This window comes from Sciurus vulgaris, assembly GCF_902686455.1.
Source record: "Sciurus vulgaris genome assembly, chromosome: 4".
Taxonomy (NCBI): Eukaryota; Metazoa; Chordata; class Mammalia; order Rodentia; family Sciuridae; genus Sciurus; species Sciurus vulgaris.
Genome location: NC_136464.1, coordinates 98,331,311 through 98,619,668, shown reverse-complemented (window position 1 = coordinate 98,619,668; position 288,358 = coordinate 98,331,311). Strand labels below are relative to the sequence as shown.

Genomic DNA, 288,358 nt, shown 5'->3' with positions numbered 1-288,358 from the left:
AAATTTTTAAATATAAAAATATAGACCTGGAGTTTTCTTTTCTTTTCTTTTTTTTTATGGTCTAGAGATTTTACCTAGGGGTGTTTTACCATTGAGCTACATCTCCAATGCCCCCTTTCTTAAAGATAGGATCTCTTGAAATTGCTAAGGCTGGCCTCAAACTTGTGATCCTTCTGCCTCAGCCTCCTGAGTCTTTAGGATTATGCATGTGCTACCATATCCAATAAGTATAAAAATACAGTATTGTTAATCATAGGCCCTATGTTATATATATTTATCCAGCATGATTACTTTTTTCCAACATTAAATATATGGCTTTGCATAGTTGAAAAATGAAAATGACATTTTTTTCAAATTATAAAATTGATATATTGTGCTGGGCATGGTGGCACACAACTATAAATCTCAGCTACTTGAGAGGCTGAGGCAAGAGGCTGGTGAGTTTGAAAGTAGCTTGGGAAACTTAACAAGACCCTGTCTCAAAATAATAGAAATAAAAAGGGCTGGGGATACTAGTCAGTGTTAAGAGTACCACTAGTTCATTCCCCAGTACCACAAAGAACAAACGAACAAAACACTGGTATATTAAAGATGCTCTTTAAAACCTTTCTTGTACCCATAGTCCACTGTCCACATCACCATGTGCATGTGGTAAGCCTGAACACTGGGATCTCAACCTCGAAGGAGAGACTCTCCAGGCCCTAGGGAAGCTAATCTAGGGAACAGAAAGGAGGGTGCTGTCACAGGCAAGTACACAGCTTAATGGTTCTGTGGCAATAATTTGAAAAATAACAGCAGTGATGGCATGTTGCCAGTCCATATAGAACTGGCATCAGGTTCTATTTTTTCCTATTAGTCACTTCTTGTAGAGGTACTATATTTATACCCACATTGCCGATGAGGAAACTGATGCATAAGCAACACTTTCCAGAGTAACACAGCTAACAAACATCAGAGCCATGACTGAAGCTCCAACAGTCTGGCTCCAGAGTCCATCCTCTGGACAATTATTAGCCATACTGCTTCCTACAGGCTTCTGGGTGTTTTATCTCAGTGAGGGAAGTTGTGAAGCTATTATTATCCTGTTTAAACTTAAAAAGCACACTATGAGACAGATGCCATTATTATTCCTACAATGTGAATGAGGAAAGCAAGACTCAGGTTATGTGCCTTGTTCCAGATTGCAAAGGGTAGGGCTGGTACTAGTACTGTAGTCTTATACTAGACTGAGTCCTTTCCACTTTACTAAGTTAATTTACATTGAAACAAATAAATGTAAATGTAAGACTGGGTCTTAGTACCAGTGCAGTAACTAAGACACAGTGTTCTTCAGCTTAACAAAGGTAATGATGAGCTCTACTACAGTATTACATTTTGAATAATATCTACATTCCCAACACCTTATGTGAAAATGTTTAGTCTATTCATGATGTACTTCATGACAAGAAATTTCTATGAATTGCAATTCATTAATGCTAGAATCTAGGAAATTAAGGTCTTACCCAGTGATCTTTTCAGGGATGCTAATTTTTAGTTGAGGAATATTAGCATTCACTAGCATGAGGTTCTGGCCTAACAGTTAATGATAAATACTATTCATCACCAAGGAACTTTCATTAAGCTGACTGGGTTTTTCAGCAAGATTTTCTTACATGCTGGCATAAGCCCCTCACTTCACAATAAACCTGTAATCAATAGTTCTATGACCAACAACTTTGAGGAGTACTGTGCTAAACTACAAAGTTAGCCAGGGGTGGTGGCACCCAGTGACTCTGGATGCTGAAGCAGGAGGACCTCAAGTTCAAGGCCAGCCTCAGCAACTTGGTGAGACCCTAAGCAACTCAGTGAGACCCTATTTCACAAAAGGGCTGGGGATGTAGCTCAGTGGTAAAACACCCATGGGTTCTATTCCCAGTACCCAGATAAACAAACAATCTATAAAGCTAAATGACCACAGACTTAAGTGCAAATAAGACAAATACCTCAGTCTGCAGACTGAATAGTTTAGTCCGTAGCACAAAATTCTGCCAGCTTTGTTCACAGTCTATATCATCCTTATCTTCCTGTGAATGAAAGCTTGAGAAAAAGTCACCTGATATATCAGATTTTTCCTCCCTGTTCAAAAATCCACACTGTAGATGTACTGGTGTTTCATCACGTAGTGTTTCAAAAAATTTTTCAGAACTCGAGAAAGTTAAATCACATGCTTCGAAAAAATCTGACGATGCGAGACTGGCAAATGAATTTGATGGGGAAGAAGCCAGAATAGGTTTATCCATTGTTGACCTGTAATCAATGATCTGAGGGATTGGGGAATTTTGAAAATGACAAAAAGAAGGAAGATAGGGAGGATGAAAATCAAAATCTTTAGTGAGACGAGAAGGAGAAACAAATGTAGGAGGAGAGGAAGTTGGCAGGGGAGGAGAAACCAGGTCAGGGGAGATGCCAGGTAAAAGGCTCATATTATCTTGATAAGGTTTATCTAGACAAAAGTTGTTTGATCTAAAGCATTTCCTAGATGGTCTCAAAGGTGGTTCCTGAGAAGGAAATCTGGGTGGAGACCCCAAACCAAAGGAAATTTTGGTGCCACGGCCAGGCTTTAGGTCTTGGTTATACTTAGGTTGGTCAAACTGTTTGGGAGGTGTAAAAGAACCAAAAAGAGAGCTGTTCTGAGGAGGTATGTTGGGAGCAGAGAGGGAAGCAAAACTGATCCTGCCACCAGCCGGGAAAGGGAGCGAACTAGGCACTGTAGAAGCCAAAGTAGGAACAGACGGTTTTTGCTGCGTGACTTTCTTTGATGATCTTTCAAATCCTGCTTGTTTAAATGAATCCATTTGGCTTAAATTCAATGGCTTTTCCACACCTCTACCTTTAAAACTGAGTGTGAAAGATTGTGCCACTTGTTGCAAACCCAAATCTGCCACTTCAGAATCTTCAGAAACTTCCAATGTAGATGACTTGATTTTTTTTTTCTTTTTAATCAAATGTTTATGTAGTGGTTCTTCGTTCCATTCAGAGGATGTTGAAAAAGGCTGACCAGAAGGGAAAATTATTCATGTAAAAGAAAAACGGAACAAAATGAACAAATATGTAAATATGTAAACATTCTTCCCAGTAATCAACTGCTGTCCCAGAGCATGATTCCAGAATCAAGATCACCAACATGGACAGGGACATTAAAAACAACACAATATATTCAAAATCATTTAAGCAAAACACTGTAATTTTATAAATTTGGAATCTGAGGCCTGGAGAGAATATCAGCAGTCAATACATAGAATGATCTTTCTCTCTTTGTTCTTAGAGTCACAAAATTTTAAATAATCCTCATTTTACAGATGAGGAAACTGAGAACCACAGAAGTGACTTGCCCAAGATTTTACAATAAGAAGTAATTGCAGTATGTAAATTAGCCTTAAAATAAACTAAAATTTGAAATAAATTACTCTAGTCCTCTTTTTCTTTTTTTCTTCTTGTGGTGTTAGGGATTGTGGTGTTAGGGTGCTTTACCACAAAGCCACATCACACATCCTTTTTATTATTTTTGTTTATTTATTTATTTTTTTCTGGCTTAACTACTTCTAATTCGTTGTATTCTTTTTATTTTTTTTCTTTAATTTTGAGAGAGGATTTCACTAAGTTCCTGAGGGTCTCACTGTAATACAAAGCTGCTCCCCCCACCCTTCTGGTGCAGCCATTTTTCCCGCCTCTCAACTACTGTCAGTCTATGAACATCCTAGCTAGCTATTGGTTCATCAGTCAGCTTGCAAGTATCCTTCTCCATTATTGGTCCCCTGTTAGCTCTGTGGGATTCTTAAAGATAGCTTCACCGCTATCTTTTCTCTCTTGCTTTTCTCTCCCCCTGACTCACTTTCTTTCTCCTCCTCATTTTCCACTCTCTCTAGCATGCACCCTTTCTCTTTCCTTTCTCTTTTCCTCTCATTTTCTCTCTTACCCTGCAGGGAGACATTCTGTTTACTTAATAAACTCCCTTATGTGATTTCCATGTCCAGCGTGGTTTTCGTGGGATCTTTTACACTCACCAAGTTGCTGAGGCTGGCCTCAAACTTGTGACCCTCCTGCCTCAGCCTCCTGAATATCAGTGATTACAGGCATGTGCCACCATGCCTGGCTTCTCAAAGATTCTTTTTAATAATGATAGCTAAACATGTATTAAATACCTGCTATGAGCCAGACATGTTATGGAGCTGCCTGTAATCCCAGCAACTCAGGAGGCTGTGACAGGAGGATGGCAAATGCAAGAGTAGCCTCAGCAATTTAGTGAGGCCCTACACAATTTAGCAAGACCCTGTCTCAAATAAAAGGGTAGGGAGTGCTGATGAATGCAGCTCAGTGGTAAAGTGCCCCTGAGTTTTCAAATGCCACTAAAAAAAAAAAAAAAAAAAAGGAATTATGGTGTCTATTCGCTGCTCTTCACAACAGTCCTGAAATAGGTTTTATTAGATTCAAAAGCTCTTATTTGATTTTTTTTTCTCGTCTGGGAATATTTGCATATAAATAATCAGATATCTTGGGGATGGGAAAAAAATCTGAACACAAAATTCATTTATGTTTCATGTATACCTTATACACAGCCTGAAGGTAAATTTATACAATATTTTTAGTGTACCTGTGTTTTGACTGTGACTTGGCACATGAGGTTAGATGTGGCATTTTCAATTTGTGGAGTCATGTGGTACTAAACATTTTTTTGAATTTTGAAGAATTTCAGATTTCCACATTAGGGATGTTCAACCTGTGTAATGCCTATTTCCTAAAATTAGGGCTTGTAGGAGGAACACTGAGAAGTTCAAGTCACACAGGGTACTGGGATTCAAAGCCAGGCATTCTGGCCAATAATGCCTGTGGTATTAACCACTGGATTTTCCTTTCAATTATTTATGGGTTTTGGGGGGAAGAAGGGTGTTATTGGGGATTGAACCCAATGGCACTCTACCACTGAGCTACATCCCTAACCCTTTGTATTTTTAAATTTTGAGACAGGGTCTTGCCAAATTGCCATAGCTAGCCTGGAACTTTTGGCCCTCCTACCTCAGCTTCCCCAGTTATTGGGATTACAGGCATGTGCCACTATGCCTTTCTTCAATTATCTACCTTTCTGATCTTTGCCAACATGATAGATTAAAAAAAAAATCACATGGCAGTTTTAATTTACATGTCTCTTTATAACAAATGAAGTTAGGTACCTTTTCATGTTTAAGAATCCTATTATAATGTTTGATAATAATAATAAATAACTATGTTATTGATTATGTTTGTATTTAACAATCACTTTAGTCTAAAGTTACTCCTACTTATTTAAAAAAAAGACTGCTGAGCTAGGCAAGGTGGTGCATGCTTGCAATCCCACCAACTCAAGAGGCTGAGGCAGGAGGATTCCAAGTTTGAGGAAAGCCTGTCCAATTTAACAAGGCCCTAAGCAACTTAGTGAGGCCCTGTCTCAAGCTCCCCTGGGTTCAACCCCAGTACACATTTAAAAAATAATAATAATAAAATTAATTAATTAATTAAAAATAAAATAATAAAAAAAAGACTACCATAAGGTATGGTGGCATATACCTATAATCCCAGTGACTGGACAGTAAGGCAAGAGGATCACAAGTTCTAGGCCAGACTCAGCAATTTAGTAAGACCCTGTCTCAAAATAAAAAATTAAAAGTGCCAGAGATGCTGTTTAGTGGTAAACACCTCTGGGTTCAATTTCCAATACCAAAAATTAAAAAAAATAAAAAAGTTAAAAAAAAAAAAAGACTACTGTAGCTGTGTGCAGTGGTACACACCAGTAAAGCCAGCAGCTCTGGAGGCTGAGGCAGGAGGATTACAAGTTTGAGGCCAGCCTGGAGTTAACAAGGCTCTGTCTCAAGAAAAAAAAAGACAGAAAGCGCTAGGGACGTAGCTCAGTAGTACATCATCCCTGGGTTCAATCCCCAGGACCAAAAAGTAAAAAAGGATTGTTGTAAAATAGTATACTGTGTTTGGCCAGCAGCAGCCTCATACATCTCATGTTTGGGTCTCTGGGTTGCATTTAGAGGTCACATCCAGTGACTAGGACCTAGATTTATGTAAGTATACTCTTAAAGAGTTCATATAGGGCTGGGGATAAAGCTCAATTGGTAGAGTGCTTGCCTGGCATGCATAAGGCCCTGGGTTCAATCCCCTGCACCACCAAAAAAAAAAAAAAAAAAAAAAAAAAGAGTTCATACAACCATGAAAACACCTAACAACACACTTCCTTAGATTTCTCCATTCTTATGCAATAAATGACTATATTTGGTAATTATCATTTACCTGTGGCATGCTAGCCTCTGGTTGCTCCTCTTGCCAACTCATATATGGCAAAAAGTCTACATCTTCTTTGGCAATAAGTTCAGGAATATTTGGAATATTAGGAAAAGGTGAGTCGTTACCATCCTACATTGAATCACAATTGGGTTAAATTTAAAAAGACATTATCAAATTAAATGATTATCACACATTGTAAAGACTTGCAGATGTTGGGTTTGGAACAAATGGGTGTAAGAAACAAGAAAATGGGATAGCTGATAGGCTCAAGCGAGGGACTGTCCTCTTTAGAGAGTACCCACTGGGTGCTGGGTGCTGTGCTTTACATATTTTCCTCTTATACTTATGAAGGAGAAAGGGCCTCCCATGGGTAAGGGAAGCCTAGGGTTTTTTTCTGCTTTTTTTTTTAGGGTCTTACTTAGATTAATAAAAGATGATGAGTGCCAAAAATGTAATAAAACTATAATATGTTTTTAAAGTATACAAGTAGCTAATTTATAACTATAACATAAAAATGCTGACATATGCTGTTCATTTAGAGAGATCATCATAAGTCCTAGACTAAAGCCTCTCCTATGGGAGGCACTGGCCCTGAGGCTCGCTGGCCTCTTCTCACCCAACTCTTTGAGTTGTGGGGTAGGCATCTTCACCAAGAATCAGAGCAAGAAAGTCTTTATTAATGTGTAAATATAAATAAAATAGTCTAGCCTTGAATTAACAATAATACATACCCTTTTCTCAACTGCCACAAAGCTTGTATATTGTGTTATAAGGGAGTTTTCCTTACTGAGTTTAATAATCAGAGATTTCAAGATTTGTTTCTTCATCTAGGATAGAATAAAACAAATGAAACTATACCCTGTTCTATTTAGCAATATACAGTCAATTAAAAGAATATTAAATAATCTGAAAAGGCATTTTTCTATGACAAGTATACCATTATATAATTAGTATTTCAAACTAAATATCAAGTCAGGGTCCTGTCTAAATATCTCAGGTAGGTAACTCAACATTTCCTGTAAAATGGGATCAGGTAACTTAACCAAGTTACAGTAAAACTAAAGCTGTCACATGTAGCGAGCTTCCTCATTCTCTCACAGGCAGTCTGTGACTTCCATTATAGAGCTTGAGGAATTGCACAGGAAGAGTGACTCCTTCAGAATTGTTCAAGGCAGGTCTGGTAGGTTGCCTCAGAGATCAAAGTCAAATAGAACACAAAGGCTGCTAATCCAACAGCAGTCAAACGACAATGGCAGCTGCATAAGACAATTTGCCAAATGCTGTGGCTGTCAGCAAGGGTATCCAGGTCCTGTATGATACACTGGGATGTGTATTATTTTGGGATGTGTTCAATACTAATGCTCATATAAGATCATAGTCTCTCCAGGTGCAGTGGTAATCTCAGCAGCTCGGGAGGCTGAGACAGGAGGATCGAGATTCAAAGCCAGCCTCAGCAAAAGTGAGGTGCTAAGCAACTCAGTGAGACACTGTCTCTAAATAAAATACAAAACAAGGCTGGGGAGTGGCTCAGTGGTCCAGTGCCCCTGAGTTCAATCCCTGGTACCAAAACGAATGAACAAACAAATACAATCACAGTCTCTGAGGGACCAGCAGTCTGTCATGTTTGTTTGCTGGGAGGAACTCTCTGCCAGGGCCCTCATCCACACAGCAAGGAGAGGGCAAAGTGGGCTTTAGCCCTGTCTTGCATCTTTAGGTAGCTTACCCCAATCCTGCCTCTGGGCTTCTTCAGTAAAATGGAAACAGTAGCATAACATTTGAGACTTAAAATGACATGTATTAAGGGCACTTAGTGTTCTCTAAACCCTCCTCCAGACTCTTTCTCACTCCTAGGTGGAAGATCACAGAATTTTTAGGAATCCACTTATATTAGTTCTTTCATTAATTCATTCAACAAACATTCGTGGAGCAACCTATTTGCTAGGTGTGGATATTACGGGTATTGTGATAAATGCCCCTGACACCATATTCTTCTCTATCCAGCTCTCCTCACTTTACGTTTCCATGGATACATCAATTTAAGAATGATCTAATAATGCATAAAGGTTTTTACTTAGAAAAGAACGAACCTCATGGCTGGTTTCATTTTCGTGGAGAATGCCATCTTCATAATCTCTGATCAGAGCTCGCGCTGCCAGCTTGTGAATAATCTGTGTTTACACAGCCACGTAAAAAAGATACGAATGAGTTTTAATTAAATACTTAGACCACCATTGAAAAAACAAGTATAATAATTTTCATTCAGCAAATTCACTCCTTTTAAGTATACAATCCTATGAGTTTTATCAAATGAATATAGCAAGGTGAATAGCACTGAAATGAAGATACAGAATATTCCCTTCACTCTAAGAAGTTTCCTTGGGCCCCTCTGCAGTCACTCCCAGCTCTGCCAACCACCCATCTGATTTCTGTCCCTAGTGTTTGCTTTTCCTATACGAGGTCATTTTGCTAATTCAACTTACTTCAAAATTTTATTTGTATATTTGTTTATTTATGGCATTAGTGATGGAACCCAGGGCACCTTACCACTGAGCTAGACCCCCAATCCTTTTTACTTTTTATTTTGAGATATAGTTTATTAAATTGCCCAGGTTGGCCTTGAATTTGCAATCCCTCCTGCCTCAGCCTCCCACATAGCCAGGATTATAGATGTGACCATCATGCCTGTCTATTTCAAAACTTTAAAACTGATCTTCTGCTGGGATGTCTACCTGCAAATGGTCTCCACCAGACTGGAGGCTCTGAGATGTTCCCAGTGAAATGGAACTGATCTTAAATGGCAATATCTGCTATCAATAATTCTAATTCTTGTAATTTCGTTGTTGATAAGGCTACCATTCACAGAGGAAGAACAACTTTAAATACTGTGATTTTAGTGAAGAAGACTTCTTCCCAAGTAAGAGTCTTTTACCTAATTTCACCCTTAGATCCAATTATTAAAGCAATATAGAGCTTTCATTCAGTTTCTTTCAAATAAAGTTCATGAGTTCATTCTTTTGGGCTAAGTTCTTATATTAGGCCCCAAAAGACCAGATAAAAAATCAAAACACAGTCATTCATGCTAAAGGAAACTGAAACTAAGTTCAGCAAACTGAAACTAAGTTGTCGTCTGACATTTTAAGATATGACATCATTAAAAATAAAAAAAAAAGACCAATTCTACAAATAGGACAGTTCTGATTGACATGATAATGAAGTTCCCTGTTTTAATCCTTCCAAAATGATGATTTGAGGTAATTTGATGTTAACCAATCAGTTCTTTTTCTTTTGTCATAGAAATAAATCAAAACAGAGTAGGACTGGTTCAGGGAGTTGAAAGTCACTGTTAAATCAGGTCTTAGACCCATCCACAGCTGAATCTGGACAATAGTTTTCTGAAATATTGTTGTGCCCCACCTCACCAGTATTGAGGATTGGACTCAGAGGTCCCCACCACTGAGCCACATCCCTGACCCTTTTTATTTTTTGAAACAGGGTCTCACTAAATTGCTTAGGCTGGTCTCTAAATTATGATTCTTCTGCTTCAGCCTCCCAGGAGCTGGATTACAGGTATGTACCACCACTGCTCACTGACCTCTGCTGATCTTTGCAATGGACCTCTTACTCCTGTCAATCTAAAATAAAGTCAGTCTAGTCTAGAACAAAGACTAGAAACAGATTCAAAGAGATTTTATAAAATGGTGGCTGTATTAATAGGCTTAAACTACAAGGAGGTTAGTCATTATTAGAAATTATGGGGACTGGCAAAAATAAAGCTGTTTTGTAATAAAGAGACTGGTTGTGGTCTCCATCTCAGTGCAGTTTGGGGGAAGTGGTCCACTGTACAGATGGTCTACACAAGTTAGCAATTTTTCAAAGGTCAACTTGTACCCAGGATGGAAACATCTGCAGCCTAGTTCAAAGGTTTAGTTGTAGACATGGATGACTCCTAACTAAAACAAAAAAACCCAGCAATATTATACTAATACTCCCATGAATAACAAACTACATATATAGTGAATACATATATAGCATATATAGTTTGGAATTTTCAAGGTGAAACTATGGTGGACTCAGTACTAATGCACATAAGGAAAAATTTCAGTGATAATTTATAATATTGTAGCATAGTATGAAATACATATCTTGATCTTGTCCCTGGTTCTAGGTGAGGTAGGACAGAAGAAATAAGGATAGGCAGAAAGAAGACATACAGGAAAAAGGGACTATAGCTTTAAATCTAAAACCTCCATGAATACCCTCACCTTCTGCCCCTAGGCCTGTTTTTCTCCAGGTCTCTAGTCTTAAAAGGTCCAATAAGGGGCTGGGGTTGGAGTTCAGTGGCAGAGTGCTCACCTAGCATGTGTGAGACACTGGGTTCGACGATCCTCAGCACCACATAAAAATAAATAAACAAAATAAAGGTATTGTGTCCATCTACAACTAAAAATAAAAATTAAAAAAAGAGTAAAGAAAAAATTAAAAATAAAAGTTCCAATAAACCGTCAAGTACTGTAAGTTCAGTTAACTACTGCCTATATACCTTGTTTGCTTACAAAATGCATGTTTAGACTAATTCAGAGATGCCTTTTAAATCTTTTTTGGTTTGTCTTCTTTTTGAAGCCTTTTAATTCCTGAGATTGTTAGAAACTCATTTGAACTCACAGTTCAAATGCTATTAAGTAGACAAATCAACCTAAAGGTTTTGAGAAGAACCAGATCACTGAAATCTGCTCTGCGATCCACAATCAAAACAATCAAGACCATTAAGCGGACGCCACCCTTGCATGCTTTTCATGTTCACCATTTATTAAAGTTTCCTTTTAAAAAAGAAGGCTGAGACCTCAAAATCATGTCTCTTTAACAGCCACACTCCTTCCCCCTTTGAATGCATATCCTATTGTGTTGCTTGCTCGCTTGAATAAATATCTTAATTTTCCTAAACAAATCTCTGCTTGAATTCCATTTCTGCAGTGGACGTCAAGAACTTGCCAGGGCCACACTGTGGTTCCCCTCTTCTGAGGATCTCCTCCAGACCACATGGATTACACTGGCATATAGTTCTTCAAAACCTTGTAATAAAATCCTTATGATAAGAGCATAGGAGCAGCTCAGGAGGCTGAGGCAGTGGGATTATGAGTTCAAAGCCAGCCTCAGCAAAAAGTGAGGTGCTAAGCAACTCAGTGAGACCCTGTCTTTAAATAAAATATAAAATAGGGCTGGGGATGTGGCTCAGTGGTAGAGTGCCTGTGTTCAATCCCTGGTACCAAAAAAAAAAAAAAAAAGAAAAAGAAAAGAAAAAGAAAAAAGAAAAAGAGCACAGGAGCACTCATTACATTTGGGTTTCTTGTTGGCTTCCGAAATAGCTCCAGAGCAATAACAGTGAAAGGAGCCTCTTTTGTTTATGTTGTTGCTCATTTGTTTGTTTTTAGTACTGGGGATTGAACCTGGAGCATTCCACCTCTGAACTACCTTCTCAATCCTTCTCTAATTTTATTTTGAGATATGGGTCTCGCTGAGTTGCCCAGGCTGGTCTCAAACTTGCTGTCCTGCCAACCAAATAGCTGGAATTACTGGTTTGTACCAGTGTGCCAGCCTCTTGTTATTTATTTATCTTTTTTATCTGTTCTTTTTAGATACACATGATAATAGAGTGTATTTGGACATATTATAAATACATGGGGCATATCTTATTCTAATTAGGATCCCATTCTTGTGTTGTTCACGATATGGAAATTTCACCGGTCGTGTGTTCATAAATGAACATACGAAAGTTATGTCCAATTCATTCTACTGTCTTTCCTAACCCCGTACCCGCATCCCTTCTCTTTATTCCCCTTTGTTTAGTCCAATGAACTTCTATTCCCCCGCACCTACCTTATTGTGTGTTAGCATCTGCATATCAGAGAGAACATTAAACCTTTGACTTTTTGGGATTGGCTTATTTCAAACTTAGCATGATAGTCTCCAATTCCATTCATTTACTGGCAAATGCTATATTAGGCATTCTTTTTTATGGCTGAGTAATATTCCCTTGTGTATATATACCACATTTTGTTTATCCATTCATCTGTTGAAGGGCATGTAGGTTGGTTTCATAGCTTAGCTATTGTGAATTGAGCTGCTATAAATATTGGTGTGGCTATATCACTTTAGTATGCTGATTTTAAGCATACTATATACTGAGGAGTGAGATAACTGGGCCAAATTTTGGCTCCATTCAAAGTTTTCTGAGGAATTTCCATACTGCTTTCTGGAATGGATGTACCAATTTGCAGTCCCACCAGTAATGTATGACTGTACTCTTTTCCCCACATCCTTGCCAACATTTATTGTTACTTGTATTCTTGATAATTGCCACTCTGACTAGAGCATCATGAAATCTCAGTGCAGTTTTAATTTGCATTTCTGTAATTGCTAGAGATGGTGAATATTTTTTTCATATATTTGTTAACCATTTGTATTTCTTCTTCTGTGAAGTGCCTGTTCAGTTTCTTTGCCTATTTGTTGATTTTTTTTTTTTGGTGTTAATTTTTTTAAAGGAATGATAAACACTAAGGTTTCAAGACATGATTAGCTTTTTTTAAGTTGTTGATGAGCTTTTATTTTATTTATTTATATGAGATGGTGAGAATCGAACCCTGATACCTGCTAGGCAAGCACTCTACCACTGAGCTACAATCCCAGAACTGGTGTTAAGTTTTTTGAGTTCTTCATATATCCTGGAGATTAATGCACTATCTGAGGTGTAGGTGGCAAAGATCTTCTCCCATTGCTGTAGGTTCTCTCCTCACATTCTTGATTGTTTCCTTTGCTGTGAAGTTTTTTATTTTGATACCATTCCATTTATTGATTCATGATTTTACTTCTTGCACTTTAGGAGTCTTTTTGAGGAAATTGGTTCCTAAACCAATATGATGGAAAGTTGGGCCTACATTTTCTTCTAGTAGGTCCAGGGTCTCTGGCTCTTTTGTAATTTATGACAACTGACTTTTAATCATATGATTTTTGGGACGTCCCTAAGAATGGGGGCTGGTTGCTCAAACTGGAACTTTTAGTCCCACTTCGTTTTTTTTTTTTTAGATGCTGACATCTTTTTTTTTTTTAGTATTTTTTGTAGATGCTGACAGACCTTTATTTTATTCATTTATTTATATGCAGTGCTGAGAATTGAACCTGGTGCTTCACATATGCTAGATAAACTCTCTACCACTGAGCCACAACTCCAGCCCTTTTAGTCCCACCTCTAAACCTCTAGGTAGGAGAGTTAATTACTCATGGCCAATGATTTAATCAATCATGCCATTGTAATAAAGCCTGCATTAAAAACTCCAACTGAAGGGGTTCAGAAAACTTCCAACTGGGTTGGCATTCACATGCAGGAAGGGTGCACCCTCAACTTCATGGAATCAGAAGCTCCTGTGCTTGGGATTTGTGAGTTTTTTTTTTTTTTTTTGATAGCAGGGATTGAACCCAGGGGTGCTTAACCACTGAGCCACATCCTCAGCACTTTTTATTTTTTATGTGGGAGACAGGGCCTTGCTAAGTTGCTGAGGTTGGCTTTGAACTTGTGATTTTCCTGCCTCAGCCTCCAGAGTCACTAGGATTACAGATGTGTGCCAGAGCATCTGGCTCTGTGCTTGGGATTCTTACAGACCTCTCCTTATGTTCCTCTTCCTCTGGCTATTCATTTTTATCATTTATAACATCCTTTTTTAAATGTTAAATATAATTTACAGGAATATTTGTTTTGGACTATGCTCTTGCACTGGGTCCCTATAGGCCAGATTAAAAATAAAAATGGGATCACTCATGCTAAAGTTGTATTTCTACATGGAAGCTAAACTGGTACATGACCTTCCAGGAAACAGGAGAAATGAGAGATAACAATCAAATTTTCCAAAAAGGCCAGTTTCTTTCTTTCTTTCTTTCTTTCTTTTTTAATTTGTTCTAATTGCTTATACATGACAGTAGAATGCATTTTGACACACTGTACACAAACGGAGCATAACTTCTCATTCCTTTGGCTGTACATGGTGGTGAGTCATACCAGTAGTGTAATCCTACATGTATATAGGGTAATAATGTCTGTGTAATTCCACTGTCTTTCCCATCCCCATGGCCCTACCCCTCCGCTCACTCCCCTCTGCATAATCCAAAATTTCTTCATTCTTTCCTACCGGCTCCGCACCTCCCCCCCTCCCCCGCACCCCTTATGGGTCACATCTGTTTATCAGAGAAAACATCTGGCCACCAAAGGTCAGTTTCAATCAGCATAATAATGAAATTCCTCATCTTAATCTGTATACAAATAAACAGAAGTGAACTAATTAGTTATTTTCTATTGTTCTGCCTCCCTTTTCCTGCCATACAAGAAATTTAACTTTTTATTTGGGTGTTAGGATTGAACTCAGGGCTTTGCACATGTTAAGAATCCACTCTACCACTTTGCTATACCCCTAGTCCCAGGAAAGTAACTTTGAAATTGTTATCTAGTGCACTGCCTCTGTTAAGGTAACAGTGATCCACTTTATGCTTTGAATATAGCCCTTGCTGTTCGGTCACTGCCCTTGTTTTTAAAACAAACTTGTTTCTTTCTCTTCCTCTCTCCCTGCTCCTCCCTAATCTCTCCCCTTCCCTAATCTCAGAGGAAACAGGATTGCCTTTCTTCCCTATCCTAGGCAGAGTTATCTGCCCTTAAGCACACACCCGCCATAGGAAAGAAGTAATCCAGACTTTGGGGATGGTACCACAAGATCTCAGAAATAACTATCTCCCAAATTAACAATTACAACTCCACTAGAGAACATGTGCAACGCAACCTTTGAGTCATCTCTTTAAAAGCCCCCTGTTCCTACTGAGGACAGAATCACCACCACCTCTGGGAAAGGAGTCCCCTGTGTTTCTCCTTTGCAAGCAAAGCAACAAACCTTTTTCCTTTTTCTCAAAACCATGCTCTTGTTATTGTATTGGCATTGGGGACAAGGACTGATTACCTGCCTGATCTTCTACCTATTATTTTTTTTTCTTAATTTTTATTTATTTATTTATTATTTTAATTTATTTTTATGGTAAACAAATGGGATACATGTTGTTTCTGTTTGTACATGGAGTAACAGCATACCATTTGCGTAATCATACATTTACATAGGGTAATGATGTTTGATTCATTCTGTTATTTTTTCCTTCCCCCCACCCCTCCCACCCCTCTTTTCCCTCTATACAGTCCCTCCTTCCTCCATTCTTAGCCCCTCCCACACCCCATTATGTGTCATCATCCGCTTATCAGCGAGATCATTCGTTCTTTTTTTTTTGAGATTGGCTTATCTCACTTAGCATGATATTCTCCAATTTCATCCATTTGCCTGCAAATGCCATAATTTTATTATTCTTTATAGCTCAGTAATATTCCATTGTATATATATATACCACAGTTTCTTTATACATTCATCAATTGAAGGACATCTACGTTGGTTCCACAGTCTGGCTATTGTGAATTGAGCAGCTATGAACATTGATGTGGCTGTATCTCTGTAGTATGCTGATTTTAAGTCCTTTGGGTATAGGCCAAGGAGTGGGATGGCTGGGTCAAATGGTGGGTCCATTCCAAGTTTTCTAAGGAATCTCCACACTGCTTTCCAGAGTGGTTGCACTAATCTGCAACCCACCAGCAATGTATGAGTGTACCTTTTTCCCCACATCCTCTTGTTGGAGTAATTTCTGTTTTTTATTTTGTCATTGATTTCTACTCTCAGTCCATTATGATCTGATAGAACACAAGGCAGTATCTCTATTTCTTTGAATTTCCTGAGGGCTGCTTTGTGGCATAACATATGGTCTACTTTCGAGAAGGTTCCATGTGCTGCTGAGAAGAAAGTGTATTTGCTTGTTGATGGATGGAATATTCTATATATGTCTATTAAGTCTAGGTTATTGATTGTGTTATTGAGTTCTATGGTTTCTTTGGTTGGATTTTGTTTGGAAGATCTATCTAGTGATGACAGCGGTGCATTAAAGTTGCCCAGAATTATTGTGTTGTGGTCTATGTCATTCTTGAAATTGAGAAGGATTTGTTTGATGTACAGGGATGCACCATTATTTGGGGCATAAATATTTACTATCATTGTGTCTTCCTGATTTATGGTTCCCTTAAGCAGTATGAAATGTCCTTCTTTATCCCTTCTGACTAACTTTGGCTTGAAGTCCACTTTATCTGATATAAGGGACGGAAACCCCCACTTTTTTACTGAGTCCATGTGCATGGTAGGTTTTTTTCTCATCCTTTCACCTTTAGTCTGTGGATGTCTTTTTGTATGAGATGAGTCTCTTGCAGGCAGCATATTCTTGGGTCTTTCTTTTTAATCCACTCTGCCAGTCTAGGTCTTTTGATTGATGAGTTTAGGCCATTAATGTTCAGGTTTATTATTGAGATATGATTTGTATGCCCAGTCATTTGGCTTATTTTTGGTTTTTAATTTGGCTTGGTTTCTCCTTTGAGTGCTTTTTCTCTGAGGTAGTTCCTCCCTTTGCTGACCTACATTGTTGTTTTTCATTTCCTCCTCATGGAACATTTTGTTGAGAACATTCTGTAGCACAGGCTTTCTATTTGTAAATTCTTTTACCTTTTGTTTATCATGGAAGAATTTTATTTCATCTTCAAATCTGAAGGTTAGTTTTGCTGGGTATAGGATTCTTGGTTGGCAACCATGTTCTTTCAGAGCTTGAAATATGTTGTCCCAGGCCCTTCTAGCTTTTAGAGTCTGGGTTGAGAAGTCTGCTGCTATCCATATTGGTCTCCCCCTATATGTAATCTGATGCTTTTCTCTCGCGGCCTTCAAAATCCTATCTTTATTTTGAATGTTAGGCATTTTCATTATAATGTGCCTTGGTGTGGATCTGTTGTGATTTTGTGCATTTGGTGTTCTGTAAGCCTCTTGTATTTGATTTTCCATTTCATTCTTCAGGTTTGGGAAATTTTCTGATATTATTTCATTGAATAGGTTGTTCATTCCTTTGGTTTGTATCTCTGTGCCTTCCTCAATCCCAATAATTCTTAAATTTGGTCTTTTCATGATGTCCCATAGTTCTTGGAGATTCTGTTCATGATTTCTTACCATCTTCTCTGTTTGGGCGACTTTATTTTCAAGACTAAATATTTTGTTTTCATTATCTGAGGTTCTGTCTTCCAAGTGGTCTAGTCTTTTGGTGATGCTTTCCATTGAGTTTTTTTATTTGGTTTATTGTTTCTTTCATTTCAAGGATTTCCGTTTGATTTTTTTTTTGAGAATCTCTATCTCCTTGTTGAAATGATCTTTTGCTTCCTGCAGGTGCTCTTTCAGCTAACTGGTATTATCATTCATTGCCTGCATTTGCTCTCTTATCTCATCCGTTGCTTTGTGAATCATCTTATCATGTATAATCTGAAGTCCTTTTCTGACATTTCTTCTAACATACTGTCATTGGATTCTATTAATTTAGAATCTAGATTTGTTTGGAGCATTTTCTTCCCTTGTTTTTCATGTTGTTCATGTATCCTCCCCTCTAGCAGTGCAGATTTGGGGTATTGCAGATTTCCCCCTATAGGCTTATAGTGACCCTATAGGTTTCCAAAATCCTTTCTTTAAGGGGAGATCAATATTAGCAGTGCCCAATTCAGACACTATGCAATCCTAGACCAAATAGCTCCTCCCTATGAGGACAATAACTAAATTGTCATAATAAACAGAATGAGTTCAAATATTATCTTCAGTAAACAAACAGATTTGCAATAAGGTCTGCAGTTTCTAATGGAGGACAAAGAGGATGCAGAGGGATGTAGGTTGTAGCTGTTTTGGGATAAGAAAAGAATATACAGAAGTTCTAGAGAATAGAAAGGGTGAGAGTGTAATCAAAAGAAATTGGATGTTAGCATGCAGAAAAGGGAGAAAGAGACTCTGAGGGAAAAGGTAAACAAAAGGAAAAAAGAGCAAGAAAATTAAAGAAATAAAAACAAATTTTTTCAATAAGGAGAAAAAAGAAAATCTACTGTATAACAGTCATATAGTAATGAAACCTCCCATTCTTCAGTAGCCTGATGCTTGAGAGGTACCTGACAATGAGCTTCAAGCCTCCAGCAGGGGTCTTAGGATGGGATTTGCCATACCTAAAGGTTGGAGCTATGGCTTCCAGGATTATCCAAGATGGCCGCTCTGGCTTCAAAATGTGTTGGCAAATGGGGAGCTGCAGCTCAGGGAGTGGATGTGGTTAGCTGGAGGTCCTGGAGGTGGGATGTGGTTGGTCAGGCAGGGATCCTGGAGGTCCAATGTGTTTGGTGTGGTTGTGGGATCCTGGAGGCCAGGTGCAATCAGTTGGTCTGTGGTCCCGGTGATAGGACGCAGCCAGTTGGTCTGGGGGTCCTGGCAGCAGGGTGTAGTCAGTCGATGTGAAGGCCCCAGAGGCAGGGAGCAATTGGTCGGGCTGAGGGATCCTGGAGACGGGGCTCAGTCAGTCCGGCCAGGGGTCCTATGGGGCCTGGCTGTTGTCTCAAAATGGCGGCATCCATGTGTAATCAAACCTGCAGGTACTGTAACAGTGAACTTCCAGACAACAGCAGGCAGCTGGTGCTCCACTGGCGTTCGGTGATCAGTTTGCTGACTGTTGTCGGACGATCGGGAGGTGAACTTTGTGCGTTGGGTGATGGATAGGTGTAAGGCAGGCGATGGACAGGCGAGAGCAGGCAAATGGCGGATGACAGACGCCTAACAGTGAGCACTCTGCACTCAGAAAAGGCATCAATATGCTGGCAGACTGCAGGTGATCACAGCAGACAAATGGGTAAACACCAGGGGATGGATAAACAGCAAAAACTGCCTCACCAAGAAACAGATATCCTCTGCTTGAAACCGGAGTTACGGAGCGACGAGGAATGCAGCCTCCACCATCTTGGATCTCCCATTCCTATTATTATTATTATATATTTTTTTTGGTACAACACATTGAACTCAGGGGCACATAACTACTGAGTCACATCCCCAGCCCTATTTTGTATTTTATTTAGAGACAGGGTCTCACTGAGTTGCTTAGCTTCTTACTTTTGCTGAGGCTTGCTTTGAACTCTCAATCCTCCTGCCTCGACCTCCTGACCCTGGAATTACAGGCATGTGTCACTGTTCCCGGCCTTTTATTTATCTTGGAGGAGAGGAATTTTCTTGTCAGTTGGGTTAGCCAAAACTGAGGGGTCAAAGATGGCTGTCTGAGTGACCACCAGACAACCTCTAACTTCATTATAATCTAATTCCCCTACTAAGTGACATACCACCAAGAGCCATAACAGAAAGCACCAGAACATAAAAAGCAAAAGCGGGTGGTGCCTGAGTTCCAGAAAAATCTCTGCCTATTCCAGGAAAAGATGAATATTCTATTTCTTTATTAACCTATCCTTCCTCCTTATTTCTTTTCCCCTCCATCTGTAACCTCCCTACCCTAACAGGTTTAGAAGTTGATTTGTAAGCCTAGACTCTACTTCTCCATTCTCTGGCTCGTGAATAACCTTGTACTGTTAGTGTTCAAGTTGTCTTCTGACTTGCAACACCAAAAAAAAAAAAAAAAAAAAATCTCTTTTGAGGTGTCTCTTACCTGTAGGGTAGGTCAACAATGTGTGGCTAACAAAACAACGAGTGTAATCTTGGTTCATTTCTGCTTTCTTTAGCCCTCATCTGTCTATAAAATCAACCTTTTCTGTTCAGCCCATTGAAATACTTACTCTGTTTCATGGAATGAAGTGTTGCCTGATTCTACAATTGCAAATAAAGTCATTTAAGATCGTTAAACTAAATTATAAATCAGTAATAGAAAGTAAACTATTTTATGTGTTCTGTGAATAATTCTATGAACGGTTATGGCAAATTATTAAACCTAGAAAGGACTGTGGGAACCTCTAAATTGTATCCAACTCAGACATGGGGTGACCTGAGAACCTACCACTTGTGACTGGCATTTGACCTGGGGCAGTCCTGTGAAACTAAGCCCTTACTCTGTTAGGTCTGAGGAGACAGTGTCAGAATTGAGTTGAATTGAAGGACACACAGTTGGTGCTGAGGAATTGATCAGTGTGGAACTAGAAGTGTTGAGTAGAGAGGAAACAGGAGGTATTTCTTTCATAACGCCTTCACTTTTAATATAAAAATGAAAAAAATAAATGTATCTTCAATATGTGATGAGGTTTACTCTCAGACTAGTACTGTCATAATTAATATTTTAAGTAACTTAAGGTACCAGCAGCACTGAACTTTTATTGAGTCGTGAACATCTTTGAGAATCTCCCTATAAAATTTTTCACATAAAATGTCGTATTCAATTGCACTGGTGCCCATAGGGACATATCTAGATCAAGAATCCCAGATGAAGGTACACTGAACGGAAGTGATCCCATTTGTATAGATAACCATCCTCCAAATCATGTACTGACGTAGCCACACAAAACTATAAAAAAGGAAGAATGTGGAGCTTTATAAAAATATAAAATTATAACTATTAAGGTTTTTTAAAATTTTTGTTTTGTTTTGTTTGTGGTGCTGGGGATTTAACCGAGGGCCTCACACATGCTAGACAAGCACTCTAACACTGAGTTATACCCTAGTTTCATAGTTCAGATTTTTGACCTTACCGTCCCAGTTGTTTTCTGAAGATCCGTAGTTGATACCATTGTACAAAATTCCTTCTCTTGAATTAGTGCATAGAGAGTTGCCTGAAAGGGGAAAAACATTAGTTCCTCATTAGCTTTTCTATATTACAGTATCTTGGTTACTATAATGTGATTCTTTTAGTGGCATCCTCTCGCCTCTCAATGGAAATGAAAATCCTCCCCAACTATGTTCCCAAAAGGGGAAAATCTGCCAGTGAGAGGGAGAGATTAAAAAGAAAGAAAGAAAGAAAGAAAGAAAGAAAGAAAGAAAGAAAGAAAGAAAGAAAGAAAGAAAGAAAGAAAGAAAGAAAGAAAGAAAGAAAGAAAGAAAAAATATATAAGCAAAATACATTTTACAAACTGTGCATCTTCTTACCTGGGTACAATGAGGAATAAATCCATAGATAAGGAGTCGATCATTGTGGAACAAGGATGGCACTCGGGCTGGAGCCTGTAGGGGCTCGGGTGCATTTGTACTAAGTTGCTGCCATTTAACAGAGACAGAGTGGCAACTCGGGGAACATAACCTGGTCATTTGGTCTTCTATCTTTAATAAAAGAAGAATTATTTCTCTTTTAATGTTACATTCCCAAAATTGTAATGTAACACTTAAAGTTTACATTCTATACCTTGGAGATTTTGTAATTTTTTTCTTTCTTTTTCCTACAAGGTACTTTTCCAAAGAGATTTTTATGTAGAATTTTTAATAACAGCATAACTGCATCATTTAAATTTACAAAGCATCCTAAAATTATTCCATTAGCTAACTACCAACACGCAACTTTGGTAAGAATAGACTCCAGTTATAAAAGCCAGTCCTATGCCGGGTATGGTGGTGCACGCCTGTAATCCCAGCAGCTTGATAGGTTGAGGCAGGAGGTTTACAAGTTCAAAGCCAGCCTCAGAAATTTAGTGAGGTGCTAAGCAACTCAGTGAGACCCTGTCTCTAAATAAAAAATACAATAGGGCTGGGTATGTGGTTCAGTGGTTGAGTGCCCCTAAATTCAATCCCTGGTAACCACCACTCCCCCCCAAAAAAGGAAAAGAAAATGCTAATCAAAACCACAATGTGATATAACTTCACACCCATTAGGATGGCTATTAATAACCCAAACAAACAAAAATAAGAAATAATGAGTATTGGAGGGCTAGGGGTATAGCTCAGTGTTACAGCATTTGCCTAGCATGGACAAAGTCCTGGTTATGGTTCCCAGCACTGTAATTCCTCCCCTCCCCAAATAAGTACCGGAGAATTAGAATCCTGGTACATTGTTGCTGGGAACGTGAAATGATTCATCTGTATAGAAGACAGAATGGAAGGTCCTTAAAAAACTAAAGAGTTAAAATATGATGAAGTATTTTCATTTCTGAGTATATACTCCAAATTAAATACAGGGACACAAATGAACATGTGTATGCCAACACTCACAATGGAATAATTCACAACACCAAAGAGTAGAAATAACTCAGAGTCCATTGATGGAAAAACAAAATGTGGTTTGTATATGTATATGGAGTATTATTCACCCTTAAAAAGGAAAGAAATTCTTCAAATGCCATAACACAGATGAATCCTGAAAATATCATGCTAAATGAAATATACCAGACACAAATGGACAACAATCTTATGGTTATATAAGTTGCTGAGAACAGGTAAATTCATCGAGACAGAAAGTAGGAGAGAAGTTAGTGGGAACTGCAGAGGAGGCAATGTGGAATTACTGTTTCTATGTGGGATGATGAAAAAGTTCTAGAGATGGATGAATGGTGATGACTGCACAAGATTGTGAATGTACTTAATACCAGTGAACTGTACACTTAAAATGGCTAAAGGACTGAGGATGTAGGTCAGTGGTAGAGTGCTTGCTTAGCATGTATGAGACCCTGGGTTCCATCCCCAGCCAGAGGAAGAGGAGGGGGGGAAGAGTGGGGGCGAGGGGGAGGAGAAGAAATTAAAATGTTAAACTTTATGTAATATTTTACCACAATAAAAAATTAAACCAAGGGCTCGGGGTACAGCTTAGTGGTAGAACACTTGCTTAGCATGCATGAGGCCCTGGGTTTGATCTCCAGTACTAAGGAAAAAAGAAATTCCAGAAAAACATACAATTGCCTCTTTTATCTAATGGGAATTGGTTCTAGGACCTCCTGGGACCAGATCTCAAAATCTGTAGGTGTTCCAGTCCCTTATATAAAATGTTGTAGTATTGGTATAGAACATCACATATTCTCAATATACTTTACATCATCGCTGGATGACATTTTTTATTTTTTGACAGGGTTTCACTAAGTTGCTAATGAGTAAGAATAGTCAATAGTCAGCAATCAGAAGTGTTGGGCCCCAATTAAGGTCTTGTTCAAATGCAGAGACCAGGAGGCTAACTGGTAGAAATATTAATGGGCACCATCAAGGCCTATTTCAAATGTAAAAAACCATGAGGCTTACCTATGGGAATACTCTAACCAACTCCTCTGTCCCAGAGAGGTAGGAACATGGAAGGTGGGAGGGAAACCAGATGGGAGTTACATGAAGGATTAAAACTCAGGCTAAAGGACATAACCAATAGGCTTAACACTTTTTCAATGTCAGTTAAATAGATTTTGCTCCATATTCTACCCAAAACCACATAAGTCCCTAAACTAGCACACCAAAGTAGGTTTTTCTGTTATTTGGGTCCCTCCTACATCTCATGAGTTCTCTTTCTTCTCACTTAAATAAATCCTACCCTTCCTTTTCCTTTTATTCTTCCTTTCTGTTATTATCTGTGGATTTTATTCCTCAAATCTGTGAGACAAGAACCCAGAAGGAAATTGATGAAGCAGGGAATCTTGCCTCATCTCAAAACTCTGGTTTCACTAAGGCTGGTCTGAAACTTTTGATTCTCCTGCCTCAGCCTCCCAAGTTGCTGGGATTACAGGGGTGTACCACATAATCCTGTAATCCTATAATTACATGAAATTCTGTATTCCTAGCAAATCAGGAGGCTGAGAGTGGAGAATCACAAGTTCAAAGCCAGGCTTGGCAAATTTAGAGAGATACTATCTCAAATAAAAAATAAAAAGGGCAGGGAATGTAGCTCAGCTGTAAAGTGTCCTTGGGTTCAATTCCCAGTACAAAAAAAAAAAAAAAAAAGCAGAAATCAAATTATTAGAAGGATGGTGTGATTAAACAATCACTCTGTTTCCTGCTTGTTATAAAACGAGCAGTATCTGAGGATAGGGGCTTACTCCTTTGGTAGCTTTTTCTTCTTTTCAGCTCCCCTGTCTATTCATGAAAACACAGAAGATACTGTCAGACATGTAAGAATATAATATTTCTATATGTAAACCAAGACTAAAGATGTTTAAAAAACATACCTGTTTTTTCCAACTATGTTTTGATTTTGAGTTAAAATATTCAAAAACTCCAGCACCACACTGAGACAAAGTCCTTAAGACATGGCGATTTGCTGTAGAACTGATCACATTTCACGTTTTAGTTTCAAGAAATCTTGTACACATTTTAAAGTACATTTTAACAATGTTGAGGAAGCTCAAAGTTTAATAGAAGAGACATTACATGAGAAAGAATTTATTTTTCTGTAGCTAAGGTTAAAGAGATAAAACAGGGTCAGGGCATAACTCAGCTGTAAAGTGATTGCCCAGCATGCACAAAGCCTGGGTCCTATCCCCCACACTGGAAAGAGAAAAAAAAAACAAGACACACACACACACACACACACACACACACACACAGAAATCAAATGATAACAGACAGAAGGAAACATCTGAAGGTTTGCTTAATTTAAGCTCTCGTATCTAAAGGACTTATTTATCCTTCACAATAGGGAAAAAAAAAGAAATTCCTAGGTTGGTGCTGTAGCTCAGTGGCAGAGTGAGTGTTTGCCTAGCATGTGTGAAGTACTGGGTTCACACATAAACAAATAAAATAAAGGCATGCTGTCCATCTACAACTACAAAAAAAATTTTTTTTAAAAAGAAGAAATTCCTATGTTGGGGTGGTAACTCAGTGGTAGAATGTTTGCATGGCATGCCCAGTTTCTGGGTTTCATTCCCAGCACCATCAAAAAACTTCGAAAAGAAAAAAGTAGAAATTCTTCACATCTGTTTTACCAAAGAAAAAGTTCTTTCCCTACCTCAAATGTGTTGAGGAGAGAGTCTGCTCCATGCATTATCTCAGAACAGAGGAACAGAATAACCACTTGTGGGGGCTGCATCCAGGAAGAGCCTAGATTTCCCCTACTCTCCACAACTCCCCACACAGCATGGGATGGGAGCTCTATAGGAACACCAGGAAGCCCAACTTGCTCTGTTTTCCTTACATGAATGCCATATACCTTAGTGCATAAATCAAATTATTAGAAGGATGGTGTGATTAAACAATCACTCTGTTTCCTGCTTGTTATAAAATGAGCAGTATCTGAGGATAGGGGAATTAACTATAATTGTGAATTAACTATAATTGTGAGAGGGGGTAATTTCCTAGGAAAGATTCTGTGCATACTAGAGCTTTGAAAATGCAAATATGGCAGCCATAAATGAGGGAGCAAGGCAACAGGAAATGGGGGCATGGCCCAAAGTACAGACTACCTCCAACTAGACCAAATTAGCTAGAGGGAGCTGTGCCCCGGCTGCTTAGGACAAGCTGGACATCTGGAGTGTTGTGTAACATAATAATCCTATGAAGTAGGTATTATCATTTTCATCTTCATTTTACAAAGGCTAGGTTAAATAACTTACCTGAGGTCATAGTTAGTGAATGAGTGGTTCACTGGGGTTTTGAGATTCAAGCAGTCTGGCCCAGAGCCCAGAGCTCTGCCCTGCACCCTATATAGCTTCTATATCCTAGTATCAACTCCCAGACTTTCAAAAATCCTGTGCAGTCCAACTAAAGACTTGCCTGCCAGTTGCATTTTTACCATGGCAACCAGATCTCTGAGACTTACCCCACTCCGCAGGTGAACAATCTGGTATGATGGACATTTCTTTTTACAAGCTGCAATGTCAGACTCTCATTCTGGAGGTGCCCATCAGATATGAGGAGAATGTTTCGTAACCCTTGAGAAGGGTACAGCAAACTTAAATACCGGAGCATTTTCCAGAAGTCTGTGTTCCCCATAGTAGGTGTAGCAGACTACAGGAGTTGAAACAAAAGATCATTTACTCCTTTTTGGGTATACTCACTATTAAGTGCAATCATTCACTGAAGCACATCTCCTTTTTTTTTTTTTATTTTATTTTTTTTAAGTAATGGGCATTAAACCCAGGGATGCTTAGGATGTCACTAAATTGCTGAGGCTGTTCTTGAGTTTGTAATCCTCCTGTCTCAGCCTCCCAAGTCACTGGGATTACAGGTATGTTCCACCATGCCTGACTGAAGCACATCTCCCTGCAGGGTTTAGAGATAGACCATCAACAAAAAGATTTTCTTCCTAATTATATATTTGTGGAACAACTATAATTATGTCCTTTTAGTTTGTAATTGTGGCATACATAAACTATAATATTATCACTTGGCATTTGTTTGCTTTTTAAAAAATAGTTTTCAAAGAACTACTACATCTATGAAAAGAAACATCCCGTCAAAGAACCCCTGGATTTGCCAGCCTTGACTGAGGTGGTGAATGGTCATTCTCAGGTTGTTTCATTTTAAATGAAAGAAAAAAAGGACAGAAGAAAGTTTTACACAATGTTAATGCTATTTGCATTGCATGGTGGGATTGTGGGCATTTTTTCTTTATTTTTGATTTTCAATTTTCTTTATTGAATTCATATAATTTTTATTTTATCACTATTATAAAAGAACACTGTTATGTTTGGATAAGCATACCCCTGCTCTCACCCACTCCACTGCCATGTGTTTAAGGCTTGGTTGCCAGCCTGTGGCATTACTGGGAGGTGGTGAAACTTTTAGGAGGTGTGACCTAGTGGAAGATCATTGGGAGTGTGCCCTTGGAGGGGATATATTCTTTGTTTCTGGCAGTCGTGAGGTGAGTAGGCCTCCTCTGCCATGAGTTCCTGCCAGGATGAACTAGACTCAAAGCAAGAGGGCCAGGAGATCATGGACTAAAAGCTCTGAAACCACAAGGCAAAATAAATCCTTCCTCCTTATAAATTGATTTATCTCAGGTATTTGTTACAGAAATGAAAAGCTGACATCTGCCAACATACAAAAACTTCAGGGGGAATAATTTCTGGATAGTACAACTAAAAGTTTCATAGACAAAAGGTCAGAAGACTGAGGATGTTTGTCTTACCATAATGAACTCTGTTGGTACATCACTGCTCTCGATGTACTTAGGATATGAAAACAACTCCTTGTAACCTGTGTAATAAGATTAGTTGAGGTGTTAAATATTAAACACCATTAAAATTTTACTGGATTGACTATTAACAAATAGTAATGCTACTTCATACCACTGCTGCTATCACAAAAAATATTATATATACTTTTGAGAGTACTATGTGTAATAGTTTCTTTTTGTGTATGATAGTTTCAACGTACAAAACACCCCACCAGGGCTTGGGTTGTGGTTCAGTGGTAGTGTGCTTGCCTAGCATGTGTGAGGCACTGGGTTCAATCCTCAGCACCACATAAAAATAAATAAGTAAAATAAAGGTATTTATCACAACTAAAATTAAAAAAAAAACCCACCATGTTATTCCTTTAAATAATACATTCCAAACAAACTATGCACTATAGTTTGCAAATGTGCTAAGTCAAATTCCACATGCAGATTTCTGTATTGCCTGTTTAAAGCAAGGTGTGAGTGTGTTACAATGGTACTGGCAGCTTAGTCCTGGAAGGACACAATGTGCACGCATGCCTTTTGCATGCCTATTTGACTGCTACCCACAGCAGAGCAAAACCTAGCTCCAAGGGCCTTCTGCTGGGTGACACAGAAGATAAGAATCAAGAGGACAGAATTATTCCCATTATTCCCTCACTTCATTCTATGCTCTTTCTTTCATCCTGCAGTGTCATGTTCCTGAGATGCCTCTCAGTTCCCACCTGGAGGGTGGTATTACTTTCCTTCTAATATTGTTGACCTGACTTCCCAAGATCATTCCTTATAGGTTTTCTATGACCTACTGATTCTAAATAATGTCCTTATTCTTGGGCCCCTCTTACTTAGCAGACTAAAGATCTTGCATTTGGTTGAGTTGGTATTAAAAACAAAAGGAATATTTCTATTCATCTAGTATAGATCAAGCCCATTGTAAATGCTTTACACACATTAACTCAGGCCTTACAATACCACTCTGAGATAGTAACTATTGTTACTATTGTTAAGTATTGTTCCTCAGATTGTAGATGAGGAAACTGAGGCACCAGAGTTCAAACATCTTGTTCAACATGACACACAGAATTTTTAAGTGGTACACTTGGGTTCTGGCCCCGGGGACCTGGTTCCAGAGTTCTTTTTGTTTGTTTGTTGTTTGTTGGTACCAGGGATTGAATCCAGAGGCACTTAATCACGAGCTACATCCCCAGACCTTTTTTATCTTTTATTTTGAAACAGGGTCTCACTAAGTTGCTTAGAGCCTTGCTAAGTTGCTGAGTTGGCTTGAACTTGTGATCCTCCTGCCTCAGTCTCCTGAGTTGCTGAGATTACTGGCATGTGCCACTGCACCCAGTGTTTGTTGTTATGGTGATGTAAATCAAGTCCAAGGCATCACACTTGTCAGACAAGTGCTCTACCAATGAGTTACAACTCTGGCCCCTGGCTTCAGAATTTTTGTGCTTAAGCTTTGTGTTAGGTTACCTACAGTTCCACAGACAAGGTTGGGGATCAACAGTCATTAGTCTTAACAAAGGATGTTCACTTTAAGGAAGAAGAACACATTGGACTGGGGACAAAGTACACTTACCTGTGCCAAATTGTACCATGTTCACTTTTTGCTTCTTATCCACTAAGGATAGTGCATACAAGGCAATTTGCTTGGCTTGCACAAATGTCTCACCCTCCATGGAATTGGAACAATCAAGACAAATAATTACTTCATTCTTGTGAGCCAGGCCAGGGAGGGTGGCATCAAGATTGGGTTGAAAGACAAGCATACAAGCCTAGAAGAAGAAAAAAGATCTTGGATGAGAGCTTCTTGTATCTTAAACAGGAAAAGATCTATTTGCAAAAAACAAAAAACAATAAAATGCATTTAACAACAAGATGACATACTAGAAGCTCAAATTAAGACTAAAATGTTAAAGCTGGAGATTCTAACATGTACGACTATTGAGAGGTCAAGAATTAATAAAGAATACCTGAAAAAATCATAGGGTTCTAATGTTATTTGCAAAATGAATAAATAATATGCCTTTCTCTCACACACACTAGTCTAAAAGGAATTTAGATGATATTATGATTACTAAAATATGTACATAAAACTTTTATTAATTAACCAATACTTAAAAATACAACTATTATTACAACTTTTTTTGTGGGGGAGATGGGTACTGGGGATTGAACTCAGGGGCACTCGACTACTGAGCCACATGCCCAGCCCTATTTTATATTTTATTTAGAGACAGGGTCTCACTGAGTTGCTTAGCACCTCACTTTTGTTGGGCTGCCTTTGAACTCACGATCCTCCTACCTCAGGCTCCTGAGCTGCTGGGATTACAGGTGTGCATCAATGCACCCAGCAACTACTACAATTTTTAAGAGAATAGCAATTCTTTGTTAAAGTTATACAAAATGGCCTTATGGTCATAATTTTTTATTTGTTTTTCCAGTATCAAAATTTAAAAAGTATAAAAAGTACACAGACTAACTGATGTAATAGCTGAGGATGGATTTAGTTTTGGGTAGGGATTTAGGTAAAAACTACAATCTTGGTTGGGTGTGGTGATGCATGTCTGAAATCCAAGTGGCTCAGGAGGCTGAGGAGGAAGATCACAGTTTGAAGCCAGCCTCAGCAATTTAGTGAGGCTATAAACCTAGTGAGATCCTGTCTCAAAATAAAAAATAAAAAGGGCTGGGAATGTGGCTCAGTGGCTAAGCACCCCTGGGTTCAGTCTCTGGTACCAAAAACAAAACAAAACGAAACAAAATCTTGCTAGGTAGGGCGGTCAGTGATGTATTCCTATAATCCCAGTGGCTCAGGAGGCTGAGACAGGATGATCACAAGTTGAAGGTCAGTCTCAGCAACTTAGTAAGGCCCTGAGCAACTTAGTATATACCCTATCTGAAAATAAAAAACAAAATACTTGGGAGGTAACTCAGTAGTAAAGTGCCTCTGGGTTCAATACCCAGGACCAAAAACAAATAAAAACAAAAATAAATGACAATAACAAAAAACTGCAATCTTTATAGGGAAATAAGCCACATGAAAGCTTTGGTAGAAGCCTCAGAAGTTGATCATGCTTGATATAATTTTAGTTGCAGAATCTTGGGGTAGGAGAATTCATTTTGCAATACTAGTTTTTCAGGATTATAATAATTTCCAAATTAAAATATCCTATTAATTCTGACATAATTTTCCAACAGTATCTCTTACAAGTAAGATGTATCATACCTCACTTTCTTTTTCTGGATGTTTTTCAACCCACATTCTTGGGAGATATGCATCAGACAAAGTGATGTGAAGAGAAAATCCACTGCTATCTAAGGAGCTGCCTTCCAGGGTGCTAATCACAGCTTTGCAGTCTGTGCTCTACAAAGTAAAAAACCATATGATAAAGTAAATAATGGAATGATAATATGCTTTCAATTTGCATTTACCTATCAAGTAGCAAACCCTTCCATAATTTATATAATTCCATAATTCCAAACAATCAACAATGTAGTAATAAATTTCAAAATTATAAAACGTAGGTTTTACACCTATGACCATTATCATATCAGTTACCCTCGTGAAATTCTAGAGTAAATTTAGGTAAGTGTGAGACCATCTTAACTCTGGATCCAGAGATTATAGATCTTTGCATTCAATTAGACCTATCTGGATACAGCATATAATCAGAACCTAGAAACAATAAAATAGAACATTCAATAGAAGTCTTCAAATTGACTCTGATTTGTAAATTATACTTCCATGAATATGAAAATGTAGATGATAAGCTTTAAAATAAAGAAGACAACATGGTAGATTGAAAAATACCACAGTCTCTTCACTCTTCTATACTTACCCCTCTGCAATGTAACCTGGAAGCTCCTCTCACCTGGAGGTTACATCTTTTTCTCCACCTTTGAATTGGCCAATAGAGTTGGCCATATGACTTGCTTTGGTTAATGAGATACTGGGAGTGTGATGCAAGAAGGCCCTTAAAGTGTTAGTGCAATGTGAAAAATCAACTCAAAGTGAATCAAAGACTTAGGCACTAGAACAGAGATGCTGCACCTAATAGAAGAAAAAGTAGGACCAAATCTCCACAATGTGGGTTTAGAAACTGATTTCTTTAACCAGACTCCTAAAGCACATGAAAATTAAGACTCAATAAATGGGATGGATTCAAAATAAAAAGCTTCTTCTCATCTAAGGAAACAATCAATAACATGAAGAGAGAGCCTACAGAATGGGAGAAAATCTTTACCACATGCACCTCAGATAGAGCACTAATCTCCAGGATATTTTTTAAGAACTCAAAAAACTTAACATCAAAAAACAAATAACCCAATGAGCAAATGGGATAAGGAACTGAACAGACACTTGACTGAAGAAGAAATATAATCGATCAACAAACATCTGAAAAATGTTCAACATCTCTTGCATTTAGAAAAATACAAATCAAAACTACTCCAAGATTTCATTTCACTCCAGTCAGAATAGCTATTATCAAGATTATAAGCAATAAGTGTTGGCAAGGATGTGGGGAAAAAAGTACATTCATACATTGTGGTGGGCAACCACTATGGAAAACAGTGTGGAGATTCCTCAGAAAACTTGGTATGGAACCACCATTTGACCCAGTTATCCCACTCCTCAGTTTATACCTAAAGGACTTAAAATCAGCATACACATCAATGTTTATAGCAACTCAATTCACAATATCTAAAGTATGGAACCAACATAGATGCCCTTCAACTGTTGACTGGTTAAAGAAAATGTGGTACATATACACAATGGACTATTACTCAGCCTTAGAGAAGAATGAAATTATGATATTTGCAGGTAAATGGATGGAACTAGAGAATATCATGCTAAGTGAAATAAGCCAATCCCCAAAAACCAAAGGCTGAATGTTTTCTCTGATAAGCAGATGCTGATCCATAGTGTGGGGAGTGGAGAGAGGGAAGAATGAAGGAACTTTGGATTGTGCAGAGGGGAATGAGGGGAAGAATGGAGTGGTGGGGATGGGAAGGCCAGCAGAATGAGACAGACATTATTACCTTATATACATGTATGATTACACTATTGGTGTGACTGCACCATTGTTCAGCCAGAGGAAGAAGTTGTGCTTCATTTGTGTACAATGTGTCAAAATGCATTCTATTGTCATGTGTAACCAATTAGAACAAATTTTAAAAAAGAAATACTTTAAAACATTTTACTATAGAATTATTAATGCTAAATCCACTAAAAATTGATTATGTGACCATGACATGCTAGGTACGATATTGTTAATCATGATATAAAAAGGGTACTCTTTCAAAACGTTATCAGCCAATTTCTCAATTACCTTCTTTTTGACAATTCATATTTAGAAGCTGATCACTAAGATCTAATGGTAAGAAAGATACGAATTAAACTAAAGCATATTAGTAAAAATTTCATATATTTTATATTGCTTGTAAATCATGTAATTTTTAGAGTGTTTTTTGTTTGTTTTCTATGTAAAGGATTTCATTTGTGTCTAATAAGATACTTCAAAAAAAAAAAAAAAAAAAAGCATTTGTGCGATGGGGCTGGCCCTTCTTGTTTCTACTGGGATTCTTCTACCAGTAGGTAAATAACCCTGAGCCAATCTGCTGGATAATGGGCTATATGGCCACCATCCTACCTAACACTGGATCGGCAGTTGTGTGCATGAGGCTGTTGTATACCATACTGTTCAAGCCACAGAACTGTGAAAATAATAAGTGTTCAAGACAAGCTTTGTTGTTTTACCTACCCTGATCTCAAACTTTTAGGCTCAGGTGATCCTCTTGCCTCATCCTTCAGATTAGCTGGGACTGTAGATGTGTACTACAATGTCTATAAATGCTTACTATTTTAAGCCAGAAAGTTTAGGAACTATTTGTTAAATAGCAAAGCTAACTGTTGTGAAGGGCTTCTTGTTCAGGATGGATGGAGCATGTGAGTTTAACTCTGTTCCCTAGCAGAAGGCAAAGCTTCCCTGTAATTGAAAGGAAGCAATAAAAAGGGCATAAATACATGAAGAAATTTAGAACGGGAACAAAAATGACAGAAGATTAGAGATGTCAGCAAATTTTAAGAAGACAGGAAATTGATGGATGTGTGGTAAGTAACTTAGCCAGAGTGAGGGATGCTTCTACTGGAGAGCCTACAGAGGGGATGATCACCAGCAGTGGGTTCATTAGCTCTCAGCAACCTGGAGAGGAAGGTTCCCAACCTAGAGGGACAAGGTACTGCAAAAATGAGGCCCTAGTAAACAGACAATATACCAAGCTATTAAGTTCCAGACCCCTCCCCACCCAAGTATCCAAGCAGTGAATACCTTAGTAAACTTGACCTCTCACTAAAGGAAACTGGAGATTTATTACCTAAATCCAACTAAATAGAACACAGACAAGAAAATGCTAGGTATTGTTATGGGATTCAACTCAAGAACAGACTGATCACCACTGAGAAGTCCAAATTTGAGAGTCTTTATTAGTCGGTCAGCTGACTGTCTCACAAAATGCCCCAAAAATGGCTATAGCAAAAACAGCCCCAACCATGGGGTTGCAGGGGTTTTTATATCATAAGTCAGTACATCAAACATAAGTATCTGTTGCTATAATTCAAAACTATAAACTAACATCATGAAATCTAAAATTATAAGCAGAAGGGCAAGTGGGTCAAGATGACCTTACTTAGGCACAAATTAAATAATGTTTACTAACATCTAGACAATCACTGTTGACATGGAACATTATTTAAGAAAAATAGGAATCAAAAAGAGAACAACTTTTCATCATATAAGAATTGCCATTTTGTGTTGCCAAACACATCATGCTAAGCAACTGTTAATGGGTACAGAGGTGGGGTGTTCCCATGGGAGAAATATTTCCTATATAACATGGAGTTTAAAGGTAAAATGGAGTCTGTTTAGTCATTGCCCATGTAGCCTGTCCTATAACATTTGCATGGAGTCCAATACGTCAAACTGTCACAGGCATAATGGGGATTAGGAGTATAGACTGCTTACGTTAGGGGAATGAAGTAAAAAACAGTATTCTAAAACATATTCCATGAATATCATAGAATTTCACTTCTCAGTCCTCAAGATGAACACAGAGGGTTGCCCACACAATTGGGAAAAGCCTCTAACATGAAATATGGAGGTAAGCAAACAAGCCAAAAAGAAGGATAAAAGGAATTCAGAGAGACACAAGAAACAGAAGAAAAATTATATTAGAAATGTTTTTAGGGAGGCAAAAGAGGATAGTACATCCAGGTATTAACAAAGATGCTACGATACTATAAAAATACTTAAAGATCACAAAAAAGCTCTGACAAATAAAAGATAGAAGAACTAAGGTTAAAAATTTTAGTAGAATACTTGGAATTTTAAATTGAAGAAAACTACCCATAAAGTGGATGGGATATATATATATCCCAGATCTAAAGGCCATAAGTACAGTGAGTATCATATTAAAATAAAATTTCATAATCCAAGGGATAAAGAGAAGATTTGAAATTCTTATAGAATATATATCTGTATATTCTGTAAGAATGAGAATATATCAGAATGTATGTGTGTGTGTGTGTGTGTGTGTATATATATATATGTATATATATATATATACATATATACATATTTCTTTTTTCTTTTTGGTATCAGGGATTTAACCCAAAAGCTTTTAACCACTGAGCCACATCCCCATCTCTTTTTATGTTTTATTTTGAGATAGGATCTCAGTTTCTCAGGGCATTGCTAAATTGCTGAGGCTGGCTTAGAACTTGTGACCCTCCTGCCCCAGCCTTCTAAGTCACTGGGATTACGGGCATGTACCATCATGTCCAGCTGAAATTCTTACAGAATTTTTTTTAACAACAACAATAAAAACAATTAAACAGACCATGTGCAAAGAATAGGGGATAAGAATATCACTGAACTTCTATAGTAACCCTGTAAGCTAGAAGAAATTGCCTTCTGTATTTACAGAGAAAATGGTTTCCAACTCAGGATTCCACATTTCACTACAAGATCAATTGCAGCACAGAATATCTATTATTTCCTGAAAGTGTGTGTACTACCCATATACTCTTATTCAGGAAGTTAATGAATGGTGAGCTCTGCCAAACTGAGGGAAGAAAAAGGATAAAGATTGGATCTGAGTACTGTCAAGTTTGATGCTTGTTCTGACTAAACCAGGGGATAAACTAAAATTACATGTCTTCATCTTTTCTATTCCAAGCAATATAGTCTATCTTTGCAGTCTTTTGAAAATCATGTTGATTTATAAGTTGATTCTCAGAATGGAAATCTTGTGAATTAGATCCTAAGCCAGAGGACATAAGCAGGCTGCCACACCCCACTGCCGAGGGGGCACCCTTCTCCTCACATGTGAAGACTGGGTAGACATGAGCTACAGTCCCAGAAATGAGGGACTCTTTTACTAATTACATACGGAAGACGTTTGTATCCTTATCTTTGCTATAAATAAATTCATAAAAGGTAAAAAAAAAAAAAAAGATAGGATCTGAGGATGAAGCTCGGTGGATGAATTCAGGGCCTTGGGTTCAATTTCCAGCAGTGCAAAGAAAGAAAAAAAAAAAAAGGTTTCCTATTAGGATTGGGGATGTAGTTCAGTGATCAAATGCTTGCCTATTATATATAAGCCCTGGATTCAATCCTTGGTAAGAATAGGAAAGAAAATTTAACAAAAATAAATACACAGCCCCCCCAAGGGTGAACAGTAAAGGGAGGCATATTCCCAGCATTAGTCAAGCTAGGCTAGAGTAGGAGTGAGAGACTAAGGGAGGGAAGGTGAAGAAAAAAGAAAGCAAATGGATTATCTTTAGCATTTGCCAGTGTGAAAAATAACATTGAGAGGGACTAGAAATCAAACAAGTGAAAAGGGTAACTTTTCTTAAAAAGGAAAACACCATGTGGAGGTTAAAAACGACAATGGCAGGGCTGGGATTGTAGCTTAGTGGTGGAGCACTTGCCTAGCATGTGTGAGGCAATGGGTTTGACCCTCAGCACCACATAAAAATAAATGAACAAAATAAAGGTACTACGTCCATCTACAATTAAAACAATTAAAAAAAATAATGGCATCATAACACATTTCTTAACTAAATGGTCAAATTGTTCACAGAGTCATAATCATTTAGACATTCACTATGGACTTACCACTGTGATAAAACTCTTTTGGAATGATGAGGACAGGAAAAGTAGGGGCTGAGTTAGGTGGAAGGGGCAAAAGCTAAATGTTCACCCACCATGACCGGGATGTCAAAGAGTAATAATTTCTTCTCTTTCTGTAGTGCTTGGAATTGAACCCAGGCCTTGTGCACACTAGGCAAGTGCTCTGCCACCAAGCTACACTCCTGGTCTAGAAGGTAATTTGTGAAACAGATGAATCAAGAAACAATAGTGAAGAATTATTATTTAAAACTCTGGTAATACCAAAGAAACAGCTCAAATATTCAGACCAATTTATTGGCTTTAGAAGTTGGTCTAGGGGAGCAACAGTGAGGACTGGCTGCTGCTACTTGTTATAAACTGCTGTTAGCAGCACTTCATTTAAATTTTTTTAAAAAATTTGTTCTAATTAGTTATACATGACAGCAGACTGCATTTTGACATTGTACACAAATGAAGCACAACTTCTTCCTCTGGCTGAACAATGGTGCAGTCACACCAACAGTGTAATCATACATGTATATAAGGTAATAATGTCTGTCTCATTCTGCTGGCCTTTCCATCCCCACCACTCCATTCTTCCCCTCATTCCCCTCTGCACAATCCAAAGTTCCTTCATTCTTCCCTCTCTCCACTCCCCACACTATGGATCAGCATCTGCTTATCAGAGAAAACATTCAGCCTTTGGTTTTGGGGGATTGGCTTATTTTACATAGTATGTCATTTACCTGCAAATGTCATAATTTCATTCTTCTCTAAGGCTGAGTAATAGTCTATTGTGTATGTACCACATTTTCTTTATCCATTCATCTATTGAAGGGCATCTAGGTTGGTTCCATAGTTTAGGTATTGTGAATTGAGTTGCTATAAACATTGATGTGGCTGCATCGCTATAGTATGTTGATTTTAAGTTCTTTAGGTATAAATTGAGGAGTGGGATAACTGGGTCAAAAGGTGGTTCCATACCAAGTTTTCTGAGGAATCTCCACACTGTTTTCCATAGTGGTTGCGCACAGCAATGTATGAATGTACCTTTTTTCCCACATCCTTGCCAACACTTATTATTGATTGTATTCTTGATAATAGCCATTCTGACTGGAGTGAAATGAAATTTTAGAGTAGTTTTGATTAGTATTTTTCTAAAAGCAAGAGATGATGAACATTTTTCAGATGTTTGTTGATCAATTTTATTTCTTCTTCTATGAAGGCATCACTTCATTTTTAAACCACATGCATGTTTTATCTTTTTTTTCTTTCTTTCTTTTCTTTTTTCTACTGGGGAATGAACACAGGAGAATTCCACCTCTAAGCTATATCCCCAATTCTTTTTATTTTTTATTTTGAGAAAGGGTCTCACTAAGATACCTAGGCAGGCTTCAAACTTGTGTTCTATAGCCTCAGCCTCTGGAGTTGCTGGGATTACAGATGTGCATCACTGTGCCTGGCTGCATGTATTGTTTAAGACAATAAAATTAATGTTAAAATAATAGGTCTTAAGAAACCAAAGATTTACTGACCTTTTTTTTCAGTTCATGTGTATCACTGGAAAGGAATTCAATTGTGTATGGCATTTCAATAGACATGGTCAAGGAGAAGCTATCAAAATGAAGAGAAGGTTGTCTTAGTTTAATATCTTAAGTTTCTATCAGTAGTTGTTTCAAACACACGCACACACACACATTGTTTCAAACATGCACAACGCACACACAAATAATTTGTAGAGCTTGAAGGGGAACCCAGGGTTTTGTACATGATAAGCATGCATATTCCCCAGCTCTTCAAATGATTTTTTTTTTTTTTTCCTGTGTGGGGACTGAATCCTGGGATGCTCAACCACTGAGCTACATCCTTAGTCCTTCTTAGTTTTTATTTTGTGACAGGGTCTCACTAAGATACCCAGGTTGCCCTTGAACTTGTGATTCTCTTCCTTAAGCTTCACGAGTTGCTGGGATTATAGGCATGGGTCACTGCAGGTTTGCCAAATAATTTTTTTTAAATTTATTTTTATTGTAAACAAATGGGATACATGTTGTTTCAGTTTGTACATGGAGTAACAGCATACCATTTGTGTAATCATACATTTACATAGGGTAATGATGTTTGATTCATTCTGTTATTTTTTCCTCCCCCCCACCCCTCCCACCCCTCTTTTCCCTCTATACAGTCCCTCCTTCCTCCATTCTTGCCCCCCTCCAACCCCCCATTATGTGTCATCATCCACTTATCAGTGAGATCATTCGTCTTTTGGATTTTTGAGATTGGCTTATCTCACTTAGCATGATATTCTCCAGTTTCATCCATTTGCCTGCAAATGCCATAATTTTATTATTCTTTATAGCTCAGTAATATTCCATTGTATATATATATACCACAGTTTCTTTATTCATTCATCAATTGAAGGACATCTAGGTTGGTTCCACAGTCTTTGCCAAATAATTTTAAATAAAAATTTAAACCATAAAATTAATGTCTACTGAATGAGTAATTAACACATTTTTATATTTTAGGTACTAACCTTTGTTTTGTTCCAATTTCCTTTACATAAATCTTCTTTACTTTATCCTGTTAACAAAAAATTGTATGTGTATAACCCAGTATTCATTAAGCTTCACTATGAGACTCTAAACTGAAAGTGATCTCAGCAAGGTCACAGCTGCACAGCTGATAGCACAACAGGACAGATGGTTTTACTTCCAAGTAATGAAGCAAACAAAGTTTTTGCTCATGAAATGACAATAATTTCTAAAATACAATAGATACCAGGGGTTACTTCTGACTATTTTGATGACTGAGATTTTTTCTTTCTTTTTCTCTCTCTCTCTCTCTCTTTTTTTTTTTTTTGGCAGTACTGGGAATGAAACCAAGGCCTTGCACATGCTAGGCAAGTGCTCTGCCACTGAGCTACATTCCTAGCCCCAGAGATTTTGATTCTATATACACATGTACATATATACGTATATACAATTTACATATGTAAATACAAAGTAAGAAGTATGGAAGGATATCTACCAAAGTGTGAAGTAGTAGTTATCTGTGGGCAAAGAAATTAAAGATGGTTTTAATTTTCCACTTTTGGCTTATTTGCATTCTGTATGCTTGTCAAAATTCTTCAAGATGAAAACACAGTACAAACACAAAAGTTTTTGATTGACTGAATAGAATAAAAATATTATGCTCATTGAGCATATCTGTGTCTTTATTCTTTTCGTTTTATAAACACTACAAACACTAAAGGCATAAATGTCAATGATATTGACTTTATGCCAAAAAGATTATTTTCGATATTTAGATTTTTTTCCTTCCCTTTGCTGTTTTTCTTTTTTATTCTGGTGCTGGGGCTGAACATTCTACCACTGAGCCCTATTTCCCTATTCGTAAATATCCCTCCCCACCAATGCTCCTTTAAATCTTAAGTGTACGAACCTGAAGGTTTTCATTTAAAGCCTTGTCCTGTTGCCAGGGTGCTACAGTGGCAGGCATGAAGAAGACAGCAACAGAGCCTTGGATGCTAAGTTCCGTAATGTAGGTGATTTTGATGAGAACCTTGGCCTGAGCGGGTAAGTTTCCAACACTTACAGTAAAAATATCCTAAAATACAAACATGACTTAGCCCACTCAAAAGCATATTCATTCTATGCCAGTTAATTCCTCCTATAACTTAAATGACTTAAATTACAATCTGCCAAATTCTTCCCCAGAAAATGGTAATAGAACCTAAAAGACCTATTAGTGGTGTTAAAGGAGAATCTGAAACCATTCATGGTGGTGAAGACAGGATGACATCTATGGGAAGTGGAGGAAAGGAGGCCATTGGTGCTGAACTAGGGAGAGTCACACAATGGACTCCACACCAATTCTCATGTACTTGTGGGACCTGCCCCTTCTTTGAAGAAACTGTGGCAGCTCCAACTTCTGTGGCATGTTACACCATTCTGCAGAGGTTGCAAAACTAAAATAGCTTTTTCTAAACTTGGACTTTACTTAATTCTTTTAAACTATAGTACCTTTATAATTTTACTTTTTAGAAAAAGTATTTAGCTTTCTTTGAATGGGATATGATCATTGCAGTAGAAAGCTGTAACCTCATGACTACCTAAGGCAGAAAAGAGGGGTTAGATATATATTTTTTTCTGATACCTACACAGAGATACTCTCCACATCTCCAACTACATCTGCCATTCCAATCAACCAGCATTATGCTACTAAGAAAATTTGGTATATTTAGGATATAGAATATTAATGATTATTAGGCTCAAAGGTTAAATTATGACATCAAGGATGTATCAAGGATATCCATTTGTAGAATGGAAATAAACAATGAAGGACATTCATTAAAGCGTTAATAGCACCATTCTTTAACAGAATGTGTGTGTGTGTGTGTGTGTGTGTGTGTGTGTGTATGCACATGAGTACATGCACATGTACCTAGGGTTCATTTGAGAGACTTTCACTTAATAGCGTGGGTTGCAGTTCCATTTCCAGGTAGGATAAAAGATGGAAGATGACATCACTTCTGTTTTAACACACTGGATAATGAGCAAAATCATAACTTGTCTTGAACCTATCAACTGAATGAACTGAGTGACAAGCCGCCCTAAGGATGGATGGGTCGTGGGAACTGTTTGAATTCTTACAGACTGAAAGTAGGCTAGCTTACATGTGGGTTTAGGATGACTGGGACCCCCACCCGCACCCAAAGGGGAGTTTGCATTTTTTTCACAAGTTTTTTCCACAGTCTTCCATTGGGTCCACTAAAAAGACTAGGACAGACTAAGAGACCAAGGAAATACCCTCTTAGCAGAGCAAGTGTGGGAAGAGGCTGGCTGCTGCTGGAGACAGGCATGGAACATTGCCTTCTTCCTTAGATCCTTCCTCCAAGTAAAGCAAAAGCCTGAAGCTGCTGGGGAAGGAGCAGAAGCAATAAAGGAATAAGAAAATTTCCTCATTACTCCCAGTAACCATTGCTTTAAAGAAAACAGAAGCAAAAGCTCTCTATTATGGAGGAGGGTATGAAACCTTCCTAGGCCCAGGACCCCACACCAGAACAAAGCAGGGTTTTGCTACAACTGGAGGAAAGTAAGGAAACTGTTCCTTAAACAACTCTCAACAGACACAAGGCAGAATCTGGTGGCTGCCAAGGTGGGAGAATGGGGCAGAGTATGGCACTACATAGCACTAACCTGGGAAAGAACAAAATTAAAATTTCAAAGTATAGTTTCAATTGAATGTACATTTCTTTTGCACCATTGTGAAGTAAAAAAATTCTCAGTCTAAAGTCAGGGACTGTATTTGTGTGTTTGTAAAATCTTTGGGAACATTATACAGTAATATATAATATAGTAATTATATACAATCTATAATATATATTACTATATTAAACATATAGATAATATGCATGTGCATATATGTTATGTGTTTTATAAATAAATTCTCAACTCTCCAGATTAACATATACAAATGAATTTATATAATATAAACATATTAATATATAATAAATATATGATGTTTAAATACATCAATTTTATTACTAATATGGTATGAGAACATTATAGACAGAAAAATACAGTCTGGGAGACAAGAAGGATGGAACACAGAAGTCTCAGGTTAACAACAATTCTGACTAAACTCTACCCATAGGTAATATCTTTTATGAGGACTGTCCTTCTCTAGATCATATTCCTCAGTAAATATATTAGGCTCAAGGAGGAAATATGTTGACCATACATTGAAAAAAAATTTTTTAGTTGTACATGGACACAATACCTTTATTTTATTTACTTATTTTTATGTGGTGCAGAGTATTGAGCCCAGTGACTCACACGTTAGGCAAGTACTCCACCACTGAGCTACAACTTCAGCCCAGTTGATCATACGTTCATGATGAGAACCCTACACTATTAACTGGCAGGCTCTTAAATGATAGAGCACCATTATTAATTGTTTAGTAATTACTTACTTATTGCTTATTTATTATTATTACTTATCCCGCAAATGGATATCTTAGATGTCAAAAGTAACTTACTCTTAAAACCCATATGAATCTTTCATATGCCATTCCCTTCACCAAACATTAAATTTTTATAATCCTAAGGCAATGTGTCATTCTCAGTAATGATATCTGAAGTTTATGGTCCTGTCTGCTAAACTAGCTAAAACATCAAACCTGAGGATGAGACGTTGACTACCTGCATCTAGTACCTGCTAAAAGGCACATTCAAAATATCTTACATTTAAGATATGATAGTTGTTCCTTCTTCCAGACTCTCCACATTATATACCTGTTAAAGCTAATGATCAGAAAGTCAAGAAGCTGGACGTTATCAGGACCCTGCAGAAATGCCTCCTGGGTTATGATTTGGTGAAAACTGGATAAATTGTGAGGTGAGATTAGTTCTAGGGAAAATAAATATATGGTGTAACCCAAATGTTTTCTTTTCGCTATCAATTCTGGGAAACTTAGTTCCCAATAATAGGAATAGCTTTCCTATTTGCCCAATAATATCATCATTTCCTTCTTTATTTAGACAGGTCAAATGGATCTGACAGGTTTGACCACCTTTACTTACAAAGGACCTTATAAACCTAGAATTATGCAAATTATCTACCTTGTGTGTATGTGTGTGGGGGGGCACTGGGATTCCACCCAAGACCTTGGGCATGTTAAGCAAGTGCTCTACCACTGAGCTATACCTTACAGCCCTTTCCGAAATTTTATTTTGAGACAGGGTCTCACTAAATTGCCCAGGCTGGGCTGAACGTGCTGTAACCCTCCTGCCTCTGCACCCAGAGTAGCTGGGATTACAGCATACACCACTACTCCCAACAATTTTCTGGGTTTGTATGAATTTCATATTTCAAATTCTTCCCCATAAGTATGCTGAATATCAGGCCATACCGGCGCATCCTGATCCATGAGGTAAGCACCATGGCCTTGACTGACAGCTTCCCGGTATTCTTGCTGGGCTTCTTCCTTCTCTTTAATCTGGAAAAGAAATTTTTATCATCCATTATACAAAGATTGACTTTAGTCCTTAATAAGGAAAATTATTATCAATGTATTAAAATCTGGACAAAAACAGAAAAATAAGAGTCTAAAATGAGTGAAAACTTACATAAAGTGATCACCAAAATGTACTTATCCAATACAAATTTGAACTGGAAAAGGCTACCAAAGAGAATTCTTTTTAAGTTGGGACTAAAATGTTTCAGAGTCAATGGTCAGAAATAAAGTTTGTTTGGAACTTTCAAATTTTTTGAGTTGTATATGGACACAATACCTTTACTTTATTTATTCATTTTTATGTGGTGCTGAGGATTGAATCCAGTGCCTCACACGTTAGGCAAGCACTCTACCACTGAGCTATAATAGCAGCCTCTTGTTTGGAACAAAACAAAAAATTTGTTTGTTTATTTTTAGTACCAGAGATTGAACCCAGGGGTGCTTAACCACTGAGTCACATCTCCAACCATTTTTATTTATTTTTTAAAAATTTTAAGACGGGCTGGGGAGATAGCTCAGTCGGTAGAGTGCTTGCCTTGCAAGCACAAGGCCCTGGGTTCATCCCCAGCACTGCAAAAATATTAAATTAAATTTAAAAATTTTTTAAAAATTAAAAAAAAATTTTTGAGACAGGGTCTCACTAAGTTGCATAAAGCCTTGCTAAGTTGCTGAGGTTGGCTTTGAACTTTCAGTACTACATGTGCCACTGTGCCTAGGCAAGTTTACTTTAAATATAAAAATTGTGGGTTATAATTACAACTTTGGGTTTGTCCTTAGAATAGACCAAGAATGAATAAGCTCTTATCCTCTGTTCCTTTTTATTTATTTTTTAAGTCCTAGGGATTGAGCCCAGGGCTTCACATATGCTAGGCAAGCACTCTACCACTGAGCTATATCTCCAGCAACTATTAACCATTATTTCTTTTCTTTCTTTCTTTTTTTGATACTGGGGACCGAACCAAAACAATCTCTAACACTGAGCCACTATCCCTGTCTTTTTTATTTTTTTATTTTGAGACAGGTTCTCACTAAGTTGACAATGTTGGCCTTGAACTTGCAATCCTCTTTCCTCAGTTTCTAAAGTCACTTGGATTACAGGTGTGTGATACTGCACTTGGCTACAACCCCTACTATTTCTGTGAGTATGATCTTTCTTGGAAAGTTACTACAGGCTTCACTTTAGCTTGACTTTTATAGCAGGACTAGTTTTTGTGAGAATATATGAGGGCTTTGTCAATTTTCAGATGTGACTTTCTAAAACTTTTGACATCAAAATAACTTTTTAAAAAATTGTACAAGCAAAGATCTTGCAAAACAATGGTTATGAAGATTGGGCAGATAGAGAGAGAAATCAGTTAATCAGGAATGAATATTCAAATGGAGGCTAATTGTATCTTAGCCAGGGCCTGTGTGAGGAGGGAATAGGTAACCCTCAAAGGTGTGGGCTGGCTGGAAATAAAAAGCTGAAAAAGTATTATTGAGATATAAACACAAAGGATACAGAAAATATTTATATTAAAAGCAGAGGGGCTGATGATGGGTGGAAAAGACCTGATGGGTCTGATCCTAACAAAGGGAAAAAGTCCACAAATGCTTTATTTATAATGAAACACACCAAAGGAATTTATTGTGAGGAGGTAAATAAGAAGCAAGAAGCTGTGAGGAAGTTGGCCTGATTGGTGACTTATCACTTGTGCAGTAATTCTTCCTCAAAGCAGCTGGTGCGACAAGGCTAGTTGGGGCACTGATATCTCTCTCTAACTCTGGGGAGCTGCGTTTGAACCTAGGGCAATCTGAGCCAATAAATTCCTCAGTATCACAGAATTCTCTTTGAGCAGGAAGTCTGCCAAGGCAATGAAGCAGTCTTAGATCGGTGAGATTACTCCAAGAGTTCTCCGAGGGGCCTACCTCTACTGTAGAGATGGCTCAGACATGCCCACAGTTCATTTGCAGCTTCTCACAATTGTGTGAGTGAGTTAGTTTTTAAAGAATATTTCTGGTTTTTGAAAAGGTTGCTACTCAACCTTATACAGCCATGGGGATCCAATGCAGATTTGGGTAAATAGGAAACTGACTTTAAAAGCAAAGAGCAATCCTAATGCATTTTCTCCTCTTACCTCGCCTACTATGTGCTTCCCATTGACAAATGCCTCAAAGCCACATACAGCTGCCTTATCATCCAAAGGAAAGACATATTTTGCTTCAATGGGCACATGACTTTGATTTGTGTATGTCTGAAAAACAATGACCTGAAGACAAAGAAAAATCCATATGCTTGATTAAACTACATGGAGCAACATTTGCAGGAATAACAAATATTGAAAATAATTATGCATATTCATTTTAGATTCCTTGAAGTTTGATCTTGACCCTCAAATTCCCAATCCTGGTTTCCAGGGTTAGTGTGTTCTACCATCACCATGCCTCATGATAAAAATGCACCAGTCACATATTTAATTAGTTCATATATAACTCACTGGAGTAAAAATTATCTGAAGTCTTAGAAATACTGACTTAGCAGAAGCAATATAGCTCTTATTAAGATGGCTAGGAAAAAAGTCTCTTTCATGTTATAGACTATGATGCCTTCTAAGTGTCACATGGGCTAGAAACTTATAGAATACACATAAGATGGGGTCAAGTCCCAAAAGATTCAAGGTAAACTGAAAATATCTGAAATAGAAAATATATTCAATGTTAGAAATGATATATAATTGGCCCTCTATATCATGATTTCTACAACCATGGATTCAACCAACTGTGGATCGAAAATACTTAGAAAAAAATTGTCTATATACTTATGGACTATTTTTCCCTGTCATTATTCCCTAAACAAGCAATATAACAGGCATATTTTATTTAGTTCATGCAACTGCAGTCAAATACTCATTTATTATTTACATTCATTTACTTATCATAAAACCACAGATAATATACCTGGGCTATGAAGTCCATTATTCTCCCCTTGATGTGAACATCTTCAAGAGGAATCAAATTCCCAGAAACATCCTGAAGGCCAGCCTTGACATTACTGGAAGGGTTGGTGTCTGGTAACTGGTAATCTGCATATTAAAAATGTTAATGTTGGCCTTTTTTTCTTCTGGTATTGGGGATCTACATTTGAACCTCATTGCCAATCCTTTTTCTATTTTATTTTAAGACAGGATCTTGCTAAATCATTGAGGCTGGCTTTGAACTTGCAATCTTCCTTACTCAGCCTCCCAAATTGCTGGGATTACAGGTGTGTGCAACCACACCTGGCCAATGTTAGCACTTAAGACCATCCTTGCACCATTTTTTTTTTTTTTACCTCGATCTTTATTCTTTGCTCCATCCCTTCATACATTATAGTTTAGGAAAAATTGACAAACAGCATTTTATGATTTTCAGTAGCCAATTCTGAAAAGTAAGTAAGCCCAAGTAAGAAAAATGGGGGAAACATTCTTAAAGATACGTCTGCCTTTTTATTTTATTTTTAAATATTTATTTATTTATTTATTTATTTATTTTGCACTGTTGGGGATCAAATCCAGGGCCTCACACATGTTAGGCAAATGCTCTAATTACCCTGCCCCACTTTCCCCTTTTTAAACTAAATACATCATATTGAAAACCTAGAATTACGCTATTATTGGAAAGACTTATATTTCATCATACATGCACATAGAGGTCTTTAAACATTTCAATAAACACAGATGAAACATGAACCTCACTATCTGCATTCCCTGTTTTCATAAAGAATTGATCAGTCACTATTATTAACTGTGGCATAAAAGCATTTTTGGAGCAATATGAAACTATCGAGATTTTTCAACATAAGGATGGTTAAATCAAGCATGTCAAAAAAAGTTCACATCCTGCCAGAGTCAGTGGTGTATGTCTGTAATCCAGAGAATAGGAAGGCTGAAGCAGGAATATCCACAAGTTTGAGGCCAGCCTTGGCAACTTAGTGAGATCCTATCTCAAAATAAAAAAAAAAGGGGGGCTAGGGTTGTAGCTCAGTGGTAGAGTGCTTGCCTAGCATGTGAGGCACTGGTTCAAGCCTTAGCACCACATAAAAATAAATAAATAAAGGGGTTTTTTTTTAGCATTTTAAAAAAATTTTTATTGTAAACAAATGGGATACATGTTGTTCCTGTTTGTACCTGGAGTAACAGCATACCATTTGCGTAATCATACATTTACATAGGGTAATGATGTTTGATTCATTCTGTTATTTTTTCCTTCCCCCCCACCCCTCCCACCCCTCTTACCCCTCTTTTCCCTCTATACAGTCCCTCCTTCCTCCATTCTTGCCCCCTTCCACCCTCCCATTATGTGTCATCATCCACTTATCAGTGATATCATTCGTCTTTTGGATTTTTGAGATTGGCTTATCTCACTTAGCATGATATTCTCCAGTTTCATCCATTTGCCTGCAAATGCCATAATTTTATTATTCTTTATAGTTGAGTAATATTCCATTGTGTATATATACCACAATTTCTTTATCCATTCATCAATCGAAGGACATCTAGGTTGGTTCCACAGTCTGGCTATTGTGGATTGAGCAGCTAATAAAGATATTTTTTTAAAAAGTATGCCCTACTTTAAAAATAAATGAATAAATAAATAAATAAACAAAGAAATAAAAATAAAAAGGGCTAGAGATGTAGTTCAGAGGTAGAAATCACTGTGCTCAATCACTAGTGCCTCAAATAAATACATAAATAAATAAATAAATATGAATGTGGTGGCTCAAGCCCATAATCCCAGCAACATGGAGGTTGAGGCAGGAGGATCTCAAGTCAAGTACGAGGCCAACTTCAGCAACTTAGCAAGGTCCTAAGCAACTTAGTGAGACCCTGTCTCAAAACAAAAAAATAAAAAGGGCTGGGATGTGGCTTGGGTTCAATCCCTGGTATAATAATAATAATAATAATAATAATAACAACAACAACAACAACAATGTTTTAGGTCTATAAATATTATTATATAAAACAACATTCAAGAAAATTGTCTTACCTTCAACCTTTGAAAAAGTTGAAAACTTGGGTCTGTATTCCTCAAATTCAGTATTATGACATGGATGAAAATCCTTTATTTGATCTTCAGGCATGCAAAACTTAACAATATATTTCATTTTAACCTGATTGGTTTTATATATAACAAATTCATCATCCTAGAGTAAAAAAAAATTAATGGGTGGTAAAAACAAAACAACAATGGAACTTGATGGCAGATGTTCTCATAAAAGCAGGATTTCACATTTGTTAATTAAAATATATGGAATCTGGGTAGTAGATAAACAATAATTATTTAAATGAAAGCATAGTTAATAAAAATAGGAGCAAAGATATAAGTCTATTCGTTGGCACTCAAGTTTTTCTTTGCTTGTTTGGGGGCTTTTTGCTTATTTTTGCTGGGCTGGGGATTGAACCCAGGACCTCACATATTAGTTACACCTCCAGTCCTGCCTGTTTCTTGAATAAAAATACCTCAAATTCCGTGGGGATAGAGGCTGTGTTTGAAACTCCATGCACACTGTCATAGCCAGGTGGTGCTTTGGTTAAGGAAAAGTCCTTCTTGAATAAGTCCATACACTTTCCAAGGGCTACATCACAGATGACCAAGAGTCTGGAGCCATCTGTCTCTCCTGGTTGTGAGTACTTTATGCTTGTGCTACATGTGAAAGGAAATAAGCAGATACTTAGAACTTAGAACTTCATGACAACAACACTTTGCATAAACAGAAAATAGAGGTTGGGCATCCCTCATCCAAAAATCTGAATCTAAAATCTGAAATTCTCTAAAATTCAAAGCTTTTTGAGAATCAACAAGATGTCATAAATGGAAATTCGGTACTTTAATTCTTGTGATGAGTGGTCAAAGTGCTGGAGCACTAAAAATACATAAAATCACCTTTGGGCTATGTGTACAAGGTACACATATATATTTCATGTTTAGACTTGTTCCATCTCTAAGATATCTTATTATAAATATGCACATATTCCCAAATCAGAAAAAATCCAAAATTCAAAACACTTCTGGTCCCAAGCATCTCCAATAAGTGATATTTAACCTGTATTGTTGAAAAAACTTTCCTGGTACATCATTCCAAATTTTACTACTATATTTTAAAAGATTCAAGTTAGAACTTTATTGTACATTTTTTTTATTTTTAAAAATGTAGTGTGACAAATATGTATATTGTCCTTAATTGTGCCATGAAGTACTCAAAGCACTTTGTTCCCAGTGAGAGAATGAATTTTATTGTTTCTCCAAATCTTTGCTAGCCACTAAAATATACATATTTTATTATAGTAAATGCCATACCAGTGAATAAGGAGAAAAAAACTTCACTTATGAATTAGGAAAGATTAGATTGAATTATCTGCACTAAAATTCAGACAGAACATTAAATACCAAGTGAAAAGAACTGGTCAAAGGGAAAGACAGGCATTAGATTCTCACAAAGCTTTCTTGTATTCTGCCATGCCTTCTGAACAAATGAGACATAAAAATTTCAAATGACACCCAAAAGAGAGATTGATTCTGTTTCCCTTTCTTTGGGAATTGGAACCTTTAATAAAACAAGTCTTGCTGTTAGGAACATGACTAGGTTGTATTTTGTGGGGGACAAATCTTTGGGACACACCATTTTGTGGGAATACTATGATTGAATCCAGGGTGCTTTGCCACTGAACTACACTCCTAGCCTTTTTACTTTTTATTTTGAGGCAAGGACCTCTAAATTGCTGAGGCTAGCCTTGAACTTTCTATTCTCCTGCCTCAACCTCCCAAGTTGCTGGGGTTATAGGCCTGAACCATTCCAACAGACCAAGACACAACTTTTTTAGGAACAAGACCAAAATGTCAAAGTGTTGCTGGAGGACTCTTCTTTGTTCCACTTTCTAAGACTTGTACTTTAGAAAACAAAGAAACAAACAAATAAACAAACAAACAAACAAAAACCAGTTTCCCTCATTCCTCCTATGAACATCTCCACTTCTGTGGGCACTTCCCCTTTTAATTTACAAACATGCTTCCATCCTTCCCATCAAACCTGTCCTTTACTTTGACTGTTCACCTTCTATCGCCTCCCTTCTCACCACCCCCATGACAGATGAGTCTACTGACTACTCCTCAATCCATTGCAATTTGCTCTATTCAAAATAATTCCTTTTTTTCTTTTTAAACAGGGAAAAGAACACATATATACACAAATCATTACATGTCTAAGGCATGGAGTATTAAATTTCTTTGTTTAGACTTCCTCACTGAAGCCCAAGCTGCTGAAAGTCACTGAGGACTTCAATTTTGTTAAATCAAGGAAATGCCTAGGAAAACATGGTAACATCTGAAAAATATTACTTTGTAATATTGTATACATGCAAATTTATAATATAAATGTTTAAAGAATAATAATGAGAAACTCCATATAGTGACTGCCCAGTTCAAGAATGAGAGGAGGTCAGGAGCTGCAGAAATAAAGATTGCTGGAGAAAATAGAAAGAGACTAGAAAGGAGGTGTCCTGCCTGCTATTTTAGCTGCATGTCTGATGGCAAGATCTCCTGTGTGTCCTGAGTGTTCCCATATGTTACATGGGGATAATAAGATGAGTTACTCCAAAGCACTGCTGTGAGGATTCAGTAAGTCTATATATGTAAAAGCTCTTCGGTGAATAAAAATCACTAAGATGATTTCAGATGTAATTTCCTCAAACATTCACCACAAAAGACCTGCTTCTACATTACACTGAGAAAACTGATTGTTTTCAATGCTTGGTTTTGTGGGTAAGAAGATTCTTGGGGTATGGGAATGAGAAACATGATTCAGGATAGAACATACTAACCTGAGTGAATCACTGAAATAAATCCCACTCCCAAGATTTCCAATGTCTGTTCTTTGTACGCCACGATCTTCAACTACTTTGGGTAAAAGTAACCCTCTGAAAAGGAAAGCTCATTATAATGACTTACTAGAAAAAATATTTTATTATAGCCTCATCAATTCAGCAGAGATGCTAATTATAAAGCATGACATGCATTTCTTTAAAATGGCCAAATACAGTTTGCCCTTCATATCCACAGGTCAACCAGCCACAAATTGAAAATATTCTGAAAAATATAATTTCATCTGAACTGAACATGAATAGGCTTTTTTTCTTGTCATTATTCCTTAAACAATATGGTACAATGACTACTTATTTATTTTTATTTTTTTGATAGCAGGGATTGAAGACAGGGGTGCTTAACCACTGAGCCACATCCCCAACCCTTTTTTATATTATATTTAGAGACAGGGTCTCACCAATTGCTTATGGCCTTGTTAAATTGATAAGGCTGGCTTTGAACTCATGATCCTCTTGCTTCAGCCTCCTGAGCTGGGATTATAGGTGTACACCACTGTGCCCAGCGAGTACAACAACTATTAGCATAACATTTATATTATATTACATATGACAAGTCATCTGGAGCTGATTTAAAGTATATGGGAAGGATTACATAGGTGCTACACACAAAGGCCATTTTATATAGGACCCTTTAGCATCCAAAGATTTTGGTATCTGAAAGGGTCCTAGAAGTAATTTCCTGAGGATACTAAGGGGTGATTGTAATTTCCCAGAGGAGCTCCACATGCCATTAAACAATCACAAGCTATGGCTGATTTTTCATCACTATCTTGACCAGTGCTGGGCTGCTAGCCATAGCTCTTGTTTCCTCCAGGTGAGGCTCCAGTGTAAAGTGCTGAATGCACCTCTCCCTTGCTTCTGGACTTTCAGTATTCAGTGAACCCTTTGCAATGAAAGTTAAACCATAGTTATCTCTACAAATGCAGGTAAAGGAAGACTTCTGTCTTTCATTATATATACATCTACTGAACTGTACATTAGGAAATTGAATTAATTTTAAAAATGGTTTTGGTCTTATACAGAAAGGCCATTTCTACTCAAAGACGATTATTTTTCCCCATATTTTTTATTGGTGCATTATAGCTGTACAAAATGGTGGAATTTGCTGTCACATATTCCTACACGTATGAAGATAAAAAAAACTTCCAATTTTTTTATTTAGTAATTTTTTTTTTTTGGCAGTGCTAGGGAATCAAAAAAGGTACCTTGTACTTGCTAGGCAAGTACTCTGTCTCTGAGCTGCATCCCCAGTCCTGAAGTTTCTTCTTAAGTACTTAATTAAAAGACCTAAATGGCGGGGCGTGGTGGTGAAGGCCTATAATCCCAGTGGCTGGGGAGGATCGAGAGTCAAAGCCAGCCTCAGGAATGGCAAGGCGCTAAGCAACTCAGTAAGACCCTGTCTCTAAATAAAATACAAAATAGGGGCTGGGGATGTAGCTCAGTGGTTGAGTGCCCCTGAGTTCAATCCCTGGTACCAAAAAAAAAAAAAAAAAAGAAAGACTTAAATGTACTTGTAATTTCACTTGCCCCTGTAACTTCATTTTCAGCCCTAATATTAAGTGGTTATTCAAAGAAAACAGAAATGTAGAGTTATGTTTTGGATCAATAATTCACACTATTTCATACTCTAATTTCTAGACTGTTCTCTTTTTAAAGTGTTGGGCTATACTGAGACTTGATCCACATGGAAGAGTTACAATACACATGGAAAAATATAGAATTTCTTTTCTTCATATGATACGATCTTGAAGGAGTAATACATACCTTCCTAACACATTTTTAAAAATACAGAATTTAAATTACATACTTAATTATTAAGTGTTTAATTTTCTCTAGAATGCAGTAAATTTGATTTTAACTAAAGATCCACGTAGTTTGTTTATTTATTTTGGTGCTAGGAATCAGAGACTCATATAATTAGGAAAAAGAAGGAAAGTAAGTAAAACACTTCATATTTATTAGTCTGAAATTTTTGAAAAATAAAGATGGTATACCCTTACCTGGACAAGATTCCTACAATGTTTCGTACAGGAGATCCATGCAGCAAGGACCTCACATTGCCAAGTTTGCTCACAAACTCTGTGGCCTCATTCACTTTGCCAACTCTAAATATCTGCAAGATACCTACTGAACTTTTACTGTAAGGAGTAAAAGAAAAACCTTGAGATTACATAATCCTGAAACAACTCAAATGTTCATTGTCAGGGAAGTGATTTAATGAATCACAACACAACATATTTTGCAAATCTATGCAGTGTTATAAAATCGCATTCTTAGAAAATAATGATATGATGCAAAATTTACAGTAAAATACATATATTTTACAATATTTACAGTAAAATACACATGAACTACATATAAAAGAGTTTATTGAGCCATGACAGATTCTAGCCAGAAAAAGAGATGACTGGGTCCTGGGAAAGTTCTCACAATTACCAGCAGCAAAGATAGCTATCAGTTGGAAAAATGTTCCTATTGTAAAGTATAAAATCTAAAAGATCACAAAACTTTATGATCATATGATCCCAAATTTTTTCAATTATACGACATAGAGAACATATAGTTTCATTCATGTACATATACAAGGGTCCATATGTATGTGAATACATGAATGAACCCATTGAATCTGCTTTCATGTGAAAAAATTCATTAATTTAATATGTGATGAGTATTATTTCCAATGCCTGAAAGAAAGGATAATGTTCTTCCAGGTATTGAAAATAAGATAATATGGTCTCTGGATTCATGGAGTTTACATTCTAATTAGAGAGACAAAAATTAAGCTTTACCAAATATTTTATTTAACATTCGACTAAAGAAACCAACCAGGTTCAGAAAAAGGGTAATTAGAAAAGCCATCCCTTGGAAGTGGCATTTATTGGAATATAGCATGATACAATGTGTATTTTAAGATCTAACTGGGATGTTATAGGAAAAATGGATGGATGGGTTAAGAGTGGAAAAGAACAGAAGCCCAGTGTGGTGGTGCACACCTATAATACTAGGAACTTGGGAGGCTGAGACAGGAGGATCACAAGTTCAAAGTCAGCCTTAGCAACTTAGTGAGGCCTTAAGTAATTTAGCAAGACTGTGTCTCAAAATAAAGAATAAAGGGCTGGGGATGTTGATTTAGTGGTTAAGTGCCCCCTGGGTTCAATCCTTGGCATATATAAAAAAAGAGAGAGTGGAAAAGAACATCAGGAAGGGTGTGACAATGGAGTGGATAGCATAATGTGACCTAGACCAAAGATGGCACCAGAGTAATGAAAAGAAGCTAATGGATAAAAGACACTTTGGAGGCAGAATGGAGAGAACATGATGATATGGGGATGAGGGACAGGGTGAGGCTGCAATGGCTCTTGGTGTGTGTTATGGTTTGGATATGAGGTGTCCCCCAAACATCCTGTGTCAATGTAGGAATGTTAGAGGTATAATAATTAGATTATAAGAGTTGCAAACTAATCAGTGAATTAATTCATCTGATGAATAATGTGAATAGACTAACTAGGTGGTAACTGTAGGCAGGCAGGGCATGGTGGAGGAAATAGGTCACTGGAGGCATGCCTTTGAAGTTTAAATTTCCCTGGTGCCTTGGTTGCTCTCTCTGTGTCTCTGCTTCCTGGCCATCATTTTCTAAGCTGCTGTCTTCTGCTATGCTTTTCCATCATAATGCTCTGCCTCATCTTGGGCCCAGAGCAATGGAGTTGGCGACCTTGGACTGAAACCTCTTAAACTGTGAGCTCAAAATAAACTTTGACAAAAAGCTGACTAACACAGTAGGCAACCAAGATAGGGAGGCACAGAGGAGTCTGGGGGTACTGATGGGGAATTGTGGTGTGGGCTATAGAAGGGCCACAAGAATTTACTGTACACTTTGTCCCAGTCCCATGTTCATTGACATTGGCTATGAAGGGGGTATTTACACAACAGAACTCAGCAAATGCTATCAATCAGGACATTAATTTCAGAGAGTGACTTACCGCCATACCACAAGGTGAAAAGAAGAAAAAAGTAATTTGATCTACACAATGTTCTATATATAAATGTTAACAACAGTTATATTATCCCTGGATTATCTCTGGATGATGAGATTTTTGGTGATTTTTAACTTTCTTCATAGTTTTACACTGTTATGAGCCAGGCTATATGGGCAATGACCAAACAGACTCCATTTTACACTGGGACTCCAGGTCATGTTGGAACTGCTTCTCCCATAGGAACACCCTACCTCTGTACCCATCAACAATTGCTTAGCATAGCATGTCTGGCAATACAAAATGACAATTCATATACAGTGTAAAATTGTTCTCTTTTTGGTTCCCATTTTTTCTTGGACAATGTACCCTGTCAGAGAATGATTGTCTAGATGTTAGTAACCATTCTTTAACTTGTACTCAACTAGGGCCATTTTGACCCACTTCTCATTCTGCTTATGATTTTAGATCTCATGATGTTTGTTTGCAGTTTTGCATCACAGCAACAGCCACTTATGATTAATGCACTGACATGCTTTACTTATGGTATAAAATGTGTACTCTAACCCCTGCAGGGGGTTGAAGGGTATAGACTTGCAGCCTGCCTCTTAGTCCCACCAGCTGGTGAATAAAGATGGTTCCCTTTCCTGCTTTAAGATCAACTCGGTGATTTACTGCAATCTTGCCATAACAACCTGGTTTCTAATCTTTAAGCAAAGGATATTGCTAGAGAAAATTAATATGATGAAGTCCATGATGGAAGAGTGGCCAGGACTGGTTTTATAGGGTGGTGGAAAGCCAGGTCTCAAAACAATTATAACACCTGGGCGTGGTGGGGCACACCTCTAATCCCAGTTGCTCCAGAAACTGAGACAGGAGGATTGTGAATTCAAAGACAGCCTCAGCAAAAGCAAGGCACTAAGCAACTCATTGAGACCTGTCTCTAAATAAAATAAAAAATAGGGCTGGGGATGTGGCTCAGTGGTTGAGTGCCCCGGAGTTCAATCCTCAGTAACCCTCCCTCCAAAAAAACCAATTACAACAACAAATCCCCATGGAATCCCAATTTGTAGCATTTGCTGATTTCCATGGTGCAAATCCTCTCACCATGGTTGATTTTAAACTACTAATGGGTTGTTTAAATTCAAAAATTCTAAATTTTTAATTTGACTGTGGTTCTTGTAAGCCTGTACATATGGCTATATCACACATTGTATCTAAGGATTGTGCTTGACTGATAGAGGGTAAAATTGGCTTATGATTATGAGATCTGAGATACCAGAAATGCTGCAGGGGGAAAGAAAGACCAGGTTGAAAGAGGTCAGTCCCTTCCTCTAGAACAATCATCAAATGAGTTTCTGGACCTTGATGCTGGGTCCAGATTCTCGACTACAGAATTCTCAGAGGTTGCAACATCCATTGAAGGCTTGTCTGAGCAGCTGATCCATCACGTTTGTTGTCACTGTAGAATGCACACCAGTTTAAGACTATGGGCATGCACAGTCAGCAGGATGCAAATGGAAGAAATATTTAGGAATTCTATGATTCTTGATATGTTTTTCAGGTTTTCAACTAGTTTTTCATGCTACAAAGTAGCCACATTAGAAGCTGGCACAGCCATATTCCTGTATGTTTAAATCTCAATTTAAATGAATTTCTCCTGTAATACCTTTCCAAGCACAGATTTAAATACCTTTAGATATGTGTTTATTTTATTTTATTTTTTGTGGTGCTGGGGGCTGAATTCAGGGCTTCACACATGCTAGGCAGGTGCTCAATCACTGAGCTATATCCCTATTCCCTAAAATTTTTAATTAATCCCCAATAAGATTAAGTACTTTGAAATTGGAGTGGAATAGCAGAAAGCCTTTACAAGCACCTAGGCCCTACTGTAAATACAGAAGTAATCTATCATCACAACATAGCTATCTTGTTACTGAGGATTAAATTTTCTAGGTAGTTATCCTCCTGATCAGCTCATTAACAGAATCTCAAAGAGCATTACATCATAAAAGATCCTAAATAGCAAAATATAGGTTGGGTATATAGCTCATTGGTGAAGCACTTGCCTGCCATGAGCAAGGCTCTGGATTGGATCCTCAGCACCATGCATACATAAACAAAAATCCAAAGAAATTCCTTCATGCTTACCTGTGGTAATTCTGTAATACCTCTTGTTTAACCCAGGAAAATTCTTTAGTATTTGGTTCAACATGTTCAATCTTGCATCTCAGAGCTCGGTATTTGGCAAGACAAGGTGGGTTGGGTTTGGAAAAATGAGTTTCACAGACATTAACCATGTCTCTTATTAGCTATAGGTAGAAATGACAGATGTAAGAATCACCAAATATCAAAGTTAATTTATATTACATCAACAGTTTCACAAAAGGATTGGGTAAAATTGATTTTTTCCCAAAGATTTTCATCAATATTTGCTGTTAGTAGTGTATTAAAGTTAATAAAAACCAGTTATGGTGTTGCACATCTGTAGTCCCAGTTACTGGGAATGCTGAAGAAGGAAATCACTTAATCCCAGGAGGAGTTCAAGGGCAGGCTGAGAAACACAGCAAGGCCCCATCTCAAAAATAAAATAAAATGAAAATTAATAAAATTGCCTCACTGATAATATAATGTAAGTATACATTAGTATAACATCATTGTTAATAAGTTGTTTGGAGATACATTATTCATTACTCCTCATTATGGCACTGATGTAGGAACTGTCCTCATTGTATAGAAGAGGAAAGTGAGGCTCTGAGAAGTTAGATCAGTTGTTAGAGATCTCGAAGCAAAGTTGGGTGTGGTGGTGCATGACTGTAATCCCAGTTTGGGAGGCTAAGGTAGGAGAATCAGGAGTTCAAGACCATCCTGGGCAATTTAGCAAGGCCTTCTCTCAAAATAAAAATAAAAAGGGCTGTGGATGTAGCTCAGAGGTCCATGCCTCAGGGTATAATCCCCAGTAGCACCAGAAAAAAAAAATCCCGCAATAAGAAGGTGATAGTCATTAGAGAGAATCTCAGATCATTAGACTTCAAGTCCAATGCTGCTTTAAAAAATTCATTTTGTGTGTTCCATTTGGAGGTACTGTGTAGTCATGCACATAATGATATTTCTGTCAATAATGGACCACTTAACAGTAGTCCCAGAAGATCATAATGGAGCTGACAAATTTTTACCACCTAGTGACAGGATAGTTGTAGCTGTCATCATGTCTTAGCACAACGCATTACTCATGTGGGGTGATACTGTGTTGCTAATCATATAAAAGAATAGCACAGGGCTGGGGTTGTAGCTCAGTGGTAGAGTACTAGGTCCAATATCAGCACCACATAAAAATAAAGGTACTGTGTCTGTATACAACTAAAAAGAATAGAGCATATGGTTATGCACAGTACACAATACTTGATAATGACAATAAAAAACTATGGTACTGGGTTATATATTTACTATACATAATTTTATCATTATTTTAGTGCACTCCTTCTACTAATTAAAAAAAAAAAAAGGTTACTATAGCTGGGCATGATGGTGCACACTTGTAATCCCAGAGACTAGGGAGGCTGAGGCAGGAAGATTACAATTCAAGGCCAGCCTTGGCAATTTAGTGAGACCCTGACACAAAATAAAACTAACATGGTTGGGCATATGGCTCAATGGTAGAGCACCCTGGATTAACCTTAGTTTTACACACAAAAACGTCTACTGTAAACAGTATGTCATCTTGTGTAGGCAGCAGTCTCATATATGTTGTATTTAATGCATCTTTTTTTAAAGTTTTCTTTAGTTGCAGATGGACACAAAACCTTTATTTTATTTATTTTTATATGGTGCTGAGGATCAAGCTCAGTGTCTCATATGTGCCAGGCAAGTGCTCTACCCACTGAGCTACAACCCCAGCCACTAATGCATTTCTCAATTACATCGAGTGATTGACTTGTACTAGGTTTATATAAGTAACTCACATGTTTATATGATCATGAAATCACCTAATGATGTAATTCTCAGAATGTGTCCCTATTGTTAAGTATGCAGGAATGTGTATCATGTTCAAAGGATAAGAAGGCAATAAGGGAAAGGTCCATTTCCTGAGAGGGTACTGGAATATCCCTTCATCTATTCCTAGGTCCTGTAGCTTGGAGGAAGGGATCAAAGCTCATAGGTAATGTGAATTATATTTAGTCTATGGATTTGTTGCTTTAACATCTTTGAGATTAAGAATATATTTGAGGGAAGCACTGGTCATTCTGCTTTCATGCATCTTTATGACCTGGATGTGTGAAGGGACTTGCTAACTATACCTCAAATCCACCAGTCATAAAATAAGAAATAATGTATTTTTTTGTATAAAAGCAAAGACCTTCTATGTGGTAGAAAGTAAACAAATCAACCACCACCATCAGGAAAAAAAATTTCACCATAAGCAAACTAAAAAGATAAACTGGAAAAATATTTGTAGTTCATATCATAGACTACACACTCCAACATACAAAAAGTTTTTAAAAATTATAAAGAAGATAGGCATGGTGGTACACACTTGTAATCCCAGCAAATGGCCTTAAATTCAAAGCCAGCCTCAGCAACCTCGGGACACCCTACCTTGAAATAAAACAGTAGGAATAAGGATGTGGCTCAGTGATAAGAGTGTCCCTCAGTTCAATCCCTAGTGCTGGAAAAAAATTATAAGAAAAATATCAAGATCCATAATATAAAGAGGGAAAGGACAAGAACAAATAGTTCATTGAAAAAGAAACAAATACATAAATGGTTCTTAATCTTAGGGCAGATTCTCAGTCTCCTGATTTGTTGAGAAACCATTTCTCATCCAAAAGATTGGGAAAAAAATATAAATATTTGAAAATTATGCTCTTGGTAAGACTACAGATAACAGAAACATTCTTACATAGTGGAGGGGCCAAATGGTCTAACACCTATGAGGGAATCAGATAATATCTATCAAAATTACAGCGGCACTTATCCTTTAAGCCAGCATTTCTACTTCTATCCCAGAGATATTTCTGAATAAGTATGAAATGACAAATATAAGGTAATTCATCATGGCATTACTTGTAGCAAATACCAGAAATAATTCAAATGTCTGGCAAGAAGATATATACATATTATATGGCTCATCCCCACACGCACAGTGGAAAATTAGAATAATAGGATATATTGAGAAAGCAAGATGTGAAATAGCAAAGATAGTATAGCACTTTTTGTAAAAATGAGAATAAGAATATATGTTTGTACATTTATTGCATAAAGAAACTCTGCAAAGACAAAAAAGAAAGAAAGAAAAATGATTACTTACTGGAGTGAGGGAGAGAATGGGGTCAAGGTGTGTTATGGTTTGGACCTTAAATATCCCCCAAAGGCTACATGTTGAAGGCCTGGTTACCAACCTGTAACACTATTGGGAGTGGTGGAACTTTTAGAAGGGGCGCATAATGGAAGGAAACTAGGTTATTGGGAGTGTGCCCCTGAAAGGGATATGGGAACTGCAGTCTCTCCTCTTTTTCTTTTTGCTTCCAGGTCACCATGAAGTAAACAATCTCCTCCACCACAAACTCCCATGTGCCTTGCCACAGGCATGTAGGCAATAGGGCCAAAAAACTATGCACTGTAATCTCTGAAACTGTGACCCCAAATAAATATTTTTTCCTCGTTGTTTTTCTCAGGAATTTCGTCATAGCTATGGAAAGATGATTAACATAAGGGGTCAGAATAGAATAAAGGTAGTTTTCTGAGTGCAGATATCCTTCAGTATCATTAGGCTTTGTTTTGGGGACCACCCTCAGATATCAAAAACTTTGGATGCTCAAATCTCTTATATAAAATGCATCAAATTTATGCACATTCTCCTATAGACTTCAAATACTCTCCAGAAGGCTTATAATGCCCAATACAAAGTAAATGCTATGTAAGCAGTTGTTATACTATATTGTTCAGGGAATAATGGTAATAAAAATCTACATGTTCAGTATCAATGCTTTTTTTTTTTTTTTCTTGCGTTGCTGGTGATCAAACACAGGGCTTTACACATGCCATGTAAGCACTCTACCACTGAGTCACATCTTCAGTCTCCAGATGTATTTAAAAATATATATTTTTGATCCTTGGTTTGTTGAATCCACATACACAACTCAGAGGGCTGAATGTATATCTTTGACTCATGCAGGTACATTATCTATTCAAAACAAGTTTAAAAAGTATTTGGGGGGCTGGGGATATAGCTCAGTCAGTAGAGTGCTTGCCTCGCAAGCCCAAGGCCCTGGGTTCAAATCCCTAGCACCGCAAAAAAAAAAAAAAAAGTATTTGGATGGTTATCAGAAGACATTGCCTCTCTTTAAAAAAATTTTTTTTGTACTTGTAGGTGGACAGAATGCCTTTATTTTATTTATTTTTACATGGTGCTAAGAATTGAACCCAGTGCCTCATACATGCCAGGCAAGTGCTCTGCCACTGAGCTACAGTCCCAACCCATACATTGCCTCTTAGTACTGGGCAATACAGTACTTTACAGTACTGGGGATCAAACACAAGGCCTTGTGTAAGCAAAGCAAATGTTCTATTGCCAAGTTACATCTCCAGCCCTAATGACAGATTCTTTTTTTTTTTTTTTTTCTTATCTCCTCTACCTGCTATGCAGAGGAAATGGGCTTTTATTTATTTATTTATTTTTTTTATTGTAAACAAATGGGATACATGTTGTTTCTCTGTTTGTACATGGCATAAAGGCATACCATTTGTGTAATCATAAATTTACATAGAGCAATGTTGTTTGATTCATTCTGTTATTTTTTCCCTTCCCCCCACCCCTCCCACCCCTCTTTACCCTCTATACAGTAGTTCCTTCCTCCATACTTGCCCCCCTCCCTAACCCTAACTCTAACCCTTCCCTCCCCCCCATTATGTGTCAACCTCCACTTATTAGCGATATCATTCGTCCTTTGGCTTTTTGAGATTGGCTTATCTCACTTAGCATGATATTCTCCAATTTCATCCATTTGCCTGCAAATGTCATAATTTTATCATTCTTTATGGCTGAGTAATATTCCATAGTATATATATACCACAGTTTCTTTATCCACTCATCAATTGAAGGGCATCTAGGTTGGTTCCACAGTCTGGCTATTGTGAATTGAGCAGCTATAAACATTGATGTGGCTGTATTTCTGTAGTATGCAGATTTTAAGTCCTTTGGGTATAGGCCAAGGAGTGGGATAGCTGGGTCAAATGGTGGTTCCATTCCAAGTTTTCTAAGGAATCTCCACACTGCTTTCCATAGTGGCTGCACTAATTTGCAGCCCCACCAGCAGTGTATGAGTGTACCTTTCTCCCCACATCCTCGCCAACACCTGTTGTTGCTCGTATTCTTGATAATCGCCATTCTAATTGGGGTGAGATGGAATCTTAGGGTGGTTTTGATTTGCATTTCTCTTATTACTAGAGATGTTGAACATTTTTCCATATGTTTGTTGATTGCTTGTAGATCTTCTTCTGTGAAGTGTCTACTCATTTCCTTAGCCCATTTGTTGACTGGACTGTTTGAATTCTTGGAGTAGAGTTTTTTGAGTTCTTTATAGATTCTGGAGATTAGTGCTCTATCTGAAGTATGATTGGCAAAGATATTCTCCCACTCTGTAGGCTCTTTCTTCGCATTGCTGATAGTTTCCTTTGCTGAGAGAAAGCTTTTTAGTTTGAATCTATCCCAGTGGTTGATTCTAGCTTTTATTTCTTGTGCTATGGGAGTCCTGTTAAGGAAGTCTGGTCCTAGGCCAACAAGGTGAAGATTTGGACCTACTTTTTCTTCTATAATCTGCAGGGTCTCTGGTCTGATTCCGAGGTCCTTAATCCATTTTGAGTTTAGTTTCGTGCATGGTGAGAGATATGGGTTTAGTTTCATTCTGTTGCATATGGATTTCCAATTCTCCCAGCACCATTTGTTGAAGAGGCTATCTTTTCTCCATTGCATATTTTTGGCCCCTTTGTCTAGTATGAGAAAATTGTATTTATTTGGGTTTGTGTCCGTGTCCTCTATTCTGTACCATTGATCTACCTTTCTATTTTGGTACCAATACCATGCCGTTTTTGTTACTATTGCTTTGTAGTAGAGTTGAAGATCTGGTATTGCAATACCCCCTGTTTCACTCTTCCTGCTAAGGATTGCTTTAGCTATTCTGGGTTTCTTATTCTTCCAGATGAATTTCATAATTGCCTGCTCTATTTCTGTAAGGTACGTCATTGGGATTTTAATTGGAATTGCATTGAATTTGTATAGCACTTTAGGTAGTATGGCCATTTTGACAATATTAATTCTTCCTATCCAAGAACATGGAAGATCTTTCCATCTTCTAAGGTGTTCTTTAATTTCTTTCTTTAGTGTTGTATAGTTCTCATTGTAGAGGTCTTTCACCTCTTTTGTGAGATTGATTCCCAAGTATTTTATTTTTTTCGAGGCTATTGTGAATGGGGTAGTTTTCCTAATTTCTCTTTCTGAAGATTCATCACTTATGTATAAAAATGCGTTGGATTTATGGGCATTGATCTTGTAACCTGCTACTTTACTGAAATCACTTATGAGTTCTAAGAGTTTTCTGGTGGAATTTCCAGGTTCCTCTAAATATATAATCATGTCATCAGCGAACAGGGATAGTTTGAGTTCTTCTTTTCCAATTCGTATCCCTTTAATTTCTTTGGTTTGTCTAATTGCTCTGGCCAGAGTCTCAAGAACGATGTTGAATAGAAGTGGTGAAAGAGGGCATCCCTGCCTTGTTCCAGTTTTTAGGGGGAATGCTTTCAGTTTTTCACCATTTAGAATGATATTAGCCATGGGCTTAGCATAAATGGCCTTTACAATATTAAGGAATGTTCCCACTATCCCTATTTTTTCTAGTGTTTTGAGCATGAAGGGGTGCTGTATTTTATCAAATGCTTTTTCTGCATCTATTGAAATAATCATGTGATTCTTGACTTTAAGTCTATTAATATGGTGAATTACGTTTATTGATTTCCTGATGTTGAACCAACCTTGCATCCCTGGGATGAAACCCACTTGATCATGGTGCACTATCTTTTTAATATGTTTTTGTATGCGATTTGCTAAAATTTTGTTGAGAATTTTTGCGTCGATGTTCATTAAGGATATTGGGCTGAAATTTTCTTTCCTTGATGAGTCTCTGTCTGGTTTAGGTATCAGTGTGATATTGGCTTCATAGAATGAGTTTGGGAGGGTTCCCTCCTCTTCTATTTTATGGAATACTTTGAGAAGTATTGGAATGAGCTCTTCCTTAAAGGTTTTGTAGAACTCGGCTGAGAACCCATCTGGTCCCGGACTTTTCTTTGTTGGTAGGCTTTTGATGACTTCTTCTATTTCAGTACTTGAAATTGGTCTATTTAAATTGTTTATGTCCTCCTCATTCAGTTTAGGCAATTCATATGTCTCTAGAAACCTGTTGATGTCTTCGAAATTTTCTATTTTGTTGGAGTATAGATTTTCAAAATAGCTTCTAATTATGTTTTGTATTTCCATCCTGTCTGTTGTGATATTTCCTTGTTCATTCCGAATTTTAGTGATTTGGGTTTTCTCTCGTCTTCTCTTTGTTAGTGTGGCTAAAGGTTTATCAATTTTGTTTATTTTTTCGAAGAACCAACTATTTATTTTGTCAATTTTTTGTATTGTTTCTTTTGTTTCAATTTCATTGATTTCAGCTCTGAGTTTAACTATTTCCTGTCTTCTACTACTTTTGGTGCTGTTCTGTTCTTCTTTTTCTAAGGCTTTGAGCTGTAGTGTTAGGTTGTTTATTTGTTGAGTTTTACTTCTTTTATTAAATGCGCTCCATGAAATAAATTTCCCTCTAAGTACTGCTTTCATAGTGTCCCAGAGATTTTGATATGATGTTTCTTTGTTCTCATTTACCTCTAAGAATTTTTTAATTTCCTTCCTAATATCTTCTGTTATCCATTCATCATATAATAGCATGTTGTTTAATCTCCAGATGTTGGAATAGTTTCTGTGTTTTACTCTTTCATTTATTTCTAACTTCAATCCATTATGATCTGATAGAATACATGGTAGTGTCTCTATCTTCTTGTATTTGCTAACATTAGCTTTGTGGCATAATATATGGTCTATTTTAGAGAAGGATCCATGTGCTGCTGAGAAGAAAGTGTATTCACTCTTGGTTGGATGGAATATTCTATAAATGTCCGTTAAGTCTAAATTATTGATTGTGTTGTTGAGATCTATGGTTTCTTTGCTCAATTTTTGTCTGGAAGATCTGTCCAGTGGTGAGAGCGGCATGTTAAAATCACCTAGTATTATTGTGTTGTGGTCTATTTGGTTTCTGAAATTGAGAAGGATTTGTTTGACATACATAGATGAGCCACTGTTTGGGGCATAGATGTTTATGATTGTTATATCTTGCTGATTTATGCTTCCCTTAAGCAGTATGAAATGACCTTCTTTATCCCTTCTGACTAACTTTGGCTTGAAGTCCACATTATCGGAAATGAGGATGGATACTCCAGCTTTTTTGCTGAGTCCATGTGCATGGTATGTTTTTCCCCATCCTTTCACCTTTAATCTATGGGTATCTTTTTCTATGAGGTGAGTCTCTTGCAGGCAACATATTGTTGGATCTTTCTTTTTAATCCAGTCTGCCAGTCTATGTCTTTTGATTGATGAATTCAGGCCATTAACATTCAGCGTTATTATAGAGAAATGATTTGGTTTCCCGGTCATTTGGTTCATTTTTAAAATTTTGTTTATTTATTTGTTTGACACAACTTGTTTCCTCCTTTATTTGACATTTCCTTTAGGATAATTCCTCCCTTTGCTGATTTGCTTCTTTGTTTTTCATCTCTTCCTCATGGAATATTTTGTTGAGAATGTTCTGTAATGCTGGCTTTCTTTTTGTAAATTCTTTTAGCTTTTGTTTATCATGGAAGGATTTTATTTCATCGTCAAATTTGAAGGTAAGTTTTGCTGGGTATAAGATTCTTGGTTGGCATCCATTTTCTTTCAGGGCTTGAAAAATGTTGTTCCAGGACCTTCTAGCTTTTAGGGTCTGGATTGAAAAATCTGCTGATATGCGTATTGGTTTCCCCCTGAATGTAATTTGGTTCTTTTCTCTCACAGCCTTTAAAATTCTGTCTTTATTTTGTATGTTAGGTATTTTCATTATAATGTGCCTTGGTGTGGGTCTGTTGTAATTTTGTGTATTTGGAGTCCTGTAAGCCTCTTGAACTTGATTTTCCATTTCATTCTTCAGATTTGGGAAATTTTCTGATATTATTTCATTGAATAGGTTGTTCATTCCTTTGGCTTGTTTCTCTAGGCCTTCCTCAATCCCAATAATTCTTAAATTTGGCTTTTTCATGATATCCCATAGTTCTTGTAGATTCTGTTCATGATTTCTTACCATCTTCTCTGTTTGTTCAGCTTTGTTTTCAAGGTTAAATATTTTGTCTTCAATGTCTGAGGTTCTGTCTTCCAGGTGTTCTATCCTATTGGATATGCTTTCTATGGAGTTCTTAATTTGGTTTATTGTTTCCTTCATGTCAAGGATTTCTGTCTGGTTTTTTTTCAATATCTCTAACTCTTTATTGAAATGATCTTTTGCTTCCTGTATTTGCTCTTTTAACTGTCGATTGGTGCGATCAATCAATGCTTGCATTTGCTCTTTCATCTCATCATTCAATGCTTGCATTTGCTCTTTCATCTCCTCGTTTGCTTCTCTAATCATTTTAATTATGTACATTTTGAACTCCTTTTCTGTCATTTCTTCTGCCATGCTGTCATTGGGTTTTATTGATGTAACATCTAGATTTGTTTGCAGCATTTTCTTTCCTTGTTTTCTCATGTTGTTCAGATATCAGTGGACCGCTGAGATATTGCAGATTTCCTCTGTTGATTTACAATGACCCTGAAGATTTCTATATATATCCCCTCTTAGCCTTCAGTAGGCTGAAGTCTTGGAGGAGGTTGATAATGCGGTGCTCCACAAGGAAGCTGCCTCTCTAGGAGTGGTGGCCTTCAGGTGGGGTATATTCCCTGCTAGTGGGCAGAGGTGCCTCCACTTGTTGACCAATGGTCATCCAAAGGGGACCTAGGCTGTGGGCTGAGGCAAGGCCTGTTTGGGCCTGTGTCTCTGGTTTTACCGTCCTTGTGGGGAAACCTCACCAGGCAGGGAAGACTCACCCAGTGGGGAGGTCTCGCTGGTCAGTTTCCTCCTAGAGGTTCCCCTCAATTTACAGCTACTGCCTGGGCTGGGCTGCCTTCCTCTGCAAAGTTTCCAGGGGCCCGGCCCTACCTCCTGGGCCTGGGAGCCTCACCCTTCGCAGATGAATCTCCTTAGGCTGCCCCTCCTCAGAGAATTTGCCCATAGGCCTGGAACCTTCGCTCCGCCCTAAGCCTGTCTCTGTGCGGCTCTTCCACCCAGAAGCCTCCTAGATCCTGGGACCCTGTTCTGCACCTAATCGCCTGGCTGCGTGGCCCCTCCTCTGAGCAGCCACCTGTGGCCCCGAACAATCGCTCTGAGTCCCAGAGACCCGCCACAGGCCTCTTCCTCCAGACAGCCGCCCAGTATGCCGGTGCGGTCACTAGGAGTCCAAGAAACTCACTTCGTGCCTCCTCCTCCCACCAACCACCCGTAGCCAGGGGCAATCAATCACTCCGAGTCGAAGTGACCCTCCCCGTTCCTCCTCCTTCTCCAGATAACCCCCCGGGTGTTCAGAAGCAGTCCCTCTGAGTGGCTCTGAATCCACGTGACCCGCTGCACGGGTCCTCTGGGCACCGCCCGGAGCTCTGGTGTGGCCCCTCAAGACCAAGCGTCCCACCACGCTTCTCCTCCAGGCAGCCCCCCTGTGTTCAGGAGCTGTCACTTTAAGACCAAACAACTCACCACTCGCCTTCTCCTCTGAGCAGCCGCCTGGAGCGCTAATGCAGTCACTGCGAGTCCAAAGGACCCGCCGCGCTCCTTCTCCTCCTTCTCCTACTCCTCCGGGCAGGCCCCGGGGTTCAGAAGTGGTCAGAGTCCAAACAGCTCTCCACGCAGCCCCTTCTCTGGCAACCGCCTGTAGTTCCCGTGTAGTCACCCGAATCCAAGCGGCCGCTCCTCTTCCTCCTTGTCCTCAGGGCAGGCCCCGGTGTTCAGAAGCGTCGTTCTGATTCCAAACAGCTCGCTGCGCGGCTTCTCCTCTGGCAACCGCCTGCAGCTCTGGTGCAGTCTCTCCGAATCCAAGTGGCCACGCTCCTCTCCTCCTCCTCAGGGCAGGCCCCGGTGTCCTGAGTCCACACAGTTCTCCCCGCCACTCCTCCCCTGGGCAGCCGCCGGAGCCCCAGTGGCTGCTCCGAGTCCCAGCGCTGTGCCGAGCGGCCTCCTCTATGGCGCTCCAGTGGGGGGAGGGGCGTCTCGCCGGCAGTTCTACTTCACAAAGTTTCCTGCATTCCGGGACCCCCGTCCCATCCGGGATGCCCCCCCAGGGGGTGAGAGTCACCCGGCTACTTTGAGTTGGTCCCAAGCGTCTCAATATCTCCTCTCTTGAATCCTGAGTTCTGGAGCAACACGTAATGCAGCCACCCTCTAGGCCGCCATCTTGAAAAACCCCCATGACAGATTCTTAATGATTGATGTTAGTTAAATCATGGAATTTAAAATTTGTAAGGGTCTTATATCTTCTCATTTCTGATTCATCTCTTTTATTGGTTCTTCACTTATTTTGGGTTATAGACTCCTCTAGAAATATGTTGAAAGCTATCATTTTCCCCAAATGGGCAACATTTCAAATCTACAAAATCCTCTGAAATTCAGGTTATGAATAGCTAATCTTATCCCAGTCTCATCTTGTACAGTTGAGGCAACTGAGAACCAAATCAGGAGTAACTAATAAGGTTGCCTTCCTCTTCACTAACTGAGCCCTGTTCCTTTCCTGCAGTTTAGTAAAGATGGCCCAGTTCTGAACAGTCACAGTAATTCTATTGTCCTTGCCAGTGACTGGTTTAGGGATGTGCATATAAGTGAATTCTGACTAAAGAAATATAAGTCTGGCACACAACTGTAATCCCTGCTACTCAGGAGGTTAAGGCTGGAGGACTGTGAGTTGAAACCCAGGCCTGGGCAACCTAGGAAGATCCCATCTCAAAAAAAAAAAATCAATTAAATTTAAAAGAGAAATGCAAGTCTGCTGGGGCTTCCTCTACAAGGCACAAAAGGAAATACTCCGGGTAGGACGCTATGAAATTCTGCAGCCATACACTGATCAAGGGGAGCTGTCACTTTACAGGAAGTACAAAGAGATGAAAAGAAGTCAGGACCCTAATGATAATACTAACAAACTGAGTCAGGGGCTAGACTGGTCAGCAAATATCCCACATCTGGACTTCTTATTGTGAAGGGTCATAAGTGTCTCCATTGAAAGAATTTGATCTAATCCCAGTGTCTGGAAATTATTTTTATGATGCACTAATTCCAAAAAAATTTTGCGTTTGTATCACTATGCCAACACATTCATGATGGGGAATATGATTTAGATAATTTCTGGGAAGATCCAGATCATTCTAGAATAATAGTTCACTGATTTATTTATTAATTATTATATATTTTTTTCAGTACTGGAGATTAAACCCAGAGGCACATTAACACTGAACTACATCCATCCCTAACCCTTTTTATTTTTTATTTTGAGACAGGGTCTTAGCAAGTTGCTGAAGCTGTCTTCATATTTGGGATCCTTCTGTCTCGGCCTCCTGAGTCACTGGGATTACAGGCATGTACACCATGCCTCGATCACCAATTTATTTTTAAGCAGAACTCTGGAGATAACTTATGTGATTTTGTGTTACTCTTAATCATCATATTTTTAAAGATGTGCCCCCAACGTATTTTAAATAGTTTATATCAGAGGTTTACCTGACAGAGGTCCTCTTTCTTAGCTAGTAGTCTCAGGTTAACTTCTTCAGTTACTGGATGTTTGTGAGGTATTAATCTGTAGAATTCAGTCATCTTCTTTTGCAATTGTTCTGCTGTTTCTCCATTTTTCAGTGCTGTCTTTACTAGAAGGATAATCCCCTCTGCCTTGCTCACCTATAAATAGAAAGTCATATATGCTTATTAAAATTAAATATTGATAATCATAGAAGTGAGGGAACATAAAAAATATCTAAAACAATATTTGGATTCATTGCACATATTGTAACTATCAGTTTTCTACTGGACAACTGTTGCTAATTTGTATCTTAAATGTCCCTCAAAGGCCCATGTGTAAAAGCTTGGTCTCCAAGGAGGTGTAATTAAGAAATGGTGAACCCTTTAAGAGATGGGGCCTAGTGGAGTTGTTTAGTTCATTAGGGAAGTGCCTTTGAAAGGGATTGGGGGACTCAGCATCTTCCTCTTTCTTTTTCGTATCCTGGATATGAGGTAAGCAGTTTTGCTTTGATAGGGATTCCTGTCATGATGTGCTACATCACCGTAAATCCAAAATGAAGGGCCAATTAATCATGGACTGAAATAGCCAAAAGAAACATTTTCTCTTCTTAAGTCAATTATCTCAGATTCTTCATTGGAAATGGAAATCTAACTAACTCTGCCACCACAAAACAAATGCTAGTCTCAACGTGTAACTCAGTTGTGACAATGATGTTATAAGGACTCTTCCAAAACTGGGCTCAGTCTAACTAGAGGAAACAACTAGAATCTTGTTTTTCTATTCTTATATGCACATGTATACACATACAGATTGGAATAGTAATACAACTGTGGGAGACTTGCTTTTCACATGAGGAATGTAGAAAGATGTCAGCATCAAATTAGGAACAAAACCCACCAGATTGCATTCCTAATTATAAAAGGGCTTTATCGATTTTGTCCCAAGAAATCCTTTTCTTCTTAAAATAAATTAGTTTAATTACATAGAGGGAATGTCTGCATTGTTTTCACATAAGAATACAGTTGCACAAGTTGCACCATTGGGAATATCTTATTTCATTTGCTCTTTTAATTTCAATTACATATAATCAGAAGATATTCACATTTTCTGGTGGGTTAGAAGCATGCCTGCCTTTCCTAAGACAGTCAGAAGATGGAGTTGAGGCATTTAACTGGCAGCCAAGATCATCCATGTGCCTCAGGCCTGCTACAAATCTTTTGGTTGAAAGGATCAGGCTTCCTAATTAGCCAGCACCAATAACCTTAAACTGTATACAGGGATGTCTAGTTTCCTGGAAGGCTTATTTTCCCTTTGCTCTCTTAATGTTCCCTTAGCATATGAAGAAAGGACAGTCAGGAATAAATTTTAGAGCAATCTAATCTGTACACAAATTTGAGGGTAATTATTTAAACTAATAAACCAAGAAGTAGGTTCATCATGTTCTGTTTCAACAACACATTTTACTTACATCATTAAGGCTAATCCTATTCACTGGCTTGAGAAGTGTGTGTTCCAGGTGGCCCAGAGCTTCTGCCCAAATCATCTCCACCAAATCACTCACCTCCTGGCTGAGAGTGCTTGAACTAATGACCTCCTCCAAAAGCAACTGTAACCAAAAAAAAAAAAAAAAAGAATCTCACACACACACACACACACAAATCACCATGAGGGACCTTGTTTAAAAATAACAGAGCATGGTGGCACATGCTTGTCATCCCAGCAGCTCAGGAGGCTGAGGCAGGAGGATCACAAGTTCAAAATTGGCTTCAGTAACTTAGTGAAGCTGTAGGATACTCAGCTGGACCCTGTCTCAAAACAAAACCTAAAAAGGGCTTAAGGATTGAGCCCACCTGAGTTCAATCCCTGGAACCAAAACAAAAACAAAACAAAACAAAAAAAGAAGACAATGGGCAAAAAACTAACAACACTGACAAAATTGTGAGAAGAAATACTTCAGCATACTCGGCCAGGTGCTATGGTTTGAGCATGTTTCCCTGAAAGCTGACGTGCTGAAAACCTGGTCCTCAGTGATAGTGTTAAGGTGGTGGATCTTTTAGGAGGTGGGGCCTGGTGGGAGGTGACTGGATCTCAGGGCACCTGCCCTTGGGAGGGATTCTTGCTTTTCTGGAAGGAGTCTTGTTTCCTTTTCTACTTCTCTACCAAGGTGTGACACAGCCAGGACGCTAGTGCCATGATGTATGAACTTTCTGGCCACCAGAATTGTAAGCCAAATACACCTCTTTACCTATAAAGTACCCAGCCTCAGGTTTTTTGGGATGACAGACTAAGACACCAGGTAATGCTTACACTCCACATCCCCTCTCTCCATCTCCTCCATATATTTCTCTGTGTGTCTGTCCTCACCTGCAACTCTTTTCTTCCCATTTTATTTTTCCTCTTATCTTTCCCTTCATCCTGTAAGCTTTAGGCCTATCAGTGGCATGAAATACTAAGCAACTTGGGAGGCTGAATCAGGAGGATGGCAAGTTTGAAGCCAGCAACTTAGCCAGACCTTGTCTCAAAAAAGAAAAAAAAAGGGGGGGTGTTGTGACTGAAGATGTAGCTCAGCAGCAGAGCACCCCTGGGTTCAATTCCCAGTATCACAAAACAAGCAAACAAAAACAAATATCACACATGCAGTCAGGGTTAAGGGTCCTTTTTTTTATAAAGAAATCTTTTGAAAGCTATGAGGGTTCATTGTTGAAATAAACATGAAATAAGCAATTAACCTCATGACTTGTCCTGGAACTCAGACCCCATTCAGCTTCTGTGCCTTTCTGTGAAATGACCTTTCCTTTTCTTTAACTCTTCATCTTTGCTCTTGCCAGTTTATTCACAATAAAGAAAACTTTAATATTAGAATATTAAATCAGCCTGGGAGAAAGCTCAGTGATGAAGTGCTTGCCTAGCATGCACAAAATCCTGGGTTTGATCCCCTCATTTTATGCACACACAATCGAATCAATAACATAAAAAAATGTATCATTCAATCTTACTGCTTGCAATTTTTCAGATGCTAATTTTGTTGCTTCAGGTGTAAAATGTTCTCTGAGCAGAAATCCTTGATTCTTTAGCTCCTCAAGGTAATTTTCATAATATTCACTTGCATCTGCCGAGGTTTTCTTTATAGTGAATTGTCTTCTGGTCTGTGAATTAAGTAGATAGTAAAGGTACAGTAATTTATTAACACACCCACCTTTATTGGAAACTTACTATGATCAGAATGATAAGGCTTTATATCCCTGCCATTAAGGAATTTAGAAACTCTTTTTCTGAAAGAATTACTTACATCTTATCTTTTGTTTTTTACCAAACAGCCTAAAACCTGGAGGTAAGGGAGAAAAAAGCCTGAGCAGTCACAAGAGAAAGAAGGGACACATTGGATTCCTTTCAAAAGTCACTCAGGCACTCATTCAGTCTATAGATTCTTGCTTTACATACTATTCTAATGAATCTTGAAGTTTGACCTTCCAGCTTTTTAGAAATGAGAAATATAAATTGGGAGAAGAAAAGAAAAAAGTACCTCAAGGAGAAGTCTTGTTAGCGACAAAAACATAGTCAAAATGAAATGATAGTTTGCAGCAAGAAAAAAAATCAGAGAAGTTATTAGGTGGATCTTTTGGAATGGCATAGATTCCGCCTTCATTCTTTTTTTACCCACAGTATCATTATTTATTTATTTTTATGTGGTGCTGAGGATTGAACCCAGTGCCTCGCATGTGGGAAGTAGGTGCTCTACATTGAGCTACAACCCCAGCCCCTGCCTTCATTCTTAATTGCCTATGGATGTGGCATTTTTCTGCTCTTCTTGGAAATCCCTGCCCCTGTAGTGACTAGTTATCCTAACATTAATCCTAAAGAACACAGAAGAACTTGCCCCAAATGGGAGTTCTGGTTTCATCATAGGTGTTGGGTAAGTCTGACTCAGGGGTGTTTCGCTGCCTGTCCCCACATGGGTTCCTACAGGAGGGATGGGCTGACTGTGAAATAAAAGGCTATGGAATTTACTTGTCAGGAATAATCACAGAAGACAGAATTATCTTAGAAGCAGAGGCATGACCGATTAAGCTGTTCATAAGGGTCTGGCTCTAACAAAGGAAGAAGCCCATGTTTGGTTTATTTATAAAGGTATAGATCAAAAGGGGCTGGTAGGAGCTTCTTCCACAAAAAACAGGATAAGGGGTAGTGGTAAGTGAGCCATTTGGCTCTAGAGGGTCATTTCCACATTTAGGGCCTGCATTTGAATTTCCACAGTGAACTAACACAGGATAATCACTTGACTCAGCCAGTCTCCATCGGTTGTGATAACTGAAAGTTCCTAAGACCAGATTTTCCTGTTAATGGTCCAGCTACACTCGGTTCACATACAGGCCATAGGTGGCTTCCCATAGAGGTGTGCAGCCCCAGGGGGAAGTCACACTGCTCAGGATACTGATAAGCTATCCTCCCAGACAGGTGGTTGCAGGACACCTCTGAAACTTGCAAAAAGAGATGTATGTATGTCACTCCATTTAAGAAGGTAGATGCTAAAGTTTAGATCTTGAATGTCCTTCAAAAGTCCATGTTGTTAAGCCTCGGTCCTCTGAGAGGTGGTGGAGCCTTTAGAAGATGGAGCCTAATAGGAGGTCTTTAAGGAGATTGTAGAACCCTGGTCTCTTTCTTTTCTTTATTGGTTCTTAGCCATGAGGTCAACATTTGTGTTCTGCCTTGCTCTCCTGTCATGATGTGCTGCCTCATCTCAGGTCCAGAGCAATCAGGTCCATCTATTATGAACTGGAACATATAAAACTATGAACCAAAATAAGTGTGTGTGTGTGTGTGTGTGTGTGTGTGAGAGAGAGAGAGAGAGAGAGAGAGAGAGAGAGAGCGAGCGCACAGTGCACAGTGTTTAGGAATTGAACCCTGGGCTTCATGCATATTAGGCAAGTGCTCTATCAATGAGCCACATCCTCAGCCCAACCTTTTATAAGTTAATTATCTCAGGTATTTTTTATAGTGATGGAATTTAACACAATTTTGAAAAATACTCATCCAAATGCTTTCATTAAGACAGGCAAGCTGGAAAATCCTTTTCTGAAGAACAGCTCTTTTTAAGAAGAAAAAGGTTAGTTGGCTGGTTTCTTAATGAGTTTTAAGGTAACTAGTTAAGTAGTAGGGTTGCAAAAACACATAGGAATAAATATAAAGCACTTCACCTGCACACCATCAGCCAGGAGGAAGTGTGCAGATACAAGAAAAGGACAATCCCCAGGATCCAAGGAGCACTGCAGTTCCACCACAGCTGTTTCCTGGCCTCCATCTGTTCCTACCTGGAAAACAGGGTGCACTTTCAGAAACTACACCAGGGAAACAAGGAGCCACACACCACATATGAAAATGTTGATTAAAATTATGTAAGTAATACCTGCTCATTTAGAGATGTAATTTAGAAAGTACAGAAAAGAATCAAGAAAAAATTAAAAATCACCTGAAATCCTCCTGTAGAGATAAAAATCACTATTATATTTTGGTATTTTTTCCTTTTTCTATTTTTTCTGCATATGTTTATACTATACCACTTTTCACATTTTCCTTATCATGGGGGGGAAATTACTTTCAATTACATGTTACTAAGATATCTAAAAAAAAATGGAGTATTATTTTAAAGGCAAGTATTGATTTTCATTTCTGTAATTTTGTCAAAGTTTTTTTTTCTAATATAAAAGTAATAGCAATTCAACATGGCATAAATACCTGATGTCAAATCTAGCCTCTTCAAAAACAAAACTATTTCAAAAACTGTTTCAAAAACTCCTAATGACATAAAGGAGGACTTTTATTTTAGGGCCATAATAATATTTTATACTCTTACAAATTGTAGTATGATCATGTATTACACTAATAATAAAGACACTAAAAATTTTCTATTTTAAATATACTTTTTTTTTGACTGGTAAAAATCAACTCATATATTTGGGAATATATGGTACCCAGTGTGAACAATTTTTCAAAGCAATGAGAAAATGACTGAATAGCAAAATCACTCAGAAGATAAGCAACTTCTTTTTTCTAAATAGAAAGCAGACTCTTACTTTTTCTAAGGAGTTGTATTTCGCAACCTCAAAATCTTGAGGAAAATAAGGCATTTCAGCATTTTCTGCATAAAACCTGAAATTTGTAGAATTAGAAATTTTAACATTAAAATGGATTTTTAGGTTAGACAAAAATTTATAATAAATCTCCTAGTGCTATGTGAAATACAAGTCTCTAATGCCCTCTTTGGTATTTTAGAAATTGTTAAAATATCATAGGAAGCTAGAGATTTTAAAAAAAAGGGGGATAATATGAAAATTAAAAGGAGAACAGTGGGGTAGAGGAAGGGGAGGGAGAAGTGAGGAAGAATGAGTAAGAGGAATGATTGCAGAATGAAATTGACCAATTTACGCCACATGCAGGTATGAATACATCACAATGAATTCTACTTTTATGTGTATCTATAATGCACCAATTTAAAAAAAAACAATAAATAAACAGAAGACCAGTAGATTAGATGAAAGGGAATTGTACTTAGGAGACTAAGGCAGGAGGGTCACAAGTTCAAAACCAGCCTCAGCAACTTAGCAAGGCCCTAATGCAACTTAATGAAACTGTCTCAACATTTAAAAATTAAAAGGACTGGAGATGTGGCTTGTGGTAAAGCACACCTGGGTTCAATCTCCAGTACCAAAAAAAAAAAAAAAAAAAAAAATAGAAGAAGAAAGGGAATGGTGCATATTTAGGGGATACTGTGTGATAATTCAAGACGTGTATACAACGTGTAATGATGAAATCAGCATAATTAGTATTTCCATCTTCCTCTACACAATTGCCCCCCCAGGTACTAGGATTGAACCAAGGGTACTCTACCACTGAGCTACACCCCTTGACCTTTTTAAAGTCTATTTTTGGATAGGATCTTACTAAATTGCTCAGGCTGGTCTGGAACTTATGATCTTGCCTCAGTCTCCTGAATTGTTGGGATTACAGGTTTCATCTTTGTGATTCTTGAGCTCTGATGTTCAGGACTATATGCACCTGCCCCAAAAGGCAGGTGGATGTCCCAGAGGTAGAGACAGGAAAGACCTTGCCATCTGCTCTGGAGATAAGCCACCATATTTGGTTGGCATTCTAATCCTTAGCAATGGAGTCTCTCCTCTCAGCACCACTGTCAACTCCTCTTTAAAATAAAGGCTGAGAAAATAAATTCTCATCATCTATGTTTTTAATTCTGGATTTTGTTCTCTTTTACCACTAATATACACAATCTGACCAAAGGTGATGTCTAATTAACACCACTATTTTGAGTATGCTTTAAGAAACCACGTATTCCATTTGAATAAGGTCATTGCTATTTTCATTTTTTATTCTAAAGGCTATTCAGAGAGGTAACAGGCTTTGCTAATCTACCTACCAGTTAAGTACTTTTTAAAAAATCAATAAATTTAATACTTATATCCAATCTTACATAATACTGAGAAGATAAAAATAAGTATCGCTATGCATGTTGAAGTAAAAAGTCTTACAGAAAAACTTTATTAAAGATTTAGATAAGGACTATTAAATAATACAGAAGTCTACAAGTAGTATTTCAATACTATGCTTAAGTGTACAAAATATTTCGTTTACTCAGTGTGTTGCACATTTGTCTTCTCAGAGGCATTGTCCAGGGATAGATCATCTGTATTCAGTTCTAGAATTAAAACAAAACAAACACTCATTTACTACTCAAAGGCTTAATGTAATGAACTATTAACCTAACTGCTGGAACTATTAAGATTCTTAAATATGGGTCATATTTGCTATGAAATTCTATTTTTTTTAGTTATCCCTATATAGGTATAATTATAACTATACAAGTGGGAAAAGGGGAATGTATAAAATACTGAAAATATAATAGATATGTGGGGTCTAATATGACCTATATTATTTGAAACTCATTGATAGTCATGCAATTTTCACATAGCACTTTCTGAGGATCTCAGTAAGCATAGTTATGAAATATATTTCTAATATACTCTAAGACCAAAATGATTTCCAGTATCATAATGGCACAAATGAAAGGGCTGGGAATGTGTTAGTTTAGAGGAAGGAAATTCAAGGACATCATGTGAGTTTTTGCTTCTTATTTTTCCTGTAGAGGAATCCTAACATTATCTATAGAACTATGATGAGTAGGAGTAAACTTTTCTTTTCCGGTGCCTCAGGAACACTAAGTAAGTGCTGTACCATTGAACTCTACTCCCAACCCCAGGAGTCTGTCAGGTATAGTGGTGCAGTCCTGTAATCTCAGCTATTCAGGAGGCTGAGGCAGGAAGACCACTTGAGCCCTGACCACTTGAGCCTGTTAGCCAGGGTCACACAGCAAGACCCTGCCTCAAAAATGGAAAAAAAAAAAAAAGGAAGAAAAAAAAGACTGAAAAAGATTTCAAAGATTATCCATCAATGTATTTATAGTAACTCTGAAGCTGAGCAGATTATTATGTATATTGAACGATATGTTTTTAACGTAAAAGGAGTTCTCCTACCCTGTCTATTTCTGTTTTAGCTATCATTTTCTGAAACAGAAGAAAGTCTGGTGAGTGTGGCAGCATTACTCGACAAATTTCTTGTCTAGGGAGGCTTTTCCCTGCCAAAATTATTTTGTTTTGTTTTCTTGGTGGGGACTGGACCCACAGTCTTATGCAAGTTAGGCAAATAGTCTACCACTGAGCTGCACCCTCAACGCCCAAAACATTACATTTATTGGGATATCTAACATATGTCTTTTTTTTTTTTTTTTTTTTTTTTGTAGCAGGGATTGAATCTAGGGGTGCTTAATCACTGAGCCATACCCCCAGCCCTGCTTTTCTAATTTTTGTTTTGAGACAGGCTCTTGCTAAATTGCTTAGCGTCTTGCTAAATTGCTGAAGCTAGCTTTGAATTTGTGATCCTCCTGCCTCAGTCTCCTGAGCCACGAGATTATAGAGTGTGCCTGGCTCATGTGTTTATTATAAATTAATATTTATCAGAACTGATTGATTGGGGTTTTGTTTTGTTTGCAGTACTGGGAGTTGAACCCAGGAGTGCTCTACCTCTGAGCTATATACCCCTAGCCCTTTTTATTCTTGATTTTGAGACAGGGTTTGCTAAACTGCCCTGGCTGACTTTGAACCTTCAAACCTCCTTGCCTCAGCCTCAGGTTGCTAGGATTAGACTTATCCCATCTCACCTGGCTGGTTTATTTGTTTGTGTTTGAGAGAGAATCTTGCTATATTGCTCAGGCTTGTCTCTAACTCCTGGGCTTAAGTGATCCTCCTGCCTTACCACCCTGGATAGCTAGGATTATAGGCACTGGCTACCGTTCTTAGCAAAACTGCTTGATTGTTTGATGTAACTCCTGAGATGTGCATTTCTCTGTTTAAAGGCTTTCTTCTTGGCCAGATTGCAAAATAAAATCTGATTTTACAAATGAGATATGTTTCCTTCGGGGAGATAATCTTGTGGAAGGAACTTATTTAGCAAAATGCTCATCATAAAAGTTCCTGTCATTAAGGTGGGGTAATAACTTTTTAACAAAAAGGCTTTTCCCCCTCCCAGTTAAAATTGCACATTGAGTTTTCTGAGATTATCAGTATTTACACAGTCATTCTGAATCTGAATAAACTAGACTGGATACTGAGACATCAATTTCTATTGCTAAATCAGTGTTTCATCCTCTACTATTTTGCTTTTTGAGGTAATAAGAAGCCTAATTGTTTTTGCAGTATCTCAGGACAATTCTTTGTCTGTCTTTAACAAACCAAATATCTACTATAGATCTACAAAATGTTAAGTGCTTTCTATGAAATACTTACCAGAACTGCTTGCCTTTTCATCAAGAGATGTCTTGATGTCACATGACTTACAAGGATCATAATTTTTCACATCCAAGAGTCTCCTTTCTTTGATTGATTCCCATATAAAATCTGGGTTTGCAATATGGACATGATTCTTTCGAATAGCATTCAGTTGATACTGACTAAGAATATCAGCATTATCTAAGATTATGTGCGTGCACTAAGGAAAAAAAGAATCAATTCATAATATATTAGTAAAACCAAAGTTCATGTACATTATTTGTGTCTGCAATTTCCACCCCTACAAAAGTCTTATTTTAAGGAAGTTTGTAATATTTCTCCTCAGAATTTGAAAAATTTTGCAAATAATATAATTTCTAGTTACATAAAAAGTTTTAAAAATCAGCAGGCTTGTGTGTGTGTGTGTGTGTGTGTGTGTGTGTGTGTGTGTGATGCTGAGGATTGAACAAAGGACCTTGAACATGCTAGGCAAGCACTCTAAGACTAAGCTACATCCCCAGTCCAAAAACCAATAGTTATTATAGAGTATGGATATAGATGTGCCATAATTGATCAGCCAGCACTAGAGGTTGCTTCCAAATTTTAAAATTTGTATATAATTGTATATAATGCTGAGATGAGCAACCTCATGTACACATCTTTGTGCACTTGTTTATTTAGGAGTAGAAAGAGAGATTCAAAGGATACTTGTCATTTATTTGTTAATTGGTAATTTTACTTAATTTTCAATAAATAGCATATGCACATTATAGAATATCTAAAAAAAATAAAATACTAATATGTAATTTCTTCCCTATGTTGTTCTGTTTCTTTCCCAGAGATATCTATTATGACTTGTCCCTCATCTATCTTTCTAGAGCAATTCTTTTTATTTCAAGAGCAATTCTATGTATAGACAACACACATGTAAATGCACAGATGGCAGTATACTATCCAGTCTGCTATACTTGCTTTTCCACATGACAATTTATCTTAGAGCTCATTCTTCATCATTACATATAGAATTGTCTCTTCCTTTACAATAGCTGGCATGCACATTTCAAATTTATATACATTGGCAAAAAAAAAAAAAAAAAAAAAAAAAATTGCATGCATAGTATGTGAGTTTCTAAAAAGGAGAGACCATGTTGGCAATTCCACACCCAGAAGACAAAATAAATATACAGCTGTTCTCAATCACAGAAATGGTAAGGCAGGTAAATAAGGGTAACAGACACAATTCTGTACAAACTGGAGATAAATGGGGACATTCCATTTGTGGTATTCTGCTGGAGTTAAACTTGCTTCCCAAAACAGAGGCTCAATGTGGCCAGTACCAGGGATGTATTCAAGGAGGGGCAGGTTGGGTCAGTCCTATCCACCTATCAATAGAGAGGAGGTCAAATGACAGGGGCAGTCAGGTCTGAGACTGAACCCCTATGAACTGATTTTATATAAATTATATATATAAATTTTATATAAATTATATATATATATTACTTGTAGACAGACACAATACTTTATTTCATTTATTTATTTTTATGTGGGGCTAGGATCAAAACCTGTGCCTCCCATGTACTAGGCAAGCACTGTACCACTAAGCTATAACTCCAGTCCAGGATTTTGATTTTACTTCTTACAATGAGGTGGTTAAAAAAGAGGTTAACCTGCTGAGCACAATGGCATACATCTGTAATCCCAGCGACTCAGGAGGCTGAGGCAGGAAGATTGAGAATTCAAAGCCAGTCTCAGCAAAAGTGAGGCACTAAAGCAGCTCAGTGAGACCCTGTCTCTAAATAAAATACAAAATAGGACTGGGGATGAGGCTCAGTGATTAAATGCCCCTGAGTTCAATCCTTGGTACCTGCCCCTCCCCCCAAAAAAGGGTTAACTTTAATTATTTTAAAAATTTTCCAGGTCTGAAATTCTGTAACTAAATCTTCAACCTACACTTCATTTCAAAGACAGAAGGTAGCTGGGCATGGTGGTACCTGCCTGTAATCCCAGCAATTTAGGAGGCTGAGGCAGGAAGATCACAAGTTCCAGGCCAGCCTCACTCAGCACCTTAGTGATTCCCTGTCTCAAAATAAAATTAAAAAGGCCTGGGGATGTAGCTCAGTGGTAAAGCACTCCTGGTTCAATCTCCAGTACCCTCAGAGAGAGAGAGAGAGCGAGAGAGAGAGAGAGAGCACTTCCTTCAGTCCTAAAACAAAACAAATAACACCAAAAGGATCAGTTTATACTGCAAGTTTTACTTCTGCCTTCAGGAGTCACTCTTACAGTTGTCATCCTCGTGTTGCCCTACTTCTAACTGGTAAGTGACTATGGTGTGTGTTTTGCAAATGCTGCGCACTATGATGTTTCCCTTTAAGAATAGATTTGGCTGGTCTGGAATTCTTTCTACTTATGTCTTTGGTTGTGCTCCAATATATCAGATTCACAGGGCATGTGGGATTGTTCTGTAGCTTCTAGAGCATGGAGAAGACAAGGCTGGACCATCTGGCTTCATCTGCCCCTCCTGGCCCAACTCCCAGTGGGTGACGTCACAATTTTTCCTGCCTTCTCGTACATTCTCCTGCTGCCAATCTTCTCTGCTTACTCTTCTACCCATGACCCACGTGCCCTGAAGGTATCATGTTAATCATACAGGAATTTGTGAGATTTAGAAATACCTGAGGATTTAATAACAAGGAAAAATTTCCACCATTTTCCTTAATGTCAGTTTGTAGCTTTTTCCTCTGCTGACGAGGTAAGTACTTGACTTTCAAACAGAAGGTACAATTTACAAAGATTCCCACAGTCATCCTGAAAGAAAAAAGTAGTCATAGATTTTAAGGAATCTCTTGTTAGTGACTATAACTGAAAATGCATTTAGATTCATTCTACACACAAACTGCAAGAAAACAGGTCATTTAAAAAGAAAACATTGCAATCAAGTTATAAGTACAAAAACTGAACACTGTTGTTATGGTTTGGATCTTAATTGTCCCCCAATCATGTGTTAAAGGCTTGGTCAGCAGCCTATGGTGCTCTTGGGAAATGGTGGAAGCTTTAGAAGGCTGGACCAACAGGAGTAAGGTCATTAGGGGAGTGCCTTTGAAAGGGATGTTGGGACCCTCCCTCCCTTTGCTTTCTGGTGGCCATGAAATGAATAGGCTTTCTTTGTCACATGCTCTAGTCATGATATTCTCTGCCACCACAGGCCAAGAAAATATGAACTGAAACCTCTGAAACCACTAGCTAAAACAAACCTTTCCTTCCTTTAAGTTGACTTATCTCAGGTATTTGTCACAGTGACAGAAAACTGGCTAACATAACTATCTTAGTTTGCAGTATATGTATTAGTTGTAGAATCATTTCTAGCTTAGTGCATGGTGGTGCACACCTATAATTCTAGCAACCTAATTGAGGTCAGTCTCAGCAACTCAGCAAGACCTTGAGCAACTTAGAGAGACCTTGTCTCAAAAGTATAAAAATTGGGCTGGGGATGTGGCTTAGTGGTAAAGTGCTTGTCTAGCATGTGTAAGGCCCCAGGTTCAAACCTCAGCACTGAAAAAAAAAAATGGGGACATAGCTCAGTGGTAATAAAGTAATAATGTCTTTGGGTTCAATTCCAGTACAAAAAAAAAAAAAATTATTCCTAGTTTTTATGGCTAACATTATATATAAATAATAATTGTTCAGGTTCATAATGTGCATTTCAATGAAAAAGTGAGATTTCAGTTACACAGCAGTGTTGCCAAAAGTTCAGTCCTTGTCCCCAGTGCCAATCCAATAATAAGGACACAATTTTGAGAAAAAGGAAAAAAGTTTATTGCTTTGCTAGCAAAGGAGAAACACAGGGGATTCCTGTTCCAAAGGCTGTGATTCTGCCCATCAACAGGAACAGGGGGCTTTTAAAAAGGTGAAGAAGAAAGGAAAGGAAAGGAAGGGGGGGAAGGGGGAGGGGAGGGGGAAGGGGAAGGGGGAGGGAAGGAAGGAAGGAAGGAAGAAGGAAGGAAGGAAGGAAGGAAGGAAGGAAGAAAAGAAAGAAAGGTGACTCAAGGGCTACATTCCACATGTTCTCCGTTGGAGTTGTAATTAACTTGTTAATTTGGGAAATAGTAATTTCTGATATCTTCTGGTACTATCCCCAAAGTTTGGATTCCTTTGTTCCTCTTGTGGGTATGTACTTGGAGACAGGTAACTCTGCCTAGGTTGGGGAAGAAAGGTAATCCTGTTTCCCCTGAGATTAGGGAGGAGGAGAGATTAGGGAGGAGCAGGGAGAGAAGAAGAGAAAGAAATATGTCCATTTAAAATATAAATTCGATGGATCCAAGATAGTGGACTAGAGGGAGGCTGCATTCCTGGTTGCTCCGAAACTGTGGATTCAAGCAGAGGAAATAGTTTTTCTGCAAGGCAGTCATCACTGCCCACCAATCCACTGCTACTTACCCCATTGGACGGCCAGGATCTCCCACCCTCTGCCAGCATATCACCTGTCTTTTGAATGTGGATTACTCACTAATGGCTGCCTGTCATCCACTATTTGCCCCTTTGCCTGACCCTTGCCTGCCCATCGCCCATCTTTCACCTACACATCACCCACACCCTGATGTCCGCCCACTGTAATCTGCTGTTAGCCGCAGTCTGCTGTTGCCTGAAAGTCAATTGTCACAGTAACTGCAGGTTTGGTTACAGGTGGCTGCTGCCATTTTGGGACATCAGCCAGGGCCTGCATGTTTGCTGCTGTGCCCACCACCATCTTGGGGCATGGCCACCTTGATCTAGGGACTCAGGCCAGGGTCTGGAGATATATTGGGGTACCTACAGGTTTGGTTGTACCCGAGTTCTTTTTGCTTGGTGTGGTAGTGACTGCCATCTGGCTATCTCTTTGCAGGGTCACTCCTTTGGGTGAGTGCATCCCTGGTGGTCTCTCTGCAAGTTGAAAGGGCATTGAGATCTTGGAACGGCACCAAGATGGGGTCTGGGGAAGCTGAAGCCCAGATCCATCAGATTGCAGCTGGGTTTGCATGGGCCAGTCTGGGTCCAGCAAGCTTATGGAAAGGCAGAGACTAGGGGCATTCCATGGGGGGAGCACAGGTTGAAGAAAATGGAGAAAACTGAGCTCTTTCCAGCTCAATGAGTCCTGAAGTGTGCAGGGATGGAATGATTCAGCTACAGTGGGTGAGAAGACTATGAGAGGGTGTGAGAGCATTTTGCTATTGGCTCACCCCCGCAACCAGTTCATTATCCACTGGACTAGAACTAACATCAAACTTCAGACAACTCCACCTATCAGTGCAGAAGGAAAACTGAGAATATTTTTGAAAGCCAATGGAAACAATCATTCAATTTTCCATTGAGATTTTCCTCCTTTTTTTTCTGCCTTCTGTCTCACACCTCTACCATTTTTGAATCCAAATATTTTTCATACATCAATTTATTGAGGAATGGGATGTCTGAATAGTATATGGAAGTTTTGTTCTGTTTTTGTTGTGTATTCCTATATTTTTACTTTTTAATAAAAAAACTGTACATATTTTTCTCACCTACCTGTCTCCCTAGATTCCCTTTCTCACTTCTCTCATACTAACAGCCATCCTCTATTAATTCCTCCCTCACTCTTAGTATAATTTTTTACCTCTATCTTCTCTCCCTCTCCCTCATAAACATCACATCTTACACTATTTCTGTTCCCTCACTATTCATCATTCGAAACGGTAAACCCTTTTAGCAAACTTACTGTTTATATTGTAGTCAATAATTGATCACTTAGTTTCTGACTATTGTGACAAAACTGTAAATACCTTAATAGGAGTCATTTGGTTTAAAGGGGTATATAGTTTGCATTGGGTGCTGTTAATATTGGTACTAGAAGCCTTCAGGGACATGATAAGACTAAAGGGTAAAATCTGTACTGCCTCAGCTCTGTATAGCTAGATGAGAAAAAATGCAAACAACAAGAAAAAACAAGGGAACAAAGTGCTTCAAACAAACCAAGATGTTCCAACAATAGAATCCATAGACAAACAGTAGAAGAAATGTCAGAAAAGAAGTTTAGAAAATACATAGATTGATGTTCGAAATAAAGAATGGTATGGGAGAGAAAATACAGGAAGTGAAAGATCACTTCAATAAAGAGGCAGAGATTATAGTAATAAATCAAGCAGAAATCTTTGAAATGAAGGAAATAAAAACCAAATTAAAAATTCACTGGAAAATATTCCAACAGACCAGACTACTTGTAAGACAGAAGCTCAGACAATGAAAACAAAATATATACTCTTCAAAATAAGGTTGGCAGCACAGAGAAACCATGAACAGAACTTCCAAGAAACATGGGATAACATCAAAAGACCAAATTTACGATTTATCAGAATAGATGAAAGTGTGGAGATACAAACCAAAGGAATGTACAATCTTTTCTATGACATGATATCAGAAAACTTCTCAAATCTAAAGAATGAAATAGAAAATCAACTATAAGAGGCTTACAGGACCCCAAAAGTACAAAATTACAGCAGACTCACTCCAAGGCACTTTATAATGAGAATGACTAACATACAGAATAAGGAGAAAATTTTAAAGACTGCAAGAGAAAAAAAATTAAACTACATATAGGGGGAAACCAATTCAGCTCAGCTGATTTCTCAACCCAGACCCTCAATGCCAGGAGGTCCTGGAATAACATATATCAAGCTCTGAAAGAAAATGGATGTCAACCGAGAATTTCATATCCTGCAAAATTAAGCTTCAGATTTGAAGATGAAATAAAAACCTTCCATGATAAACAAAAGACAAAAGAATTCACAACTAGAAAGCCTGCACTACAGAATATTCTCAGCAAAATATTCCATGAGGAGGAAATGAAAAAAAAAAAATGAAAACCAGCAAAAGGGAGGAACTACACTAATGGGAAAACTCAATCAAAGAAGAAACTAAGTCAAGTTAAAAACTAAAAATAAATCAAAATGACCAGGAATAAAAATCATATCTCCATAGTAACCCTGAATGTTAATGGCCTAAACTCATCAATCAAAAGACATAGATTAGTAGTTTGGATTTTTAAAAAAACAACCAACAGTATGCTGTCTTCAAGAGACTCATCTCCTAGGAAAAGATATCCAAGACTGAAGGTGAAAGGTTGGGAAAAAACATATCACTCACAAGAACTGTGTAAACAAGCAGGGGTTTGCATCCTCAAATCAGACAAAGTGGACTTCAAACCAAAGTTAGTCAGAAGGGATAAAGGGATACTGCTTAAGGAAAACAAACACCAACAAGACATAACAATTGTAACCCCCAAACAATGAAGCATCTATGTACATTAAACAAATCCTTCTCAATTTTAAGAATCAAATAGACCACAACACAATAATACTGTTTGACTTTAACACACCTCTCTCACCACTGGACAGAACCTCCAAACAAAAACTGAACAAAGAAACTATAGAACTAAATGATACAATCAATGATTTAGACTTAATAGACATATATAGAATATTTCATACATCATCCAGCAAATACAGTTTCTGCTCAGTAGCACATGGATCCTTCTCTAAAATTGACCATATGTTATACTACAAAGCAACTCTCAGCAAATACAAAAAATAGAAATACTACCCTGCATTTATCAAATCATAATGGGATAAAACTAGAAATCATAATAAAATAAAAAATAGAAGCTACTCCAACACCTGGAGACTAAATAGCATGCTACTGAATGATAAATGAATAAAAGAAGAAATTGAGAAGGAAATAAAAAAATTCTTAGAGGTAAAGGAGAACACTGATATAACATATCAAAATCTCTGGGACACTATGAAGGCAGTGCTAAGAGGAAAATTCATTGCATAGAGTTCATACATTAAAAGAATAAAAAGTCAACAAATAAATTATAACAAATAACAAATAACATTATATTATAACAAATAACATTATATCTCAAAGCCCTAGAAAAAGAAGAACAAGTCAACACCAAAAGCAGCAGAAGATAGGAAATAATTAAAATCAGAGTTGAAATCAATGAAATTGAAAAAAAGGAAACGATTCAAAAAATTGACGAAACAAAAAATTAGATCTTTGAAAAAAATAAATAAAATTCATAAATCCTTAGCTACAGAGAAAAAGAGGGAGAACTCAAATTACTAAAATCCATGGTGAAAAAGGAAATATCACAACAGATACTACTGAAATACAAAAGATAATTAGAAACTATTTTGAAAATTTATTCTCAAATAAAATAGAAAAACTTGAAGACACTGACAAATTTTTAGAGACATATGATCTACCCAAACTGAAGCAGGACATACACAACTTAAAAGGATCAATTTTAAGCAATGAAATAAAAGATGCCATCAAAAGCCTACCAAACAAGAAAAGCCCAGGACCAGATAGATTTTCAGCCAAGTTCTACAAGACCTTCAAAGAACAATTTACATCAATACTCCTCAAATTATTCCATGAAATAGAAAAGGAGGAAATCCTTCCAAACTCATTCTATGGGGTAATATCACCCTGATACCAATACCAGACAAAGATGCAGCAAGAAAACTTCAGACCAATATCCCTCATGAATGTAGATGCAAAAATTCTCAAAAAAAAATCTGGCAATCACATACAAAAATGTATTACAAAGATAGTGCACCACAATCAAGTGGGGTTTGTCCTGGAATGCAAAGTTGGTTCAACATACATAAATCAATAAATGTAATACATCACATCAATAGACTTAAAGACAAGAATCACATGATTATCTCAATAGATGCAGAAAATTTTTTTGTCAAAATACAGCACCTCTTTATGTTCAAAACACTAGAAAAACTAGGTATAGTAGGAACATACCTCAACATTGTAAAAGCTATCTATGCTAAGCCCATGGCCAACATCATTCTAAATGGAGAAAAATTGAAAGCATTCCCTCTAAGAACTGGAACAAGACAGGGATGACCTCTTTCACCACTTCTATTCAACATCATTCTTGAAACTCTAGTTCAGAGCAATCAGATGAAAGAAATTAGAAAGATACGGATAGAAAAACAAGAACTCAAACTATATTTGCAGACAACACGATTCTACATTCAGAAGATTCAAAAAATTCCACCAGAAAACTTCTAGAACTCATAAATGAATTCAGCTAAGTAGCAGGATATAAAATAAATACCCATAAATCAAATGCATTTCTGTACATAAGTGACGAATCTACTGCAAGAGAAATTAGGAAAACTACCCCAATCACAATAGCCTCAAAAAAAAAAAAAATATATATATATATATATACTTGGGAATCAAACTAACAAAAGAGGTGAAAGACCTCTACAATTAGAAATACAGAATATTAAAGAAATTGGAGAAGATCTCAGAAGATGGAAAGATTTCCCATGCTCTCAAATAGGCAGAATTAATATTGTCAAAATGGCCATACTACCAAAAGTATTATACAGATTCAAGGCAATGCCTATTAAACTCTCAATGACATTCTTCATAAAACTAGAAAAAGTAATCATGAAATTCATTTGGAAAAATAAGAGACCAAGAATAGCCAAGGCAATATTTAGCAAGGAGAGTGAAGCAGGAGGCATCACACTACGAGAGCTTAAACTACACTACATTATCAAAAATACAAGCAACAGGTGTTGGCGAGGATGTGGGGAGAAAGGTACACTCATACATTGCTGGGGGGGGCTGCAAATTAGTGCAGCCACTCTGGAAAGCAGTGTGGAGATTCCTTAGAAAACTTGGAATGGACCCTCCATTTGACCCAGCTATCCCACTCCTTGGCCTATACCCAAAGGATCTAAAATCAGCATACTACAGAGATACAGCCACATCAATGTTCATAGCTGCTCAATTCACAATAGCCAGACTATGGAACCAACCTAGATGCCCTTCAATTGACGAGTGGATAAAGAAACTGTGGTATATATACACAATGGAATATTACTCAGCCATAAAGAATGACAAAATTATGGCATTTCCAGGCAAATGGATGAAATTGGAGAATATCATGCTAAGTGAGATAAGCCAATCTCAAAAAGACAAGGGACGAATGATATCGCTAATAAGTGGAGGATGACACATAATGGGGGGGAGGGAAGGGTTAGTGTTAGGGTTAGAGTTAGGGTTAGGGAGGGGGGCAAGTATGGAGGAAGAAAGTACTGTATAGAGGGTAAAGAGGGGTGGGAGGGGTGGGGGGAAGGGGAAAAAAATAACAGAATGAATCAAACAACATTACTGTATGTGGATTTATGATTACACAAATGGTATGCCTTTGCGCCATGTACAAACAGAGAGGCAACATGTATCCCATTTGTTTACAATAAAAAAAAAAAAAAAACTACACTACAGAACCATCGTAACAAAAATGGCATAGTATTCACACCGAAATAGACATGTAGGCCAATGGTATAAAATAGAAGACACAGAGACAAGCCCATATAAATATGGTTATCTCATAATAGACAAAAGTGCCAAAAATATACATCGGAGAAAAGATAGCCTATTCAAACAATGGTGCTGGGAAAACTGGAAATCCACGTGTAGCAAAATGAAATTAAAACTCTCTCACCCTGCCCAAAAATCAACTCGAGTGGATCAAAGATTTACTCACTAGATCAGAGACCCTGTGCCTAAAAGAAGAAAAAGTAGGCCTAAATCTTCATCATGTATGCTTAGGACCTGACTTGCTCAACAAGACTCCTAAAGCACAAGAAGTAAAATTAAGAATCAATAAATGGGATGGATTCAAACTGAAAAGCTTCTTCTCAGCGAACAATAATGTGAAGACAGTCTACAGAATAGGAAAAAATCTTCATCACACGCACCTCAGATACAGCATTAATCTCCAGGAGATATAAAGAATTCAAAATGCTTAACATCAAAAAAACAAATAACCCAATCAGTAAGTGGGCTAAGGAACTGAACAGACGCTTCACTGAAGAAGAAATACAACTGATCAACAAATATATAAAAAAAGTTCATCATCTCTTGCAATTACAGAAATGCAGATCAGAACTACTCTCACTCCAGTCAGAATGGCAATTATCAAGAATACAAGCAATAAGTCTTGGCAAGGATGTGGGGAAAAAGATACACTCATTCATTGCTGGTGGGACTGCAAATTGATGCTACCACCCTGGAAAGCAGTATGAAGATTCCTCAGAAAATTTGGAATAGAACCATCATTTGACCCAGCTATCCCACTCCGTGGTTTATACCCTAAGGACTTAAAATCAACAAACTACAGTGATGCAGTCACATCAATGTTCATAGCAGCTCAATTCACAATACCTAAACTATGGAACCAACCTAGATGTCCTTTAAGGGATGAATGGACAAAGAAAATGGAATATTATCAGCCTTAAAGAAGAATGAAATTATGGCATTTGCAGGTAAATAGCTGGAACTAGAGAATATCATACTAAGTGAAATAAGCCAATCCCCAAAATTGGAATGTTTTCTCTGATAAGCAGATGCTGACCCATGGTAGAAGGTGGGCAGGCCATATAGCCCATCTCGCATGCTGGAGGCCCGGGTTTGAGTCCCCGGCACTGTGGGATTGTGGAAATCATAGTAGAAGGTGGGTAGGAAAGAATGAAGGAACTCTGGATTATGAAGAGGGGAGTGAGGGGAATGGAAGGGTGGTGGGGATGGGAAGGCCACTAGAATGAGACAGACATTATTACCCTATATACATGTATGAAAAAAATTTCAATAAAAAAATGATGCTGGGAAAACTGGAAATCCATATGTAACAAAATGAAATTAAACTTCTATCTCTTGCCCTTCACAAAAATCAACTCAAAGTAGATCAAAGACTTAAGCACTAGAATAGAGGCTCTGTGCCTAACAGAAGAAAAAGTAGGCCCAAATCTTATCATGTCACTTTAGGACCTGACTTCCTTAACAAGATTCGTAAAGCACAGGAAGTAAAATTAAGAACCTATAATGGGATGGAGTCAAACTAAAAAGTTTCTTCTCAGCAAAGGAAACAATTTGATGAGAGAGCCTACAGATTGGAAAAAATTCTTTACCACACGCACCTCAGATAGAGCACTAATTTCCAAGATATATAAAGAACTCAAAAGACTTAACACCAAAAAAACAAATAACCCAATCAATAAATGAGTTAAGGAAGTGAACAGACACTTCACTGAAGAAGAAATACAATCAATCAACAAACATATGGAAAAATGTTCATCATCTCTTGCAATTAGAGAAATGCAAATCAGTTTTAGAATGAGTTTTAGAAGTTTTCTGGTGGAATTTTTTGGATCTTCTAAATATAGAATCATGTCATTGGCAAATAGAGTTTGGGTTCTTCTTTTCTTATTTGTATCCCTTTAATTTCTTTCTCTTGACTAATTGCTCTGGCTTGAGTTTCAAGCACAATGTTTAATAGAAGTGGTGAAAGAGGGCATCCTTGTCTTGTTCCAGTTTTTAGAGGGGATGCTTTCAACTTTTCTCCATTTAGAATGATGTTGGCCTGGGGACAAACACAGTCTTTTTGACATTTACCTTCCACGCACATTCTACAATTTACTTAAACATTCACAACTTCTTTATATCCTTATTTTTATCCTCTTTTATCTTGGACTTTAGCCCAAGAATTTCACTTCACCATACAAAATACTTTCTCATCCAGAAACATTTCTTTTACCTTCTAATTTTCTATACTAAAATATATTCCCAAAACCTGTAATTCTTTTTAATCTTTTCTAATTTTTTGACCCTTTCTTAAATTCATATTCTGAAACAGACTTTATGAATCTTATCCGTGCATTTAGTTTACACAACAAATTTCAGGGGAGGGTTGGACAATCCAGCATATATGAAAACTGTGCATTAATGTTTTTTCTCCCAAGCTACATTCAAAGGGTAGAAACACAGGATATTTTTGAGCCTGACCTCTGTCTGTTATCATTAGCACAATGCCATCAACTTCATGTGAGTACTCTACTGTCAATTGTACTTAGAGGCTCTTTTTTGGGCCTTTTTATTATACTGAGCATATTGATATGCAATGGAGGAGGACCTTTCCATCATTTTCCTTAAGTTTCCTTGAAGATCCCTTTGCACAGGCTGTCTACATAACACAGTAGACCTTAGTTTCTCTCTTTTTTTCTTTTCTGGGTACAGTTATTTATTCTGCCAGTCTCCCCAGGCATTTATTTCGATAGGATACTATTACAGCAAGAATTTCTTTGCCCTAGTGATGAATATCCCCTGGTCAAATGGGGGTCTCCTGTCAGATCTGAAAAGGGAAAACTATTCCTGTCCCCAGGTCATAAACTGACAGTGCTGGAACCTGCTGCCACATCCTTTGTGGCCAGCAGCCTCCACCCTCTATGGGCAAAAGGGGATGGAAGGCAGGGCAGAGGCCAGATTCTCTTTGGCCATTTTTCTCCAGCCCAAGCAGCTTTTCTGGGATTCCCCCCTCCCCTGGCTGAGGGCTAATGTCCTTGACCACAGTGAGATGATCTGTCACTGCCTGGAGCCAGGCTGAGAAACTGCTAGGAGTGCCAGCACTGGGTTTAAATGATTAAATCTTTAACCCTTTCTTCTGATGTCCTGCTATCCTTGCACACCAGAGGCAGTGCCTTTTGATACCTTCAACTTAGTTCCTGACAGTTCAGACTCCTTATCTTGCAATTGCAATGAATGCCTGTACATAGAGAATCTCTTTCATATACTTTACCCCTGACAGCTCAACTTCAACATCAAGATTGTATAATAATTCAGAAAAATCATTTATTTAAAGGCCAGATTGTGTTATAGTAAACTATCTTTTTCTAGACAGCCTTGTACCTATAGGTGGCCCATTCAGCCAAGATCTCTCTGCTGAAGAGACTACTGGTAAGATCAACGCAGCATGGCCCATGTCTTAAAGAACCAGTAACAGACAAAAAACAGACAAGAGAGGATCACTGAAAGCAGGGTTGCTAGATGGGAAACTTTAAAACAGTCAGACATGCACATACAAATTTCTTCCACTTACATTATCTTTAACAGACCAACTCCAAGTGCAAAATTGCACAGTAATATAGAAATCTATTTAAAAGCCAGATTATTACAGTAAAACATTACCTTCAACAGACATATAGATGGTAATTCACATTACCTCTGACAGATCAACTCCAACTGCAAGTTTGTACAAAAAAGAAAGAGAGAGAGACAATCAGAGAGGAGCCCCAAAACCATGACCAACAGATGGGAACCTTTAAACTGACTAGCCAAGATCTTTCCCAAGAGACTACCTATAGAATCAATGCAGTACTGGTCATGTCTTAAAAGGGGCAGTAGAAGATACAAAGAAAACAGTCAACCAAAGGAAATTCCCAAGCCCAAGGCCAACAAACAGGATGAGAACCTAGAACAGATCAGAAGTGAGTACATATCCCTAGGTTATCAAGTCCCACTTAACTGTGACTCCTATACCAGTAGTGCCACAGATGCCCCCAGAAAGAAGGACCAGATGTTCTCACCAAAAAGAACCAGGTGTATGGAATCAAGGGTCTTGGTATGCACACCAGGGAACTTACCAAATGGCCAAGGGGGTCACAACTTAGGTGTTCAGTTTCCTTTTTCTCAAAGAGGGCCATGATGAAGCAACCTCTACTCTTCAGAGAGAGAAGGCGGGAGGTCCCCAAAGCAAAAGGAGCTTTGGCAGCTCCTGGGATAATACCTCAGTCCCTCCCTTTACTCACAGGAACAGCTCCTCTGGTTCAACCCAAGGCCAACTCACCTGTCTCCTAACTCTCTTGCAACTGGCTCTCAACAAGTTCACCAGCACCATTAATCCTCAGCATGGAAGTGGGGTTCCTTGGAGAGCCACACCTGCCCAAGAAAGCCGGAGCAGGGGCTGCTCTCGGGTCCCATCTGGGTCGCCAAATTTGTTGCCAAAAGCTTGGTCTTATTCCTGATGCCAATCCAATAACAAGGACACGGTTTTGAGAAAAAGGATAAAGAAGGTCTATTGCTTTGCTAGCAAAGGAGAAACACAGGGGACTCCTGTCCCAAAGGCTGTGATTCTGCCCATCAGCAGGAACAGGGGGCCTTTAAAGAGGTGACTCAAAGGCTATATTCCATGTGTTCTCTGTTTAGAGTTATAATTTACTTATTAATTTGGGAGATAGTCATTTCTGAGATCTTTTGGTACCATTCCCAAAATTTGGATTACTTTGTTCCTATGGTGGCTGTGTGCTCAGGGACAGATAACTCTGCCTAAGATGGGGAAGAAAGGTAACCCAGTTTCCCCTGAGATTAGGGAGGGGGGTAAGGAGAGGAAAAGAAAGAAACATATTCATTTAAAAAATAAGTTGCAGTGGTAGAGCAGCACAGGTTATATTCAAAGCATAAAGTGGACCCCTGTTACAGCAGGAATGTGGTTCAAGAACACAGAAATTCCCCTCTCCCCCTCTTTCCCTCCTCCTCTTACTTTTTACAGTGCTGAGGGTTAAACCTAAGGCCTTGTGCATAAAACACTTTGTTATGGTTCAGATATGAGGTGTCCCCCAAAAGCTCATGTGTGAGACAATGCAAGACAGTTTATAGGCAAAATGACTGTATTATGATAGCCTTAACCTAACCAGTGCATTACTCCACTTGAATGGATTAACTGGGTGGTAACTGTAGGCAGGTAGGGCGTGACTGGAGGAGGTAGGTCACTGGGGGCATGCCTTTGTCTTTGGTGAGCCAAATTTAGTTCTCTCTGCTTCCTGATTTTCAATGTCCTCTTCCACACATTTCTGCCATAATGTTCTGCTTCACCTTGGTCATAGAGAAACGGTGTTGGCTGCCTATTGACTGAGACCTCTGGGACTGTGGATGCTAAATAAACAAATAAAATTGTTCTTTTTATTTTTTTATGTGGTGCTGAGGATCGAACCCAATGCCTCACATGTGCTAGGCAAGCAAGTGCTCTATCACTGAGCCACAACCCTAGCCCTCTAAAATTGTTCTTGTCAGGTCTTTTGGTCTCTGCAATGAAACAAACTGACTAAAACACACTCTAATACTGAGCTACATCCCCAGTCCAGAGCTTTTATTTCTCAATTAAAAATTAACATTACTTAATAGTAAAACCACAGGTTTTTACAGATAATTACTTTATGAATTCAAAGACACTTACTAGTTATGTGGGTTTCCATTAAGCCATTCTGGAGAAAAATTGAATGATTGCTAATGAAAATATACAATTATTTATTCTATTTAAATAAATAGTGAAATCCTGTTTCAAAGTTAAAAAATAAAAAGGACTGGAGATATAGCTTAGTGGTAGAGCACCCCTGGGTTCAATCCCTAGTACTACAAAATAAGTAAAAAGTAGTTCACTATTATAAATACACTTTAAGGGAAATGTCCATACATATATTTTGGGTTGTCTCTGTCATGTTTTCTTAGAATAGATGGCCAGAAATGGAATTACTTAATTGAAAAATATAAACATTTTTCAATCTTTTAAAAAACTATGGCAGAATATACCTAACATAAATTTACAGTTTTATCCATTTTTAAGTGTACAGTTCAGTGGCATTAAGTACATTCACATCGTGCTGAATCCAGATTCGAACATTTTAGACAAGTATCTGGTCTGTTCTTAGCACTTGAGGCTGAGCAGGAATGCAGAAACCAATCTCCAGTTCAGTAAAATCTCAAGGAAAGCCTTGACTTCTATCTTCCTACAGATTCTATCTCAAGTCTCTAATGTTCATCTCTAATGTTTAACTGTTTCCTAAGACGTGCCACCAACCTCTTCCTTACTTCAAAGCCTTCTCTAAACAGTCATTCATGTTCTCACCAGTGCTGCTTATGTGCATATGAGATTTGACAGGTAGGGTCAAGGAGCTGGTTGTCCTCACAGGCAAATGTACACAGGGCTTTCCAAGTCTGTGCCCCACCTAGCTCAGTCTCAGCACTCCCCTTCATAAATTCTGGTTACCCATAAACCTTTGGTGTAGCAGGAAGCAAAGGGCTTCCAGCCTCACAGATTGTCCTTACCACTGGCCTTTCCTTCTCTGGGAGGCCCCAGGGTTCTCCCCATCTCAGAAAGTCTTCTGAGACTTTCTAGATTGGCTGCCTTGTTTTGGGCCTTCTAATAGCTACCCCTCCCAGTGTTAATCAGACATCACACTACAATCATTAACTGTTCTCCACTTTTAACATCAAGTTCTCCAGGAGGGTCAATACTACCTGAGGAACTATGCCTTGCTTATCTTCAATGTGCCTAGAATGCATATCACTTTTGATTTGCAGTAGGTATTCAATAAATGCTTACTTATCAAAAACTCACACATCAATTAAAGTCCAGGATTATAGAAAAGCCTGCCACTAATTATTGGTGTCAGACTCAAATGACACCAATAATGCACTCCCCAAGGGAATAATTAAACCCTGAAAAAGCAAAGGCACTATTTGATTCCACACATAACCTTTATGGAATACAGCAGCTCTAAACACATAGGACCTGATAAATGATCGAGTCAAATGTAACAAAAGAATCTGCAACACGCATATAGTGATCTTGCTGATCATAATAATACACTACATATGTAATGTAATTCAGCAGTCCAGAATAGAAAAGGAAGTTGAAATCTACTCACTTTATTCCTTTGGATGAATCATTTGGCGTTCCCCAAGGGAATAAATTAACTGACCTGCAGTTTTTCAACCTTGGACCTTAACAAGCACACTGTTTCTATCACAACGTCCCCAGTTACAAGATCAAATTATATTTCCTGATTATTCCCCAAACACCGTGCTTTTGCACAGGTTTCCTTTGAAATCTTTCAGGAAAGTCGTTTGGCATACTGGAATCAAGAAACACTGCGATCTACTGTGATCTTCCTCCCACCACCCCAAAACTGGAGGAGTCCAAAGACCCAGGTCTGTCAGCCGGCCCGATGAGCGCGTCTGTCTCCTGTGTCCTGTCATATGCCCCGCAACCGCTGGGCAGAGCCTCAGAACCACTCTGTGACCTCCCCGAGGCCTTGGGCCGCACAAGCACAGGTCCCCTACCTGACACTGTCAGACCCTTTGCTTCTGCAAAAGGCAGTTGTGCAACTCGGTCAGCGAAAGCGCATGGGACACCTCCCGACTAGGACTTTGGGGACCCTCATGAGGACTGTCTCCCAGCCGGTCACCGGCGGCGCCCACTCACCTGCCAGAGGATCCGCCCGGCTCCGGGAGCTCCGGATTCTGGGCACTCCGGTCACGGGCCCTCCTTTCCAGGCACTTCCGGTCGCTGCGGTGCCTACTCCGGGCGTCCCTGGAGCTCCCCACTTAGGGTGCTTCCGGATTCCCGGTACCCGGGGTTCCAGGCGCGGACTTCGGGCGCGGCTAGGCTGGGCAGGGCGAGTGAGAACGCCGCCAGAACTTCCGCCTCGCCCCCGGCTAACCGAGCGCCCCTAGCGGTGACGATCACCAGACAGCACCAGAATCAGTACCCGCAGGGCGGAGAGTGGGTCCCCGGTTAGAGCTGCTTCCATTCCAAGGCTGGGTTCAGCACTTTGTTTCCGTTTCATCTTTAAGGCGTGATTTTGCCAATTACTGTGTATCCGAAGTTAAAGTTTGGGAGAGGGTGAACGAATGGTGCTGTCATTTAACTGAGATATCAGAAGGTGGAGTGGGTTTGGGAGAGGGTAGTGGTATTCCCAGGGGCGGGAAGAAAGCAAGTTTCAATAAAGTTTCAGGGGCTGGGGTTGTGGCTCAGTGGTAGAGCGCTTCCCTGGCATATGTGAGGCATAAGGTTCTATTCTTAGCACCACATATAAATAAATGAATAAAATAAAGGTCCCTCGACAATTAAAAGAAAAAAATATATATACACATACACATATATATGACCATATATATCTATATGAAAGTTTGGGATCAGGGAAACAGGAGAAGGAGTGCTTGTAAAACAGTACTTGTGGTAGGGCTTATAAGTAATTGGAGACACTCAAGAGAGGCAGGTGTTGGATGCTGGAGATAACTCCTGAGATTCACTGAATAGGAAGTAATGTGAAAGAATCAGATTCCCAGCATAAGGAATAAAATGAGAATAGAAGGGATAGAATACAGAATAGAGTGGAAAGGGTTAGAGTTGAATTCTGACTCCATCACTGTGGACAAGTACTTTATCTGAAGAACCCAGGGTCTTGTGTATTCAAGGCAAACACTCTACCAATTGAGCTACATCGCCAGCCCCCTGAAGTTCCAATTCCTATGACCTACCTTATAGAGTTGTGTAATCATCAGTTTAGTTGGGTGTGGTGGTGCTCGTCTATAATCCCAGCTATTTGGGAGGCTCAGGCAAGAGGATTGCAAATTAAAGTCCATCTTGGACAATTTAGTGAGATTTTTGTCTCAAAATAAAAATAAAAAAGTGCTGGGGATGTAGCTCAGTGATAGAGTGCTCCTAGGTTCAATCCCCAGTACAAACACACACACACACACACACACACACACACACACACAAAGAAAAAGAAAGAAAGAAATCAAGTGGCATTACAAGCAAAAATTGCACAATAGGGAGTTCTGGGTCTACCCCTTTCCTGAATATTAAAAAAGAGAACAAAATAAAACAAAACGAAACAAAAACCAAACCTGGCAAAACCAAACTATCTTCTAAAAATGAGAAATTAAGACATGCCTAGTAAACAAAAATTGAAGGATTTCATTGCTAGTTGATGTGCCCTATAGAAAATACTGAAGGTAGTTTTTTTTTCTTGTAATGAAAGAATACTGATAGGGGACAGACAGATGTGAGTGGTGGGAACATGAGGTTAAGGGGAATAATTCTATAAAATGGACCCATTGTGCTGAACCCCACATGCTTTCAATTTTATTTTTATTTTTTATTTTAGTTTGTTTGTTTTGGTACTGGGAATTGAACCCAGGGGTGCATTACCACTGAGCTACATCCCCAGTCCATTTTATTTTTTTATTTCAAGAGAGGGTGTCACTAAGTTGCTTTGCTAAATTGCTGAGGTTGGCCTTGAACTTCCAATTCTCCTGCCTCAACCCCAGCACATGCTTTTACTTTTAAAGAGCAATTTACCTGCAGCCCCACCTGGCTTAAGTCGATAATATGTGTTACATTCCTCAGCAAACTACCTATTATCTACAGGAGAAATACAGGAAAAAGGTCCATAAGATGGAACTTAAGTTATCCTGAAGGAGGGGACTTCTGTGACCCTTCCACAGCCCAGATTGTGGAACTCAGGGAGAGGAAGATAATTCTCACTATACAAAATCTGTAAGAATGGGTTCCAATTAGAACTGGTCAGCATGGACCAAAGTGACCTAAAATTGCCATGAAAATGGAACTTGAAAGTTTGATATCATCCTGCTGTCAGTCAAAAGTCAAGAGGTGGATCTGTCCAGGACTTCCTGGAAACCTCCTTGCGACCCCCCAATAAAACTGTGGAGCAGAGGCATGCTGTCCTTCTCCTGTCTGAGAGGACCCACTTCCTCCTTTGAGAGTATTTCCCTTTCCCCTTTCCTATCACTTCTAATAAACTCATGCCTATTACTCTGAGCAACATGACTGAAATCTTTTTGACTTGATAGAAGGACAGACTTTGCACTGCCTCAGTTTCCTGAAGGCCCCAGTGCTATAACACTATCAGATAGTAACCAGAAGCCAAAATAGGAAATAAAGAACACTGGTAAAGATAATTAGGTAAATATAAAAGTCAACAATACCCTATTTGTGATTTCTAACTCCTCTTTTTCTTCATATGATTTAATAAACATATGCAATACATAAAGCAATAATTACAAAGCTATGTTAGTGGGCATATAATGTATTAATTTTTGATGATAACCCATAACAAGGGAGGAATGAAGATGTATAAAGAACACAGTTTTTGTATGTTTTTATATGGATAGTTCATATGCTAGGCCTTGCTAAAACAATTATCAGCAAATTTAAAATGATCAAAATCATAGAAAGTACTATCTTTGACCATACTGAAATAAAGCTAGAAATCCATAACAAATTTTTACTGTTGGAAAATAGTAAATATGTGGAAATAAAATAAATACACTTAAACTATTTCAGAAGAAATCATAAGAGAAATTAGAAAATATTTTGAGAGAATGAAAAGAAAAACAACATACAAAGCTGGGCATGGTGGCATTTGTCTATAATCCCAGTGAGTTAGGAGGCTGAGGTAGGAGGATCAAAAGTTCAAGGCTAGCCTCAGCAATTTAGCAAGACCCTCAAACACTTAGTGAAACCCTGTCTCAAAATAAAAGTAAAAAATAAAAGGTCTGGCAATGTGTTCAGTTGTAAAGACTCCTTGGTTTTAATCCCCAAAACAAACATACAAACAAACAAAAACCAAAAAAGAAAACACAACATACCATAACATATGGGTTGCAGCAAAAATGCTCAGAGGGGAACTTCATATATGTAAATGCTTACATTAAAAAGGAAGAGAGTCCAAACTTCAGGTAGGTTTACCTTGAAGCGGTAGAGGGGGGAAAAAAGAATACACCTGTAATTTCAGCTACCTGGGAGGCTTAAGCAGAAGGATCACAACTTGAGGTCAGCCTGAACAATCTAGCAAGGAAAAAAACCCAAACTAAACCCTAAGTCAGTGGGAAGGAGGAAATAATAATTAGAGCAGAGAAAATGAAATAGAAAATGTGAAAAATGTGGCACATACCTCTGTAGTCTCAGTTGCTCAGGGGGCTGAGGCAGGAGAATTGCTTGAGCCCAGGAAACTGAAGCCAGCCTGGGCACATAGCAAGACTCCATCTAGAAAGAGAAAGAAGAGAAAGAGCAAGAGCGAGAGGAGTGTGGGGAGAGAACCAACAAAATAAAAGGTGGGTTTTTTTTTTTTTTTTTTTAATCCACAAAACTTTACCCTGTCAAGAAGAAAAGAGAAGACTCAAATACTAAAATCAGAAATGAAAGTGAGGACATTACTACTTAGCTTTTAAAAGAGAGTCCTCTGTAAAAACTGTACATCAACAAATTTAGATAACCTAGATAATAAAATGAACACATTCCTTGAAACATACAAATGACCACAATTTATTCAGGAAGAAGTGGAAAATTTTTATAGATAAGCAAGTAGAAACAATGATTAATAAAAAGAAGAAAAAAAAAAAAAAAAAAAAAAACACCACGGAGGAAAGGAAAGCCCAGGATCAGTTGGTTTCACCAGTGAATTCTACCATTCAAAGAAGAATGTGCCTGACACATAAAAACTCTCAATTTCTCTTGTTTTTTAAAAGAACAAGTAGTGGAACAAGTGTGAAAGTTTTTTGGACAGCTCCATCCCTTGCAATTATTGTAATATTGGAATATGCAAATCACTGATTATTTTCATTTTTCTGGAAAGTAACATGTTTTAAAAATGTGTAATACCCTGTCAAAGACAGGTGTAGTGGTACAGTATAATCCTAGCCACTCAAGAGGTTGAGGTAGGAGGTTCTCAAGTTCAAAGTTGGTTTGGGTTACTTAGCAAGACCCTGTCTCAAAAAATAATAAAAGGGCTGGTGATGGTAGAGTGCTTGCTTAGCATGCCTGAGGCCCTAAGTTCTATCCCTAGTACCCAAAACAAATGAAAAAATAAACTAAAGAAAGTTTAAAGAATCATTGGACATTACAAAATGATCTGAATTATTGGGGTTGGGAGGTATATAGCTCAGTGGTAGAACACCTGCTTAACATGCAGTGGGCCTTAGATTTGATTTCTAGCATTAAAAAACCCCAAGAAAATGAAATAAACCAACCCCTAAATTGTCATTTTCAAGAATAAAGTAAAAATTCTTGTGTGTCGACATCATGTTATTACTCTGCTGTTATCACAGCAAAAATTCATGCCAGAATTCTTCTTTGTTGTAACTGAATTATGGGTTAGACATTCTAGAATGTGGTGAATATGATAATTTCTTTGTTGTGTAGACTTATAGTCTATGGTTCCATAGTCTTTTGGTCCAAGTCCAATGCATGAGCAATAGTTTTATCTACATTTAAATGTGAAGATATCAAAAAGACATCTTTTAGCATCCATCATTGTTAGAAACTTCTTTACTAATGGGAAATTCTGGAAATCTGAGGTTTGGGACCCAAATACAAGACTCCTCTCTCTTCTCACAGGTGAAGTGGGATATGGGTTTTCTTGTCTTTGCTTAGGAGCTAGGTACTTGCATCTCTGAGTGCATCCCCTCCAACTGCTGGAGTTACACTTTCCATCCTGGGTGACCTGGGTTTGGGGATCATTCCTTGGACAGGCCTGCACTTTTGTCATCTCTTGGTAGAGCAATTGCTGGTAACACCAGTATGAAAATGAGAAGTTCCTAACTCTAAACATCTTTTCTACACTTTTGGGGGAGGGAAGGGTGGTGAGAGTTTGATTAATGGGCACAGAGGTACAGCTGGATAGGAGGAATAACTGCTAATGTTCAGTAGCACAGTAGGATAACTATGGTTGACAACAATTAACTGAATAATTCAGAACACCTTGTGGAGAGGATTTCAAATGTTCCCAATACAAAAAAATGACAATGTCTGGGCTGGGATTGTGGTTCAGTGGTACAGCGCTTGCCTCACATGTGTGGGGTACTGGGTTTTCAATCCTCAGCACCACATAAATAAATAAAATAAAGGTATTGTGTCCATCTACAAGTATGTCTACAACATTTAAAAAAATGTTTTAAAAAAATAAATGATAATATCTGAGGTAATAGATATGCCAATTACTCTGATCTGATCATTACCCATTATGTACAAGTCCTGAAAAATGTCACACTGATCCCATAAATGTGTATAATTACTATGTGTCAATTAAAAATAAAGAAGTTATTACTACCTAATTTGGGACTACCATAAGCAATGTTTTGTATATTGTACACCATTTGCCATGTACAGCTGGGCTTTAACACACATAGTCAGTTCCTCTACAGCTGAAGTCACACAGCCAACAGTTGGAACAGTGTACTGTTTATAAATGTTTTTAATGTAATCTTCATGATAATTTTATGAAGCAGATAACTTTATTATCATCTCCATTTTGAAAATGAGAAGACTAATTTCAGAAAGATTGAGTGCTGAAGACTACAAAGTTCCTTGTAAGTTGTCAAACTAGCATTTGATGCCAAAATTGCTTATCTCTGAAGTCTGAAATCTTTTTTCTCCCCCGCCCCCCTTTATTTGCAATACTAGGGATTGAGCCCAAGGGACTCACATATTCTAGGACAACACTCTACCACAGAGCTATATCCTCAACACCCTTCCCCTATTTTTTTGAGAAAAGGTTTCAATAAATTGCCCAGGCTGTCCTCCAACTCAAAATCCTCCAGACTCAACCCTCCGGGTAGCTGGGATTACAGGTGTGAGCCACCTGCCCAGCCAAGCCTGGGCTCTTAACATTTACATGATACTGCCCTCAGGAGTCTGAGACAGGAAGAGTGCAAGTTAAAAGCCAGCATCAGCAATTTCGAGAGGCCCCTTCTTTTCTTTTCATCTTGTAATGGATTTGGAGGACACTTCAAACTTAGTAGTTTTGAAAATGACCTGGCTTACTGACGATAACATATATTAGAATCTTAACAGTCAGTTAAGACTGGAGTGTGATAAAAGAACATTTATCAAGTTAACCAGCAATGTGGTACTTATTAGGATATTATATTAGGATAAACATATAGGAATAAAATTTGGTACAAAAAGTAGAAGATGCTGTGACTGCCTCAAAGATATGTATTTTAAAAAAAGATTTTTGGATATGCTTTCAAATAAAATGAAGATGAAGATCATTTGGGTCCTTATCCAGCATCTGCAATAAACGTGTAATCTTGGAATTCTTGGACTTTGGTTATAAGAAGGAAGAGGAAGTGGAGGAGAATGGGCAGGAAAATCTTGATTTAGGAAAGAAGGATCTTTTCTACACCATTATATTGGGTGTTCTCTAACACTGAGTTACACCCCACACCTTTTCAGTTTTTTATTTTGAGACAGGATCTCAGTAAATTGTCCAGGCCGCCCTCCAATTTGCAATCCTGCTTCAGTCTTTGGGGTAGCTGGCGTGCCCCATTCGACTGGCTCTGTGAAATGTTATCTTTAACCAGTGGTATTTTGTTTCAACTACTACATTTATTCTTATAAATGGCATTTCATTTGATTTCTTTAAAAATTTTACTTGGCCTACTGTTAGACAAGAAACCAGGTATGTAAACTGTGGTTAACCTGACATGCTATTCTGTCCTTAAGTGTCATGTTTGCACCCATGAAGCACTCTGGTGGCAATTAAGACAAACAAAAACATCTCTTGAAGTTCTGTGCTTTCAGTGTTCAAAATAAAGTTTTCATACTTAATTGACACACATTGCTAAATCATCTATTAGCCACATAGGAACAGATGGCCAACAATTTTTGGAGTGAATTCTGACAGGTTTACCTCACTTTTTTTTTTTTTTTTTTTTTAATCAAACTCTTATTTACAAACTGAGGTAAACATATCAATGGCATTCATAGTTTGATGTTATAAAATTTCATTTGAATATCAATTCAAAACACCATGTGCTTCACATAATTATGAGCCAGACTAGAAAATCAAGGAAACCAAAATCCTGACACTTCAAAACTGAAATGGTACATGTCTCTGCTTTAATTACTACTCCATTTCTAAAAACCAGAGAAGAAAAAACTTATTTCAGTGTGAGTTAGAACTCATACACCAATAGCATTTATTGCTTTGGTAAAAACAAATGGTCTGTTGGGTTTCACACAACGAACCCTCTGAATATTTCTGATGAATTATCCATACTTTTTGGATTTCAACATCACTTCTTCATGCTTCTGGACCATTTCCTTCTGCTATTAGTAAATATCCAATGAGTATTAATGTTAACATAAAAGTATTAATCTTTAGACTTAATTGGTTTACCTCATTTTATGAAACGGTGTGGCAGACTGCCCCTCCCTTGCCCCTTATTTATTTATTTATTTATTTATTTATTGGTACGGGGGATTGAACCCAGGGGCGCTTTACCACTGGCCCATCCTCTTTTTTATTTTTTATTTTTTTTTTGAGGCAGGGCCTCGCTAAATTGCTGAGGCTGGCCTAGTACTTGCTATTCTCCTGCTTCAGCCTCCTGAGCCTCTGGGGTCACAGGGGCTTACAATGGATTTGGAGGACTCTTCGAGTTTAGTAGTTTTGAAAATTAGCACCATGCCCGGCTCCGATTCTTTTTAAACTTTGTCTTGTATTGGTACCGGGAGATTGAACCTAGGGGAGCTCAACCACTGAAACACATCCCCAGCCCTTTTTTATACTTTATTTAGAAACAGGTTCTCGCTAAATTGCTGAAGCTGGCTTTGAACTATTGATTCTCCTGCCTCAGCCTCTGGAGCCACTGGGATTACAGATGCGTCACCACGCCCGGCTAAACTGGGTCTTCATTAAGTCAAATCCAGCCAAAATGGAAAGCAAAGGTAAAAAAAAACTTGTGGGTTTCTATATTAGCTTGGGTCTCCTATGCTTGCCTGCTCAGCAGGAACTCGGAGCTCTATTACTCCCGCGTGTGCTCCCTTTAATTTTCAAAGGCGTAGGTTCAGCGCCTACTCCACTAGGTACTCTTCATCCAAAAAACAGCTTTCCCACTCCGCTCCGACACCATCCCCACCAGCCAAACTTCCGCGGCAGGGGCGGAAGGTGGCGCGCAGTCCATTCCCTAGGCAACGTCTGTCGTGTGGCGTCTCTGGGAGCTGTAGTTTGTGTGGATGCAGAGGTGCCCATGCACAAGCTCGAAGGGACCGGCGGGAACTACACTTCCCAGGATCCCACGGGACAGGGTAGGCTGGGCCTTGTCCGGGGGCGTGGCTCCGGCCGCCGCGGTAATTGTGGCGGCTCATTCGTAAATGCCAAGGTGATTTTGTCGTTAGTTCAAGTGGACTAAACCGAAGAAGCTTCGCTGATTGGTAATTCGTGGGCGAAAGGAGCGGAGGAACTCGTCCGCTGCTTGGGTCCTGAGAGGGCCGGGGTGCAACGAAGCGCCGGGCTTGGGCCTCGGCACTGAATCGCCGGGTCGCGGAGGGAACCGGGCGCTCGCAGTGGAGAGGCTTCATCGGTTAGCGCCGCTTTGTTCTTCCAAGAGCCTGGGGAGCCTACTTCTTTGGTTAGGTGGGTCTCTGTCGTGGTCTGGGGCTCACCTGAGGCTCCTGTTACACGCTTAGGAGGAGCAGTCCGCTCAGGCATTGCCGGTGGAGTGGCTTCATTTGCTGTCCTCCATCAGGGCCTGTCTCGCCCTACCTTGTTAGGGCTTTTCTTTGAAAGCGTTGTATGTATTCGCGGCTTTCAAAGGAAGTAGTGTATTTTGGGGGACAAATCACCTCCTCAGTCCAGCTAGTTACTTTTCAAGGGTCTGAAGGTAGATTTGAATTTGTTGTTTTGTCACCAGTGCAGAGAATTTTATCCTCCCCCCGTGCCGCACCCCCCTCCCCCCATTGTTTTAAAGACAGTTTACATTGCACTCTTTGGAGGCTTCAAGGCCTCCAAATCAAAGTCTGATTTGTCAGACTTTTTAAAAAACGGCTTTATTGAGGTGTAATTGATAAACAGTAAAAACAGCATGTCTGATGCTCAAGTTTGGTGAGTTTGATGTATTCATAACCCGTGTCACCCAGATTTTAGTATGTGGAAAGTGAGTACACATACTTTAATTAAAAAAATTAAAAATTTTTTGCTATGTATGCTTTGCTGATGTCTTAGGTATCAGTAATAAATTGAAGATTCAGGTAAAACAGTATGTTTAATGCTGATGTTATATATATTTTTACTTAGGATCATAATAATGAAGTGAAGGTACAAAGATTTGTCTTTTAAAAAAAATTTTTTTTAAGTGGGGTCAAGATGCACATCTGCATTCCACCTGTCACTCTATTAGGGAATTTTTGACATTTTCCACGTTACAAAATGACCTGAAATCTTGTCTCCTTTCTAAATTTGGATTTCAAAAAATTTCCTTCTAAGGTTATTAAATATTAAAGTTTAACCAAGATTATCAGGCTGATTTTGATGAAAATTTCTTACTTTTTAAGATTGGTTTCCAACCTAAAAATAATTAGAATTAGTTTGCTTAGAACAGATTTTTAGAAATCACTATTTAGGAGGTACCCAGTAAAGTGTGCTAATCTCAAGGTTACTGCCCAGTGTGTACACTCCCTTAAGGTAGGAGCCCCTTGGCAGTCAATACCAGCCTCATATTCCTGGATAACCACAATCATGACTTGTATAAATGAAGATTTGTTTTGCATCTTCATGAACTTCGTGTAATAGGAAACATACACTACATATTTGTGTCTTAATTTTCACTCATCATTACGCATTCATATTGTTGCCTGTAGCAGTTTTTTTAATTTTTATTTATTTTTTGTGCTAGGGATTGAACCACGGAGCTCTTTACCACTGAGCTGCATCCACAGCCCTTTTTATTTTTTATTTTGAGGCAGGAGCTCTCTAAGTTGTTGAGAGCCTTGCTAAGTTGCTGATACTGGCCTTGAACTTGAGTTTCTCCTGCCTCCAAGCCCAGCTAGTAGGTTTTTTTTTTTTTTTTTTAAATGCCTGAATAACTGTGGTTGTCAAAGTGTGATGTCAGTGTGTAAGGAAACATAAACCACAGACATTTTTGTCTTTGAATATTGAATGATTGACAAGCATTCTTTTATTCTAAGAAAATCTTTAGTTGATAGTAGGAATTAATAATGCACTAAACCTGTAAAAGCTCTCCCCCAACTCAACCAGGACGCGATGGTAACAAAATAATATCATTGGCCAACCCAGTGGCGGCATTCCTGTAATCACAGCAATCTTTTTTAAAACCGGCCTCAGCAATTTAGCAAGTCCCTAAGCAACTTAGAGAGACTGTGTCTCAAAATTTAAAAAAAGGGCTGGGGATGTGACTCAAATTAACCATCCCTGGGTTCAATCCCTAGTACCAAATCAAACCAACCCAATATTATTAAGTTCACTGTCTTCCGTTTCTTTTAACAGTTCTATAAACTGGTGAGTCATAGCATTTAAATGTACTGAAAAATTTAAACATTTTTGTCCGTGATACTGTTCATGGATTCTGCTTCAGAAAACTGAGCACAGTGTGTATCATACAGTGGAATGAAACTACAAAGGGGAAACAGTGGTCTCTTGTTTGAAAATGTCATTAAATCCATAAATAAAGCATTTTCTTCTTCTTTTTTTCTTTTCCTTTACTTTTTGGTGTTTGTGTGTGCTACTGAGGGTTGAACCCAGGGATGCTTTATGACTGAGTTACATCTCCAGCCCTTCTTAATTTTCACTTTGAGACAGGGTCTCTAAATTGTGGAGGCTGGCTTTGAATTTATGATCCTTCTGCTTCAGCTTCCTAAGTAGCTAGGATTACAGGTGTGTGCCATTGCATCTAGTTAAATCCAGATTTTTGACCTGTCATGAGAACTAATTTTCATATCTAACTGGAATTCTTTGTTATATTATTAAAATATCTATTCACAGTTTCAATTTTTTTATTTAAAAAAATTTTTTAGTTGTAGATGGACATAATTCCTTTATTTTATTTATATTTGTGTGGTGCTGAGGATCAAACCCAGTGCCTCACACATGCTAGGCAAGTGCTCTACCACTGAGCTACAACCCCAGCCCCATAGGTTCAATTTTTGAAGCTATGAATAGATAACATTTTTTTTTTGTAAATTTAGATGATCTTTGAGAAAAGATGTACCTAACTTGGTCACTTTTTCTAATTGCACCACTCATATAAAACTAAAGAAAATACTTGTAATTTTTTTGAGCTTTGAATCAATTCAGTTAGAAGGGTTTGTGAACAATTATTTGGTCATTTAATTAGACCTCTTTGTAAAATGTCTTCTTTAATCTTATAATTAAAGTATCTTCTTCAGTCTCATAATTTTTGGACAAATAAATTCATTTATCTTTATAAATTTAAATTTATGAATTTATGAATAAATATCTTTAACGAATTTATTTATCTTTTCTCCATCTAAAAATGTTTTCTCCCCATTCCTTTCTGTTGGTGCAAGTTTGTTTTTGTTTTTGTGTTTTGGGTGCTGGAGATTGAACCCAGGGCCTTGGCACATGCTGGGCATGTGCTCTGTCTACCACTGAACCACATACTCAGTCAACCCTCTTTCTTTCCATGCAGTTGTTTTTAATAACTGGCCAAATCTACAAGTTCTGATCCTGTTGAGGATTATTTCGAATTGTTTTGTTGGCTATTTACTTCTAATACAGAGAACTAATTACATCAATTCATTTTTATAATTGAGAATAAACATATCAGAAGTTACTGTTTTTGCCAAAAGCAGCTCAATTCTTTATTTTTTTTTTAATTTTTATTTTTTTGTGGGGCTAGGGATCAAACCCATACCTTGCACATTCTAGGGGAGCACTGTGCCATAAAGGTACACTCCTCAGCCCCTACTTTTTTTTTTTTTTTTTTTTTTTAAACACAACAGATAACTTTTAAAATCTGTTCTACCACATCAAATTGCAGTTGTCATTTGGTGTGAAACTTGCAACATGCTTTCTAGTCTTTTCCTTCACTTTTTTGGTCATAGTACTAACTTCTGCATCTCCAATTCTTCAGTAGTGTGCATGTTTGTAAATTAAAGATTGTTTGTGGGTATATTTTTTTTTAAACTAGAAAATTAATAATGTCGAGCCTGGACTTGAGATCCTCTTGCCTTAGCCTCCTGAGTTGCTGGTATTATAGACCTGCATCACTGAGCCCAGTTCTGATTTTTTTTTTTATTTTTAAATTTTTTTTTTTTTTTTGCGGTACTGGGGATCGAACTCAGAGCACTCTACCAGCTGAGCTATCTCCCCAGCCCGCTTAAATTTTTTTTTCTGATTTATTTTAAGCTTATTTTTAGCAAACTTTTATCAGGTTCCTTCTGTCTGCCAGGCTTAGTGACAGGCAGTGGAGAATATACAGATATCTTTCAGAAGGAGCTCCACAATTTATGGTAGAGTTTGAACCTGAAAGCAAAATGCTACTAAAACTGAGATAAAGTGCTGCAACAGTCAAGTCATGAACCTTTAGGAATACAAATGAGGGACAGCCTAGTGAGCAAGGGATTATAGGGAAATGGGGGAGGAAAGGTCGGGAAAACAGTACCAGGTAAAGCTGTGTGGAGTGGTGTTGATGGTAATGTTGTGACAACTTTCCTTCTGGAACTAGGGAGAGAAAAGGTTCCCTAGTTGGACAAAAAAGCAAGAAAATGCTTAGTGTGGGTAATAGCTGACAATGGTAGTGAGTTTATTAAATGAGTGACTTAGAAAGTGTCTTAGCTTTCATAGGTCAATTGATCTAGCGCTTGAATAATAATGTCATTAGTAACTGAATGTTTAGAGCAGAGGGATCTCAGGTTTTCTTATACAATTTGGGTATTTTGGAGACAAAAACAAACAAAAAACCCCATGTAACTTTTTTTTTTTTTTTAAAACATTTTTTAGTTGGCATGGATGTTTATTATTATTATTATTATTTTAATTTATTTCCATGTGGTGCAGAGAGTCGAACACAGTGCCTCACACGTGCTAGGCAAGTGCTCTACCACTGAGCCACAAACCCAGCCCAACCCTATGTAACTTAATGTTCAATTGATTTGTTGGTTAAAGTCTTTTGTATATTTAATGTTGAATAAATTTTTGTGGTGGGTTGAGATTTGGACCAGTTTGGGGTAGAATTTTAATAGGTTTAACTGATACTTTTTTGTTGACTATCTTTGTCTACAGGTGTTGGAAATCAATAGCTCTTCTGACTTTTCCATTATTTAAATATAATAGTGTCATTGGACTAAAATGTTCCTGATGCCAACCTCTTCAGAGTTAAACAGTGGGCAGAACTTCCTAACCCAGTGGATGACCAATCCTTCTCGGGCTGGGGTCATATTAAATCGTGGATTCCCTATTTTGGAAGTAGATGAAGATAAGCAAGCAGCTACAAATGCTTCTACCAGTTTTCCTGTTAAAGCCACACATTTTTCAAATAGCTTCAGTTTTATTAGTGAAGAAGATTCACTTCATGAAGAACAGAAGTTGGAGTCTGACAGCCTTTTTAAACTACAGTCAGAAAAATCTGAAGTCCATACAATCTTTCCTTTAATTAAAAAGGAACCACAAATTGTGGCATGTCAGGATGCTTCTGAACACCAGGAAGATAATAAAAATGACTTTGTCCCCAATCTTGTGAGTGAATTAAAAGAAGTGGCTTATAAAGACCCACTTTTTAAAAAACTCGAACAGGTACAATAGGATTTGGTCTTAATGTATCTGTGTTGTTGCAGGTATTATAATTCTGAGCTATTTGTTCCAGGTCCTTTTATTTTTCCCATTTAGTCTGAAATCCTCAAAATACCAGATTTTGCCTTTTATCTAATGTGAAACATTAAAGTATATTTAGTATGTAAGATATAAAACTTCTTTAAGTTGCTATCTCATTTTATAAGAGCTAAGTTAGAAATGGTTTTTCAAATACTAGGAGAAAAAAATTGATGTTTCCCTGATACCAACCCTGTTGTAAGACTTAGAGGATTTATGTGACTTTTTTGTTTTTAGGTGAGATTGCTGATGTAATTTCCTCAGAAGATATTGGATTTTAGAGTTTTGGTGGCAGACTTACTTACTGAGGGGATCCCTCTCTGAATTCTCTATTAGGGAATATAGGGGAAGAGAGATGGGAAGGAGTGAGATAAATGTAAGGAGCAAGTGTCCATGGAGAAAGTTTTGCTCCTTTAATAGTTAATTTTATGTTTAAAAAGCTGAAAGAAGTACAACAGAAGAAGCAAGAACAACTGAAGAGGCAACAGTTAGAGCAACTACAAAGACTCATGGAAGAACAAGAAAAGCTGCTTACTTTAGTGTCTGGGCAGCACATGCTTCCAGGTATGTTTTGCTTACACAGGATGAGAAACAGTTTCATACAGTTTTCTTTTAGTTGTCTGACAGGTTGTTTCTACCATTCCTATCATATGTTACAAACTCTAATTTCTTCATGGTCAGGCAGTTCAGTGTGAAATGGGGGTGGAACTAGTAGGAACTGGCATTCTAGGATGCATGTGCCCTGCTCAAAGGCATTCATGTTTATTTATTTATTTGGGTGCTGGGGGTTGAACACAAGGCCTTGTGCAAATCAAGTATGCCCTCTACTACTGAACCACACCCATCAGCCAACATTTATTTAAAAAATTTTTGAAAAACCCAGTTTGGCCTAGAGCTACTGGTATGCAACCCCTGCCTATTGAGTGAAGGGGCCAGTAAAGGTAAACATATAGAATGATCAGTAAAAAGTGGAAGCCACTCTGCTCAAATGAAGACCACATCCAAAATGTTTGTTATGTGGTTAACAGATGACAGTATTCTGTTGTGTGTGCTATATCATTTAACAGAAAGCATCATGAGTTTATCAGGGAAAACAGCTGTTAAAAAGTGATCTGGAATAATGTTTTAAAATTTTTCTGACCACATTCCATAAAAGCAAACACATTTCAGTCAGGACTCATAATGACAAGTAAATTTTGTATTATCAGTCTTTATTGGTGTACCTGGTATATTTTCTATTTTGTGTATTCTAATTGCATCATTTAAAAGAAATGTCAGTAATAAATTATTGTGTCTGATGACAAAATTGCTAATGAATTGTCTTCCACAGTTTGAAAAGCAGTGAGCTGAAGCAGCTGACTTTAAAGGTATACACTTACTGGTTCAGGAAAAATCCTATTCTGTACAGAGATTGTATTGGACATTGAGAATATGGAGAAGAAAAGACATTGGCAAATGAGTGTGACTGGGTAGGAGAGGGGTGGGTGATGATGAAAAATTGTAGCAAGTGAAGAATGTTTTAGGGAGCTGGGAATGTAGCTCAGTGGTAGAACACTTGCCTAGCATGTGTGAGGCCTTGGGTTTAATCCTTACTACTGCAAAAAACGAAACAAGAATGGATATTCTTGTTTATTTTAAACAAGATATTTATTTATTTTAAAAGGAACAGTTTCCTTTTTTTTAATTTTTATTGTTGTTGATGGACCTTTATTTAAAATATTTATTTATATGTGGTGCTAAAAGTTGAACCCAGTGCCTTGCACATGCCAGGCAAGCGCCCTACCACTAAGACACAACCCCAGCCCTGGATGTTTATCTTGAAGAATTTAGAAAACATATGGTTTGTATCTTAAAATAGTTGGTTTACAGTTTCCTTATGGAATATATGAAATTAATAAGATCATATAAATAATAGCCTGTGGTACTTTTTATTGCAGACTAGCACTATGGAGTAATAGGAAAGCACATTTCATAGTTACTAGTATGAGTAACTATGGCCCCATTTAGTTATTGAACAGTTTGCTTTGAGATAATGTTTTTGTTTTTTGTTTGTCTTTGGTGCTAGGGTTGAACCCAGGACCTTGTGCTTGCCAAGTATATGTTCTACCACTGAGCTACACAGGGCAGTGGATTTCAGACTTTTTTTGGTTTTGAAACCCCTTAGCACCCTTAAGTTATTGAAGATCCCAAAGAACTTTTTTTGTATGGACTTTATTTTTTAATTTATTTTTAATATTTTCAGCTGTAGATGGACACAATACCTTTATTTTATTTATTTGTTGCTGAGGATTGAATTCAGTACTTCACATGTGCTAGGCAAGTGCTCTACCATTGATCCTCAACCCCAGCCCTACAGGCTATATTTATTAACAAGTTACTGTGTTAGTATTCTGTTACCATGACAAAATATCTGAGATAAACAACTTAAAGACAGAAATGTTAATTTTGTCTCACTGTTTCAGAGGTTTCAGGCCATGATCACTTGATTGTATTGCTCTGAGCCTATAGTGGAATAGCTACTTACCTAATAGTGGCCAGACACCGGCAGGAAGGGAGGGAAGAGAGAGAGTATGAGTGGAAAAGGAAGGGTCCATAGTCCCAATATCCTCTTGAAGGTATGCATCCAGTGACCTAACTTCCTTTCACTGGGTCCCACTTCAAACACCTTCAAATACCTTCAAATAGAACCACAGGCTGGTGATTTAGGTTTTAGTTTATGATCCTTTAGGGGAACATTTACCATTCAAACATTAAGTAATTATATTAGAAATACTAAGACATTTAAAAAGTAACTCAACAAACCAGTTACATTTTATTATAAATAACATTTTTTAAATGAAAATTATTTTCTAAAACAAAAATGTGAGAAGAAAGGCATTATTATTTTGTGTGTTAGAAAGTAATATTAACTTCTGGCTTAATAAACTCAGTTGATTTTCTTACCTAATTCACAGTTTAGTCTGTTGAATTATGTTGTTTTGGTTGAAGTATTTGAAAAAATTCCAACTTCACATGGGTACATAATTGGAAAAAGAGGAGTATTTTAATAGCCTTTTCAGATAATTCTGGATATTCTTCATGGTTATTGCATGTTAACAAATGGTCATTTCTTAGTGGTTATTCCAAGTAGGAGTCTGAAATGATGTTAATGAATTTGTTGTGTCCTATTATTTTTAAAATATACTGTTGAATAGATTGAAAAAATTTTCGACATTTTGAATAGTGTTTTTTTAATTATACATGATTTAGGGCATTGGTCATTTTGGAAAATAATGATTCACTGAGTTATGTTGGTTTTCAAAATGTTGACATGAGCATACAATACAAAAAATTATAGTCATTAATATCACTGCCAGTCTCATCTTAAAAGTCTTGAAGTATTGTAAAATGTCCATCAAACTCATGGTGTTGGATATGTTTTCCAGAATTCTGTGTTTTATTTGAAAGGTCATATTTTATCATTGGCAACAAATATTATGATCTATTTACCTTGTTTTCTTCTTCTTCTTTTTTTTTTTTTGTGGTGCTGAGAATTGAACCCAGGGCCTTGTGCATGCAAGGCATGCACTCTACCAATTGAGCTATATCCTCAGCCCCTAACTTGTTTCTTTTTGAGAAAATATCTGCTGAATACCCAGGTTGGAATAATCATAGATTGTCTCTCATTCATTCTTTCAAGTAAAAGTGTGTTCTAAAAAAGAAGTGGCTGGTTGAGCTTGTAGCTCAATTTAATAGTCACTTCATGATTTGCAATAGACTTGATTTATGTGTATTTCCCATTTTGTTTCATGCAATGTTCAAAAGGCATGGGGTTCTACCACTGAACTACATCCTCATTCCTTTTTTATTTTTTATTTTGAGACAGGATCTCCCTAAGTTGCAGAGGTTGCCCTCAAACTTGTGATCCTCCTGCCTCAGCCTCCCGAGTCACTGGGATCACAGGGGTGTGCCACCATGATTGCCTTGCTTCGGGAATTTTTAAATAAAACCTTTTATTTTTTTAAAAATTTTTAAATTTAAAGGTTGTGAGTGCACCGTAGTGACAAATACAGTGACACTACTACTGGCATGGTTGGATGGTACTGTCCTGCCTTGCAGATGTGCCATCAATTTTTCATTTTGCTATTCTTCCATCATTGGATATTTTATGAAAATAATGACTTGGCAAGTACCCTGAAAGCGTCTTAGAGACCTCCAGGGAGTTACAGACCACACATTGAGAACTGTTGTCTTAGAGTAGTACTTTGTCAAGAATCTCTTCACACTGCAGTGAGATGTTGGCTGGTCAAAAATTTTTAGATGGGGTGAAGGATATTGCTATCAAGGAAGAAAGGTTGAAGCTGATACTCTGTGGGGCCAACCTGATTTTCTAGTTTTATTTGTGGACTGCAGTTGAGGCAGATAAGTAATAATTGGCATCTGCTATTTTATAAAACACTTCCCATGATGTCTTCACTCCCAAATTTAGGTGAGGCAGTCCAGGAGAGCACAGAACTGGCAGCCGAATTTCAGGGGTTGGTGGAGTAGAATGGTTGGTGTGACTTCTACTTTAAGAAGTGAAGGTTAGAGACTTAGAGCAGACTCTGTTTATTGGGTTACTTCAAAAGCAGACTTAAGAAACAAAACACACAAAAAGTAGTCCAAGAAATTTAGAAAGTAAGGAAAAGTCACCTGTAAATCTGTCATTGGATAGAGGTCCAAGGAGGTGTCCCAGAAAGGAAAAGGGACCTCACCTCAGCCCTAGCAGGTTCTTGACTTATACTGCAGAAAGGAATTTTAGGATGTGTCAAAAGAGGCACAGCAGAGAAAGGAAGTAACAGAGCAAGATACTCAAGGGAGAGGGAGTGCTGAGGCTTGAGAGTGCGATGTGCTTTTGAGGTTTCAGACTTCTTTTAATGGAAATTTTATAACTGGGTGTGGTGCTATATGCCTGTAATCCCAGTGACTCAGGAAGCTGAGGCAGTAGGATTCCAAGTTCAAGGCCAGCCTCAGCAATTAGGAAGGCTATAAGCAATTTAGCAAGAACCTATCTTAAAAAGTAGAAAGGGTTTAGGGTGTAGCTCAGTGGTAGAGTGCCACTAGGTTCAAGGTTCAATCCCTAGTATTTGGGGGGCAGGGAGAAGAAACTATAAATGGTGAGTATGAAAGAATATGGGGTGACGTCAGCTCATTTCTTTTGATTATGGAGTTCAGAGTGGATCACTATGGTTTTGTTCCTTTCAGAATCTTTAGATTGACATTATCTAGTTTGTAGTGCTTAGACTACACCTGTGTCATGGGTTTTTATAATATTTTTCTTTAGGTTTTTACAATATCTTTCTCTATAATATCTTTTTAATTCATATATTCTGCAAGCACAGAAGGTAGACATTAATTAACTAGATTTATAGTACTCTAAGATTTATTGGACCCTTTAAGAATTCAGGCCTGAAGGAAAACAGGTTTGAGGGTGAAGGGGAAAGTTTATTCATGGAGTTTTTAGATTTAAAGTTCCTTCCCTTTTTGACTCCTTTATCTTTATTTCTTTCCTATCTTAAATTCACAACCCAAGGATACAGAATTTCAAGGGTTGCCTAAAGGGGAGAAACTTTATAGGCGGTTATCGGTAATTTATGAGCATTTGCAGATCATAACTCTTCACTGGTGTTGAACTGTGTCTGTCACAGGACTGCAGAGTTGGCATCTCCAGTGACACATTCTGAGTTAGTTGGTGCTGCTGCCTTTAACATGCACATGGACATGCTGTCTGCACAGAAAGCATAGTATTCTCATCAAATTATGTGAAGTTCATTTTGGAATTGAAGGTTTTGTGATTTTTGTTAAACAATTTCTTAAGGAGAAAAAAATGCTTTTACCATTTTGAAGAATACTTTGTGGAGTAGGGGTTACTACTAGGCAGAAGCAAATATTGTTGGAAGGTATTAACTTTGTTGATTTTCTTAATTGTAAGGTTTGACTTTACTGCCTGACGAAGAGAACCAGAAGTACAGATCTCCAGGAAATTCGCCTGCTGGAGAGAAAGCCACTTCCTTCTTGCCATCATGTATCTACTCTAACCAAACCCAAGAAAAAGCACACACTTGCAGAATTGTATCTGATGAACAAGACAACTTCTGTAGAGCTACTCATCAAGATTTTGTCTTAACTTCAAAAAATGCTTCTTCCAATTTGTTTTATGAGTCACAGCATCAAGAACCAGTTGTGAAGAAAAATGATTTGAAGGAAGAAAATCATAGCCATTCTACAGGTGAATTGCTTATGTAACTGAACTAACAACAGATTACCAAGTTGTCTTAAACTGAGAGTAGGCTTTTTTTTTGCATTTTTTCCATCATCTGTGGCTCTAATTATAAGATGCCACATGCTACATAGCCACTGAGATCAAAAGCCAAGCTAGAATTTGACTTTCCAAGAGTAATTGTTGACACTCAAGCTGACTTCAGACTCTGTAGGTAGCATGGGGTTTTCAAAGAGGGATGCAGTGAGTTCTGCATGTACCATTTTTCTTTGATAGCTTAGAAGTATATAACATGTGAGAACAAAGTTGGTACTGGATGAGGTGGTGGCAATGCCTATAATTTCAGCTACTTGGAAGACTGAGGCAGGAGGATCAAAAGTTCAAGGCCAGCTTGGGCAATCTAGTAAGACCCTGTCTCAAATTAAAAAGGGCTGGGGATTTAACTCAGTGGTATGGTGCCACTGGGTTTAATCCTTTGTGCAAGTGTCCATGTGCACACATACATGGAAACACATATACAAAGGAGTAATTGGTGTTGAGAGTTACTTATAAAAGAGATCTCTTCTGACCCAGATGGTTGTCTTCACTATGCCTCTCTTTTCCCAGCACCTAGCACATTCGTTTAATACCCTATAATAATCTTGTATTATGATGTGTCCTGTAATCTTAATAAATATAGTGTAATAATTGTCATTATGCTGCTAATCATCAAATAATATCAGTGTTTAATATTCTTTGTGGAAGGTCAACAAAGTTTTCTGTATTTCTAAACTTTTTATGTGTTTTTGTGAGTACTCTTGAGTAATTTAAGTTATAGAAAAATATAAATAACACAATAAAGGTATCTGTACCTACCATTTAGGATTACATACCTTTGTATATATTGCCTTATTCCTAATTTAGAGTAATCTATCAATATGGAAATCTAAAATGTTTTTGTTTTCTTTTTTTACACAATATAGTTCCTTTTTGTTTTGGAAAATTTCAAACTCCCCAATTGCATTGATTAGATGGTTAATATTTTGCCATACTTACTTCGTAAATACATATGTGGTATGTGTATATCTGTAAATCCATAACTATATATATGTATATAAGCTGCTGAGCCATTTCCATGAAAGTAATATGCAGGTATCATCATTTTGGAATTCCCTCTATTTTCCCAAAAATGACTTTCAGAGTTTTTTTTTTTTTAACCAGGATCCAAGTTCATACATGACATTAAAATTCTTTTGTCTTTTTTTACTCTGCCATCACTCCTCCCCTCTCCCAGTACTGGGATTTGAACCTAGACATTCTACCACTGTGCTATATCCCCAACCCTTTTTATTATTTTGAGAAAGTCTTGCTAAGTTGCCCAGGCTGACCTTGAACTTGTGATCTTCCTGCTTTAGCTTCTTGAGTAACTGAGTTACAGGTGTGCGGTACCATGCTTGGTTTATAGTTTCTCTTTATCATATTGAACAAGTCCTTGAGTGTTATAAAATTTTCAGCATATGTTACTTTCAATTAAATATTTTTTAGTATAGTAATTTATAAAGTTCTCACGTTTTAAGACTTTATCTTTTTTAAGCTAAATTATTCTAAATTTTTATCCTAGGAGAAGGTATTTCATCTTGCTGGGAGAAAATAACAGAACAGATTCAGGAAGGGAATGATATGAACTTAAAAAAAATTGGTGATTCCTCAGAAGTGGTTAATATGGAAGAAAGGTATTGTTCATGTGAAAAGTAATAATAAATGTGGCAGCTTAATATAAGAGTAAGCCTGTTATTGAGCACTTTGTTTAAAGGTTCTATACTTGTTTTCATTTGGATATGCTTGTAAGTGTATGGTTGATGGTTCAACTTATCACATACTGTCATAGAAGGAGTTGAGAGATACATCAGTTCAAGTAGCTTTGACATTGTGTTGGAAGAACTGAACAAATATTCTCCCTTAGGAGAAATAGCTGGATAAAATTCATCTCAGAAATAGTTAAGTCCTTTTGTAGAGATAAGGAAAACTAGATACTAGAATCTCAAATTTGGTGTCACTTATAAATTATAATTGCATAATTTGTTATAGAATTAAAATGTTATGGCAGTTTATTCTTATAGTTGAAATTATTTTAATATATAGGATGGGAAAAATGACTTCTTGATTGACTTTACTCACAATATTAAGGACTTTTCTTAAAACACTTAAAACACATTTTAAAGTTATATAATAAATATATTAAAAGTTAATTTATAATCAGTAGATGGATTTTAGCCCAAAATCATGTGCAGAATATTGTATATTTTTGTATTTTTCAGGGTTGTGAGGCATTGTAGCTTTCATTAAATTCTCAAAGGAGAATTCAAAAGAAGGTCCTGATTTTGGGGTTTTATGTTTGTTTGCTTGGGTTCTGGGAATGGAACCCCAGGGCGTGTGTGAACTAAGTATGTGCTGTACCGCTGGGCTGTACTACTAACTCCTTGTCCTTGACTTTGTAAAATGTTAGTTCTCAGTGTAGGTGGAGCTGTCTGTGTGAGGCACACTGAGTGTAAAATATTCATAATGTGATTTGATTGTTAAATAACTTTGTTTTTATGATTAGGCCTATTAAAGCTGCCATTAGAGAAAGGAAACAGACATTTGAAGACTATTTAGAAGAACAAATTCGGTTGGAAGAACAAGAACTGAAACAAAAACAGCTAAGGGTTAGAATTCATACTATTTTGATTAAGTTATTCTAAGGCAATAGTTACTTATATAGTAACTTTAAGATTACTTGGATGTACCATAATTAATTCAAATATTGTCATTTTATTTTAGGAGGCAGAAGGACCATTGCTAATCAAAGCAAAACCCAAACAACCATTCTTAAAACGAGGAGAAGGTTTAGCTAGGTTTACTAATGCTAAATCTAAGATTCAAAAAGGGAAAGAAAGTAAACTAGTGCCTAACCAGAGCGCATCAGAGGACCACCCTGTGTTTAAAATAGATAAACAACAATTCCAGCGGAAAACTGCTCTTATAAATAAAGAACTGTGTGCAGAGAACCCTACTGTTAAAAAGGAAAATAAAGCTAAGACCAAAACTGGTTCTGTCACACTCAGTCAGAAACCAAAAGTGCCCAAGAGCAATAATAGGAAAAGTCTCTCTCCATCAGTATTGAAAATACAGATGGGGAAGAAATGTGATGGGCAAACTAAAGACCAAATCAAATTAGAAAAAAAGATTGAATCTAATAGCAAAGAAAATGCACCTGAATATACAAAACCCTGTGATGCTGACTGCAAAATGTGGAATAAGATACAAGGGAAAGATAGACAGCGTCTTTCAACAGGACCTGTCAGCTGCAAGAGCCCAGTAAATGAGATTGTGAAGGAGTCAGAATCTTTTGATGTTTCTTTTCAGAAGAAATTAGAAAATTGGGAAAGAGAAAAGGAAAAGGAAAATTTGGAATTAGATGAATTTTTATTTTTAGAACAAGCTGCTGATGAAATATCATTTTCTAGTAATTCTTCATTTGTACTGAAAATCTTAGAAAGGGATCAGCAGATCAGCAAAGGTCGTCGAATGTCTTCAACCCCTGTCAAAGCTGTGCAGCAGGAAAAGACACACTTGATGGATGCCAGTAGTCAGAGTAACCACGGTGAAGATCCAGGGCACAACCCTGCCCATGAAAGGAAAAGTGAGTGTGAGGTCACACCTAAACCTCTTGGTTCAGTGTCCCTGCCTGATGGATTGAGGGAACCGTCTTGTAAAGTCAGTAGGAAGGCCTTCCAAAGGAGCACTTCTGAAAATCAAATGCAGTGGGATACAAGTGATGATGAAGGTGTTACAAATAGTGACAGTAGCATTGACTCTGAGGAGCAGCTTGATGTTACCATAAAACCATCCAATGAAGACGGAGAAAGAGGTTTCAACAACAGAGAGGATAGTCCTCAAGTCTGCAATGACAAAGGGCCTCTTAGGGATACTAGGACTCAAGAAGATAAAAGGAGAGATGTCGATTTGGATTTGTCTGACAAGGATTATAGCAGTGATGAGTCTGTTTTAATAGAAAACATGAATAAAGTGGCTGAGCCCTCAAGAAGACCCTTATCTTTAAGTATGAGTAAGATTGATTTTGATGATGAAAGATCTTGGAATGACCTTGAAGAGAATTCATGTAAACATGCTATTAATCTTGGGGATGAAGCTATTTATGGAATGCCCCAGACATGCTACCCTAATAAAAGTGAAATATGTGTCGGGGACAAAACAATAAAAAGGAAGGTTGCACCAGTCAAGAAGGGAGAAGACATCAGCAAGTCTTATCGGAGTAGAAGTCCTCCTCCTACCTCAGATCTGATGATGAAATTCTTCCCTTCTTTGAAACCTAATACAAAATCAGATTCACATTTGGGAAATGAACCCAAATTAAACATGAATCAAGATCAGCCACCTGGTGAGTCATAACATTATAAAATATGTATCAGAACATTATAAATTTAACATTTTAGCCATATGTTGTCAGAATGTTTAAATCCTAACATAAAGGTCTGTAAAAGTTTAATGGGTGCTTTTCAAAAATGAAATAAAAAATGTTATGGTTCTAAATGATCTAGTAGTCTCTAGGATATGAGATTCAGATGAATTGTTCTTTTGGATTCTTTTTCTTTCTTTCTTTTTTTTTTTTTGGTGCTAGGGATTGAACCCAGGGCCTTGCACATGCCAGGTAAGTACTCTACCACTGCGTTACACCCTAGCTCCCCATCCCTCTTTTTTTAGGTAATGGGGATTGAACCCAGGGGCACTCTACCACTGAGCTACATCCCTCCATCCATTTTTATTTCGAGATAGGATCTTGCTAAGTTGAGACTGGCCTTGAACTTGCAGTCTTTTTGCCTCAGCCTCCCAAGTTGTTGCAATAACAGATGTACTACCATGCCTGGCTCCCATGACTCTCTTTTTTATAAATTATTATTATTTTTTAAATCGTGCATTAACTTGTCAAACATGACCTGGCAGGAATACAGTACAGTAGTCATTCCCCTTAAACTCCCAGTGAATGCCTGAAACTGAATAGTGTCGTATTCTCTATATACTGTTTTTTCTTATAATACATAATTTTCACTTAAAGTAAGTACTTTATGACTGTCCAAATTGCCAACATTGTTACTATTTTTGGGGGGCCATTATTAAGGAAAATATGGATTATTTGAACATAATCCCTGCAATACTATGATAGTAAATCTCATAACTTAGATGGCTACTAAGTGACTAATGGGTAGGCAGAGTACACTGTGTTACTATGCTGGACAGAGATGATTCACATCCCAGAGGGACTGTATGACTTTTCATCAGATACTTAGAATGGCACATAACTTAAAAATTGTGTGTGTGTGTGTGTGTGTGTTTGTGTTGGGGGATGGAGTGGGTGGGTACTAGGGATTGAACCCAGGAGTGCTTTACCACTGAGCTACATCCCCAACCTTTTAAAACTTTAAAAAAAAAAATTATGACAGGGTTTTGCTGTTTCCAGGCAGGCCTCAAATTTGGGATTCTCTGACTCAACCTCCCATGTCACTAGGATAAAACTCATTGTTATTTTTTTCTGGAATTTTTCATTTAATATTTTTGGTCTGTGGTAGATTGTGAGTAACTGAAACCAAGGGAAATGAAACTGTAAAAGGAGGCACTACTGTAAAAATAACTTTCATCCTTACTTATCCCTGATTTTAGTCCCTTTTTTTTTTTTTTTTTTGCGGTGCTGAGGATTAAACCCAGGGCCCTGTGCTTGTAAGGCAAGCACTTTACCAACTGAGTATCTCCCCAGCCCACCTAGTTTCTTTTTTAAATGGTACTAGCATTACCATTTCATTTCTATATTCTAAAAGAGTCCATGCACACACAAAAAAGTGCATATATATATAATTTCCTTTTCACACATTTGAAAGCATGTTTTTTATGTTCTATTGTGTACTTTGTTTATGATTTTTATTTTTAGTTTTTTCAGTACTGGGATCCAACCCAGGGTCTTGTGCATTCTGGACAAGGACTCTACCATTGAGCTCCATACCCAGTTCTTTTCTTAATTTTATTTTGACACGTGATTTTGCTGAATTGTCTACATTAGCCTTGAATTTGCAATCTGATCCTTTTGCTGGTATTATAGGCCTATCCCACACACTCAGATGTTTATGATGAATGTTGATTATTCCAACATATATACATCTGCCTCATTCTGTTTAATGGCTGTGTTAATGTGATGGGGTTTTCAAACTTGCATTGAAAAACCTCTTTTCATTATATTGTCACATTTGGTACTTTAAAATATAAATTATAGCTAAAGTTGTTTTAAATATTTTTTCTGATTTTAAATGTAATACTTTTTGCAAGAAATTTGAAAGTTAAAAAAAAATTAAAAAAATATCCATAACTACCCTCTCAGGGGTAACTACTATGCCATTTTGCGATATTTGTTTCCAGTCATTTTTCCTTTTTTTTTTTTTTTTTGTTTGTTGTTTTTGTTTTGGTACCAGGGATTGAACCCAGGGGCACTTAACCACTGAACCATGTCCCCAGCCCTTTTTATTTTTTATTTTGAGACAGGGTCTCACTAAGTTGCTTAGGCCTCACTAAATTGCTGAGGCTGTCCTTGAACTTGTGATCCTCCTGACTCAGGCTCCCAAGCTACTGGGATTGCAGGCATGCACCAGCCAGGTTCCTATGTATTTTTAATATGATAGAGGCATATTTTAATTTGCCTCATCTTTTTATCCTGTGATTTAGATCAAATATATTTTCCAAAAAAATAGTACTAAATATTAAACTGCTTGTTTCAATTGAAGAACAGAAGCATTTTGCTTTTTTTTTTTTTTAATAGCAAATTTGGTAAGGGGAAAAGTATCTTAATTTGCATTTCTTTAATAGTGGGAGTAAACTGATTTTGGAATGATTGGCCTTCTAGATCTCATGAATAATTTATTCATGTTTTTTTTTTTTTGTGGTGCTGGGGATGGAACCCAGGGCCTTGTGCTTGCAAGGCAAGCTCCCTACCGACTGAGCTATCTCCCCTGCCCCTCATGTTCTTAAGGTATTTACATACGTTGTTCTTTTTAAAAATTGATTTGTGTGATTTCTTCTTAATTCCTTTTTAAGATAATACTCTTGAGTCAGATTAATTCTTCTTAAATTCAGACTGATTCCTTTGTAAAGTTAGGCCAAGCTTTGTTTCTAATGCATTTTAATGGCACATGAGTTTACCATATTCTAGACTTTTAGTATTAGTAGCTAGATTTTTTTCTGTTTTAAGGCCTTATGTAGGATTCAGTATATATGACTGTTTTATAGGTGACAATGCTCGATCCCAGGTGTTGCGAGAGAAAGTTAATGAATTGGAAACAGAAATAAAAAAATTTAAAGCAGAGAACACATCTTTAGCTAAACTTCGCATCGAACGAGAAAGTGCCTTGGAAAAACTCAGGTAAGTTGCATTTATGAGTTGAGGAAAAATGTGCAGTGATTTAATCATGTATTTACAATTATAGGTAAAATATCTGAAATATTTTACATCAGTTTAACAAATCTAAATGAAAAGGAGGTGAAGACTGTATTACATAGGTTTTTTTTTATTAAATAAAATGACCCAGTGTTGTCAGATGTGTTAAAAGGGAAATTCTCTTGGTGAGATCATAAATTTGAAATTTGAAAAGCAGTTTGGGGCCATGAATTCAAGTAGTAACTTGCTTTAGTGTATTAGTTTCTTAGGGCTGCTGAAACAAACTAAGTCAGCTGGGTAGTTTAGATGAGATTGGTGTGTACAGAGTGGTATGGCCATGGATATCTGAGTAGTTTAAAACAATAGAAACTTATTTTCTCATGTTTCTGAAGATATAAAAAATAGTCCAACATCAAAGCATTTGCCAGGTGATATTGTCTCTTGTAGCTTCTAGTGGTGGCTGGCAATCCTTGGTGTTCCTTGAGTTTAGCGTCATTCTAATCTCTGCCCCATGGTCACATGGTCATCTTCCCATTTGTGAAAGTGTCTTCCCATGGCATTTTCCTCTGTGTGTGTGCCTCATTCTGTTTCTTCTCCTTTTATAAGGACATTGCAATATGGGACTAAGGGTTCACCCTACTCTCCAGTATTGATATGAAATGAGTATATATCCTACTCATTTTAACTTATATCTTAATTATATCTGCAAAGACCCTATTTCCAATAAAGTCATACTCATAGGGATTAGAACTTCAACATACCGTTTTGGAGGACACAAATTCATCCACTGTAGTCAGGGGTATGACAAATGCAGTTTTCCACCCTAGGTCATTATTTGACCTGTTTTTATTAGGTAGCAAAACCTCAATTGAACTCACATGAGGTGATACACATATATACATCGAAGGGGGGTTATGGGGATTGAACCCAGGAGTGCTTTACCATTGAGCTATATCTCTAACCCCTCCCCCCCTTTTTTAATTTTTAAAAATTTTGAGAGAGTCTCACTAAATTACTTAAATCCTCACTACATTTCTGAGGAGGTTTTTGAACTTGAGATCCTCCTGCCTTAGTCTCCCAAGTTGCAGGATTATAGGCATGTGTCACAGAACTCAACTATGTTAATGTTTAGTTGAGGTGGAATTCATACTGCTTATGATTAAGTATTTTAAAGTGTACAGTTCAGTGGCATTTAGTGCATTGACAGTTTTTTGCAACCACCACTTCTCTATATTTTCAAAATATATATTACCCCAGAAAGATACTCCATACCCATTAACTAATCACTTCCCATTCCCCTCCTCCCATTTCCTGGCAACTATTAATCTGCCTTCTGTCTGTATGTATTTACATATTTTGGTTATTTCATTCAAAATGAGTCATACAGGGTTGCAGATGTGACTTAATGGTAGAGTGCTTGCCTACCATGTGTGAGGCCCTGTGTTCAATCCCAAGCACTGCAAAAAACAAAAAAAAAATTGTGTCTGGTTTCTTTCACTTAGCATAATAGAGTCAAGGTTCACCAGTGTTTTGGTATGTATCTGTACTTAATTGCTTTAAATAAAAATTTTTTTTTAGTTGTAGATGGACACAGTACCTTTATTTATTTTTTATGTGGTGCTGAGGATCCAACCCAGTGCCTCACACATGCAAGGCAAGTGCTCTACCACTGAACCCTAGCCCCTTAATTGCTTTTTTATATATATAATTGTTTTGTTTTGGTTTCGAGATAGGGTCTTGCATGTTACCTAGGCTGCTTTTGAACTTGGTGAACCTCCCACCTCAGCTTTCTGAGTAGCTGGTACTATAGGTATATGTTGCCATGCCTGACTGTACTTCATTGCTTTTATTTATTTTTTTTTTTTTCTGGTCCTAGGGATTGTTCCCAGGGGATTATATCACTTATCTACATCCCCACACCTTTTTTATTTTTTATTTTGAGATAGGGTCTTGCTAAGTTGCTGAGGCTATCCTTGAATTTGAGATTCTCCTGCCTCAGTCTCCTGGGTCTGTGGGATTGCAGATGTGCCCCACTGCTCCTGGTTCCCCAGACCTTTTTAAAATTTTATTTTGAGACAGGGTCTTGTCAAGTTGCACAGGCTGGCCTTGAACTTGTGATCCTCCTGCCTCAGCTTCCTGAGTATCTGGGATTACAGGTATGTGCCACCCATGCTGGCCCCAAGATAACTTTTTAAATGCTTTACTTTATTAAAATTGTTTTTCTCTTTTAAAGAACATTTAAATCATAAAATAAAGGCTAATTTTTTTAGCAGTCTCAACCATGCCAAGGTCTGTTCTAAGCAACATTTCAGTTCTTGAATTGAGGAATTATGTTAGCTGAGAAACTGATGAGGAAGCTGAGGTACTAAGGAGTTATGAAATTTGTCCTAGTTTACCTTCTTATAAAAGGCCAGCCACAGTGCCAGTCCAGGCAGTTTGATGCTGAGCCCCTGGTTCTTTTTTTTTTTTTTCCTTTAATCTCTTTAATTCAACTGCATAATAGACTTTTTTTTGGTACCAAGGATTGAACCCAGGGCTACTTAACCACAGAATCACATCTCCACCTCTCCCTTTTTTAAAATATGTTTTATTTAGAGAACAGGGTCTCACTGAGTTGCTTTGGGCCTTGCTAAAGTTGCTGAGACTGGCTTTGAACTTAGAGTCCTGCCTGTGATTATAGGTGTATCCACCAGCCATAACAGACTTCTTACCATATTAATTTAGTCTTTTGAATCCTTGAAATGACTGTTGTGTGGGTGCCACTGTAACTTATTCAACTAGTCTGTTGGTGGAAATTAACTTGTTTACAATCTTAACTATTATAAATTATCCTGCTGGGAATTAATTTATCATACATGTCAGGCTACTTTTGGGAAAAAAATAATAATAAGAAAAAAATAATAAGAAGAAAAATCTTTCTCATGATGAATTTCAAGAACTTCCTCTTCCCTGATCCGTATCTGAGGTTCCTTCTTGGCCTTTTCCCCCTTCACCATAATTGAGCATTAGCAGTCTTTTAAAAATCTTTCCAACCTGGTAATTATATCTTTTTAAAGATGAAAGATGATATAAAATTAAAATTTGCATTTCTCTGATTACTGATAATTTTGAACATAATTTTTTAGTGGTCATTTGTGTTATATTTTGTAAATTTCTTTGTAACCTTTGCTTATTTTTCTAGTGGGAGTTTTATTGCTCTGATTGTAGGAGTTTTATATAAATCTATTAAATATGTTAAATCTTTGTCAAAAGTGCTGCAAGTATTCTTCCCTTAATTTTTGCCTCTCTGTATGTTGTAGAAATTCTGAATATTAAGTCAAATGTACATTTTTTTTTTTTCTGGTGCTGGGAATTGGTGCTAAGCATGTACTGCTAAGCTTCATTCCCAGCCAAATGTGATCTTTTTATCTTTTTTCTCTACCCTTCTATAGTGTTCATCCAGTCCCCAGGCTTTAAATATCATTTGTTACAACTATGTCTCAAATGAGATGGGTGACCTTTATCTCATATTCTCTTGTCTAGTCAAATCTCTCTACTAGGAGAGGTGAAAGTATTTCAGATTGATCATTTATAAAAAATAAGCCCATGATATTCCTTCCCACTGCCTGTACTCTTCTGTTCAGATATCCTCATAGCTTGTTCTCTGACTTCTTTGGGATTTACTTCACGTGTTTGCAACAAGATGATCCCATCCAAAATAGCAGCCTCCCACCCTTATATTTCCTGACCTCTTTATTTTTTCCCTTAACTCTTCTAATAGTCCATTTATTTATCTTACTTGTTATTTTCTGTGTCTCCATTAGAATGTAAGAAACTTAGGATTTTTGTTATTTTCATTCTGATTTCCCACTTCTTAGTAGAGTGTGTGACTCATAGTGAGCACTCAGTGGGAAGCTTGTTGGATGAATGGTTAGGTGAGTGGATTGGTGGATTGAAGATGGATTCACTACAACCAGTACTTCCTAGGTTGGCACCAGGTTCCATTTGGTGCCACATGTGGATTACTACATTGTGATGGGATGATAACATGGTTTGATCATTTTAGGAAAGAAATTGCAGATTTCGAGCAACAGAAAGCAAAGGAATTGGCTCGAATTGAAGAGTTTAAAAAGGAGGAAATGAGGAAACTACAAAAGGAGCGCAAAGTTTTTGAAAAGTATACAACAGCTGCAAGAACTTTTCCAGATAAAAAGGAACGTGAAGAAATCCAGGTGTGTCAGTTCTTTACTTTATAAGTTAATAAAGGCTACTATCTTGTGAGAGTCTAGAGTTATTTGATGTGTGAAAGAGAAATTGAATATCAATTCATTATTTACTCATTCAACAAATAATTTTTGAAACGCTGCATCTGGAACATGTTTTGTAGTTTGACTTTTAAAAAGTACATTATATCAGTTCTTTTCTTAGTAATGAAGATAATACCAAAGGCTTTCCCAGAAAGACCACAGATGAACTAACAAGCCAGTGCAATGTTGTTGTTAAAGTGTTTTTGTATCCACTACAGAGCTAGTACTGGTAGTTGTATATGTATAATGACTTGGTGTTTATATGCTGATTTGGTGTGTAATTGTAAAACTTGTAAACTTATAGGCCAAATTATCAGTCCTGTTATTTCAGAGTTAGAAATGGACATGATCAGAGGAATGTAGCCATTAAAAAGAATGATTGCATTTCTTATTAAAATTATAAACTTAGAAACAAATAGGTGAATATATTTGTGACATTGGCATATGCAGAGATTTCTAGGAGAAAACAACGAAAACTATAAAAACAAACATTGATGTATTTGATTTAAAGTTTTAAAACTTAGCAAAAAAGAAAGAAATGACATGGCTATCCATTATAGCTCACATAATATGGAATTTCATTTTCTACTTTTGTGGTATTGGGGATTGAGCCCAGGGCACTTTACCATCTCCAGCCCCTTTTTTTCTCTTTTTTGAGACAGGGGTTTCGCTAAGTTGCATAGGTCCTTACTAAATTACTGAAGCTGGCCTCAAACTTGTGATTCTCTTACCTCAGGCTCCAGGTTGCTGGGATTACAGGTGTGTGCCACTGCACCTGGCTCCTTATTTTAAACACAGTAGTTTTGAGTTCTGTTCTTTGTTTTCTTTCCTTTGTCATGTTGTATGGATCCTTGAGCAATCTCTACATATGTATAGCTTTAGTTACTGCATACCATGTTGCTCAAGGTTTTTAATTTTATTAGTTTATTTTTGTGGGGAAAAACTATTGCTATTATGTTTTGATTAATGCTTGGTTTATTAGATTTTGACATGCTATTAAATTTTTTATTTTAAAAGGCAATATAAACAATTCCTATTCAGAAGATACAAAAAGATGTATAGTGAAATAGCTCTCTCTCTCTCACCTTGGTCTTAGCCACCTAATATACCTCTTTTTTATTTGTTCTTTTTAGTTATACATGGCAGTAGAATGTCTTTTGACATATCATACATACATAGAGTGTAACTTCCCATTTTTGTGGTTATGCATGATATGGGATTACACTGGCCATGTGTTCATGTATGAAGATAGGAAAGTTTTGTCCAATTCGTTCTGTTGTCTTTCTCATTCCCACCCTTCTCCTAACCCCCTGTTTCCCCCATCCAATCTGGTGAACATCCACTCACTCTCCCTGCATCATGAGTCAGCATCTGCGTATCAGAGAGAACATTATCCTTTGGTTTTTGGAATTAGCTTATTTCACTTAGCATGATGGTCTCCAGTTCCATCCATTTACTGGCAAATGTCATAATTTTATTCTTCTTTATGGCGAACAATATTCCATCATGTGTATGCACTACATTTTCTTTATCCATTCATCTATTGAAGGGCATCTAGGTTGGTTCCATAGCCTAGCTATTGTGAATTGAGCTGCTATGAACATTGATGTGGCTGTGACACTATAGTATGCTGATTTTAAGTCCTTTGGTTATATACTGAAGAGTAGGATAACTGGGTCAAATGGTGGGTCCATTCCAAGTTTTCTGAGGAATCTCCATACTGCTTTCCAGAGTGGTTGCACCAATTTGCAGTATAAACAGCAATGTGTGAGTGTGCCTTTTTCCCCACATCCTTGCCAACATTTATTGTTATTTGTATTCCTGATAATTGCTATTCTGTCTGGAGTGAGATGAAGTCTCAGTGTAGTTTTAATTTTCATTTCTCTAATTGGTAGTGATGTTGAACATTTTTTCATATATTTATTGACCATTTGCATTTCTGCTGTGAAGTGTCTGTTCAATTTCTTTGGCCACTTATTTGATTGGGTTATTTGTTTTTTGGGGAATGCACCTTTTTTTCTTAAAATATTTTTTTTTGGTTGTAGATGGACACCATACTTTTTTATTTTATTTATTTTATGTGGTGCTGAGGATTGAACCCAGTGCCTCTCATACTAGGCAAGTGCTCTACCACTGAGCTACAACCCCAGCCCAGGAATACACCTCTTTTTAAAACTTTTTTTTTTTTTTTATTGTAGAAAATTTCAAATGGTACATAAAAGTAACAAGTATATAATGAATTCCCATATTTCACTAATGATCATGTGTCTAAAATTTATCTCTCACCCTTCTCCATTCTTTTTTGTTTCTTAATCTGTAATATTTAAAGTGATTTTCCCAGTCATTAAACCTGTGAATATTCAGGTATGTATCTCTGAGAAAGACCCCTTTTAAGAAATGTAGTTACAATGCCTTTATCATACCTAACAGCCTTCATATCAATGATGACTAATGTCCTTGGGGTTTCTTTTCTTTTTATATCAATGGTAGAATACTGAAGTCATTCTGTATTCAAAAGAGCATCATCTTTTATTTTACTGTTGTGTAAAGTTGCAATGTGCCATGACTTATATAACTGAATTTTTATGTTATTTCTATTCCTTTTCTATTGGAAGTACTATACAGAGGAGTAACCTTTTACATATATCATTATTCTGTTTTCTCATTCAACATTTGGTTATTGAATACCCACTATGTAGCAGGCACATACTGGGAACATAGTAGTGAATGAAACACATCAATCCCTATGTTTGTGCCCATGTAGCTCACAAACTCGAGTTTATCTGTGGGCAGATTCCTAGAAGTGCAATATCCAGGTTGAGCTCCAGAGTGAGGGCTATAGCTCAGTGGTAGAGAGCTTGCCTAGCACATGTGAGGCAGTGGACTTGATACTCAGCACCACACATGAATAAATAAATAAAGGTATTGTGTCCATCTACAACAACAACAACAAATTTTTCAAAAAAAAAAAAAAAGGTGTGAGCTTTGTGAAAAGATATTACCTAATTCTTCTTCCATAAATATGCCAATTTTATATTCCACTGTCAATCCTTAAGGGTGTGTTTTTGCTCTTTGCATAATAAAGATTAAAAGGCGATATTAATCTTCATTTCTTTTAGACAGTCTTACAGTCACATTTATTATGGCTTTTTTTGTGAACACATCAGATACCTTAATAGTTAAAACATAATCACATATAACTATCAGGAAACTTCGTATTATAAAATTGAAAACTATAACCAATTCTAAAATACTGCCACATTGGGCTTGTCATTTCATTTTTTTTTAAATTTCTAAATCTGGGATTATAGCGATACTTATTTTGATACTTATTGTGTTATATAAACCCATAAGGGAGAAAAAACATTTCTCAGACCACCAAAGTTTTGAGATAGATTAGCCCAGGACCTGATCACCTCTTCTGAGTTGATTCAAATTGAGTTTTTGTAGTTTTGCTTTACCTTGTTGTAAAAATAACATATGGGGTTTACTTTCTTGAAACCTGATGCCTTTCCCTTGAATAATGCACGCTTTTGTTCTATAAGGCTGTGCTGTCAGGCTGCTAGCCATTAGCCATGTGTGGCTATTTAGATTTAGAAAAATTAAAAATAAAATTAGCTAGGTAATCTCAGTTACTTGGGAGGCTGAAGCAGAAGGATCACATGAGCCCAGGAATTCACTACAAGCCTGGGCAATGTTGTGAGAACGCCCCCATCTTAAAAAAGAAAAAAAAAAAAAAAAAAAAAATTCAGTGACTTAGCTACATTTCAGGACTAAAAAACCATATGTGGCTAGTGGTTACCATATTGGACAGTATAGGACTGGGTCTGCCATCGCTGCAGGAAGCTTTGGGCATTGTTCATCAAAGCTTTGTTTGGAGACTAAGGATTGAGTTGGTAAGTTAGTTTTCCTTTTTAGGATGTTAGATATTTATAATTTTGGAACTCATTCTTGAACCCTTTCTGCTTTGTTAACTTTATGACTTCTGATATTAATTAAGCATTGGATCCTTTTCTTACAGGGTTATCACATATGACCATATATATTCATTATTTTTTCCTGCTTTTGAATAGTTCCTTTTTTTCTTACACCATCTGGCTTATTTATAATAAGTACTTGTTCTTTCAACAAATTTATTGAGATACTTCTAAGCATTGGGGAATTGGTGATAAATAAGACATCTCTGTTCTCCTGGAATTTATATTCATCATTATTGATTCTTTCACACACTCAAGTTACTCTAATTAATTATAAAGTTTCCTGTGTGATAATCAAGTGGTCCCACCTTGACCAGTGGGAACCCCTTTGACTATGGAGGGTTCCCTGCCCTTTAATATACCCCTCAAGTTTCAAGAGTCTCCCTGCTTTTTGTGACAACTGGTTATTTCACAATATTTCTGGTCTTAGCTTTTTTTTTTTTTTTTTTTTTTTGGTGTTGGGGATTGAACCCAGGGAGGCAAGCACTCTACCAACTGAGCTACATCCCCAGACCATGGTCTTGGCTTTTTTGTGTTAAACCTTCTCCAGATTTGGCTTCCTATCATATGCACGTTAGGATTGTACTGAGGACTGGCAGTGGAGAGGTACCTTTCTCAAGTCAGCAATTCACCCACTGACCCATGTAGCTCTAATCTCATTCTCATGGAGTATGAGATTTTGTCAGCAGTTCACCACTGATAATACCCAGCCACATCTCTGCTGAACTTCCTGTTTTCTTCCCATACAATTCAGTCAGGCTTCCTGACCATCTATTCTGAAAGTGCACCTTTTCAGGTTGCTGTGACTGCCCCAGTGGTAAACTTCAGGGTGAAGACTCTATGTGACGTAGCTCACCAGCATCCTGTGCCTCCTCATCCATAAGCCTCATCACTGTTTGCCTCCTGAGATACCTGAAGCTGTAGGTTTCTTATAATCTAGATGACTGCAAGGCTCAGGTTCTGTTGCTTGTTCCTCTCTTGAATGAGGGGTGGAGTGTGGCAACAGCAGAGGCAGTAGAAGTGTCAACCAGAAGGCTTGGCCCTCCCTAAAGGGCTCAGCATATTTCTGGGCTTAAGTTAAAATTTATCTGCTGAAGGCCAGACTTGCATCCTGGCTCAACTGCTCTGACTGGTTAGGTCCAACTGGCTGCCAGACACTTCAGGCTCAGCATGTTCACAAGTAGCTTCCTAACTGTCCTTCCCTGTGCTCAGGTCAGAGACCTAGAATCTTTCTCCGGCTTCTTGTTCTCTTCTACTCCATGCTCTTCTGTCAGAAAGGCTACCCCAATTCAAGTTGCTACCTCTGAGTTAATGGATTTACTAAGTGCCTGACCTCTGCTCTTTCCATAGGAAGTAGGCCATGTCCTCTCTTTGCTCAGACTTTTTGATGCCTCTGCTTCTTTCTTGCTGTAAGAACCTCAAGTTCTTATGTGCCCTGTCCTCTCTTCCCTTTCCCAAAGCTCCTTGTCCTCCCACTGTTCATTTATCCCCCTTACTGGCCCCTTACTGCCCTGTGACTGTGTCCTTTGATAACCTGGGAGCAGAGAGGCTTGTCCTCGATCTATTGCAGGCTTGTGTTGGGGATACACACCACATTCACAACTGTCTTCTCTGCCCTGCACAAGAATGGCCTGTCATCATCACCTATGCTAATATTTTCCTTGAGATAGATTATTATGAAGGCCTAAGTGTGTGTGTATACTGTGGATTGAATCAGAGGGTGCTTTCACATTGAGCTACATCCCCAGTCCTTTTTTATTTTCATTTATTATTTTGAAACAGGGTCTTGCTAATTTGCTGATGGTCTCACTACGTTGCTGAGGTTGAACTTGAACTTGGATCCTCCTGCCTCAGCCTCTCAAGTTGCTGGGATGTTTTATTCTTAGTATTCCAAGGACCTATAATGGTGCCTCAGTAGATACTTTGTAAATATCAATTACTTTTGAATTCTTGTCCCATTTAGACTTGTGTGTTATCATTTTAGTATTAAAAGTCTATTTTCCTGTACAATAAAATGGTTTTGAGAAATTTCTCACTCATTGGTTATAATATATAATTTTTTACATAGGGAATTTGATGTTCAGGTAAATTAACCACCTTTTTTTTTCAAGAGCTTTTGAGGCATACAGCTGGGGTTAGAGCCTTGACCTCACTAAATCCAAGTCTGTATTATTGGTTGTGTAGCCCCCCCTGAAGGAGAGCCCTGTGAGAACTGGTATCATTGTTTCTTCCCCACGCTACTTTATTGGCTGTGCAGCCTAGGTAGATGAACAGGACCAAGTTTCTGGGTGTTTGTGCACATGTTACTGAGGTATCAGGGCTTCTGATGACCCAGCTTCCCTGCTGAGGGATCTCTTGTTTCTGCTGGTGCTCCTTTCTCAACGCTTGGTCACTTCCAGCAAATTGCACCTGCTTGTGCTCCATTCGTGACTGATCTTGCTTTGTTCTGACGTCAGTCTTGATTTCTATTTGTCTACTTGCACATTGCTTCTAGACATTTCCAGTAATTTCTCTAGTTACTCAGGCCATTGAAAACTCATTTTTTTAACACCATGGCTTCCAATGAATTCCAGATAGAATCAGTTTTCAGATCGGGTTGTTTTAACTTTGGGATCAGTCACAATTCTTCCTTCTGTTTATGAATTCTATAATTTTTTCTTTACCAGGTATTGCTCATAGATCCCTTTCCTTTTCTTTCAGTTACTGTCTTAGGTTACATGTCTCATGCCATGTTATTACAGTCAGCTCCTAAGAGGTGTAGCCTCAGATTTCTAGAATTGTTAATGATAGAGTGAAGGTCTAGTCTGATCTCCTATTTCCCTTTCCGAAAAATCCAGTCATTTATTGACTAAGCCTTTTCTGATGATGGTTCTGGGCTGGCTAATGTTTGATTGATGTGTCTCTTTGGTCCTTTTTCCTTTAAGTCTAGTATTTTTTTTTTTTTTTTGCCGGGGAGAGGCTTTGAAACAGCAAGTAGCAGATTTACAGGAAGATTTGAAAAGGAAGGAAGCGAAATGGTCAAGCACACATGGCCGTCTCAGAAGCCAGATAGAAATGTTAGTCAAAGAGAACACAGACCTCCGGGAAGAGATAAAAGTGATGGAAAGATTCCGACTCGATGCCTGGAAGAAAGCGGAAGCAATTGAGAGCAGCCCTAAGGCCTACCAGTGTATGATTGCAACAAAAAAAGAAGAGTCTGTGGTAGGTTTGGGGTCCAGCTGGTTTTGTCAGGTCAGAGAGTGATGGTGAATATTCAGATTCATAAAGACAAAGTGGAATGGTAGGTGCCAGGGACTGGGGGATAAGGAGTTAGTATTTAGTAGGTTCAAAATTATAGTTTTATGAAATGAAAAGGTTATAGAGATGGTTGGACAACTGATATTATACAACAACAGTGTGAATGTATTTAATATCACTGAACTGTACTTTTAACAGTGGTTAAGATGGTGAATATTAGCTGGACATCATGATGCATGCCTGTAATCCCAGCCACTTGGAGGCTGAGGCAGGAGGATCACAAGTTCAAGGCCAACCTCAGCAACTTAGTGAGGTGCACAGTCTTAAAAATAAAAGAACTAGGGATTTAGCTCAGTGGTAAAGCACCCCTGAGTTCAGTTCCTAGTACTGAAAAACAAAAAAATGGTGAATTTTTAGGTTATGTGTTTTTTACCATAATTAAAATTCTTTTTGGGGACCAGGGATGGCAGAGCACTTATCTAGCTGCACAAAGCTTTGGGTTCAGTTCTCTGCACTACCAAAACAAAAACAAAAAACAAAACAACAACAACAAAAATCACTTTTTCATGCTTTGCTATATACAGTTACTTGGCAAATTTGTTTTTATACTTTTTTTTTTGGTATAGGAGATTTAACCCAAGGGCACTTTACCACTGAGCTGCATTCCCAGCTCTGTTTGCTTTTTTATTTTCAGACAGGGTCTCACTAAGTTGCTGAGGCTGGCCTTGAGCTTGCAATCCTGTGGTCTCAGCCTCCCAAGTCACTGGGAGTACATGCAGTGTGCCAGGGCATCCAGTTCAAATTTATTTTTATACTTCTTACAGAGGAGGAAGGAGGTATGCTACAATTGGTAAATAACCTCAGTTTAAAAGGTCAAATGTCAAGTTTTTGCAGTCACATGCATAGGCTTCTTTCTAATCAAGTGACTGATCTTTCATTTATCTGTGAATAACCAGGATGTGGCAACCCTGGGGGTATAGCAGTGAGCGAAACAGACAAAATTCCTTGCCTTCATGGAATTTATATTCTATTAGCAGCAGAAAGACTTAAAATATAGTAGATAAATAAATGTGTGATGTGAGATAGAGATGGGACTAAGGAAAAAAAGCAAGACTGGAGGGGATAGCTGTTGGGGTGTGGAATATGGGGTGCTGCCATTTTGGATAGGATAGCTGGATAGGACTCCTTACTAAGGAAGAATGACTTGCAAGAGGAAGCAAGGACATGCTGAGAGGATAAAGTACTTAGAATAGACTGAGTGGGAGAGCTGTTGGGGACAGAATCAGAGGGAAATGGAACATGCTTGGTTCATTAGGCCCTAATAGGTTCCTATGAGCCAAAAGCCCCTCAGGGCTCAGGGTGTCCTGTTTCTTTAAACTAAGCTTAAGTAAAATCAAGAAAATAAAGTAAGCCTACTTTCTTTAAGAGTAAGCTTACTCTGTCTTCTGCATACTAAAGAATAGATGAAAGGCAAAATGGGCCTAGTCAGGGCCAAAACAGGGACTGTTTTGATTGGTTAGCAGCACTGGAGGGTCTGAAGTGGACTGGATTTGTTGATGAACTGGTACAGGGATGTGACAGCAAAAGAGGAGTTAAGAATAACTTCCCATCATTGTTTAGTTTGGTTTTGGCCTAATGGAGTTTCCATTTATTATAAGAAACCTTAAACAAAAAGAATGTGTTTTCAGGGAATATGACTACTAGGACCTTAGATGTTATCAAAGAAGTAGGAGATACTGCCTAGCTATCATGTGGAGATGCCGCTGTGTCATTTACACAAATGTCAGGGGAGGAGTGGGTTGCACTTGGGGTCCTCAGAATGTGTGCTGAAGCAATAGGCCAGGGGAGATAACTGGGGTGGTGAATGGGTAGGGAGGAGCTGGCTGTGAGACAAGGGGATGAAGAGAGTGAAGAGCCTGAGAGCAGGTAGAATGTAGGTCAGTGTGGTGTCCTGAGACAAGTGAAGAAGGTCCCTTGAAGGGGAGAGTTCCTTACTGTATAGGTTGCTGCTACAGAGTAAGGACTGAGACCAGCCTTGTAATTTACTAAGCTGTAATAACTGTGGTGGGCAGTAAGATCTCTTGTCTTGTAGTAGTGAAGGTGAAAGCCTGATTGGACAATAGAGAATGAGATGCAATTACAAGCATAACAGCTCTGTGGAGAGGTGCAGTGCCAAAGAGAAGGATTTTTGTGTTTTTAAGATAGGAAAGTGGACAGATGTGTATGTTTGTAGTATTGATTCAGTGGAGAGGGAGACAAAGTAGGGGAATGACCAGAGCATGTCCTGGGGCAGATGAGGGGGTGGGTCTGGGAATGAATGGAGGGTTAGCCCTCGCCAGGTATAGACTATTGTACCTGATGACCGGCTAATGCTGGTGGCAGCTGGTAGTAGGTCCCTTCCAAGCTTTAACTTTCTCAGGGAAGCTGAAGCATGCTCATCAGCTGAAGGGGTGGAGGAGGACTTGCAGGAGGTTGAGGAGGAAGGAGAAAGTGGAAAGTAGTTGTCTGAGTGGAAAGCAGGGGAACTGAGGAGGGGAGGCTGATTTAGGGCTGTACTGAGCCCCACCTAGGTTAGAGACTATATGTGTAAAGAGAATTGTTCACATTGTTTTTTTTCTCCTTCAGTTTTTTGGGTGTGGGGTAGCAGAAAATTATATTTTAGCAAACATGGGTCACACAAATGAATGCTAAAATGAAAGAAGGATGTGGAAGTCGGCACTATGCTTGACAAGAGTGACTGCAGTGAATCATGAATTTATAAAGGATATTAGAAGGCATAAAGCTACAAGGTACTGAGGACATCACAAAAATATATGAATTAATTAGCTGTAGGCTGTAGGTGTTGTCAGGGTCTATTTTAGAGGAATGAGCTAGAACAGCAGGATGTGTGGTGAGGAAGTGGCATTCTCCTCTGATCTGCTACCATTTTATTATGGCACCATCCCCAAATAGAGAACAAATGAAAAATTAATATGATTATGTTAGCTAGCTTTCTGTCTCTGTGACATAATACCTGAGATAAACAATTAAAAGGAAGAAAGGTTTATTTTAGCTCATGGCTTTAGTCCATGGTCATTTGGCCCCATTGTTTTGGGCCTGTGGTGAAGCCAACATCATGGTGTGGTGGAGCAGTGCTGCTCACCTCATGGTAGCAGGGAAGTGAAAGGGTGGAAGGAAGGATCTGGGGTCTCAATATTCCCTTCATGGACCTGTTTCCTCCAGTAGGCCCCACCACTAAATAGTTTCCACAACCTCCCGATATTTCTCTTATCTAGGGAGGCAGGCCTTCAACACATAATTTTTTCGGGACATATAAGATCTAAATCATAACAGTAAACACCTGAAAATTACCTAGAGTTAACCACCATGAACACTTTTGTTGTACTTTTGTATATGTTTTGCCAAATCATTTGAAGGTAATTGTAGAATTCGTGGCATCTCATCCTTAAGTACTTTAGCATATATTAAATGACATCGACTTTTTAAAGGCTAATTAGTTGGTGGAAGGTCCCACATTGTGTATCTTTGTAAGTGGAATGCTTGAAATTCTGATTTTTGTACTTAACTGATAATTGTGGGTATGATGGTATTGATAATGATGGATTCTGGGGTTTGCTCATTGGGGTGTCTAACTGAAGCAGGACAAACTACAGATTGGGGGAGTAAGGTCGAGACGAGCAGGAAAGCCTCATCCTAGTAGTAGGAGTTCTGAGTTCAAGAGTGTGAATTCTCAGGGAGAGCTAGGTTAGCCTTTGAGGGCATGAGGACATCTCCTGGAAGAGGCTGAGTGATCGTGAAGGCCTGTTCACCTCACTAATTATGCTCTCTGATGTCATAGTTTGAAGAATGAATATATGTAAAAAGAGTGTGTCTGTATAGTTCATTCCTAGATCACAGGTAGGTCAGCCTACTGTGGTAAATAAAAAAATAAAAACATGAATGAACAGGCTTATAGTATCCTTATCAGTAATTTGAGTTTTGCTAATTTCACTCAGCGTGCTGATATGTAGACTAACACCTTTTATATTCAATTCTGTCTCACACTATAGAACCCATGTATTCGATTTCAAAAGAGTCACATTTCTTCAGGAACCCAGGTAGAAAAATGTAAGAAAAATTATTTGCCAACACAAGGTAAGAGGATGCATAGTCTTTTACTATTTCAGAATTTAAAGAATGGAGAGTGTATAACCACTTTAAGAAATAAAACATTCTAAATATAATTGAAGCCCCTGTGCATCATCTTCAGGTAATAATTCCTGATAACATTCTATGCTTTTCTTTTTATTTTTACTACATTGTGTCCATAAATTGATACACCGTTGTTTTGTACTCTGTATGTCCTTCTGCAGTTTGCTTTTTTCTCTTAGTATTGTAAGACTTAAGCACATTGACACTTAAAAACTCCAGGTGACTGATTTTAATAGCTCTGCAGATTCATTGTGTATTTCCAGAGTTAAGTGTCCCTGTTGCTGAGCATTTAGGTTCCCCCAGGTTTGCAGGATGACATGCAGGGGGGTATAGAGTGGGTCCTGATGATGTGGCTTCTCTAGGGTATTTGTCAGGAGGAGGATGCTGGGTCATGTTAAGAGTGTGTGCACTTATTTTACTTTTATAATGTATGGGTTACATGATTGGTGTACTGGTTATGACTAAAAAGCTTAGGCTGCAGCCACTAGAACACACAGGTTTTAACTAAACACCCAGATATTTGGACAAGCCAAATTCTCTTTATTCTTGAATGCCTCTTTTATCTATATCCCACACCAGTCCTTGTGATTGTCTTTAGAATTCCATGGGTCTGTTATTTGAGACCTTGTCTCTTCCTCTGCATTATATATCCTTTGAGAACAGATATTATCACTGTCTTTCTTGGTCACTAAAGACTTAAATATACATTAAGTACTGGAATTTATACAATGGTGAACTCTCTACTAATGAGTAGAGAAAACTATTGCTTTCCTTAGTTAAATGATAAAGGACAACAGTTCACAGAAGTATACAAATTGTTTGAACCACACTCATAAGTTTAACATTTTAAATTAAATATTGAAACTAACTCTGATAATTTTATCCTAGCAGGGAATCCATCTCAAAGATCCAAGTCTGTACCTCTTCGTGACTTAGGCAACTCAGATAAGGGACAAGTAAATCTTTTTTAATTTTTATATATTCAAATAAGATTACTCAGGCTTGATATTGATTTGTTAAGTTTCTAAACTGTATATAAGGAAGACTTTTTATTTAACATTGTAAATGTCATACATAACACTGAGTACTAGTTCTAGTAGAACCCTGTAATGTCAGAATCTGTCTTTTGGAAATAAGTGTAGGTTTAAGCTGCTTAAAATGTCTTGTCTTACAGGCTTCCTTGCCCAGGGAGCCACTTGAACTGGCAAACTTCCCAGATCCTGAGTATAAAAAGAAGGAAGAAAAAGAAGAAATTCAGGGAGAAATCAATCATCCTGATGGAAAGGTGAAAAAAAATTCTTAAAATTAATGAATGATGTAAAAAATAAACATTGGCTAAAACAGAGTAGAATACTTAGATTCTAAAACATAGTTCTGTGTTGCATAACAGGGATCCATTCATGTGTTGTTAGCTAATTATGTCATAGTGTAAAAATCAGAATATACTTATATAAACCTAGATGGTCATATATATGGGGCTGGGAGGCATATAGCCTATTGCTTTAGGGCTGTGGGTGAACAAAAAACTCAAGATTAGATGAAGCACAAGAGGAAATGATGCCATTAAAAAATGCATTAAACACAAGCTTTATGAGGTTGTTCTTTGTGGAACATGCACATTGCTCACAGTAAATTTATAAGTAGGAGTGTATTCTAAAATAACAGTAAAAACTGGAGACAAAGTACATAAACTGGTAAAATTGTTATCAAGTGTTATGCACTTTACATAATTATGCGTGTTGAATTTTCTGTACAACCACCAATCAGTGCAGGTTTGTTTATACCACAAACATGTAAAGCATTGCACTGTTATCACTGCTACATTGCTAGGTGATAGGAATTTTTCAGTTGCATCATAATCTTTGGAGAGCACTGTTCTATATGTGAACCATCATTGATGGGCATGTTATCATGTGGTACATGACTGTAGTTCCCCCCCCCCCACCCCCCCTCAATGCTGGGGGTTGGATTCAGGGCCTCATGTATACTAGACAAGTGCTGCTGAACCACTGAGCCATTTTTAAAAATTTTTATTTTGAGACAGGGTTTCACTAAGTTGCTAACGCTGGCCTTGACCTTGCCAGCCTCAATCTCCTAGGTAGCTGAGATTACAGGTATGCATTACTATGCCTGGCTTATAGTTGCTCTTTAAGACAGTGGTTTAACTTCAGGACTATAGGGGCGTGAACCTTTGGAGTGTAAAAAATGCATTTAGTTGCCATTTCTAGTTTAGTGGTATAGCAAAAGAAGGGAATACACAGTCCCTTTTATAAACTTGCCCAAGAACTAAGCCCTTGTAGTTCATTTAGCCCTCATCTTTTGCAGCCTTTCTTATATGGTCCTGGGATAGGGGCCTCTTTCTTCATTCCAGCTACCTAGTTGATTCTTGTGCTTAGGAAAGTTGGGTGAGTATACCTGACTGGGTATGCCTGCTGAATGAGGAAATGAAAAGGGAAGGTTATAAACAAGGTCTGCTTATTGTAGTGAGATGAGGGCTTCCCTCCCCCCACCCTTTACTTTTTTGGAAAACCTGCTTTTTCAGATAACCAAATCTCATACATTTGAATTGAATTCAAATTTGAATTATAGGGTCAAAGTTCAGTGTTCAATTTGAACAAGAGGACAAAGAACACAGAAGATTTTGATTTTCCAAAAATCTCCTGTAGAGTAAAAAATCATTGATAAGGAAAGGTTTTGTTTTAGAGAATTCCAGCTAATAAATGGAAAAGGAATAAGCAAATTGAAAAATCACGTTTGAAACCCCTAATGAAATAGATCTTCTCTACTTTTGAGAGAATGATTTACCTTTTATTATGAAAAATTCCAAAGGAGGCATTTAGAAATTGGCATATTTTGGTCATGTGGTTTCAGGAGAAAATCTTACCTACTGATTATCTTGTGTTTTTTTTTAGGTGGAAAAGGTTTATAAGAATGGTTGTCGACTTATACTATTTCCCAATGGTACTCGAAAAGAAGTAAGCGCTGACGGCAAGAGTGTTACTGTCAATTTCTTTAATGGTGATGTGAAGCAGGTCATGCCAGATGAGAGAGTGGTATGTTTTCCTAGGGATGTTTTAAGCTCAACCATTTGAACCATCTTGGGAGAAAGGGCTTCCTGACCTCTGTCTTTACAGATCTACTACTATGCTGCTGCCCAGACAACTCATACCACATACCCAGAAGGACTTGAAGTCTTACATTTTTCAAGTGGACAAATAGGTACAAACTTACTCTATTTTCCTTGTTTAATTCTTCCCTTTCTTTAAAAAAATAAAAGATTCATAGTAACCTTTTTAAAACAGAAAAACATTTCCCAGATGGAAGAAAAGAAATCACATTTCCTGACCAGACCATTAAAAACTTATTTGCTGATGGACAAGAAGAAAGCATCTTCCCAGATGGCACAGTTGTCAGAGTGCAATGGTATGGCATGTATTAAATTTGTTTGTAGATTCTGTTTACATGGTTCAACTTTTATTACCAATTGGATTTTTAAAAATCTAAAACATTTACATATTTATGTCATTCAAAATTTTGGTAAGATCAGAGAACAGAGTTACTTAGCAGGTGAAACACAGTGTTATTAGCATTTTGCAGTTAAAAACAGTATAAGAAAAAAAAAATAGCGTAAGATAAAGCCAGGTGCGGTGGCACACTTTTGTAATTCCAGCAGTTTTGGAGGCTGATGCAGGAGGTTCGAGAGTTCAAAGCCAGCCTCAGCAACTTAGCAAGACCCTGTCTCAAAAAAAAAAAAAAAAGGGGGGGGGGGGCTGGAGATGTGGCTTAGTGGTTAAGCACCCTTGGGTTCAATCCCTGATAACAAAACAAAATACCTCAAAACCAAAAAGTAGTGTGTGATAAAATGTTGTCGAGTTTTAGAGTGAGTCTACACAATATTTCAGTAAAGGGGAATGACAAGTAGTTGTTTAAAAGTAAGTCTGGTGAAATTTGAAAACTTTGAAATGAGAAACAAAGAAGGAAGGCTACCCTATAAATTTTTGAGAATGACAAACTATGGCAGCAGTATTTAAATTAAGCTCTCTTTTTTCTTGTGTTCTGAATTTCTGCACCTCTTTATTCCAGTCTGTTAAGTGTTTATCCTCTGGCCTCCCTGATCCAGTTCTTTAAGTTCTTTAAAATCAACAACCTCTGTCCTTCTGAGTGTCACCTTCCTCAAAGTTAGTGCTTCATGGCCTTGCCTGCTCAATCCATGGTAGTTTATTATCTCCACCATTTTAATTACAGCCACGATGAAACTACCAAATCTAGTGGCCTGTTTTCAGTTTTCCCCCCTTCCTAGAGTGTGAAAGTACCTATTATCTTAATAAACTAACGCATCATAGGAGCATTTAACTAATCTGAATTCTAGGATATAAACTTGGCCAAAAAATAAAAAAAGGTCAAAACACTTCAGGGCTGGGACTGCATCTCAGTGGTAGACTGCTCCTTGTATATAGGAGGCTCTGGGTTCCAACCTCTGTACCACAAAACAAAACAAAAACACTCATTTAGATAATGTAGACACTTCTTATGGTCATTTTATTGTTTTTCCATTACTGTGCCCTGATACTTTATCTAGTATTTAGGTCAATTAAGTAGCAGTCTGCTCTAAAATTAGAGGAAAAACATATAGTATATACTTCACGTGCTATCAGAACGATTTTTCTTCTTACATTTGAAATTTTGTGTAATAAAATGTAGAGAATACCCATTTATTCAAGTACTAACCCATAGCCAGTCTTTTTTCATTTTTTCACAGGCAAATTCCAGATATTAGTTCATTTAGGATTATTTTGGCATTTCTGACTTACAGCAGTGGTTCTCAAAATTTAGTGTATGTTAAAGTCAACTGGATTGTTCAGGGGTATCTTGCTGAGTTCCCCCAACCCCAGTAATTTATATTTCTGATCAGTTCTTTAAATGCTGCTGACACTGTGGAGGACAGGGACCTCCTGTGTAAGCAGCTCTCAGAATACATGTGTCTCTCATGTAGCCATTACATTTGTAGGAAAAAAACACATAATGCTAGTACCAGTCTTTGTTCAGAAATGGTGATTCCCAGTCTTCAGCCCAGCCTTATACTACTTAGACCTGTATCCAAGATTTCAGTTTGAATGTCCACACGTCAGGCAATCAACTTGGTATTAATTTTTTCATACTCTGCTTTAAAAAAAAATTTAAATAGTGGTACTAGGGATTGAACCCTGGAGCTATCATGAGTTACATCTTTGGCCCCCTTTTTTTGATACAGGGTCTCAGGTGTTCAGGCTGGTCTGAATTAGAGATCCTGCTGTCTTAGTCTCCCAAGTAACTGAGAGTATAGGTGTGTGGTACTGTACCCAACTTGGCCTCTTTCATTGTTCCAAAATAGGATGTCCTAAGTCCAATCATGACCTTCCTAGCAATGCAGCTCTCTTCCCCACCTGATACAGAACAAGCACTTATATGGCTTTTAACTTAGTGAAAGGAAGGTCAAAAACCAAAAAACTTCAAAATAGCTAGATTTTAATATAATGACCAACTTCTTTTTTAGAGGCAAAACACATACAAAGTTTAAAAAACTAAGCATTTTTGTAGTAAAAATATAAATTTATTAAAGCAACCTTTACAAGAGCAACAGATAAGTGCTGATCTGATAATAACTAAAGCTATCAGCTGTCAGAAGAAATACTGTAGAAAGAACATGGATCTGTAATGTAACCTTTTACATTTACCAAGGGAAATGTCTGCAAGAAAAATAACTGCCAGAATCAAAAGGTTACTTTTAAATTTTCCTGTTGTGTGTACGTTTTTGGGGAGGCGGGGTGCTGGGGATTCAACCTAGGCTAGGTGTGCTAGGCAAGTGCTCTGCCACTGAGTTATGCCTCAGCCCTATTACATGTTTTTAAAGAAATTCTATTTTAAATTTTACAGTGATGGCAACAAAATCATAGAGTTTAATAATGGTCAAAGAGAACTCCATACTGCCCAGTTCAAGAGACGGGAATATCCAGATGGTACTGTTAAAACTGTCTATACAAATGGTCATCAAGAAACAAAATATACATCTGGTCGAGTACGAGTTAAGGACAAAGATGGTAATGTCCTAATGGACACAGAATTGTAACGATCCTTGTGTGACTGTAATCATGAAGTAACACTGATTTTCCTGTCCAAAAAAAAAAAAAAAAAAAAACATTTCTTGTGAATTCTGTTGTTTAATTTATATGGATTGTGTGTATGTGTGTGAATAAATGTAAAAGATTATGTTTGGATTTGAAACTAAACTTCATAGTTTCTTTATATTTGAAATGTACAAGGATAGCTTTCATTTATAATTCACCTATCCTGTCTTTCTACAGTTAGACTAAGGAAAACATCATAACTTATGAACTAAATTCTAAATAATGAACTAGTTTCTAAATAATGTTTTGCTTTGGAGATGGTTATAAAAACCAGGAAGTACAACACAAACATCACATAAATGTCTCTCAGGCACAGCAGGCATACAACATGGACTCGCACAGAAAGCATACTCAGAGGTCTCTCAAGTCAAAATATTAGTGTTTGATTAGTATCACAATTAAAATGATCAACAGAGGCTCATTAATTTTAATAGAATGGGGAATAACACTGAGTGATTACAAATAGGTCCAACAGTATTATGGTAGTGGTAGATAATCTTATATTAATCAATTATAACAAGACCGAAAAAAAAAAAAAAAAACAGGACAACTGAGAGTGAAGTGGCTGTTATTGATGGACCGCAACTACCTTGATGTTATCAACAGTGAGGCTTTAGGCTCACAGAAGCAAGCTGTCGATGAAGAAGGGCAAGTCAGTCACCTACTCTAAATTTATATAATAGGGCAGTAAATTTTGATAATTCCCCAGTTTAAAAAAAATTAGGATTTTTTTTCTTTTTTTTTTTTTGTATTAAGGATTAAACTCAGGGGCGCTCTACCACTAAGCTATATTCTCTCTCTTTTTTTAAAATTTTATTTTGGACAGGGCTCTTTACACTGCTTAGGCTGGCCTGGAACCTGCATTCCTCCTGCTTTAGCCTCTGAGTAGCTGGTGTGCATCACCTCCCCAGGCTAGGCCAGCAAGTTAATAATGACTTAGTTTTAAAAAGAATGTCTCAATTCTAGGTGATATAAAAATTGAAGATGAAAACAAAACTTTAGAACTTTTCAATAAAAATGAGCTATATTACTTCAGGATAAGTAAGGATTTTTAAATAATATAAAAAAAAAAACCCACAAATCTTAAAGGAAAAGGTTGATAAATGGTAAATGAGTGAAAAAGTTTGTCAAAAGCTAGTACAAGAAAGGGAAAAGGATGCCTGTTGTGGTGGCTCACACCTGTAATCCCAGCTACTCAGGAGGCTGAGGCAGTTCAAGAAATATTTTGAGACTAGCCTGGGCAACTTGGCAAGAACCCTTACTTAAAATAAAAAATAAAATTAAAAAGGCTTAGGAATATAGCTCCATGGTAGAGACCTTGCCTAACATAAGGACCTTCTAGTTCAATACCAAGCATCTCACCACCACGACCAAAAAAAAAAAAAGCCAGACAGAAGACTAGAAGATAAATAAGCCTGACAGAAGATTACTATATAGAACATATGAACAATTCCTATAAATCAAAAAATTGCAAACAACTTGTTATGATTTGGATGTGAGGTGTCCCCCGAAAGCTCACATGTGAGACAATGCAGAAAGGTTCAGAGGAGAAATAATTGGGTTGTAAGAGTCTTAACCCAGTGAGTTAATCCCTGATAGGATTAATTGGAGTGGTAGAGTATGGCTGAAGGAGGTGGGAATTGGGGTGTGGCTATGGGGTATATATTTTGTGTCTGGAGAGTGGAGTCTCTGTTCTGATGGTGCAAGCTGTTTCCGTCTGCCACGTTCTTGCCCCGTGATGTTTTGCCTCACCTCCATCCCCGAGGAATGGATCCAGCCTTCTGTGGACTAAGACCTCTGAAACCGTGAGCCCTCAAATAAACCTTTCCTCCTATATAATTGTGCTGGTTGGATCATACTGTCAAAACAGCGAAATAGCTGACTAAAACACAACTCGGTAGAAAAATGAATCAAAGATATAATAAGCAATAAATGTGTAACAATGTTCACTATTGTATTAATTCTATTAATGAATATTAAAATGAGATACCTTTTTATACTCATGTCATATTCTGGCAAATAAAGGTTTGACTGCACCAAAAGCTGATTAGAAACATATCTGGTAAACCAATGATTTTTTTAGAAAGTAATTACTCTCTGACCCTGCAAATCCCATTATTATGTATATATCCTAGAAAACCTCTCATATGTACATGAGGGCCCTACAGCAGAATATTTGTAATTGAGAAAAAACTGGTGACCATCTAATACCTAATCCTAATAAATTATGCACTAAAAAATGGGTATAGCAGTGAAAGTGAATAAAACTGTACACACCAACACAGGTAAATAGTGCACATAAAATAGGAAAAAAAAAGATAACAGTGTGATACCACATACATTAAAAAATAAAGCAATAGTATATCTGATTTATGGATACATCATATACAGTAAAATTATAAAGACCTATGTGAGAAGGCTAAACACCAAATCACATGTCTGTCTCAAGCAGAATGTCAGGTATAAAATGAACTGACTTTTTTATGTTGTAACTAAATTTTGAATACAGTAAAAACAAAAATATTTGAAAGAAATGTTTATTAGCCGTTTTTTCACACCATTTTTAACAGTTCAACATGTAAGAATAAGGGGGAAAAAAAAGAACAGCACTACTTGCAGAATAAGTCAAGAAAATTAAGCCTGAAATGGTCTAAATAAAACAGAAAACTTTCCTCCGGGCTCTTGTAGATGCTCTGCACTGTCTACCTAAAAAACAAAATGTGTGTTACTTTAAGCCTCTGCTTAATGTAAATGTTCACATCTAGTTGCTGAATCACAAGATATGAATCCAAGGTAGAGGTATCTGTTAGCCCAATGCTTTAATGACTATCAGGAGCTAACTGTTCAGTTGTGCCATATACACACCACAGTCATGTGCCTGAATTACTTATGGTGCCCACTATCCGGTCCTGCTCACCCCATACCCATCTGGTACTAAGAATGTCACAACAGCCATTCCCAGTAAGTTCTCATAAATATGGGGCCTCAGATGCTGATGCTCAAGAGGTAAGAAGGGAATAAGAATCTGGAGGAGAGATTCTTATAGAGCTTTATTATCATTCCTTTGAGAAATCAAGGAAAATAAAAGCGTGCTTTTATAAGCAAGTTAGCATTAATTTGTGCTGTGGCAGTCACATGATACATGCCAACTAGAAGAGTGGATGAGAAAAGTACACTTACATCATTCATCTCTGTCTGCGAGCCCCATTTCTACTAAAGACATATGAACTGGATACTGTTCATCTTCATATAATGTCACTATTTGTTCTGGTGCCTGGGCCTAAAATTGAAAGATATAACTGTCAACAAAACAATGTCTTTGCAGCCCTTTCTTTCCCTCCTATATCTGGCCATTCACATAGGAGGGAAAAATCCTTCTTTGTATTTCCAAAGGGCATCAGCAGTGGCTTCCTGCTAAGTTCCATTCCTCTTTTTTTTTTTCTGCTCTATTTAAACTGTAATTAATAATTAATCTCAAGGTTTTTCTAGATGGAGCCCGTGGACTTTAATTAATTACCATTACCATATTAAAGTTGATGTGCATTCCACTCAAAGCCCTCTGTTTGCATAAACTGAGTATATTTTGACTGTTATTCACAGAGGTGAAAAAATACTTATCTGTAAGAAATACTTGCCCTTTATATTTTCACTGGCTTCTTAAGAGAAATCCTACGCGAACAATACACACACACACACCAGTGATATGCATAGGAATCTTCAAACAGCACTTTCTAACGTTACTGTCTCATGAAATCATAGTTTACGTGTAGGAATCTCAAAGTCCTAGGACCAGGCAGGTAGCACAAAGGAAAGAGGCAGGCAGGCAGGCAGGGTCAATCAATACCAGTGGTGAGGATGAGGGCAACCTGAAGGTCACCTTTTCATCTAGCACCAGTCTAGCTGAAGGCCTTATTGCGAAGAAGATTTGGGATTCCTATAATATAGATATATTTCTATAACATCGTCATCTCTGCAAATTACCTATACCTCTGTTGTAGTACTTATTGCATTCTCAGATTAATTAGTGGTTTGCATGTTTGTTTCTCCCTTTGAGTACAGGATATATATCTTGATCATTTTAAACTTACTCATTTCCTATGATGACAGGGATCATAAAAGCTTGTTATATATAAGCTAAAACACCATTTTAACAAGCCTTAAAAATTTCCCTTTGGCATGCACAACTTTTTATGCCTTGTCTATTACATTTTTTTTAATGTAGATTTACACAGAAACAAAACACTTAACAAGATTAATAGGAATTGTTGGAAATAGCTTTTAAGAGTATTTTGGCTAATGAAGATAGATATTTACCATGGAGGAAGCATACAGCTGTTTTCCTTGAAGACAGTCTATCATGGCCCACAATGCTTCCATGCTCCACTTGGGACAATATGGTATTCTTGTCTTTCCTGAGTCTCTTACGGGAGGTTTAAACCCAGCCAAGAGAACCTTTATGGCTCGGGCTGGGTACTGCATAAGATGAAGAGGAATTTGACGCAGTCTGTCACAAAAAAAAAAAAAAAAAAAAAAAAAAAAAAAAAAAAAAAAATTCTTAAAATGTTCAGAATGTCACAATTCAAGTTCTCTTACAGTTGAAACTATAAAACTCTTAGGAGAAAATTGTAAGCAAAAAGCTTCATGATGTTGGATTTGCAATCTTTTGGATATGAAACCAAAAGCATAGCCAAGAAAAGAAAAATCGGATAAAATGGATTTCAACAGTAAAAGCTTCTGTGAATCAAAGGCAGCCCGTGGGATGGAAGAAACTACAAATAAAAATGGACATTTCTCCAAAGAGAATATATAAATGGTGAACAAGCACATGAAAAGATGCTCAGCATCACTGATTATTAGGGAAATGCAAATCCAATTCACAAGGAAATCTCACCTTGTACCCATTAGGATGACAAGGAAGGAAGGAATGAAGGGAAGGAGCAGAACGTGGGAGGGCAGGAAGAGAGGGATGGAGGTGGGGGAGAGAGAAAACCCCCAAATAGAAAACTGTTGGTGAAGCTATGGAAAAACTGGAATCCCTGGGAGAAACTAAAATCCCTATTGGGAATGTGAAATGGTGTAGTTGTTGTAGAAACCAGTTTATGACAGTTCCTTAAAGAAGGAAAATTAGAATTAATATTTGGTCTAGTAATTCCATTTCTAAATATATATCTAAAATAACTGAAAACAAGGTCTCAGATATTTGTAAACACATGTCATAGGAACAATATTCACAACAGGTAAAAGGTTGAATACAAGTATCCACTGAGTGACGAATGAATAAGATGTGGTGTACATAAACCATAATTTCAGCCTTAAAAAATGAAATTCTGACAGATGCCATAACAGATGAATCTTGAGAACAATGCTAAGTAAAATAAGACGAAAGGATGACTGCTGTATGATTTAACTTGTATGAAGTACCTAGAATAGGCAAATTCATAGAGATACAAAGTAAATAACAGTTACCAGAGGCTAGGTGAGGATGAAATGGGGCATTATTGTTTAATTGATACAGAGCTTCTGTTTGATGAAAAAAGTTCTGGAAATGAGAAGTGGTGAAAGTTGTGTGACAGTGTGCAAGTATTTAAAACCAATTAATTATATATTTTAAAAACAGGTAAAAGTGTAAATTTATGTATACCGTACCACAATAAAAATCTAGACTAAAAATAGCAAATACATAAACAGCTTTTAGAATAGTTTTTTTTCTTTTAAAAGCAGAGGTAAGATGCTCCCAATAAAAAACAAAATTAGGAATTGCTATTTCACCCCCCTTTTAAATTTTTTTTTTTACCTTTTTACTGTCAGTTTTTCAGTTGATCCATAATCAACAAACTGTACCAGTACAGATAAAGGATTAAATTCTTTAATGGATACAATCTTTGCTCTATACCATAAGCCATCAGCATATTCTGCAAGGCAAGGCATTTCTGGAAGACAGAAAAAGGGGAAAAATCATAAAATTGCCTCTGATTTTTTTCTTAATTTTTTTAGTTGTCAATCACCTTTTTATATATGTATGTATGTATGTATGTATGTATTTGTGGTGCTGAGAATCAAACCCAGTGCCTCACCACATGCTAGGCAAGTATTCCACCATTGAACTACAACCCCAGCCTTGTCTTTGATTTTTGTAGAAATGTTTTTTAATATAGAAAAGTACAAAGATGTAAATGTAACAACCATATGCTCACCACCCAGAATTAAATAGAGAACAGCTGGCTTTATGTTGGCTTCTCCTTTTCTGCTTATATTTTATAAAAATTTCCTTATTAATTCCTAAGGATTGAACAAAGGTACTTTCATATTCTTAGAGTTCCTAGTTCTATTTCCATGACTTAGGTCACCCTGCTACCAGCTCACTTCTCATTCTTCCAAACCTCTCATACTTTGGGTTATGTTTTGCAAAGAAAAAGAAAGCATTTCCTGCTTTCAATTCTGTCCTTCAATATGTTCTGTGTAAAACTACCATATTAATTAAATTTTAGAAATTCAATTATGCTGCTCTTGTTTAAAATTTTTCAATGGCATCTTAACAGACTGCAATATATAGTCCATATCACTGCAATTTATGGGCTTCTTCAATCTCCTGAGCAATTCCTCCATCATATACTCAATGAGTTACCTCAACATGATTACTTAAAATCTTAATGCCTGTACTTCATCATGTTCATGTCTGTCCCTCCATCAATAATGTTCTCCTAGGAGGAGCACAAGTCCCTGAGAGACTTAAGAAGAATCAGTTAGTGATTGAGATGCATGGGAAAGCAAATGCTTCTAAGAAAACGTCTCAACAGTTGAAATTAGAAAAGAAAAAGTGATAATGGAGAACTGGAGTTGTCAGAGAAACAGATTAGAAACACAGGAAAAAGAAAGAAAAATCATCCAAAGCATTTGTCTTCTGAAGGACAAACAAAACATTAATCTAAAACAGCATCTAATGAGAAAAACTGGCAACCGCTTTCGAAGAGTACCAGAGAGCAATTTGCAAACTATGACAGAATCAGTAATAATAGCAACTTTGAGTAACAGTATTAAAGAAAAAAAATTCAATATTATCTCCACTACCTGAAGACAAGATTTCTACAATTGTGTGAAATCATGAAAGTTGCTCCCAGAAAGCTGAAATATATAATGTTTCAAATCTCCTGAAAATGGAGAAGGCAAGAGGTACTGCAGGAAAATAGATAAAAGAGTAGAGACAACAGAATCAATGACTGGGAATATTCAGAGACTAAAGAACAAAATTCAATGAAAATCTCACTGGAGGGGCTGAGGCAGAAGGATCACAAATTTTGAGGCCAGCCTCATCAACTTAATGACACCTGTCTCAAAATTAAAAAAAAAAAAAGAAAATTCGTTAAGACATTAATTAGGCTGATATACTTTTTTCCTTTGCTAAAGTATCTTCTGATCTATATAAAACATCAAGAATAAATACATCTGTATCACATATTGACACAAATGTATAGGCATTCTTGGTATTTATGAACTGTCAAACCACAAACTAGATAGATTACCCTTAGAGCAGAACCATGCATATCTAATAAAGATTGGAAGAACAGATTGCAAAGAAAAAAAAGAATTTCACCTATCCTGATAGACCAGGACAGTCTGAGTTCCCACCTCAAAATGATTAGTGGAGGTGTTTTGTAATTAAATTACTGGCCATTAACTTCTGAATGACAACTTTCACTATTTGAGCTAGTGGTAAAACCTCATGCTTAGAAAACACTCTTTTATGCATTATGCAGTCAATTTCCCCGACACATCCTGATTTTTGGAAAGTGGAAATATCCCAGGGGAGTTGCTTAACTTCTCTTTCAGTTCACATTCCTCATCTAGAAAATGGGAGACTATCTCCAAAGTATCTTTAGAATTGAAGACTTCATGCATGTAAACAAGTATGGGAAAAATATGGTTAGCATTAGAAATAACCCAACCTCCCCTGTCCATTAATAACAAAAATCAAGTTTTGCTAAGAACCTTATTTCATTAAAAAAAAAAAAAAAGTATACCTGTTCTAAAATCTGTCAGAGGAGGGAATGTCTCTACATTCTTATTAAACCTCTGCAGTGCTTCTTCAAGTCTCTCGGATTCCGATTCCCAGCTGATTCCACTGTCATCTGTGTTACTACGATTACACTGACTACGGTTTTCTACAGAATCAAGGCAAATGAACACCTAAATGGATGGAAGGGAAGGAAAAGAACTTAAGTTTTGTAACTTCTAGTATTCATTTAAGTGCACAAATTACTTTGGCAAGTGGTCTCCAATGACAGCCCCAGTGATCTTTGCCTCCTGCTGCTTACCTCTTTGTAGCTTCCTCCCACATTCTACTACACTTATCTTGTAACCAAAACACCACCATTGAAGTGGGGTGTGACTGTTGAGTATGGATAAGACACATGTGGCTTTGTCCTGTGGTGCTTTTGTTGGGGATTGCATGCTCCAGGAAGTCTGTAACCATATCCTAAGCAGGCCACTGGAAAGGCCTCAAGGATGCAGAAATGATTTCTCCAGGTGGTGTCATGCAAGTCCTTTTAGATGTGAATTTTATAGTCCTCATCAACATCTTGATTATAGCCTCATGAGAGATCCTGAGCTAGAATTAAGCAAGCAGTTTCTAGATTCCTGACCTTCGGGTGTGTTGCTTTCAGCAGCTAAATTTGGGGCAATTCATTATGCAGCAATAAATAATACAAAAATTATGAAACTCAGCAATGGTTGTACAGTACTATGCTCTCCGATTAAAGTAGTCAGCAAGTTCTTTCCTACCTGTGAAACAATGGTTGACTATGTAAAAGGCTAATGCTACTTGTCATGTCTTCCTCTCCTCCTCATTAGCCAAGGACATGTGAGTTTTTTATTTTTATTTTTTGTGGTACTGAGGATTGAAACCAGGGCCTTGCACATGATAGGCAAGAAATAGCATTAGAAATAACCCAACTTGCCAGGCAAGTGCCAAGTCAGCCTCAGCAAAAGTGAGGCACTAAGTAATTAAGTGACACTGTCTGTAAATAAAATGCAAAATAGGGCTGGGGTTATGGCTCAGTGATTGTATGCCCCTGAGTTCAATTCCTGGTACCAAAAGAAAGAAAAATAAATAACCCAACTTCTCCAACCTGTTATAACAAAAATCAAGTTTTGTTAAGAATCTACTTCTTTTAGAACATAAGTATACCTGTTCTAAAATCTGTTAGAGGAGGGAATGTCTGTACTTTTTTTGAGGGGCGGGGGATACTGAGAATTGAACTCTGCAGGGGCGCTTAACCACTGACTCACATTCCCAGCCCTTTTTTGTACTTTACTTACAGAAAGGATCTCACTGAGTTGCTGAGGCTGGCTTTGAATTTGTGATCCTCCTGCCTTAGCCTCCCAAGCTGCTGGGATTAGAGGCATGCGCCACCATACCTGGTTGGAATGTCTCTACATTCTTACTAAACCTCTGCCTTGCTTCTTCAGGCTCTTCTTCAAGGTAGTAGCTTCACCACTTACAACCCAGTCCTTTATTTTTTTTGAGACTGGGTCCCATTCAAAATTGTAATCTTCCTGCCTTAGCCTACCAAGTAGCTGGGATTACAGGTGTATACCCACTGTGCCAGGCTTTATAACTGAATTTTCTCTATTGCATTATTCAGTCAGTCAACATTTACCTAGTGGCTATTATATATCAGTTATTACTCTAGGTTCTGGGGAATATATCTATGAACAACATGGATGAAAAGTTCTGTCTTCATGGAATTACTGCCCAGTGTAAAAGGTAGACAAACATCATAAATAGAAAAGGTGATTTTTCTGTATCATTTATTATCATCTAACAACCTACTAACGCAGCAATCAGGGATTTTGACATAGGAAAAACCACTGCTAGTGAGTTGTTTATGATTTTATAGGAGGAAACAGTTCCAACCTAAAAATCTAAAAAATCAATATAAACACACAGTGAATACAGGCACAAGACACTGAACCTAGCAAGTACTTAAAAACACCTGCCTCATGAAAAAAAATAATAATGTCTGAGGAGGATATTACATGGGGAGGCCAATTAGAGATCACCAATCTTCCAATATTTACAGTCAGGAAGCTGGAGAAGTGAAGAAGCAATTCTAATATTTAAGATCAAGATGCTGCTATGTTTTTAACCACCACCTAATCATCCAGATGACATACTTCATTAGGTGAGACAACGTGTTTCACTTGAACAGCATACAATTCTTCTGGTGGAGGTAGAGACGAAGACAAATATGGTGGTAAAATAGGAGTCTCTGTCTCAGACAAAAGTAATTCCTGAAACACCACAAAAATTTCAAATTTCAGAATGACAATTACAAAAATTGACTACATTATAAAAATTCATTCTGGTATCAATTTTCAATTAGTAGAAAGCAAGTATTCCTTGATACTGAATACCACAAAATGATTTTGTAGTAGTAGAAACAAAATGTGATCTTTAGCATTTTTTGTCCTCCATCAACAGTAATTGCCACTAATGAATGGCACTGAGGTATCTGAGATGCAGAATAGGGGCAATTTCCTTTTGCCTTTACATGCTACTGTAGTATTTCACTTATTTTTAGAATTGTTACTTTCTAAGAAAAACTAAAATAATATATGAAATGCTAAAAGATTAGTTAAAATCATCAAAAAAGGTGAGTATCTATCTATCTTATCCATATTATCTATTCTGCCGTGCTGGGGATTGAACTCAGGGCCTTGTGCATGTTAGCCAAGTGCTCTACCGTTGAGCTACATACCTAGTCTCATCTTTTAAAAACATACTTTTATTCCTTGTCCATTAATAGATAAAGGAATAAAAAATGAATATAGAAAATGTGGTGTATATATGTACACACACACACACACAAACACAATGGAGGTTTTTTTAAAAAAAGAAAAATCTGGGTTTTTTTTTCATGTGGTGCTGAGGATTGAACCCAGGGCCTCATGCGTGCTAGGTGACCACACTACCACTGAGCCACAATCCCAGTCCCACAATGGAGTTTTACTAAGTCATAAAAAAAGAATGAAATCATGTCATTTGCAAGAAAATGGATGGAACTTGAGACCATTAAGTTAAATAAGCCAAACTCAAAGTCACAAGTGGAGGTAAGAGAGGAAAAATGAAAAGGTGGTGGGGGATCAGGGAGAGAGTTGAGGAAAAGGAAAGGGGAAATACTGGGGAATGATATTGGCCTATTATATTGTTGCATTGTATGCATGCATGAATGCATAATAACAAATCACACCATTATGTACAACTATAATGCACCCATAAAAATATTACAAAAAATAAAATTACTTTTTATTCTTAAAGAATATGATAAGTAACATAAGCAAGTAAAACCATAACCTATATATTTATTTGTAGGTTAGTTCATTACTATTGAACATTTTCAAATTCTGGAAAAACCCAAAAGCAAATATTAAATCTAGGAAAGTTCAGCAAAAAGAAACTATCCATAGCTGAACTTTACTGATTTGTTACAAAATACTTACTTTCCTATGAGCATGTTATTTTTATATCAAATAAACAAAATTCTACTAATAAAGCTTAATTTGTTAAAACTCTTCATACACCAAAAAACACAATTGACAAAAGAAAAAAAACATAAATTTGACTTAACCAAAATTAAAAGCTTAAGTGCTTAAAGGACATTATCAAGAAAGTGAAATGATAGCCCACAGAATGGAGAAAATATTTGCAAATCTTGTACCTAAAAAGAAACTTGTATACAGAATATATAAAGAACTCTTATAACTCAACAATAAAAAGATAATAAGATAATCCAACTAAAAATGGGCAATAGATTTGAACAGATGTTTCTCCAAAGAAAAAATACATATGGCCAATAAAACCATAAAAAGATGCTTGACATTATCATCAGTGAAATGTATATCAAAATCAGGATGGTTAAAAAAAAAGATTACAAAAATGTTGGTGATGACATACAGAAAAATGGAATCCCTTTCACATTCCTGGCATGAATGCAAAATGGTGCAGCTACTTTGGGAAAGAGTTTTATGGTTCCTTAAAATATCAAACAGGTACCATAAGACTCAGTAATTCTCCTAGATATATACCCAAAAGAAAGGAGAGTACATATCCTCATAAAATCTTGTAGATGAATGTTCACAGCAGTATTATTTACAATCACCAAAATGTGGAAACAAATCACATGTCTGTCCATAGATGAATGGATAAATACAATACATCCATACAATATAATTTTTTTTGTCAATAGAATGAAATACGACTATATACAACAATACGCGGGAACCTTGAAAACACACTAAACAAGACAGAGACAAAGGACCACATATTGTATGACTCCATTTACATGAAATGTCTAGAACAGGCAAATCCAAAGACAGATGAAGTGGTTACCACAAAACTGGGGAATAATAGGGAATGACTACTGTTTGTACAGGGTTTCTCTTTGGAATGTTTTGGTATTAGTGGTGATGGTTGTATAACTCAGTGAATAATCCTAAGAACCACTGAATTGTATATTTTAAAAAGATGAATATACAGTATGTAAATAATATATCAATAAAGCAGTTACAAATAAAGTTCTTACTTCCTCATCCTGTTATCAGATCCTTTATACTGATGAAGCATGCAAAGTTTCCAAAGTATTGGGACTGTAACTTACCTCAAATTTTATTTCCCATCTTTCTTCTTCATACTTTTTATTGTAATCTGTTGGTTTCTAAAATAATATCATTAATGAGTTAAACCACCTATCTATATAACATTATTTTAAAGCACTTTTTTATTTCATTCCCACAGAACTGAGTCATTATGTTATGCTAAATATGTATCAATGATAATTAGTTTATTACAAGAGAGTGGGACCTATTACTTTTCCTTTTAAAATATGCATAGTGAAGAGTACAACTGGAAAAGGGGCTAATTTTTATAAACTGAGCATAATAAATGGAGAAACTTATATACATACATGTGTATGTCTTTGCTTTAAAAAAGTGTATGAGGATTACAGGTACAAACTGACATTGCAGTTTATGTCTGAGAGAAGAAAGTAAATTTTGTTTGGTTGTATACTATCACTAAAATGAATATTTAAATACCTAACAAGTAAACTGTTTCTCTAGAAATAAAAACATCTTGTGATACAAAATGTTATTATTATGTATACGCTAGTCCTCTCAAGAATTTTAAGCAGCTTGAAATGTGGAACTAGATCTAAAATATTGAAAATGGAGGCAGTAGGCAACATAATAGGCTATTTATTAAGTTATGCTCAAAATGTGGCTCTTAGTTTTCCATAAGAAGGTATACAAGAGAAACTTCATAAAGGTTGAATATCCTCATACTTGGAACCAAAACAATTCAGATCTTATAGTTTTTTTTTGATTTTAGATTATTTACACAGACTTTACCTAATCTAAAAACTCAAAATGCTCCAAAATCTGAAAACTTTTTGAGTACGGCATTCAAAAAGGTTTTGAATTTTGGAGCACTTCAGATTTTGTATTAGGGATGCTCAACCTATCAAGTCAAATGAAAAAAACCATTTTGTCTGAGTTCTATCATTGAATTCTACAATGGTTTTATAATGTGCTTTCCTTATTCAAGCAACACTGGTAACATGACATCTCATTAATTTTGAAGGTACAGAAACATTAATGAAACCTTAATATAAATAAAGAGTTTCAGGACAAGCACGATGCAGTGTACTGCTTTCTTAACAAAGAATTTACAAATTCTCATTCTTAGGTTGAATATGTAGAATCATATTTAAGTCTTGAAGAATAAAATAACAATTTAATTGGCATTTTTCTATCATGTAGATTTTTATAGAAAAAGTCACTTACTTCTTTAAATATCTCCTCACAATGTTCAAAAGTACAGTATTTATGGTGTGTCATAAAATAGGAAAGTGACATTCCATCAAAATAGAGATGAACAGATAACTTTCCCCATGGAGTTTCAGGCAATTCCTATTTAAGTTCAAAAAAGGAAGATTATTACTTTATTTTTTTTTTTTTTTATTGTAAACAAATGGGATACATGTTGTTTCTCTGTTTGTACATGGCGTAAAGGCATACCATTTGTGTAATCATAAATTTACATAGAGCAATGTTGTTTGATTCATTCTGTTATTTTTTCCCTTCCCCCCACCCCTCCCAAGATTATTACTTTAAAAAATAAGGTCTATTTGATGTGTTATGGTCAGCAAATATGATATCAGGTTTCTGACAATAACAGTATGAGCAGACAGCTTGACTCATTTCATACAATTTTCTTCCTGGTATTTGACTTTGATTTCTGCAAAATATATTTACATGCCCATATAGTATAGTGTTTTCTAGTTATTTATTAGAAGCTATATATAATTTGCTATTTATGACATCTTCAGACAATAATAATAATTTATACTTAATAGAAGAGAGAAAAGGTGTATTCAGAGGTGAAGAAATAAAGTTCAGTTAACAAATATTAAAATGGCAGGAATCAGAAGAAATTTAGTCTAGCTGGGCATGGTGGAGCATGCCTGTAATCCCAGCAACTCTGGAGGTGGAGGCAGGAGGATCGCCAAGTTCAACGCCAGCCTTGGCAACCTAGTGAGACCCTGTCTCAAAATAAAAAATAGAAAAGTGCTGGGATGTAGCTCAGTGGCAGAGCACCTGTGGCTTCAATCCCCAGTAAACACACACACACACTTCAGAAGAAGAAATTAATAGTCTAAAAGCAGGGTTCATTACAATGACTAAACTCTGAATAAAGGCTGGGGATGTAGCTCAGTGGCATAGCTTTTGCCTTAGGCATAAGGTCTTGGGTTCAATCCCCAGCAGCCTCCCCCCACATCCCCCACCAAACACAAAAAAGAAAGAAAAAAAGAAAAAGCAACTTTGCATAAAGCCCATTCACAATTACCAGGTACTGATTGTGTCTATAACTGGTAAACTTAAATTTCCACTGGTCCCACTCTTGTCCAAATTCATCTTCTCACTGAGTTACAATAATTGTTTTCCAGCTGATCTCCCTGCTTTGATCTTTTCCTAAGACCCTGTTTCCTATCATCATAGCAGCCAGAAGGAAATACTAGATATATTTCCCCCTCAGATCCTATGGTGTGTATGTGGGCCACATAGGCCCTCAATGCAACAGCTCTGCTACTCCTCTCACAGGCTACTGCTTTTACCTTAGAGTCCTTGGCACCTTCTCCAAGCATCTGGATGGTTTGTCCTCTTACCAATTTAAGGTCTTGACTCAAATGCCACCTGATCACTGTGTTTAATGTGGAACCTCCTCCCCAGTAGCACTAATTCCTATCAGCATTTTCTATTTTTTCTTCCAAGCGCTTATCATAATTCAATAGACTTTATAGTTTATTTTTTCATTTTCTGCTTCCCACCACTAAAATGGAAGCTCCACAAAGGCAGGCATTTCTGACTGTTCTATCCTTACAGCAATTACAGGTGTAGGACTGTATCTCTTAGTGTATATGGCCAAGGAGCACATGTGGGCATGTAAATACACAGCCTGAAAAACCCCACAGCCTTTGCTGCTACACTACAAATGTTTCTTTTGACTATGTTAAGCTAAGCAGCAAAGAAAACTACCCTGACCAACTGAAAAATTTCAATTTGTACCTTACTTCAGTGACCTGTCATAGAGTCTATGAGCAACTAAGAGAAGGACTCTTAGTATCAATATTAGCCATTTTATCATTTAAGTAGGTCTGTGGCACTTTTTAGGTCTTCATCACTTCAATACAAAAATACTTTCCTCTAAGAATTACAGGTTAACCTTCTTATTATCTCACGACTCAGAAATCTCCACCGGGGCCCAGCCGTCTCTTGAATCCTAATCACCACTTCTCCTCCTCCTCATAAAAGCCTCCACTGTTTTGGTCAGTTGTATTATTTCTTAAAAATATATCACTGTGCCTTTTTGCACTCCATTTCACTGTCAGGAGAACTCTACCATTTTTTCTTTAAGGAATACCTTAGTTATCACCACCTCTGAATTTCTATTGCACTTGGTCTTTTTACCCTTCATTTGACTCTCTGCACACTGCTCCATGGTGTGAGATTTTTAAGTTTATGTCTTGTTTCACTAACTAGAGAAGGTCTTTGAGGATAGGGATTGTCAATGACAGCCCTCTTAGAATTACCTAATAGCACTGATATACAGCAGTATCCTGAAAACTGTTGCATATGTTTATAAACATCTTCAACAATGAGATATTGCTTCTTGTATCCAAGTAAGTTGTAAATAAAGAATCTTTCAAATTTCTGACTTTGTTATGAAAATTTCAAGTACTTGCTCAAAATTGAGCTTATTTAAAATAAGCCTAGGAACCAAAATGGTAACTTTTCTAATATAAAAGGATGATTTATATCCATATTTGAACACATAATAGGATGGCTTATCATAAAAAATATTGCTCAAATTATGCTCATTATAGTATTCTATGGTAGATAATTTAAACCAACTATATATGCTTTAAAGACAAATTACCATAATGTGAACGTCCACCTCTCTCTTTGAAAGCAGCTCCTGAAGAAGCTCTATTGCATCTGGCTGCCAGACATTCCCAACCTATGTGGGATTAATATACTCAGATTCTTTTACAGTTTTTACAAAGTGAGAGAAAGCAGGGAGCATATTCAGATACAAAGAAGTAGTCATCAACAGGTAATACTAGATAGCAATACAAAATACATAAGCCATTTTCAGAAAATATCACTAGTATATGATAAAATGATCTTTAAAAACAATAATTTGAGATTCTCCCTATAGTACTCATCAAAAACATTTTATGATTTAAAAACAAATTTACATTAAAAATAAAATATCACAATTTAAAACATTTTAAAAAGACCAATATGCCAATGCAGTGCTTACAGAGGGCTACAATACATATTCATTAGAGAGCAGAGTCTTGTCATATTTTCATGTATTAAGAGAGTCATGAGGCAAAGCAGTTAAGACTTCCTGCCAAATGCCATGTAATGAGCCATCTACACTGGACTCCTCTGTCCCCAGCAGATGTTCTTGATGGCTATGCTATAGTGGACATCTTGAATGCAGTATCATGAAAGACCCTGAGTTCAAACAACCCAACTAAACCACTCCTAATTCTGGAGCCACAGAAACTGATGTATAAGATATTGTTTTAGATCATTAAGTTTTAACTTTTGTTATGCAGCAAGAGATCATAAGTATACTGTTTTTCAATCTGACTTCCATCTTCAAATTTGTTGTAAGTTCAGCCAATAAATAACTACATTTTTACAATTTTACACCTTCCCATCTATTGACATACTATGCTGCTTCATTTACTCAGATGTTATATTCTTAAGTATAATTTTATAATTTTCTATATAGAGAGCCTTTAGCTGTTCTATTAAACTTATTTGTAGTTATTTTACTAATTTTGTAGCAACTGAAAATACATTCTAATTTCTAAAAAATATTAATAAAAATAAAATTTAAAATTAATCATTCCACAATTACTATATACTTACTGGTATAGTATGATAGAGTTGACAAGGAATACAAAACTGTGGTGTATCAGGATATAGTAAAATAGGGTAAAGATGACACTGTGGAATCTTCTCAGAGAATCCATGATCTAAATATTGTACCTGAAACAGGTCAAATACAATTTACAGTTAAAATTTATTACTAAAAGCTAGGGGAAAGAAGGGATTTCCTAATGTTAACAACAATGGCAACAAAAAAATGACTAAATTTACATAACTAAATTGGGATTTGGAAAATTTCCAGGAAAAAAGGAACATTATATTCCCTCATTCCATAGCATATCAAATCTCATTGTAAAAGTTTTCTCACATGAAACCTATAAATCAAAACTTTTTAAAAAACTGGCCTTAATAGGCCTTCCTTAAGAGCAACCCTTTTTAAAAATGTTTTAGTTTTGATAATTCAGTTTTTCTATACTATATTAAAAATAAGTAGTGCCAATAAGTTAGTTCTTCTGCCTTGACCTAACAAAATGAACATACCATTTTACTCCCCACCGTTCCAGCCTCTAGTAATCACTATTCTACATTCAGACTGACTTTTAAAAAAGCTTCCACATAGGAAACAGAACATGTAGTATTGTCTTTCCATGACTGACTTAATGAAATATTTACTTAATGTTAATCACAGCATAAACTTTGCAAGGTACCAAGTTAAATAATGGGAATTCATTGTGTGTACTTGAAATGTAAAATGACAACAGTGAGAAAAAAGTAATGATTGAAACTATCAAAATTTTTTTTTTTTGGTGCTGGGGATTGAACCCAGGACCTTGTGATTGTGAGGCAAGCATTCTACCAACTGAGCTAGACCCCCAGCCCTCTCAAAATACTTTTGAGTAAATTAAAATAAATTGACATATTGTGACAGTATGAGAAGTTAAAAAATAGTTCACCATCTAATTTATTTGGATTTCATATATGGAAAGCTCATGAAGTGTGATAACTTGATAAAAACTGAATTTCAGTTCACTTTTGTAATAAATAAGAAATGGTAGAGGTTATCTGAACAACTCAAATGCATGTAAAAAGTGACCCATGTGCATATAAACACATGAAACTCTAAGTATTCAGTTGTTTAAGTACTCACCCAAAATTTGAAGCCATTTTATTTCCATCAAAATCATTACAAATCTGTAGTCTGGCATAAAAAGTATAAGACTTAGAAATTTAGAAATCAGTCTATATTAGGATATGGACTCCAACATTACTACCCACTAACAGGGTAACCTTGGCAGGTCAATGAATTAAGCTTCAATTTTCTTATTAAAATAGGAATAATTTAGTCCAGGAGAGTTGTAAACAAATTATAAAATATGAAAATACAGATGTGAAAAAGCTAAAAAACCTGAAATGCTATATAATTATTAAATATCATGTAATAAAATAAACATCTGTCCAAGTAGAAAAGACTTATTTTTTCTCCCCCTCACTTCGATTAAAACTAAACATTGCAAGTGTGAAATACCTTCATCAATTTCAATGCTTTACTTATATTCCTTCTTTTCCCTCCTTTTTAAAATTTTTTCTTTTTTGTGGTTCTGAGAATTGAACCCAAAGGTGTTCTACCACTGAGCTACAGTCCTTTTTAAATTTTATTTTTGAGACAAAGTCTTCCTAAGTTGCCAAAGCTGGCCTCAAACTTGTGATCCTCCTGTCTCAGTCTCCTGAGCTGCCGGGATTATAGCTATGCACCTCACTGAAGGTATTTTTATCTATATTTTTATACATCTAGTTTTTATACATCTAGTTTTTATTGCATGTAGATGTTTTTGAAGATTCTGAATAAAATCTGAGTGCCACCTCACTATTATGGAAAGGTAAATCAGTGCTTACCCTGAAGGGACTAGTTGGGCCATAAACAAATTTGCAAGGAGATACTGAACATATTGGAAAGCAAGTTTTACTTAATACTGTGTATGTGCACACACCCATAAATTACAACTAAGTGGTCCATCCATTAAGGTACCAGCAGTCAAATCCCTACCTGCAACTATTCTTCCGTTACTCAGGTTATTAAATATATTTGAAAATAAAAAAATCTTTAATACAAATAAGTTGTAATGCATCTAATGATTGTACTTAACAAATAAAAGTGTAATGTAGCTAATGGCTGAATTCAACAAAACATGTTTTAATCAAATTTTCATGTGATCAAAGGACCACTTAATGCTACAGCATTTACCCAGAATAGTTACAAAAGAATATCAAACTCACCCTGATAGTACCACCTACAACTTCCATTACTTTGCCTCGATACCACATTGTATCAGATCCTCTCACTGCACAAGGTTCTCCCTTTTTCCAGAAATAAGGTTCCAAAAGACCAAGGTATTTTAAATTACTTTGAATTTCATTCATCATTTTTACCAGCTCAAATTCTGAATAAATTATTAAAAATAGAAAAAGCATTTAGGAAAAATTTCCTACCACTGTTCAATAAGAAGTTATCAACAATTTTTAGTAACTTCATAACTTAGATAATATAAGGAATTAAAAATCAGGTTTATAATAGAACTTTCATAAAAATCTAATTTGGTCAGTATCTTCTGTATGTTTTTAAAATATACTAAGACCATATAAATAATTATTTTTTATAATATTTTGAGAGTACAAACATCATAATGAGCTCTAAACATGTCAGGTAGACTAATGTAAAAGAATTACCAACTGAAGATGGTAGTTTGACAGCACACCTAATAAAACATAACACAACTTATGTATTACTTGATGCTTAGATACAGTGTAATAGTGAAAATAAAAGTTAAAATTCTAATTTTGTCTTTCCTACAAAGTGGCCCACTATTTCCACAGAGACTATATATCCCTATAAGTGGTACCACAGAAGGCAAGGGCTGGAATCAGGTTCAATCCCAGTTCTACACATTTAATTGTGTGATCTTGGATAGTTCCTTACCTCTCCCTACACCTCAGTTTATTCTCTGTAAACTGAGTGTGATGGCACCTACCTGCATTATCAGCGCTGCAGAAGGACCAGATATAGAGCATCTAGTAACAGTCTACAGTTTTAGCAATGACTAACGTGTCAAGTAAAGCTTCTGGATTAAGTACTATTACTCCAGGTCTCAAACACTATTTATTTATTCTAGAATAGCCAGTTGCTCAGATTTATTCTATTTTCCAGGTTAAAATAGTATTTACGAGATCAACAAGTGAGAGGAAAATGTCAATAAATTCATAGCTACTGCACCCTATTGGCAGGTGGGCCCACTAGTGGAGTTAATGATGCCTAAGACTATTGAGTGCTGGAATATTCTAGAGGCGCAGGTTGTAGTTAGGAAGCATTTGCTTGTACACCTAAGATGATTTCAGAAAGAACCTCAATTTTCAGTTACTTTTTGTGATTTCTTATTTCAAATAAACACAAATTTTACTATTATCTTTTCACAGAATCTCCAAACTTGTATAAATGTCAGGTCTTTTAAACGTGGAACCATCTTACCCTTAGGTAAATACCAATATAGGGAAAATGAAGGAGATGTAGTAGGGGAGGGCTAGTCACTTTGTGCTGATTCTGATCTAAGAGATACCTTCAGAAGCTGTCTGGCCTTGCTCTTCTTCCATGCTGGGACAGTACTTGGGATGTTCAGAAATTTATGCTGTGTTTCTAAGTCTTAAATTCTGCCAATCACATGTACCACTTCTGCCCTGTGGTTTATTGTTATGGTTTAGCTATGAGTATCCCCCAAAAGCTCATTTGTGAGAAAATGCAAGAAAGTTCAGGGTGAACTAGTAAGATTATGAGAGATGTAACCTAATCAGTAGGTCAATCCACTGATGTGGATTAACTGTGTGGTAACTATAGGTAGGTAGGGTTGGCTGGAGGAAGTAGGTCACTAGGGGCATTCCTTGGTGTTTATATTTTGTCCCTGGTGAATAAAACTCTTCTCTGCTCTCCGACTGCCATGTCCTAGGCTACTTTCTTCTTCTGCACCCTTCCACTATGATGTTCTGCTTCATACCTCAGGCCTATACTATGGAGGCTGGCTGGCTGGCTATGGATTGAATCTCTGAAACTCTGAGCCAAAATAAACTTTTCCTCCTCTTACGCTGTTCATCTCAGGTCTTTTGGTCACAGAAATGCAAAGTTGACTAAATCATTTATAGATGCACAAAAATTTTGGCACCATGGAAAGAGGGAAAATCCCAGTGACAGCCCTGACATACCGTGATTCATAAATCCACCAGCTTTCTTTCAAATATTTAATCACATCCTAACTCCTTTATTCTTATTAAATTTCATTATTCCTATTTTTATAACCAGCTGAACTCCTTTGCGTCCATATGCCTATATTTGTGAGTTTTTTTTTTGGTACCGGGGAGTAAAGCCAGGGGCACTTGACCACTGAGCCACATCTCCAGTCCTTTTTTATATTTAATTTGGAGACAGGGTCTTGCTGAATTGTTTTGGGCTTTGATAAGTTGCTGAGGCTGGCTATGAACTCCTGATCCTTCTGCCTCAGCCTCCCAAGCTGTTAGGGTGACAGGCACACTCCACCATGCCCAGATGAGGTCAGCCTTAGCAACTTAGTGAGACCCTGTCTCAAAATAAAAAAAAAAAAGGGGTGGTGATGTGAAAGTGGTAGTGGTAAAGTGACCTGGGGGTTCAATCCCTGATACAAAAAAAAAAAAAAAAAAAAATAAGGCTATCTACTTATCATCATTGTTAATATGATCAGCAAAAGATCCTAACACTAAGCTGGGGAGGAATTCTATCTTCATATAAGAGTTTCATGTTAGATTTCCCAGGGAAGGGGCCTTGTGCTTTAATTCCTTTTTCTTGAACTTTGTGTAGTTATCAGAGAGGAAGTGCAAGGTTTTACATCTTGAACACTTTTGCTGGCATATCTTACCTTCTTGAGTTCTGATTTCACTGTTTTACAACTTAGTATATTTTTAAATTTTCATACCAACTCGGTAAATGTTAATTAAAAAGAATATATACAGGCACTTTTTGTTTGGAAAGGTTGTGCAATCTGCCTTAATGAAAATTCCAAATTACTTTCTTCTTATACTGAGAATAGCCCTAATTATAACATATTATACTGCTATTTTAAAATAATAATTTAAAAACTCAAATTTTATGTTAAATCATTAATCCTCCTAACAACCCAATAAAAAGAGGTTCAAAGAGGTTAATTACTTGACCATGTATTCTGGTTGTGACTATCTCACTAGAGAACTTGAGTTTCTGGGTCCACTGTTACTGATGAATCCTTTATAACATAAAAGATCTTACCTGATAATTTAGGTATTACAAATATAGTTCCATCATCACCAATGCAGCTGACTACTGCCTCAAATACTTTCGTATTAGGAATAACTGGTGGTTTATAGCATCCTATTGCTCTTGGTTCTGAAATCTGCTCCTTAAATTCAGATACCTTGTGTTCATTGATTATATTAGTAGCTTTTTTCTCAAAGTTAATTTTAATATGCTTAGTGGTAACTATTAAATCTTCTTGTCCCAGGGGAATTTGCAGAGACTTCTCAGATGAATGGTTGTTATTTGATTTGTTGATTCTGTAACATCCAAAAAAAGAACAAATCTAAACAGGAGCAAATATAAAAAGCTGGGGAAAACAATATAAAAATAAACTTTCAAATATATCTGACATTTAAAAATATTTGCTCTGTTCTAGGGTATAATTTATTACATGGAAATGAACATTATTTAAGTTACAGTGAAAATTATTTTAAGTTATAAATAAGACTGATGGGAAAAAAGCAGCATAATTTCACTAAAATGTTTTAAAAGTACTATCTGATATTTACACAAAATTCTCTCATAAAATCTCCTAAGAAGTATATCCCAAGTATTATACAATGGAACTAGATGGTATTAGAAAATAAAATGCCTTAAACTTGATTCTAATTTAGTCAACAGAACCCACACACATGAAAGTTATCATTCATAAAATAATATAAAGATAATAATGAATCTCTTAAAACAATAAGGTATGACTTAGATATTAGGTCTTGGTGGCAATGTGCTGTATTAGATTTTGTTTACTTCATGTTAGTCTCTTACATTTAAAGGAAAAGCATACGACTATACAAAAAATTAAAATCATGGAAGGCATTATTAAGATTGGTTGTGATTTAGCAGAATTACAGCCAAAATTTTGTTCCTTCTAGTTTCCAGTACTTTTAATAATATTGGTAAGGCTACTACTTAATGTCCTTTACTAATTTCTCCCTCTCACTGCCTTAAGATAGCTAGTAGTTTTAGTGCTGTCAAAGCAGTTAAAAAAAAAAAAGTCAAACAACAACAACAACAAAACCAAACCTCAAATCTCAAAATTGATGGCAGACAATGCTGGTAGAATTAACTTGCCTGGCAGTTTTCATTTCAATTCATTTCTTCTGGCAAGGAGTTCCTTAAACCTAAAGTATATGAACTCCCAAGACAGGCACAGGTAGGATTAAAGATGTGGAGCCTGCATGCTGAGGCTCAGGCAACTTATGTTGTTATCTACTGCACCTGGCCAGCTATTGCAGGTCCCATTTTATTTCTGATTTTCTTTTTTTTAACCAGGCAACCACATAGTAGAAGATATGGTCATATATGGCACAAAAGTGACTACTGGAAATGTGTCTGCAATTGCAACCTATCTCCACATCTAGGAAGACAGATAAAGGAGTAAGCTAGGGTTGTAGTAATATCCTTTCCTCTGCCACTCAAAGTTGCTTAAACCTCAAACTTAAGACCTGAAAGGATCTTTAAATGTAAATGTTGTTCAATTACTTTTTTGCTATTTGTTTCTGTTTCACATAAATATATATTGTACATACTAACCAGAACTTCTAACACAAAGCTCAAACATTTCTGTCTAACCAAAGCATGCCAAAGGGCTCAGATACGGTACCCACTATATTGTTCCCTTTTCCTTTGGTTTGGAATATAAATGCTAAAGAAAAGGAGAAAGTATAGAAAAAGAGCATAATAAGAGAAAGCCAGAGCATAAGAAGGAGAATTATGAATGTAAGCTAATGGGCCTGAATAGAGAAATGAATGATTCTGAAGAAATTTGTTTCTGAGTTGTCTTCTCAGAGGTTAGTTTATAAATTATCTTCAAGAGTAAATAAGGGGCTGGGGTTGTAGCTCAGTGGTAGAGCACTTGCCTAGTATGTGTGAGGCACTGGGTTCAATTCTCGGCACTGCATATAAACAAATAAAATAAAGGTCCATCAACAATTTTAAAAAGTAAACAAACAAAAACAGTAAATAAAATGTAATTTAGATTTCTATTTTTTTGAACTAGGGATGAACTAGCATGCTTAGGTTAGTGCTCTACTACTGAGTTATACCCACAGTCCTGCAATTCAGATTTGAAAGTACACATATATAAAAACTGACCCAGGCAAATAAGAAGTATTTATCACAAACTGATATAAAAATTTGAAAAAGTCTATACCTTCTTTCTCTCAAAGCTAAGCCTTTTTTAATCAGATATTTAGAAACATCAACACGCTCTCCTTTTTCATCTCTGCAGAAAATTTTCACAGGTAATGGCCATGTTGTGTTGCTTTCCTGTAGTGGTTTAAGAGCACAGTAAATAAAAGACACAAAAGCAAAATCTTTTTATAAATAGTGTACTTTTCACAGGTATTTCTTCTACATTTCTCTAAGCAAGCAAAAGCAATTTTCCAACTGAGTAAAGATACGTTGCTATCTAAATATATCACAGAGAAAACAGCATGGGAGAGACTCCATGGGGACAGGTATTTGTTTTGTGAAATATTTGAGGAATGTAAATTTCACTGCCAAGCTGAAATTTAACCAAAGAAACAAAGGAAACAAAATGAAAAAAAAAAAATTTTTTTTTTCAACCCAAATGAGGGGGAAAAGACACCAGCATTTAACATGTTTCTCTATTCCCCTGAACACTTTGTCAATTATAGAATCAAAATATACTCTCCCAGATGTGCCTCTTTCCCTCAAAAAGCAAAATAATTACAAACCATAAATTGTGCTTCATATGAAAAAAGTTACAAAGCGGAGAAATTATACAAAGAGAAAGTTAATATGGAAAAATGAGTTATATATGAAAATTCTGATCATTAATGCAGCAAAACATTTAAATCAGAAAGATTGCAAAAAATATTTTTAAATATTCAGAAAAAATAAGTGCTTCATCTAAAGTCCATACTCAAAAACATATAGATTTATCTTTGCCACTCATACTTCAGATAGAGCACTAATTTCCAGAATCTATAAAGAACTCAAAAAACTCTACACCAAGAATACAAATAATCCAATCAACAAATGGGCTAAGGAAATGAACAGACACTTCACAGAAGATGATGTACAAGCAATCAACAGATATATGAAAAAATGTTCAACATCTCCAGTAATAAGAGAAATGCAAATCAAAACCATCCTAAGATTTCATCTCACCCCAATTAGAATGGCGATTATCAAGAATACGAGCAACAACAGGTGTTGGCGAGGATGTGGGGAGAAAGGTACACTCATACATTGCTGTGGGGGCTGCAAATTAGTGCAGCCACTCTGGAAAGCAGTATGGAGATTCCTCAGAAAGCTTGGAATGGAACCACCATTTGACCCAGCTATCCCACTGCTTGGCCTATACCCAAAGGACTTAAAATCAGCATACTACAGAGATACAGACACATCAATGTTCATAGCTGCTCAATTCACTATAGCCAGATTGTGGAACCAACCTAGATGCCCTTCAGTTGATGAATGGATAAAGAAACTGTGGCATATATATACAATGGAATATTACTCCGCCATGAAGAATGATAAAATTATGGCATTTGCAGGCAAATGGATGAAACTGGAGGATGTCATGCTAAGTGAGATAAGCCAATCTCAAAAAACTAAAGGAGGAATGATATCGCTGATAAGTGGATGAGGACATATAAGGGGGTGTAGGAGGGGTTAGTGTTAGGGTTAGGTTTAGGGTTAGGGATAAGGAGGGTGGTAAGAATGGAGGAAGGAAGGACTGTATAGAGGGAAAAGAGGGGTGGGAGGGAAGAGGAAAAAAAATAACAGAATGAATCAAACAACATTGCCCTATGTAAATTTATGATTTTTAATTAAAATAAATTTTAAAAAAACATATAGATTTTATAACATAGTGAATTTTGACTTATCTAGAAGCCTAATTTTCCACTTTAATAAATGAATATTAAAAGACTTCATAAATATGGGACTGGGGTTATAGCTCAATGGTAGAGGGCTTGCTGAACACGTGTGAGTCACTGGGTTTGATACTCAGCACCATTTAAAAAGAAATGAATAAAATGAAGGTCTATCAACATCTAAAAAATTTAAAAAAGTACTTCACAAATATGCTAGCAGAAACATTATATTTTTAACATGCAAATTATCAACTTAATATTACATTAGAAATATCTTGAATCATTAATACAATCATTTGTGGTTATCACTATCAAACAGGCATTGTACACCTTGAAATAAGACCAACAAAGTTCACTGCAAAATCCAGAAAGCATTTTCCTCAAGAAAATTGATGGAAAACATTAATGAAATAATTAATCAATATATCCATCATAACTGTTAACCCCACTACCCACCTGTAAAGTTATGGTTGCTATGGCGCCAGTGAGGTATAATGAAAGACAGTCACAAGCTGTTGCTGTCCACTTGTCACTCCCACCAGTTGGTCTAAAACAAAAATTAATGATAACTTGTAACAACTAGTACACAATATTGAAATATACAAGAAATATACCTAAGCACATGCATAGTTTGAACCAACTGAATATGTAGTAAGAAATAAATTTGAGCATGGATTCATATTATCTTCACAATTCTTTTCCCTACTTTCATAGCCTTTTCTTTATCCTCTACTTATGGTCCATGTTAACTGAAGATCCCTAAAAAGTGGATAACATTTTAAATATTCTTCATCATTATATATTCATGTATGTGGAACTAGATGAAACATCAGGGATGGTGTATTCTTCCATCATTGAATTCCCTGATATCTAGCACAATGCCTGGCCTGCAGAAAGTGCTCCAGAAATATTTAATAAAACAAAATCAAAAAATTCCTTTGCAATGATGATTCTGCAGTCCACTTTGAGAAGTATTCTGGAATTCAAATCTAATTTGAATTACTATACATAAATATGAGCCTCAATAGTTTATAAAATTCTACTTTTAACTGCTATTTTTAATTGCTGACTTACTGATTCAACAAAATTACTCAAATTGTTTGACATAGTCATGTAATTTTGAATGACTAGAAATATAATTTGGGGCAAAGACTAAATGGCAAAGTAATGCATACTAAAATGCTCAATAAAATTTTAGCAAATAAATGAAAAGCAGAGTATATAACATCATCATTCATTTTAGTTTGCAGAATTAAAACTGAGCGACTTTAGATGTTTATAACCATCATCATATCTACCCTCAAGAATAAAGAACTAGTACCACTGAAAAGATTATGGGTAAATCATGCAGGATACTAAACATAGGTTCTAAATCCAAAATCTCACTGAGTTGAACCATCAACTAAGTAAATGACATGGTCAATCTTATCATGGCAAATGGGTTATAAAAGTGAACTAATCTAATCAACTGGACATGTGTCTTTATCAAATTAGAGCTAGTAAGTATGCCACACTTATTTATTAAGACCAAATGGTTTTATGAGCTAAGAAGCTTAAACTATTAGTGACTCCCAGAATTACTTATGGTTTAATATTTACCAGTTGTCCTGCCAGGCACAGTGGTGCATGTCTGTAATCCTGGTGACTTGGTAGGCTGAGGCAGGAGGAACACAAGTTTGAGGCCAGCCTCATTAACTTAGCAAGATCCTGTCTCAAAATAAAAAGGGCTGGGGATGTAGCTCAGTGGTAAAAGCATCCCTAGGTTCAGTCAATCCCCAGTACTGAAAAAAAGGACTGTTGCCCCTTGGTATTCATGAGGGACTGATTTTAGGACTCCTGAGGAACCCCAAACCCTAGTATGCACAAGCCCCTTTTGTTGAATAGTATAATAAATATAGGTGAGTGTGTGTGTGTGTGTGTATAAATATTGTATTATCCAACTAAAATATCAATTCAATTTATATTTATATTATTTATATATTTATTTATTTATTTTTGGTACCAGGAATTGAACTCAGGAGCGCTCAACCACTGAATCACATCCCCAGACCTATTTTTGTATTTTATTTAGATACAGGATCTCTCTGATTTGCTTAGTGTCTCTCTGTTGCTGAGGCTGGTTTTGAATTCCAGATCCTCCTATCTCAGCCTGCTGAGCCGATGGGATTACAGGCATGTGCCACCACCCCTGGCTGTTTATGTAAGTATGCCCCCATATTTATTTCAAATCATCTCAAGATGACTTAAAATACCAAGTACAATTTAAATGCTAAGCAGCTGTTATACTGTATTGTTTAGAGAATGAAAAGAAAAAAAGTTTGTACTTGTTCTGTATAGATGCTATTTTTTTCTAACATTTCATTCTGAAGTTGGTTGAGTTTGTAGATGTGGAACCTGCAGATATGGAGGGCCAACTCTATTATGATGTATACAAAAACCAGTGTTATCATTAAGATCTTCCTATTATTATTTAAAAAGTTTTTTAGCTGTTAGATGGACACAATACATTTATTTATTTTTATGTGGTGCTGAGGATCGAACCCAGTGCATCACACATGCTAGGCAAGTGCTCTACCACTGAGCCACAACCCCAGCCCTGTTATTTACTATTGATATGTATAAATATTAGCTTTTGAACATCTGAGAGTGTTTACTATAACATTTTTAAAAATTAGGAATGTGGAGTTTCATTTGAAGAAGATGAAAAAGTTCAGGAGATGGATGGTAGTGAAGGTTACACAGCAATGTGAATTTTAAGATCAGAAAACTGTACACTTACAACTGGTAAAAAGGGTAATTTTACATGATTCCATTTTATTAAAATTAAAAAAAACTATCAAAAAATATTACTTAGAATAGCAGCAAAATATAGTGGGGTCAGAGTTCCAGTTCTAAATTCAGATCCTGTTTATAATTGTAGCTCAACAATTGAATTGATATTTTAGTTGGAAAATATTAAACCTCTTGAAGATTAAATTTCCTTATCTCTAAATAATACCTTATCTAGCTTGAGGTGTGTTGTGAGCATTAAGTGAAATGGTGCCTGTAAGGCAATAAACATAGGGTCCAGAAGTGCTTAGGGTTAACAATTATTAAAATTCTCAATGATAACATTCTATCCCAGTCCATAAGATACTATTAAAAGGTATGTCAGCAATCTCAAAAAACTAAAGGACGAATGATCTCGCTGATAAGCGGATGAGGACAGACATATAATGGGGGGTAAGAGGGGTTAGCGTTAGGGTTAGGGTTAGGTTTAGGGTTAGGGATAAGGAGGGTGGTAAGAATGGAGGAAGGACTGTATAGAGGGAAAAGAGGGGTGGGAGGGGTGGGGGAAGGGAAAAAATAACAGAATGAATCAAACAACATTGCCCTATGTAAATTTATGATTTTTAATAAAGAAAATAAAAGGTATGTCAGGAACTCACTATAAGATTAGGTACAATTATGAAATTGCTAGAATTCTGGTCAAAAACAATATTCTAATTGAACTTAATTTAAGGGAGAAGTGAAAACTAGTACAGAATTTATATACTGTGTAGTCCTGAGATTTCCATTCTAGGATACTGAAAGGACTTGTAGATATAATTGTACAGCCACTATCAGTAACTGCAGACAATAGAAGTACCTATAAGATTGCAGAAATGCTCTGTGCAAACAGGTGGACTATAAAAATTACTACTGATAAACTTAAAGAATATTAAACATGATGGTCCATAATCAGAACAAAAAGGGTCACTAACTACAAGGTGTCTTATTCTAACCTCGATTTTAAAATCAGGTTTCTAAAAATATCAAACCAATTCAAATTTATATAAAACTTTGGGCAAGGAATTTAATTTCTTTTGATGTCAGTTGCTTTAATTATAATATAGGGATAATAGTTTCCATGTCAGTATTATGATAATTAAATTACCTAGTAAGTGTAAAGCACATCATAAGAATAGACAATGTTGATGTATAGTATAATACGTCTAAGTTTTTCAATAAGGTCCTTGTGGGTAAGATAATAGGCAAGAGAAATCAGTATAGTTCATTCATTAAAAAAAAAAAAACTCAGCTGGGTTCAGTGGTACATGCCTATGATCCCAGTGACTTGAGAGGACTGAAGTTCAAAGTCAACCTTAGCAATTCAGTGAGACCCTAAGCAACGTAGTGAAACATTTCAAAATAAAAAAATAGAAAAAATTTTAAATATCACAGAGTTCACTGAAGTTTTTATAGTAATGCTGAAAGGGTCTTTAGGATCTTTTAGCTTTTTTTGTGAACAAATTTTTATTATTCCTATTTATATCCATGTCTGAAAAACCTACACATATGTATGTATGTGTTTACATATATATGTATAAATGTATCTTTTAGCCAACCAGTAAGCAAATGGATTCAAATTAGGAACTAAATGTAAGACAATCCAAAATTATAAGCTGTCCTAAGTGATTTGGATAATTCTGATTAGCACATTAAGACAACAGGAATTGATGTTAGTAGGCTTTGTTAATGATGGAGCTGCTTCCAATATGTAAAACAATATCCAGTATTCTACAGTGAATAGGAGCTAAGATTTATTTAACAAAGGTTAATGACTATTTTGAACTTCAGAGGGAAGGTGAATTGTTTTTGGCAGCACTGTTTCTTCAGTGATTAGGGTATTGTGATCTTTGTCAAAAGTCAGAAATTCAAGTTCTAATGTGACATCTACCGGTTTTTAAAAAAACGTGAATGTTTCAAAATTTAAAAACCATGCTATCAGCAAATATATGGTTGGATTTAGCCTACATATAGTGGACTACAACCTATGACATGGAAGAATGCTTTCAAATTTACATATACAAATTTTTATATTTTATCAACTAGTGTAGAATAATAGCATCAGTATTTGAGTTTCAAAACCAATTAGCTGAAACATGACAGGAAAAACTGTAAACTCTATATTTAGGTTAGAAGAGTCAATGATCTTGTGTACATAAAATAGGTTCATATGAAAAAGAGCAAATGCAACAAAAATGCCTAGGAAGGACACTGGGTCTGTGCTGTTCCTCTAGTTCAGAGGCTGGAGTTTTGGCTGCAAATGCTGATCTGTTTCAGCTGGCAACACCTTCTTCTCTGGGGTACATGAGGCAAGATAATTCTAGTATAGACTACAAGTGGATAGAGACTGATATACTTGAACTCTTTTATAGAATTATCCTTTAGTGAACTGAAAATTCAATGGCATTAACAGCTAAGAACACTAGATTTGACTATTACTCTAATAGTCAGAAGCTTAATGGGAGTTCAATGAAAACTGCCTGAAGAGATCTAATCCAGCCCCTCACCCTACAAAGTTACATAAGCTACATTTTCCAAAGTGTAAATCAACATTTTCACATTTACAGCTTTAGCAAGATCTCTTCAGAATATACTTAAAATATTTCTTCAAACTTAAATCAGAAAACATTTAGAAAAGGCAAGCGGAAAGATCTAGAAATCACATTATTTTAGTAATTTCTGAGAAAACTATAGATAGCTTGAAACAAAAAGCCTTGGTGAAACATGATTTCTACCTTTCAGTATCTTAGGAGCATAGGAATTAAGAGGTTTGCTCTTCAGGAAAAAGTAGGATGTATGGAATATAGGGGGAAGTCAATTTTAATTTAATGTAGGAAATATTAGTGATTAAAGAAGAAGCTCCCATGAAAAATATGTTCTAGCTTCATGGCTCTAGAATTCTTTGTTTTTTTCTCAAAATGACAGGGAAAAAAAATATGGTTTCAAAGGGTGAGATGTTGTTCCTTTGTTCCCTGCTTCAATTTGGATCTTTTCTCTTCTTTGCCTGCTGTTTTGCTCAAATTGAACTGTATGCCCAGCAGTTTCTCCTCATGGAAAGGAATGTCAGTTTACTCTGAAGAGGCTATATGGCTAAAAAGGAAACTATGACACATTATAGATTTCCTGATTTTAATTATGAATTCCATCCTGTATTACTCCCTTCTCACTTCGGCCTACATGCCCCCGTGAAATACTGTGGCTAATTTCTATTCTCAGAACTGTCAAAATCCCAATCTGCTTTACTTCCATCTCCTTCCATACAAATGCTGATTACTGAGGGTCTTGGTGCAAAGAATGTCCCACCTGTTAATATTTAGGAGGTCACAAGAGTCACTTGTTTGAATAAAGATGATACATTTTGATTTAAAAAAAAAAAAAAAGAGCGTACTGGGAAAATAAAAAAAAGTCACTTGTCACCAACTTTTTTTTTTTTTTTTGCACAGTATGCAGTCTTTAGTTTTACTATCCAAGTTGCACTATTTTTATTGTGGAATTCTAGTAGATTAAAAAACTATGCCAATGCATTTTCCCAGAATCTTCTATAATGTACTCTTTTTTGGTAATATGTATATTTAGCTTTCCATGCAATTCTAAATTTACCAAGTATATTTATTTCTGTCTTTGTTGTTCCTCAAAGATTTTTATACTGAGCAGTTTGAATTCTACCTAGATAGCATTCAACTCACTATCATCTATTTCCTTAATGCCACTAAATTTATTTCCTTCAAATATTTATCTTTTCCTCCTGTTAAAACCTGAGTTAGCTAGACTTTATGACAATTTCAGGACATATTACCTAATTTAATACTGATAAGAACCCATCCAAAAAAGAGAAATATTTAAAATGATAATATTCAGTAGAGAAAATTATTCAGCTAAAAACTACCTTATATCGACAAGAGAGCATTCCAAAGATAATCTTCCCATTGTCTTCAGATTTTCTTGAAGTTCTCTTAAACAGCTAATATTCACTACTAGTTCAACACCCACGTCATACAGCAAGACCTATGAAAATAGTAATTTTAAGAACATGGAAAGACAACATTTAAAAAAAAATTTTGCAAATTGAAAAGCAAAACAAAAAGTGGATTAAATAACTGCAGTAAAAATCCAAAAAAGCATTTATTTTCACAATTGTATTTATAACTGCATTTACCTCCACCAATGTGTCTGTGACCATCCTGATGATCTGGCCTCTTCGCCACTGATTTTTATCTGGGACCTTAACAGCACAATGCATATCATTTTCCCATTTAATAGGTTCCCATTCTTTGTTTTCATAAGCAGTTATCATCTTTTCTTCTAAACTATATAAAGATTAAAAATGTTTAACTTTCAAAAAATTTTTTCTTATAATTCTCTGACAACATGTATTCTACTGTCCCCTGTTGGTCATTCCACTTCAGCCAAACTGTTTTTCCCTAAACGTACTCAGCATATTTCCACCTCAGGCCGTAGAACCAGCTCTTCCCTTTGCCTGAGATAAACCTTCCTTAGATGCTTAGAGGAGGTTATTCCTTCCTACCTTCTCCAGGGCCCATTTCAAAGGTAAATTTCACTGTCTTTGAGGTTTTCCTCTTAAAAATTACCTTCCTCCTCAAATACTTTTTTTTTTATCATCTGTAACATACCTGCCATACTAAGTTTTATTTGTTCATCATCTCTCCATTATAATTTAAGCTCCATGATAGCAACAACTTATGTTTCTTTACCACTGTTATTCCCAACACCTAACTGCACACTGCCATGGAATAGATGCTCAATAATTATTTGTGGGGTAAACAAATCCTAATATAGTAAGAAATATACTATTTTTAAACTTGTAGTTTATACACTATTTAGTTCAAATAATTTTGCTATTTTAATGAAATCATGTCATTTGCAGAAAAATGGATGGAACTAGAGACCATTATGTTGAGTGAAATAAATCAAACTCAGACGATCAATGGTCAATTATTTCCTCTCATATGTGGAAGCTAGGGAGGAAAAAGGAAAATGGTGGGAGTGATCTCATGAAAATCAACGGGAGATCAGTAGAGGAATGGGACCAAGTGGTGGAGAGTGGGGAGGGAAATACTGGGAAGCAATACTGAACGAATTATATTGCTACATTGTGTGCATGTACACACATGTAACAACAAATCCCATCATTAAGTACAACTATAATGCACCAATAAAATGCAGAAAAATTAAAATGAAGTAGATATAAAATTTTGCTATTTTCAGAATTCTACATTTAAAACTTGTGTATCTTTGAAACAAAGTATAGGAAGAATATGTTTTCCATATATGTTATACCTATTAAGTAAGTTTTCTGTTAATAACCACTGAACATAAATCTTCTCAGGAGATATTACATTACAGATATGCACAGGCAATTCCTTATTATAAAGTGACTGGAAATTCTCATTAGGTAGAGATTTTACAGACATAGGACTTAAGTTGTTTACTTCATTTGAAATAATTTCTTCTGGAGAAGGATCCCATACTTCTATATGCTTTTTAGAATTATCTTTGAGTGTATATCTGAAAAATAACAGAAGTCAGCAAAAAGAATAATTAGCAAAACATTTATATTTGTATTTGCTTAGGTTTAGAGATAAACAAGTGTTAGCCATGATTTACTGCCTTCCAGTTTTGATACAATAACTAAATTTAGTCATTAAAAATGTTCTAAAAACCAAAGTACAAGAAGAAAACAGAAACTAAAAACTAAATTTTCTATTTTAAACACACAGTTATAAATACCAACTTTGCTTATAACTTCAATGCTTGGCACTGATATTTTGCACTTACAAAGGAATAGAAGAATTCATACGTTGACAACTTGAATATTTTTCTGTGACTAAAAAATATCAATCCAATTGCTATTTTGAGAATACGAGTTAGAAAAGAATTACTACTAACATGTATTAAGAAGTAACATCACAAAAAGCTTTCTCTCAGCAAAGGAAACTATCAGCAATGCAAAGAAAGAGCCTACAGAGTGGGAGAATATCTTTGCCAATCATACTTCAGATAGAGCACTAATCTCCAGAATCTATAAAGAACTCAAAAAACTCTACTCCAAGAATTCAAATAGTCCAGTCGACAAATGGGCTAAGGAAATGAATAGACACTTCACAGAAGAAGATCTACAAGCAATCAACAAACATATGGAAAAATGTTCAACATCTCTAGTAATAAGAGAAATGCAAATCAAAACCACCCTAAGATTCCATCTCACCCCAATTAGAATGGCGATTATCAAGAATACGAGCAACAACTGGTGTTGGCGAGGATGTGGGGAGAAAGGTACACTCATACATTGCTGGGGGGGCTGCAAATTAGTGCAGCCACTCTGGAAAGCAGTGTGGAGATTCCTTAGAAAACTTGGAATGGACCCTCCATTTGACCCAGCTATCCCACTCCTTGGCCTATACCCAAAGGACTTAAAATCAGCATACTACGGAGATACAGCCACATCAATGTTCATAGCTGCTCAATTCACAATAGCCAGACTGTGGAACCAACCTAGATGCCCTTCAACTGATGAGTGGATAAAGAAACTGTGGTATATATATACAATGGAATATTACTCAGCCATAAAGAATGATAAAATTATGGCATTTGCAGGCAAATGGATGAAATTGGAGAATATCATGCTAAGTGAGATAAGCCAATCTCAAAAAGCCAAAGGACGAATGATATCGCTAATAAGTGGAGGATGACACATAATGGGGGGGAGGGAAGGGTTAGTGTTAGGGTTAGAGTTAGGGTTAGGGAGGGGGGCAAGTATGGAGGAAGGAAGTACTGTATAGAGGGAAAAGAGGGGTGGGAGGGGTGGGGGGAAGGGAAAAAAAGAATGAATCAAACAACATTACTCAATGTAAATTTATGATTACACAAATGGTATGCCTTTACGCCATGTACAGAGAAACAACATGTATCCCATTTGTTTACAATAAAAAAAAATAAATAAATAAAAGTTAAATTATAGGGTTGTTTGAAAAAAAAAAAAAGAAGCAACATCACTGAATGAAGTGATTTTGAAGTAATGTTTAAAAGATTAGACTAACTGCAGATGACTAGATGTTGTTTCTACCTAAATAAACTTTGAATTTTTTTCACTATAAGCTAAGATTCAGCTCACCAAGGAGACTAAAAATGTTTGTTGTTAAAGCCAATGAATAGTTTTCAGTTCTTTCTTGAACTCTCAGCACTAGCTACTCTTTCTCTTCTTGAAATACTATTTTCCTTTGGTTCCTCATTGTACTTCAGTCTCGAGCTCTTTAGGACCTTTTTCTTTCTTTCCTGTAAATGATAATCCTCAGATTGCATCTGAGATATTGGAATGAAAGATGGAAAGGATTTCACTCATTCTCATCATGGTCTCTTTATTTAAATGTTGCATAACCCCAATTAAATCACCTAACCGGGTTTGTCTTCTGACTCCAGACTGACATATTTATCTTCTCCATTCAGTTAATATTTATTGGGTAGGTACCGTGAGCCTCTAAGCATAGTGCTAGGTATGGCAGTGAAGAAAATAGGTAGAGTTCTTGTCCTTAGAAGTTTTTAGTAGTCACCCCTTATCCCAGGTGGAAATGTTTTAAGTCCCCAGTGGATGGTACCAAGCCAGCATATATACATATGTTTTTCCATACATATGTACCTATAGTGAAGTTTAATTTATGAATTTAGTATAGTAAGAGATAAACATCAAAACAGAATTTTAACACTATAATAAATTTATTTAAAACTTATGAATTATTTCTCAAAGTTTCTAATACTTTCAGACTATAGTTAACTATAACAAACCATGGAAAGCAAAACCATGGATGGGGGGCACTACTATATGGTGTTACTAAGAGAATTAGGTAAATAAATTATAATACAAACAAGTTTACAAAGGAAAACAACAGGGACACAGGGCAACAAAATCTAATCTAATGTAGGAGTTGAGGCCGAATATCTGGTATTTCAGTTGAGATTTAAAATAAGTAGGAGTTAGCTATGTATTCAGGAACTGCAAGAAAACATAGCTTTGACATAGTAAGACAAAAGAAAATGGTGTGGGACTTGTAGTAGGCAAGGGTCAGACTATTTAGGGAACATTACTTTTTTTTGTAAAGGATGGTGAGCATGATATGGTTAAGTGTAGGGAAGCTGAAGGCAGAAGTATTGCCAAATTTGAGGCCTGCTTTAGCAACTTGTGAGACCCTCTTAAATTAAAAAATAAAAAGCTAAATCCCCTGTAGCTCCGTGGCTAAGCACCCATGGGTTCAATCAAAAGGAAGAAAGGGGAAAAAAAAAGTAGTAGGTTATGGAAATTCTCTTTCTTTTCTTCTCAATTCTCAGGTTATTATCAGGAAAGTCACTGATCAAGGGAAACTCATGTTTTCATGTGAGCATGGGCAACAGACACAATGAGAACAGTGGGTCAGATGATGGAAATCTGGGTTTGTGAGGGGCAATGAGACTGGCTGGGGTTGCCCAGCCAGATGTAGATACACTCAAATGGAATTTAAGCTTCTGGACCCACTGTGTGAGTGCCTTGGGAGGGGCCAAAGCAATATGTTTTTGAAAAATTTCCCAATGAATGTTCAATTTAAAAAACTGTACTAAAAGCACGAAATGTAAAATTTACTATCATACCCATTTTAAGTGTACATTTCAAGTCATTAAGTAGACATAACGTTGTGCACTCTCACCACCATCTGCAGAACTCTATTCACTTTGCAGAGCTGAAACTCCTCTATTCATACTCATTAAACACTAACACACTCCCATTTCTTCCTACCTCCATAGTCACTGGCAACCACTATTCTTTCTGTCTCTATGACTTAAACTACTATAACCATTCCCTGTAAGTGTCAACATATGGTATTCGTCTTTTTGTGATGGCTTATTTTAATATAACAAAGTTTCATCTATTATGGAACCATATATCAGAATTTGTTTCTTTTTTGTGTACTGGGGATTGAACCCTGGGAGCTTTACCACTGAGCTATATCCCCAACACATTTTAATTTTTATTTTGAGACAGGATCTTACTAAGTTGCTGTGACTGGCCGCAAACTTGTGATCCTCCTATGTTGTTGGGATTACACCTGCTTCTGTTCTTTTTAATGGCTGAATAATATATTACAAAGCACATTTTGCTTATCCATCTACTGAAGGTCATCTGGGTCACTTCCGTGTTTTACCTACTGAAAATAGTGTGATTATGGAAATGAATGTACAAATATCTGTTTGAGACTCTTAATTCATTTGAGTATATACCCAGAAGTAGAAATGCTGGATCAATCGGGAATTTTTAATTTTTTGAGGAACTGCCATGCCGTTTTCCACAGTGGCTGTACCTTTTTACGTTGCCATCAATGGATCCAATTTCTCTACATCCTCAACACTTTTTTTCTAGTAGCCATTCTAATGGGTGTGAGGTGGTATTTTATGATAGTTTTGGTATGCATTTCTCTAATGGTTAGTGATGTTGAGCATTTTTTCATGTGCTCATTGGCCAACTGTGTATCTTCTTTATACAATTCCTTTGCTCATTTTTGTACTGGGTGTTGTTTCAGTAGTCTTCTACATATTCTAGATAATTAATCCTTTAACGGATACATGCTTTGGAATATTTTCTCTTATTCTGTGGGTTGCGTTTTTATTCTATTGAGAGTATCTTCAGGTGCACACGTTTTATATTTTTACAGTCTGATTTTTTTAAACTGCCTGTGCCCTTTTTTTAATAAAATTTAAGTATTAGGAACTGAAATCAGGGGCACTTTACCACTGTTATATCACTAATCCTTTTTATTTTTTAAGACATGGCCTTGAAAATTGCTGAGGCTGGTCTTAAACTTGGTGAGTCTTCTGTCTCAGTCTCCTAAGGTGCTGGGATTATAGGCATGTGCCACTGGGCCTGGCTGGGCATTTGATATAAACAAAAATCACTGACAAATCCAGTGTATGAAGCTTTTTGTCTTATATTCTAAGAGTTTTACAGTTTTTTAGGTCTTACACTGAGGCCATGAATCCATTTTGAGTTAGTTTTGTATGTGGTGTCAGGTGAGGGTTCAACTTCATTCTTTTGCACGTGGATGTGCATGTTTCCTCTAGCACCTTTTGTTAAAAATTGTCCTTTCCTCACTTAAACCATCCTGACATTTTGGTTAAAGATCAACTTATCTATGTGATAGGGTTTGTTTCTGGATTCTAGATTCTACTCTGTTGGTCTGTATGTCTATCCTTCTGTTGGTATAATACTGTTTTGATTATAGTAACATTATAATAAGTTTTGAGATCATAATGTGTAAAGTCTTCTGTATTGTCCTGTTTCAGGATTGTTGTGGATACTCAGGGTCACTTGAAATTTCATGTGAATTTTAGAATGGGTTTTTCTATTTCTATAAAAAATGTCATTGGGATTCTGATAGGGAATTAATCTGCTGATCACTCTGGGTGGGAATGACATCTTAACAATATCAAGTCTTCTGATCTATGAATGTAGGATGTTATTCCATTCATTTTCTGTAACATCTTTCAGAAATGGTTTCTAGTTTTCACTGTATAAGTCTCTCACCTCTTTGGTTAATTCTTTAAAGTACCTCATTCCTCTAGGTGCTATTCTACAAATAGAATTGTTTTCTTAATTTTCTTTTTAGATTGTTCACTGTCAGGATGTAAAAACACAATTAATTTTGTGTGACTTTGAATCCTGCTTTTTTGACCAATTCACTTATTAATTCTAATAGTTTGTAAAGTCTTCTAAGGTTTTCTAATATAAGTTCATATCACCTGCAGAGATAATTTTACCTCTTCCTTTCCATGTTGGGATGTCTCATTTTTTCTTGCCTAAATGCTCTTGCTAGGACTTCTAGTACTATATTGAACAGAAATAGCAAAGGTAGTTATCTATGTCTTATTCCTGATCTCAGGGGAAAGTTTTCACCATTATGATATTTGATGTGAGTTTTTCATGTATGAATTTGATTATGTTGAGGTAATTCTCTTTTACTTCTAGATTATTAATCATCTGTGTTTGTTAAGGGTTACTGACCTGTAATTTTGTTTTCTTGTTCTGTTCTTTTTGAGCTGTAATGTCAGGATAATACTGGCCTCATGATTTTGGAAGAAGTGTTCCCTTTAATTTTTTAGAAGAATTTGATAAGGATTGGTATTAATTCTTTAAATATTTGGTAGAATTCAGCAATGAAGTAAAAATACCCTGGGCTTTTCTTTGATGGGAGACTTTTAGAAAAGGTAATTCAATCTCATTATTGGTCTGTTTGGATTCTTTCCTCATGATTCAATCTTGGAAGGTTGTATGTTTTAGGAATTTATCAACTTCTAGATTATCCAAATTTGTTGGCATAGTAAGTGTAAAATGGAAGTCTATGATCCTTTGTATTTGTTCAAATATCAAATATACAAAGGATATCACTTGTAATATTCTTTATTGAGTTTTTCTTTTTTTCTTGATTAGTCTGGCTGAAACTTTGTCTATTTTGCTTGTCTTTACAAAAAAAAAAATCAACTCTTAGTTTCACTGCTGTTTTAGTTACCTTTCTGTCACTGTAAGGGAATACCTGAGAAAATTAACCTATAAAGAGTAAAGATTTATTTTGGCTCACTGTCTTGAAGGTTCCAGTACATGACTGACTGGTCACAGTGCTTTGGGGCTGTGGTAAAGCAGTACATCATGGCAGGAGTACACGGCAGAGTAAAACCACTCTTCTCAAAGCCAGGAAGCAAACAAGAGATAGGAAGGGGTTCCAGGGCATACCCCCCAATGAACTTACAACTTCCACAAGCATCACCTTCTAAATTTCCACTGCACCTCTCAATAGTGTCACCTTAGGCACCCAAACCTTTAACAAATTGACATTTTGGAGACATTAAACATCCAAATAATAGCAACTGCTTTTGTTCTACTGTTTTTTCTAGTCTTATTTCCCTTATTTCTGCTCTAATTTTTATTATTTCTTCCTTCTGCTGATTTTGGGCTTAGTTTGCTCTTCTTCTAGTTTACTGAGGTGGAGTTAGGTTGCTTTGAGATCTTTCTTCTTTCTGATATAGGCACTTATCACTATAAACTTCCCCCTTAGAACTATTTTTGCTTTGTTCCATAAGTTTTAGTATATTGTGCTTCCAGTTTTATTTGTCTCAGAATATTTTTTTAATTTCCTGTTTTTTGCTGTTGCTAGGACAACGAGCAGTCCTATTGTTAGGTATTTACTCAAGAGAAAATGATATATATATTGACACAAAGACCTGTGTACAAATGTTTATAGTAGCTTTATTCATGAAATTGCCCCCTGAAAATAATCTAAAAGTTCATCAATTGGTGGATGAATAAAACTGTGTACATCTGTATAATGGAATACTAATTAGCAATAAAAAGAAACAAAATGCAACAGTATGTAACAATCTTAAAAGTGTTATGCTAAATGAAAGAAGCCAGACACAAAAGGCAATATATGATTCTGTTTACATGAAGCTGTAGGAAAGTCAGAATTATAGGGACAGAAATTAGATCAGTGGTCGCTAAGGGTTACTACAGAGGAAGGGAACTGACTATCAGGGCATAAAGGAACATGTGACATTCTATATCTTTTATTCTTTCTTGTTTTGGTACTAGGGATAAAACCCAGGAGTGCTTTACCACGGAGCTATATCCCTGGCACTTTTTATATTTTTGAGACAGGATCTCACTAAGTTGCTTAGGGCCTTGATATATGTTGCCAAGGCTGGCTTCAAACTGTCAATCCTCCTGCTTCAGACTCCCAAGTCACTGAGATTACAGGCATGGAACATGTGCCCAGTGACATTCTGTATCTTGACTGGGATGACATTTATATGACACTACATGTTGGTCAAAATTCATTTAACTGTGTACCTAAACAGTGACTTTTTACTATATATAACCATAGCTTAGTAACTCTGACTTCAAAAAGAAAAACTTAGTCCAATACAGTTTAAATGTTTACTCTTCATTTCTTTTCCTCCCTCACTTGTGATTTAGTATAAAAGAACAGGCCCTTTTTTTTTTCTGCTTCTAGTTCCTCCAGCGTTAGGGTAGGCAGGGAGAGCACTACCACAGACTATTAATATTATTAATACATAGCAGGTTTCTGTTAGGTGTCCCTGTTATTTTGGCTTATTCTAACAAGAATTATGTGTGGGTGCTATCAAAATACTGGGTTTCTTGAGGGCTATATATGGAAGTTATTTAGAAGACTCTGAAGAGTCCACTACTTCTGCACAAGTTTCTATTGTGGAAGAATTCTTGGTCTTGACTGACAAACCTTCCCAGTCAACCTTACCAAAACTCTGTGGTTCTGCTTCTGGGGTCACTTATACCACTGGTTAGTCTTTGGTGGTTATGAGCAAAATGATTTAAGCTTAGTTATCTTTAAACCTGAACCTAGGAAAATTCACATTTCTCCAAATGGGAATACTACTGTGCTTATTCTCTATCTTAACATTTCTCTTTCCAATTCCCTTTGTAAAATAGTCAAAAGGGGCTGCCTAAGCAGATATTCCACTTAGAAATAAGATGCCAGTCTCTTTTTCTAAGAAACATCCTTGATCTTGAGAAGCTTTTCTGTGGGTTTTCAGGTTACTTAGGGATGAGGGTAAAAAGTCATTTTACTTCCTTAGACTAACAACTCAATTATTTTACCTCTATTTTTTTCTGATGAAGGAACGGGAAATTCCTTCTTGTTTCCCTTCTTGTGACTGAAATGTTACATATGAATTAAAAGTAAAAGTTTACCTGTATACTTACCCTACTTCATAAGATGCTAGTCCTTCCTTCACTAGCTGGTCATTAATACTAATAGGAGTCATTCCAGGAGCAGCAAAAGAATCAAAAAGCTCAACTAAGAGCACATTATCTTCTAAAATTTCTGCAAAAACATAAAGACTAGTTTGGGGAAAGAAATAAATATGTTGCAAAACAGACTAAATGAAAATTTTTTTAATAATTGGAAACAATTTTTTTGGGGCATACGCGAGATTTCTTCCTGAATATGTTACAGTCTCTGTCTAGAGGTTAAAGTAGTATTTTGCATTCATACTGAATTGTCAATATTATCTGGAACATATACAAATTAGTACAAATTCTATTTTAGGTTATTTTGTGCCATTGGTTCTATAGCAAACCCAAATCAGTTTAAACCTTTTGGATTCAGAAGTATTATTCTGTAGTATTCTTACAATGTTCTGTGTAATCCAATCAAGTTCCAAAAACACACAAGTGAATAAAATTTAACTCAGGCCAGTCATTATTTGTGAAGGTTTATAGCTTTTTTTTTCTTTGAGTCTTATTATACTGCCCAGGTGATCTTCCTGCCTTACCCTCTTACTAAATACCTAGATTATAAGCCTGCACCACCACACCAGTAAGTATAGTACAAAGTTTAAAATGCAACAACTCAAACTAGAACTCTCAATTAACTGGAATATTTTTCCTATTCCTTTGTTTTTTAGGACAAACCATTTAATTTTTCTTTTAGAAAACTAAAATTGGTTACTTGATCAGATCTATTTCTTAAACTACAGCAGGAATTAACCTAGGGTAGAATTTACATCTTATATGCCTATTTACTTTTTTTATGGTATAAAGCACAGGGAACTTGCTCAGTAAGTAAGTGATAAAGCGCAATTTCTTTGAGAAACATACATCTCTAAAATATGCACTGAGATCAATATATGTCTACAGTTTTTCTATAACAGGAGCTAGTAGTGGCTGGTCAGAATGATGATTCCAAAAGAACATAATCATTGTAGGGCATGGTGGCATATGCCTGTAATCTCAGTGACTGGGGAGGCTGAAGCAGGAGGCTTTCAAGTTTGAGGACAGTCTCAATAACTCAGTAAGATCCTAAGCAACTAAGCAAAACCTTGCCTCACAATAAAAAATAAAGGGCTCAGGATTTACAGCAGTGGTACAGTCAATCCCTGGTATAAAAACAAAACCCAAAAACACTATACCAGCAATAACATTCTGCATTACCCAGTTACAAAAGTACACACATTAGAATTTTTCTTTCCCAAGAACTGAAAAATCAATCCTGGCTAGTTATCAGTGGCCCAGATGAGGTACCTAGAAACAAAAGGCGAAGCAGTGGTGAATCTCTGATCATTGTACTTTCCATCTCCTCTGTCCTTTTAGGTCTTTGGTTTCATACTTCTCATCCATGAAGTTCTTTGTTCCAATAGGGGCAACTTTCCCTCTGTTCTGTACCTTTACCATCTTCCCTGCTTTCCTCCAAAATTTAATTTGAATGTCCCTTTCTTTAGAAAGTGACAATATATATTAATGGGAAACTCCCAATCTTATCTGTGGTAACTTACTTTATTAAATATGTTCCAAGTCCCAATCTTATCATTGTGAAGGTGAATGGGGAAAGACACTCTTTAAATCAAATTATGAAGGTTAATAATTATGCTACAACTAGTGCTAGATATAATTGCATAAAAAATAAGTAAACAAGAGGAATCAAGAAAGAAACCTATGTTTTGATGTATTATCCGTGGGAAGATTCTCAAGGAGATAGCTAAAAACCAATAGAACACAATGACAAAGGAGAGATGGGAAGTAGTTATCCAGATTAAAAACTGGCTCAGAATGAATGGCGGCTGCTGAAGGACTAGGATGTCTTGTAAGTTTATTCATTTCGGAGAAGCCGGATATAAAAATCTTATAGACTAAGGATGCAATTTCTATAATCATATTCCTCTTCAACTAAACTGTTTATTCTAAATAATTTCTTGAATTAATAAAGTGAATAAATTATCAGATACTCTATCATTTATAAGTTATATGATCTTTAACAGTTTATTTAAATTTTAAAAATTTTTTAAAACTTTATTTTCATTAATTTTTTTTGACAGTGATAAATATTAAAAAAACTTTTCATACATGTATATAGGGTAATAATATGTCTCAATCTACCACCTTTCTTATCCCCACCTCCTGTCCCACCCCTCCTCTCAATCCCCTCTGTACAATCCAAAGTTCCTTCATTCTTCCCTACCTACTCCCACTATGGATCAGCATCTGCTTATCAGAGAAAACATTTGGCCTTTGGTTTTGTGGGACTAGCTTATTTTACTTAGCATAATATTCTCCAGATCCATCCATTTACCTGCAAATGCTATAATTTCATTCTTTAAGGTTGAGTAATACCCCATTGTGTATATGTACCACATTTTCTTTATCCATTTATATGTTGAAGAGCATCTAGGTTGGTTCCACAATCTAGCTATTGTGAATTGAGCTGCTATAAATATTGATGTGGCTGCGTCACTGTAGTATGCTAGTTTTAAGTCCTTTGGGTATACTCCAAAGAGTGGAATAGCTTGGTCAAATGGTGGATCCATTCCAAGTTTTCTGAGGACTCTCCATATTGCTTTCCATAGTGGTTGCACCAATCTGCACTCCCACCAGCAATGTATGAGAGTACTTTTTTCTCCACATTCTTGCCAACACTTATTATTGCTTGTATTCTTGATAACTGCCATTCTGACTGAAGTGAGATGAAATCTTAGAGCAGTTTTGATCTGTATTTTCTCTAATTGCAAGAGATGATGAACACATTTTCACATGTTTCTTGATTGATTTATTCTGTGAAGTGTCTGTTCAGTTTCTTAGTACATTTATTGATTGGATTATTATTATTTTTTGGTGTTAAGTTTTTTGAATTTTTTATATATCTTGGAAATTAGTACTCTATCTAAGGAGTGTGCAATAAAGATTTTTTCCCATTCTGTAGGTTCTCTCTTCAAATTATTGATTGTTTCCTTTGCTGAGAAGAACCTTCTTAGTGTGAATCCATCCCATTTATTGATTCTTAATTTTACTTCTTGCACTTTAGGAGTCTTGTTAAGGAAGTCAGGTTCTAGGCCAACATGAAGATTTGGGTCTACTTTTTCTTTTACTAGGTGCAGGGTCTCTGCTTTAGTGCCTAAGTCTTTGATCCACTTTGAGATGATTTTTGTGCAGGGTGAGAGACAGAGGTTTAATTTTATTACATATGGATTTTCAGTTTTCCCAGCACCATTTGTTGAATAAGATATCTTTTCTCCAATTTGGCATCTTTGTCTCCTCTGTCTAGTATGAGATAACTGTGTTTATTATGCTATGTTGCCCAAGCTGGCCTTCAACTCTGGGCTCAAGTGATCCTCTTGCTTCAACTTTCCAAATAGCTGAGACTATAGGTGCATACCACCACACCCACCTGAAGGGTGACTTGGTCTCTAATGATAATTTTTACCTCAAGGGCTGACTAGACTCTAAAGCCTATAGAAGATATAATCTCATCATATGGTCTCAATGTTACTTCTCACTACTACTAGTACTCATAGCACATTGAATTTACCCTAATATATGACAAAAGTTATGTAATGCTAATCTTATTTAAAATTATGTATGATTATATAGTAAATAAAAATTGAAATAACTTACTAATAACTGAACAAGTCATGAATTTATCCTGAGCCTTTTCTTCAAATTTTTCTTTAGCTTTTTTGGACCACTGCATCGTCCTTTTACATGGTTCAATACGTGCCAGCTTACATTTAATTGCCTGTGCCAAAAAAAATTTCACCATTAATAAAGTAAGCTTAACTTCTGGTTATTTTATAATTAAAGTTTTATTTATGTGTAGAAAACTAATGTTTATGTAGCTCTGTGCAGAGTACTTGAAAGCATGCTTGAGGCCCTGGGTTTGATACCCAATACTGCAAAAAAACAAACAAAAAACCCAAAACAAAACAAAACAAAAAAGCAAATCTTTGTGTCTGAATTTATAAATAATCAAATAATGTGTGAAGGTGCCTGTAAAAGTACTTTATAAATCAAATAATTGGAATCAACTGAGTATTTGGATATTAGATATTCACATACTAAAATAATAAGCATTCATTTAAAAAGTTAAATAGTCATGATACATTTTTAAGTGAGAAAAGCAGACTTTTGAGGACGATTTATAATCTGATTCTATAATTCTTAAAAAAAAAAACAGAAGATGCACCTTACTAGTAAAAATACCAAAAATATTTAACAATGTTTTCTTAGTGATTCCCCTCTTTTGCTTGCTTATATTTTCAAGTTTCTTTTTCTATAATATTACCCATTTTCCAAATGGAAAACATGGCTTAATAATAATTTAAATAAAAGAAGAATATAAATTAGAAATAATCCTTCTTATCCTTTTCTAGTCATCAATTGCTACAATAGTAACTATAGCAATACTTATGCACAGTTCTTAGAAATCACAGACAAAAATGGTGTTTAATAGAGCACTTCTGATGCAAATCAAATCTACCCTAAGATTCCATCTCACCCCAATTAGAATGGCAATTATCAAGAATACTAGTAACAATAGGTGTTGGCAAGGATGTAGAGAAAAAGGTACACTCACACATTGCTGGTGGGGCTGCAAATTAGTGCAGCCACTCTGAAAAGCAGTGTGGAGATTCCTTAGAAAACTTGGTATGGAACCACCATTTGACCCAGCTATCCCACTCCTTGGCCTATACCCAAAGGACTTAAAATCAGCATACTACAGAGATGCAGCCACAACACTGTTCATAGCCGCTCAATTCACAATAGCCAGATTGTGGAACCAATCTAGATGTCCTTCAATTGATGAATGGATAAAGAAAAAAATGTGGTATATATATACAATGGACTATTACTCAGCCATAAAAATAATAAAATTATGGCATTTGCAGGCAAATGGATGAAATAGGAGAACATCATGCTGCGATAAGCCAATCTCCAAAAACCAAAGAACGATGTCTCACTGGTAAGCAGACGACGACACATAAGAATGGAGGAAGGAGGGACTGTATAGAAGGATAAGAGGGGTGGGAGGGAAGAAAAAAAATAACAGAATGAAGCAAAAACTATTACCCTAGGTAAATGTATGATTACACAAATGGTATGCCTGTACTTCATGTACAGAGAAACAAGTTGTATCCCATTTGTTTACAATAAAAATGAATTTAAAAAAATAGAGCACTTCTGTTAAAAACGACTTTAAAAATACTTTCATGTTTGTTTTAATATTCCAACTCTAGGGTTCATAGTAAATAGATTACCTTCTCTGGGTGATTCAGAAATTCATCTTTTATTTTGCGCATCTCCTTAAGTGTTATTTTTGCAGTATTACCGAAGTCCACATATTTAACTTCAACTTCCCGGTGTCCAGGCAATCCTTTAAAAGTTATGAAATTAGGAACTGCAAACTCACAGACTTCTATGTCAGTCTAAATTTCTATGCTTTAAATAAATTTTGGGGAGGTTCAAACAGAAGTTTAAATAAAGCCCTAACATACACTGACCTTTGTGAACTCACTCACAAAGTGAGTGGTTGACTTTAGTCTTTCTTGGCACATTATGTGGAGGTAGTATGAAACTTGTTGCTATCATTTTCAAATTTAAGGACAAATACAAGTATATGTCATTTCAATATAATAAATAAGTCCAGCATTCTCTGCTCCAAAGAAGTGGAAGCAGGTGGCACAATATTGGTACTCAATATAGCACTTCACACAACTTAGACACTATAATTGTGGATATCTGTGATAACTGAGAAAGTACAGGCTATTATAGGCATAATAATGTGGAGGAATTTCTCCCTGCTTCCATTGCAATCTTCAGGCTAGAAGAGTATGTCCAACTCTACCAATGCCAACCTTTCCTTAAGACTCTGAATGGAGATGAAATTTTAAACAAGCAGATGAATATAAGATGGACTTTAAAGAAAATTATTCTTACCCAAATTATCAGGCACATATGAGAACAGATCAAATAGATAAATGGAAGGTCTCAAATTTACCTTTTTATTCTTTCTGAGGAAACTACTAGAAAGTGGTTCCTTCAAAATAAATGAATACAATAAAGAGGTAAACATGGGAGCCAGAAAACAAGGAAACGATGCAGAACAATGAAGAGTATTGTCAAGTGAAAAAAATTTCAGAATAACAAATGTATAGTAAGCACTCCATTTAAAGAAAACAGAATGCTTCCATGGTTTAAAAAAAAAAAAATCAAATTAAGATTATTTGAAAAGTCTAATCACGTGGAAAAAATTTTAAAGTATTAGGAAAACGTGGCTACAAATTAAGACAATTAACACAAGTGAAAAATTAACATAATTATTTACTCAAAATAGAGCTGAAGTATACTTCATGGTTCAGCAGTGAACATATTTACACAATACAAATTTAACTAATAACTGGTACAGTACAGGGGAAGGGAAAGAAGGGAAAAGGGCTATGAAGAGATTTGAAACTTATCTCACAGAATTACAAGTAATATGTAAATCTGAAGCATCAACTGAAGTTTTATGTATTATTAGAAGGAATAATAATTATTAGAAGAATAAATACCAAAAGAAACACCTGAAAAAATGAAAAGTAATTGAAACAGAGGAGGTGAAGGAGATGTCTAAATCTTTTAGTATTATTTAGTTTTTAAATGGGGCTGACATTAGAAAATAAAACCAACAAAAATTACCAAGTATGACATTCAAGATCGAGTTCTATAGAGCTATCGAAGATATAGGGTGATAGGCCAACTGAGTCACACATGCTTTTCCATTATACCCTCAAAGTCACCTTGGAAACTGTACCAAATGTTACTACTTAAAGATTTCAGAAGCCTTATTGTTCATCAAATGCATGTAAAGCCAATAATTCTAATTTGAAAAGTCGTTGCAAAGTCCTTAGGTGACATGAAAAATGGCTTTATCTGTTCTAGATATTTATCCAATGATATACTGCTTGTCTGGTGCAGAGGTGCACACTTATAATCCCAGCAACTTGGGAGGGACAAGTTTGAGGCCAGCCTTGGCAACTTAGCAAGACCATTAGCAACTTATCAATACCCTGTCTCAAAAAATAAAAAGGAACTGGGGACATAGTGGTATATACTACTATCTTGCTATGGTTTGAATGTTTTTGTCCCCTCCAAAATTCATTGAAATTTAATCCCTAACACAACACTTTATTAAGAGGTGTGGCCTCTGAGAGGTGCCCAAGTCATGAGAGCTCTACCCATATACAGAATTCAGTGCCCTTGTAAAAGATTTATTAATAAAGGGAAGTTTACTCCCTTTGTGCCCTTCTGCCATCTGAGTACATGACATTTGTTTTTTTCTGGAGGAAGCAGCAAAAGGCTCCAAGTTGGAAGCAGAAAGACCAGGCCCTTACCAGTGCCCTTAATTTGGAATTCCTGGCCTCCAGAACTGTGAGAAATCATTTCCTCTTATTTTTAAAGAGAAAATACCAGCCTGTGGTATTCTGGCAGAGCAGCACAAATGGACCAAGATGTTTATGAAAAGTATATCTGAAAAAATTTTAGCTAGTTTGAAACTTACCCTTAAATGAATTAATATCAATAATGACAAAAAGAAAACTTAGGTTGGAAGACTAAATAGTTCTGACAAAAGATCTGGAACTTACTGCATATTACAAGTAATTGGTAAGGACCTTAAATTACTTTAATAATGGGAAAAAATTTTAAGCAGTATCAAACTAAACTTCACCTTTTAAATAAAAAGTTACATGTCTACAAACTAGGAAGCATATAAAAGGAACAGGACTTAGTCTACTTTCAGATGCTGTAACAGAATACTTGATGCTGGGTAATTTATAAAGCAAAATGGTGTATTTTGGTTCACAGTTCTAGAGGCTAGGAAATCTTATATCCTGGCACCAGTTTCTTTTCAGCTTCTAGTAAGGACTTTGTGCCTCCTTTCTTCAACAGATGGTAGAAAGTAGAAAGGCAAATAGGTACAGATAAGAGACAAAACTTGGGAGCAGCCTCACTTCATAACAACCTGTTCTCTTAGTAAGTAATCTAGTCCTGAGAGCAAGAATGCTCTATAAGAAAGGCATTTATCTGTTCATGAATGTTCCACCCCCATGACAAAAATACCTCTCACCAGCCCCACCTCTCAACACTGCTGAAAACTATGGCAGATGAATACCTTTCCTGCCAAAGTGAGTTCTTGCTGGATTATTTAACAGATGGCAGAGAAAAATGGTAAAATCAAATAATACCATCTCCAAGATTTAATTTGTATCAACTCAAATAATCCTACTCTTGAAGTTTAACATTTCTCTGTGGAAATAGTGTGTATTTTCCTACCAGTGACTTTAGCTCGGTACCAAACTCCATCTTCAAACTTAGCTACACATGCTTGATCTTGAACTGGACAGACAATTTCCAGATTTTCTCCATCTTCACTTTTGTAGAATTCCTCAATGGTTTTTAACAGAAATAAAAAATCCAGGTTTTCTATCTAAGAAATAAACAGATAAAGCACTATAGTTACATAGAAACTTAAAAATTTAAGTATGTTTTGGGTATTATTTATAAAATTATAAAACATTAAAACTGGCATTAGTTACAAATCTATCAATTATGTGTTATGTAATTTACTTTAGGAATTTTTTTGTAGATGCAGTACGAAATTCTTCTAAGTAAACATAACAAAAATAAAATTAAATCGCATTTTTACTAGATAACTGTATATTCCAGATATTTTTGGACACCTACTCTCCAACTTTTGTTTCTACCAAAACTAGACTACACAATACATACAATTTAGTAACCTACACTGTTCTATAAATTCTCACTGTTTCACTAAGTGTTCCTACTCGTACTTCTAGACCATGTTCAGTTTTCTGTAACTGATCAATTCAGTATCCAATCTCAAGATTACACATTGTTTCTGTTTATCTCCATAACTCTTTTGTTTTTGTGGTATTGGGAATTGAAACCAGGGTTTCAGGCATACATGATGAGTGCTCTACCAAGGAGCTATATCTCTAGCCCTCCATGACTCTTTTAATCTAGCACAGTCCTCTTTTTAAAATGATCTTGAGATGGTGAAAGGCAGATGAGGAACAGGTGGGCCATACTACAAACAACTAGAAGTGGAGGGAAAGTTTTAAATAGGCCAAAGGTGATATGGAACAACTAGGTTTGAAATAGTTTGTGTCAGGCCTAAAAATGGATGCCAAGGCAACAAACACACTAAATATGACAAAAGGATTATACATCAAAATCTTGTGGGACTTATTTCTGGAATGTAAAGATGACCCAACATACAAAGAACAATGAAGTCACACTGACAGAATGAAAGGAAAAAAGAACAAAACATGATCATTTCAAATGCTGCAAAAAAGCATTTAAAAAAACTGAACACCCTTTTGTGAAAAAAACACTCAGAACAAACAGAAGAAAATTTACTGTACGTCATAAAGGTCACATGGGAAAAAAACATGGAGAGTATCATACACACAGTGAAAGACAAAAGCTTCTTTCTCAAGACAGGAATAAGACAAGGATGACTGCTTTTGCATCTTGTATTCAACATGGTATTGGAAGTTCTAGCCAGAGACATTAGGCAAGAAAATGACAGAAGTCATTCAAATTGGAGAGGAAGAAGTAAAATCATCTCTATTCACAGATGTAATCTTTAAGATTACACACACATACACACACACAAACCCTGTTAGAACAAATTTAGCAAAGTTGGTGGGCACAAAATCTACATGCAAAAAAAAATTAGCCATATTTCAAAATGTCAGCAAAGAGTAGTCTGAAGATGAAATTAAGTGATTCCATTCACAATAGCATCAAAGGATAAAAATTTGAGTAGACCTAACCAAAGAAGTGAAAGACTTACACACTGAAAACTACACAAATTGCCAAAAGATATTAAATAAGATCTAAATAAATGGGAACAAAAACACAACCTGTGTTCATGGATAAGATTTAAAATTGTTAAGATGTTAATTCTATTCAAAGTGATCTACAACGTAGTGTAATCCTTGTCAAATCCCAATGAAATTACTTGCACGAAGAGAAAAATCCATCCTAAAGTTCATAGACAATCTTAAAGAGCATCTGAATGGCAAAATAATTTCAAAAAAGCACAAATCTGGGGCCAGGGGTGTAGCTCAGTGGTAGAGTGCTTTCCTAGAATGTAAGGCCCTGAGTTTTACCCCTAGCACCACATGCACACGTAAAAAGAACAAAGTTGGAAGATTCACACATGATCATTTCAAAACTTAGTACAAAGGTACACTAATCAAGACAGTGTGAAACTAGCATAAAGACATACAGATCAATGGAGTATCCCAGAAATAAACCTGTTTTAGATGAGGGTAGGAATTAACAACTATAGGGAACTTTGGTTCAGTGGTAGAGTGCTTGCCTACTGTGTATGATGAGGGCCTAGGTTCAACCCCCAACAATGCAAACAGAAAACCGAAACTATGACTACAAAACTTTTACAAGAAAACAGGGAAAAGACATCATAATGTTAGATTTGGCAATGATTTCTTGGATATGACACCAAAAGCACAAGCAACAAAAGAAATAATAAATTGAGCTTCATAAAATTAAAAACTTTTATGGCGCACTGGACAATTTTGAGAGTAAAAAGACAACTCCACAGGATGGGAGAAAATATTTTAAGTCATATATCTGATAAAGGTTTAATAACTAGAATACAGAAAGTACTCCTATAACCCAACCACAGCAATTTAATTAAAAAAACAAAGACTTGAATATTTCTTCGAAGATGTACGTTTGGCCAATAAACACATGTAAAGATGCTCAATGACAACACCAGTTAATAGGGAAATGCAGATCAAAACTACAATGCGATACTATTTCACACTTACTAAGATGGCTATTATTTAGAAACACAGAACAGAACAGAAAACAAAATAGACCTCGAGAAACTATAAGCCTGTGCCTTGCTGCTGATGTTGGTATAAAATTGTATTATTGCTATGAAAGACAATTTGTTAGTTCCTCAGAAAAGTTAAACACAGAATTTCCATAAATCTAGCAATTCCACTCCTAGGTACATAAAAGAACTAAAAACAGGGACCCAAATGGATACTTTTAAAACTAATATTCATAACAGCTTTTATTCATAGCAGCCCAAAGACAGACTCAATCTAAGTGTCTATCAACAGATGAAAGAATAAACAAAATGTTTACATGGGATATCATTCAGTGTTGGGAGAAATCCTAGTTCTTGGCTGGCAGCAGTGAACGTCTCAAGTGGGTAAGGAAAACTTGCGGGAGGAGCTTTCTGCTTGGGCTACCAAGGAAAGTAAACAACTGCCCCAAATTGATTCAGTGTTACCAAGGGAACCCATAGAGGAACCTGGTGGTCTGATCCCCCATGGCACATTGTGATTGGGCAAGAAATCTATAAAATGTATAGCTGTTCCCGCAATAAACGAGTTTGCAGGCTGCTCAGCACAAGCCTGCTTGCCGAGTCTGGGTCTTGACTCCACACCCTTACCCTACATATAAGCTAGCCAGGCACAAAAGAACCAACAACTTGGAAGTAAAAAGGAATGAAATTCTGATGCCAATTCTGATATATGAACACTGAAAACATACTTAAGTGAAATATGTCAGACAAAAAAAGAAAAATATCATATGACTCCATTTATGAGGTACTTAGAAGAGATAAATTCATAGAGATAGAAAGAATAGAAGTTATGGGGGCTGGGAGTGAGAAAAAGGGATGTTAGTGTTTCATGGGCATGGAGTTTCTGTTTGGATAATGAAAGTGTTATGGAAATGGATGGTGGTAACGGCTGAATAAAATTATGGAAGTACTTAATGGCACTGAATTGTACACTTAAAAATGGTTAAAATTGCAAATTTATGTTAAGTATACTTAGTATTCATAATTTTTAAATAGACTCTTAAAAATGAAAGGAAGGAAAAGGAAAGGGAGGGAAGGAAAGGGAAAAATGCACATCCTAACTTAGTTCCAGATAAACAGTTTTCACAAATTATCCAGGGAGCCAGAAAATATGCTGCAGTACTGGAAACGACAGGCTCTGAGGCTCACAGCTCAGTTTAATCCTGGTTCTACTCTTTCACAGATAGGTACCCTTTGGTAATCCAAATGGAGATAGCAGCATCTTTCTCACAGAACTTTTGTGTTGATCAGTGAGTGAGTTAATTTCCATAAAACTCTTAAGGTCCTTAAGATGAGTTAATTCATATAAAGCACTCAGAGGTCAATAAGGATGAAATAATACTGTTAGCTATCCAAACAAATACATGGTCACATATCAAGAGCTTAAGCCTATTTTGGTGTTTTTTTTTTCTTTTTTTTTTTTATTGTAAACAAATGGGATACATGTTGTTTCTCTGTTTGTACATGGCGTAAAGGTATACCATTTGTGTAATCATAAATTTACATACAGTAATGTTGTTTGATTCATTCTGTTATTTTTTCCCCTTCCCCCCACCCCTCCCACCCCTCTTTACCCTCTATACAGTACTTTCTTCCTCCATACTTGCCCCCTCCCTAACCCTAACTCTAACCCTAACATTAACCCTTCCCTCCCCCTCATTATGTATCATCCTCCACTTATTAGTGATATCATTCGTCCTTTGGCTTTTTGAGATTGGCTTATCTCACTTAGCATGATATTCTTCAATTTCATCCATTTGCCTGCAAATGCCATAATTTTGTCATTCTTTATGGTGAGTAATATTCCATTGTATATATATATACCACAGTTTCTTTATCCACTCATCAATTGAAGGGCATCTAGGTTGGTTCCACAGTCTGGCTATTGTGAATTGAGCAGCTATGAACATTGATATGGCTGTATCTCTGTAGTATGCTGATTTTAAGTCCTTTGGGTATAGGCCAAGGAGTGGGATAGCTGGGTCAAATGGAGGGTCCATTCCAAGTTTTCTAAGGAATCTCCACACTGCTTTCCAGAGTGGCTGCACTAATTTGCAGCCCCACCAGCAATGTATGAGTGTACCTTTCTCCCCACATCCTCGCCAACACCTGTTGCTTGTATTTTTGATAATCGCCATTCTAATTGGGGTGAGATGGAATCTTAGGGTGGTTTTGATTTGCATTTCTCTTATTACTAGAGATGTTGAACATTTTTTCATGTGTTTATTGATTGCTTGTACATCTTCTTCTGTGAAGTGTCTGTTCATTTCCTTAGCCCATTTGTTGACTGGATTATTTGTATTGTTGGTGTAGAGTTTTTTGAGTTCTTTATAGATTCTGGAGATTAGTGCTCTATCTGAAGTATGATTGGCAAAGATATTCTCCCACTCTGTAGGCTCTTTCTTCACATTACTGACAGTTTCCTTTGCTGAGAGAAAGCTTTTTAGTTTGAATCTATCCCAGTTATTGATTCTTGCTTTTATTTCTTGTGCCATGGGAGTCCTGTTGAGGAAGTCTGGTCCTAGGCCGACATGTTGAAGATCGGGACCTACTTTTTCTTCTATAATCTGCAGAGTCTCTGGTCTGATTCCAAGGTCCTTAATCCATTTTGAGTTGAGTTTTGTGCAGGGTGAGAGATATGGGTTTAGTTTCATTCTGTTGCATATGGATTTCCAATTCTCCCAGCACCATTTGTTGAAGAGGCTATCTTTTTTCCATTGCATATTTTTGGCGCCTTTGTCTAGTATTAGAAAGTTGTATTTATTTGGGTTTGTGTCCGTGTCCTCTATTCTGTACCATTGATCTACCTGTCTATTTTGGTACCAGTACCATGCCGTCTTTGTTACTATTGCTTTGTAATAAAGTTGAAGTTCGGGTATTGCGATAACCCCTGCTTCATTTTTCCTGCGAAGGATTGCTTTAGCTATTCTGGGTTTCTTATTCTTCCAAATGAATTTCATGATTGCTTGCTCTATTTCTGTAAGGTACGTCATTGGGATTGCATTGAATCTGTATAGCACTTTTGGTAGTATGGCCATTTTGACAATATTAATTCGGCCTATCCAAGAACATGGGAGATCTTTCCATCTTCTAAGGTTTTCTTTAATATCTTTCTTTAGTGTTCTGCAGTTCTCATTGTAGAGGTCTTTCACCTCTTTTGTGAGATTGATTCCCAAGTATTTTATTTTTTTCGATGCTATGGTGAATGGGGTAGTTTTCATAATTTCTCTTTCTGAGGATTCATCACTTATGTATAAAAATGCATTGGATTTATGAGCATTGATCTTGTAACCTGCCACTTTACTGAATTCACTTATGAGTTCTAACAGTTTTCTGGTGGAATTTCCTGGTTCCTCTAAGTATATAATCATATCATCCGCAAATAGGGATAGTTTGAGTTCTTCTTTTCCTATTCGTATTCCTTTAATTTCCTTGGTCTGTCTAATTGCTCTGGCTAGAGTCTCAAGAACGATATTGAATAGGAGTGGTGAAAGAGGGCATCCCTGTCTTGTTCCAGTTTTTAGGGGGAATGCTTTCAGTTTTTCACCGTTTAGAATGATATTAGCCATGGGCTTAGCATAGATGGCCTTTACAATGTTAAGGAATGTTCCCACTATCCCTATTTTTTCTAGTGTTTTGAGCATGAAGGGGTGCTGTATTTTATCAAATGCTTTTTCTGCATCTATTGAAATAATCATGTGATTCTTGACTTTAAGTCTATTGATATGGTGAATTACATTTATTGATTTCCGGATGTTGAACCAACCTTGCATCCCTGGGATAAAACCCACTTGATCGTGGTGCACTATCTTTTTAATATGTTTTTGTATGCGATTTGCTAAAATTTTATTGAGAATTTTTGCGTCAATGTTCATTAATGATATCGGTCTGAAATTTTCTTTCCTCGATTTGTCTCTGTCTGGCTTGGGTATCAGGGTAATATTGGTTTCATAGAATGAGTTTGGGAGGGTACCCTCCTCTTCTATTTCATGGAATACTTTGAGAAGTACTGGAATGAGCTCTTCTTTAAAGGTTTTGTAGAACTCGGCTGAGAACCCATCTGGTCCTGGACTTTTCTTTGTTGGTAGGCTTTTGATGACCTCTTCTACTTCATTACTTGAAATTGTTCTATTTAAATTGTGTATGTCCTCCTCGTTCAATTTAGGCAATTCATATGTCTCTAGAAACCTGTCGATGTCTTCGAAATTTTCTATTTTGTTGGAATATAGATTTTCAAAATAGCTTCTAATTATGTTTTGTATTTCAGTCGTGTCTGTTGTGATATTTCCTTGTTCATTCCGAATTTTAGTGATTTGGGTTTTCTCTCGTCTTCTCTTTGTTAGAGTGGCTAAGGGTTTATCAATTTTGTTTATTTTTTCAAAGAACCAACTATTTTGTCAATTTTTTGTATTGTTTCTTTTATTTCAATTTCGTTGATTTCAGCTCTGAGTTTAACTATTTCCTGTCTTCTACTACTTTTGGTGTTGGTCTGTTCTTCTTTTTCTAGGGCTTTGAGCTGTAGTGTTAGGTTGTTTATTTGTTGATTTTTACTTCTTTTATTGAATGCGCTCCATGAAATAAATTTTCCTCTAAGTACTGCTTTCATAGTGTCCCAAAGATTTTGATATGATGTTTCTTTGTTCTCATTTACCTCTAAGAATTTTTTAATTTCCTTCCTAATATCTTCTGTTATCCATTCATCATGTAATAGCATATTGTTTAATCTCCAGGTGTTGGAGTAGCTTCTGTTTTTTAATCTTTCATTTATTTCTAACTTCAATCCATTATGATCTGATAGAATACAAGGTAGTGTCTCTATCTTCTTGTATTTGCTTACATTAGCTTTGTGGCATAATATATGGTCTATTTTAGAGAAGGATCCATGTGCTGCTGAGAAGAAAGTGGATTCGCTCTTGGTTGGATGGTATATTCTATAAATGTCCATTAAGTCTAAATTATTGATTGTGTTATTGAGATCTATGGTTTCTTTGTTCAATTTTTGTTTGGAAGATCTGTCCAGTGGTGAGAGAGGCGTGTTAAAATCACCTAGTATTATTCTGTTATGGTCTATTTGGTTTCTGAAATTGAGAAGGATTTGTTTGACATACATGGATGAGCCACTGTTTGGGGCATAGATGTTTATGATTGTTATGTCTTGCTGATTTATGGTTCCCTTAAGCAGTATGTAATGTCCTTCTTTATCCCTTCTGACTAGTTTTGACTTGAAGTCCACATTATCTGAAATGAGGATGGATACCCCAGCTTTTTTGCTGAGTCCATGTGCATGGTATGTTTTCCCCCATCCTTTTACCTTTAGTCTATGGGTATCTCTTTCTACGAGGTGAGTCTCTTGCAGGCAACATATTGTTGGATCTTTCTTTTTGATCCAATCTGCCAGTCTATGTCTTTTGATTGATGAGTTCAGGCCATTAATATTCAGGGTTATTATTGAGATATGATTAGTATTCCCGGTCATTTGGTTCATTTTATTTATTTATTTATTTTGAGACGACTTGGTTCTTCCTTTATTTGACAATTCCTTTAGGATAGTTCCTCCCATTGCTGATTTGTTTCTTTGTTTTTCATCTCTTCCTCATGGAATATTTTGCTGAGAATGTTCTGTAATGCTGGCTTTCTTTTTGTAAATTCTTTTAGCTTTTGTTTATCATGGAAGGATTATTTCATCGTCAAATTTGAAGGTAAGTTTTGCTGGGTATAAGATTCTTGGTTGGCATCCATTTTCTTTCAGGGCTTGAAAAATGTTGTTCCAGGCCCTTCTAGCTTTTAGGGTCTGGATTGAAAAATCTGCTGATATCCGTATTGGTTTCCCCCTGAATGTAATTTGATTCCTCTCTCTTGCGGCCTTTAAAATTCTGTCTTGATTTTGTATGTTAGGTATTTTCATTATAATGTGCCTTGGTGTGGGTCTGTTGTAATTTTGTATATTTGGAGTCCTATAAGCCTCTTGTACTTGATCTTCCATTTCATTCTTCAGATTTGGGAAATTTTCTGATAGTATTTCATTGAATAGATTGTTCATTCCTTTGGTCTGTTTCTCTAAGCCTTCCTCAATCCCAATAATTCTTAAGTTTGGCCTTTTCATGATATCCTATAGTTCTTGGAGATTCTGTTCATGATTTCTTACCATCTTCTCTGTTTGTTCAACTTTGTTTTCAAGGTTAAATATTTTATCTTCAATATCTGATGTTCTGTCTTCCAGGTGTTCTATTCTATTGGTTATGCTTTCTATGGAGTTCTTAATTTGGTTTATTGTTTCCTTCATTTCAAGGATTTCTGTTTGTTTTTTTTTAATATCTCTAACTCTTTATTGAAATGATCTTTTGCTTCCTGTATTTGCTCTTTTAACTGTCGATTGGTGCGATCATTCAGTGCCTGCATTTGCTCTTGCATCTTGTCATTTGCTTCCCTGATCATTTTAATTATGTACATTCTGAACTCCCTGTCATTTCTTCTGCCATGCTGTCGTTAGGTTTCATTGATGTACCATCTAGATTTGTTTGCAGCATTTTCTTTCCTTGTTTTCTCATATTGTTCAGGTATCAGTTGACCGCTGTGATATTGCAGATTTCCTCTATTGTCTTATAATATCCCTGAAGCTTTCTAGTATATCCCCTCTTAGCCTTCAGTAGCCTGAAGTTTTGGAGGAAGTTGATAATGCGGGGCTCCACAAGGAAGCCGACTCCCTAGTGGAGGTGGCCTTCCGGTGGGGTATATTCCCTGCTAGTGGGCAGAGGTACCTTCACTTGCTGATGAATGGTCATCCAAAGGGGAAGTAGGATGTGGGCTGATGCAAGTCCAGTTTGGGTCTGTGTCTCTGATTTTACAGTCCTTTTGGGAGAACCTCACCCCACAGGGAGGACTCACCCAGTGGGGAGGTCTCGCTGGTCGGTTTCCCTCCCAGAGGTTCCGTTCAATTCACAACTACCGCCTGGGCTGGGCAGCCTTCTTCTGCAATGTTCCCAGGGACCCGGACCTACCTCCTGGGCCTGGAAGCCTCGCCCTTCGCAGATGAATCTCCTTAGGCTGCCTCTCCTCAGAGAAGGTGCCTGCAGACCTGGAGCCTTCGCTCCGTCCCTCAGTTTGTCTGTGGGGCTCTTCCACCAAGAAGCCACCTAGGCCCTGGGACCCTGCTCTGCACTTTTCGCCTGGCTATGCGGCCCCTCCTCTGAGCAGGCACTTGGAGCCCCTTACAATCGCTTCGAGTCCCAGTGACCCGCCACACACCTTTTCCTCCGGCAGCCACCTGGTGTTCCCTGCAGTCGCTCTAAGTCCAAGTGACCCACCACGCACCTCCTTCTCCGCCAGGCAGTCACCCAGAGATCTGGTGCGTCACGAGTCCCAGGAACTCACTGTGCACCTTCTTGTCCCGACTGCCACCCGTAGCCCTGGTGCAGTCACTTCGAGCCCAAGCACCCCGCCGCACTCCTCCTCCTTCTCCAGACAACCCCCCTGTGTTCAGGAGCGGATGCTCTGGGACCAAACCACTCACCACGCTGTTCCACCGGATAGCCGCCCAGAGCCCTGGCGCAGCTGCTCCAATTCCAAGTGACGTGCCGAGCCCGTATTTCTCCTTCTCCTCTGGGCAGCCCCCTGTGTTCGGGGTGGTCGCTTTCAGTCCAAACAGCTCACCAAGCACCTTCTCCTTTGGGCAGCCTCCCAGAGCCCGGGTGGGTTGTGCTGAGTCCAAGCGCTGTGCCGAGCGGCCTCCTTTTCGATGCTCCCAGTTGTCCGCGTTCACTGCTCCAGCGGGGGGAGGGGCGTCTCGCCGGCAGCTCTACTTCATAAAGTTCCCTGTTTTTGGGGCTACCGCCCCGTCCGGGACGCCTGCCCAATGGGAGACACTCCCCCGGCTGCTTTGAGTTGGTCCCAAGTCTCTCTATATCTCCTCTTCTTGAGTCCTGAGTCCTGGAGCAACACGAAACGCAGCCACCCTCTAGTCCGCCATCTTGAATCTCCTTTGGTGTTTAAATATATTTTTTTTTTCACTTTTTAAAAAAATTTTGATTCATTGTACACAAATGAGGTACAACTAATATTTTTCTGGTTGTACACGAAGTAGAGTCATACCATTTGTGTAATCTTCCATGTACATAGGGTAATGTTGTTTGTCTCACTCTATTATCTTTCCTTCTCAACTGACACCTTCCCCACCCCTCATTTTCCTCTTCAAAATCCATTCTTCTTCCATTCTTCCCTTACCCCACCTTCGCCGTTATGTATCATCGTCCACTTATCAGAGAAATCACTCGGCCTTTAGTTTTTTGGGATTGGCTTATTTCACTTAGCATGATATTCTCCAACTCCATTAAAGGAATATGAATAGGAAAAGAACTCAAACTATCACTATTTGCTGATGACATGATTCTATATTTAGAGGAGCCAAAAAATTCCACCAGAAAACTTCTAGAACTCATGAATGAATTCAGTAAAGTAGCAGGATATAAAATCAACACTCTTAAATCCAATGCATTTTTATTCATAAGTGATGAACCCTCTGAAAGAGAAATCAGGAACACTACCCCACTTTAAAAAAAAAAAAAACTTGGGAATCAATCTAACAAAAAGAGGTGAAAGACCTCTACAATAACTACAGAACACTAAAGAAAGAAATTAAAAACCTTAGAAGATGGAAAGATCTCCCACATTCTTGGATAGGCAGAATTAATATTATCTAAATGGCCATATTATCAAAAGCATCATACAAATTCAATGCAATTGCTATTAAAATCCCAATGACATATCTCATAGAGAAAGCAATCATGAAATTCATTTGGAAGAATAAGAGACCCAGAATAGCTATAGTAATCCTTAGTGGGAAGAGCAAAGCAGGTGTATCACAATACCAGACCTTCAACTATACTACAGAGCAACAGTAACAAAAATGGCATGGTTTTGGCACCAAAATAGACAGGTAGACCAATGGTACACAGCAGAAGACACAGAGACAAACCCACATAAATGCAGCAATCTCATACTAGACAAAAGTGCAAAAGACATACAATGGAGAAAAGATAGTCCTTTCAAGTGGTGAGAGGAAAACTTGAAATCCATAATAAAACTAAACCCCTCTCTCTCACCCTGCACAAAAGTCAAGACTAGAGATCCTGCACCTAATAGAAGATAAAGTAGTTCCAAATCTTTGCCATGTTGGCTTAGGACCAGATTTCCTTAACATGACTCCAAAAGCACAAGAAATAAAAGCAGGAATCAATAATTGGGATACTCAATAAACAAGTTCCTGCTGTGAAAAAAAAATTGGGATAGATTCAAACTTTTTAATATATTTTGATGTTTAAATTCAGAAAATTACCTAGTAGTGATTCTCAGATGTACATGGTCAGAAGAAAGTTCATCTTTTTAATGATGAACTAGCTCTATGTGCTTTCTTAGTCTCCAGATTTCAGAAGGTAACAAGAATTACTTATATATTAGGTTTGAATCACTGTCCTTTTCCCTCCATCTTCCACTAACAGGATGAAGAGTTCTTTGAATTTACTATGAACTTCTTGATTAAAGAATATAGAAATACATAGAAAGTTGACAATGGTTTATTTACTCTTTTATACTGGACATGGACACTAATTCCTATTACATATTTCTACTTAATTTTTAAAAAATTTCAAACATTATTTACTTACCAACTGAAGGTAGAAATCAGTAGGACTGTTTATATGACAAACCATAACAGAAACATCTGTCATTTCTTTAGGCAAAATAGGTGGATGATAGCATAAAGTCATATTTTTTTCAGTGTGACTTATTGGTGACTGTGATCTAAAACTAATTAAAAACATAATTAAAAATGTAAAGAAAATTACATTTTTCTTAAAATGTAAATTTAAAAATTTCTCCTCTCAATGGCTTGATCTGAAGAAAGAGCTTCTACATATAGCAATTTATTTACCAAAAGTATTCCCTTTCCAATTTCTCTAACTTATTACTTTTTTTTTTTTCTTTTTTGCAGTGCTGGGGACTTGCACTTGTGCTTGCAAGGCAAGCACTCTACCAACTGATCTATCTCGGTTGGTAAATTAATACAATTATTGAACAAAGTTAAATATGAACTTAGTAGATTAACCTTCAAATTTGTGTCAGAACATTTCAGAGCTGGCATAGCATGATACAGTCACACTTAATGCTGTTTCTACTCTAACTTTCAATTGCACTGATAGCTGTGGTCTGTGGTAGTGCTTAGTGAGGTCAGCTGAGGGGGTCTCTGTGTGTCTTGACAACCTCAGCCCTTTACTTTGGTTTTTCTAGAATGGCATCTCCTTGGGTCATTTCTAGACGTCATTTAATAACCCAACACAGAAAGTTAGGATCATCTACTATCTCTACGGTTATTAAATCATCTTTTTGTTCATCAGAAATAAAGAAAAATTAAATATCTAACCCAGATTCAGATATTAAATCTGGATTAGTGATCATGAACTCATTCCAAAGGCTAGAAAATTTAAGTTAGAAACAGAAAAAACAATAATTCTTGAAATACTTGTAGGCCTGTTTGTGAAGTTATCAAGAGTAAAAACAAAATGTTAGTATCAATACTTATTTTTCTTTTGAGCTACCTTAATTTTTCTTTCTTTAAACCAAATTAATTAAATGCAGTTTTCAGACAATAAGTATACTTAGAAAATGTTGTCAGCAATATTTTTAACCTCTAAGGATATGTTAAGATTCACTCTAGAGCCCCTGATTTTAAAAGGTAAAACTAGTATTTCTATATACAGCTATAATCACGAAGAATATGTAAGTTTTAACAAGTTACTTACCGTGCTAGTTCCATAAAAACTAATGCATCTCTAAGAGACACAGGCATATCACTGCTTATTTTATTTGTTGGTGGTTTCTGCAGATCTACAATAAGCACACCATTTTCTTCTCTAAAAACTTTCATTAAAACAGCCTTGTTATTTACCATTTTCAAAAATTCCACTTTAGCTTCCTCTTCCCAGCCTTTGCTCTATGAAAAAGTAAAAAAGTAAAATTCCAAAGTAATTATAATTATCTCTAATGTTATATCTGAATTAGCTTTGTACCTATCAGTCTGCAACTTTGAGGAAAGGCAATGAACCAAGCACACACATTGAAAAGATAGCTGAGGTATGTAAAATGTGTGCATACTTTGATTTTTTATAAATGTATTCTTACAGTGTTTATAAGCAGTTTCACTGCAGAATATAATTTTGCTTTTGGATATTAACATGAAAATTATAATGAGGTTAGAACAAAAGTTCTGCTTATAAATTTTTCACTGAAGTCATGAAAATTTCAAAGATAATTTTGAATGTATAATGTAAGCCTGTACTACATAAAATATTTACAATCATTATCAGTTTAATTGAGCTTCTATTACCAGCAATATATGAGGTATATGCTACTTAAATGATAAAGGAAAATAGTCACCCATTGGAAAAAAGTTTTAAGTTGATATTAAACACTTAATTATCCATACCTAAGGGTCAAAACCAAAAATTTGTTAACAACTAAACCCAGAAAATGTAAAAGGCATAAAAGAAAATAATGTCTTTATCTTGAGGAAACCACCAATGCTAATAGTTCTATATGTTTCCTTTTACTTTTTCATTCATTTATTCTTTTAAATATTTGTTGAAGGTGTATCCTGTGGCAGATCTGCTAAGTGTTGAAAATGCAATAATTGGCAAAAACAGACTCTTGCTTTCATAGACCTTACAACAATAGAACTGCTCAACATATATGGTTACACACAATTCCAGTCTCCTAGGAGTTTTCAATCTTTCTAGGGGAACAGATATTTCATAAATAATTCAAAGCAGAATATAATATGAGCTGCAAGTAATGAACAGATGTGGAAATAGGAAATAATGTATAAAAATACACACCATACCATATTTTAAATGTATTTAAATATATATTTGGATATTTCATCTAGTACTTTGCTCATTTACATTTATTCAATTCAATTCAATTCTCATTAAGAATATTATTTGTCAGTCATGGTGGTGCACACCTGTAGTCCAAGCAGTTCAGGAAGCTGAGGCAGAAGATTGCAAGTTTGAAGCCCACCTCAGCAACTTAGTGAGGCCTTAATCAACTTCAAGAGACCCTGTCTCAAAATTAAAAAATAAAAAGGGCTGGGGATTTGACTCAGCAGTTAAGTGCCCCTGGGTTCAATCCCTGGTACAAAAATACATGTATGTGTGTATAAATGTGTGTGTGTGTGTGTGTGTGTGTGTGTGTGTGTGTGTATACATATATATGTGCTTATATTTATTTATTTTTAACTTTTTTCCAGTACTGGGAATTAAACTCAGGGCCTAGAGCATGCTAGGTAAGTATTCTACCACTGAGCTACATCCCTAGACAAGAATACTTTCAATTATGAAAGCTGAAGTTCATTTTCTTTCTTACTGGCACTAATAGCTTATTATGCAAAATGATACCAAGATAACTGATTCTGTAAGCCCATCCTCAGTAATCTCATTGGTAATACATAGCTAAGATAGAAAAATTTAGTCTCTGAAAAAGAAATAATTTAAGTCTCACTTACTGAATTATGTGGAACAATGTCTTTTAACGAGCATGGGTATGCTAAAGGTGGGAAATCTTTCACCAGTCCTTCAATATATGGTTCAGACTTCCTCAGAACCAGACATAAATCATTTAGTATATGCTGCTCGGCAATGTGTTCTGGTCTTACATGGGTATCACCAACTCTAGAAGAAATTCAAATAATATTCACTGAAAGTATGCTTTAAACTTGCACTTGCTTTCTCTTTTTAAGGTATGCATTTATTAGGGTAATTTCCTTCAATTAAATCTCATAGAAAACTATATTCCAAATTCATGCTTTCTTAGTATACAAAATTAATTTAGCTTTTGTAAGCACAGAGACTATTTCTATCCACAGAATTAAATCTCATCTACTTTTATTTGAACTTTCAAATACCCATTCAGTTTAAAAAGGAAAATGACTATCCCTCCCATATAGATCTGTTCATTTTTAAAGCTATGACCATTTGAAAAAGTAACCATATTATAGTCAATACTGGTCATTACCACAGAATCATTTAATTTTCTTTTCCTAGAAGATCTAGGAAACATTTTTGAACATCGTGAGTGCATTAGACAATATGGTATTTTAACATCATGTAATCAAATTACAGAAATATGATTAAACATTTTACTCAATCATCCTGTGACAAATCATTTGCTTTTGAGTCAGTTCTGTGCATTATTTTCTGCTATGAAGCAACATAAGAAGAGTTCTTAAATTTGGAGTACATCACATGAATAAATATATCATGGTGAATTCCACTTTTATGTATATCCATAAAGCACCAATTAAAAAAAATTAAAAAGGAAGACCAGTAGAGTACAGGAAAGGGAATGGTGTTAGGATGAGGGGAGGAAAGAGGAAGCACTGAGGACCAAAATGGAACAAATTAAATTCATGCATGTATGATTATGTCAAAATGAATCCCACTATTATGCATAACTGTAATGCAATAATAAAAGCATTTAAAAACTGTAACACACACACAAACTTAAGAGTACATCAAAAAGGTCCTTTCCCAAGCTCCTCATCTAGTAATACTGATAAATACAATTTTACTCTTTAGTAAGACAAATTTCATAAGCAAAACAATAAACAATATGATTTGGAAGAGAAGAATGACAAATTACTTCTCTTTACCTTTTTCTAATCTTCATTTTTTAATTTGCCCCCCCCAAAACATGCCTAAGCAGGCCAGAAACACATAATTATAGAATATCATACCCTGTGACGATTAGGACTTCAGAATTTCCAAAATCTACCATGAATATTTGTATTAGTGCAACTTCACGGACTGAGAATTTGGTTGGACTACAGGGTTTTCTAATATTTTTACTTTCTATTGGAATTAATTCAGTGATAGTTCCTCGACACCACATTCCATTTTCAATACTGTTCACAAATATTCTTGCACCTAAGTAAGGTGGGAAACAAATAATTATTAAAGTTAAGAAAGACATCTCACAGAGTTCTAATTTAGAAATACAGCTTAGTTCTACAACTAAGTTTTAACTCATATATTTACTGATGATATAGTATTGTATCAAGTGCTATGAGAAGGATATAAGGTAGTGTATTATGTAATCTACAAGCTAAATGAGAATACCAAGTCAGTAGTCAAATGATAAGAAACTGTTTCATGAACTACATTAATACAGATAAACAAGACTGTCTTGCCATCAAGAAACTCAAGGAAGAGATATAGGTGAATAAATTCTACAATACACTGTACTTAACACTGAAAACCATCTAGCCTCATGGGTGTATACACATCTATAGATATACACACAGTAAGGTTTGAAATAAGGAAGAAACAATGACCTTTTCCTAGTATAGGGGAGTGAAAGGAAACAATGAAAGGCAACATATAAAATGCCCAAATTAATTAATACCCAGTGTCTTTCAAGAAGGAGAGAATGAACTAAGGACTTAGCAATAGAGGAATACCTTAAGAAGGGACCAGATAGGTTATAAATTAACCAGGAAAAAGAAGAAGATGACAAAAGAAAGAGTCCTGAATAGGAATGCTTAGTATGGGTTGACAATGTTCTCATTCTTTTATGTTTGAATCTACTCAATCTCAACAATAACCCTATAAAGGCAGTACTTCCACCACAGGGTGGTTTGGCGTCTTGAAAAACCATATCTTCAAGTGTGGCATTTGGACAAGCTGAGCTAAAGAATCAAGCTTAGAATCAAGGTCAGATGCAGTGGTGTACCACTATCATCCCAGTTACTCCAGCTACTCTGAAAGTTTAGGCAGAAGGATCACAAGTTCAAGAATGGCCTCAGCAATTTAGCAAAACCCTGTTTCAAAATAAAAAATAAATAAGTAAAAAGGACTGGGGATGTAGCTCAGTGGTAAAGCACCCCTGTGTTTAATCCCTAATACCTAAAAAATAAAAATAAAAATAAAAATAAATCAAGGTCTCTAACTTTCCCTTATTTTTCCCTCCAGTGCATGAAGTGGCTGATTCTCCAAAGTTCCCTTATCTGATGTGAGAAAACTTCTCTGTAGGAATCTTATCAGATAACCAGGAAAGATTAATCACCAGAAAGAGAGAAGAATAAGTCATCACCTTGCCCAGATAGGTTTTTTATTGATTATTTTGAGCACAGCTCCCAAAGATTACCTATGAGACTTTATTTGCATAATAAAACATCCTTTGTTGCAACTTTCGTTTCTTCTTCATTTCCTTTAGTTTCATGTTTTGCACCGCCTCCTTGTACATGTGCACATTAATAAATTTGTTATGTTTTTCTCTTGTAAACCTGTCTTTGGTTCTTTGGTTTTTTTGAGGTACTGAGAATTAAACCCAGGGTGCTCTGCCATTGAGCTACACCTCCACTCCTTTATATTTTGAGACAGGATCTCATAAAGATACCCAAGCTGGCTTCAAAGTTTGCAATCCTTCTGCCTCAGTCTCCCAAGTTGCTGGAATTACAGGCATGTACCACCATGCCCAGCTAACCTATCTTTCATTTTATGGGTGCTGGCCATGATTATTTATGATGAACAAGAAAGGAATTGTCCCATTTTCTACCTACCTAGAGGCAGAGAGGTTGCAAACATAGCAACCACCTGCTTATTTATACAAGGTAGCAAAGAAAACCCTGGTAGTCCTGAAGCCCAATCTCTTAACAACTAAGCTATGAATTGGAGATAACTTTGGTAAGCCTTGGTCATTGATTATATATAGAGAAATGCTGTATTCTCCTCTGTGTATGTTATAAAAACAGGATGGCTGAAAGGCACATTGGGGTCCCATCTAATTTTATTTAAGTTTTCCTAAAACATTTGATTGGCTTTCAGATTATCAGTGACCCTCTCTTATTTTGATGCACTATGTGATCAATATTCTTTTAGTTTTAAAATATATTCTATGAAACTATTTTGAAATAGATAAAAGCTCGAGAAAATGTTTGCTACTCTTCATCATAAAGCACACAGGCAGGCCAAAGGATAAGCTCTATCGCATTTCTTTCCTTTTCACTACTTTTGCCAGGTGTAAACAAGTATGTAAATCAACTATATTTATTTTGCAAACAATTATCATTAACACCTTAAAAATGAGATTTTGGCTCTCTAAGAATATTTTCTGAATATAAATTGCATTATTTTGGACATGTAATTTTAGAGAATTATATGTAATTATGAAAGCTAAGTTTAATACATTTCCCTCCTCTTAGATACCAAATATTAAATAATTAAGTTCTAAAGGTATTCATTGTCAGAATTATATGATGATCCTAGACTTTTGATATTCTCCTGATATTCTGAAAAGCTACAAAAACAAGCTGAGAGTTAGTGACCATTTAAAAGAAACATCATAAGGCTACACAGATAATACTTTTTTTGATATTGGTCACTTATAGGCATTGAGAAAAATGGCTTTTTAATACATCAAAGAAATCAGAGCTTCAAGAGTATAATAATTGAATTTAATCATCAATATTACCAGGAAATTACTTGTAATGGAAGCCTAAACCATGGCAAATTCAAATACTCTTAGATTTAAAATAAACTGTGTTTACTAATAACCCTTTGAAGGGCCCTAGGAATGGATGCCACAGGTTTCCTGAATCTTACTGAAGTGTTCAATGTTAGGTCCAACACGCATGCACAGAAAGCAAGGAACTGAAATATACAAAGACTCAACTTAGAAACAAGAGGGCAGCCTACATAACCAGTTGTGGGTCTTATAAATTAAAAAGCAATTCATTCAACTACACAGTAGAGGTATCTCACTCTAAAAACGTACCAACATTCAACTTTAATCCTTAGCTAACTTACCTAAATAATTTATGTTAATTCCCAAACTTTATGCTTATTTAACTTGAAGCCAAAATCTTTTATATCAAGTCTATGTGGGTTGAACAAATATGACAATATTTACATAAACTTAATATTTTAACTTATAGTAATATTTTATTACCTAGCTCCAAAATGTCTGAAGGATCAAGATGTAAATTCTTACTGCAAATTTGATTCACCTTCTTTTCCAATACTGTTGCATCTTTTATTTGTGAATATTTCCGAATATAGAAGTGGCAAGGATGTACTACATGGCTTACAAAAACTAGCTCTGGAGAACCTGGGTATAAATCAATATTTAAACGACATTATTAAAACATGAAGCTAGGAGAGAATTCATGAAAGATGAACAACTGCAATGTCCTTTAAAAGATTAAATGTCTAGAAGTACTGAAAGTCTAGAATACTTAGGCTCCAACATAGTGTTTAAATTCAAAAAGCCTCACAGAACAAATGTCACTTTAAACAATGAATTCTTTAGCAACCTGAAATGCAAATACTTCGTTCAACTTGCAAAATACGTCTGTAAGTGAAATCATAGTTCATGTGGTAGGTCGATTCTAAAGTCATAGACTATTCTGTAAATTCACCTTATTATAAAACTTCATAGTTTATTTACAAACCTATCTGGAACTCAGAACCTCATTGATAATGATTAGGTTACTAGGACAACCCACAAAAGCCAGATCAGTCCATACCATATCTAAAATACCAATACAGCTCACAGTCACTATGAATCTCAAGTCATATTAGGCAAGAGATATATGTAATAAGGTCTGGCCAAAGTACCAAACAGCATTTAGGGAACTATGAGTGAGCTTTGGTGAAGGGTAAACAGAGAAAGGTAATGACACTGAAAATTTTTTTCTATAAATAGAAGCAATTAAATCAAGCATTTCTACTGATACAGAAAGATCTCCAAAGTAGCTGGATGTGGTTGCACATGCCTGTAATCCCAGTTATTTGGGAGACTAAAGGAGGAGGATCAAAAGTTAGAAGCCAGCCTGGGCAATTCAGCAAGATCCTGTCTCAAAATAAAAAGGGATGGGGATATTTCTCAGTAGCAGAGAACTTGTCTAGCATGTGTTAAGGCCCTGGGTTCACTCACCAGTATAGGGAAAAAAGGGAAGAAAAGCCAGAAAAAATCTCCAAAGTGTAATGTTAAGGGAGGAATGCCAAAAACAGGATGTATAGTATGCTATGTTTTGTATGTATTTATTTTTGTATGCATAAAAACCTATAGGAGGGAAAGAGGGATTGGATGGAATAGGAATAGGGTATGGAAAAGTGTCACAAAATATTTTTAATATAAAGGAATTATTTTTTGGAACAAATTAATATATAACTTTTTAACAGACTAGAAGTCATGGAATTGAATAGAGGCAACTACAGATATATAATAGAAACTAAACATATATATAAATTTTAAATATATACATAGATTACCAAGAACAATATACATATTAAGGTTAGGGTAAAGAGATAAATATGTGTAACTGGGGTGACAATTGTCAAATAACAGTTACCACTCAGAGAAAACTGCCCATTAAGCTCAGAGTTGTTACAATACCTGCTTTTGATCCAAAAGAAACAGATGACTCTTTCTGAACAGGTTTTTTTTGATATCTAGGAGTCTCCATAAGATCATCTGTGAAGCAAGCTTTATTAAAATAAGACAAATGTACTAATTTTTTAAATGTTGACAGTGACCTGCTAGTGTTTAAAGAGTTGTAATTAAATTGGCTAAATACTGGAATGGTAAGATACCTTGTACAATAAAACCGTGACAGGTGTTTAGAATTCACTGATAATTCAGTGATAACAATACAGCAGGAAGAAGAATGTGTGTACTGTTGGTTTTGTTTTGTTTTGCATTCAAAATGTCATCCTGGAGAGTCACCCAATAAAAGAATGTTTTTAAAAATGGTTTGTACACAGAAGTACATGGAGTAGTATCTTGCTCCCATGTTAATGGGTAAATACCAACACTGGAAGTCTAATCAAACAATTTTGATACAAAAGTTATAAAATAGTTGACATGAGCTGGAGATCTAGCTCAGTAGCAAGGTGGTTGGTTACCTAGCATTTGAGAGGTCCTGGCTTTGATCCCCTGCACAAAAACATTAATAAATAACAATAAAATATAAAATAGACGGCATGACATTCATGATAGCTCATCTTAAAACATATTAGATCCTAGGATTTGAGAGAAGCTGATCTTAATTCAAGAACAAAGTAAAGAAACAGCTCCCAGAAATCACCCCTCCTATTTATATTTGTATGATTTATACAAAGTTTATATGTGGAACACTAAAAAGGTCAAATATCCTAACTTAACCAAATAGTAAATTTGTATCCCAGAGATTAGCTATATTGTTTTATTGAAAATAAAAATTATTCTAACTTTGGAAAATGTGAATAAATAAGTTTAACTCACAATGAGCACAATGAGGAAAAAGATTATGGTGGCTGCACATGGTGGCATACACCTGAAATCTAGCTACATGAGAGACTTAGGCAGGAGGTTCACAAGTTTGAGGACAACCTGGGCAACTTACCAACACCCATCTCAAAATCAAATAAAAAGGGCTAGGGTGTAACTTAATAGTAGAGCACTTGCCTGGCATGCGTATAGCACTGGGTCTAATCCCCAGTACCAAAACAAAATCAAACCAAACCAAACCCTTTCTGCTAAGTATATGGAACAAGAAGATACCAATTAAAAAAAAAAATTAGATAAAAGATTCCTTCCCCAGAGGTTTTTATATTCTCACTCACGTTCTGGGTTTTCTTCAATAATTTCTTCAATTATCACATCAGGGCTAGATCCCATTTGAGGGAGCACAGCAATGGTTTTAGAGGCTGTGACTGCAATGACCTCTTTCTGTGGCTGGACAATCCCTTCTGAATGGACACCACTGGTCTCCGGTTGTAAAGGAGGTGCTGGTGCTTCACTGGTTAGGACAGACACATCAACCTTTTTCTTTTCTAGTGATGAGTATGTAACATATGAAAGTTCCTTTTTACTATTATATTTCTTTTGAACATTCTGTCCAACTTCATTTTCTTGGGGATAACATCTGTACAAAAATAGAGGATGGCTACTTTAATATTCACCTTCAAGTCATTTCCTTTCCACATGATAGCTGATACTGAGACACATAAAATTCAGTGATTTTTAGTACATTTATTGTTACACAACTAACACAAACTAACTGCCACAAACTAATTTTAGAACACTGTCACCACCCAAAAGGAAACCTTTTTGCCTGTTCCAAACTCCACGCAAACTTCAGGGTTTTAAAAGGTCAAGAAGAGAGATAGTCATTGAGAAGCTGAAAAAAACTTCATAGTCATGTCCTAATGATCTGATTCTACAGGTTTTCAAAAGAAGTCATTTGATTTAGTAGTTCAACTGTTTTGCTTAAATTACATAAAGATGATTTCTTCTTTTTTATTAACTGGCTTAAAAACAGGGTAAGAAAACATAGGATACAAACATGAGCAAATTACCAGAAACTTCTTCAAAGGCTAATAATTACTATTAATCTGAATCTCCTGGGGATGATTATTTCTAGCCACTAACCCAGAACTGATTATTTATCTACGCTATCATTTTTAAATTTATTTTAAAATTTTTTACAGACTGCATTTGATTCATTGTACACAAGTGGGGTATATCATTTCATTTCTATGGTTGTACACAATGTAGATTCGTACCATTTGTGTAATCATTTTTCATACCCCCTCCCTCTCATTTCCTTCTACATAATCAATTTCCTCCATTCTTCTCTCACTTCCCACCCACCCCAATCCTCATTATATATCATTCTCCACTTATCAGGGAAAGCATTCGGCCTTTGGTTTTTTGGGATTGGATTATTTCACTTAGCATGATATTCTCCAATTCCATCCATTTATTTGTAAATGCCATAATAGTATTCTTCTTTATGGCTGAATAATATTCCATTGTATATATATACCACAGTTTCTTTATCCATTCATCTGTTGAAGGTTGGTTCCATAATCTAGCTATTGTGAATTGACCTGCTATAAACATTGATGGGGCTGTGTTATTGTAGTATGCTAATTTTAAGTCCTTCGGGTATAAACCGAGAAATGGGATAACTGGGCCAAAAGGTGGGTCCATTCCAAGTTTTTCTGAGGATTCTCCACACTGCTTTCCAGAGTGGCTGCACCAATTTGCAACTCCATCAGCAATGTAAAAGTGTGCCTTTTCATTTTTTTATATTCTCCTCATACCCATTTTAAGGCTATCAAATCTATAAATATAAAAATTTTACAATGAAATGAGACTGAGTCTCAAAGCTTGTATTTCAGTGAATCCATAACAGTTCTAGTGTTTTCATAGAACATAAGAACCAAAACAGCCACCTGGATTTAGCTATGACACATCTGTCTGTCTCTTCCAATAAACGGCATGAATTTAACATAAGCATAATTACTATACACTGAATAAAGGTGCACCCTTTGAGAAACACCAATATGTAAACAACTCTTTTCAGAACTTACTGAGATTTTTAACACTATTAACTAACTATATTTTTGTAAACCTCTCCTTTGGCTTATAGAACGCCACTTTGTTTAGTTCTCCTTCAACTGTGCCACCTCACTTCAGTTTTTTGCATTGCTTTAAATTTTAATATTTTTTCAGGGTACAGTTTCTGACCTATTCCAATACCTGCTCTCACTGGTTAATGAACTACCACCAGTAATCAGGAGAGAGACCTTACAGTGAGTGGTATAGAATCAATACAAGATAAACTGGTTTTTAAATTGTAAAAATATTCGACAGTAACCACATTCAAGTTACAAAAATATCTAAAAGAACACAGTGAATGTGGAAGTTGATTACCCATGGGAGCAGAAAGAGAGGCAAATATGGATCAGGGAATGGCTTTACAGCTCCTCACTCCACTAAAATCTTGGAACACAGACTGGCTGGGAACTGGGTTTATTCAAAGTCAGTCTTGAGGGAGATAGAGAAGACCTTCTGTCCCTAATCTACATTTTTTAAAAAATATTTTTTAGTTATGGTTGTCGATGGACCTTTATTTATTTGTTTTTATGTGATGCTGAGGATTTGACTCAGTGCATCACACATGCTAGGCAAGCACTCTACCACTGAGCCACAACCCCAGCCCTCAAATCTACATTTTGTGGGGCAGAGGTGATGGGTTCAGGGGCATGGAAATCTTTTACAAAACAAGGTAGAATGGAGCAAAAGGCAGGAATACATATATAGATTTAACTAACCAGCAAGTATTTTAGCTCAGCTTCCTTGATATATGTCCTCATTAGTAAGTTGGGTTTTTTTTGTTGTTTGTTTGTTTGTTTTGTGGTACTGGGGATTGAACCCAGGGCCTTGTGCTTCCAAGGCAAACACTCTACCAACTGAGCTATATCCCCAGCCCAGTAAGTTGTTTTTATTCTCAAGGGGTTTCAGGGTCACCCAAGTACTTTCTGGGGGAAGATGATATTGGTCAAAGGACTGGTATTCCAGTTCCTCTCACAAGGTGAAGAGGACCTACCCTCTGGTGAAGAGGACTGTGGAAGGCTATCTCAACCTAAAGCTGTTAAACTACTTGATTAATCTTTTATTCTTTTTATTCCAAAGGAAACTGCAAACAATGAATCTTCTGATAATTTGGTTTCTCACCTCTGTATTGGTGTTAGAAAAAAATGCGAACATAAATATTCTAGACTTTATTAGCAATTACATTTGTTCATTAAATTAACAAACTGGCATTCTGACTATATGTCAGTTTTGTGAACTTTGCTTATATAAATTTAGCAGACTTAGTGTTAGATATGCTTGTTTTCCCAGTCTCCAGGACTGTGGACCAGACATATATGTTCCCTAAGGTAATGAATGTTATGCTTTTTAGGGGAACATTTTCCCTGAAGACAAACCACCCAGAAGTAAATGAATTTATTTTCTTTTGGGCAGTTTCTACAACATATAGTCTGACTACTACTAAACCCAGAATCAAGACCAACATCTCTTCTTAGATTTCAGTACATGTATCCATCTGCCCTCTAGACTATTCTCCTTAGAAAATTGGTGAACAGAAACTCAACATTATCTATTTCTTTTTTTTGGTACAGGGGATTGAACTCAGGGCCACTTAACCACTGAGCCACATCCCCAGCCCTATTTTGTATTTTATTTATATACAGGGTCACTGGGTTACTTTAGTGCCTTACTTTTACCGAGACTGGCTTGAACCTGTGATTCTCCTGCCTCAGCCTCCCAAGCCGCTGCAACTAAAGGTGTGCGCCACCATGCCCAGCTCAACAGTATCTACTATTTATCACCTTCCTACTTACTTTTCTTCCGTATTCTTAATCTTGGTGAATAAAATCACAATCCATCAATTTAGTTACCAAGGTGAAACCTATGAGCTATTGGGAATGCTTCCTTTTCCCTCATTCCTCATATAAATATGAGAAAATGAACTTCTATTCTTTATCGATTACCCACTCTCAAGTATTCTGTAATTTCAGCATGAATGGACTAAGACAAATAGCCACTAGACAAGTAGCCATTAGTAGTACATGTGGCCATTGAACACTTAAAATCTAGCTTGTACAACCAAGGAACTGAGTTTATAATTTTATTTAGTTTTAATTAATTTATGCTTAAATTTAAGTAGCAAACATGGTTAGTGGCAACCATGGGCAGGCACAGATCTAAAAAATAAAGTTCAAATGCTATCACATAGCATACAAGATCCTTAGAATTCAGCTCCTATGTATCTGGGGATATACAGAATGAAATTGTGCGTAGCTCTCTCAAAGTAGCATGCTATTTCATATTTCTTCTTTATGAGATGTTTACCTCCTTTTGTTCTTTCTACTTGCTGTTCATTTTTTTCCACAAAGAGCAGAAAATAAAATTTCTTTCCAAGTCCTCTATTATCTCTTCCTTTGCAACCCTACCAACTTCTGTATACATTGTCAAATAAATTACATATATTTTTTTACATGTCTTGCTTTATTCACTGTAATTTCCCCAACATTTATCTAAATATTTGGGTGTTAGTGCCTAGCATAAAAATCAGTGTTCAATACTTACAGACATTAATGAATCTTAAATATAACTATAACACATATATAACTGAATACTGATCCTTTCTGGGTCTTTTTAAAAATATAATACACGTTAATTATAGATCTATCGTAGCTCTTTATTTTTCAGCTTTTTTGAATCATACCACACTAAACATCAATTTTCCTCTTAGATAACACAGGTACTGTAAGACAGTAATGGTATGTTGTCATTCTTAAAAATACTTACTTTGTTGAGTCCTCAAAGTCAAACTTTCCCATACTGTTGAACATGCACATAATCTCACTACAATTCATATTCAACCTAAGAGAAAACATTAGTTTGTAAATAAATGTTCTCTTCCAAGTTTGTTACTTTCTCTAAACAGAAATCAGTTGCTGACATTAAAATAGCTAATTTCAAAGACAACACTTAAGCCAAGTGTTATGGTTTGGATGTGAGGTGTCTACCAAAAGCTCATGTGTGAGACAATTCAAGAAGATGTGGAGGATAAATGATTGGGTTATGACCAATTAGTGAATTAATCCCTGACAGGATTAACTGAGTGGAAACTGAAGGCAGGTAGGATGTGCCTGGAGAAGGTGGGCATTGTGGGGCATGCCTTTAGGGTATATATTTTATATCTGGATAGTGGAGTCTCTCTGCTCTCTGATCATCATGTGAGCTACTTCCCTCTGCCATATTCTTCCACCATAATGTCCTGCCTCACTTCAAGCCCCAAGGAATGGAGCTTATGCTTATGGACTCAGACTTCTGAAATTGTGAGCCCTAAAATAAACTTTTCCTCCCCTAAAATTGTTCTGGTCAGACCTTTTAGTCACAGCAGAGAAAAAGTTGACTAAAATACCTAGTGGCACATGTGTGCAATTTCAGTTACTCAGAAGGTTGAGACAGGAGGATCACAAGTTTGAAGCCAACCTGCAATTTAAAAGGTACTATCTCAAGATAAAATTTAAATGCATTGGGCATGTAGCTCAGTGGTAGAGTGCTTACCTAGAATATCCATGGCCCTGGGTTCAATCCCCAGCACCACAAAAAAGGAAAAAAAATTCAAAACATTTAAAAGATGTTCTAATATCTTGTATGTTATAATTAATTTGGTTGCTAACTTGGGAAATATATACAAATTATAATTGCCTGCTATTTTAATAAATTCAGTCTCTAATACATTTTTACACTTGTTATAGTCTCCTGAACCATGACTTATTTACCTGGGAGGGTTCCTTGGTTTTAGAGAACTAACTTGTGACAATTCACTCTCAGATGTTAACTTCAAAGTCCGGATAATCTACAATCAAAAAAGAAATGTTATTCATGTATGAATTTTCTTTTGTCACAAATACTGCTTAAAGAGAAAGATTTTAGAAGGAAAACTTAGTTATTTCCTTAATGTATTAAAAAATGTATTCAGTGGCAAGAGGCACTCCCCAGCAGCCCGGCTCCATCCGGTGGCAGGCCTAGTCCATAGCAGGCTTCTCGGAGTAGGCCCGCCTAGTGAGAGGCTTTCCGAGCACACCCATCCCCCAATCCCGCACCCAGCAGTGGGTTAGGGACAGCTTTCTTCTGAAGCACTCCATTATCAAGTTCCTCCAAGACTTCAGGCTACGAAGGTTAGGAGGCGATATGTTAGAAATCTACAGGGACACTATAAGCCAATAGAGGAAATCTGTAATATCTCAGAGTCCCACTGATACCTCACCAATATGAGAAAACAAGGGAAGAAAATGTCCCAAACAAACCTAGATGCTATATCAATAAAACCCAATGACAGCATGGCAGAAGAAAAGTCAGAAAGAGAATTCAGAGTGTACATAATTAAAACAATCAGAGAAGCAAACGAGGATATGAAAGATCAAATGCAGGCATTGAAGGATGAGATGAAAGAGCAAATGCAGGCATTAAATGACACACCAATCAACAGTTAAAAGAGCAAATATGGGAAGCAAAAGATCATTTCAATAAAGAGTTAGAGATACTGAAAAAAAAAAAAAAAAACAAATCCTTGAAATGAAGGAAACAATAAACCAAGTTAAAAACTCCACAGAAAGCATACCAATAGGATAGAATACCTGGAGACAGAACCTCAGACATTGAAGACAAAATGTTTAATCTTGAAAACAAAGTTGACCAGAGAAGATGGTAAGAAATCATGAACAGAATCTACAACAATTATGGGATATCATGAAAAAGTCAAATTTGAGAATTATTGGGATAGAGGAAGGCACAGAGAAACAAACCAAAGGAATGAACAATCTATTCAATGAAATAATATCAGAAAATTTCCCAAATCTGAAGAATGAAATGGAAAATCAAGTACAAGAGGCTTATAGGACTCCAAATACACAAAATTACAACAGACCCACACCAAGGCACATCATTATGAAAATACCTAACACACAAAATAAAGACATAATTCTTTAAGGCTGTGAGAGAAAAGAATCAAATTACATTCAGGGGTAACCAATAAGGATATCAGCAGATTTTTCAATTCAGACCCTAAAAGCTAGAAGAGCCTGGAACAACATACATAAAGCCCTGAAAGAAAATGGATGCCAACCAAGAATCTTATACCCAGCAAAACTTACCTTCAGATTTGATGATGAAATAAAATCCTTCCATGATAAACAAAAACTAAAAGAATTTACAAAAAGAAAGCCGGCATTACAGAACGTTCTCGGCAAAATATTCCATGAGGAAGAGATGAAAAACAATGATGCAAATCAGCAAAGGGAGGAACTAGCCTAAAGGAATAGCCAAATAAAGGAGAAACCAAATCATGTCAAAAACCAAAAATGAGGATCCAAGATGGCGGACTAGAGGGTGACTGCATCTCCAGTCGCTCCAGAACCCAGAATTCAAGAAGGGAATGCACTGAGAGACTTGGAATAAAATAGAGCCACGGGGTGAGTCTCCCCCACCCTGTGAAGTGCTGCCCGGGAGGCAGGCCCGGATTTGGGTGCCTTATTAGAGTAGGGTAGGGCAGCTAGAGTCTTCCCCAGGCGGCCCTGCATACTCCTGCGGTGGGCTCCTTCCAAAGGGCCAGATTCTCCAGCATCTCGGAGTAGGCCCCCCAATGAGAGCCTTTCTGCACAGAACCAAGCTTCAAGTCCCTGAACCAGGGCGGCGAGTTCCTGCCTGCAGGTTGCTTCAGGGACCAGGACAGGACAGCCAGGGGCTTCCCCAAGCAGCCTGCAGCCCGGCCCCCTCCAGCGGGAAGCGCCTTTCCAGGCTAGCTTCTCGGAACAGACCTCCCAGTGAGAGCCTTTCCACACAGAGCCTGCCACAAGTCCCCAAGCCAGTGGTGACCTCTGGCCCTCAAGCAGCCTCTGGTACCAGGGCAAGGCAGCCAGAGACCTCTCCAGGCGGACCTGCCCCCCCCCCCCCCCCCCCCCCCCCCCCGGTCCCTCCGGCTGCAGGCTTTTTCCACGGGGCGATCCAAGGTGGCAGACTAGAGGGTGACTGCATCTCCAGTCACTCCAGAACCCAAGATTCAAGAAGGGTAGGCACTGAGAGACTCGGACTAAAATAGAGCCTTGGGGTGAGTCTCCTCCACACTGTAAAGTGCTGCCTGGGCGGCAGGCCTGGATTCGGCTGGCTTATTAGAGTAGGGTAGAGCAGCTAGAGTCTTCCCAAGGCGGCCCTGTGCCCTCCTGTGGTGGGCTCCTCCCACAGGGCCAGATTCTCCACCATCTTGGAGCAGGCCCCCGATTGAGAGCCTTCCTGCACAGAACCAAGCTTCAAGTCCCTGAACCAGGGCGGTGAGTTCCTGCCTGCAGGTTGCTTCAAGGACCAGGACAGGGCAGCCAGGGACTTCCCCAAGCAGGTCGCAGCCCGGCCCCCTCCGGCGGGAAGCGCCTTTCCAGGCTAGCTTCTTGGAGCAGATCCCCTAGTGAGAGCCTTTCCACACAGAGCCAGCTCCAAGTCCTAGAAGCAGTAGCAGGCTAGGGGCAGCTTTCCTTGGAAGAACTGCATTATCTAGTTACTCCAAGACTTCAGGCTACTGAAGGCAGGAAGGTGATACACTGGAAATCTACAGGGACAATATAAGCCAATAGAAGAATTCTGCAATATCACAAAGTCCCACTGACATCTGACCAATATGAGAAAACAAGGGAAGAAAATGTCCCAAACAAACCTAGATACTACATCAATAAAACCCAATGACAGCACAGCAGAAGAAATGTCAGAAAGGGAATTCAGAATGTACATCATTAAAACAATTAGGGAAGCAAACGAGGAGATGAAAGAGCAAATGCAGGCACTGAAGGAGGAGATGAAAGAGCAAGTGCAGGCATTAAATGATCACACCAATCAACAGTTAAAGGAACAAATACAGGAAGCAAGAGATCATTTCAATAAAGAATTAGAGATACTGAAAAAAAAACCAAACAGAAATCCTTGAAATGAAGGAAACAATAAACCAAGTTAAAAACTCCACAGAAAGCATAACCAATAGGATAGAACACCTGGAAGACAGAACCTCAGATATTGAAGACAAAATATTTAATCTTGAAAACAAAGTTGACCAAACAGAGAAGATGGTAAGAAATCATGAACAGAATCTACAACAATTATGGGATATCATGAACAGCAAATTTAAGAATTATTGGGATTGAGGAAGGCTTAGAGAAACAAACCAAAGGAATGAACAATCTATTCAATGAAATAATATCAGAAAATTTCCCAAATCTGAAGAATGAAATGGAAAACCAAGTACAAGAGGCTTATAGGACTCCAAATATACAAAATTACAACAGACCCATACCAAGGCACATTATTATGAAAATACCTAACATACAAAATCAAGACAGAATTTTAAAGGCCGTGAGAGAAAAGAATCAAATTACATTCAGGGGGAAACCAATAAGAATATAGCAGATTTTTCAATCCAGACCCTAAAAGCTAGAAGGGCCTGGAACAACATTTACCAAGCCCTGAAAGAAAATGGATGCCAACCAAGAATCTTATACCCAGCAAAACTTACTTTCAGATTTGACAATGAAATAAGATCCTTCCATGATAAACAAAAGCTAAAGGAATTTACAAAAAGAAAGCCGGCATTACAGAACATTCTCAGCAAAATAATCCATGAGGAAGAGATGAAAAACAACGATGCAAATCAGCAACGGGAGGAACTAGCCTAAAGGAATAGCCAAGTGAAGGAGAAACCAAATCATGTCAAAAAACAAAAATGAGTCAAATGACTAGGAATACAAATCATATCACAATAATAACCCTGAATGTTAATGGCCTGAACTCATCAATCAAAAGACATAGACTGGCAGAATGGATTAAAAAGAAAAATCCAACAATTTGCTGCCTGCAAGAGACTCATCTCATAGAAAGAGATACCCACAGACTAAAGGTGAAAGGATGGGAAAAAACATACCATGCACACAGACACAGCAAAAAAGCTGGAGTATCCATCCTCATTTCAGATAATGTGGACTTCAAGCCAAAACTAGTCAGAAGGGATAAAGAAGAACATTACATACTGCTTAAGGGAAGCATAAATCAGCAAGACATAACAATCATAAATATCTATGCCCCGAACATTGGCTCATCCATGTACATCAAACAAATCCTTCTCAATTCCAGAAATCAAATAGACCACAACACAATAACACTAGGCGATTTTAACACACCTCTCTCCCCGCTGGATAGATCGTCCAAACAAAAATTGAATAAAGAAACCATAGATCTCAATAACACAATCAACAATTTAGACTTAACTGACTTATATAGAATATAGCATCCAAAGAACGAATACACTTTCTTCTCAGCAGCACATGGATCCTTCTCTAAAATAGACCATGTTTTATGCCACAAAGCTACTGTTAGCAAATACAGAAGATAGAGATACTACCTTGTACTCTATCAGATCATAATGGATTGAAATTAAAATGACAGAATAAAAAACAGAAACTTCTCCAATACCTGGAGATTAAATAATACACTATTATATGATGAATGGATAACAGAAGACATCAGGAGGGAAATAAAAAAAATTCTCAGAATAAACGAGAACAAAGACACATCATATCAAAACCTCTGGGACACTATGAAAGCAGCACTTAGAGGAAGATTTATGTCATGGGGCGCATTCAACAAAAGAAGTAGAAATCAACAAATAAACGACTTAACACTACAGCTCAAAGCCCTAGAAAGAGAAGAGCAGACCAACACCAAAAGTAGTAGAAGACAGGAAATAGTTAAAATTAGAGCCGAAATCAACGAAATTGAAACAAAAGAAACAATCAGAAAAATTAACAAAATAAATAGTTGGTTCTTTGAAAAAATAAAATTGATAAACCCTTAGCCACACTAGCAAAGAGAAAGAGGGAGAAAACTCAAATTACTAAAATTCAGAATGAATAAGGAAATATCACAACAGAGACGAGTGAAATACAAAACATAATTAGAAGCTGTTTTGAAAATCTATACTCCAACAAAACAGAAAACCTCGAAGACATCAACAAGTTTCTAGAGACATATGAATTACCTAAACTGAACTAGGAGGACATACACAACTTCAATAAATCAATTTCAAGCAATGAAATAGAAGAGGTCTCAAAAGCCTACCAACAAAGAAAAGTCTGGGACCAGATGGGTTCTCAGCAGAGTTCTACAAAACCTTTAAAGAAGAGCTCATTCCAATACTTCTCAAAGTATTCCATAAAATAGAAGAGGAGGGAACCCTCCCAAACTCATTCAATGAAGCCAATATCACCCTGATACCTAAACCAGACAGAGACACTTCAAGGAAAGAAAATTTCAGACCAATATCTTTAATGAACTTCGATGCAAAAATTCTCAACAAAATTTTAGCAAATCGCATACAAAAACATATTAAAAAGATAGTGCACCACGATCAAGTGGGTTTTATCCTAGGGATGCAAGGTTGGTTCAACATCCGGAAATCAATAAATGTCATTCACCATATCAACAGACTTAAAGTTAAGAATCACATGATTATTTCAAAAGATGCAAAAAAAGCATTCGATAAAATACAGCATCCCTTCATGCTCAGAACACTAGAAAAAATTGGGGTAGTGGGAACATTCCTTAACATTGTAAAGGCCATCTATGCTAAGTCCATGGCCATTATCATTCTAAATGGTGAAAAACTGAAAGCATTCCCCCTAAAAACTGGAACAAGGCAGGGATGCCCTCTTTCACCACTTCTATTCAATATCGTTCTTGAGACTCTAGCCAGAGCAATTAGACAAACCAAAGAAATTAAAGGGACACGAATTGGAAAAGAAGAACTCAAACTATCCCTGTTCGCTGATGACATGATTATATATTTAGAGGAACCTGGAAATTCCACCAGAAAACTCTTAGAACTCATAAGTGAATTCAGTAAAGTAGCAGGTTACAAGATCAATGCTCATAAATCCAATGCATTTTTATATATAAGTGATGAATCTTCAGAAAGAGAAATTAGGAAAACTACCCCATTCATAATAGCATCAAAAAAAATAAAATAGTTGGGAATCAATCTAACAAAAGAGATGAAAGACTTCTACAATGAGAACTACAGAACACTAAAGAAAGAAATTAAAGAAAACCTTTGAAGATGGAAAGATCTCCCATGTTCTTGGATAGGCAGAATTAATATTGTCAAAATGGCCATACTACCAAAAGTGCTATACAGATTCAGCGCAATTCCAATTAACATCCCAATGGTGTACCTTACAGAAATAGAACAAGCAATCATGAAATTCATCTGGAAGAATAAGAAACCCAGAATAGCTAAAGCAATTCTGAGTAGAAAGAGCGAAGCAGGGGGTATTGCATCCCAGATCTTTAACTTTATTACAAAGCAATAGTAACAAAAACGGCATTGTATTGGTACAAAAATAGACAGATCAATGGTACAAAATAGAGGACATGGACACAAACCCAAATAAATACAATTTTCTCATACTAGACAAAGGTGCCAAAAATATGCAATGGAGAAAAGATAGCCTCTTCAACAAATGGTGCTGGGAAAGCTGGAAATCCATATGCAACAGAATGAAACTAAATCCCTATCTCTCACCCTGCATAAAACTCAATCAAAATGGATCAAGGACCTCGGAATCAGAACAGAGACCCTTCATCTTATAGAAGAAAAAGTAGGTCCAAACCTTCAACTTTGGCTTAGGATCAGACTTCCTTAACAGGACTCCTATAGCCCAAAAAATAAAAGCTGGAATCAACCACCGGGATAGGTTCAAACTAAAAAGCTTTCTCTCAGCAAAGGAAACTATCAGTAATGTGAAGAGAGAGCCTACAGAGGGGAGAATATCTTTGCCACTCATACTTCAGATAGAGCACTAATTTCCAGAATCTATAAAGAACTCAAAAAACTCTACACCAAGAATACAAATAATCCAATCAACAAATGGGCTAAGGAAATGAACAGACACTTCACAGAAGAAGATGTACAAGCAATCAACAGATATATGAAAAAATGTTCAACTTCTCTAGTAATGAGAAAAATGCAAATCAAAACTAAAGCTAATGTTAGCAAATACAAGAAGATAGAGATACTACCTTGTATTCTATCAGATCATAATGGATTTAAATTAGTAATAAATGACAGAATAAAAAAGAGAAACTACTCCAACTCGTTTATTAGTTGATTTTTTTACTTCTTTTATTGAATACGCTCCATGAAATAAATCTTCTCTAAGTACTGCTTTCATTGTGTCCCAGAGATTTTGATATGATGTGTCTTTGTTCTTGTTTACTTGTAAGAATTTTTTTATTTCCCTCCTGATGTCTTCTGTTATCCATTCATCATATAATAGTGTATTATTTAATCTCCTAAGATTCCATCTCACCCCAATTAGAATGGCGATTATCAAGAATACAAGCAACAGGAGCAGTGTGAAGAAGAAGAGGCGAAAACGACCCCCGGACCGACCAAAGCTGCGCACGGCTGCATCCCCGCGTCCAGCGCCTGCGTCCCACTGCCGTTGCCACCATGCCCAAGAGAAAGGCTGAAGAAGATGCTAAAGGAGATAAAGCCAAGGTGAAGGACGAACCACAGAGAAGATCAGCAAGGTTGTCTGCTAAACCTGCTCCTCCAAAGCCAGAGCCCAAGCCTAAAAAGGCCCCTGCAAAGAAGGGAGAGAAGGTACCCAAAGGGAAAAAGGGAAAAGCTGATGCTGGCAAGGATGGGAATAACCCTGCAGAAAATGGAGATGCCAAAACAGACCAGGCACAGAAAGCTGAAGGTGCTGGAGATGCCAAGTGAAGTGTGTGCATTTTTGATAACTGTGTACTTCTGGTGACTGTACAGTTTGAAATACTATTTTTTATCAAGTTTTATAAAAATGCAGAATTTTGTTTTACTTTTTTTTCTTTTTTCTTTTCCTTTTTTTTCTTTTCTTTTCTTTTTTTTTTTTTTAAAGCTATGTTGTTAGCACACAGAACACTTCATTATTGTTTTCAGGGGAAGGCGTATACGTCACTAGTAGAATGTCTCCAAAGCTGGATTGCTGTGGGGAAAAACACCTTCCCCTGCTAGTTTTGAGAGACTTCCTCTTGGCTCCCAAGAGGAGGGATTCCCTGATGTTGGCACACACAGCCACCTTTGCACAAACGCCTTGTGGTATGGAAAAACTCAAACTCATCTTATGTCCTCCTCTCCCTCTCTGCCATCGGCATAGACTTAACTCCCCTACACTCAGACCTGTTGGGACCTGTCTCCCAACAATTGGTTTTACCAGTGTGTCGGCAATCTGGACTTCCCAGTGACATTGAGATATTGTCCCTCAGAAGAGCAACAGTTCCTTTTCTAGATTGTGGATCTTCAGATTAATAATTTTTGCCATTTTCATTTCATTTCCTGAAAGTCAGGGTCGGCTTGTGAAAAGTTGTTAAACAACATGCTAAATGTGAAATGTCAACCCTCACTCTAAACTTTCCCTATTCAGAGCATCAAATGAAGATTTCATTGGGTTTTATAGTGGCTTTCTGATTTTGGTAGTCCATCGAAGAAGGGAGTTTGAAAGTTGTTGTATACTGTTAACGATTGTCTGCCCATGTCCTGCCTGAAATACCATGATTGTTTATGAAAAGTATCTTTAATAAAGCTGGATACAGTTTGGCTTGGAAAAAAATAAAAAAAAAAAAAGAATACAAGCAACAATAGGTGAGGATGTGGGGAAAAAGGTACACTCATACATTGCTGGTGGGGTTGCAAATTAGTGCAGCCAATCTGGAAAGCAGTGTGGAGATTCCTCAGAAAACTTGGAACCACCATTTGATCCAGCTATCCCACTCCTCAGCCTATACCCAAAGGACTTAAAATCAGCATACTACAGAGACACAGCCGCATCTATGTTCACAGCTGCTCAATTCACAATAGCCAGATTGTGAAACCAACCTAGATGCCCTTCAATTAATGAATGGATAAAGAAACTGGTATATTTATACAATGGAATATTACTCAGCCATAAAGAATAATAAAATTATGGCATTTGCAGGCAAATGGATGAAACTGGAGAATATCATGCTAAGTGAGATAAGCCAATCTCAAAAAACCAAAGGAAGAATGATCTCGCGGATAAGCGGATGATGACACATAATGGGGGCGGGAGGGAGCAAGAATGGAGAAGGGAGGGACTGTATAGAGGGAAAAGGGGTGGGAGGATAGGGAAAAAAATAACAGAATGAATCAAACAACATTACCCTATGTAAATGAATGATTACACAAATGGTATGCCTTTACTCCATGTACAAACAGAGAATCAACATGTATCCCATTTGTTTACAACAAAAATAAATTTAAAAAAATGTATTCAAGGTTTGATTTTGGGCACCTGAAGGAAAGGTTGAAACAAAACGTTTTTCACTTACCCTAAAGGAATTTAAACTTTTCTGAAGGTATTTTTAACGGAAAACAACAGGTGCTGACTAATAAATGGGATATGGCTATATGAATTCTGATCTGACTCATTTTGTATTTGTACTGCTATTTTCAAATGCTCTCTCTGTTTTCTTCATCTTCCTAAGTAAACTAAGGGTAAAGACCAAATTTTATCATTTGATAGAGCAGGATCTACACCCTTAGAGAGTGAGGTAGAAATTAGCAAAGAGGATCTATAGTTAATATTGTCCTGCCAAACTATCTTAAAAGAAAGATGCTTCAATTTTTGCCTAATTTTGCCCCCTAGGCACAAGATTAGATGGAAGGAGATAGCTGACGCAACTTGTCTCCTGACTTATACATTTTGAGGACATTAAGTAGAAAAAGAACTTAATACGATTTTGGACTAAAATTTTAAGGTAAGAGTTTATCCATCCCTAAAATGTTTATGAGAAGAAAACAGTTTCATTTAGCTTACTACTTCTATTTTTTTCTCATTTTTTATTCAGGCATCCTAGAAATCTTTTTATAGTTTTGACCTTAAGTGTTCCCCAAAGGTCACTGTGATAAAGCCTTGACCCCTAATAAATTACTATTAAGATATGGAGCCTACAGGGAGGTTTTAAGTCACTGGGGGTATGCCTTCAAAGGAAACAGATGAATCCCTTCCTCTCTCTTTTCCTTCCTGGTCTTGAGATGGGTAAGATTTTGATTTGTCATATGCTCCCATCATGATCTAACACCACAGGACCAAAAGCAATGGGGTCAACCAATCATGGACTTAGACTTTCAGAACTCAGAGCCAAAATACAACTTTTCTCTTTATAAGTTTGATTAATTCAGTTATATCATAGTGACAGAAAGCTAACACAAACCCCAACTTGCATCTCAATGTCATCCTAATTTGCTCTCAGATAATTTGCTATGAAGACCTTATTGTACTATTTTCCTAAGTGATTAAAAAATAATAAAATGCTAAAAAAAGGTTAAATATTTGTTTTAGAGTTCAAATACCTAAGAATTCTAAATTCATGACAATATAAATGGTCCTCAACTTAGGACAACTTGACTTATGATTTTTCAACTTTGGTGTGAGAGACAATATGCATTCAATAGAAACCATACTTAGATTTTTTAATTTGGATCTTTTCCCTAGGCTAACAATGTGTGGTCAGATTCTCTCTCATGATGTGAGGTAGTGGAAGAGATTTCCAGTCATGAGAATCAATAATAAACATTCTACAGTGTACTATGTTGCTTAGCTGCATTGTAACCTGCATAGTCAGGTTAGTTGCATTAAATATATTTTTTACTTATATTTTCAACTTACGATTAGTTTATTAGAATGAAACCCCATTTTAAAAACTCCATTATAAATTTAGGAGCATGTGTATAGGTTACACGATAATCTGAAAAACAAATCTAAATCTTAAACACCATATTCCAAAGCATGTTAAAGTAAGTTGCCACAGTACTAATTCAGATTATAAATTATAAAAATTACCTGATTCAGGTCACAGTATGTCCTCAGAGAAGGTGCTGATTTTAACTCTTTTGCTATCTTCATAGCTGCATCCAAATCATTTTTTTTCTCTTCAATGTAGCTTTTAGTCATTATTAAATTTGACAAATAATCATCTGTATTTCTCACAAGTTCTTCACACCAGTTCTTTTTCCTTCATTTAAGGCACCAGAGTTATTTTGCAATATTTCATAAAAATTACAAGTGAATTTATAATAATGACAGAACAGCATTTGAAAGGGACTTTCACTAGGTGATGAATTTAAATAACATGGTTAAATGAGGCATATAATAACTGAAAAGTATCTAAAAGGGTAATTTTATTCATTGATAAAACAACATATAGCATGGTCAAATAAGGAACTTAATTTAACTGAAATGTATTATAGTTGAATAATATGTATACATAGAGGAAAAGGACAGTTTGTAAAAGGATATAGTTATTATGTCACAAATAGATCTGTCACAGAATTAGAGGTAAAAGAAACTACAGAAGAGTCTACCTAACACTAAGAGAAATCCTCACTGAATCTGTCCTGTAGTTTCTTGTGGCCTTACAAAGATTGACTACACTCACTTTTCATAAGGATATTCCTGCACATTTAAAAATTTCCAACAAAAGATACAAATTACATGAATATAAAGTAAGGCTATAAAACAGACATCAACAAAGTAAAATTTAGTTATCAATCAACTATAATGTCCACAAATAATCAGGAAGGTTGTATAGTTAATTCTTCATTACTTACACCTTATTACTCAAACCTTTTTCTGTACCTATGGCATAATTACCTTATTATGGCTAAAAAGATCATTGAAAATTGTAGTGCTTAACTTATTCAATCATTTCATTCATTAAACACAAAATGACTTCTCAGAGAATGCCTAATTGAGAAAAAGTCGCATTGAAAATGGTGGAAAATTCTGTGGCATTTTTACTTTCCTTTGGTTAAATCTCAGTGTGCTTGGTCTCAGTATAGATGCAAACTGGAGAGAGGCCAATAGACTTTACTGTAATGGTCTAGTCTATTTAGTGTTACCTGAAGGATTGGTAGGTTTTGCCTTAGATCTTAGGCATTGGAGAAGCACTAGGTGCTGCTCAGGAAAGCTGCAGGGACACTGTGCTATAGATGCCTAGGCAAGAGATTACAGGTAGATATACACAATGGACCATTTGAAGCTCAGAGAAGAAACCAGGCTGAGACATTTTGGGAAATTAAGGCATCTAAAAGCAGCTGGGTAAACAGGGGAATTTAAAAAGTCACACTCAGGTCTAGGCAAGATGCATGCTCAAATTCACATCAGGCTGATCCCAAGGTTTGAGCATGCCCAGTTACTCAGTAAAGCACTGCTCTAGTAAAACTCAGTCAGTAAAGATGAGGAGAGGTGGCTATTTTTTCAAATGCCCAAATTTTAACAAAAAACATCACCAGGCATACAATGGAACAACAATAAAAATAAAACCTATTCAAAGGAAGAAAACAGTGGTAGAAGCTATTTGTAAGGAAAAACAGACAATAGGCTGGGGGTATAGCTCAGTGGTAGGGTGCTTGCCTAGCACATGTGAGGTACTGGGTTTAATCCTCAGCACCACAGAAAAATAAATAAATAAAATAAAGATTTAAAAAAAAGGACACTGGACTCAGTAGACAGATTTAAAATGTGTTAAATATGCTTGAAGCATTAAAGGAAACCATAAACAAAGAACTAGAGAGGTAAATGACACAATAATAAAACAATAACAGTTTAAAAAGGAGGCAAACAAAAATTCTGTTCTAAAAAGTACAGTTACTGAAGTGAAAAAAAAATCCACTACATGGGTTCAATCAGCAAACTTGAAGATAGGACAATTAAAGTTACACCATCTCAAGAACAGAAAAATAAGAATAAAGAAAAGTGAATAGAACCATGTTGATGGGTTCACAATACATAAATATGTAATTTGCAACATGAAAGAATAAAGGGAGTGGATATACAAGGCAGTAGAATTTTTCTATCAACTGAAGCTATCAACTCAAAACAGATGGTTAATAACTATTTATATATATAATCTTAATGGGTAACCACAAAGAAACTATCTATCTACAGAATATGCACAAAAAAAGAAGTGAGAAGGGAATTAAAATGCATCACTATAAAAAAAATCAAGTAAACACAAGGCAGGTAGTGAGGGAGGAAATTATCAACAACAAAAAAGCTATAAATCAGAAACAAGTGAAACAGCAAAAATTCTTATTATTACTTTAAATGTAAGTAGAAAAACTTCCCAATCAAAAGTTATAGATATGAAGTGTAAAAAAACATGACCCAAATGTATACTGTTGCAAGTAACTAGTTAGTTTTTTGGTACTGGGGATTGAACCTGGAGGCACTTGATCACTGAGCTACACATCCCCAGTACTTTTTATTTCGAGACAAGAGTCTTACAAAATTGTCTAGGCTGGCTTCAAATATGCAATCTTCTTGCCTCAGCCTCCCAAGTTGCTGGGATTATAGGTGTGTGCCCCTGCATGGCTGGAAACTCATTTTAGATCTAAGGACATACACAGGTTGAAAGTGAAGACAGAAAAAGATATTACATTCAGAGAGTAACCAAAAGAGCTGGGCTAGCTATACTAAAATCAGACAAAACAGACTTTAATATTACAATTATAAACATACATGCACCAAACATCAGAACTCCAAAACATATGAAGATTATAGAATTATACGCTTATTCCTTTTTTTATAAATTGGCAGATTATAGACAAATCTATGATAATTGGCGACTTCAATATCCCAACTCCAATAAAGCAGAAAAATCTAAACAGAATCAGTAAAGAAATTATTTGAGCAAAGATGTAGACCAATTGGACCTAACAGATATAGAGAAACACTTTTTTTCTTTTTTCTTTTTATACTGGAGATCAAACTCTGGTATTCAAACACTGAGCTACATCTCCATCCTTTTCATTTTTTATTTTGAGACAGGGTCTCACTAAATCGCAGAGGCTGTCCTCCTCTTGCTTCATCCTACTGAGTTGCTTGGATTATAAGCATGTGCCACTCCATGTAGCTGAGAAACACATTCGAGTGTGCATGTCACATTTTCTAGGATAGATTCTGTTAACACAAGTCTTACTAATAATTAAAAGATTAAAATCATACAAAAGATCCTTTCTGATCACAACTAATGAAACTAGAAATAACTAAACAGGAAGACTGTCACAAATATGTAAATATTACAGAATATGCTTCAAAACCTCAAAGGGTAAAAGAAAAAATTCCAAGTGAAATTAGGAAATAATGCTGAAACAGATGAAGTGAAAACAAAATACTTACAGTGTTAAGACGGATATTTAAAACTATAAAAACTCATACTTTTAATAGAGCTTTCAAGATCTAGGGATATAGCTAAAGGGTAGAGTGCTTACCTAGCATATGCAGGACCCTGGGTTCAATCCCCAGAAAAACAAAAAAATAAAGTAACTGAAAATAAATTAAAAATAGTTTTCAAAATGGGCCTGATGGCACATGCCTATAATCCCAGCCTCCAAAGAGGCTGAGGAATCTTAAATTTGAGGTTTAGCAATTTAGTGAGATCCAGTCGCAAAAAGAAAAATAAAAAGGGTTGGGGATGTAGCTCAGTGGTAGAGCACCACTTAGTTCAACTCCCAGTACTATGCAAAGAAAATAAAAAACAAAAACCTTTCAAATACACAACATAATTTTATATTCCATAAAGAACTAGAAAAAGAACAAACTAAACTCAAAGATGACAGACAGGAGGAGGGAAACAGATTAGAGATAAAATAGAGAACTGTCAGTCATGGTGGAGCATACCTGTAATCCCAGTTAATCAGGAGGCTGAGGCAAGAGGATTACAAATTTGAGGGAGTCTGGGCAACTTAGATCCTGTTTCAAAATAAAAATTTTTTAAAGGCTAGAGGTGTAGTCAAGTGGTAGAGTGCTTAAATGTGAAGCCCTGGTTTCAATCCCTGGCACCATACACACACACACACAAAAAAAAAAAAAAAAAAAAAAAAAAGAAAAAGAGCATGGACAAACAATAGAGAAAATGAACTAAAAATGTGATTCTTCTAAAAATTAAAAATGACAAATTTAGCTGTACTAAGAAAATAGTAGTACCAAATTACTGAAAATCAAAAAGAAAATAAGCACATTACTACCAATTTTATAGAAATAAAAAGTATTGCGATTATTACTAATGAAGCTGGCAAATTCCTAGAAACATATAACCTATCAAGACTCACTCATGAAGAATTAGAAAATATGAACAGACTGATAACTAATAAAGAGAGAATCAATAATCAAAAATTTCCCCCCAAATAAAAGCCTTGGACCAAATGGCATCATTATTTATCAGCTTCAAGTTATAATGAAATACCTGACAAAGGTTACTTATGAAATAAAGAGGTTTTATTTTGGTCAATGATTATGAAGGTTCAAGTTCAAGATCGTGAAGCTCTACTCTTTGGGTCTCTGGTGAGGGCTGCATATCATAGTGGGAGTTAATAATCACATCTTCAATGTTGGGGGGGTAGAGAATAGGTTTGGGATTCTGTAATCCTCCCATTTTTTTGTTTTTGCTTTTTTTTGGTAATACTGGGGATTCAACCCAAGGATACTCTACCACTGAGGTACACCCTGAGCCCTTTTTATTTTGAAGACATGGTCTCACTAAATTGCTGAGGCTGGCCTTGAACTTGGAATCTTTCTTTCTCAGCTTCCTGAGTAGTTGGGATTACAGGTGTGCCCCAGACTTCCACATCTCCACTGAGGATATATCTCCAATGACTTAAGAACTGCTCTCTATGTTCCACCTGTCCATAGAACCTCCAAGTACCGCCAACCTGGGGACCAAGCCTTTTTATATGCACCTCTTTGAGAAACCTATCAAAACATAGGAACTGATCAATTATACCAGACATTTAATGAAGAATCAACACCAATCCTCTCCAGACTCTTCCAAAATGCTGAAAAGTAGAAACACCTTTTTAACTCCTTCTATGAAATCATTACCCTAACACTAAAATTATAAAAAGACACTACAAGGTAGGGGGCACAGCTCAGTGGTAGAGTGCTTCTCTAGTGTGTTTAAGGTTCTGGGTTTGATCCGCAACACTGCAGTGGGGTGGGAGTAGGAAGATATTACAAGAAAAGAAAGCTATAGGTCAGTACTTTTTTTGAAAACACTGAATCATATCCCCACAGTCCTTTTAAAAATCTTTTATTTTGAGGTAGCATTGTTAAATTACTGGGGTTCTTGCTAAGTTGCTAAGGCTGGCCTCAAACTTGCAATCCCCTGCCTCGGCCTCCTAAATTGCTGGGATTACAGGTATGCACTATCTCAAATACATAAATAAATAAGTATATAAATAAATGGAAATTAGCAGATTCAGCAACATAATGAAAGGATTGTATGCCATGACCAAGTGGAATTTATTCTGGGAATGCAAGGATGATTCTATATATATAAGCATCAATTGATATACCACCTTAACAGACAGAAGCAAAATCCCTACATGGTTGTTATCAATTGATTCAGAAAAAGAGCTTTACACAATTCAACACCCTTTCATGATAAAATTACTCAAACTAGAAAAAAGAAACTACCTTAATATAATAAAGACCACCTATGAAAAACTTACAATGAATGACATAATGGTGAAAGAGTGAAAGCTTCTAAGACTAGGAACAAGAGAAGGATATCCACTTTTGTCACTTTAGTATTATAAATACTAGTCAGAGACATTAGGAAATTCAAATTGGAAGAGAGGAAATAACATTTCTTTTTATAGATAACAAGATCTTATATTTGAAAAACACTTAAGAAGCCATGAAAATACTACTAAGGCTAATGAATGTATTTTGCAAAAATGTAGCTTATAAAATCAACACACCAAAATAGTTGTGTTTCTATGCAGTAACAATGAATACCAAAAGAATATTAGGAAACCAATCCCTTTTACAATAGCATCAATAAGAAATACGGGAGAGTTACATCACCAAGAGAGCTTAATAGGATCCTAGCCTTCACTCCTCAAGGACAGATCAATGAGGTACTACCCATAGAAAATACCTTGGTAAGACCCACAAAGTATGGGAGCAAGACTGAGCCACCTGTGGGCTGCATGGGACTGAATAAACATCTGCACTGAATATGGTAAGAAAAATGGTCTTACTTGGATTGTGTCACTGCTTCTCCAAGGTGACAGAGTCACACAAAGAAATCCTCAGGATTCACAGCCTCAAAACAGGGAAAAGAGTATAGGGGTAGCAAACCTTCAACTTCCTTGGCATTCTAGAAGCTTTTCAGAAAATCCGTTTTGATTCTCAACTCACCTGGAACCTAGGAAAAAACAATGTGCTAGACCACACAGGGCCAGATAGGAAGAAAGCAAGAAGATAGAGCCTGCAGGGACCATACCACTTTTAGTGAGAACATAGCATGCCTGTCAGCAGTTGTGCTTGACCTGCTAACAACACAGCCCACTGGTATAGCTAATGTGGTCACTCCTAGAAGAGGTTGGAATTCCTACGGGGTTAGGATCCCCAGGCAGCCTGCCTTCCAGTCTATCAACACTTCATAACCTGGGGTCCGCCAAGAAGGGAGAAGACTCCCCAGCAAATTCTGAAAGCTAGCAGGTCACACTTGGAAGTTTAAACAGCACACTCTGTAACTATGAAGACTACCTCTAATAGAAGCTAGAGAGAAAAATAAAGAAAAGGACACAGTGGTGCACACCTGTAATCCCAGGGGCTCAGGAAAGTGAGGCAGAAGAATTACAAGTTTAAAGCTAGCCTTGGTAACTTAGCAATGCCCTAAGCAACTTAGCAAGACTCTGTCTCAAAAAAAATTCTAAGGGCTGAGGTTGTGGTTCAGTGGCTAAATGACTTGGGTTCAATCCCTGGTACCAAAAACAACAAAACAAAACAAAACAAAACAAAACAAAACACTCACAAAAACAGAGGGAGACCAATAGATCCAGAGGGTGAGAGGAGAGGACATAGGCAAGTACTGAGTAACAAAATCTACAAAATTATGCTATATCCATGTATGAATATACCACAGTAAATCCTGAGTATATATAATATACTAGTTAAAATAATAATAATGTTAATAGAAGGGATATTAGAGTAAATCAAGTGGGAAGGGAAAAGGGGAATGAGACTGATCAAATTATGTTACATTCAAATATTGCATCATGAATCCCACTATTATGTATAATTATAATGTATATAAAAAAAAAAAAAAAAAAAAAAAGACTACCTGACCCTGACCAGAGTGTGGTAAGACCAAAGCTGAGAAAAACAATAACAAATATGCACCAGTCTTCACACGGCTGAGAATTTAAGCAGTCCTGAAGTCCATCTAGATACCTCATGCTAGTTAGGATAAGACTAAGCTATGAATATTAACAATGAACACTGTGCTAGTTCCTATCCACCTAAGAGTTTAGTGCTCCCCAAAGCCTCAAGCATGACTGGAAGATTCCACTGATGGAGGAAGATCACAACAGTACCAAGAAATACAGCCTGTGAGCCACTCAGATGAGTGGCAATTGCAGCACCCACTCAACAGCTTATCCTAATTGCATACTATAACCAGCTGTCTTGTGAAATAGCAGAACAAAGCAATTGCTACACCTGAATTCAGAGCAAACAGCATCCCCAGACATAAAGAACCTGAAAGAAAGCTCTGCCAGTCAAGGGAAATTACAATCTGGCTCAGCCAGAATCAGAGGCTGGTCTAAATAAGGAAATTCTATCACTTCCAAAGCTGAGGAATAAACTACTTATACCCCACATAGGAAGATTAAAAGACAAAAAAAAGAAAATGAAAATGAAAGTAATAATCACAGCATGTCAATGGATAGACAATGTAAAAAGATGTAAACTGAAACATCGAAAATTCAAAATGTGAGGATAAAAGGAATTATAGTATATAGTTTTTCCTTTGTGAGGATAAAAGGAATTATAGTATATAGTTTTTCCTTTCTTTCCGTGTACAATGTCAAGTAGTCATTTGTTTCAAATAATGTTATAACTATGTTTCTAGTAAGCCCCATTGTAACCCCCAAGCTAAAGCATATAAGTAGACTAAAATTTAAAAGTTGGAAATCACTTAACTACAGGAAATGGTGAAAGAAAAAGAAAGGAACGAAGTGTCTACAAAACAACTATAAATCAAGCAACAAGCAACAAAATGGCAGCAGGAAGTCTTTACCTATCTATACTTTGAATGTGAAGGACCGAAATTCTCCAACTAAAGGGCATAGAATGGCAGAACAGATTTAAAAACAAACAAAAAACAAGACCCAACTATGCCATCTAAAAAATACATTTGTTTCATTAGTAAGGACATGCACAGACCAGAAAGGAATGGATAGAAAAAGACAGTCCAAGGAAATGGAGACCAAAAGAGTACAAGAGTATTTTCTTGCAGAGAAAATAGAATTCAGAGGGTGAGAGGAGAGGACATAGGCAAGTACTGAGAAACAAAATCTACAAAATTATTGTCTTGCAGAGAAAATAGACTTCGAATCAAAAGCTATAAAAACAGGCAAACATGGTCAAAAAAATTAAAGAGGAAGGAATCCTTCCAAGCTCTACGAGGCCAGCATTATCCTGATATCAAAACCAAATAAGGACATGACAAAAAAAGAAAACTACAGGCCAATATCCCTGATGGACATACAGGCAAAAATCCTCAACAAAACAGTACCAAACAAAATTCAACGGTGCACTAAAAAGATTATTTACTAGGACCAACTGGGATTCATCTCTGGGATGCAAGGATATTTCAATGAATGTGACACTTTCAGAATCAAGCACAAATTCCACATGATCATTTCAGTAGATACAGAAAAGCATTTGATAAAATTCAACATCCCTTCAGGGTATCAACAAATTAGGTGCTATGTTAGTCAGTTTTCCATTATTGTGACAAATACCTATATAATCAACTAAAAATGAGGAAAGGTTTACTTTGGCTCAGTTTTGGAAATTTCAGTTCATGCTTGATTGGTCCCATTGCTTTTGAGCCTGTGGCAAGGCAATACATAATGGTAGGAATGTGTGTCAGAGGAAGCTGTCCACATGATGGCAGCTGGGAAGCAAAGAGAAGGGACCAAGGCCTCAGTATCCCTTTCATGGGCACAACCTCAGTGACCAAACTTCCTTCCATAAGGCCCCACCTCCCAACAACACCAGCTGAGGCCTGGCATGGTAATGCACCCTCTAATCCCAGCAATTCAGTAGGCCAGGGCAGGAGAATTGTTAAGTTTGAGGCCAGCCTCAACAACCTATTGAGACCTTCATCAAAATTAAAGAAAAAGATCTGGAGATGTAACTCAGTGGTAAAACACTCTTGGGTTCAATCCTCAGTACAGACAGACAGACATACACACACACACAGACACACATTGAACTGCATCCCCAGTGGTAAAGTGCTCTTCAGTTCAAAGTTCAATCCCCAATACAAAAACAAAACAAAACAAAACAAAAAATGCTGGCTGGGGACCGAGTCTTTAGCACATGGGCCTTTAGTGGACATTCAAGTTTCAAAAACCATGGCAGGTATAGAAGGAATGTACCTCAACACAATAAAGGCCACGTATGACAAACGCACAGCTGGTATAATACTGAATGGGGAAAAATTAAAAACTTTTAAGACATGGGACAAGACAAGGGTGTCCATATTCATGACTTTTATTGAACATGGTACTGGAAATTCTGGACAAAGTAATTAGGCAAGAGGAGAAGGTAACTAGGCAAGAGGGTGCAGTGTCATGCCTGCCATTCCAATAGCTCAGGAGGTTAAGGGAGGAGGATTCAAGGTCAGCCTCAGCAACTTAGTGATGACACAAAAAAAAAAAAAAAAAAAAAAAAAAAAAAAAACTGGGGATATGGTTCAGTGGTAAGGCACCCGTGGGTTCAATCCCTAGTACCAAAAAAAAGGAAGGAAGGAAGACATCCCAACTGGAAAGTAGGAAGTCAAACTATCCTTGTTTTCAGATGACATGATTTTGTAAAGAGAAAACCTGAAGACTCCACTAAAAAATTGTTGGAACTAATAAATTCAATAGAGTTGCAGGATACAAAGTCAACACAAAAATCACAAGCATTTCTATACTCTAATATTCGGTTTTCTGAAAAATCAAAATAATCCCATTTATAATAGCTACCAAAAATAAATCATAACAAACAAAAACAACAAACCACTACCACCACAAACAACCAAAAAACCAAAGCTCGGTGTGCTGGCATATGCCTGTAATCCCAGCAACTTGGGAGGCTGAGGCAAGAGGATTCGAGATCAGCCTCAGCAACTTAGGAAGACCCTATCTCAAAATAAAGAACTGGGATATAGCTCAATGTCATGTGCCCTTGGGTCCCCTGGGTTCAATCCTCAGTACAAAAAAAAAAAAAAAAAAAAAAAAAATACAAAAACAAAAAAACTCCCAAAATCAAAAACAAGCAAACAAAAACCCTAGGGATAAATTAAACCAAAGAAGTAAAAGATCTCTATAATGAAAACTATACAAATTTGATGAAAGAAACTGAAAAGAATAGAAAAATATCCTGTATATGGATTGACAATTAATATTGCTAAAAAAGTCTATATAACCCAAAGTGATCTACAAATTCAAGTGAGTTCCAATCAAAATACCAATGCTATTCTTCATAGAAATTAGAAAAAAATCATGAAGTTCATAAGGAATCACAAAAGATTTTGAATAGCCAAAGCAAGCCTGAGCAAAAAGAACAAAGCTGGAGCTATTACAGTACCAGATCTCAAAATATATCTCAAAGTGTTCAGAATCAAAACAGTATGGTATTGACATTTAAAACAAGCAAAAGATACACAAACCAATGTGTCAGAAACAGAGCCAAAATAACCCCAACCATTTACGTCTGATTTTGTTGTTGTTGTTGCTTTTGTTACAAGGGAGCCAAGAACACATGTAGGGAATGAATGGTCTCTTTAATGATGGGGGCATTCACCAGCAGAAGAATGGAAGTAGACCCAGTCTCTCAAGTTATAAAAATCAACTGAAAATGGATAATGTAAGACCTCAAAGTATGAACTACTAGCAGAAAACAGGAGAAATATTTCAGGACACTGGCCTGGGCAATTTTATATATATATGAAACTTCAAATGCACAGGCAACAAAAACAAAAAAATTATAAACATGTTTGACAAGGGTTAATATCCAGAATAAATAGGGAACTCTAATAAACTCAATAGCAAAACAAAACAATTAAAAAATGAACTATGGGGCTGGGGTTGTAACTCAGTGGTGGAGTGCTTGCCTAGCATGTGTGAGGCACTGGGTTCAATCCTCAGCATCACATAAAAATAAGTGAATAAAATAAAGGCATTGTGTCCACCTACAACTAAAAATATTAAAAAACTAATAAATAAAAAATTTAAAAATGGTCTAAAGATCTTAATAGAAGCTGGGCACAGAGGCACAAATCTGTAATCCCAGAGGCTGGAGAGGCTGAGGCAGGAGGATTGAAAGTTTAACGCAAGCTTCAGCAATCTAGCAAGACCTTCTCTCAAAATAAAAAAAAATCAAAAAGGGCTAAGAATATGGCTCAGTGAAGGACCCTGGGTTAGCAAGGAGAGTGAAGCAGGAGGCATCATACTATCAGACCTTAAACTATATTACAGAGCAATAATAACAAAAACAGATGGTATTGGCAACAAAATAGACAGGTGGACCATAGGTACAGGACAGAAGACAGAGACAAACCAATATAAATACAGTTATCTCATATTAGACAAAGGTGCCAAAAATATACAATGGAGAAAAGATAGCCTACTCAACAAATGGTGCTGGGAAAATTGGAAATCCATATGTAGCAAAAATTAAACCTCTGTCTCTCACCCTGCAGAATAATCAACTCAAAGTAGATCCTAGGCACTAGAACTGAGATCCTGAGCCTAATAGAAGAAAAAGTAGGACCAAATCTCCACCTTATCGGCTTAGGACCGGACTTCTTTAACAAGACTACTAAAGTACAAGAAGTAAAATCAAGAACCAATAAATGGGATGGACTAGAACTAAAAAGCTTCTTCTCAGCAAAGGAAACAACCAATAATGTGAAGAGAGAGCCTACAGGAGAAAATCTTTACCACAGGCACCTCAAATAGAGCACTAATCTCTAGGATATACAAAGAACTCAAAAAACTTAACACCAGAAAAATAAATAACCCAATCAATAAATGGGCTAAGGAATTGAACAGATACTTCACTGAAGAAGGAATATAATCAATCAATAAACATGAAAAAATGTTCATCTCTTGCAATTAGAGAAATACAAATCAAAACTATACTGAGATTTCACCTCACTACAGTCAGAATGGCAATTATCAAGAATACAAGCAATAATAAGTGTTGACAAGAATGTGGGGAAAAAGGTACATTCATGCATTGCTGGTGGGCAGCTCAAAACAATAGTACTTCACACCCATAAAAAGTGTTACTAATTTAAAAAAGAAACAAAAGGATGGGGGATGTAGCTCAGTGGTAGAATGCTTGCCTAGCATGCATATATGGCCCTGGGCTTGATCCCCAATACCATAAAACAAAAAATAGCAAGTGTTAACGGAGATGTAGAGAAATTAGAACTCTTGCATATTGCTAGTGGGAAAGTAAAATGATACATGCTGTGGGAAATGGTTTGGCAGTTGCTCAAAAATATTACACCACAGCTGGGCATGGTGGAACATGTGAGTAATCCAAACTACTTGGGAGAATGAAACAGAAGGATCACAAGTTGGAGAGCAGCCTGAAAAATTCAGGGAGACCATCTCAAAACAAAAAGATGGGGATGTAGTGCAATGGTAGAATACTTACTTAGCATGTGTTAGGTCTTGGGTTCAATTCCCAGTACCACAAAAAGAGAAAAAAAGTTATATGCAGAATTGCCATATGCCATGAAACTGTATACTTAAAAATGGTTAAAAAGACAAATTGTTTGTAATGTACATTTTTCCACTAAAAATGCAAAAAACAAAAAACAAAACTCCTGCAGATGACCTAGAATATGAATACTATAATAAAAGAGCAAATATGAGATAACACCAACATGGAGGAAAAAGAACACTGGAGTTGTAGCTCAGCAGTACAGCATTTACCTGGCATGGTGAAACCCTGGACTGATTTCAGCACTAGGAAAACAAAATCAAATGTATGCATAGCAGATTGAGCCTCTCTACCAAGCATCCTAAGATAATTTACCAAGTATATTATTTTAAGCATGTCACAAATTTCAGAAGTCTGTTAACTAAAATGCATAATAGAGAGAATACCCACTTTACCTCCATTAAAAATAATATATATCAAAGAGTTTTGAAAAAAGTGATGGCAAGATATTAACTAATGCCTATTAGACTTTTGCTCTGATGTAAATAATAATGAGCACATGAAGTAATGACAGGACTATTTAAAAGGAAGTTATGTTTGTATTTTCCTAAGTATGCTAAATTCAACAACATGAGGGTTTTGGTATTTTGTGTGTTGTAGTGGGGACTGAGCCCTGGGGCACTCTACCACTAGGCTATTCTAGTATTCTAGCATGAAGCTACATTTCCAACCATTTAAATTTTGACACAGGTTCTCGCTAAATTGCTGAGGTAGACCTAGAATTTTCTATGCTTTAGCCTCAGTTTCCTGAGTTGCCTGATTACAGGCATGACTTTATATTTTTCTGTGCTAACTGCTTTAAGTTAAAAGTTTGTTAATTTTAAATTAGCTTTGGGACTAGAAGTAAATAGACAAAATTAAAAAAAAAAAAAAAAAAGAAAAGTACAAGCCAGGCATAGCGGTGCATGCCTATAATCAATCTCATTTACTTGGGAGGTGGAGGCAGGAGGCTCACAAGTTAGAGGTCAGCCTCAGCAATTTATTGAAACTGTCTCAGAATTTTAAAAAATGGAGCTGTGGATGGATATAGCTTAGTGGCACAGCACTTCTAGGTTCAATCCCTCAGTACCACCAAAAACACAAAAACAAAAAAAGAAAAAAAAAATTACAAACTTTTTCATTTTTAAATTCTCCCAAAATTGGTATGTAGGGATCACACCTTTTAAACTTGTTTAAAAGTTACTCATTACTTCAATCTAAACATAAGAAAAAAATGTTTAATGTTAAACTTCAGTTTCGTTGTGTTTATATTTTATTACCTGGAATCAAGAGAAGCAATAAGTTTATCAAACTGTTTCTCCACAACTTCTATAAGATTATCTGTCTCCTCTTTTGTTTGATTCTGTGTGCGTTCAAGCATCTGGGAAAAACAATTCAAAGATCTATTTTGGTATTTTAACTTTGCCCAAGTTGTACTGCCAATATAATTTGAAAGCAAAAGGTACTTTCTAAACTTTTAAAAAATAATAATGCAAAAGGTGATTAGATAATAAACAGTAAGGTACAAAGTTCAATTTTAAATCCTGGTACTTGTGAGCAAGACCACACTCTGTTGGCATTTTGTACTGATAATCTGGCAAAAAGACCTAAACAAAACAAAACAAAACAAAAACTGCTAAGTTTTCTAATTTTTTTCTTATTCCTTTTATCATTACAGGACACAAGTCATTTTATGTAATTGCATTTCTCTATGGCAGGATTCCCTAAATAAAAACAAAAACAACAAAATCAAAAAACTTAGAAACCACACTTGAAGTTTAGCTATTCCACAAGTTTCTTTTTCTTTGTTATTGTTGGTTTTTGGTATCGTAGATTAAAATCAGGAATGCTTTACACTGAGTTGCATCCCCAATCTTTTCTTTTTGTAACTTTGTGACATGATCTCATTAAGCTGCGAGGCTGGCTTGGCCTCGAACTTGGAATCTTCTGTCTTGGCCCCCAAGTCACTGGGATTACATGCATGTGTGAGTCCCTGCGCCAGGTGCTTCTTTGCATTTTTGAATTGTTTTTAAAAACTGTTGCTTGGGATCCATGACCTCTCTTTTCCTTCCAATTCCAACCCTTTGGGATGGGAAATGTCTATCCTTATGCCTGTCCAACAAAGTGGTTTTAATGCTTTCTTGTGTGGATTCACAGTTTGAAAGGAATTTTGCCCCAGGATGAATCATACCCTAAGTCTAACCCATAAATGACTTAGAAGATATTTTGGATTTAAGAGTTGATGCTGGAATGGGTATGAAGACTCTGGGGATGTTGAGATGGGGCAAATATATTTGCATTGCAAATGACAGGAATATTGGATGGAAGGAGCAGAAGGCCACTTGTTTTTTTAAAAAATTTTTAGATGTTAATAGACCTTTATTTTATTCATTTATTTATATGTGGTGCTGAGACTCAAACCCAGTGCCTCACACATGCTAGGCAAGCACTCTACCACTGAGCCACAACCCCAGCCCAGAAGGCCACCAGTTTGAGTTTTCACTGTTCCCCCTCCCAAATTCAGATGGCAAAATTCTAGCCCCAGTTTATTACAGATTTGCTTTTCTTATTAATCTGAAGCTTATAACTGTTTTTCATTATGGGTAACATTCTCTTTTCCCAATGTTTTTCTTATAATTCTTCTATCCCACTACTTTTATCATATTTCTCATTTCTCTTGCGAAACCTGGCTTTTTGCCAATTAAAAATGTCTTGTCTTCTATGCAAAAAAGCATCCACAATATAAATTCCCTACTTATAAATTTGTTGTTTCTGGGTACTAAGAACTTCTTCCTTGTCATCAAATGAAAATCTCTCCTCTGCCAGGAAGGGCAGGGGAAAATAAGATTCTCTCAGTTGAGGGATATCGCCAAACAATAGCAAATGTTGAAAAGGTGATCTGGGATGCCTATGAGACAAACACAGCTCACAGAAAGTTCCCAGCACAACAAAGCTACAAGTCCAATCCTGGCAGGCCATGGGATGAATTTTTCCTTCCTTTATGATTCTCTATTATTAGATTACCATGCTTGATAACTCAGTACTAAACTCTAAGCTCTCTGACAACACATCTAAATGTACACATTTAAAGAGGACATGCTTTGCTTCTTGATAAAATTAATCATACAAAATGCTTACTTTTACAGCAATATTTAATTGCTCAAAATTATAGCCTGCTATCTTCAATGCTTCATCAATTTCTTCTGTAGTTTTAGTCTCCTAAGGAGGGAAGGGAACCATATATAAATATAAAATATAAAATGACATGCTTAGATACATGATATTATAGTTGCAAAAACTTCAAACTATCATTTTAGTTACAAAAGCAACACAGACCCCCTGCAGAAATTGGAAAGAAGCAACAGAATATAAAAGTAACACGTCTACTCTTGCTTATCCAGAGATAAAAAAACATTTTCAGACTTTTGGAAATAAACATTCTAGATTTTTTTCCCCATAGACATTTTTACAAAACATAATTATGCTTTTATCATCTTTCAACTTAAAACTATTGTGGACAATTTATCATGGCATACAAAAATTATAAAGTTTTTAAGAAAAAAGGATGTTTGGCTATGTTAAGATTTCAACTTGAAGCAAAGAACAGACAATTTAAGTGCTTGTTCCCCTACCCTAGCCCATCAATGATCTTAAAAAGATTTCATACTTTATTTAGCAGCATTCTGGAGTCTGCTGTAATCTGATCTTAAATTTAAAAAATACACTAAAATTATCAGAATCAGTAGCAGGTAAATTCAATCTTCAGGCGGGGGGGCACACACCTGTAATCCCAGCAATTCGGGATATGAGGCAGGAGGATGGCAAGAACAAGGCCAGCCTCAGCAGTTTAGTGAAACCCTGTCTCAAAAGTTCAGTGGTAAAGGGCCCCTGGTTCAACCTCTAGTACAACAACAAAAATTCACTCTTCAACAATAACATCATCATCTTCAATCACAAACGTAGTTAGGCCTTTTGGTTGCCATTAAAATAACTGTAAAACCACACATAGACTTTAGAAACTTATACTATGTACACATTTCATAGAATCTGGTCTCAGTAACTAGGTTTAAAGGGAAGAAGCTACGTACAAATAAATATCAAAAACTCTGAAAGTTAATCTGAAAGTTATCAAAAACTCTGAAAGTTAAAGTTGCCTTAGGAAGAAAAGAGGATTGTTCAAGAGTAATTTAGTCTTGTTCAAGCCCAGGGTAGACAGGAAATTCAAGTAAGGAAAATGGATTTATCTGTTACCTTTGTTTCCAAAAGAATCTGAAATTACAGGAACTACCTGAGAAAAAGCCAAATGTTTGGTTTCATTTTACTTCATGACTAGTATTTTTCATACCGACATTATAGCTGATGAGCTCGAAACAGGTCTGTGAATGGAGGTTGAATGTTCTAAACCAACAGTTAGCTGATCAGCTGTCTTTTTAAAGTCTGGAGAATAATTCTTTATCCTAGAAAACATGAAGTGTGTTATTTTAAATGTTAACATGAATATAATGGTTTTAAACTCCTGATTTTTATCCCATTGAAAATAATTTATATGATTTATAAAAACATGTGCAGTCTGTTCTCAATTATTTCTAAAAGATAAGAGAAGAACCATGAGTAAATAGGCTTTCATAGAAACTTAATCAAAAATTCAAATCTTGCTGGGAACAGTGGCGCATGCCTGTAATCCCAGTAGACTGGGAGGCTGATCACAAGTTTGAGGCCAGCTTTAGAAACTTAGTAAGACCCTGTCTTAAAATAAAAACAAAAAGGGCTGGGGATGTATGTAGCTCAGTGGTGAAATGCCTCTGGGTTCAATTCCAGGGACTATAAAAAAATTTCTTGACATATCCTTGAAAAGAATATCTTAAATTATATATTGTGTTTTCATTTCTTAGTCACCTCTCCTTACCTGGTGTTTTTTGGTAGAAATGTTGATAATGACTAAAATGTCTTAAGCTCATGAATTAAAATATTTGTACCCCCAAATTAGAGGAACATACACAAAAATGCCAGTTAAAAAATACATTGATAAGCTTAGAAAATTTAAAGAAAGGTAATAAATTTAACTACCCGAATTGAAACAAAAAGATTAGTTGCATTCTCTTGTCTACAGAAGTTAGAGTTTTTGCTAATTTTTATCTTTATAGCTTATTTCTTCTGCTAAGTTAACCAGATGCTTATAGTTTACAGAAGAAACTATGAAGTTCAAATGTTACAAAACCAAATAATTTTTAAACATTCTATTACTGTAAAATGTGAATATTAATGTTTTTAAAACATGTGAGTACATAGTCTTAAGGAGTCCATTTCTCAATTCCTGCTTCAAAATATACAGATTAAACTAGTAAAGAAATGAGTCAATGAATACAATAATTTAAAAATATACAACTACTTTAAACTGTACTTAAATTAGGAACTTAGAGTTTTAACATAAATTATATGGGAAATTCAATTTAAAAATGGCAATTTGGAACAAATTTGGGAACTTTCTGGATTAATCTAACTCTGAAAGTAATATTTCATTTTGCAGTCCTACTAGATATTACATATATCTAGACAATAATACAATCTGATTTGACTTGCATGATGCTTTAAGTCAAAAAATTTCACATAGAAGTACAGATCTTTAGTTTATCTTGGGGGAAAGGATGTAACATTTGGTTGGTCTTGTAGGGACTGCCTCCTTTGTTAGAGGTGAGCCCTCTATCTGCCACAATCATTATTACTCACTGTTTAAACTCAGTCTATCTCACTTGTTAAGTCACTTGCTTGACTGTGTATGTGTGTGATGCTGGAGTTTGAACCCAGGGGTGCTATAACATTGTGCGCATCCTGGTTCTTTTTATGTTGAGACAGGGTCTTGCTAAATTGCTCAGGCTGGCCTCCAACTGGCAATCCTCCTGCTTCAGTCTCCCAAGTCTCTGGGATTACAGGCATGTGCCAGTGTGCCTGGCTCTGCTGGACTCTCACAGGTGTTCAAAGATGGGATCCCTAACTTTGATAAAAATGGCTACTACATGGAGGTAAGGCTTATGGCCACTGAGTCAGAATAAACCAGAAGGATTCCTAAAGATTTATTCTAATCAATGTATGCAGAGCTCAAGGAAGAAGTGACTGGTGAGCTACATTTATAGGAGCTGGGAGAAGTACTGGCATTCAATATGCCTCAGTTCTCATCTGGTTCTGTCACAATCAGCTGCCAGATTTAGCTAAGTGGTTTTCACCCAAAGAAATAAGTATACCCATTCTTTCATTTCCTTTGGAAACACTCTAAATCTGAAAAGACAAGCTGCAAAGTAATGTGAAAATCCAAGAATACTAGGTTTAAAGAATCTGGAATTTAAATGGATAGGCAATGAAGAAGTATAGAGCAAGAAGAGTCGAAGTGGTAAAAAGTAGATAAAAGAGAAAAAGAGAATTAAGTAGGGTAGCAGCAACAGAAGACAGGTTATGGATATAGGAGATACTGTGAAAGGTAGAATCTGCAGAAGGAAAAACAAATTGCAATATGAGGAACTGGGATGACTGACTTGGTATCATTTACAAAATAAGAAAAGTTCCAAATGGGACTGTTCCCTAAAAGTACCCTGTATTTCTCTAGCATAGTCTATTACCATATTAAGAAGGCTTAAAAAGGTACACTCACACATTGTTGGAACTGTAGACTGGTGCAACCACTTTGGAAAGCAGTATGGAGATTCCTCAGAAAACTTGGAATGGAACCACCATTTGACTCAGCTACCCCATTCCTCCGTTTATACTCAAAAGACTTAAAGTTAGCATACTACAGTGATGCAGCCACATCAATATTTACAGCTGCTCAATTCACAATAGCTAGATTGTGGAACTAACTGAGATGCCCTTCAATTGATGAATGGATAAAGAAACTGTGGTATGTATACACAATAGAATATTACTCAGCCATAAAGAAGAATAAAATTATGGCATTAGCAGATAAATGGATGGAGTTGAAGAATATCATGCTAAGTGAAATAATCCAATCCCCAAAAACCAAAGGCCCAATGTTTTCTTTAATAAGTGGATGCTCATACATAATGGGGAGTGGTGGAAGGTGATAAGGGAAGAATGGAGGAATGTTGGATAGTGTGGAGGGAAATGAGGGGAGGGGAGGGGAGGCAGTGGGCTGAAGGAAAGATGGTGGAATGAGACAAACATCATTACTCTGTACATGTATGATTACAAGGATGGTGTGACTCTACATTGTGTACAACCACAGAAATGAAATGCTATACTCCATTTGTGTACAATGAATCAAAATGCATTCTGTCATGTATAAGTAAAGAGGATAAAAAAGGCATAAAAAAAGTGCATACACATATAATTACCATCTAAGCAGAACCGCTGAAAATTGATAAGAAAATTCTTTATATCTTAACAATGACCTAGCCCATAGCCAGCTCTAGATGAGTTGGGATTGGGATATGATTTCAGATAGTAAATATCAAGATATTAATTTTTTAATCTAATAATTATTTACTACCTTTTACTGTGTGTCCTGCACTAAGGATATAGGGAGACATAAAATGGAATACCCTAAAAGGGGCTTACTGTCATCTGCTAAGATGACACAAATATAAATAAATGCAATAAGAAGTAATATAATGCCTCTTTCTAGTTCAGGTTTGTTTTTAAAAATCTCTGTATTACTAACTCAAAGAGAGCATTTATTAACACACATGTGCCAAGTCTTATGGAAGAAAGGAAAATGAATAAAGAATCCCAAAATTATTTCTTTTAATAAATCACCTCTAAACCACTTCTTAATGTCCTCCATCACACCATATTCATGCTACCTTTAAGATCAACTTCCTCTCATCCAACAGCAATAACTTTAGCTAGTCTCAGCATCTAATTCTGATGTGGTAATCCTTGAATTCTTTTCTTCAATTTAAACTACGACAAAATAATGCTGTTTCTTTAGGAGCTGGATTGTGCATTCTACTAACAGTTAAGACAAATTATGAACTTAAAGATCATTCTATAAACAATAGGTTAGAAACACAGATCTAAGAATATTTTATCAATAATTCTAAAAACTGTTTCAGCAATACATTGAACTTTAAATGCTAAAATAAGTGCACATAGAACATACGTTTTAGGCTGCAAATTTTCCATAAAAGAATCTTCTTTAATACATCCATCTATTGGGTAGTATCCTTCTTTCATATTTACAGTTGTAACAACCTTAGGAAAAATAAGATTAAAAAGAGAAAAAAAAAAAAAAGCACATAAAATTCATTCAATAAATTCCACCTAATCAGGATGCAACTAGTGCCATTCATAGATAAAATTGCTAAAAATCTTAGAGACCCTGAAATTCCCTTTAAATCAAGAGGAAAAGAGTACGATATGTTTTTACTTTTCTAGTTTTTGGAAAAAAAAAGTACTCTGACAATTATTAATTAAACAGAACAATAACTAAAGCACCTCATTCTACTATGATTCTAAAGGAAATATTTGCAAGAATACTTTGAAAATTTACTGTAAAAAATTTACAGCAATATCTTAAAATATGTTCAAAACTAAAAAATATTTGGGAATAAATTTAACAAGAAAAATATAAACTCTAAGTAAACTAAAAGAATTTATTAGCACTAAATACATAGAGAATCATACCAGGTTCCTAGGGACAAAAAAAAATCCTAGAATCTATCTAATATAAAATCAATTCAATCCTGAGATTCTATGGGAAAATATGTTACTATTAGAAAAAATATTTCATATACGGTTCAGTACAGATTATCCTACCAGATAAGATTATTATGAAGACTATTATGAGGACTGGAGTTGTGGTTCAGTAGTAGAGCACTTGCCTGGCACATGTGAGGCCCTGGGTTCAATCCTCAGCACCATATATAAATAAATAAAAAAAAAAAAAGGTCCATTGACAACTTAAAAATATACTAAAAAAAGAGACTATTATGAAATTATTATAATTAAAACACTATGGTACTGGCATAATTAATGAGCAGAAAAGAGCTCTGAAAAAGATTCACATAACTATGGGAGCTTGATACAAAATACAGTGGTATTTCAATCAAAATGGAAGAAAGATCATTCAATAAATATTTTGAGCAAGGTAATAATTCTGAAGCATAAAGTGATAAACCCTTTTCTATCATACAAAATGTACTGTAAAATGGTTAAATATATACCTTTTTAAAAATATGATACAAGTATTGAAAAAAATATATATGACTCTGAGGCAGAAAGGTCTGCTTAATTAAAGAAAACCTAGAAGTCATGAAGGGGGAAAAAAAAACTACTTGAGAAGGAAGCAATTCTGAATGACTAAATGTAGTAACATCAAAAGTGAGACTAGAAGAAATTAATTACAGAGGACAGACTGTTAATAATACCCCTATCTTTAAAATAATAATCTCTAGAATTTAGAATAAAGTATTCTAAAGTGAGGAAAACGTCAATTTAAAAAGAAAACAAGAAAAGGATCTGTTAAAGCTGTTTGCAGAAGAGAAACTAGAAAGTCAAACATGAAAAATTGCTAAATTTCACCTTCTAGTTAATCACCTTCTGGCATGGCATTTGAGAGTAAAAGGTTAACATTAGCAGATCTGATACAGGACATTTCCTCCATAAAGTTTAAGAAAATATTATACATAATGATTTAAATTTTTCAATTAAGCTGAGCACAATTGCACAAACCTGTAATCCTAGCAACTGGGAGGATGAGGTAGGACAATCACATGTTTGAGGCTAGTCTCAGCAATTTAGTGAGACACTCATGAACTTAGATCCTGTCTTAAAACAAAAAAAAGAAAAAGGACTGGGGATGTCACTCAGTGATAAAGTACCCTTTATAGTAATGGGTTCAATCCTCACTACTATAAAAATCCAGAGGGGGTCAGCATGCAATGGCGGCAATTTAACAAGATCTTTAGGCGAAGTCCCCGAGTTTAATCCTCAGTACCAAAAAAAATTTTTTCTCCAGTTAACATTGTATAACAGGGCTGGGGTTGTGGCTCAGTGGTAGAGTGTCTGCCTGGCATTTATGAGTCACTGGGTTCGATTCTCAGCACCACATAAGAATAACTGAATAAAATAAAGATCTTTCAACATCTAAAAAATTTTTTAGAAAAAAAAATTGCTCAAAATATTTATTGAATGATCTTTCTTCCATTTTGATTGAAATACCACTGTATTTTGTATCAAGCTCCCATAGTTATGTGAATCTTTTTCAGAGCTCTTTTCTGCTCATTAATTATGCCAGTACCATAGTGTTTTATAATAATTTCATAATAGTCTCTTTTTTTAATGACACCTAATTTGTAACATACATAACACAGGTTTTCTTTTCCCTCCCATATCTTGTCTTTTAAATTTTACTTCTGATGTTTTTGCTTTGTTTTTGTTGCTTATAAATGAAAAATTGTGGTCAAATTTATCAAATGTTTCTTCTACGGATTCTGACTTCAAGGATATTTTTAACGAGTGTTATGGATTAGAGAGATCAGGTGTCCCCCAAAAGCCCATGTGAGACAATATGAGAAGGTTCAGGAGTGAAATGATTATGAGAGCCTTAACCCAATCAGTGAAGTAATTCCCTAAGGGATTAACGGCTAACCGAAGGTGTTTGGCTGGAGTAAGTGGGCCCTGGGGGCTTGCCTTTGGAGTATATATTTTTTATCTGGTAAGTGGAGTTTCTCTCTGGTTCCTGGTGTAATACCTTAAGCTACTTTCCTCCACCACACTCTTCTGCCATGATGTTCTGCCTGAGGAACGAAACTGGCTATTTATGGACTGAGACTTTTGAAGCTGAGCTCCCAAATAAATTTTTCTACTCTGAAATTGCTTGTTAGATCTTTTAGTCACAGCAGCAAAAAAACTGACTAAAACAAGGCTTCCCAGTCCAAGATCATATAATTATCTGTAATTTCTTTAAGTGTACATCTGCAACTCATAAATTTCTAACCACATAGGATTTTAATAGTATACATTAATTATCTATTGATTGGATGACGTATCTTTTCCTCCTGGCCCAATATGCCAGTAGTTCCAGAGTAGTACCTACATGATCCTATCTTTGAGCAAAATCTGCCATTTGTGGTAAAGTGCTTGCCTAGCACGTGCAAGACCCTGGATTCAATACGTAGCACTGCAAAAACAACAAAAGTTTTAATTTTTCTGTATAAAATTATAGAAAGGTTATTACTAACCACTGATGAAGTCAAAAGCAGAGAGGGATTTATCTAAAACCATACAGTTATGAAAAATAAAGATTGTTCCAATTTTAGAAGATATACTGACACAGTGAGCACATATAAAATAAAGACCAGCAGAGAAATTCACATTCATCTAAACATAGAAATAAGAACAAAAGGATATCTATTCATCTTAAATGAAATCCTTATAAAGTAAATAGCATTACCTAGGGTCTTCAATGTTAAAGATAAAACCATAAATCATATGTGAATATAGGTATTTAAATCTCATTTTTTTGGAGTACACATATTTCAAAGAAGTACCTATCCTTAAATATCCTACAAATTCAAACTTTTCACTGATTCAAGACCAGATTCTTCGATATTCTCTCTATTCCTTATTTGGAGTAAATGTTAGATAATAATAAAAATCTTAACTTTAAAAAGAGAGGTAATGATTTCAGGAAGGTTTCCTGAGGGACTTTTTAAATAGCAACCAGCCAGTGCACCTTAAGAATCTGACTATAGTGGGGCACAGTGGAGTACACCAGTAATCCCAGTGACTCAGAAGGCTGAGGCAAGAGAATTCCAAGTTTGAGGCCGGCCTCAGCAACTCAGTGAAGCCCTGTCTTAAAATAAAATTTAAACAGGCTGGGGATTGGCTCAGTGGTTAAGCACCCTTGGATTTAATCCCTGGTACAAAAAAAAAAAAAAAAAAAAAAAAAGAATCTGAATATAGTCACTTGCCCATCACCTAGCCTGGCCAGCAGGAGGGTGAACCAAACAGGCTACGTATCTTCCCAAATAAGAGAATAAGATTAGTCAAAATGATATAATTACAACCCTAAAATCAAAACTGTTATTTGTAAATACATTATATAAATACTCCTATAGATGTTATCCAAAAAATAATATAAATATAATAATAATTTAAGACTACTAAGCATAAGATCACTTGCTAAAAAAGGCAAAAGGTCAAACTTTTTTTTCCCTGTGCTGGAGAGTGAACTCAGGGCCTTGTGCATGTGAGGTAAGCACTCTACCACAGAGTTACACCCCTAACCCTTAATTTTTGTTTTTTAACAGTAAAAGATGATGGACATGGGTACACTATTTTAGATGCCTTCTCCTTCCTTTTTCCTTCACTTATTCTTCTCCTATAAGACTTAAACTTTCAGGATCTACCATCATAACCATAAGAGGGGAGATTCCCTTTGTCTTAACTTCATAGCTTACTACACCTGAGGAACCCCATGTCAAAAAAGGGGGGTGAATATAGAAGTTTCTCAAAATAAAGGGCATAACTTGTAAAGCATTTAATTCCAAAACAGAATGTTTCTAATGTGTGTATGTTTTTGCTATAATTAAGACTTTTACAAATCAACACCATGTGTATTTTTTACTAAGTTTAACCTGCAAGCCAGTTAGTCCACACCTAATCAATGAAAGGTTATTTTAATGGTCTAGAAGCTTTCACATTATGAAGATTTGATTCTTACAATTCTAAGAGGTAAGAAAAGCAAATATTATTTCATTCTCACAAATAAGAGCTCACAAAACAAAAACTGCATTTTAGGTCTTGTGCCACATATTAATCATCTGCCACATTTAATACAAATCAATTCTCCTGTTACAAAAAAAAAAAAAATTAAAGCTAGGAATAGTGGTGCATGCTCTAATTCCAGTGGTTCAGGAGGCTGATGGAGGAGAATATCAAGTTTGAAGCCAGCCTTAGCAATTTAACAAGACTCTCAGCAACTTAGCAAAGCCTGTTTCAATATTTTAGAAGTAAAATAAAAAAGAATGGAGATGTAGCTCAGTGGTAAAGTACCTTGGGGTTCAACCCCCAGTACCCTGGGCCCCATAACAGATTAAGTCAACTTTCCAGGAACATACATAAATTGAACAATATTTGGATTCGTAGTATATGCAAAAGATATCTAGTAAATTTTATTTTAAAACCTTAATTTGTTCTCATTATTATGGGTCAACAGGTTTTAGTTCTAATGGAATTGTTTTATATTTATTCCTTTGGAAGTAAATGTCAAAGTTAGACAGTTGTTTTGCATCCTTACCTTTTTATAGTATGTCATCTCTGCAAATGTAAATCTGAGGACACACAAAGATTCAAGGGCAGGAAGAGTACAAAATTTGCTTGCATGGTATTGATGTAGAAAAGAATGGCAGAGGTAGGGTTTTGAAAGGAATATTCCACTGAAATATATACAAAGAGGTAATTTCCCAGAGATCTCCAATGAGTCAAAACATGTAGGCAATTACTTTGAGTCTTTTGTTTTCTTGATCGCTTTGAACAATTAATAAAATGGATGGAAAAAGTTTTCTTTTGTTAGGCCCCTTTGCTTACAGAGACTAGTTTATAACTAGAAGTATGTAGTACTTCTCTGACATTTTTGGGGGTGGGAGGGCAGTACTAGGGATTGAACCCAGGGGTGCTCTATCATTGAGCTACATCGCCAGTTCTTTTAATTTTTTGAGACAGTCTCATTACATCGCCCACACTAGGTTCAAACTTGTGATTCTCCTGCCACTACCTCCCAAAGTCTTGGAATTATAGGCATGCACCACTGTTCCCAACTAACATTTTTACCTTTAACATTAGACTTTAATGTATAACATAACACATGAAAAATTATAAAACTTACCTCACAATTAGGGCATATAATTGTGTTGTATTCTCCAGTTACTGACAAACATAGTTCACAAAATACATGTCCACACTGAAGTTCACGGTGGTGACCTATTGATAAAATTCTATCATGAATTAAACTTTCCAGTTAAGGTTGGATGGGCGAGACTGATATGATGGTAAATTTAAAAAAGGATTCTATTATACAGGACAGATACCAAGTTTAATTAGAAATGGGTACCTTAACAAATTTTAGGAGAAACTATGCAGGTCAGAAGGAGGGAGGAAAATCAAAACACAAAACCAGACAGAGGCATATAGTAAAGCCTGGATTAATTCAAATAGTTATTTTATACCTATAACTTTACAATTTGCCATATCTTTTAATCATACAAAGAGCTCTAAGAAATTTCATTTGATCTTCGTAAATATCACGGCTCTAAGTAGGTTGGAAATATTATAGCCAACCTAGAAATGAAAACACACATTGGTGATTTGGCTAAATCATAATAAACCAGACAAATAAATGCTATAATCCAGACTCCAATCTTCTGTTTCCAAGTCCAGTGTTCTAACTTTATTTATTTAATTTTGCCATACTGAAGATTGTGAACTACCTATCCAGCACTTTCTATTTTTAATTTTGAGACAGGGTCTTGCTAAAATTGCTGAGGCTGGCCTTGAACTTGCAATCCTGTTGTCCTGGCTTCCCGAGTCATTGGGATTACAGGTGTATACCCCCATGTCCAACTCCAAGTCCAAAGTTCTTTCTATTCAATTATACCACCCTTGACTAGCTTATAATTCCCATCCTGTGAAAGGTTCAAGAAGGGCTGAAATGAGACATTGGCAAGGATGCTGTCTTATAATAATCTAAGATGTTAAAACAGGACAGAAATCAAATGCTACTGTTATCACATACATGACCCACCCAAAGACCATTTTCACTAACCTAGCATTTATGAAAGGAAATACCATAAACTTGGTTGACAATCTAATATCAGGATTTAAATGAACTAAGTAGAATTTTAAGTTTTACCATAAACAATATAGTTTAACTTCAAAAGACTGCCACTTAAAGACTTTTTGATAAGAAAACAAAAAGGGAAAACTAGATTAAAAATCAGTCATGTTTTACTAGCAAAGAAATTAATTCTTACTGAATTATAATAATTGCATTAATTTTATTTTTAAAAAGTTTTACAACTTTTTTGGCCCACTGACATGTGAAACTTGCTTACAACCATGCTATAAAGCCCTATGTAAATGTGAGATATTAACAAAGAAACTGAAATTCTTAATTGTTTTTATAAAATTTGATAGTAAACAGGTTTAAAAAGGCTGGTGTTGCATCACAGCTTACACAGAACTTTCCAATTCTCTAAAGTCATTTAACTTTTTCCAAATGACTATTTCTAAGTAGTGTAATACAAGTATATGGAAAAATGACAGGTTTTTAAAAGGTTAATTTTAAGAACTTTATTCTGTAACTATTATTTCATTTTAAAACAACATTTTCTACTTTAACAGCAGCAGTGATCAAAACTCCAAACAGGAGAAACGAAGTTCTCCACCAAAAAGGCAACAAACTCCCTGCAAAGGCTTATTATGTCCAAAATGGAATTCCTCTTGAAAAAACTGAGGAAACAGCTGCAATGACCTTCACTTTGAAGGTATTAACATTAAACAGTTACTGTCAAGTATAAGTATTTTCAGTACCTCCAGTTTAGGTTCAACAATTCACTCCTGTCCAACACAGCATTCAAGTATTTTAGTCTACATTAAAATAAATATGTTCACTTAAGTAGACTGTAAATTAGCAGATCAACAGGTCTGCAATATATTTTCCACTCAATGTAGAAAGAAAAAACAAGAAAACAAGGCCAGCTGATGGTAGTTCAGAGGTAAGAGAGCTTGCCTAGAATGTGCAAGGTCCTGAGTTTGATTTCCAACACCACAAAAATACCCAACCACAAGATACACAAAAGGAGCTATTCCCCCCACACCCGACAGTACTTTAAACCAAATGGGGGTGGAGGGCTGTTTTTGTGTTTTAGGGTTTTTTTTTTTTAAATTTAAGAACTTTTCACAGTGGTCTTCTTGTTACTCCTATAACAAAAACCAGCCAAGAAAATCAAGTTTCATTGCTTCTTGACCACAAGACAATGCTAAATTTCTGTTTGATTTTTATTTTTGATAGACAGGAATGAAGATAAGTTCTGGTGTTCTAGTGAACAGCAGGGTGACTACAATTGTCAATATCACCTTGTACATTTCAAAACAGTTAGAAAGGATTTGAAACATTCTTGTATCTACTCTTTCATCAACCTGCCAACTTGGGAAAGTTTGAGAAACTGGAGCCAAAGACACTTCGTGGTTGGCTAGGGCTGTAGCTCAGCGATAGAGAGTTTGCCTACCATGTAGGAGGCCGGTTTGATATTCAATACTGGGGGTGGGGGAAGTCTTCGAACTGCTCTATGAAGGGTAGAATAAAGCCACCTGAGCCTCAAGTTCCCTGGGTAGAGGGTGGGTGAGGACACAGGTGGGGAAGTGGAGAAAGTCATGGAAGGGTGGGACGCTACCCCCAACCTGACCCAAAGGGTTTCCGCAACCCCTAGTCCTGTGATTTGGTTTCCTCTGACATCTAGATGCAGGTGACTGAGCCACCGCGGGCGTGGATTTGGTAGGCCCCCGGCCCTCCAACGGTCCTTACTCCCCTATCTACCTCCCACGCCTCATGGGCCACCTGCCCACAGCCTGGATACCGAACAACCCTCCGACTCCTCACCTGAAACTCTGGACACCCTTCTTTCACACCGAGTGCACTGGATATCGGTGGCACCCCAGGTCTGACTCTTACTCCCCACGGGCTGGTAAGAAGACAAAGAAAATCGGGCAGTCGAAGTCTCTGCCGCCATCCCTGCCTCGTTTTGAGGTGAGGAATTGCGCCGCGTGCACGTTCCGTAGGCTCTTGTGGCAATGACCAATCATCAGAGGGCCACAGCCACAGATAGCCAATCAGTGGGCCGGGAGGTCAGAGCCCGCCCCTGAGGTTACCCCTGATGGGGTGTGGCCTCTGTGGGGCTGAGCTGTTTTTCAGTTTTAGCGGGAACACCTGGGTTCCAGGAAGGGCCCAGGGTGGGGAAGGACCGCACATATTTCCAGTGTTTACCCAACAAACCACCACCTTATCATGCTTAATGAACTCAGATTCAAATTCTGCATATTATAATTTACAGTATGAGGGACTTCACAAGTAGTAAACAATGCTTTATGCGGAAGTGATCCCCCTTCTCTACTCTTGTGCCAAGGCTAGAAGCCCTTCACTTGTGTGCTAACCATGTACAGGGCTTGACTAATAATAGCCCTAGGGGAGAATTCAATAGCTACTGAGCTATTGTTAGGGGAGATTGAATTAATGGTTTCAAACTAAGTAGTGATCATTACTGATGGTTGCTGAGGCTACTATACAAGGCACTATGCTAAGTGTCATTGGAGATGCCAAGAATTTATAAACTAATAGTTTCTACTTGAGAGGTATGTAATTCTATACCTAAAAATGGTAACTTCTAGAAAGTGCTGAAAGCTGGACACCTACGGTTGGAGACATTAAGAATTACTGCAGCTGAAGAAAGTCAAATGGTCTGCAGTGGAATAGTAAGTCAAGCTGGTAGATATAGGGTTGTCACTAGACCTTAAAACCTGAGAAGTACTTATAGGAATAAACAGGAAATGAGGTATTCCAGGGAGACAAAACACATAAGCAAGGTGAAAGATGCAACAGCTTCTTCAGAATTTTCCTAGAGTATTAGTTTCCTTAGAGTAAATTTTTGGTTGCTGTTTTTGGTACTGGGAATTGAACTTATTGAGTTACTTTCCTGGCTTTTTGATTTTTTATTTTGAGACAGTGTCTCATTAAATTGCTGAGGCTGTTCTTTGACTTGCAATCCTCCTGCCTCAGCCTCCTGAGTGGCTGAGCTTACAGACAGATGCCCCCTCCCTAAAGTAAGCTTTTCCAGAAGGTATGTTGGGGTAGAATTTTGGAGTGGCTTGGAGTCTGGACTTTGACCTTTAAGCACAAGCGGATAGGACCAGTTTTGTGAACAAGGAATGAAGTAATCTGGCCTCAAAGGGAAAGTGTACTTGTGAAGAATCTACCAGAGGTGGCAAGTCTGCATGTGTGTATGAGAAAGAGAAACAGAAGTACTCTGTTCAAAGGCTCACCTCCTACTCAAAATCTTTTAAAAAAATCTTTGTACTTTACTGATTAAAAAACAAACAAACAGAAAAAGTCTATTCCCATTGTATGCATCCAATAGTTTCTCTTAATCTATAATGGAACTCAGGGTACTAACCAAGCCAGTATTCCATGTAACATGTTAATTCTTTTATAATTCTGTGAGCTCTATATCCTATTCTCCTCATCTGGAATGCTCACCTCTTCATTAATTTATAATCAATGTATCCATCATTGGTCAGCTTTAGAACCTTAAAACCTTTCTCCACATGTAGCAAGTCTCTTTTTCCACTAGAATATATTTATTATAATTTAAATAGTGATAGTCTTATTGTGCAGGGATTGGTCTTGGGTCATAATCTGAATATCTAATGTGAAGCAGTACAGTAGAGTCATTTCTATCACTAAGCATGACTGAGGAAATTAGGCCTTTGATAATGACAGAAGTTGAGTAAATCTTGGATAAGTCAGGGATGGTAAAAAATATAATGATGTATATTTAAACCCCATATGTTAAAAAACTTAGCTCTTACCAAGATTTTTCAAGTAAAGCATCCAGAGTTACCTTCTATCATTTAATTTAGTTTGTTTAAATTTTTTGGTGTTGGGGATGTAGCTTAGTGAGATTGTTTGCCTAGTAAGCATTAGGTCCTGAATTTGAGACCCAGTTTGGGGGGTGGAATCCTTTATTTGGAATTTTTTATTAATGTCCCATTGACTACAACAAATTCTTAACATGACTTTAGAGGCCTTTATGACTTTGGCCCTGCTTAACTCTCTAGCCTCATTTTACCTTCTCTTCACTATTCTTCAGATAACACTAGCAGTTCTATAAGTAGGTCAAGTTCTTTCCAGTTTCAAAAACTTCTGCCTGGAACTCTCTTCCCTGCACTATTTTTTAAAATCACCAATTTGGTGCCATGGCACACCCCTGTAATCCCAATTACTTGGGAGTCTGGGGTAGGAGGATGGTAAATTCCAGGCCAGCCTGTGTGACTTAACAAGACCTTAACTGGAAAAAAAAAAAAAAAAAAAAAAGTCCTGGGGATGTAACTCAGTGGTAAAGCACCCCATAATACCACCAAAACAAAGAACAACAACAAAAACCTCCTTGTGACTTTAATTCAGGTTTCCTCAATGACTAATAAATCTAGCATGTTTATTGGTCATTTGGGCTTCTGTGTTATTACTGTTATTGGCAGCCAAACCAGGGACCTGCCTGGATCCCAGCTGGCCACATTTGGCCATGTTAGAAATACTGTTAGGTCCTTAGGCCAAAATAACTTCATTTTGAAAATCAGCACCTGCCCACCAAGGCATGACCTTTCTGGTAGGCCCACCCTGAAAGAGTTCTTAACTACCGAAACCACAGCAAAGATATCAAGTAACAATCACAGGGCCAAACAGGTTATTTTTTAACTACTCCGTTGCACATGATTATATTGTTCAGAAGTTTTTTCCCACAGGCTGCTGTGCCTTGTAGAGGGGCAGCCTGGCAGACTCTTGTTGTCAATAACCTTTGCTTGAACTCAGAGTTGTGTCTCTCGTGGATATTTGCGCCAGTTACCCTAACATTCTGGTGCCAAAATCCGGGAGGGGATCCACAGTTATTACCTGCTGACTCTCCCTTCCTAGGGATCTGGGTTGCCTTGACCATGCTCCCTCCTCCTTGGCCCATATACATGATAGGGTGTTTCTGCCTCTTGCTGTTGCCAACCTCCTCACCCACCACAGAATTTGATTCTCGACAGCCTTCTCTCTACTTGGCAGTGAGTTCTCAGAGCTCTTCTACCTTGGCCCTGAAATCTCTCTCGCTACACTGGGTCAGGATCTCCCTCAGTTTCAGCTGTGGACCTGTCAGGGACAGTGATGACCCTCACTGATGGTCTGCTCCTTTGTGGGAAATCAGAGAGGTTGTGGGGATGCCCCTTCCTCTCGTTTTTCTTCTACGGGCTCCTGAGAACTCAGCCAGGGACTCTGTCCAGTCTAAAATTCCCCTCAGCTTTCTCCTCAGAAACCTTCGGCCTCTCCATTTGACTCCAGATCTCAAACCTTGAAAGCTCATCTTCTATTGCAACACAGTCTGACTTCAATATAAATTAGATAATGACTCCTCTTGGTCAGAGAATAGGACCTTCAATCCCAATCCACTATACAGGATTTACATAACTTCTGTCACCACAGTGGCAAGAGGGTAGAGATTCCTTATGTTCAAACCTTCTCTTTTCTTTGCTCTCACACCTCTCTGTGTCAGTCCTGCTCCCCTGCACAGGTCCTCCTTGCTCCCTCTCCCTTAACCCTTTCACCTTCCAATCCTAACGACTTTCTCTCTTTTGACCCACAAGATCACTTTTCACTTTCTCAACTTCCACCCTGTGCTTCTTCATCTGCTCCCCCAGCCCAAGCACATTAAGATGAGACACATAGAACCAACCTTGCTCTTCCTGTTGGAACTACCACCGTACCCTCAGAGAGGCCTAACTGAGATTACCAAACCAATGGCTGCACACTTAGAAATCAGATGGTTATTTGTCTCCTGGCAAAATGACTTCTCAGAAGGTGGTTAACTTTGATAAACTTAGGGAAATTACCCAAGAACCTAATGAGAATTTAGCCTAATTTCTGTCCCATTTTACAGAGGCTTTTCAACACTATACCAAAATTGATCCACCATTCCCAGATGGCACTATCATCCTAATGACCCATTTTATCTCCTAATCTGCCCCAGATATTGAGAAAAAATTTAAGAGGTTAGAGGAAGGCCCCCAAACACTCCAATCAACTATTCTTATAAGTACCACACGCTAACCGATTGCGCCACTGGAGCTCCCAATCAACTATTCTTAATGCTGCCTTTAAGGTTTTTAATTATAGAGAACATCATAAAATAGAAAAGGAGAAACAAAATGCAGCCTATAAAAATAAATTAAAAAAAGGAAAATAAACTATATATTATAAATTATATATATAAAATTATATCTATATCTATATATCTATATCTATGTATATATCTATATCTATCTATCTATATATATCTATATCTATCTATATATCTATCTAAAAGAAAAAGAGAAAAGAGATAAAGCCAAATTTTGACTTTTGGCACAGGCCCTGCATGGCAAACGTAAGGATACAAACGTAAGGATACTTCTGATAAAGGGCTCTACAAGGCACCTTCTGGACCTTGTTTCAAGTGCAAACAGGAAGGACTGGGCCCTTACATGCCCTAATACCAGACCACCACCCAACCCATGCCCTAAATGCAAAAGGGATAGACGCTGGGTGGTCAATTGTCCATCCACCCGAGGTGAGGGGCTAAACCTTCCCTCTTCCTCGTCCCTAACTAACCTCATAGGGCTGGGTTCCAAGGACTGAAGGTGTCAAGGACTCTCCACCCCAAGAACCATAACACACACTGGTAGCCCAGGGTAACTGCCACTGTTGAAAGTAGTCCAATTTACTTCCTCATTGATACAGGAGCAACTTTTTCAGCTTTATCAGAATTTGGGGGACCAACCTGGCCTTCCAAAATCTCTATAATTGGGGTAGAGGGAATAACTTTCAACCTACACATAACAAACCCTCTACTATGCAGTATCGAGGGGAATCCTTTTACCCATTCCTTTTTAATTATACCTCATTGCCCCACTTCCTTAATGGGAAGAGACCTCCTCTCAAAATTTCAAGCCTCTCTCACCCTTCATTTCCCTTCCATAAATTCCAGTATGAAACAGTCCAACTGGTGGCTACAGATCTCTCTCCTTCCTCTTCTTACCAACCCCTGTTTTCCCCTACACACACACCACTTTGCTTCTTTCTTTGGCCTCAAGTAACCCACCTCCTCCACCCCCTCTGCCTCCACACTTGGTCCACCCTCAAGTTTGGAATCTGACCCATCCAGCTATCATGTCTCATCAAATGCCCATCCACATATCCCTGAAGGACTCCTCCTCTTTCCTATGTCAGCTCCAATACCTAATATCCCTGAGTCATCTCAGAGGGCTAAAACGCATTCTAAAAGGTCTTCTTAAAAAAGACTCCTTCATCCTACACATTTTCCTTGTAATACTCCCATCCTGCCTGTTAAAAAAAAAAAGCAATGGAGCTTATTGTGTAGTCCAAGATCTCCACATCATCCTGTGGTTCCCAGCCCATATACTCTACTGTCTCTCATCCCTAATGATGAGATTAGTTTACAATCTTAGATCTTAAAGATGCCGTTTTCAACCCTCACTCGCCACAGACAGCACTCCCTGCTGAAGACCTGCAGAAATGCTTCACTTACCCACAGTCCTTTGCCAAATGAGACGAGTGTCTAGGGTGCTGGCTCCTCATCTCACTCAGGCTTATGCCAAGGATATAAAATTTGGTGCAGGTGCCTGAGCCTTAATGCTTCAAGGTGTAGGCCTTTTAACTGATGCTGTAGCTATTACAATGGGGCCAAAGGGAAGAACAGTAATTATTGAGCAGACCTGGGGAAGTCTCAAAGTAACAAAAGATGGTGTGATTGTTGCAAAGTCAATTGATTTAAAGGATAAATACAAAAATATTGGAGCTAAACTTGTTCAAGATGTTGCCAATAATACAAATGAAGAGGCTGGGGGTGGTACCACTACTGCTACTGTATTGGCACACTCTATTGCCAAGGAAGGCTTTGAGAAGATTAGCAAAGGTGCTAATCTGTGGAAATCAGGAGAGGTGTGATGTTAGCTGTTGATGCTGTAGTTGATGAACTTAAGAAGCAGTGTAAACCTATGACAACTCCTGAAGAAATTGCTCATGTTGCTATGATATCTGCAAATGGAGGCAAAGAAATTGGCAACATCATTTCTAATGCAATGAAAAATGTTGGAAGAAAGGGTGTGATCATAGTAAAGGATGGAAAAACACTCACACTCAATGATGAATTAGAAATTATTGAAGGCATGAAGTATGATGGAGGCTATATTTCTCCATACTTCATCAATATATCAAAAGGTCAGAAATATGAATTACAGGATGCTTATGTTCTATTGAGTGAAAAGAAAATTTCTAGCATCCAGTCCATTGTACCTGCTCTTGAAATTGCCAATACTCACTGTATACTCATGGTCATAATTGCTGAAGATGTTGATAAAGAAGCTCTAAGTACACTTGTTTTGAACAGGTTAAAAGTTGGTCTTCAGGTTGTGGCAGTTAAAGCTCTAGGTTTTGGTGACAACAGAAAGAACCAACTTAAAGATATGGCTATTACTATTGGTGGCACAGTGTTTGGTGAGGAGGGTTTTGAAGATGTTCAGCCTCAACTTTAGGAAAAGTTGGAGAGGTTATTGTCACCAAAGGTGATGCCATGCTTTTGAAAGGAAAAGCTTTAGATAAAGCTCAAATTGAAAAGCATATTCAAGAAATCACAGAGCAATTAGAAACCACAACTAGTGAATATGAAAAGGAAAACCTAAATGAACGACTGGCAAAACTTTCAGATGGAGTAGCTGTACTGAAGGTTGGTGGGACAAATGATGTTGAAGGAAATGAAAAGAAAGAGTTACAGATGCCCTCAATGCTACAAGAGCTGCTGTTTAAGAAGGCATTGTTGTGGATGGGGTTGTGCTCTGCTTCGGTGCATTCCAGCCTTGGACTCATGAACTCCAGCTAATGAAGATCAAAAAGTTGGCATAAAAATCATTAAAAGAACACTCAAAATTCCTGCAATGACTATTGCTAAGAACGCAGGTGTTGAAGGATCTCTGATAGTTGCGAAAATTCTGCAGAGTTCCTCAGAAGTTGGTTATGATGCTATGCTTGGAGATTTTGTGAATATGGTGGAAAAAGGAATCATTGACCCAACAAAGGTTGTAAGAACTGCTTTATTGGATGCAGCTGGAGTTGCTTCTCTGTTAACTATAGAAGTTATAGTCACAGAAATTCCTAAAGAAGAAAATGACTCTGGAATGGGTGCAATGGGTGGAATGGGAGGTGGTATGGGAGGTGGCATGTTTTAACTCTCAGAATAGTGCTTTACCATTATTAATGAACTGTGACAGGAAGCTCAAGGCAGGGTTCCTCACCAATAACTTCAGAGAAGTCAGTGAAGAAAATGACTGAAGAAAAGACTGGTTGATGTTTAAGAAAATCACTATAACCATCAGTTATTGGTTTCATTTGACAATATATAATGGTTTACTGCTGTCATTGTCCATGCCTACAGATAATTTATTTTGTATTTTTGAATAAAAAGACATTTGTATATTCCTGATACTGGGTGCAAGAGCCATATACGAGTGTACTGCTTTCAACTTAAATCACTGAGGCATTTCTGTTACTATTCTGCTAAAATCAGGATTTTAGTGCTTGCCATTACCAGATGAGAAGTTCAGAAGCAACCTTTCTGGAGAATAAGAATAACTGTGTACAAAGTAGAGAAATATCCAATTATGTGCAACCTTTGTGTAATAAAAATTTGTTTAAAGTTAAAAAAAAAGATGCCTTTTTCTCTATCCCCATACATCCTGACTCACAAGATATCTTTGCCTTTACATGGACTGACCTGGATTCTCATCATTTCCAACAGCTCACCTGAATAGTTCTCTCCAGGGATTTTGAGACAGTCCCCATTTCTTTGGCCAAGTACTTGCTAAGGGTCTCTCTTCTCTTTCTCTGTCATCCAGTCTTCTCCTACAATATGTGGATGATCTCCTTCTCTGCAGTTGCACCTTTTAGGACTATCAAAATCACACTATTATCCTCCTCAACTTCCTTGGGGTTTCTCCATCAAAAGCACAGATATCTAGAACCTCTGTCCTCTACTTTGGGGTCCATCTCACTTCCTCATGTCAAGAAATCACTGCCAATGGCAAGTCAGCTATTTCCCACCTACCTACCCTCACCACAAAGGGAGACATACTCTCCTTCCTGGGTATCACTGGTCTCCTCCGTCTTCCCAGTTTTGGCTTGCTGGCCAAACCTTTATATGAGGCAGCAAAAGGAGATCCTAAAGAGCCCCTTGATCCTTCTAATCCCATCTCCACCTCTTTCAAAACTCTAAAGAAGGCCCTCATTACTGCACCTACACTTAGTCTCCCCAATCTCTCCCAACTTTCTATTCTCTATGTTGTTGAGAGAGAGGGCTTAGCAGCCTTTTTGGGACAACAGAAAGAATGGTCCTTTGCCCCTGTGGCATATCTCTTCAAACAACTCAATTCTACCACCAGGGGCTGGGCTCCCTGTCTCTTCTCTCTCACAGCAGCTGCTCTCTTAGCCCAGGAAAGCAAGAAACTCACCTTTGGATGACACACCACCATTCTCTCCCCCCATCACCTTTCTGACCTTCTGACTCATAAGGCTTTTCAGGTTATGGCCCCCTCCTGCTTTCTACTGCTCCAGGTCTCCTTCATTGAAGACCCCACACTGTCTTTACACTCTTTCCCATCCCTAAACCCTGCTACCCTTCCTCCTAATCCTCAACTACCAGTTACACACTCCTGCCAGAAAGTCCTGGGTGAGATTCTCCCTCACCCCTCCCATATACAGGAAGGAACTCTATGCAACCCCCATCTCTCATGGTTCATTGACAGGAGCTCCTTCATCCACCAAACACAGTGACATGCAGTCTATGCTATTGTTTCCTCTGCTGCTATTATAAGGCACACTCTTCCCCTAGGCACAACCTCTCAAAAGGCTGAGCTTATTGCCATCACCCAAGCCTTATAATTGGCAAAAGGAAAATGTATCAACATTTACATCTATTCAAAGTATCCTTTTCACATTCTCCAATCACCTTCTGCCATACGGAAAGAAAGAGGTTTCCTGTCAACCAAAGGCACTCCCATAGTTAATGGACCACTAATACTTGAGCTGCTTAAAGCAGCTCACCTTTCTTCCAAAATAGGGATAATTCACTGTAAAAGTCATCAGACTGACTCCTCTCCTATTACACAAGGGAACAATAAAGCTGACCAAGAAGCCAAAGCAGCAGCACTTTCTGATCCACCTAACACCCAACTCCTCCTCACTCCTTCAATAACCCCTTATTACATGCCAGAGGAACACAATTTATACAAACAACAAGTGCCACAACAGAAGGTCCCTGGTTAAAGATTAGCGGAAAATATGTGCTCCCACAGGAACAGCTTCTCACTATTCTCACTCAGATTCACAAACCCCATCACATCAGTTTCAAACCTCTCCTCTATCTCCTCTGGCTACACATTCCCTATCATCTTCAGTCCTCAGGAAAAGTAGAAGGAGCTAATTCTCTCCTTAAATTCCAGCTCACTAAACTGTCCCTAGAGTTAAAATAGCCCTGGACAGTCTTTCTGCCTTTGACCCTTATGTGTTTGAGAGGCACTCCACTTTCCCTTCCTTTATTAGCCCTTTTGAACTTTTGTAAGTCTGCCCTTTCCTCCTGGGATCTGCCCCTGTTTCCCTGAGTTCTCTCAATGACTACTTTCTCACTCTTTTCCTAAGGAGGCATCTGCTCCATGAACATGAGGACAGGCTTGTACCTCAACCACAACCCTCCTCTCCACCACCTACCTGTCACCCTCATCCTGGGGACTGGGTGTATCTCAAAAATCCTCATACTTCTCCTCTATCCCCTAAATGGACAGGACCATTCCAAGTTCTCCTGACTACCCCAACAGCCATCAAGGTTGCCAGAAGACCCTCATGGTTTCATCTCAGCAAGGTTAAACTGACCTCTGTAGATGGCCGCCTCCTCTGCCTCCTTCTCCTGCTCTGGGTCCCAGGTACTCGTGCAGCTTAAAAAATTCCACTACAATCAGATTGACACGGATCTTAGAGGAACCGTAGGTTCATGCACTCTTGATACTGTTACTGGTCTTTTGTTCATACCCTGTCCATGGAACAACAGTATTTTCCTTGTGCCATATCTTCCCTGGCCCAATTTCAGGAATGAATCCCATCCCTCCACATACAATGCACCCTCTATGACTTCTTTCCAGAAGAAATCTCATTTCTCTTCTTTACTTCTATTCTCTTTTTCTCTCCTACACATTCCAAAACATTAGGCTCTTGGCAATTCCAGGTTCACAAAACCTGGGCACACCAACTCTTCTTAACTCCACCTGCTGGGATGGCACTCCTAACACTTCTGTCATTCTCCTACTTTGCTTCACCCTCCCCCACACTATGTCTCTACTCTAGTATCTACCTAACAGTTCTCTATGCAACACAACATACACTGTCATTCAGCCACCTCAGAGCCAATCTGGCATCTTCTTCCTCTGTGGAAGCTCCATTCTTTGCTACCTGACACCCCATCCCATATTCCCCCCTTCTGCCTCCCTGTCCTCCTCACACCTGATATAACCATATACTCTGAGGGGGAAGTTGAACTGGCCCTTTCCTCCCTCTCCTGGACTCCACTTCAACCTCTCAGATGCAAAAGAGCAATCCTTGCCCCAATCTTCATTGAATTAGTCATATTGGCAGCAGCTGGTATGGGGGTGGCAGGAATAGGTACAGTCACCCATCTTTACTATAAACTCTCCCCAAAATTGAAAGAGGATTTTGATTAGGTGGCAGATTCCCTAGAATCTCTTCAAATCCAAGTCACTTCGTTAGCCAATGTGGTTCTCCAAAATAGGAGAGCCATTGACTTACTAATGGCAGACAAGGGAGGCACTTTTGTATTTTTAGGAGATGAATGCTGTTATTTCACCAACAAATCCAGAATAGTCCAAGGAAAAATAGCTGAACTCCAGGAGAACATCAAGAAGTGCTACCAGGAACAGCAGCAGTCACCTCCCTGGAAACTTTTGGGCCAGACTCTCCCCTGGATGCTCCTATTGATGGGCCCCCTTCTTACAATCATTGTCTGGTAAATTGCCTGAAAAATTGTTTTACAAGATTGAGTAAAGGCACTCACTAATCAGATTGTAAACTACTCTTTATGAGCCAATATAGCCCCTTCCCCAGCGTTCCAGCCTAAACCCTTCTTTGCTCCCATTCAGCTCAAAGAAGCCAGAACAAGCACTGCCCCTTATTATTATAAGACAAAAGGCAGGTGGGAGATCCAAGATGGCAGACTAGAGGGAGGCTGCATTCTTTGTCTCTCTCTAACTCGGGGTTCAAGCAGAGGAAAATCTGTTTCTCTGTGAGGCAGTCTCTGCTGCTCATTTGATCCGCTGCCATTTACCCCGTTCGTCCACAATGATCACCTGCCATCTGCCAGTATATTGCCTACTTTTTGAGTGCAAATTGCTCACTGATTGCCGCCTGTCATCTACCATTTGCCCATTTGCCTGCCTTTCACCTACCCATCACCCACTGCCCGAGATCCACCTGCCAATCATCCACTATTAGCCTGTAGGCCGCCCACAGACCGCCAGCAGATCGCCTGCAGCCTGCTGTTGCCTGGAAGTCCATTGTCACAGTACCCACAGGTTTGGTTACATGTGGCTGCCGTCATTTTGGGACAACAGCCAGGACCTGCAGGATCCCTGAGTGGACTGACCATGCCCCACCTCCAGGACCTAGCCCAACCAACTGTGCCCCACACAGACTTGGTTCCCCATTTGCCAACACGTTTGGAAGTTAGTGCAGCCATCTTCAATTATCCAGGAAGCAGAAGCCACCATTTTTAGGTGGGGCAAATCCCATTCTGAGATACCTGCCAGAGAATGGAAGCTCATTGTAAGGTACCTCTCATGCATCAGGTTACTGATGATGGGGAAGTTTGATTACTATATGACTATTATAGAGTAGATTTTTTTCTTTTTTCTCCTTTTTGAAAAATTTTGTTTTTATTTCTTTACTTTTCTTGCTCTATTTTCCTTTTGTTTACCTGTTTCCTCAGTCTTCATTTCCTTTTTCTCATGCTAACAACCAACTTCTTTTGATTCCACTTTCACTCTTCCTATGATCTAGTACCTCTTTTCTTATCACATTAACAGTTACATCCTACATCCCTTCCCATCCTCTTTGTCCTTCATTAGAAACTGTAGACCTCATTGAAAATCTCTTGGTTATACTCGTCCTTTCTGTTTATTATGATAATACTGTTAACATCTTCATAGGGGTTATTTGGTTTAGGTCTGCATATTTTCTGTACTAGGTGCTGCTAATATTGGTCTTCCCCTTAAAGAAGAGGTTTTGGAAAGCTGTAGGGTCACTATAAGCCTATAGGTGGGAAACTGCAATACCCCAGATCCACACTGCCAGAGGGGAAGATACATGACCCACATGAAAAACAAGGGAGGAAAGTGTTACAAACAAACCAAGATTCTATATTAATAGAATCCAGTGACAGCATGGTAGAAGAAATGTCAGAAAAACAGTTCAGAATATACATAATTAAAATGATCCATGAAGCAAAGAATGAGATAGGAGAGAAAATGTAGGCAATGAATGGTCACTCCAATAAACAGTTAAAAGAGCAACTGCAGGAAGCAAAAGATTGTTTCAATAAAGAGATAGAGATCCTGAAAAAACAAACAAAGAAACAAACAAATAGAAATCCTTGAAATGAAGGAAACAATAAACCAAATAAAAAAACTCAATAGAAAGTCTCACCAACAGACTTGATCACTTGGAAGACAGAACCTCAAACAATGAAGATAAAATATTTACTTTTGAAAATAAAGTTGCCCAAACAGAGAAGATGGTAAGAAATCATGAACAGAATCTCCAAGAACTATGGGACATCATGAAAAGACCAAATTTAAGAATTATTGGGACTGAGGAAGGCACAGAGATACAAACCTTTTCAATGAAATAATATCAGAAAATTTCCCAAACCTGAAGAATGAAATGGAAAATCAAATACAAGAGGCTTACAGAATACCAAATGCACAAAATCACAACAGATCCACACCGAGGCACATTATAATGAAAATGCCTAACATTCAAAATAAAAATAGTATTTTAAAGGCTGCAAGGGAAAAGCATCAGATTACATATGGAGGAAACTAATACAGATATCATCAGATTTCTCAAACCAGAACCTAAAAACTAGAAGGGCCTGGAACAACATATTCCAAGCTCTGAAAGAACATGGTTGCCAACCAGGAATCCTGTACCCAGCAAAACTAACCTTCAGATTTGGGAACAAAATAAAATCCTTCCAGGAGAAACAAAAGTTAAAAGAATTTGCAAATAGAAAGCCTGCACTACAGAACATATTCAGCAAAAAAATATTTCATGGGGAGGGAATGAAAAACAACAATGAAAGTGAGCAAAGGGAGGAACTACCTTAATGGAAAAGCCAATCAAAGGAGAAACCAAGTCAAGTTAAAAACCAAAAATAAGCCCAAATGCCTGGGAATACAAATCATATCTCAATAATAACCCTGAAGGTTAACGGCCTAAACTCATCAATTGAAAGACATAGACTGGCAGATTGGATTAAAAAGAAAGACCCAACAATATGCTGCCTGTAAGAGACTCATCTCATAGAAAAAGACATCCACAGACTAAAGGTGAAAGGATGGGAAAACACCTACCATGCACATGGACTCAGTAAAAAAGCGGGGGTTTCCATCCTTATATCAGATAAAGTGAACTTCAAGCCAAAGTTAGAAGGAATAAAGAAGGACATTTCATACTGCTTAAGGGAACCGTAAATCAGGAAGATATAACAATTGTAAATATTTATGCCCCCCAAAATGATGCATCCATGTGCATCAAACAAATCCTTAGACCACAACACAATAATTCTGGGTGACTTTAACACACTGCTGTCACCACTAGATAGATCTTCCAAACAAAAACTAAACAAAGAAACCATAGAAATTAATAATACAATCAATAAAAGACTTAACAGACATATATAGAATATTTTACCCATCAATGAGTGAATACATTTTATTCTCAGCAGCACATGGATCCTTCTCGAAAATAGACCATATGTTATGCCACAAAGCAGCCCTTAGCAAATGCAAAAAAATAGAGATACTACCTTGTATTCTATCAGATCATAATGGAATGAAATTAGAAATCATTGATAAAATAAAAAACAGAAACTACTCCAACACCTGGACACTAAATAATATGCTGTTGAATGAAGCATGGATAACAGAAGACATCAGGGAGGAGATATAAAAATTCTTAGAGGTAAATGAGAATGATGATACAATACATCAAAATTTCTGAGACACTATGACAGTAGTACTAAGAGGAAAATTCATTGCATGGAGCACATTCAAGAAAAGAATAAAAAGTCAACAACTAAGTGATCTAACACTACATCCCAAAGCTCTAGAAAAAGAATAGAATAACACCAAAAGTAGTAGAAGACAGGAAATAATAAAAATCAGAGCTGAAATCAATGAAATTGAAACAAGAAACCCATTAAAAAAATTGACAAAACAAAAAGTTGTTTCTTTGAAAAAGTAAAAAAAATAGATAAACCCTTAGCTACACTAACAAAGAGGAGAGAGAAAACTCAAATTACTAAAATTTGTGATGAAAAAGAAAATATGACAGACACCCATTGAAATACATAAAATAATTAGAAGCTACTTTGAAAATCTATACTCCAACAAAATAGAAAATCTCAAAGACATTGACAGATTTCTAGGGACATATATTCCTCCCAAACTGAACCAGGAGGACATACACAATTTTAACAGAGCAACTTCAAGCAATGAAATAGAAGAAGCCATCAAAAGCCTATCAACCAAGAAAAGTCTGGGACCAGACAGATTCTCAGCTGAGTTCTACAAGACCTTCAAAGAAGAACTTATACCACTTCTTCTCAAAGTATTTCATGAAATAGAAAAGGAGGGAACCCTTCCAAATTCATTCTATGAAGCTAATGTCACTCTGATACCAAAACCAGACAAAGACACATCAAGGAAAGAAAACTTTAGAGCAGTATCTCTGATTAATATACTGACAAAACACCATAACAAAATTCTGGCAAGTTGCATACAAAAACACATTAAAAAGATAGTGCACCACGATCAAGTAGGGATCATCCCAGGGATACAAGGTTGGTTTAACATCCAGAAATCAATAAATGTGATTCATCACATCAGTAGACTTAAGGTTAAGAATCATATGATTATTTCAATAGATGCATAGAAAACTTTTGACAGAATACAACACCCCTTCATGCTCAAAACACTAGAAAAAATAGGGATAGTAGGAACATACCTGAACATTGTTGAGGCTATTTATGCTAAGCCCATGGCCAACATCATTCTTAATGGAGAAAAACTGAAACCATTCCCTTTAAAAATGGGAAGAAGACAGGGATGTCCTCTTTCACCACTTCTATTCAACATTGTCCTCGAAACTCTAGCCAGAGCAATTAGGTAGACTAAAGAAATTAAAGGGATAGGAATAGGAAAAGAGGAACTTAAACTGTTACTATTTGCTGATGACATGATTCTATATTTAGAGGATCCAAAAACCTCCTCCAGAAAACTTCTAGACCTCATCAATGAATTCAGCAAAATAGCAGGCTATAAAATCAACATGCATAAATCTAAAGCATTTTTATATGCAAGCGAAGAAACATCTGAAAGGGGAATGAGGAAAACAACTCCATTTGCAAGAGCCTCAAAAAAATTAAATACTTGGGAATCAATCTAACCAAAGAGGTAAAAATCTCTACAATGAAAACTACAAAACATTGAAGAAAGAAATTGAGGAAGACCTTAGACAATGGAAAGATCTCCCATGTTCTTGGATAGGCAGAACTAATATTATCAAAATGGCCATACTTCTAAAGGCTTTATACAGATTTAATGAAATTCCAATTAAAATCCCTATGACATTTCTCATAGAAACAGAAAAAGCAATCATGAAATTCATCTTGAAGAACAAAAGACCCAGAATAGCCAAAGCAATCCTGGGCAGGAAGAGTGATGCAATAGGTATCACTATACCAGACCTTAAACTCTACTATAGAGCAATAGTAACAAAAACAGCATGGTATTGGCACCAAAATAGACAGGTAGACCAATGGTACAGGATAGAAGACATGGAGACATACCCACATAAGTACAGTAACCTCATACTAGACAAAGGTACCAAAAACTTACAATGGAGAAAAGATAGCCTCTTCAACAAATGGTGCTGGGAAAACTGGAAATCCATATGCAGTAAAATGAAATTAAACCCCTATCTCTCACCCTGTACAAAACTCAACTCAAAATGGATCAAGGATCTAGGAATTAGATCTGAGACCCTTCACCAAATAGAAGAAAACGTAGGCCCAAATCACCATCAGTTGGTTTAGGACCAGACTTCCTTAACAAGAGCCCAATAGCGCAAGAAATAAAAGCAAGAATCAATAAATGGAATAGATTCAAACTAAAAAGCTTTTTCTCAGAACAGAAACAATCAATAATGTGAAAAGAGAGCCTACAGAGTGGGAGAAAATCTTTTCCACACACACTTCAGACAGAGCACTCTTCTCCAAAGTTTATAAAGAACTTAAAAAACTTTACAACCGGGGTTTTCAAGATGGCGGCCTAGAGGGTGGCTGCATTTCGTGTTGCTCCAGGACTCAGGATTCAAGAGAGGAGATATTGGGACGCTTGGGACCAACTCAAAGTAGCCGGGTGACTCTCACCCCCTGGGGGGGCATCCCGGATGGGACGGGGGTCCCGGAACGCAGGAAACTTTGTGAAGTAGAACTGCCGGCGAGACGCCCCTCCCCCCGCTGGAGCAGTGAACTCGGACAGCTGGGAGTGCCGTAGAGGAGGCCGCTCGGCACAGCGCTGGGACTCGGAGCAGCCACTGGGGCTCCGGCGGCTGCCCGGGGGAGGAGTGGCGGGAGAACTGTGTGGACTCAGGACACCGGGGCCTGCCCTGAGGAGGAGGAGAGGAGCGTGGCCACTTGGATTCGGAGAGACTGCACCAGAGCTGCAGGCGGTTGCCAGAGGAGAAGCCGCGCAGCGAGCTGTTTGGAATCAGAACGACGCTTCTGAACACCGGGGCCTGCCCTGAGGACGAGGAGGAAGAGGAGCGGCCGCTTGGATTCGGGTGACTACACGGGAGCTACAGGCGGTTGCCAGAGAAGGGGCTGCGTGGCGAGCTGTTTGCACTCTGACCACTTCTGAACCCTGGGGCCTGCCCGGAGGAGTAGGAGAACGAGGAGAAGGAGCGCGGCGGGTCCTTTGGACTCGCAGTGACTGCATTAGCGCTCCAGGCGGCTGCTCAGAGGAGGAGGCGAGTGGTGAGTTGTTTGGTCTTAAAGTGACAGCTCCTGAACACAGGGGGGCTGCCTGGAGGAGAAGCGTGGTGGGACGCTTGGTCTTGAGTGGCCACACCAGAGCTCCGGGCGGTGCCCAGAGGACCCGTGCAGCGGGTCACGTGGATTCAGAGCCACTCAGAGGGACTGCTCCTGAACACCCGGGGGGTTATCTGGAGAAGGAGGAGGAACGGGGAGGGTCACTTCGACTCGGAGTGATTGATTGCCCCGGGCTACGGGTGGTTGGTGGGAGGAGGAGGCACGAAGTGAGTTTCTTGGACTCCTAGTGACCGCACCGGCATACTGGGCGGCTGTCTGGAGGAAGAGGCCTGTGGCGGGTCTCTGGGACTCAGAGCGATTGTTCGGGGCCACAGGTGGCTGCTCAGAGGAGGGGCCACGCAGCCAGGCGATTAGGTGCAGAACAGGGTCCCAGGATCTAGGAGGCTTCTGGGTGGAAGAGCCGCACAGAGACAGGCTTAGGGCGGAGCGAAGGTTCCAGGCCTATGGGCAAATTCTCTGAGGAGGGGCAGCCTAAGGAGATTCATCTGCGAAGGGTGAGGCTCCCAGGCCCAGGAGGTAGGGCCGGGCCCCTGGAAACTTTGCAGAGGAAGGCAGCCCAGCCCAGGCAGTAGCTGTAAATTGAGGGGAACCTCTAGGAGGAAACTGACCAGGGAGACCTCCCCACTGGGTGAGTCTTCCCTGCCTGGTGAGGTTTCCCCACAAGGACGGTAAAACCAGAGACACAGGCCCAAACAGGCTTTGCCTCAGCCCACAGCCTAGGTCCCCTTTGGATGACCATTGGTCAACAAGTGGAGGCACCTCTGCCCACTAGCAGGGAATATACCCCACCTGAAGGCCACCACTCCTAGAGAGGCAGCTTCCTTGTGGAGCACCGCATTATCAACTTCCTCCAAGACTTCAGCCTACTGAAGGCTAAGAGGGGATATATATAGAAATCTTCAGGGACATTGTAAATCAACAGAGGAAATCTGCAATATCTCAGCGGTCCACTGATATCTGAACAACATGAGAAAACAAGGAAAGAAAATGCTGCAAACAAATCTAGATGTTACATCAATAAAACCCAATGACAGCATGGCAGAAGAAATGACAGAAAAGGAGTTCAGAATGTACATAATTAAAATGATCAGAGAAGCAAACGAGGAGATGAAAGAGCAAATGCAAGCATTGAATGATGAGATGAAAGAGCAAATGCAAGCATTGATTGATCGCACCAATCGACAGTTAAAAGAGCAAATACAGGAAGCAAAAGATCATTTCAATAAAGAGTTAGAGATATTGAAAAAAAAACCAAACAGAAATCCTTGACATGAAGGAAACAATAAACCAAATTAAGAACTCCATAGAAAGCATATCCAATAGGATAGAACACCTGGAAGACAGAACCTCAGACATTGAAGACAAAATATTTAACCTTGAAAACAAAGCTGAACAAACAGAGAAGATGGTAAGAAATCATGAACAGAATCTACAAGAACTATGGGATATCATGAAAAGGCCAAATTTAAGAATTATTGGGATTGAGGAAGGCCTGGCGAAACAAGCCAAAGGAATGAACAACCTATTCAATGAAATAATATCAGAAAATTTCCCAAATCTGAAGAATGAAATGGAAAATCAAGTTCAAGAGGCTTACAGGACTCCAAATACACAAAATTACAACAGACCCACACCAAGGCACATTATAATGAAAATACCTAACATACAAAATAAAGACAGAATTTTAAAGGCTGTGAGAGAAAAGAACCAAATTACATTCAGGGGGAAACCAATACGCATATCAGCAGATTTTTCAATCCAGACCCTAAAAGCTAGAAGGTCCTGGAACAACATTTTTCAAGCCCTGAAAGAAAATGGATGCCAACCAAGAATCTTATACCCAGCAAAACTTACCTTCAAATTTGACGATGAAATAAAATCCTTCCATGATAAACAAAAGCTAAAAGAATTTACAAAAAGAAAGCCAGCATTACAGAACATTCTCAACAAAATATTCCATGAGGAAGAGATGAAAAACAAAGAAGCAAATCAGCAAAGGGAGGAATTATCCTAAAGGAATTGTCAAATAAAGGAGGAAACAAGTTGTGTCAAACAAATAAATAAACAAAATTTTAAAAATGAACCAAATGACCGGGAAACCAAATCATTTCTCTATAATAACCCTGAATGTTAATGGCCTGAATTCATCAATCAAAAGACATAGACTGGCAGACTGGATTAAAAAGAAAGATCCAACAATATGTTGCCTGCAAGAGACTCACCTTATAGAATAGAGCATACCCATAGACTTAAAGGTGAAAGGATGGGGAAAAACATACCATGCACATGGACTCAGCAAAAAAGCTGGAGTATCCATCCTCATTTCCGATAATGTGGACTTCAAGCCAAAGTTAGTCAGAAGGGATAAAGAAGGTCATTTCATACTGCTTAAGGGAAGCATAAATCAGCAAGATATAACAATCATAAACATCTATGCCCCAAACAGTGGCTCATCTATGTATGTCAAACAAATCCTTCTCAATTTCAGAAACCAAATAGACCACAACACAATAATACTAGGTGATTTTAACACGCCGCTCTCACCACTGGACAGATCTTCCAGACAAAAATTGAACAAAGAAACCATAGATCTCAACAACACAATCAATAATTTAGACTTAACGGACATTTATAGAATATTCCATCCAACCAAGAGTGAATACACTTTCTTCTCAGCAGCAC

General features: G+C 37.0%; 4 protein-coding genes and 1 pseudogene across 10 annotated transcripts in view; 3 read left to right on the top strand and 2 right to left on the bottom strand.

The window, feature by feature from the left end:
• The window catches only part of PARP4 (poly(ADP-ribose) polymerase family member 4), a 117,668-nt gene extending 19,244 nt beyond the window's left edge, over nt 1–98,424 (bottom strand). The window contains exons 1-32 of one of the 2 annotated variants that reach the window (XM_079138812.1): nt 98,210–98,424; nt 95,730–95,880; nt 82,743–82,875; nt 80,089–80,290; nt 77,882–77,945; nt 76,309–76,384; nt 75,433–75,546; nt 73,234–73,383; nt 71,706–71,843; nt 70,222–70,395; nt 57,464–57,624; nt 53,339–53,476; nt 51,279–51,374; nt 48,921–49,104; nt 48,448–48,604; nt 46,381–46,505; nt 45,561–45,692; nt 43,339–43,425; nt 39,867–40,031; nt 38,959–39,005; nt 37,961–38,039; nt 30,482–30,619; nt 28,835–29,030; nt 27,220–27,287; nt 25,909–26,096; nt 24,320–24,419; nt 21,339–21,509; nt 20,945–21,025; nt 8,391–8,471; nt 7,035–7,130; nt 6,310–6,432; nt 1,983–3,032 (exon numbers count right to left, since the gene is read on the bottom strand). In XM_079138812.1, the coding sequence (XP_078994938.1) occupies nt 1,983–3,032; nt 6,310–6,432; nt 7,035–7,130; nt 8,391–8,471; nt 20,945–21,025; nt 21,339–21,509; nt 24,320–24,419; nt 25,909–26,096; nt 27,220–27,287; nt 28,835–29,030; nt 30,482–30,619; nt 37,961–38,039; nt 38,959–39,005; nt 39,867–40,031; nt 43,339–43,425; nt 45,561–45,692; nt 46,381–46,505; nt 48,448–48,604; nt 48,921–49,104; nt 51,279–51,374; nt 53,339–53,476; nt 57,464–57,624; nt 70,222–70,395; nt 71,706–71,843; nt 73,234–73,383; nt 75,433–75,546; nt 76,309–76,384; nt 77,882–77,945; nt 80,089–80,290; nt 82,743–82,874 (4,713 nt within the window). In that variant the 5' untranslated portion in view covers nt 82,875; nt 95,730–95,880; nt 98,210–98,424. The remainder of the gene's footprint in view (nt 1–1,982; nt 3,033–6,309; nt 6,433–7,034; nt 7,131–8,390; nt 8,472–20,944; nt 21,026–21,338; nt 21,510–24,319; nt 24,420–25,908; nt 26,097–27,219; nt 27,288–28,834; nt 29,031–30,481; nt 30,620–37,960; nt 38,040–38,958; nt 39,006–39,866; nt 40,032–43,338; nt 43,426–45,560; nt 45,693–46,380; nt 46,506–48,447; nt 48,605–48,920; nt 49,105–51,278; nt 51,375–53,338; nt 53,477–57,463; nt 57,625–70,221; nt 70,396–71,705; nt 71,844–73,233; nt 73,384–75,432; nt 75,547–76,308; nt 76,385–77,881; nt 77,946–80,088; nt 80,291–82,742; nt 82,876–95,729; nt 95,881–98,209) is intronic. The other variant, XM_079138813.1, reaches the window with a different exon arrangement.
• An 8,440-nt stretch (nt 98,425–106,864) lies between these two features.
• CPAP (centrosome assembly and centriole elongation protein) lies at nt 106,865–148,021 on the top strand. Of its 5 annotated transcripts, none has more exons than XM_079138829.1 (17): nt 106,865–106,969; nt 111,798–112,307; nt 112,823–112,946; nt 118,333–118,629; nt 120,221–120,332; nt 121,202–121,304; nt 121,420–123,040; nt 125,929–126,061; nt 130,122–130,287; nt 137,298–137,540; nt 141,626–141,710; nt 142,656–142,723; nt 142,942–143,052; nt 144,680–144,820; nt 144,902–144,986; nt 145,070–145,190; nt 147,681–148,021. In XM_079138829.1, the coding sequence occupies exons 2-17, from the start codon at nt 111,864–111,866 to the stop codon at nt 147,871–147,873; spliced, it is 4,047 nt and encodes a 1,348-aa protein (XP_078994955.1). In that variant the 5' UTR covers nt 106,865–106,969; nt 111,798–111,863; the 3' UTR covers nt 147,874–148,021. The 5 variants fall into 5 exon arrangements, with proteins under 5 accessions (XP_078994955.1, XP_078994954.1, XP_078994957.1 ...); XM_079138828.1 differs by having other exon boundaries at nt 106,872–107,118; XM_079138831.1 differs by having other exon boundaries at nt 106,872–107,171; nt 111,798–112,250.
• Nucleotides 148,022–150,371: 2,350 nt separating this feature from the next.
• Nucleotides 150,372–268,153, bottom strand: RNF17 (ring finger protein 17; the record flags this gene model as incomplete). The annotated part of the gene is made up of 36 exons (XM_079138814.1): nt 150,372–150,637; nt 151,112–151,211; nt 152,246–152,435; nt 153,726–153,861; nt 155,950–156,115; nt 158,105–158,221; nt 160,588–160,644; nt 161,771–161,896; nt 164,424–164,504; nt 165,434–165,553; nt 167,669–167,832; nt 170,712–170,995; nt 172,891–173,006; nt 175,040–175,130; nt 181,278–181,396; nt 181,548–181,698; nt 182,690–182,917; nt 191,163–191,283; nt 194,847–194,967; nt 196,487–196,602; nt 199,542–199,695; nt 211,797–211,938; nt 212,931–213,121; nt 214,691–214,856; nt 215,921–216,110; nt 219,133–219,291; nt 221,790–222,091; nt 226,333–226,407; nt 227,316–227,392; nt 238,473–238,644; nt 252,692–252,792; nt 254,550–254,630; nt 255,757–255,868; nt 259,522–259,613; nt 265,252–265,346; nt 268,024–268,153. The coding sequence occupies 35 exons, from the start codon at nt 268,151–268,153 to the stop codon at nt 151,113–151,115; spliced, it is 4,842 nt and encodes a 1,613-aa protein (XP_078994940.1). The 3' UTR covers nt 150,372–150,637; nt 151,112.
• On the top strand, nt 235,064–236,206 carry LOC306660547 (non-histone chromosomal protein HMG-17-like). The gene has a single exon (XM_079138887.1). The coding sequence runs from the start codon at nt 235,079–235,081 to the stop codon at nt 235,349–235,351; it is 273 nt and encodes a 90-aa protein (XP_078995013.1). The 5' UTR covers nt 235,064–235,078; the 3' UTR covers nt 235,352–236,206.
• A 5,591-nt stretch (nt 268,154–273,744) lies between the features above and the next one.
• Nucleotides 273,745–275,839, top strand: LOC306660529 (60 kDa heat shock protein, mitochondrial-like; annotated as a pseudogene). Its single transcript has one exon. The product of its transcript is annotated as a 60 kDa heat shock protein, mitochondrial-like (transcript).
• The last annotated feature ends 12,519 nt before the right edge of the window (nt 275,840–288,358 follow it).

What these genes read in the sequence shown, in the direction of transcription:
- CPAP (XM_079138829.1), top strand. Translation starts at nt 111,864, where the DNA reads ATGTTCCTGATGCCAACCTCTTCAGAGTTAAACAGTGGGCAGAACTTC. An exon ending in GTGGTTAATATGGAAGAAAG is followed by an intron (nt 120,333 to 121,201) that starts GTATTGTTCATG and finishes TTTTATGATTAG; the next exon opens with GCCTATTAAAGCTGCCATTA. An exon ending in GCAACTCAGATAAGGGACAA is followed by an intron (nt 142,724 to 142,941) that starts GTAAATCTTTTT and finishes CTTGTCTTACAG; the next exon opens with GCTTCCTTGCCCAGGGAGCC.
- LOC306660547 (XM_079138887.1), top strand. Translation starts at nt 235,079, where the DNA reads ATGCCCAAGAGAAAGGCTGAAGAAGATGCTAAAGGAGATAAAGCCAAG.